The 206,719-nt window shown below is 44.7% G+C and overlaps 6 protein-coding genes and 1 long non-coding RNA gene across 20 annotated transcripts; 3 read left to right on the top strand and 4 right to left on the bottom strand.

The window, feature by feature from the left end:
• Nucleotides 1-5,571: 5,571 nt before the first annotated feature.
• On the bottom strand, nt 5,572-21,612 carry LOC102558323 (uncharacterized). Its single transcript, XM_014602620.2, has 6 exons — nt 21,428-21,612; nt 16,561-16,640; nt 15,319-15,430; nt 14,198-14,304; nt 10,392-10,506; nt 5,572-8,483 (listed from the first exon to the last, which is right to left on the bottom strand). The coding sequence occupies exons 1-6, from the start codon at nt 21,492-21,494 to the stop codon at nt 8,293-8,295; spliced, it is 672 nt and encodes a 223-aa protein (XP_014458106.1). The 5' UTR covers nt 21,495-21,612; the 3' UTR covers nt 5,572-8,292.
• Nucleotides 21,613-25,019: 3,407 nt separating this feature from the next.
• On the bottom strand, nt 25,020-64,703 carry MAT1A (methionine adenosyltransferase 1A). Its single transcript, XM_014602619.3, has 9 exons — nt 64,366-64,703; nt 44,382-44,459; nt 42,956-43,078; nt 39,076-39,188; nt 36,752-36,895; nt 35,319-35,537; nt 31,420-31,602; nt 30,611-30,744; nt 25,020-29,915 (listed from the first exon to the last, which is right to left on the bottom strand). Exons 1-9 carry the CDS (start codon nt 64,457-64,459, stop codon nt 29,813-29,815), a joined length of 1,191 nt encoding a protein of 396 aa, XP_014458105.1. The 5' UTR covers nt 64,460-64,703; the 3' UTR covers nt 25,020-29,812.
• On the top strand, nt 41,586-106,404 carry LOC102575212 (uncharacterized). Of its 6 annotated transcripts, none has more exons than XM_059729792.1 (5): nt 41,586-41,682; nt 100,221-100,383; nt 100,497-100,619; nt 103,821-103,928; nt 105,589-106,404. In XM_059729792.1, the coding sequence occupies exons 2-5, from the start codon at nt 100,231-100,233 to the stop codon at nt 105,829-105,831; spliced, it is 627 nt and encodes a 208-aa protein (XP_059585775.1). In that variant the 5' UTR covers nt 41,586-41,682; nt 100,221-100,230; the 3' UTR covers nt 105,832-106,404. The 6 variants fall into 6 exon arrangements, with proteins under 6 accessions (XP_059585775.1, XP_059585776.1, XP_019352731.1 ...); XM_059729793.1 differs by lacking the exon at nt 41,586-41,682 and adding an exon at nt 98,557-98,579; XM_019497186.2 differs by lacking the exon at nt 41,586-41,682 and adding an exon at nt 98,884-98,966.
• Nucleotides 85,685-115,718, bottom strand: DYDC1 (DPY30 domain containing 1). Of its 6 annotated transcripts, none has more exons than XM_019497190.2 (7): nt 115,636-115,718; nt 97,404-97,569; nt 95,720-95,876; nt 95,499-95,621; nt 90,174-90,266; nt 88,624-88,716; nt 85,685-86,888 (listed from the first exon to the last, which is right to left on the bottom strand). In XM_019497190.2, the coding sequence occupies exons 3-7, from the start codon at nt 95,864-95,866 to the stop codon at nt 86,841-86,843; spliced, it is 504 nt and encodes a 167-aa protein (XP_019352735.1). In that variant the 5' UTR covers nt 95,867-95,876; nt 97,404-97,569; nt 115,636-115,718; the 3' UTR covers nt 85,685-86,840. The 6 variants fall into 6 exon arrangements, with proteins under 6 accessions (XP_019352735.1, XP_014458122.1, XP_059585777.1 ...); XM_014602636.3 differs by lacking the exon at nt 115,636-115,718 and adding an exon at nt 98,940-99,016; XM_059729794.1 differs by lacking the exon at nt 115,636-115,718 and adding an exon at nt 98,786-98,849.
• On the top strand, nt 115,460-127,408 carry EXOSC3 (exosome component 3). Of its 2 annotated transcripts, none has more exons than XM_059729791.1 (4): nt 115,460-115,856; nt 119,311-119,460; nt 120,669-120,820; nt 123,631-127,408. In XM_059729791.1, exons 1-4 carry the CDS (start codon nt 115,584-115,586, stop codon nt 123,803-123,805), a joined length of 750 nt encoding a protein of 249 aa, XP_059585774.1. In that variant the 5' UTR covers nt 115,460-115,583; the 3' UTR covers nt 123,806-127,408. The 2 variants fall into 2 exon arrangements, with proteins under 2 accessions (XP_059585774.1, XP_019352729.1); XM_019497184.2 differs by lacking the exon at nt 123,631-127,408 and adding an exon at nt 121,256-121,547 and having other exon boundaries at nt 115,486-115,856.
• Nucleotides 127,409-145,184: 17,776 nt separating this feature from the next.
• On the top strand, nt 145,185-174,573 carry PRXL2A (peroxiredoxin like 2A). Of its 3 annotated transcripts, none has more exons than XM_059729796.1 (6): nt 145,185-145,281; nt 163,267-163,446; nt 163,989-164,080; nt 171,200-171,340; nt 172,242-172,406; nt 174,106-174,573. In XM_059729796.1, the coding sequence occupies exons 2-6, from the start codon at nt 163,269-163,271 to the stop codon at nt 174,202-174,204; spliced, it is 675 nt and encodes a 224-aa protein (XP_059585779.1). In that variant the 5' UTR covers nt 145,185-145,281; nt 163,267-163,268; the 3' UTR covers nt 174,205-174,573. The 3 variants fall into 3 exon arrangements, with proteins under 3 accessions (XP_059585779.1, XP_059585780.1, XP_014458124.1); XM_059729797.1 differs by lacking the exon at nt 145,185-145,281 and adding an exon at nt 145,532-145,615; XM_014602638.2 differs by lacking the exon at nt 145,185-145,281 and adding an exon at nt 159,944-160,062.
• Nucleotides 160,937-162,320, bottom strand: LOC132251152 (uncharacterized). The gene is made up of 2 exons (XR_009463015.1): nt 162,185-162,320; nt 160,937-161,492 (listed from the first exon to the last, which is right to left on the bottom strand). It is a non-coding gene; the product is annotated as an uncharacterized LOC132251152 (long non-coding RNA).
• Nucleotides 174,574-206,719: the final 32,146 nt, after the last annotated feature.

Consider the following 206,719-nt stretch of genomic DNA (forward strand, 5'->3'; position numbering starts at 1 on the left):
TTCCCACTGCTTTGTTTAAAAAACAACCCAGAGCAAAACATATCCGCCACTGCATTTTATAAGAAACCCTGTCCTCTCTATGTGCTGTGAACTGCCTACTGGATCAGTCCCCTAAGGGACCTGCTTCTGTTGCAGGTTACCTTTAAATAGGGTAATCGTATGTCCCAGATTTTGGGGGCTGGTTCTGGCCAGCCAGTGAAAATTAAAACAAGCATCCTGGGTGTGGAGACAGAGCAGGAGATGGGGAAATTTCCAATTATTATATCCACAGATAGTTGAAGTGGTTAAACTCACCAAAATATTTGGCTATTGAGTATCATTTTAAATTTACTACTGTGTTATTAAGAAAAGTAACCTTAAGGTAAAAAGCAAAGAACTAGAGAATTTTAGGACATAGAGCAATGAGTAAAAATGGCCACACAATATTAATTGTTTTAAGGGAATAACTGTGTTCACTGAAAATAAATAGACCCTTTAAGTTACATAGATTTTTTAATGGATTTTTCCATTACCTTATGTACTGTTATTGTTTGCTGTGCTGAGTTGCAACACAACTTCACAGGAAATGAACTTCAATAGAGTATCTCATTTTATCTCTTTTATCAAAGTCAGGCTTGACCAAACTGAGTAAATATTTTCCTTGTGCTTTCAGCAGCATAGGCTGCATCTCTAAATAGTGAGGGACAAATTTCCAAGTTGTCATGTGATCAGGCAATTACTGTAAGCTTATGCTGGCAACAGGGAACTGGGTTTAACTGAGACTTTATGGTGCCTATGATGCCTCACTTTGTAGATAAGTTAAAAATGATAAGTTTATTACACACAAAGCATCCTAAAAGGGATAATGGGCAATTTTTATATTAATAAAATATTCAGAATATTTTTAAACAGCTGTGTCCATTCTTTAAGCTTGTCTGTTTCATAAACAGTGACTTTCATGATGCTAATACGTTTTCATTTCGGGGTGTGACAGATTTGTCAGACAAGTGCAGACTCCCAGATCCACGACAGCCTGGCAGGTGGATTGCCTCTGCCTCAGGCCCCCAAGGCTTACAGGTTCTTGGAGGCCTGGAAACCCCTGTCTGTGGACCTGCCAGGGCTACTGGTAGCTTGGGGAGCCTCAGAAACCTTTGAGAAAAAGGCAACATTAATTTAATACAATTGAGATTCGCAGTCTGCAGAAAATTTGAACAGTCTTTTGAGATTGGTCATCTCTAGCCTCCATTTTGACAGCGATCTGCTGTCTCCTTTTCCCCCCTCTTTTGGTCCTACATTTTCCATTAAAAGTTAAGTGGTTTAAGATTTTCCACTGATCTGGACTTGGTTTCCTCATCCATGTGCTTGGTGAAGTAAGTTTTTAACCAACAAACTATTGATATTCTGAAAGCAATGATTTGGATTTTCAGGAATGGCTGAGGATCCCTAACCAAGTCAGCCACTTAGGTCATGCCTATATTGCTAATTAGGATCAATCTTATGGCCACCCTCAAACCATTACAGAACAATAATCTACACTGAAACCCCTGAGCCTGAACCCTGGTGGCATCTAGACTGGCATACTTTCAAAGTCTGAGACTGAGCCTTCTCACCCATCTTTCCTTTCAATGTTCTGGGATCGCATCCAGATACTACAGGCCAAAAAAACAGAAAATCTACCAGCAGCAATCCATAACTTCCTGTCCTGACTTTTTGCTATTTTGCACCAATGAAACCTAAGCACAGCAGGCCAGTCAAGTGATTTGCAGATTGATTCTTGGAAGGATTCTGTTGGAGGAACAAGAAACACAAAGCACAATGGCTAGCAGGCCACAAGATGAGTTATGAGGGGGGAGGTCTGGGACTAGTTAAAGGTGATTCTAAGAGTTGCCCCTCAGTATCAGTGCAAATACACTTTTAGCTGCTTAAGCCCCATATCTTTCACTGCCTGTCACCCTGGCTTGCTTCAGCATTTGTTAGCTTAACTTGTTTCTGAGGATTCTTCTTCAGGTGACTGATCTTCCTGATGAGGAGCCAGAACACCTAGCTTAGAGCCAGTAAATCCAGAAGGAGGTTAAACTTCATGGTGTGCGGGCCGGGTGTGAATCCGCGGCCCTCGTCGCGCTGCACGCAGGCTGTGGCCGGCAGCCCAGGCACGCCAGGTCGGAGAGGGCGGGCGCCGAGCTACAATTAGGCACAGACGCTTAATGGTAGATTTTAAGATTGTTTACTTACACCGGGATGGTCGCGGTGCAGGCTGAAAGCTTGCTTGAGTTGTGGTTACAAACAGAAAGAACACGAACAATCACGTGGAGTTTGCTAGGCTCCACGCAAACAGAACTCCGGATGTCCTGGACAAGCGCGCCACAAAGCTGAAAACTCGTAGATACGTCTTAAAGAAGGTTACCGCACGAAGACGGGAAGAGGTGGGCGGTGGATCAGGCCGCCAAACTCCTCTGGATCTCACACAGGGTTTCTATTACCCTGCCGCATACCCAGAGTCCCCACAAGATGGATGCGGAGTCCTCTCCAGCTTGGGCGGAAACCGCTCAAGCCTCTTATACGGCTAGCAGGCCAATCGCTAGCCGCCACGTGGGAATAATTTAAAACTAGCGAATAGCGGGAAACAAATTTGCATTCAAATAGCGGGAACTCTTTGCACTGTGCATTTCTGTGCTGCGAAGAAAATGCACCCTGCAAAGACAGCTGCAAAGTGGCGGGAACTCTCTCCTTTGCACGCGGGTTCTCTGTGCAGCAAAACTCCACCGTGCAATGAAGCTGTAATCCCACGGGGATAATTCTAGTGCCGAAGCACACACAAAATCATACCTTTGGGTCATGACACACAGGTGCGTGAAATGGGCTGCATTTGATTTGAATTTGGATTCAGCCCGAATCAGGAACAGTGATTCAATTTGTTCATTGTTCATTCAGATCAGTGTCCCTGATTTGATTCAGCTGAATTTGAATCTGAAGATTCAATGCTGCTTCATAGAATCACCGATTTGGACATAGTCATAGCTTTAAATGTTTTTTCTACATACCTCAGGGTAGCAGGTGTGGCTCATGAACATTGCAATGGTGGGGCAGATGAAGCGTCCCACAGGAGCATGGGGTGGAGAGCCCCACCTGCTCCGCGGTGAACCCAGAAGTGGACTGTAAGTACTTCTGGTCCACTTCTGGGTCCACTGGGGAGTGCACTGGGGGCTCCCCCCCCCCGTGCCTCCTGGCTCAGCGATTGGCCACAGGGGGACCCCAGGTGCACCCCCAGATCCAGGATGCACCAGTTGCCGAGCCGGGGGGGCATGGGGAGGGGCCCCAGTTCACTCCCCGGCAGACCCGGAAGTGGACCAGAAGCGCTTCTGGTCCACTTCTGGGTCTTCTGCCAAGAGCACTGGGGAACCCCCCACTCTCCCATGGGATGCTCCATCTGTCCAAGCATCACAGCATTCGCAAGCCACCTGGTACCTCGAGGTATATAGAAAGAACATTTAAAGCTGTGTCTATATCTGAATCTTGGAATCTTTCTGCATCTCTGAATCAATTTGTAGGGTTCCAATTCAATTTGGGAAGATTAAAGGGTGTCCTGATTCAATTCAGATTCGGAGATTTGGCCACCAAATCAGGCCAAATCTCCGCCAAATCAAATCAGGGTCTTAGGGTGAAGATATTTGGATCTTGGGGAGCACTGGGTGTGCAGCTGAATAAAGTATTTTTCCTGTGTCTCAGCAAAAGCTGCTGATCACAAGGCTGGATGATATATTAAAAGTAACTAACTTTGCTAATCCTTAAGTAAACAGATTCCTAACAAAAGGATAGGGTGCAAAGTGCATGATGTGCTGTGTAAAAATAGGATACAGACCAACGGCTATCATTAGGGGACAAAGCAGAAGTACAGCCTTGGAGACGATGCTGAAGTCAGCAAGAAACCAGAAAGAACCAGCAAGAAACCACAACTGACCAGGAGAAGACAGAAGTCAAAGTCTGAGGCATGTGCTCTTAGCAAAGAGGCATGTAAATGAGTGAAATGCATAGGCAATACCATGCTAAGGAAGCAAACAGTAAAGAGAGGCAGAGCTTGAGATGGGAGGAGAAATGGGTGGAACCAAAGGAGGGATATAGGCAGGGTGAATGTTAATAAGTATGAACCAAGGTGTATAAATGTGGAAAGAACTATTGTTTGGGGTGGCTCCCCAGTTTGTTGGTTTTTTGGGAGCTAGTCCAAAGCTGTCTCCATTATGAATAAAGCTGTTTTGAGCAGTGTGTGCTGGTGTTTGCTCCCTGCTTTCTCTGGCTAATGAGTCCCAGGATCCATGGGCAATTGGATCGTCGGCTCCCTGGTCGTTGGGCGCCACATGGAGTTGGAGTCTAACATCTTGGCATTCGGGACCGAAGCATCGCACAGCCCTATTAAACGTTTAAATGCCAGAGTGTTTTAAGGTTCTTAATCTAGGTCCTTCACATTAGCATTTTATCATAACATCAATGCACAGTCCAGTGAGAACCTGTTCTTACAGCTGGATAGTTAATGCCACAAAGCATTCTGAGGTCTCTCTAGGGTTACCTGGTATAGCATCTGGCCTTTTAGCTCTCATTAAAAAGCACATCATTTCACCTGTGAAATGTTGATGCTCTTCCTCCTAGAAACATGTCAAAGACAAACTGAAGACATTCTCTTTACCTTTCATCATAACGCTTTCTATTCATATGCCAATTCAACTGAATCATTTATTCTCTTAAATACAGTGTAGGAGTCTGATGCAAACATCATGGCTGTCAGTGAAGGTCAATTCCATTTCTTACATTTTGTCTGGGTCAAAACAATACATTTTCTGTATTTTAAAATTCCTTGCACTCAAGTCTGGATATGGTTCACTGAAAAATCTATAATGAACGTAAAGTCCTAAAGTCTTTCTTCCTATTGAAACGGTGCCTGAATGACCCCACTGAAATGAAGATTCACTTTGCTAGTCACATCCTCAACCCTAGAAAAATGGATTTTAATCTTTAGAGGCTACAGGCCATGATGGCCAGATCTAGTGGGGTGCACTGGCACAGTCAGACCCCCTTTCACTCCTGCTCAACTCAGTGGCTTTTCTATGGACATGCCATTGAAAGAATCCAGCATGCCAAGTGCACTGTGGATCTGGGTTGGGACTTGGAGTCCTATGTGAGGGGGAGGAGTGAGCTGGTAAGAGGGAGATCTGTGGAGGTGGGTGGATTCAAAGGGGAATTCATCTCCACCAGTATACTTGGCCTGCTCCTGGGCTGTGGGGACTTGCTCGAGGCTCTGGAGCCTAGTCAATAAGTGAGAGGTGGGGAGAAGGGAATGGGATGCACCACTGGGGCCATTTGCAAAAACTGTCTGCACCAGTACCAGCAGGGAATGGGTTAAGCAGTGCAGAGCCCCCAGCTGAGGTTCCTGGGGGCTGGGGATTTTCCACTTTTGGAGAAGTTCCATACCTTCTGTAACCCAGATGGTACTCCAAGATGTACCCCCTCTCCAATAGAAGTGATCAGAGCAGGTGCACAAGCTCTGTGGGAGGTGTAGAGACACTCCTTCCCCTGTAGAGCAGAGCCAAACCACCAATGGGGACTTAACCATATACCTTTTAATGAGAAAACAGCAGTGGAAACATAACATGTATAAACCAGGGGGTATAGGGGACACTACAATGCCCCAAGGGGGCACAATTCAATAAAGGTTAGGCACTTACAATCATACACATATTCATCCAGTTGACAAAAAGACAGGTTTAACAAAATATAAAACACAAACAGCAGAATAAACAATACTGGGTGGTGAAATATAAAATGCACAAAATACAAAATGTCAAATAAGAAATATAGGGCCTTGGTACCTGGAGTGGAGAAAGAGGGAAAACACAATGACCCCTTTCCCACTGCAACAAGAATTTCTCCCTGTCACATCACTCACCCCAGCTGACACTTGAATTCAGATCTCCCACATGGTAGGCAGAAACTCTGCCACACAGCCACCAGTGCTGGTACTGTTCCACACTGCTAGGGGTTTTGACCTTCCAGGATCCCCTGCCTCACCTCGAGTTTCCTGGCCTCTTGCTGGAGCTGGGGAATCTCTCCTGCTGGCCGCAGCCTGTATTGCTGAGGGTCCAACTGCTGCCTGCAGGTCCCACTCCTTCAGGTTCTTCTGAGGCAACTGCTTCTGGCCCGCTGGCTCAGCTCTTGCCAGCTCTTTGAAGCTCCTTCCTCATGGTCCCTCACTCGTCTCCCTGAGTCAGCTGGGCTGCCCCTTTTATCCCCCTCCAGGTGACCCAAGAGGCCAATCAGGGGACATGGAGGGTGAGTCTCTGGGGCCTGATTGGTGAGGAAAAGGAATCCGAAGCCCTCCATTCATCTTTTGCATGTTCAAAACCCCTGGGCCAAATCATTACCAGCTGGCCTGTCACTTCCTGCGGGCTGGTGCTTTTCCACTTTTGAAGAAGTTCCATACCTTCTTTCCTGCCCTACTCCACATAGACCCTCCACTCCTGCTCTTCTCTTTTAAATTCTGCCCTAGAAATCTTTCTCCCATCAAAGGGTTAATTCTTCTTTTGATGATACTTTACCTGTCCCCCACACAGACCCCCATTTCCCACCTCCCTTTGCTGCTAATACAGGTAAATATCTTCCTGGGCATGGGGTGAAGATCGTACACCATCCACCAAGCTCTGTTGGTAACAGCTTCCTTTGAGGTAGAAAAGGGCTGCTACATGTAGAGTTTTTCCAGGTGTGCAGCCAAACTTAATCCCTCTCCTCCTGCCTGAAGGGAAATAGTGAAAGCCCTAGTTCAACTTTAAAGACAGCAGCTTGAAATTTAATGCGTCATGTTTTGCCATAACCCCCTTCACTACACTCTGTGAGAAAATGTCTGCTGCAGTCCAGCACCTGGCAGATCTCACTCAGATGTGGAAATAAGTCAGTGAAGTGTTGGATGCTCTGTCAAGACATTCATTTTATGAATTTAAATAAGAGATGTCCTTTTAATTCTAATGTCCACAAGTCTAATGAAACAATAGCTTTGATATTATTTACCTAGTGTGTTGTGTTTATATGTTTAATATATAATGTAGCATATTAGTGCACATTCCAATAAAGTTATATTTGACTTTGCTTTCAACTTTAATTGAATAATGTAGCCCTAGACCCCTAGCACAGGGGTTGTCAACCAGGGGTACATGTACCCCTAGGGGTACTTGGAAAGGTCCTTGGGGGTACATGCAGGTGGATGAGGACAGAGTGCCACCACCCACTACCCCGTGCCACCACCTCCCAGAAGCAGGGCTGGGGGGAGGGGCCAAAGGCAATTACAATGGGGGGGAGGAGAAGGGGGAGGGGGAGGAGCTCACTAGCAGTGGCTGCCACTGGCATCCACCAGTCCGTGCCGCCACCACTGCCTGCCGCCCCATACCACCACCACATACCACTTTCCCATGGCTGGTTGCACATGCGGCTCTGTGGGCTGCTGACAACCAGGACACAATTGTCGGGTGCGAGACCTGTCAGCAGCCCGTGGAGCCGCGTGTGTGACCAGCCATGGGAAACTGGGATGTAGCAGTGGTGCAGGATGGTGTGTGGTGGTGGCGGCACAGAGTGGTGGGTGGCACAGTGGCCGCCACGTGCAAGTCCCGCCCCCCCCACTCCGTGTCCAGCCTCCACCACCAAAAGGTTAAAAGGTTAGAAACCCCCTACCCTAGCACATTAGTAAAGCTTCTAGTTTCTTTTTAACTGGATAAATTATGCATCAGGATATCTGTGATGATGCACCCTCCTTTTCAAACTCCTAGATCTGCCCATTCTTTGCATCATAAGTTTTTATGTCTTATTTGAAAGGCAGTACCTTCCATAACTAAAAGTATTTTCTTGAACCCAGAGCAAGAGTTGTATTCCAAGAATGACCCTTTCACATCATGGATGATACACTTAGGCATGGGAAAAGTCAATGCTGCCACTGTATGTACTCTACTTATTCTGAGGCTTTATCTCAAGGGCTGTTAAATGAGTATTTTTGAACAAATTTATTTTATATGAATATTTTCTTTACCAAACATATCTTTATCACATGTGCTTGAATATAGACAGTGAACTGAATATAAACTACATATTTAAAGACCTCTAGAGCTGAAACTTATGCAAATTTTAGATGCATTCTTGATTTTTTTCCCTCTTAAACTGATGCTCATACAACTAAGTGACAATCCATCAGTTTCTTTGTGAACTGATTAAACCAAATTACCCTGCTTTCAAAATAAAATAGGCCTCCACTCTGTGCTTCAAGTTTATTGGACTTGCTGATATCTAGTTACCACAAATTATACAATCAAAATCTTTTTCATGTTTGCCAGACACATCCAACCTTTCTTCGGCAAGGTCTCCAAGAAAGGTATCTATGTGGTGTTTTTCAGCAGTGGCATTAGCTATGGTCTCCCAGCAGGTTACATTAGGAGGGAAGTAAGCAGATGCAACTCCACTTATAGCAGTTGATGCAGCTGTAAAGAAAAAAGTAGAATAATTACTACCCTGAAGCTTCTAGTCTAGGTACAGTAAATGAGTTTGGGTGATACTGTTATCCAACTGTATTCATCCTTATGGAGTAAAGTTCAAGAATATATTTTCTACCTAAAATAAAGCTATTCTTCTTTTTTGGATCCTAAACGTTGTTCAGACTGATTTATTTGTGTAACTGCCTTAGGGTATCAATCTCTTCTACTCAGAACAAAAGAAATTTCCACAGTCAACAGTGGATCCTGGAAAGATGGGTTTTCAGTTAAGTTACTGAACTAGAGCTCAAAAGGCCTAGGTTCGATTCAGGTGGTCATGTGTTGTGTGGCTTGACTCTTTTCTGAAATTAGAAATGTGCCTCATTTCTAATATGGGGATGATAACATCTTATTTCCTGGGCCAGTGACTGTCTTACACTATGTGCATGGGCCAGGGGCAGGCAATTATTTCAGGCAGAGGGCCACTTACCGAGTTTTGGCAAGCTGTCAAGGGCCTCATGGGTATCCCCGCCCCTTGACAGATGCCCCTCCCCCTGGTACTCATTTTGTGACTGGAAGTCCCACCCCCTAGCCCCTGACCTTTGCCACCAGAAGTCCCTCCCTTTGCCCCCAGAAGTACTCCTTTCAGCAAAGGTTTTTGCCATCTCAGAACCAAAAAAGTACCAAATTATATTCTAAAAAGTGAACATCTACAACATTCATTAATTTGATTTAAAAAAATATTTTTGTCCTGATTTACATGTGTTGGTGCAGTGCACATAGAAGTGATTGCACAATAGCTTAAAATAAAGTCTTACTCTTGTATATTGTGAGGGGGTGGGTATAGGTTTGTGGGAGGGCTGTGGATGAGTATGTATGTCGGGTGAGGGAGCATGTGGTTGTGTGTATGGATATGTGGGGAGTGGGTGGGTGTGGGGTTTGTAGGAGACTGTGTGTGGAAGGAGGGTGGCTGCGGTGTGAGAGGGGGTGTGGGTGTGGGGGTCTGCATTGAAGGCAGTGCAAGGGGGGATGTGGGGGGACCAGGTATGGTGAGGTGTGCGTGTGGGACTTGCCCTACAAATACACACACACACACACACACACACACACACACACACACTCACTGCCTCTATTTACATATACCCCCACCCCCCATACTGGCATGGCCCCATGTTCCCGGTCCAGTGATACAGCCGGGAACCATGTGGTGCTGAAGCAGGTTGGGGGCAGGAACCACGGGAATGGCTGGGGGTGGGTGGGGCTGGGCGCCTGCCTCCTGCTGCCAGTTCCTCCTGGGTCCTACTGCCCCTAGCTCCTTTCATCTTTGACAAATGGCCAGGAGAAAATAAATATTAATTTACTAAATTTTTTAGGGGCCTCACAGGCCGGATAGATTGGCCTGGTGGGCTGGATCCAGCCCGCGTGTCATATTTTGCCCACCCCTGGCATAGGCACAGATTAACATTATGTGTCCCCAAGTTCAGGGGCCATTAAGCACTGGTGCAGTATAAATGGTAATCACTCTCACTTTATTTATTCCATGCATTAATCAAAACATACTATATGCAGTAGTTACTACACATTTAGTTTAGTACTTCCTTAATGAAGTACTAATTAAATGCACAGTAACTATAGTTTGCATTAATGCACAGTAGTTACTGTGCAGTAGCTCCGGTGCAGTTTTTTGTTATGGTTACTGTGCAGTAGCCTAATAACACTGCACAGTAGCTTACTAGTATGATTTTTGATGAACATGCTATTTTGCAGTGTTATTAGGCTACCACACAGTAAGCATCTCATGTAGATGCACCCACTATTTCTAAACAAGCAGTAATTTAAACCAGTACAAGTGACTACATCAGGATAGCAGCTTATTAAATGATTTTTGTACAAAAAAACCTGTTCAGAAGTGCTTACGATTGCAAACAGCTAGCCTGTTTCCGCCAACTAGCTGTGTTGTCCACGAAAACCCAGTGGAACTTCCACATTTCTCATATATCCTGCTTCTTCTTAGGAATCCAAAGTCATAATCCTTATATAGAAACATGGAAAGTAATTCAGTGATATAGGTTATACCACAGAATCAAGTTTATTGCAAGGAGAAGTAGTTCTTTGAATTTCAGTGAAAGTATGCGCTTATAAAGTTGCTCATGATTACGTGATTGCAGAAATATGGCTTTAGTTTGTATATACATGCAGTTATATGTCAGTTGTTATCATATGAATTGGAGAGAACCAAAAGAAAGAAAAAAATTGTTTAAAGAGATTTGAAATGCTGGTCTTGTCTATTTTTAAAGCAGTGGTCTCCAACCTTTTTAAGTAGGAGATCATCTTAAGCAACCCAAGATCTATCATGCACCATCACCACCCCTCTCCTCCTAACTCAGCAGGTAAGTCTGTGGGGAGGGAAGGGGGGAGCAGATCAAGGCAGAGGGAGAAAAAATTATTTGGGGGTGCATCTTCCCAGCAAGTAAATCAAGTAAGTCCCACCCAGCCAGAGCCCTACTCAACTTACCCCTGCTCCTGCCTCTGCAACACTGTCCCTCACCATGGGAACCTCAATCTAGCTCCTGCCCCTTCCCTCCCCCACGGACTGACCTGCTGGGCTAGGACACATTCATACATGCACACAGGCACTCAGCTCCCCACCCCAGTCTCGGATTGACTCCAGGAGGTGCCGAGATCTACCAGTGGATCAAGATCCACTGGTTGGTGACCACTGATTTAAAGGGTCTTGCTGGCATAGCTATGCCAGTACAGCTAAACCAACAAACTTTCCTAACCTATGTGGGAAATCTATTTTATATTGGCAAAAGAGTTCTTTTCTCAGAAGAGCAAATGGATTAACTGTATACAGATACAAGGAGTAATTTTTTAGTTTTTTAATGCTAAAATATGCAAGCCATTTGAGGAGTGAGGACAAAAAAAAATCAGCTCCACAGCTAATATGGCTATATCAAAACTTTGAATGTAGACCACTTCTGTGACAGATGAAGGGGAGAAGGAAATAATGAATTCTATGGTTATAGAATAACTATAAATTTGGGGAGGAAATATTAAGAATAGTTGATAGTGTGTGAGTACCCACTAGGATATAGAGTGAAAAAAGTTAAACATCATGGCCACATCCAGACAAGTGAGCATGTGCCTGTTGTGGCATCTCAAAGTAGTTTGAGAAGCTTCAAGAGGCACACTGGGAATGAAAAAAATGTTTCCTGCACTGTATATTTGCAGCACAGACGTTAAGGCTAGGGACAGACATTACACACAAACTGGGTTAAATAATCAGAAATGGGTTTAAACCTGTAACAAAACATATGTTCAGTGCACATAAACCAGTTTCAAAATGGCTGAAACTGATTTAAGATAAACCTGGTTGAATGTAATATCACCCTTAACTGATTTGGGTCAAACCGGTTTATGCAATGTCTGTCCCAGACCCCTTCCTGGTTTAAGTTAAACCAGAGTCCCCCAGCATCCCAGATGCTTTGCAGCCCTAGGCTGGGCTCTGTACTCCAGAGAATAGGCTGGCCCCACCCTTCTCCTCCCTAGCCAGAGCTCTGGGGGAGACTGCAGGCACAGCAGGGTCTTCCCTGGCTTCCCTTGCTGCTCACTGCTCAAGCAAGTATTCCTCCCTCCCTCCCATCTCCCACAACACAGACCCCAGCCCCATGGATCCTAGGCATGTGGTATGCTAGCTAATGCTGAGAGGTGTGTGTGTATGTGTGTCTCCAATTTCACTGGGACAGGACAAAGGCAGACAGACCAGTGTCCACCTAAGGTTTTTTGGAGCTAATCAACAGGTCAGCTGGTAATGTCCCTCTGTTCCTTCCTTGGAAAAAGCTGTTTGAGAAGACCTTGAACTAATAAGAGCAACTTTTGTTTTGTTGATTGGCTGATAAACACTGTCAGGTTTGCAGACAATATGAAAAAGCAGAGAGAGGGACATTGAAAAGCTCACTATCATTAACAGATACATGCACTGCACCCCGCCCCCCCCCCAGCCCTTTGCCTCACAGTACTAGCCCAGGGCTGGGGTCTGGCAACACTCCCACCCCTTGAGCAGCAAGCAGGGAAAAGCCTGAGATGGTGCAGGCAGAGTGGGGGTTTAAACTTCTACCTAATCAGAGGTCCTGCTGAGGCCTGGCCACGCTCCCGCTCAGCTCAGCAGTGTGGAAGGGAAGAGATTGCTGATTTAGCACCCCCCACCCCTTGACTTCAAGCCTGAGCCACTGCAGGCATGTGCCTGCATTTCTTCAGTCCAGAGGGAATGTCTGTATGGTTGAAAGCTGTTTCGGCCTAGCCAGGTTAGACAAACCTGAAAAGATTGAATAAATTCAGGCTCGAGCTTTTTGAGTGTCTGTCCCTAGCCTAAATTTGATACCAGGAAATCCTGGTATCAAAAAAAAGTAACCATGCTGAAGCCTTGCCCTGCTCCTATTTACTCCAACATGTCCTGGAGTAGCAGCAACATGCGGCAGCCATAGAGACACTCTGGCCAGGTGCTAAAGCATCTCTCTGGAAGACCCAACCTCTAGTTGCCTCTGGGCACGCCCCAGGAGCGCAGCCTGTGCCGCCACTTTTTTCAGCATGTTTTGGGGGGGGGTTTGATAAAGGGATTTCCTGATATCAAATTTAGAATTGGCCCTACAAATACACAGCACAGGGAACAGTTTTTCATTCCAAGTATGCCTCATGTAGTGTCTCAAACTGCCTTGAGATGCCACAAAAGGCACATGCTCACTCATCTGGATACGGCCCATGATTCCAGTGATCTGACTCAAGCAGGGAGTATAGTGTTAAAATTAGAGCAAAAATAGGCTGCTTGTCTCATTTTTCTCTTATTTATACAGGCAGTCCTTGACTTACAACTGTTCGAGTTACAACAAACGTCACTTGCAACCTTTTAAAATTATGACAATGTTTCAAGGTTCTGATAAAGTTTCAACTGTAGGACACTGGACATAGCTGTCTCCAGCTGGTAAATCTGTTGTGGTGGGATATGTGGGGTGGGGGGGAAGATAAAAGCCCCCCACAGCGAGGGAGGGATTGGGGCTGGGGCAGGGGCTGGGATAGGGACTGCCCAGCAGGGGCAGGGGGGCATGAGGAGAAGGTGGGGCAGCTTCTGCCGCTGCATACTGCTGGTCCAGGAGGGCATGGGGGGGGTGCCCCCAGATCTCTGCAAGGTGGGCAGGGCCAGGGCTGCACCAAGCTGCGCGCCAGGCGGGCAGCAGAAAGTGCTAGGGGTAGGGGCTATTCTCTCCTGCTGCTCGCCCAGCCAATTAGACAAAGATTAGATTATGGGTAAATTTCTGATCTGCTCACTCAGTTCTAGAATAAGTTCTAGAATAAGAATAGAAAGTTTAAACACACAAAGTGTCACACACACAGTGACTCTCAACCAGGGTGCTGTAGCATCCTGGCGTCCCTGCAGATCGTCTTGAACGGTGCCATGCAGTGTGAAGAGATAAGCAGATAAGTGCAGGCTTGGGCTTGTCCTGACTAGCTGATCCCTAACCCCAACTGCCCAGCCCCTTTGCAAAGAGGTAGCACTGTTACATATAAATTAGTTTTTGAAATGGGGTGCTACTCAGTTCACAAAATGTATGGAGGGGTGCTTTGCATCTCATGCAGGGTGCCTAGTCCAAAAAGGGTGAGAGCCACTGATCTAGTATGTTAAGGAATGAGGTTGCCATAATGCTGATAGTAACAGTATACATTACATGGTTGCACATTGGCTTGCAGTAGTAGACACAATCAATGCTGACACACACCAGACCACCATTCGGAGGGGCCAGAGGAAGGGAGCACTTGTCTGGTGCCTTGCAAGCTTTAGAATGAGAACATAATGCATATCAAATATTGGCAGTGACAGCAGTTTCACAGAATTATGCAATGACTGGAAGAAATTGTAGGGGTACATATTGAAATTAGAATCAATCAAAGCCAAGGACTTCATATTATTCCATGCTCTTGTTCAGTCTTGCTGTTTGAATCACAAAGGAGACACATTTTGGCAAGATAATTTTTTTGTCGAAAACCTAATTTTTCATTGAGAAACTACTTCTAACAAAAAATTCTGGACCATCCCCAGCTATATTTTTGTGTTTTAAAGTTTATAATGTTGCCTTTGGCTCAAGTTGTCATTTACATCCTGTGCATGTAAACTTGATAGCTTCATATTTAAAATAATTCAAGTGGAATACAGTCTTATAGAAAACATGATAAGCTGCCCATACCCAATTCCAGAAACCTACTTATGAAACTAGTCTTATGTCTTACAACAAAAAGGGCCAGAAATATCTCTTTTTAAATTAAATCTGACTGATGCAAAACCCTAACCCCCCCCCCAAAATATAACCATCACTTAAAGTCATAGTCCCAGTTTGGTGAACTCTTATCATTAAAAAAAAATGCATGGGGGGGGGGGTGTGCGCACGCTCATGTGTATGTTTACGCATTGGACCACTAAGCAACATCTGAATTGGAATGATTTTCCTTATCTCTTCAGTGGTCGTGCTGCTATACAAACTGAGGCTTGGTCCTTTTAACCACCTTGACTAATGGCACAGATCTATATGCAATCTCATAGTCCCAGATATTCAACAGTATGTTGGCACTGAATTTCCACTGATCCCTGTAGATTTCTCATAGTGCTTGTTTCCCACAAGCATTTTGTACCAGCCAAGACAAGGAAGAGGGGGCTCAAGAAAGCTCAAGGGAGCTGGACTTGGGGCCTTGAGTCAAGTCCATCACTAATGAGGTCCAAAGGATTTCTCTGTGTGCTACAGCATGAACGCGTTTAAGATAAAAATTAAGAGTATTTGCCATTGTATGTCCTCACCTTTTGCCTGAGTTTCTCGCAGGAGCTCAAGTACCTGTTGCACTCTCCATGCAAGGGCATTAATTTTATTTCTGTCATGGGGAAGTATTTTCTCAAAGCACTGGGAAAATGTCTACAGAAGGAGAAAAAGGAGGACAATAGGTAGGAAAGACTTCTGAACATCAGTAGAGAGAGCAAAAGCAAGCATTCTTTTCATTACCAGTATATTACATACAATAATGAACTTATGCTTAAAATGTGTGTCTGTATAAACCAATTTACATGCCCTGCCTCCCCTGTATGCAGACACTGGGTTATTATACCTTGTGCATGATGGGATATTGATCTTTGTTGTAGTATATACAGTAAAACCGCATTATAACCAGCCCAACAGGGACCAGGAGAAAAGTTAGTTAAAAAAGGGAGTTTGTGATATTAATATTACTCACTTTACTGCCTCATAATCATGAAAAAACACTTCTGGCTGTCGGGATTTTTAGAAGTTGGAGGTTGTTATAAACAGGGTTTGTTATAATGAGATGGTACTCTATATGTAAGTATGTATGTTAAGGAACAGATCCAAAGCAATCATATTACCTCCATATATATTCTCTAGACTAGCGTGGTGCTGGGAGATCTGCATATGTTGTGAGTAGAAGGAATGGAAACCCTCCCCACAGAACAGCAGCAGTTTTTTGTGGCCTACATGTTACCTCCCTGTGTAGAGAAGTGTCCCTAGGGTACGATCAAATGCATTTACGTCTCTCTCTGCTCTTTTTCTATGTCTAATCCATGTTCCAAGTGGAATCTTGCCATCCTGCCCCTCCATCTACTCCACATTTTTCACTGCCTTGAACGATCTCTGCATGATTTGACCCTAATACTGGAGCTAGCCTATATAAAGATAAGGCATGATTCCCTGAGCAGACTCCAACCAGTCACACAGCTGCAGAGTGTGTTGTACAGTTTTACAGCTGGTATGTACTCTAGGACTTTGTGACTAAAGGCAATAGTTCTGCTGAGCTAGCAGGGATATTCTTCATTTTACCCTAGCTAGAAGACAGTAGTTGGACTTATCTAACTGCTCTTTTTCCTATGTAGCCCTGTCGGATGAAGTAAAAAATGGAAGGAGCTCTCTGATGCCATCTACTGATGATCTGGAAGAGAAGTAGCAAAAGACACATGCATGCACACAGGTAAACACAAAAGCACACCCCTCAGATCTAACGCTATCTAGTGTATAAAAGCAGGGGATTTTTTTACCTTTAGCTGCTGAGTCAAATTGGCTAAATTAGCATTTTTGCAATCATCATGATCATCAATGGCTTCTATCTGAAGACAATCTAAAAACAGAGAGGCCAGCATATCATATATTAATGCTTCTAAAAAATCCACAGCCCAGCTCTTTCTGCATATTGAAGAGTCATAATAGAACATTTAAGGAAGATGACTGGGATGGTGGGTTTATAGTTCTGCTTGTTATATTTCTTATATGGGCAATCCTGGATGGCTTAGAGGGCCAATAGCAACTACTTACCAGAGTATAGCCTGGAAACATATTTGAAAGAAATATGTCCTTTAATTGCAGGCTGGAGGATACAACTTTAAATGGCCATGTGAGAAGCTGAAGTTGCTTAAACTTGCACTGGAGACTGATTGTTTTCTCAGGTTTAAGTGTAGAGCTATAAATATTGCTTAGAATCACCTATACTCATCTTCCTACTAAGCAGCATGAAACACTGTGGGTGCATCTACACAAGACATTTACTGTGCAGTAGACTAACTAGTTCCGCAGTAAACATCTCATGTATAGATGTGTAGCCCTATTAGGCCACAGGAAACTAATAAACTCCATAGCAGGGTAGTACTTGTAAATACAAGTACTATTCTGCTGTGAAGTTTTTTACTGTGCAGCAGCACAAGTGTAAAAGCTGACACAGATGGCTGGAGCCAGCTCCCTGCTGGCAAGCCCCACATTGGAGCACTCTTGTGCCTGCTGGAAAGCCCCACATTGGAGCAGCCAGACCCTCCACAGCACATTTTGCTGGGCAGAAGCATCCCCAGGCTGGCAGGCTAACCCCCCAGATCTCCTCCCAGCCAGGGCTGTTCTGACCTGGCTTAACACGCTGTGGTCTAATTGTACATGTAGATGCACCCTGCCAGTCACAAAGCAGAGACTGTTTGTTGACATGTTCTTGAGGAAAGGAAAGATGGAGAGCAGAAAAGTAGAGACCCTGGGCTTCAGAAAAGCAGACTTCAATTCACTGAGGGAACTCATGAGCAGGATCTCCTGGGAAGCCAGACTGAGGGGGAGAGGAGTCCAGGAGAGCTGGCTGTACTTCAAAGAAGCCTTACTGAGAGTGCAGGAACAAACCATCCCTATGCACAAGAAGACTAGCGAGTATGGCAGAAGACAAGCTTGGCTTAGAAGGGAACTCTTCAACAAACTAAATCACAAAAAGGAAGCTTATAAGAAGTGGAAACTTGGACAAATGAGTAGGGAAGACTATAAGAGCATTGCTCAGGCAAGCAGGGATGAAGTCAGGAAGGCCAAAGCACAATTGGAGTTACAGCTAGCAAGGGATGTGAAAGGTAACAAGAAGAGTTTCTACAAGTCTGTCAGTAGCAAGAGGAGAATCATGGAAGGTGTGGGTCCCTTACTGAATGGAGAAGGGTGGGGGGGCAACCTTGTGACAGAGGATGCAGAAAAGTTCGAAGTGCTCAATGCTGTCTTTGCCTCAGTCTTCACAGGCAAGGTCAGTTCTCAGACTGCTGCACCGGGCAGCACAGTATGGGGAGGAGGTGAGCAGCCCTCCGTGGTGAAAGAACAGGTTAGGGACTACTTAGAAAAGCTGTGTACAAGTCCATTGGGCCAGATGGGATGCACCCAAGGGTGCTGAGGGAGTTGTCTGATGTGATCACAGAGCCACTGGCCATCATCTTCGAAAACTCATGGCAATCAGGAGAGGTCCTGGATGACTGGAAAAGGGCAAATATAGTGCCCATATTTAACAAAGGTAAGAAGGAGGATCCAGGGAACTACAGACCAGTCAGCCTCACTTCAGTCCCTGGGAAAATCATGAAGAAGATCCTCAAGCAATTCATTTCTAAGCACTTGGAGAAGAAAAAGGTGATTAGGAACAGTCAGCATGGATTTACCAAGGGCAAGTCATGCCTGACCAGCCTGATTGCCTTCTAGGATGAGATGACTGACTCTGTGGATGTGGGGAGACTGATGGATGTGGTGTAATGCGATTTTAGCAAGGTATTTGATATGATCTCCCACACCATTCTTGCAGTCAAGCTCAGGAACTATGGGCTGGATGAGTGGACTGTAAGGTGGATAGAAAACTGCACTTGTACAGTACATGCACTTGTACAGGCTGGAGGCTGAGTGGCTGGGCAGCAACTCTGCAGAAAAGGACCTGGGGGTTACAATGGACAATAAGGTGAATATGAGCCAACAGTGTGCCTTTGTTGCCAGGAAGGCTACTGGCATCCTGGGCTGCATTGGTAGGTGTGTTGCCAGTAGGTAATGGGAAGTGATTATTCCTCTCTATTCAGTACTGGTGAGGCCACATCTGGAGTACTATGTTCAGTTTTGGGCCCTCAACTACAGAAAGGATGTGGACAAATTGGAGAGACTCCAGCAGAGGGCAACAAAAATGGTGAGGGGGCTGAAGGGCATGACTTACGAAAAAAGACTGAGGGAAGTGAGCTTATTTAGTCTAGAGAAGAGGAGGCTGAGAAGGGACTTAATAGCAGCCTTCAACTACCTGAAGGAGGGTTCAAAAGTGGATGGAGCTATACTGTTTTCAGTGGTGGCAGATGACAGAACAAGGAGCAATAGTCTCAAGTTGCAGCAAGGGAAGTTTCGGTTACATATTAGGAAGAATTTTCTCACTAGGATGGTAGTAAAACAGATTACCCAGAGAAGTGGTGGAAGCTTCATCCTTGGAGGTTTTCAAAACCCGGCTAAACAAAGCTTTGGCTGGGATGATCTAGTTGGGGCTGGTCCCGCTTTGAGCAGAGGGTTGGACTAGATGACTTCCGAAGGTCCCTTCCCACCCTACCTTCTTATGATTCTATGTTCCTTAACCATAACTGAGCCCCAAACTCTACTACCTTTCAGTTTGGGGAATTAGGGGGGGAAGGCTTTTTGAGACAACTTCCTCAGAATTTTGATCCTCTTCCAAGGAAAGCACAAAAAATGTAGTGAAAAATAGCACATCTGGTGTTTTTAGTCAACAGTCTAGTAGTTACAGCACGTGAGCAGGAAACAAAAGACTGAAGGCCTTGTCACTGTCTTTTTCCTCAAATGGGTTTTGAACCTATATCTTCTACTTCTAAGCAAAATGCTTGAACTATTGAGTCACAACCTCTATAGCACTAAAGTGTCTCTCTTCTTTGGTTGATGGTGACCTACTGGGCATCTGAAAGAGAAGAAGACAGGGGAGCCAGAAGGGAGCTGAGCTGGCAGGACTGTAGCTCAGTGAGAAAGACACTGGCCTAAAAGGAAAGACTCTAAGTACTACTTCTGTGCACAGAGAAGACAGAAGTGAACCTTCTGCTATCATAACATTTCATTCAATAATACCAGAAACCCAAACACCAATAGGGGCCACTGCCACAGCTTCAGACTCCTTAAGCCATGCTCATCACCAAACCATGCTCCTTCTGCTTAAGACTCCTTCTCACCCCACAAATTTTCTCCTCCTGGCTTCCCAGTGTACCAGCTTCAACAGGAGCAGTTGGAGGTGTGATTGGCAACGTGTTTCTGTGGCCTAGTGGTTAGACTACATGGCTAGAAAGTTAAGAGATGTAGCCTCAGATCCCTTCGGGGTGAGGAGTATTTAGAAGTTTGGTCTCCCACTTGCTCAGCAAGCGTCTCAACCACAAGGTTCAAAGACAAACAGGCTCTCATTCTGTTAAGCCACAGATGGGAATAATTTTCTGTCACTAACATTTCTAGGATAGATATGGAGATTAGGTAGGTGGAATCCACTCACAACAGAGCATAAGGGGCTCATTCTGAGTCAAAAGAGTAAACCACTTGCAGGAGGAGTAAGATCTAAACAAATCCATGAAAGTGTCTCCAAATGTCACCTGCAGGACTAATGGCCAGGTAATGAGTACTGTAGAGTGCCAAGTTTGGGTCTGAGGGGCACTCCCTCCAGGACCTACTTTTGGGCTCACTGCTTCCCATGAAAAGAAATAAACAAAATCTGGTTCCTTAAAGTTCTTCTTTTCTTAAAGGTCACAAATATAAGATTATATAAAAGTTTAAAACAAGCAAGCATTACTTGTCAAATAAATAATGACAGTATCAAGCAGCTAGGCACACATTTTGACTGAATTGTTCCAAACACAGACTTTTATGGGTGTATTTGAACAATCATTGTATAACACAAAAAATGAATAGTATAGTCAAAGTAAGCAATTTATGAAGACTCTCTAGGCTGAAAACCATGTGAACACAAGGGTTGGAAACCCCCAGCACACATGGCAGAGCATGGTGCCTGAGGCCATTTTGCTCAGCATGCCATAGGCAGCTGCTGCCAGCCACAGGGCCTGGGCTGCTTGCAGCAGGTGGCCAGGAGCTACAAGTCCTGCTGCAAGCATCCTAGGCTTCATGACTGGCAGCAGCTGCCCAGAGTCTGGGCTGGCTGCAGCTGGGAGGCTGCCAACAGCTGCACCAGTCTGCATAGCCCCAGCCAGGCTCCATAGTGGCAGTGAATGCACGCATGCCTTGGAGTGCAGGGCAGGGAAGGGGCCAGGGCAGTGCAACCCTGGCTCCTCCCCTGCTGTCCACCAACTGCTGTCAGCAACAAGGATCAGGTCTCTCACAGCTCCCCTGCAGTCTGCCCTTGGCATACCAAGTTGAGGGTTGGGGTGAATTTGGCACTCCAGCCAAAAATGTTGCCAACCCCTGGTCTAACAAGTGTAACTAAGAATGTTACTTTTCATATAAAAGCAAATGACGTGGGTGCTCAAATAGCTGTTTTAGACACGCCCGTATCAATTTAGGTGCCAAAATATGGCAATAGCTGCCTTCTACTAAGGGCCCAAAATGTTTTTTAAATATATGCTTCCTTTAAGGTGATAGTAGTAAAAACTAGTCATATCTTACCTGCACCAAGCCATAGAGCAATCATGAAAAACAGCATACTCCAAGGGCTGTGAGAGTGGCACTGCATTGCTGCTAGCGTAGTTAAGGGAGTAGTTTGACTTCTTTGCTTGTGAAGTCAAAAACTGAAATTCAGAAATTGGGGACAAGGGTACAGTTAAATTACTGGTTGTTTACATTGTGGTTTGTCCAAAGTTAACATGGTAAAAATAATCACAGAGTATGATCAAGTATACACATTACCTAAGCTGTTGGGAAACCACTTGAAACCCTGCCAGGAATATCCAGGCAAAATTTCTCAACATGGTTATGGGTAGGTAAATCTGCAGTGCCTGCTTGTTCTGCCAAAAGAACTGGCAAATCCTCTAACTAACTAACTGTTCTGCTGTAAATATCTTCATCAGTTTTTATCATCTGCCAAACTACAAATGCTGCCTGCATTCTCATCTCTAAAAAGAAAAGGAACCGGAAAAATAATTGGTTCAGCAACAGGTGTTTTCATTTGCTTTAGAGCTACTGGACCAGCTTCACAGCAGAGATAACAGTAAAGGAAGGTAACTACGTCGATTGATCAGTTGTGTTGAATACATCATCCAATTCAGTTAGCCCTACAGGACTGGTTCACCACTGCCTGGTACCTTTTGTATCTGGTTACACCAGGGCAAAGTAAATAAAATATTATGTGTGGGGAAGTCGGGGTGTGGTGGGGGGGAGATGGATGGGGTGCGGGGGGAGTGGGGAAGAGGGGAGAGGAGTGGTTCATCTCTTAAGCATGTTTTGCAGGTATCTAAATGGCTACATGAGGTCCAATCAAGTAGAGAATCTTTTGCTTTGTCTGTGAATAATACACAAAATTATCCCCCTTTCTACTAATTTATTGCTAAGTATTTGCCAAGCAGTTCACACAGTTTTCAGTCTAGAGAGTCTTCATAAATTGCTTACTTTGACTATGCTATTCATTTCTTATGTTAACAATGATTGTACAGATACAATCCTGTTTCCTGGCCTGGTTTTGTTTTAGGTTTTTTATCCACTCATTTGATATTGTAAATGACGTGTTCTTTTCACTAAGGTGTAGTCTTTAGCCTTCCCTTTTTCACTGAATCTTACAATCCATTATACACAGTGACCCAGCTTAAACATGATGAATGAAGGATAGCATCTAGTGGTTCGGGCATGCTCCTGAACCCACAAAGTGGGTCTTCCCACGAAGTCTCTCAATCCCTACACTGGTGAGCTATCTGTATTTCACACATAGCCTCTCTTCCACCAGCTATTTTTTTAATGAAAAAAACTGTGGCTGTGGCACTTAGTGCTAAACTTAACTCTGTTACTACATATTAGGTATGCAGAGGTATTCATGAAGTCCAGGTTTTCCACAGCATCCTCACCATAATTCACATAAGCCTGCCATTGAGCGAGGGCCTTTGGTTGGACCATTTTCTCTAGCATAATTGCAAAAAACAGTGCTATGTGCTGTGCTGCTGACATATAAAAAAAAGACTCAGTTCCTCAAGGGCATGCAAGAGGAATCATCAAAATTCAAGATAGAGCAAAATTCAGGAGCATTGGAGGCCTTGTACCTTCTCCCATCACCCACACGAAAAATTGGAGCAAGGGTTATGGCAGCCCAAATACGCTATCTCTTCCTCCCCTATCATTTCTTGGTGGATTCCATTCCTTGGGGACACAAAAGCTCCTTCACATGCTTGAGAGTTATATCGAGAACAGGCTCCCAATCCTAGAGCCTCAGGACATATGTACCTACTAGCTATGGGGCCTGGCTGTAAAGTGAAGGGGTTCCAGAGATGAAATACAATAACTGAAGGGAGTTTATGAATTAGGAGCAAGTTGGACAAATTTAACAAAGCTTCTTCTTGATTTCTGTATCCTTTATGGTCAACAACTGCAGTTGCTGCTGCTTCTGCTGCTGTTCCTGAAGTCTCAGGGGCACTATCTGAGACAGGAGTTCAGCAACTGGCTGAAAGGAGGTGAGAGGCGAAAGAGGAACAAGGAAGAAATGATGACAGACCTCGCTGCCTCATCTAAGAAGAGAATGGTGGATGAAGGAGAGAAGCATGCTAGGATGGAGTTCCATCATGACTGCTGTGCTGACCTAGTCAAGAAGGGACTAACTCAGGCCAGGCATGCATCTTCTAAGAACATTGGAATACCAAAGCCACAAGAGCAACCATGGGCATGGCATGGTAGACTATGGAGAGGAATGGGGCAAGAAAACAGTAATTTATCTCAGCCATCCTCAACTGGGAGATGGAGAGGGTCTTGACAATATTGGCAATTCACCATTTTGTCCCCTTCAGTCTTCCTACCGTGGGTGCAGACTCTTCTATTCCATGACCAAGCACCACCTGGTACATTCCTTCTGTACACCAGACACTTGCTTCTGCCACCCCCTCACATACCCAAACTTTTCCTGTATAGCTCTACCCATGCTATGCTCAGATCCTACACTGATCACATGAGTACAGATTTGCCACCCTCCCACACAACTGGAACTGACTTTCAGCTAGCCATTTGACACACTTTACATCCCTAGGCTGGTGGACAGAGGCTATTGAGGGTTGCTAACTTCAAACTGCCACCTGATTCTGAAGCAATGGCAAGCACAGCATAGGCCTTGCTGAAATTCTCCCTGATCATTCTGAAACTCTGGCACTGCTGCTTATTATCCCAGATTCTCTGCAGCAGGGGTGCTCAACTCTGGCCCGTGGCCCCATGTGATCTGGTCCACTGGACTTCCCACACATCCTGAAATTTGGTGGTGGCACCACTCCCCCATAGGGAGTCCCAAGCCCTGTATGCTAAAGGCAGTGCCCAACCCCAGCACACAGGGCAGCATGGGGCTCCAGAGACCCCATTCCAGCACCTGGGAGGCTAGGTGGGGGCAGGGGTGATGCCGGGCCCCTGGGGCCAAATCCCAGTGCACTGGGATAGGAGGGGGCAGTGCCAACCCCTCCCAGGGACGAAACCCAGGTGCCAGGCCTCCAGGGACCAAACCTGGCATGGCAGAAGAAGGGAGAAATACCAGGCTCTGGGGCACCAATTCAGCTGTGCCAGGATGGGCAGGGCCAATGCCAGGCTGCCAGGAACCAGTCCCAGCACAAGGGGGCAAGAGGATGTGGTGCTGGGCCCAAGGTGCATTGGGCTTGATACAGTCAGTCACTCCATTTATCTGGCCTATGGGGCCAAAAGGTTGAACATCACTGTTCTTTGTTTCTGCTGCAACATCTACCTAGTTAAGCAGGCACCAGCAGAGTTAGGTTGCTTGTGGAAGGAAAGTACAAGAGATGAAGAGGGGTGGGGCTGTGGGTATGTGCGTAGCATGCAGGAGAGTTAGGCACCTGAAGCGTGAAAAGTTAATGTATTAAGGATGAGTGTAGAAGTCATGTCTTGCCCAAGTAAGGGACTTTTGGAGGTAGGAGAGACAGACACTGGTAAGTGCTTTCGGGGAAGTATGAGTAGGCTTTGAAGAAGAATATCAGATGTCTGGGCACATGTATGTCACGGAAGGGTAAGGTAAGTGAGAACATGCACTCAGATTGAAGATAGCTTACCAAAAAAATGCACACGAGCGCATCTTCAGAACTGTTTACTGAGCACAAGGAAAATTATCTGCAACATTAATAACTGCATGCCTACAGCACCTTTAACCCATGGATCTCAGTCAATTTCACAGTTAAATCAAGCCTCACAACATGCCTGTGAGGTAGGTAGATATTACTAGTATGGATGTTGTTATTATTAGCCCACTGTACATACAAGAAAACTAACATACATCTGACTCACAAAAGATCTCATAGTCTGGGACTGAGAATCCATTCTGAATGCTAAGCACCAAACCAGTCAGATTTAAAGGAGGCATATTTAAAGGAGGTAACTGAACAGAAAGTACATGAAACATTCTTCTCACAGTTATTTATTCCCATCCCACACTTAATAATTTTGACAAGAAGTAACTGCTAGTGTAAAGTACTTGAGTTCCATATACAGACAGGGAACCTGAGACTTAATCACAGTCTGGAACTGGACTGAAAACTCATTTGTCCTGCCTACCAAAACGTTAATGGCAAATGTCCTTGTAAACCCAGCAACTCATAGATACAATATGATTAAAGTACAATGGTTTCTACAGCCAGCAGTGGACATGAATGATGTAACTTCACACCACATCCAGACTTCAGGCCCAAAGCCCAAGAGAACCTTTGATGTAAGTCCAGAGATTGCCTTGCACTTATGCCTCTGGAGCCTCAGCAAGATACGTCAACTGTCTGCCACTGCATCCATTTTATCTATATTAAAACCTTAGACAGATGTGTGGGTGGAAGCTCTCCAGATGTCTTTGAAGTGTTCCAAATAGTGAGGGTACAGACATTCACAACCAAAGAAGAACTTCAAAAACAACCCTTGAGAAAACAGGCACATATTTGAAGTACTTCCTAAAGCAACTCCAACCTCTAGTGGTCCACCAGCATCCCACAATGCTCTGCTCTCTACCCTTGCACTGGAGGAGGGCTGGGAGGAGAGTGAGACAGTCAGCCAACAAGCACGCTCCTATGCACCTCCCCCTTGCTAGAGAGAGACATGCTGCTGCATATTTTTGCAGTCATTTTGAAACACCGTGGTAGCAGGATCACATCTCTGCTCAGCACTGAAGCACACCAAATTTGAAGGGATTTGGATTATTTCAAATGTCCATCCATGCCCTAACTTAAAACAACTTTTCTTATTATTTCTGGTAGGATCCGTTGATGTCAACCAGTCACAGCAATAGGTAAGCCTCCCAGTCAGACAGAGTCTTAGCATATTTTTGCATCCACATTTAAAAGAAAAGGAGCTAGTGTATTCAGAAGAACAAATGTATCATGAAGCAAATTACTAAATGCAACTTACATTACAAAGTAATATTTTCTCACAAACATGCTTACAATTCTTATCATGCAAAAATACAAAGGTAAAAGGACTTTCTTGGCTCAGGGTTTTTTATGTCAACAACATAAAATCATCATAAATTCTCATTTTTACATTAAATGGGTTTCTCATGGCCAGAACTGTTGCTGCTATTTCCTCTATAGCAGCCTAAATTTATGATGATGAAATCATGTTACATTTCCAAGATTGCCAGTGTTTTTCCTGTAACACTGTGATAACCAATGCTTTCAGCTATATGGAGATTTTTCAGATTCTCCTCTGCAAGCTTCCTTCCTTTCCCAATGATGTTTCCAATATTTCCTCGATCCAATCCTCAGTGAAGAGAGTGGAAAGATCCTCACTGACTTCTTGACTGTTAGGTCATGTTGTGGAGCTCCTATCAAACAGGTAGGTGTAGAACTACAACTGTATTTCTGTATTAGTTTGAGACAGAATTAATAGATACATTTCTTTGTTATCTGTAGCCTGACAGACAACACAAACAGTCGTTGAACAGCAGCAGCATGTTTTTTAGTAACAGATTAGCAGCAAAGTATGATTTTTATTTGCCAACAAAAGAGACTGTAAAAATGGCCTTGTGGGCTTCTGTAATTCATTGGTAAGGAAACCATATAAATAGAACCAGTACCTGTGGGGCAGTAGGTTACCATGACCTGAACTGACAATTTAATATTGTGTGGCAGAAGGATCACCCTGAGTAAATTTGCTTGAGAAGCATCTATGGATGCAAGCCAGCGTTTTGGTTGCTTTACTAGACGCAGCATCGCATTGCAGGCTCATGTTCATCTTGTGGTCAATGATGACCCCCAAGTCTCTTTCTTCCATAGTACTAGCCAGCGTAGCACTGCCGAGCCTATAAGGATGCTGCAGGTTTTTCCTCCCAAGGTGGAGAACCTTGCATTTTTCAGTGTTAAATACCATCAGGTTTTCATCTGCCCATTTGCTGAGCCTGTCCAGGTCAGCCTGGATCGCCCTCCTGTCTTCAGGTGTGGATGCTTCACCCCAAAGTTTGGTGTCATCGGCGAACTTGGCCAGTCCGCTTCTGACTCCAATGTCCACATCATTAATGAAGATGTTGAACAATATGGGTCCAAGGATATTAGTGATAATGCCTGAGATAGAAAGAAACCACCCTGAACCTGAGCAAAACTATTTGTACATTAGTGGCACCTAAGAGCATTAGTCATGGATCAAGTTCCATTGCACTAAATGCTGTACAAATACAGAACAAAAAAAGATGGTCCCTGTCCCAACATGTGTGAGGCTAGCAATGACACACAACAACTCTATTTGCAAACTGAGCAGTTCTGATATGGAAAGTTGGAATGAAAGTTGGAGTAGGGAGTTGGAATGAATACAGAATCTCGCCAGGCCATTTTTGCCAATTGACTTCTTTAGGTGAAGCTGCTCTCAAAGATATTTTTGACTAAAAGGCAACTCTCTTTGTGAAATGCAGGTATGCTCTGAGGCATCTTTCCTCTGGGGATCTGAGTTCAAAATCCTATTTTTAGCTACATAACCAACAAATTGTTATTTGAGATGCATCACACAAATGATGAAGGAAATACCCATGACTTGACCAGCAGGAGATTTCTGTGTATTAAACTTGAGAGACACAGGAAGAAGACAAGCTTGAATAATATCTGTGCTTTTACTGCTTTGTGACTTTTTTTAAAATCTGTGATGATGGAATCATTCACATGATTATTCTAACTGCTCCCTTCACAATTCAGGAAACTATGTAATTAAACAAAAGTTTGTGTGTGTGTGTATAGAGTGGGAGAGGAGGGTGGAGAGAGGGAGATAAAATTTCTCCAGTACAGAAGGCCTGTTGATCTGTTAAACTGCAGGTGAATTTTGAGTATCATATCTGGCTCACACTTTGTCAGAAAAATTAATTTCACTCCTTATTGGTTATCATAATGTGAAAGTGGCACCAGAAAATCAAGACCCAGTCTCACTGAAATCAGTGACGACCCTAATTTCAATAGATTCCAAATTCTTTGAGTCGTTTGCAGATTTACCGTTTCCCTTTTCTGTTTAACTTTTTAAGACCTCACAGTATGTGGGCACACAAAACTGCATTTTTCCACAACTAACTATTGCCTGGATCATGACATATCTCTAAAATAAAAAGTAGCTGGTATTTTTTTTAACTCGGGCAGTGATGTGTGCCCTACTCAAGTCAGTTTGAAATCCCACCTGCAAAGAAATATTTTCACAGATGTTAAGTTTAAAAATCTATGGTATGTGGTACTGCCATCTAGTGGCCTACTTAAGCATTTACATTTCAATTAAAGAGATGTCAAGGTTCATAGGACCAATGTTTTTCTCTATTGTCTTGTGAGTACTTGTGTGTGCAGATTTTGTTCCCAAATTGCCTCAGTGCCAATAACCAACACATTGAGTCTGACAATTCTAATAAGAAACCTGTGTGTGCATAAAAATAAAAAAGTACATTACAGTAAACAAAAATCAGTTTCATTTTCATACAGGGTTGTTATAAACACCATTGAGAAAATTAAGATAGTCATAGTGAAAGATACCTTAACAGTATGCCCTTAAAATCTATTAACTATGGAGTACTAATAGTACTTTGCTCTCCTGTGTTTGATAGCAGTGACATTGGCAGGTAGTATTAATTTTGGCCAGTACTAAAGTCAGTGGCAGTATAATGTGCCACAGGTTGAGATGAGCCATTCAGTCTAAAATCTGATGAGCTGATATATGACTATATATAAAAAAGGCACCTATGAAAGTAACTAAAAACTTTTTTGCCAGAAGAGTATTATATAAAGTCTAATAAGTCTTTAAAGTATAGTTAATTAGAACACTATGGTAACAGCAGGCAACCTCTAAAGAAGGTTTAAACACTATGTACGTAGTAACTTCCCCTGAAAGTGAGGATATGGTGCAGTTAGGCAATAGTGAACTCTTTCTGGGCAAAATGCCTTACCACTGTTTGTGAAACCAGCTCCAATAAGGAAACTGTACCCTAGGACTCTCCACTGTGGAATCATGAATGTCAGCAGACTTACAACTCCATATGCAAAGTTGCAAGGAACAGCTTTTCCTTTGCATGTAAGACCACACTGTGATAGATTTGAGGTGTAAAGGTAGGTTGGTGTGTCCTAATGATATTTTGGCTTTCATCAGTCCAACCAACAGAGCAGCAGTTAAAAAACAAAACATAATTTTTGGTGGCATATGGTGATATAAATGAATAGTGCCTTTGATGCCTTTGATAATGAACCTGGATAAAACATTTAGGGTAAAAATCAATCCCATGAAAATAACCATTTCCTTCTGTGCACTGAAAATCTGAAATGTTAAAGCTAGAAAATTGCCATTGTATAAAAGTAGTCAATACTCATTTCTGGAAGCATCTTGACTAGCGCAATCTTCTTCCCTTCTGCATTGGAGGTAGAAGCATTACTGTCAATATGCAAGTTTTTTAGGTATCTCCCATGGAAATTCATTTCTTCCAAAGTGACCATAACAGGCAGTCTTCTGATAAATGGGCTTCTTTAAATCCAAATCCCTAATGTTGAACAAAAAGAAAAGAAATGCTTTATTTTAAATGAGAATGTTATATATTGTTTTTAAAAATCCAATAACTGTACCTATTTCATTTTTCAACCATATAGGCTGCTTGCAACCTTGTATTATATTGAAGTGCAAATGTACACATGACTTTCTCCCAAGGAATGACTATAAAAGCTATAAAAATTAGTCTGAAGTTTTTGATAACTAGAAACAAAGCCCAATGAAATTAAAGGGAATTCTGAATTTAGACAAACAAATGGAGACAAATTTCAATTAATTTATTTGGGGGGGGAAAAATCTCCATTTTTCAAGCAGCTCAAGTAAAACCAAGTTAACAGTACTGGAAATGTTATTTAATTCAACTCCACATACCACAGAACACTGTAACTTTATTTACCCCAGCAGAGGACCAAAATCTGAGGGGGTGACTACCAGCTAAGCACACATAATTCCAAAAGAAAGCTAGGCATAACATCTTACCCCTTAAAAGATGTAGCACGCTGCTTGGTTCATAAATATGTATGTTCTGTACAAACTGTTAAAATAACTTTTTTATACTATGTGATTCAATTCTATAGTAGCCAAGTGGTTGAACAGGCTGATCTAGGATGTTCTTTCCATCTGGAAAGTCTATACACATGTAAGGAGGACTTCCAGCATGTATTCACTTTGTTTTTCTCACATCCTCACCTTACAATGACTCCAGGTCGAAGATCAAAGTTCTTGTGAACAATACCTAACAGCTCTCGCTCTGTTTTCTGGGAGGTTCCATAAGTGAACAGTGAAATAGAGAGTGGCTCAGCCACTCCAATGGCATAAGAAACCTTTGGCACAAAGAAAGAGTGGTAAGAAGCATGTGGCCAGCAGGATACATAATAGAACAAAACATTCTTATAAGGGATGGGTGAGTCATCTCAGAAAAAAAAAAGGCTTTTCCTTCACTTCCTGCCCACTGCCAACTTTTGCTCAAATTGTAACAACACTCAGAGGTTCTAAATTCTTTGGAAACTTATTGTGTTTCCTAGGACCTTCTGTGTACCTTATTCACCAACAGGATTATCTCCAGTGATTATCTCATTGACATGGCCAGTCACACACTGGATCTAAATCTTCAGTCTGAATTAGTACAAAGTATACACAAGCACCATACTTCTCTCCTGTTGCCTAGGCAGCACCAGAGTTTATCTGTCTGTCTATGCAACTATTTCCACTGTGATAGTACATGTCAAGATAACTTCCAATAAATAAACATAAAAGGCTGGTGTTCTGAAAGCCTGGCAGAAAACAGATCTTCCTTTCTTCTTTCCTTTTGAATTCATCAAGCTTCCATCCTTCCAAACACTTCTAATTTCTATCCACTCACACCACTTAAGATATTATCACAACTATGATAGCTAAGACATGCTGCTTGATCTCTTCTACATAAACACATTTTAAGGGAGATTTTTAAAGGAAAGGGTAAAAAGGAACAATTTCTGTTAAAAAAAAATCAAATGTACTTGAACTAGAACGCGACGACATAGACCAGCTTTCACCAATGATTTAGCCACCCAGCGAGCTGCATATGCTGCCGATCGGTCAACTTTTGTATAGTCCTTTCCTGAAAAGGCACCACCTCCATGAGCTCCCCATCCACCATATGTGTCCACAATGATCTTTCGACCAGTAACGCCAGCATCACCCTAAGATATTAACACAAATGTCACTTCTTTAGCATTTATTAGCTAGAGTCTTCTCTTCTTTTTCCTTGTGGAAAAAGAATTTCACAAATTAAATTCTAAAGATGAATTTTCTCAAAAGAATAATCTTTTAAAAGTTCTTATGATGACAATAATTTCCTTGCAGAAAAGGAAACTGCCTGAAATCAAGTTTTTCCTGGGAAATGATAGTAGCAATGAAGTTATCTCACTGAATTAACATAGGGGGGTTTCTGTTGATAGAACAAGAGGAAGATCAGGTTGTCATTTGCTCAGAGTTTATCTGATTATGCTGGCTACTTTGTAAATATATAGGAAAACATATTCCTTTTACCAAATTGATTTAAAACAAGGCACAACAAGTAGAAGCAACATACAGGATATGAAGAGAACAGAGATGGGAACATAAAGGTAGAAATTAGTTATGAACAAACCTAGTGGTTCTGAGTCATTTAAAGTTTATTATTATATAAGATACGTGGCCAATCTGTGGCACACATGCCACTAGTGGCATGGGTAGCTTCTGTGTATGACACGCAGCAGATCAGGGAGGGTCAGGGAACATACTGGCAGATAGGGCAGAGAGCAGAAATAAGAGCAGCAGAACAGACAGGAAGCACAGGGTAAGGAACAGAAAGACTGAATTCTGGGTGGTGAGTACAGGGCAGGGAACAGGAAACAGGGTATGTCTACACATGCATTTACGCCGGCTTAAATTTACTGCATAGTAAGCAGAAATAGGCTGGCATCTACACGTGCAGGCATTAAAGCACATTAATGCTGTATGTAGACTGACTTGGGACTAAAGTTGGAAATGCATGTATTTCATCTTTAATAAAATCTCCCTCCATCTGGAACTACTCTGTTAGACTCAGAATTAATTTATAATTTATATTTGTAGTGAATTCAGACCTTACATTTTCGTTGCAACTGACTGTGTGATCACACATGGAAGGTCTGAATTCAGTAAGTTGCAATGAGAATGATTAATATGTTTCATGAACTTCATTTACTTAATGGAAGGACCAAGTAAAAGAGAATGAGATGTGGATGTGAGCCACAATGCATTCAAACATGGATCACTTGTTAAAGTATCTAAACTAAAATACATACATTTATAAATTGTGTGAAAGGTCACTCTAAGACCAGTTTTAATGTGAATGAATCATCACTAGGTGCTGTTAAGATGATACTAAGAAGTAAGGAGTTTTTGGTGATATCAGTTACTGGACAAACTGTATAGTTGGGAAAGATGTTAGAAAACTTATTGGGCACAAGGTACCTTTCTTCAGGTATGGGAAAGAAGCAAGTGCAGCCTAATCTGCCAGAGCACGTGTTAGTGTGACTTCAGACCCCAGGAAATAAAGCCTCACTCCTCCACACCTTTGCCTGTGGCTGCCCTCCCCTGCCCCTGCTGGATCTGCAAGAATACTTTTCCCTGCTGAATGGTCTTGTTCTTTTCCATAATTAGGTTATTCATTCAACTAAATTTCTCTTGCTTTGAAACTATTTCTGATAACTTTTCTTTGCCCCAAGTTTAAAGTCCTCCCACATTCCCTCAAGCGCCTCTTTTACATAGAGAGTTAAACACAAGACCTTGCTTTATCTGGTATTAATTTAGGCTGCACTTGCTTCTGTCCCAGATTTGAAGAAGAGCACTTTGTGCCTGACAGTTTGTTTAACAGCTCTCCTAACTATACTGTTGGTCTAATAAAAGATATCACAAAAACCCTTTGCTTTGCATATTTCCTAGAACATCAAAGCTACAACCATATTCCAACTCAGAACTCTACTATAATTCTTAACTTGCCAAGGCCAAAATGAAAGTCATCATTGGCTTTGAAAACATGAAGTATCACTGAGGAAGGAGTGGAAATTGATTCGGATTCCCAAAAGGCCAGGCTTGTAATGCTAGTTTTGTTGCCTTTCCTTTTTGCTTTTTTGTTTTATTTTGTTTGTGATGTTAGATCTATTTGAGACTATTCAGAACACCATAAATACAGAAGAAAACAGCAATTTATAATGGTTGCCACAGTGGGCTTCATATACTTGTTTATAGGGCCAATTATTGCCAATGGGGATTATGCCAGGTAGGATGCTAATGGTATATAGCTTCCTTTTGCTAATAATATTATCATTAACCAAACATTTCTAGTAAAAATTTCTTGTTTGGCAGAATGATGAATTAATTTTGGCAACATGCTGTACACTCCTGATACTATCTGCAAATATCTATATTTCCTATTCCATTTTTCCCATTTTTAATAGCACTGAACAAACATTGTCCCAGGTTTTCTGTGAAGGTTTGCTCAGTCTTTCTAAGAAATGCTTCTGTTCAACATTTGTATTTGCTACCTGAGAACTCCTGGAGCCAATACTATGATGCCAAGTTAATGGTCATTTTAGGAGCTTCCTATTAAAAACATCTGCCTGGGACCAAAATAAAATTCAGGAATGTCCCTTTTAAGTGAAAGATCAAAATGCTACTGGCCTAATTAAAGAAAGAAGAATCAAAGGGGAAAGTGGAACTAACCGTGAAATCAAAAGATATTTTAAAAATACATCTTTGACCAATGGTCTGTTCCTGTAGTCAATGAGGAGTTTAGCCACTAGCTTCTATCATGAACAAGCCCTAAACCCTGACTCCTAGATCTCAGTCAGACAAAGCCCTCATTCCTTTTGTTCCCTAAGAGATGCCTGCCTTGGGTTGGATTTTCAGAGATGTTAAGCACCTGCAGCTCTCATTGTCTTCTTACAGAACTGTGTGCTGCACAAATCTGAAATTCAGGCCTCCCAGCAAACAGCAGATAACAATTGGACAACCCATTTAGTTTGATGGGTGTTTCTCTTGTGAGCATACTGGGTGCACTTTAATGTGCATCATCCTATCTTAATGCACATTAAGCATCACTTAAAAACCATGGACACCTATACACATGATGGACCTCTGCTCCAACATGTGCTAATTAGCACACGTCACAGCAGATTCGATTAATCTAGTCTGCAGAAAGTCTGCTGGAGCGTGCTAATTAGCATGCTCCAGCAGCCTCTTCATCATGAGTATTCAGTGTCCTTGCATTTCAAAATGGCAGTGAGGATGTTTTAAAGCTCATTTGATGAGCTTTAGTTAAAGCGCCCCCACCACAATTTTGAAGTGCGGGGTGCTGAACACATGTGACACTGTGGGCACTTTAATTAGAGTGGCTCTCAGTGCCCTCTGAGTACTCTCAGAGCTGCTCCAATTAAAGTGCCCCTCCCCTTCACCCCTGAGCACAGGTATAGACACCCCATGCTCTTTAGTTAATGTGCATTAAGGTAGGCTAATGCACATTTTCCTAGTACTTCACAATGGGGGTACTAGATTTAATGCACATTAATTAAAGTGTGATAATGTGCATACAGACACACCCACTGAGGGTGTGATTTTGTGAGATGCTGAAATGAACAGGAGCTATTGGAGCCCAGAACCCAACAATATTTGACCCAAGTTTCTTATATGCAGGGGCCCTGAGATTATATACCATGCTGACAGGATATTCAAAGGTTTCTTTGGAATCCAGTGCATTAAGCACTTGGTCCTGTTCCCATTTAAATAAATAAAACTGTCACTGATTTAAAAGTTGCAGCATTATTTTCTTCTGTTAGAAACATATGCTGGGCAAACTGGTGGAAGAATCAAGATTTAAGAAATAACCACATACCTGTGGCCCTCCAATAACAAAACGTCCACTGGGCTGAAGGTGATAAATAGTTTTCTCATCCAAGTATTTGGCAGGAACTACAGCTGAAATCACACGGTCCTTCAGAGCTTTCTGCATAGTCTCCAGTGAAATGCCTTCATCGTGCTGCACAGATATCACAATGGTGTGAACACGGACTGGGATCACCGCTCCTTTTTCCTGGACATACTGAACAGTGACCTGAAAGAGGAATGAGGGGGAAACAAGAAATGATTGTATGATGAATTGCCATTCTATACCAGATACTGGGTCTTAATACATAAGGAACAGGTAGCTGCTTACCTGGAGTTCGGGGGGCCTCCCAGGGCTACAGCAGGGGACAATCCAGGCACATGGAGCCTAGCCAGCAGCTAGAGCATGTCTCTGGCCAGCCAGACTCTGATTTTGGGTGGCTCATGCTGCAGCCATGTGCACTGCGCCACTTTTGGGGGGGCAGTTTTGGAGATCCCATTGTAAAAAAAAATGCTACACTGCAAATTAGCAACATGATGAATAGCACATGCGGCACATGTGGTTTGCAGTGCCATAGATGGGTTTGTGGCACTGCAAACCACACTTGTACACTCCTGGGGACATGCCCATGTTGGTAACTCAGGTTCAAAAAGGCTATGCGCAAAAGGAGTATTTTACCTTTTTGCATCATTCACTCCCTAGCAAAACCCTTTATTTAGGTGGCAATTTTCAAAAGGAGTCTAAGTAGGCTCTTAGTACAATTGAAACTAAAATCCTTAGGCTCCTTTGAAAATTTCAGTCCTAAAATTTACAGACAAAAACAAAGCCTTAAGATTTCCTAACCCTAAACACCTGGGTCTTTGTACACCAAAGATAAATATTCCTCAACTGCTATGCAATACCTTGTCTCAAATATCTTGGTGCATGCAAACAGTTTTATGTTACACCCAAGAGATTATACCATGAGCAGAGGAACTACCTTATGTGCTACCAGAAAGATGAGATCATACAACAGGCTATGTTCTGTGAGTCCTAGGCAATTCACACAAAGCAGGGGTGGGCAATTATTTCAGGCAGAGGGCCGCTTACTGAGTTTTGTCAAGCCATTGAAGGCTGCATGACAGGCAGCCATGGGCAGATAAATATTAGTTTTCTAAATTTTTGGGGGGCCCTCCTGGCCGGATAGAATGGTCTGGCAGGCCGCATCCGGCCCGCAAGCCACATTTTGCCCACCCCTGACATGAAGTGACATTCTGAATAAAACAGACCATTAACAACCATTATCTGAGGAGGAGAGAAATTGTAAAAGATAATTGTACTCAATCAGATAGATAAATTCATGGCTATTACCTGCCCACAAGTGATCAAGGCTTGAAAACATTCTTCCACAAGCTACTCCTGTATTCAGGAAAGAGAAAAACTGAAGCAAAGGCAATGCTTACCTGTGTTTTAGAGTCAGGTCTCAGCCAAGGGAGTTCACCACTGCGCCTCATCTCTGCTAACTTGGCATTCAGTTTGTGAGCAAGGATAATTGTTAGAGGCATACATTCCTCTGTCTCATCTGTTGCATAACCAAACATCAAACCCTATTATGGCAGAGGAGAATATATATTTCAGCCAGTGATTATAGTAGTACAATAGTGGCTGGAGACCACAAGATTCCACTGCATGCAAAAAGGAAACAGGGCATTTGATCAACCTTTTATTATCATCGATGTTACAGACAAACCTTAGAAGGCTTCAACTAAATCAAGAACTCATAAACACATCATTTGGAATAGTCTCTATCCTCAACGTGTTCAATTTCTGGCCAAACAGGTTTTAGTTTTTTGGCTAAAAAGTATGTGATAAAAAGCCAAAATCTTCTCCAAAAATTGCACTTTTTGTGAAAATTTCTATTTTATCAAAAAATATTTTCAATGGAAATTTTTCAGTCAGCCCAAGAACTATCTCTGGTCAACGTGATTTATCTTAAGGTAAAAACAGAAATAAAATATTGAGGACTATTTAAGGGTCAATTCTGTTCCTTTCTCAGGCAGAATTCTTCTATGAGTAAGGTGTCTTGGTTAAGGTTAGAGAGATGGTTTGGAATGAACGTAATGACGTTTTTTGTCTGAGCAGACCAGAGAAAGAATGCATAGTGACATTTCCTTGGTGTTATCACTCCTCCTTTAGGTATGGCTACATGAACAAGTTACTGTGAGATAAATTAAGGTTTGAATTCATAGTGTGTCTGTTATTCCATGGCAACATGCCTGTACTAGCCACACTCACAGGCATTTCATTACAGGTGATGTATGTAATTTGAGGAGTGCAGAGAAGAAGCAGTGTCCATAGATCAAGTCAGCTTCCTAGGATTTCAAAGAACTTCAATCAATTCCTACTCTGGCACAGAACTGTGTAACTCTGGGCAAGTCACTTAGTCTCAGCACCTCAGGTCCCCATCTATGGGAATGTGGAAAATGATACAGATGAGGAAACTGGCACTTCCCTACTTCATAGGATGTTGTGAGGATAAATACATTAAAGACTATTATGTGCTTAGATACTGTAGGAATGAAGGCTATATAAGTGCTTAAGATATTTAGATACAGTGGCATTTGGTAGAAAACTTGTGCGCCTGTGGTGATAAAAATGAAATGGTTAATTTAACCCTCCTGGGGATTTTCAGTAATATTACATTGCTTCCAAGGTTCTATGATAGCTCTATTTTATGATTCTCAACAACATTACCATAAACTAGATAGTACAGCTAATGGGAACAACTGTAAATGTTCACTACACAATCACACTTGCTTCGGTATGAGTTTTTATACTAGTGCCGATGTCTTGGGGATACACTGTAATTATCTACATATGCTATTCAGCTCACAGAAGTACACTTGGACACTCTTAATTATGTGGAACACCTACTATAATAAAACATGCCGCTGCCTCTGGGAAATAAATGAGAATTACAAATGTTCTGGCACAATTGGATTCAATTAACAAATGCTCCCATCTTGCTTAATCTCAGAGCACCTTTCTGCAATGTAAAAATCTCATGAGGTATGTAAAAAGGTTGATGTCCCATATAACTGTATGTGTTTTATTTATTTGATCTTATGGGGCAAATCCTGCTGCCCATATATCCATCTTATAAATCTACATCTACTCAAACAGAAATGTAAAGCATATCCAAAAATGCTAACTTTCCCAAGTGCTAAAATACTAATCATCATAGCTCCCCCAACTTCCCACACCAGCTAAGGGTTGACTCCTAGATCTGCAGCATGGACCAAATTTAACCTTGATATAGTGTTAAAGCTGGAGCACTTTTGATGCATTTGAATACTTCTCATCTCATTCACACATATTATTTAGAATGTAACAGCTGTTGCCCTTTTGAAATGCCCTCCTAAATGTACGTGTGTCCGTACCCAGAGATTAATTTAATGGTATGTACCCAAGGTAGCCAAACAAATGTTTGTTCTGTCATATGTCAGGTTAGGATAAAATTGTGCAAATTCTCATGAACTGTGACCATACTGATTTTGATTTAGAAAATATTATAAAAATGTTATGAAGTAGAGTATTAGCAAATACTATACGCACTCTCTCCCCATAACTTTTTCAGAAGTTTTTTTTCCCCTTTATCAAAGGATAACATGGTAAGTGCAACTAACAGAGTTTTGAGTTTATTAGCACATCATTTACTGAACTGACATTTGCAATGGTTCTCCCCCCATTGTTTTCTTTTTTTTTAATGTGAATGACTTGTGATTACCTGATCTCCAGCACCAACATCTTCTTCATTCCTGTGTAGATGAACACCCTGGGCAATATCAGGTGACTGTTGTTCCAATGCCACCAGAACATTACAAGTTTTGTAGTCAAAGCCTATTTAGAAGATAATGCTATAGTGAAGTAGTTCTCCTGAACAGCTATGCAGAGCAACATGGAACCATAAACTAGACATCCCAGTACTAAGGAAAAATACCTTCAAAATTCATAATCGTCCTGGTATTTGCTGCTTAAATTTTATGTCAGTGCTACATTCAAATACAGCATTTTTATCTGCACACAGCATAACAGCAAAATTTCATCCTTTTAGCTCTTTGCCATAGGCTATAGCTAAAATGGTCATAGAAAATGATGCAAACATCATGAAAAATAAGAAATCAAAAGAAAGAAAATACAAGACCCCAGTTGTTATTACTCCAGCAAGTCAGAAAGGTTCTATTTCCAAGGTGGATATGCTCAAAGAACTATCACTAGGGATGATATGTAATTAAGAATAAAGGATACTTTACCCTTTCAAATGAGTTTCTTAGCAATGCCACTTTTTAGGCAACAGTTTCCTCACAAGAAAAATAACAGATGTTCCATCACTTGAGACATTTGAAACTGAACAGGATAAAATGCTCAAGAACCATCCCAGGCAGAAGGTAAGGCAGGGCACCTTGGAGACTAACTGCTTCAAAGAAGCATGAGCTTTCATTCCTGTATTGACTGGAATACAGAAAAGATACTCGATGTTTTCCACCTTTGATTTATTTGATTTGGGAAATATCAATCCAGGTTTAGTGACAGAGGAATTAGGTTGCTGACGCTCTTCCCCCTGCTGTTAAATTTGTGGTCCTGAGAATATCTAGCAATAAAGCAACTCCTAAAGAACAGTGGGATGGAATTACTGTTTTGAGACAAACAGTGATACTATTGAACCGTAGGGCTGTGCGAAATTTCACCAGGTGTTCCGTTTCGAAGCTGTTTCTATGTGTTTTGAGCTTGAAACAGTGAAATTGAAATGAAACAAAAGCCTTCGAAACAGCTTTGAAATGAAACAAGGGCATTCAAAATGTTTCAAAACTTTTGAAACGTTTCAAGTTTCGAAGCCGGGCTTACTTGACTTGAGCACCGCTCCCAGACAGCAGCAACAGCCTCCTGTGATCTGGTGCAGATCCAGGGGCTGCCCCTGCACCCCTGGGATGGCTGCGGGGCTCTGCTGGACTCCTCTGGGGGGTGTGGCTCCACAATCTGCCTGCTGGATGACAGGAAGCTGGTCCTGCCTCCTTGAATGGGGGGCCCGCACTCCTGGGAGGAGACCCACAGAGCACCACAGCCCTCCTGGGGGTGCGGACAGGCCCCCGATCTGCCTGCCAGATCACAGGAGTCTGGTTCTGCTGCCTGGGGCCAGCAGCATCACCAATCTTCCCAGCGAGGGGTGTGGGCTGTGCCTAGCACCAGTCCCAGGTGGCAGCCTCCTGTGATCCAGCAGGCAGATTGGGGGCCTGCACCCCCAGGAGGGCTGCAGAGCTCTGCCGGACTCCTCCTGGGGGTGCAGGCCCCCAATCTGCCTGCCCGATCACAGGAGGCTGCTACTGCCACCTGGGACTGGTGCTGGGCATAGCCCACACCCCTCACCAGGAAGATTGGTGCTGCCACTGGCTCCAGGCTGCAGAACCAGCCACCAACCCCCAACCGGCCCACCCAAACCCCCAGGAAGGTTGTGGGGGCTCTGCCAGACTCCTCCCACAGGTGTGGGCCTCTGATCTGCCTGCTGGACCACAGAAGGCTGCTGCTGCTGCCTGGGACTGGCGCTGGGCACAACCCACACCCAGCATTGGGAAGATTGGTGATGCTGCTGGCCCTGGGTGACGGAATCAGCCTCCTGTGATCCAGCAGGCAGATTGGGGGCCCACCCACACTCTAAGGAGGGCTGCAAGGCTCTGCTGGACTCCTCCCAGGGTTGCAGGCCCTCAATCTGCCTGCCAGATCACAGGAAGCTGCTCCTGCTCCACGGCTCCTTCTTGTCAACATCTTGAGGTGCAGTTTCCCAGAAACTGCTAAACCTATCTCCTTGAAACTTGGCAGGCTTCATGCCCTCTGAAGGGGCTACCATCTTTACAAATTTCATCCAAATCAGGCAAGAAATGACAAAGGTATAGGCAGTTTCATCCTTCCCCATTATAGCCTATGGGCAAAACATTGAAACAGCAGCGAAACAGCTTCCACAAAACAAAATGGAACAGTGCTTTCGAAATGAAATGGAACTTGAAACAAAGCACTGTTCCATCGAAACGTCGAAACGGAAGTCGAAGCAGAACGGTGCTGTTTCGCACAGCCCTACTGAACAGCATTTGTTATCCATTGTACTTTCCTTGAAACAGCTGTTGTCCTTTTGCAGCTGTGGACTTTGATATCCTGTTTTCCATACCTTCCTGGAAAACCTATGGGAATCAGTGGGAGTTCCCCACATGTAGGGAAAGCATATTCAAGATCTGCTGTGCAAGCTGAAAAGCAGAATTTTGCCTTCAAAGGACAAACAAACAGGTCAAAATAAGCCAAGGACTTAAAGAAGATTGTAGCAGAATTTTCCATCTCCTTTCTCCAGGTATGTAGAAAGTAATTTGTTTTTCCTTCTTCTCCTCCTCTCACAGGATTTCAACTACTAAACTACTGACAGTTGCTTATCAACGTGAGGCTCAAACAACTGTATTTCAAACATGCACAGTCTGTCATGTGTCCACTTGAGGAACACAGTATCCTCTTTGCTTTTACAGAGGCTACAATAGAAAAGGAATATTACAAGAGGAAAATCAGTATTTCCAGTTTTTCTTCTTTTTAGCTTTTCTCCTTTTGTTGTTTGTGTATGACAAGTTTTTTACAAGGTGCAGTGCATCTTTCTCCTACTTTTGAAGACTGGCACAAGAAAAGCAATTTCTAAGTTGCTGGACTTTGCAGCATATTCTTACGGCATTGTTGTTTAGGTTACAGTGGAAATAATGAACAGATGTGCTTTTACAACATTTTCCCAGCATACTCTCACTGAAAATATTGCAGTAACTATAGGAGCTCAGCCAAAAGGCAAACTTCATCATAACTGTAAAAGACTTGCAATGTACAAATAAACTGCTAAGTCTACAGCAATTGTGTACAGGAAGTTGAAACTTGTCTCAGATATAAAACATTCTGTTTTTTCATTGCTATTGCAATATATAATTCTATAAATCTGACTTGGATTGTAACTGCCTTAGAAAAGGGTCTTATCTTTTTGGTCTGTATTTTTTTTTTTTTTGTTAAGCATTTGGTAGTAAGGACAGATGTGTTCCCCCAGTGAAAGTAAAAAGGGGATGGGGTGGTGCAGGCACTAAGGCACATAGTTGACAGTCCATAGCAGAAGCACTCACAGCACAGCCCTGTCAGATTCCAAGTCTGCAAATTCTGCTAAAATACTTTGTCACAAGGACATGACAAAGCGAAGTAGAAATAAATAATAATAAAATAAAATGAATTACCCAAATCTCCTCTGTTCATTCCATGTCACAAATATTTACTTGGCCACTAAGTAATATCCAAGTTTCAGTGAGTTTGAGAAATAGACTTTAATATGCAAATTAATAGTTAATCCTACATTGGCAACATGCTCCAATTCAAAATATATCCCAGCTCCCCTTTTTGCCATAAGTTTCAACCATGAAGTAAATAGTTTCTCCACTTCAGAAAATGATGGCAGTATGTTTCTCTCATGGTAGTACCAAAAGAAGATAAACAATTTCACTGGGCTTGCAAGAATATAAATATGCACAGGGAGATAGATCTATCTTGTAGTTACCTCCTATTCAGCATATCACCCAGAAATCAAATTCTTGAGTTTTTCTACAAACCTTTAGCTGAATCATCATAGCCGATGTGCTTAATTGCATCTCGCACTACTCGCTGATAATCCACTACAGCGAGAGACGTGATCTCCCCACACAGCAGCACCATTCCTGTCTTACATACTGTCTCTACAGACAAAAGAAAGATTAAAAGAAAACAATTAGGATTGGCTGGATAACTCAATATGCTATTACAAATAACTCTGCTTCTAATAATACTGATCTGAACTGAAGAACCCTACTGAACACAACCAATGTAGGTATTTGTACTCAGGTCTCCATAGGGTTAGCACTTTATATGTATGAATCCCTTTATCCCCACTACACCACTGTGAAGTAGGGAATCAATGGTATTTACAGATAGAGAAACTGAGGCCCAGAGAGTTTCAGCCACCTACCTCATGTAACAACGTAAAAATTAAACTAAGATTCCTGAGTCCTATTCCAGTGCTTTTACCACAAGAGCATCCTCTTTGTTTAAGGGGTAAATTTAGGCCAAATAAACACTACCAATGACCAACCAATTCACAAATGTACCTCCATTTGAAGAGTGAGTTACTGGGAACATCTACATGAGACATTTACTGCAAAGTAAACTCGCAGTAAACATGTGTGGACCTATGAGGCCAGATGAAACTAAACTCCACAGCAGGGTAGTATTTTTATTTACAAGTATTAGCCTGCTATAAGGGTGCTCCACACTGGAGCACCCTTGTGCTCCAAGCAGCCCCTCCATAGCACATTGAGCCAGGTTCAAGCAACCCAGGACTGCAGGCTGACCCCACAAACTGCTGCAGTCCCAGGTGCACTTTCAAACAGCATGCCCGGGAGCAACAAACTCTGGAGCAATAAGTGCCAGAGTTTATTGCTGCAAATTAAATGCATGTGTAGATGTGCCCACTGAAACCAAAAGTTGTTTTTGCAGTGAATCAAAAGACCTATGAGACACCTCCATCTCAAGAAGAATCCTTATGCAGTTAGGAATAAAACTGGAGCTGGCAATGAAAAATAAAAAGTCTATATAAATCTAAGGAACTGCACTTTTTTTAGAGGTAGCCAAGGGTTCTTTGGCTGATCCACTATATTAGAATTCTATTCTCTTTTCCCTAGGAATACTAATTACATTTATGACACCATTGGTTTGATTGATCTAGGCTCACTCTTTACAGAAACCTGACCTGTTTCTGATCATTGAACACAATGTACTTTTAGTGCTTCTTTGAGAAACAAAGTAGTGACACTATATTATTGTTTGTTTTGAACTTTCTTGTTTTGCTATATATAGATTCTAAACACTGTAATTAGAGTTAGGAATGAACTAGCATGTGATAACATTAAGCTCTTATGTAAATATATCACAAAGGGGAAATGGCAGTTTGACAATTGTACGCAATCATTTAAGTGGAAAAAAAGAAAATATATGTATCTTTACCACAAGCAACCTTGGCATTTGGATCTTCTTTGAGATGGGCATCTAGCACAGCATCGCTGATCTGATCACAGATCTTATCTAGAAAGGAACAAAATTGTTTGTCTAAAGGCAGCTTGCTATAGAAAATGTCCCTGAACTAGAAGAAATTAGAGGGGCTGAATTCTTGCTCTTCTGCAAATGTACATGGGACTACTGTAATACCTATGCTAAAGCAGATTTTTAAAACTGTATTAAATGTTCTCTGGACAAAGATCAGATGCAGTTTGATATACCTTATTTCAAATTAACACTGGCTGTAGACAGATGAAACCACTATAGTGCTCTAAGAAGCTTGCGTGAAACTTACCACTTATGAATATGTACCATCACTGTTTTGTATGTTCACTCCTATTCTTCAGGAAATTAAGCTACATAGGAGCAGCTTACATTGGAATGAAACCACTCTCAGGCTAGAGACAGACATTACACACAAACTGGATTAAGTGATCAGAAACTGGTTTAAACCTATAACAGAACATAAGTTCAGTGCACATAAACCAGTTTCAAAATGGCTGAAACGGGTTTAAGATAAATCTGGTTGAATGTAGTCTCAGACTTAACTGATTTGGGTCATACCAGTTTATGCAACATCTGCTGCAGACACCCTTCCTGGTGTCCCCCAGCATCCTAGATGCTTTGCAGTCCTGGGCTGGGCCAGGCTGGGCTGTCTGCTCCAGAGAACAGGGCTGGCCCTGCCCCTCTGCTCCCTAGCCAGAGCCTCAGCCGAGACTGCAGGCACAGCAGGGTCTGCCTTGCTTCTCCCTACCCCAACCCCTCTGCTGCTTGCTGCTAAAGCAGAAATTCCCCCCTCACTCCCTCCCATCTTTCACAGCACAGACCCCAGCCCCACAAACCCTAGACATGTGGTATGCTAGCTAATGCTGGGAGGTATCTGTGCGTGTGTGTCTCCAATTTCACTGGGACAGGCAAACAGAACAGTGTCCACTTAGGGTTTTTTGGAGCTAATCAACTGGTCAGCTGGTAATGTCCCTCCATTCCTTTCTTGGAAAAAGCTTTTTAAGAACAGTTTAAACCAATGAGAAAGGCATTTGTTTTGTTGATGGCCTGATAAACACTGTGCTATCAACTCCCTGCTGGTTCCCATGCCTGTCAGGTTTGCAGACAGTATGAAGAAGCAGGGAGAGAGAGATTGAAAAGCTCAGTATCATCAACAGATGCATGCACTGCACACCCCCTACTTTGCTTCACAGTACTAGCTGGAGGCTGGGGGCTGGCAACATTCCCACCCCTTGAGCAGTAAGTGGGGAAAAGCCTGGGACAGTGCAGTCAAGGTAGGGCTTTACACCTCTCCCTAATCAGAGCATCCTACCTGGGCCTGGACACAACGCCCCCCCACTCCAGTTCAGAACTATGGAAGGGAAGGGAGGGCTGCTCTAGTGCCCCCTGACTTCTAGCCTGAGCCACTGCAGGCATGTGCCTGCCTTTCCTCACCCCAGAGGGAATGGCTGTACAGTTGTAAACTGATTCAACTAACCAACCTGCAAAGATTGAATCAATTCAGGCTCAGGCTTTTTGAAAGTCTGTCCTTAGACTCAATTACCATAGTTTAGCTTTCACTTGCTGCAGGATACAGCAGATTCATGGAACTGTAGCAACTGAAGAGTCTAAAAGGGGGTGTGTTCCCTTCTTTTTCAACCAGTATAATTGCATTGTATATCTATACTAATCCAATACAACTTAATCTGTTTGTTTTTCACTTATTTGTAAAAAATACCAAGGATATGCAACATTCCTTCCACTGATGAAACAATATTCAATCACTGAAGAGTTGGGGTCCTGGGAAACAGAACTGAAGACAGTGCACAGCAAGAGCAAGTGCTGCTTGCAGAAAACCTACCTGCAAGAAATGGTGGGCATTAGCAACACAGGTACATAATCTGCAGGGCCCAGCCTGCAGAATGCTGGGCTGCTGATTGAGGAATTAGTAGTACTTGGCCACTGTGACCAGGTGGCCAGGTCAAATGACCAGCAGGGGAGAGGCAAACCTGCATATAGGCCAGGGGCGGGCAAAATATGGCCCAGGGGCCAGATCTGGCCTGCCAGGCTATTCTATCTGGCCCGCAGGGCCCCTAAAAAATTTAGAAAATAAATATCTGCTCCTGGCTGCCTGTCAAAGCTGACAGAAGACAGGGGCAGTAGGACCCAGGGGAAGCCACTGGCAGGATCAAGCAGCTGCAGGAGCAAGGCCCAGGGCCCCGCCCACCCACCCTCCCAGCCACAAGCCTTGTGTGGAGCGAAGGGTTCTGGCCTGGGCCCCTAGGGCTGTTCCTTCCTCCCTGCACCTGGAAATTCAGATAAGAAGGGGGGGGCGGGACAGGGGCAAGGGAGAACTGCAGGCAATCACCCCAGTCCTCAGGGTTGGGCTAAGCCAGCTACTGCAGTCCTGGGGCTGCAGCTAGGAGCCATGCGGTACCAGAGTGGGTGGTGGGAGGGAGGTCGAGAGGAGCGGTGGCAGCCACAGACAAGAAAGCACTGAGAGCGGCAGCAGGCGGGGGGAATGGGCAACAAACGGGCATGTGGAGCACAGCAACATCTGTGCAGGAGTGTGGGGTCCACACCAGTGCACCAGGACCAGGGCCAGCAGGGGCCCAGAGTGGGGTGACAGAAGCACGGGGCCAGGCTGGCAGGGCTCTATGGAACTGAGCCAGCTCCCCCCTCTCCCTGCTGGCAGAGCCCGGCCCAGCACCCCACGCTCCTGCCACCCTGCTCTGGGACTGGCCCTGGCACACCACATGAGCCCACACTCCCTCCCAGCTGTTGTTGCACTCCACATGCCTGCTCACTGCCACCCCTTCCCACCTGCCGCATCCATTTGCCTGAGGCTGCCATCACACTCCTCCACTCCCCGCTGATTGCTCTAGCACCACATGGTTCCCAGCTGCAGTGCCGAGCCGCAGGACACAGCAGGAGCTGGCCTGGCCCCTGCGATTTTTAGCTGGCCCCATGCAGAGCCTGCCTGGCCAGTCTGGCTCCTGCCATGTCCTGCGGTCTTGGCCATGCAGCTGGGACATGGTGCCAAAGAAGTGGGGGGGGGAAGGAACAGGGAAGTGACAGAAGGGCAGTGGTGGCAGATGGAGGGGGCAGTGCTGGCGAGTGGCAGCATAGGGCCACACCAGTGCCTTGTGGGCAGGAGCTGCAGGAGCACAGAGCCGGGGCTTGGAGGAGTGCTGGTGGGCGCACTGCCTGCTGCAGGAGGGCTGTGGGCAAATCCTCCCCCTCTCAACATGCCACAACCCTCCCCAGCCACCCTCCCCCAACAAACCCCATACCCACTCACATCCCACATAGCCACACACATACCCACATGCTTCTCTACCCCACATACACACTCACCCCACACCTGTAAAATATAATTTGGTATTTTTCTGGTTCCAAGATGGCAAACACCTGCTGAAAGGAGAATTTTGGGGGGGGGGGGGGACTTCTGGTGGCAATCGTCAGGGGCTAGGGGTGGGACTACTGGTCCCAAGATGGTGACCAGGGGTTGGGCACCTGTCAGGGGGTGGGGCTAACTTTGCACTCCTTGATAGCTTGCCAGAACTTGGTAAGTGGCCTCCACCTGAAATAACTGCCCACCCCTGATACAGGCTTTCCTCCAGGTAAGTGGGTGACTTTGGCTGTATGAATCCACCAGGAAAAGCCTGTGGAGAGTGAATGCACTTGGAGAAATGAAGATTTAATGAAGAACTGTTCATATGTACCCAGGGGGGTTGAGAGTTTTGTAAAGGACTGTTTAGATCCCAGTGGAGTTTTATTTTTTGTTTGTAACAACCAGTGGACTGGAAGCACCTGTGAGGGGAGGTCAGGAGACTGCGGAGCAGAGTGCCCAGCACACAATTATTTTCTTGTTGCTTAGTCTTTCTTATTATGAGAGATGAGCACCTGAGTGGGTAGGGACCTGAGCTTGAGGACAGAGACCCCTGCCAAGGGGGACTCCGTGGCAGGGAAACCTGTGCCAATGGAGAGACATTACCAGCCACCTGTTGATTAGCTCCAAAAAGCCCTAGTCCAACACTGTCATGTCTACCTTTGTCCCCACAGCACAGACCATAGCCATCGTGTGAGGTGTCTGAAAGATGTCTATATAAGGCAAAGGGAATCCCTGCTTCAGCAGGCAGTGGTGAGGGAGGGGATGCAGGAGGAAATCAGGAAGATGCACTGTACCTGCAGTCTCTGCCAGAGCTGCAGCCAGGGAGCAGAAGGGAGGGGCCAGCCCAGCTCTCTGGAGCAGAGAGCCCTGCCCATCCTACAGAGTATGTTGGGATGCTGGGGGACTCTGATTTAACTTAAACCAGGAAGTGGTCTGGGACAGACATTGCATAAACTGGTTTGAACCTAATCAGTTAAGTCTGATAACTGATTATTATCATTCAACCAAGTTTATCTCAAACCAATTTCAGTCGTTTTCAAACTGGTTTATGTGCACTGAACATCTGTTCTGATACAGGTTTAACCCAGTTTCTGATCACTTAAATTGGTTTATGTGTAATGTCTGTCCCTAGCTCTGGACTCTATGGCTTAACTGACTGACAACAGTCTCTGCTATAAACAGTGGTAGTAACTAAAAGAATCATTCAAGAAAAATGGAAATACCTTATCTGTAGAAAATAGCAAACTGGTATAGGTACTCTAGTTCTCTTAAAAGGATTTCAAATGTAATAAATAATAAACTAAATATAATATTTCAAATGGTACAATTGATTTTCTTAGAAATCCATGATTCATACATTAATCCTGGGTAGTAATATCATCACGGAAACAGTTTCCTAAATGACTGTGATAATGTTAAAAATATTATAGTCTAAGAGTAAAGTAAACAAGGCATTTCCTTAATGAATCCATTCCCTGTCAGACAAAAATAGGTCCTGCTCTCATGCAAAACTATACTCCTTTCTTTTCCTACTAAGTCTTTTTGCACAATATCTACTCATTTCATTGATACAAATGAGAATTTACTATCATCAACAGTGCTCCAGGACAAATATACAATAACTAAGAGAAAAGCAAGATCAGTTCTGTTATGCTTCATGCATCATTATCAAGTCTGTCATTGATTTTGGAGTACAGAGGATTTATTATGATGCAAGAGGTTGTAGACAACACAGCTTGGTTTTCAGTTCCCAGATAGTTTGCAGTGCAGATAGCTGAAAGTCTCATTTACCCTGCAAATAAATAGGATATGTGAATAAATGTTTGAAAAAAATAGCATTTGCAAGGATGAAGCTGAGTACAACTATATTTCAATTACTATTTTCAATAATTTACTAAATGCAAAAAGATCAATAATAACAGGTAGCCCAATTGCTCATGTCATGTATAGTATTCATTACATAAGTGATACGGTTGCCCAATAAAGTTCACTAATCATAGTTTTCTGAGAAGCCTGACCATACATTCTGAATTTATGTATGTCTACATTATTTATTACATAAACTAATGCAGCTTGTCCCAGTGTGTTATGTTCCATTAGGTAGGGATTTCATATTACATACACATGAAAAGACTTCCCTTTACTTTAATAGATTTGGTTCAGAACTAAACACCATACTGAAAGTTTCTATTCAGCCTTTTTGCAGTCCATTTGCGGTGTGCATATATATCATTTGCACACAGCCTATTAATAACACCTACTTTACAACCATGAAGTGCTTAGAAGACTTCAGTTCTATTTTCATTGGAAACTGAGGGGATGCCTCCCAGAGAAAATGTTGACATTTTATCAAAGACAAAGGACATTTGAAACATATTTTTTGGGGGGGGGGGGGGGGGGGTTAATTTATATCAACTAAAAAAATACCAAAGGGTGTAAATATTCATCTAAAAGTGGTCAAACCCCAAGAATTTTCAATTTTTTTATTTAAAAACAAAATACCTTTCTGAGACAAGTACTTTCTAAGAAAATGTTCAAGTTCTTGAAAACCCCATTTTTCATTTAAAAACAGGTTCAATGCCAATTTTTTGACCAGCCTTTCACTACTAATGGAGGCTATACAAAGTATCACCACCCACATTTCCACTTTTAAATGATTCATAGGTATGTTCAATGAAATACTTGTGATAGTGAAACATAAAAATCATCCTGTTCAAAGTGAAAGAGATCAGAAAGTGATATTAACACAGCTACACTGAATAGGTGTATAATGCTTTGCAATTATTCTCTCTCATTGTTGGATGCTTGATCTACTATAGTACTGAATACATTGTTAAATGTGTTATAAAATATAGAGAGAAGCCAACTGATCAGTAGAAGTTTGCTGTAGGAATTTGCATTTCTTGACCTTTTGTAATCTCTATTCTATTATAATAAAACTAATGTTTTAGTTCTGCTTAAAATTTTGCTCATAATTATATAACTCAGGAATACTGAGGCCTCAATGAGTTCTTTGCCTCAGTATTCCTAAACGAAGGGCAAAACAAGTCTCACAGTGGGATCGTAGAGAGACAATAGCAGGGCACCAGACTACCAAGCGGTGACCCTGAGATAGTGCAGAGTCACTTGGAAGGAGGGATGCTTTTAAGTCGGCCGGCCCAGATGAGCTCCATCCGAGGGTACTGAAGGCACTGGCTGATGTCATTGCACAGCCACTGGCAAGAATATTTGGGCACTCATGACACACAGGCCAGGTCCTGGAGGACTGGAAAAGGGTCAATGTGGTCCCTATTTTCAAGAAGGGGAGGAGGGAGGATCCAAGCAACTACAGGCCAGTCAGTCTCACCTCCATCCTTGGTAAAGTCTTTGAAAAGATTATTAAGGCTCATATAGGTGAGATCCCAGCAGGAAAAATTATGCTGAGGAGAAACCACCACGGGTTCGTAGCAGGTAGATCGTGCCTGATTAATCTAGTCTCTTTTTATGACCAGGTTACAAAGCACCTGGACGCAGGAGTAGGGATAGATATTGTTTACTTAGACTTCAGGAAGGCCTTCAATACGGTATCCCACCCCATACTGGTGAGCAAATTAAGAGGCTGTGACTTGGATGATTACACAGTCCGGTGGGTGGCAAATTGGCTAGAGGGTTATACCCAGAGAGTGGTGGTAGATGGGTCAGTATCGACCTAGAAGGACGTGGGCAGTGGGGTCCCACAGGGCTCGTCCTTGGACTGATACTCTTCAATGTCTTCATCAGTGACTTGGACGAGGGAGTGAAGTGTACTCTGTCCAAGTTTGCGGATGATACAAAACTGTGGGGAGAAGTGGACACACCAGAGGGCAGGGAACAACTACAGGCAGACCTGGACGGGTTGGACATATGGGCAGAAAACAATAGAGTGTGATTTAACAAGGAGAAATGCAAAGTGCTGCACCTAGGGAGGAAAAATGTCCAGCACACCTACTGCCTAGGAAATGATCTGCTCACTAGCACGGAGGCAGAAAGGGATCTTGGAGTCCTAGTGGACTCCAAGATGAACATGAGTTGTCAGCACGACGAAGTGTTACGCCTCAGCTCTGTATTCTTGGGCAACCCTGGCACAGGATGCAGTCTGTCTGACTCACAAAGGACTCACCCCCCTCCTTCCCCTCCTCTACCTAAACAAAACTGATTAAGATGCAGTGAGAGACGCACCTAAAACTCTCCAGATAAGGGTGATAAGAGTGAACAACTGCCCTCGGTCTCATTTGCATCTGAGATGGAACCAGATGACCATTCATTTACATGAGAGATGGAAAACAGAAAGCCTGAAGCAGAGACTGCAGTGAATTCTGGGACCAGAGAAGCAGGAGAGCGCTGCATGATGGGGAATCTGTGCTTCCAATGTTAATTAACCCATGTTCACACACACCCAGCTCAGCATTTATCAGACCAGTTCTAATCTGGATTTGCTAAGGACTTTCCCCCCCCCCCCCCAGACACACACACACAGCTCTAAATTTAATAGGCATCTCGGGCTGTACATTCCCCGGTCCCACTATGGGATGCCTATTTAAACTTGATTGACTAAAACTCGGTTGCCGGGTTAGGGAATGCTGAGGCAAGAGACCGAGTCCGAGGGGGTATGGGCAACATTTGAACAATGGTTAAGGGTTCATCACAGCATCCAGCCTGCTGGAGCCCTAATCCCAGGTGTTGTCGTATCTTTCCCAAGATGACTGGTGGAAGTCCTCTCCACAAAAGGTTATGAGCACCCCAATAATTGCTTTAAATCTGGAAAAGTCATGCTAAAATGAGGCTTGTGCACAACAAGTAAAAATCCCAAATCCTGATGCTGCAAGCTATCTATTGTTCCTGAAGAAACCATGAGATATCCCATCAGTATATCTGCCATCCATAGGAATCTCAAGCTGGCTCCCAAGTATTTGGGTTACTCCCTAATCTTAAGTGTTTCCTGATTATCAATCAGTTTCCTGAGATGGTCCAAACCAGATAACCCCTTGTCAATAGAAAAGACAATGATTTACACTACTGAGGGTGCTTCGAAGCAGCTGAACTGAGGGTATAAAAATCTGTAAGTGTGTGTGCTTAAGGAAAAGAGAAAGAAAGAAGAAGAAGAAGCAGGAGGAAAGAAGGAAAAGGAAAGAAGAAAACTCCTGTGCTGACACCATCCCCTGTCATTCTTGGGACGCTGGAAGAACAGATCGTCTCTCTCTTCAAGGATTGTGCTACGGACTGTGCCTGTCAGCTTTGCAGCCTGAGTACCGTGGATTAGGTGAGATTCCCATCGTTCTCTCTCTTCTGTCTAGGCATAAACTTCTGAACCTGAACTGTATTAGTTAAGCTTGAACTAAGTTTCCCCAAATACTTAGTGAAACCAGGGTAGTATTGTCATTGTTTGTGTTTGTTTTTCTTTTGCATGTCTATTACTACTAGTACTATTATATATTTCATATGCTTAGCAATAAATAACTTTTAGAGTCAAACTGGTAGTAATTGGGTATATTTTTCCTTCTCTGCTTCTCTTTCCTCCTGTGCTCTGCAGCAACGCTTCTTTTACCTATGCTAAAGATCCCTGTGAAGCCCAAATTATTGTGGGGTCTGCTCATCAAGAGGCCAAAGATTGGGATGTGCTGAGTTTGAAACACATAAGGGGATCAGCTTGTACAGGCTGATTGACCCAGTTTGACTCAGACGTGCCCTTATGAACTGAATGCTGGCCCATGAGGGTGTCAGCTGGACACCCAGCCGGATTCAGAGGGATTCTGTTTACCTGTGTGCTTGTGTCTGACTGCATTTTATTGTTGCTCTTATGAACTGATTCTTGGCATATGAGGGTGTCAGCCTGTCCATGCTGATCAGCCCGGCCAGGTCAGGCGTGTCACGTTAATTTGTGTGTGTTTGTGTGTATGACTGATTTGGTGACTGGAGGAATCCAGTCCCATTGAGATTGAGTCCTGCAAGATAGCTCCACTGGGGGTGAGGGCTTGCAGGAGGGAGAAATACAGCTCCATATAGTAACACAAGCAGCACATTGACAGAATCACCAAGACCCTAGAAACTATCCCTAATAAATGAGCACACCCCAAAGTAATGGGCAAATTTGGTAACAGAAGTCATCAGCAAAGCTAACTGCACTTTGTCGTGCATCAGCAGATGCATGTCCATCAGAACCAAGGAGGTGATACTTCTCCTCTATTGGGCACTGGTCAGACTGCAGTTGGAATACTGCATCCAGTTTTGGGCACCACATTTCAAGGGGGATGTAGATAACCCGGAGAGGGTCCATAGAAGGGCCACTCATATGGTTAAGTGCTTGCAGGCCAAGCCCTACGAGGAGAAACTAAGGCACCTGGACCTCTTCAGCCTCCACAAGAGAAGATTGAGAGGCGAACTTGTGGCTGCCTATAAATTGGGGGTGCAGAACGGAATTGGTGAGGCTCTACTCACCAAGGCGCCCCTGGGGGTTACAAGAAATAATGTCCACAAGCTAGCAGAGAGCAGATTTAGACTGGACATTAGGAAAAATTTCTTCACAGTTAGAGTGGCCAAAATCTGGAATGGGCTCCCAAGGGAGGTGGTGCTCTCCCCTACCCTGGGGGTCTTCAAGCGGAGGTTAGATAGGCATCTGGCTGGGGTCATCTGAACCTAGCACACTTTCCTGCCTATACAGTGGTCGGACTCGATGATCTATTGAGGTCCCTTCTGACCCTAACATCTATGAATCTATATCAGATACATTTAATGGGGGAAGGGTTTTGGCTTTAAGCCTTATGAGACAACGTGTCTCAGGGAAACACAATGCCTTTAAAAGCACAATGCACCATTATGCTGCAGAGACACCAGTCAGGTCAGCTGGTGGAATGGAGCAGACCTAAATGGCTTGGGATTTGGGTATCCAAGAAATCTCCTCCATTTGTGCAGTTGTGTTTAGGAGATGTCCATGAGTTGGTGCCCCATTTAAAAATAAGAGAGAGTTGCCTGAAAGCAATTAATCCAAAGGGCTCCTTAGCCTCCAGGGCTCGTATATGTTAACCTTCTGGGATGAAAAGCCCACCTTTATTCTCAGATGCTTCAAAGAGGTTAGGCTAATGAGGCAGGAAAAACAAGGAGACAGTGTGTTATATAAGATTGACTTGGCAAGCTTGCATAACGGCAGTTCATTAATTATTATCAGATCACTGCTATTTTTGTTGATTCTAGGCATTTTTTATTGTGTGCAATATGCAGTGTGTGATAGGTGAGGTTACAGTTAAATACATAAATAAATAAAATATACCCTATATTTCCTCTCCCTTGTAAATTTACATGAAAAGAGGGAAGCAGATCCTCAATGGTTATAAAAGAAACAACACAAGTTACACCAAAACAATCTACCACAAGAACTGATCTTTGCTCTTTCAAGTGTTTTCAAGTGGGAATTATTATACTATTGCATATAGGAGAGGAGTAATCATCAAGGTTAAACTGCTATGTTTGCAATATCAAATATAGAAAGAGTAAGCATGAAACAATTTTAAGTTGCCACAGAGTAATATGCAGTTTCATACAATTTTAGCAAGAAATCTGGTGGAGCTGAGCCACTTTGGCTGAGATTTACCTTACTTATTCACAGATTTAAATTTGTACAATACTCTGACTTGTTAGGCTTATGCTCACTAGAAGCTCAGGAAAGGTATCAGATTTCCCCTCCCATTTCTGCAAGTGTAAATCAGGAGCAAGTCCACTAAAGAGAATGGAGTCTCATCAACATAAGGGTATATCTCACGGTATAATACAGCTATACAGAGGTGTATTATACCTGCTGTGCCCTTGGCCCGGCTGTACGAGTGATCGTGGTCCACAGGCCAGGTGCCCAGAGACTGGAAACTAGGTAATGTGGTCCCCATTTATAAGAAAGGGAGAAAGGAGGACCCAGGAAACTATAGGCCCATAAGCCTCACATCGGTCTTGGGGAAAATCCTTGAAAAAATTATCAAAGATCACATCTGTGAGGGGCCTGCAGGGGAGATCATGCCCAGGGGAAATCAAAATGGCTTCATCAAAGGCGGGTCCTGCCAGACCAACCTGATGTCCTTTTATGACTAGGTAAGTAAATCCCTGGATGATGGTGTCACTGTGGACGTAGTCTTTCTGGACTTTAAGAAGGCCTTTGACACTGTCTCTCACCCCATCCTCATCAATAAATTGAGCGACTGTTGCATTGATGCCTACACAGTTGGATGGGTCAAAAATTGGCTGATAGGGTGCACCCAGAGAGTGGTGGTGGATGGGTCATACTCGACCTGGCAGGATGTGAATAGTGGGGCCCCCCAGGGCTCGGTCCTGGGGCCTATACTGTTCAACATCTTCATCAGCAACTTGGATGAGGGGGTAGAAAACACATTGTCCAAGTTTGCTGATGACACCAAGATGTGGGGAAAGGTAAAGGGAGACAAAAGCTGCAATTAGATTTAGACAGACTACAGAAGTGGACAGATGGTAATAGGATGGGCTTCAATGTGGATAAGTGCAGGGTGCTGCACTTGGGGAGAAGGAATCCACAGCACACATACAAGCTGGGGAGCTCCCCCCTTCGGACCACAGAGGTGGAAAGGGATCTTGGAGTCATTATTGACTCCAAGATGAACATGAGCCACCAATGCCAGACCGCAGCCAGCAAAGCCAACCACACCTTGTTGTGCATCCGAAGATGCATCTCAAGCCAGTCCAGAGAGATGATACTCCCCCTCCACGCCACATTGGTCCAGCCTCAGTTGGAGTACTGCATCCAGTTCTGGGCACCGCACTTTAAGAAGGATGTGGCCTGCCTTGAGAGGGTTCAGAGGAGGGCCACCCGCTTGGTTGGAGGGCAACATGGCAGGCCCTATGAGGAGAGGCTGAGGGACCTAAACCTGTTCAGCCTCAGCAAACTGAGGCTGAGGGGGGATTTGGTGGCTGCTTACAAACTTGTTAGGGGAGATCAGCAGCAAATATTCCCCCCAGCAGCACCTGGGGTGACGAGGAACAATGGCCAGAAGCTGCTGGAGAATAGGTTCAGATTAGAGATTAGGAGGCACTATTTCACTGTTAGGGTGGCTAGGATCTGGAACCAACTTCCTAGGGAAGTGGTCCTCACTCCTACCTTGGGTAAATTCAAAAAGAGGTGGATGAACAACTGTCTGGGGTCATGTGATCCCAGCATGTGCTCCGGCCAGTAGCAGGGGGGGTCAGACTAGATGATCTATTTAGGTCCCTTCTGACCCCTAACTACTATGAAACTAGTTCCTGAGTTAGCTCTGAAGGAAATAGATTGGCCTCAAAAGCAGTACAGCTGTGTTTGTATTGCTGAGAAGTAGGTTCATTAGTCCTGAAGGTGTGTTGCATCAACCTATGTTGCTTCTGATACCCAAGTTAACTTGGGTATTTCTGCATGCCACTGCATTATGTCATATGGATATAACCAACATAGGCACAGAACCAAAGCTGCAAATCTGAGTGCATCAAAACCATAGTAAATTTTGGCATAAATGCTTGGGAACCAAAATGCAGCTTTTTCAGAGTTGGACAATGTAATTTTATTTATTAATTACATAATGAGCTTTGCTACACTGCTTGACTCTTGACTCTAATGTTGCTTGAATGACTGGGGTTGTCTAGATCTTGGAGTTTAGTTTGTCCCATCTCTAAAATCGCATAACTCATTCCTCATCTTCCCTAATCACAAAATGAAATGTGTTCATATGTAATATGCATTTGTCTGTTTTAGTGCTTTGTAACAGTTTCCTAAGTACCCCTGCTTGCCCCTGTCTTCTGTTATGAAGTGCTCTCACTTGCTGTTTGGACAAGCCCAGCTTGCAGCAGTTAGCAGCGCTGCACAGTGCAGGGAATTTTATCATACACATTACTTTGCAGTAATACAGTATATTTTACCATCCCCAATCACTTTATACTATACAACCATTTAGCCAAAATGCGTACAGTCAGTAAAACGTCTTTATTTTCTAAATGTAACACTCAGCAAACAATCCTGCCACAAATTCATTCTTATATGTCCCAAGTCTCTTGCAATGGATATGATTATACTGTCCCCAAATCAGCATTTTGTGGTTACACAGCAGGATCAAATAAGAAAATGAAAAGGGACTAGGAATCAAGTAGGTTGGGCAATTATCAAGCATATCAAGAAAGTAGGATTTTAGAACTTAGTCTGACGTACTCCACTGTGCTGTCCAGACTGAAAACCCCTTACAATAATGTTACAGACCTGAAGGTAGGCAGTCAAGTCTGTCGGCTTTGCAGAACTCATATGTCTGCAGTAGTGTGATTGGCCTGAACAATCACACTGGGTAGCAAACTGGCTCAAGGGTCCCACACAGAGAGTGGTGGTGGATGGGTTAGTGTCAACCTGGAAACATCTGTGCAGTGAAGTCCCTCAGGGCTCAGTTCTGGGGCCAATACTGTTCAACATCTTCATCAGTGATCTGTATGAGGGGGTGGGAAGCACCCTGTCCAAATTTGCGGATGACACAAAAATATGTGGTGAAGCTAACACCCTGAAGAAGAGGAACCAAATCCAGGCTGAGCTAGACAGGTTGGGGAAGTGGGCAGAGAGCAACAGGATGCAATTCAATAAGGACAAGTGCAAGGTGCTGCATCTAGGGAGAAAGAATTGCCATCATACCTATGGGCGGCCTTCTCAGCACCACTGAGGCAGAAAGACATCTTGGAATCACTGTTGACTCCAGGATGAACATGAGTCATCAATGTGATGAAGTAGTCGGCAGAGCCAATGGCACCTTGTCATGCTTCACAAACAGGTCCAGAGAGGTGATTCTCCCTCGCTATGCAGTACTGGTCAGGTCGCAGCTGGAGTACTGTGTCCAGTTCTGGATGCCGCAATTCAAGCAGGATGCAGACAACCTGGAGAGGGTCCGAAGAAGAGCTACTTGTCTGATTAGAGGCCTGCAGGGAAGGCCCTATGAGGAAAGTCTAGGGGACCTTAACCTCTTCAGCCTCTCCAAGAGAAGGATGAGAGGGGACCTTGTGGCAGCGTACAAATTCATAAGGGGAGAGCAACATGAAGTAGAAGACGATCTGTTTATCAGGGCACCCCCTGGAACAACAAGGAACAATGGCCATAAGCTACTGGAGGTTTAGACTGGGCATTAAAAAAAAGTTCTTCACGGTCAGTGTTGCCAGGATCTGGAATGGGCTTCCAAGGGAAGTGGTGCTCGCCCCATCCTTGGGGTCTTCAAGAGGAGACTGGTCAGGCATCTGGCTGTGTTCACATGACCTCAGGTTTGGTGACCCTTTTCTTGTCTGCCAGGGGCAGGGGGTTAGACTAGATGGTCCATTGAGGTCCCTTCCAACTCTATGAATCTATGAATCAAGCTCATGAGATGGAGACTTAAACTTTCTTCATATGTCCAGTTTAGGAATGCACAAGGTAACACAGTACTAGCACTGCAACTCTTGTATCTTTCCATCCCCAAGTCTGGCATAAAAGCAGAGCTAGAAGAGAGGTATTGATAGAGTGTAGCAGCATCCAAAGTAGCTACCAACTGCTTCTGATAGCTAGACTAGGAAGCCCCACAATAGGGGAGCCGCAAAAGATAACTTAACAGCATGCTTTCCTTTTCAGTCAGTGTCCTGGTTTGAGAAGATTTTTTTTCCAAAATCATGTCAGGAAGGGAACAAGCACTGCCATTTCTAACCACTTGGAGAAGAAGATGGTGATTAGGAACAGTCAGCATTGATTCACCAAGGGCAAGTCACACTTAATCACCTGGTTGCCTTCTGTGATTAAATGACTGCCTCTGTGGATGCAGGGAGACCAGTGGATGTGATATACCTTGACTTTAACAAGGCTTATCATACGGTTTCCCATAACAGTCTCACAAGCAAGCTAAGGAAGTACAGGTTGGATAAATGAACTGTAAAGTAGATAGAAAACTGGCTAAATCATCAGGCTCAGAGGCTAGTAGTCAATGGCTTGATGTCTAGTTAGCAGCTGGTATCAAGTGGAGTGCCCCAGGGGTCAGCCCTGAGGCCAATTTTGTTCAATATCTTCATCAATGACCTGGAAGATGGAATAGAGTGCACCCTCAGCAAGTTTGCAGATAACACCAAGCTGGGAGGAGTAGTAGATATGCTGGAGGATAGGGCTAGGATTCAGAGATCTAGAAAAATTGAAGGACTGGACCAAAAGAAATCTCAGGACATTCAATAAGAACAAGTGCAAAGTCCTGCAGTTAGGACAAAACAATCCCATGCACCATTAAAGGCTGAGGACTGACTGGCTGAGCAGCAGCTCTGCAGAAAAGCACTGGGGGGTTACAATGGACAGTAAGCTGAATATGAACCAACAGTGTGCCCTCGTTGCCAAGAAGGCTAACGGCATACTAGGCTGCATTAGTAGAAGCGTTGCCAGCAGATCGACGGAAGCGATTCTTCCATTCTATTCAGCACTAGGGAGGCCACATCTGGAGTACTGTGCCTAGTTTTGGGTCCCCCACTACAGAAAGGGTGTGGACAAATTGGATAGAGTCCAGCGGAGGGCAAAAAAATTGGTTAGGGGATTGGGGCACATGACTTCTGAGGAAAGGCTGAGGGAACTGGGCTTATTTAGTCTGGACAAGAGAAGATTGAGGCGGGATTTAATAGCAGCCTTCAACTACCTGAAAGGCGGGTTCCAAAGAGAATGGAGCTAGACTGTTCTTGGTGTCAGAGATGACAGAGCAAAGAGCAGTGGTCTTAAGTTGCAGCAAGGGAAGCTTAGTTTAGATATTAGGAAAAACTTTCTCACTAGAAGGGTAGTAAACTGCTCTGGAACAGGTTAGCCAGAAAGGTTGTGAAGTCTTCATTCTTGGCAGTTTTTAAAACCCAGCTAGACAAATGGGATGATCTAGTTGCGGGTGGTCTTGGTTTGAGCAAGGGGTTTGACTAGATGACTGCCTGATGTCCCTTCCAACCTTAATTTTCTATGATTTTAATACTATGTCTACGAAAATGAATTAAATCCATGGTTTATGACAGTTTCCAAAAAGTCCTAGTAAGTTTTCCCTTTTTCTCTCTTTTTATTCTATCAACAATAGACCTAGGGTCAGTAAGGACCTAGTCAGGGAACTTCTGGAGGGACTGGACATATTTAAATCAGCTGGTCCTGACCATCTCCACCACAGAGTGCTGAGGGAATTAGCAGAGGTCATTGCGGGACCCCTGGCAGGGCTTTACAAGCACTCATGGTACTCTGGCGTGGTGCCAGAAGACTGGAAAAGGGCCAATGCGGTTCCCATTTTCAAAAACGGGAGGAAGGAGGACCCAGGAAACTATAAGCCAGTCAGTCTTACCTCAATCCTGGGTAAGCTTTTTGAGAGAATTATCCTGGTGCATGTCCGTGAGGGGCCAGCAGGGGAGATTATGCTTAGGGGCAACCAACATGGGTTCATTAGAGGCAAGTCCTGTCAAACCAACCTGGTGGCCTTCTATGACCAGGGCACAAAATCCTTACACGAAGTTGTAGCAGTGAATGTAGTCTTTCTGGACTTCAGGAAGGCCTTCGACATGGTCTCTCACCCCATTCTCATTAAAAAACTAGGAGACTATGGCGTCAACACCTACACAGTCAAATGGGTCACTAACTGGCTGGAGGGCCGCACCCAGAGAGTGGTGGTGGACAGGTCTTATTCGACCTGGAGGGATGTGGGCAGTAGGGTTCCTCAGGGCTCAGTCCTCAAGCCTGCACTGTTCAACATCTTCATCAGCGACTTGGACGAGGGGGTAAAAAGCACCCTGTTCAAATTCACAGACAACACAAAGATGTGGGAAGAAGTGGGCATGCTAGAAGGGAGGAATAGGCTGCAATTGGACCTAGACAGGTTACAGGGGTGGGCAAATGAGAACAGGATGGGTTTCAACACTGACAAGTGCAAGGTACTGCACCTGGGGAGGAAGAACCAGCAGCATACCTACAGGCTGGGGAACTCCCTTCTCGTCAGTGCAGAGGCAGAAAATGTTCTTGGAGTCATTATTGATGCCAAAATGAACATGGGCCGACAGTGTGGGGAAGCAGTCAGGAAGGCCAACCACACCTTGTCATTCATCCACAGATGCATCTCAAGCAGGTCCAAGGAGGTGATCCTCCCCCTCTATGCGACACTAGTCAGGCCGCAGTTGGAGTACTGCATCCAGTTCTGGGCGCTGCACTTCAGGAGGGATGTGGACAACATGGAGAGGGTCCAGAGAAGGGCCACTCGCATGATCAGGGGGCAGCAGGTCAGGCCCTACGAGGAGAGGCTAAGGGACCTGAACCTGTTCAGCCTCCACAAGAGAAGGCTGAGGGGGGATCTAGTGGCCGTTTAGAAACTAGTCAGGGGGGACCAGCAGGCATTGGGGGAGTCCCTGTTCCCCCGAGCACTACCAAGAGTGACTAGAAATAATAGTCACAAGCTGGCAGAGGGTAGATTCAGGCTAGACATCAGGAGGCGCTACTTCACTGTCAGGGTGGCTAGGATCTGAAACCAACTTCCAAGAGAAGTGGTGCTGGCTCCTACCCTGCGGGTCTTTAAGAGGAGGCTGGATGAACACCTTGCCGGGGTCATTTGACCCCAGTACTCTTTCCTGGCATCACAGGGGGTCGGACTTGATGATCTGCTCAGGTCCCTTCTGACCCTACAAACTATGAAACAATACATTCCATATCTATTTTAAACTGCATCTTCACTTTTTCAGAGATCTGGCAATCTCTTCTAGGCTAGATAATATCCACAAATTTTGTAAAGGTTTTCCACAGCCAGAGTACAGACCAGTTACCCAAGGATGCCCTTAAATACATAGGATTTTAAACAGCCAAACAGACCTGCAAGGAGAAGACCACACCTGAAACAACCAAGGGTACAAGTAGCTTTAATACTAATAATACTTAAAACTAAGTGGGTGTGTCTACATGTGCTATTAATGCAACACAGTAAACTCCAGCACAGTTCATCCCAGAGTTTATTGCTTCTGGGCACCAATGCACCTGGGAGTGCAGCACATTGAACCGAGTCAGAAAAGCCCCAGCTGGCAAGGGGTTTTTAGAGATCAGCCTGCCAGCCTGGGGCTGCTGTGACTGGGTCCAATATGCTGCAGAGGAGCTGGCTGGGACATCCCCTCCTGGGGGCCCAGAGTGGAACTTGGGGGCTAATTCAATTTTTGCAGCTGAACAAAGGAACTAGGGTTCATCTAATGTGAAGAATAGGTGAGGTCAAAGAACGAGACAGAATAAAAGGGAAAATATGGACATGGAAGCAAGCTAAAGGAAGCAGTAAAATTGAGGGGAGATTTATCTGAACCAAATCTTCACAGATTCTGATGCTTATCCATTCTTGACCCATTAAAACCAAATTAATATAAATATGTGGCATACCATCTATGAGAATGACACTTCCAATTAAAAAGAATCTTGCAGAATGTGATAGGGCTCTAGTCACAACGATAATCCATTGCTCTAGTCTCTGAGTATGCATTGGGTGGAACCCATCATCCAGGGGCCAGGGGTAAATATCAGTGTTTCTCAGACTTGTTACTTCAAGCATGGACACTTGGAAAAGATCCTTAAGTGGTATAACTTAATATAGCTCCATTGAAATGAAGAGAGACACCAATTTGTCTCTGGTAAGGATTTCATCTAATGTATCCAGTTAACATTCAAACATTAAATAGACAAAAGCAAACGTGGATTTGGTTTTGACATTGACCTTCCTCTTCTTCTGAGGTCATCCCACCCTTTGATTATTTACTTTTACAAGTGTGCACACTGACCTGGGAAGCCTTGTCATGGCAAAAAGGAGCAGGATGCCAAATGGTTTTCTAAAATAAATACACTTTTCAGGACATCAAACAGCCTATTGTCCCTTGCCCTCATTTGAGGGAACACTTTTTGTTGACATAAGCTGCATGTTTAGATGATCATTTGTTTTCAATAAAATTGAATTAAGCTCTACTGAGAATACATCAAGTTTAGCAAATAATTGGCCACTATTTGCTTAAGCAATTCCATATGTCTTATCAATAAACAGATGACGCAAGGAGAAAATGTCAGTGGTGCTACCATGCACAGCTGCTGGGGCTAAGGATTTTTAAAGGGTTTTAAATAGCTTGCCTAGCAATATACCCCGCCACTGCTGGCTGACCGTTTAAGACACGTATGCAGGAGAGGTTCACAAGGCCACAAGTATATGGAATCGGAGAGGTGAGCAATGCAGCCCTGTCAAGATGTGAAACCTGAGCCTATCAGAGAGGCAGCAGTGTCTCCAAAGTAGTCCACTGCAGGACACTCAGAAAATAACTAGAAAAGAAGCAAGGGCAAAACGCCACACAGGTCACATAGTTAATATATGAAATTCTAGAGTGCCAGTAGCACCATAATCACAAAGGTTTTAAAATCTACATAAACAAATCTCCTGCAAGAAAATTAGACTACACTAACACCCATCCAATCCATTGGCTGGATTCTTCGCCAAACTTTCTAAAACACATTCTACCAAAAACATTTTAACTTGTCTATATTCACCACAGCCTTTTACTTACCTGGATGCCCTTCTCCTACTGATTCAGAAGTAAACATGAATTCCCATTCATCATCCAGAGTGTGGTCACATAAGCCATCTACTGGCCCATTCATGATTTTGATGCTTTTCCTGATGGGTTATTCAAAATAGTACTTCAGGACTTCTGCCTTTAGTGCCTTCCCCTTTTTAGGCCAGAAGAATAAGCTTCTTTATCAGCAGGGCTCCCAGTTCTTTCAATTACAGCTTTCTACAAAATTCTGAATTTGAGTTCTGTGTGTGTGCATGCACACTGAGTTTGCATGGGTCTGAGGATTGTACTTCTACCTAGTTTGAGCTGTCAGTCTGTGAGTTCCTCCTATATATGGAAAAGTGAAAGTGCCTGGATAATCATGTGAGGAAACTGGAAGATCCCATTTCCTGTCAGGGGAGAAAGTTAACTTTGGGATTTTTCACTTATTAACTTACTGCCCCAAAACTATCACTATTCAGGCTGTGAATAATTGGTTGGCATAAGAATTCAATTAGCCAGCTGTTAATGTAGGAGTTCTGACTGCAGTTCAATTCAGGAGCTCCTTCAGGTTAACTTTCCCCTAGTGCAGGGTTGTGTGCTGTGAGTGTCCCCAGACTTATGCTATAGTTGCATGACTTAGAAGATTGTGTAAACTCATTTCTTTCCTAGCCAAAAAAATGTAGAGATTAAGCTTGTTATGAACAATATGATTATTATTATTATTTGCATACAGCTTCTGTTGCTTTCAGGATTCCATCCTGAAAGGTCTTTTTCAATTCCATCCGTTTTGTGCACACTGCTGTGAAAAGAAATAACCTCTATGATCTAATACCTGAGCAATAGATTCTTCTGTTTTACCTGACAAGATGTCATAAATAACCTCTATTCAACCTCTTTCTTTCTTTTCCTCTGCTTTGTTAATTAAAGCGCACAGAATTTTTCATATCTTCTGTTGGGCCACAGCAACTAGGCATGCAATGACTGTCACATATTTCATTTAAGGTCTCTGAGAAACACCACAAGTTTTTTTCTAAACAGGCTTTCCTGGTTAGAAAATCTTTATGATGGAGGCTGGCTTGTTCTGGAATGCAGCCAACCTGAGCCTGAAGGAGGGAAACATGATATTTACATACAGCTGGGATCCAGTTACAAAAAGAATCAAAGAAAGCCACTGTTCAGGTTAGCTACTTAAAACTTTTCTTATAGGTTGTCACTGTCCATAGTGGAATGACAGACAGACAGACAAGCTTTGTGTGTGTATATGCGCACACATGTATATGTATGTGTCTGTTGGCTTTGGACAGAATCTCAGCACCTATTGAAAAACTGCAGAAAAGCTTACTAAGTCTTAGTTTATTTGCATGAATACTTATTTCTGTAAGTATTTGTGAAATTTCTACTTTTTGCCTACATTGCTGAGAACACTAATTTACTCCTGTGAATGTTCACCAGTAATTTCCTGCAGTGTTTACCCATCTTTAATTACCACTGACATGGAATAGACACTGCAAAGAACACTGCTTTGGTTTACCATTAGACAAGGGCCACTTTGAAGAAAAGCATCCAAAAAGTTAACATGGGTCACACTTAACAGCATTAAATTCACAAACCAAGTACATAATTAGGAAATATTCTGCTGATGTTAACTGTCATCATGCCATTGATGACAAGGCGCTGCACCAGTCATATACAATATGGATAAACAGTATATTTATACCATTTATGAAAACCTGCCACTTTAAAAAAGAAATGTTTGTCATTTTTAGATGACTGTAGAATAACGCAAACCAACTGGTAAATTATATTAACTCCAGTTAATGGATAACATTCTAATATCATATTAACTTTTCAAGTAAAATAATATTAAGTGACAAACATTCCTTCTTGTTAAATACAAACATTAGTTCTGTATGTCACAAGATACAAATGCAATGAGAACACTTAAACACCTGAAAAAAAAGCTTTCTGTATGAAAGTTTCAAAGGTGTTCTACTGACAGCAGAGAACATTTACATTTTAGTTCACTAGCCCTACAAGAAATTGCAAACATATCAAATTTTGCTTTTCCTGATTTGCTATTTTTATCTAAAATTGAAATTATAAGGTAAAATGCAAGCAAAAACAAAAATCCACAACTAGACTTCTAATGACTCCCTTGTATATGTGCGTGCCGGGTCTGACCCCGGGTCGCTTTCATCGCTCTGCACGCGGGCTGTGGCCAGCAGCCCAGGCAGGCCGGGTCGGAGAGGGCGGGCGCCGAGCTAGAATTAGGCACAGACACGTAACGGTTGATTTTAAGATTATTTTACTTACACCGAGATGGTCGTGGTGTAGGCTGAGAACTTGCTTGAGTTGCGGTTACAACAAAAAACACGAACACACGTAGAGGTTGCAAGGCTCCACGCAGACAGAACACGAACAATCACGTGGAGGTTGCTAGGCTCCACGCAGACAAACTCCGGATGTCCAGGACAAGCGCGCATTAAACTCGTCGTTACGTCTTATAGTAGGCTCCGTTCGAAGACAGGAAGAGGTGGGCGGTGGATCAGGCCGCCAAACTCCTCTGAGCGACACACAGGGTTCTATTACCCTGCCGCGCACACCCAGAGTCCCCACGAGATGGATGCGGAGTCCTCTTCGGCTTGGGCGGAAACTGCTCAAGCCTCTTATACGGCTAGCAGGCCAATCGCCAGCCGCCACGCGTGAATAATTTAGAACTAGCCAATTGCAGGGCGCGAATTTGCATACGACGAGCGGGAAACCTTTGCACCGTGCATTTCTGTGCTGCAAAGGAAATGCACCCTGCAAAGATCGCTGCAAAGTGGCGGGAACACTTCCCTGCACGCGGGTCCTCTGCGCAGCAGAACTCCACCGCGCAACGAAGCTGTATACCCACGGGGATAATTCTTAGTGCCGAAGCACACACAAAAAAAAATCAGACCTTTGGGTCATGACAGTATAGTTTGAGAAAGAAACAAAACAATTCAAAACAGACACAAATGGATGAGTCACTTAATGCATATCATTAATTCCACTGAACTTGAAGGGAGCATATTTTGCCTTTGCAGCTCTCCTTTGGGCACCCATACTTCTATTCGATTATTTGAACTTATTCTGCAGACCTGCACAGAGTTACTCTTCATTCCAAAGTCTATGTGAAGAATTCTCAAGAAATATAGCATATGGCTACATTTCACATAATTTATGTAAGACCTCCTGTTCAAACTCTTTCCAGGTGCAAGCAGCAATGTTTGTGCCTGAAGATATTTGATGGACAGGGAGCCCATCAGCATTTTGTCTTCCAGGGCATCTGTAACTATCCACAAGCAATTATATGGTTAGGAAATATTTAATTTGGCTTCTCTTCCCAGACAACTTGCTTTGTTAAACATTTGTAAAGAGGCAAAAACAAGTTCAACCAACCTGTTACTGGCAACATTCTTCTGCACATGCACATGTAAAAGCATAAAATCAGCTGACTTACCCTAAGCCCTCTGAAAACATTGTGAATCTTTCTGCTGGTCATCAAATCAGTCTCTATATTTTGGTTTCTCTAGTTTTTCCTTTTGGTAGTCTTGCAGAGCCACGTCAACTATGAAAGAATGAACTGAACTCTTTCCTAGCTCATTTACCCTCTGTAGGCCAAATCCTGTCCCCAGTAAAAGAGATGGGAGATACATTTGAAGACAACAGATTCAAAGATGCAACCAAGGAGATAATTTAATGCATATACTTTTCATTGTTGGTGCTGATGATCTGGTCAGAAAGTACCAGGCTCAATTTTTAGAGTGAGTACTCAGAAAAAAAAAATGTCTAATATAAGAGAGAGACTGAAAATAAAGAGCCAGCATGAGAAAAAATTATTCTGGAGCAAACTAACCCCTTTACTGTTTATCCACTCATAGCTACAACCTGAGATCATCCCAAGAAGCACTGTATGGTAAATGTCTCATTACAAAGACAAGCACTGTCAATGCATCAAGGATGGATACCTCAATTTCACACATAATAAAGACAAGTAAAAGAGTCTCTGTTTTCTGAATCTTAAATTGGATGTAGTCCCCTAAAAAGGACAGAGCAATAAGATTAGATACTTAAGCAAGGCTTATAAGCCTTTGCTTACGTACATTTTATTGAACTTTATGCCTTCAAATGCTATACAATACAAATCAGGTTGTAGTCTTGTGACATATTATTAGCCTTTTTTTTCCAAATTGCTCTGTTTTATTTATTGCTGTTGGGGCTTTTAATTAGCTACAAGGTCCTGCAGACAGACAGAAAGACAAGCATGATCTAGTAGACAGGAAATGAGACTAGACTTGTCCATGCTGCTTTCACACTGCATTGCGACCTACTGCTGTGAAATATGCCTCATTCACTAGCTTACACCAGCTCCCAGAAATGGAGCATGCAGCAACTTTTAACACATCCCTGACGGCATGCACAAGCATGCGCAACACAAATCACCTAAGAATGGCACTGGGCATGTGCTCAGGTCCTTTCTAAGCTGACTATTTTGCCTCATTTTCAGATGTTGTTCACAAATAAGGAGCAAATGGCATGTACTGCTTTGGGGCACCCCTGGGCATACTACAGAATCAGGGTCATGCTCTGAGAGTCAGGAAACCTGGGTTCTGCTCTCAGTCTTGCTACATGTCTTTAAACAAGTTACTTTGTTACTTATTCTTTGTTTTGTCACTCATATTGTGAACACTTCTGGTCAGGGATGTCTTTTTTTTTACCATGTGTTAATATGATAGCAACCACAAACATGGCCTGTGTTGGGTCCTCTAGATACTGCTGTAACAGCAATGGAAAACCTAAGGTCCTATTGTTTTTGCTTCAGATCTTAGCAGGGGATGTTATTTTTTAAGTGCTGTATATGCTGTCTTGCCATAGCTAAATGTATATACATCTGAGTTGGTAATGAATATATTAAATTTATACATTCAGTTATTTGTTGTTGTTTGAAATAATAATCAAAGCGTAGCCCTTAATTCCAATTATCTGGAGCCCAGTTATACCTAAAATATACTTACTACTCTGACTGCATATCTAAGGAATTAATCAGGATCCTGGAATATAAGAATCATTGTTGGTACTTTCTACTTTCTACTTTTAATGGTACTTTCTACTTTTAATGGTTGATCTGCTAGTTATCCCACCTGTCATTAGAGAAGTGGATCTGTCTCCAACACAATTTGGCTTGGGTAGAGAAGGAATTATGTCTGTCTTCCAACAGAACAGGATCTATACAATGTTCTGCATTGACATTGCCTGCAGTGTTAACAGTGTCTATTCTGCTATGACCTCTCAACTACTGCAAGAAAAAAAGACCCTGATATGCTAAACAATTCTCTGTAAGAGGTGCATCTCCAGCTTCAGCTGCAATGTTGGTAGATGTTTCTAATACCATATGTCAGAGATGGTCTTTGGACTGTGAAATAAATATTGACTCTAGTACATGAAGTGAGGTTTTCCAGAACCTATCCACAGTAACAAAACTGTGGACAGATGGGCTCTGCAAATTCAAGGTGGACTGGCTTCTTGACAAGGAACATTAGGTTAAATTCAGACACTTTGGACTTTTTGCTGGATAAGAAATGCCACCAGGCTTTTTCTTCCCATGTTGTATTCATAGATTGTAGAGTCGGAAAGGACCCCAAAGGATCATTGTGTCCGACCCCCTGCCCCAGGCAGGAAAGAGGACCAAGGTCAGATGACCCCAGCCAGGTGTCTATCTAGCCTCCTCTTGAAGACCTCCAAGTTAGCTGATAGTACCACCTCTCTTGGCAGCCTGTTCCAGATTCTGGCCACCCTTACTGTGAAAAACTTCCTCCTAATGTCTAAACTGAATCTACTCTCCACTAGTTGGTACCAATTATTCCTAGTTACTCCTAGGGGTGCCCAGGTAAATAGCACATCTCCAATTCTCTGTTGTCCTCCCTTGATAAACTTATAGGCTGCCACAAGGTCTCCCCTCAGATGTCTCTTGTGAAGGCTAAAGAGATCCAGATGCCTCAACCTCCCCTTGTAGGGCCTTGCACGGAGGCCACTAATCATGAGTGGCTCTCCTCTGGACCCTCTCTAGATTCTCCACATCCCTCTTCAGGTGTGGTGCCCAAAACTGGACACAGTACTCCAACTGCGGCCTGACCAATGCCGCATGGAGGGGGAGCATCACCTCCCTTGATCTATTGGTCGTGCATCTGCTAATGCACGATAAGGTGTGATTAGCTTTGTTGATGTTTTCATTACACTGCCAGCTCGTGTTCATCTTGGAGTCAACTATGACTCCAAGATCCCTTTCAGCCACTAAGCTGCTGAGGTCATCCCCCAACCTACAGGTGTGCTGGGGATTCCTCCTCCCTAGGTGGAGTACCTTGCATTTGTCTTTGTTGAACTGCATCCTGTTTCGTTTTGCCCATTGATCCAACCTGTGCAGATTGGCATGTCTCTCCCTGCCTTCCAGTGTGTTAACTTTGCTCCATAACTTGGTGTCATCTGTGAACTTGGACAGGGTGCTCTCCACACCCTTGTCCAAATTGCTGATGAAGATATTAAATAACACTGGTCCAAGGACCAAATGCTGCAGGACACCACTACCCGCCTCCTTCCCGGCCGAAAACGACCCACCCACCACCACTCACTTGGTGCAGTCCCTAAGTTAGTTGGTCACCCACCTAACTGTGTAAGCATCCACTCCACAGCCTGCTAGCTTCCTTATGAGAATAGGATGCAAAACTGTATTGAAGGTCTTCTTAAAGTCCAGGTAGATGACATCTGCCTCTGCTCCAGTGTCAAGGCAGTGTGTTACCTGGTCATAAAAGGCTATAAGGTTTGTCAGGTAGGATCTACCTGTGATGAACCCATGCTGGTTTCCTTTCAGCATCATTTTCCCTGCTGGGCCTTCATAAATGCACTCTCTAATGATTTTTTCCAGTGTTTTCCCAAGGATAGAGGTAAGACTGACTGGCCTAAAGTTACCTGGCTCATCCCTTCTCCCCTTCTTAAAAATGGGCACCACGTTGACACTTTTCCAGTCCTCAGGGACCTGGCCGGAGCACCATAAGTGCTCAACCAGCCGTGCCAGTGGCTCAGCTATAACACTGGCCAATTCCTTCAGCACCCATTGATGGAGGTCATCTGGGCCGGCTGACTTGTACCCATCCAGCCCCTCCAAGTACTTCTTAACTAAGTCAGCACTAACCATTGGCAGTCTAGTGCCTCCCAGACATCTATCTATGTTCAAATTAGGGTAATTTACTTGGCCAGCACTTATGAATACTGAAGAAAAGAACTCATTGAAGAGCTTCACCTTTTTCCCTATGTCGGCCACCAACTGTCCTGATTGATCTGTAATTGCAGAACTTAGGTAACTTACAGTGAAAAAACTTGCCCTGCATGTTACTTAGGTAACTACCCAAGTTACTTAGGTAACTTGCAGGGCAAACATTCATCATGCTTCTGAAATGATGCCTGCAACCTTTGCAGCTATAACTTCATTCAAATGCATAAAAACTAATATTTGTGGTCACTGCAACAATACTTACACATGCAATAAGCACATTTTTATACACTCATGTTTGGGGGTATATAAACATATGTGGCTGGTCTCATAAAGGCATATCTTAGGGGCTGTTTGAAAACTAGACTAAAATATAAAGAGGATCAAATGATTTCAAATCATATGGAATTACAACAAGAAGTGACTTACAGGACACTTTATACTAAAAAAAATAACAAGAAAGGAATGTTAAGCTGATAGTGCTGAAAGAGTCATCTCTTCTAGACAAAAGAAAAAGCTTGCATATTCTTGAATTAAGAAGCCTGGGTCTACTTAAACTAATTGAGGATAAGCTCTAACATGTCATAAGCATGAAATCCTGGGAGAAACCAAGGATTTCTTGATACCTCTTTGTAGCATTGCTAATCTTCTCCTTCTGCTGAAGCTTAGAGAATCCAGCCTTCTGGAAGCATGGGCCTGTCAGTTTTCACTTGCTGGAGTGATTTTCAGTCATTTGGGACTAATTTAAAGGCAGTTTTTAAAGTTGAGCCTTTTATATTCTTCAAATTAAGGATTTTATGGAGTGTTTCAATATGACATTTAAGGACTCATCATTTTCTTTTCCCCTCAGATGGACTAGATGCATTGAGAGGGCACTCATAAAATCTCCTCTTTTTTTTTTTCAACAGCTGCCACCGGTCCCTAAGACTGCAAACAGATGTTGCTTTTGTCCCTGGATAAACCATTCTATCCTGGGACAAAGTGCAATCATTCAGACATCCATTTCCATTGCCCCAGGATAAATCCTAGAAAGTTCATGGAATAAGAAATATTAATAGTTTATCCCTGGGCACTGCAAAGTATATCTGAACTGTTATCCTGAGATTTCATTATTGAATCAATGGCAGAAAAGCAGCAATGCATTTGGCAACTTGCTCAATGCTGATTAGAAGGCAAGATGAAATGCACACCAGTTATTGATATCAGTCATTACTCCTGCTCATGTCCATGTACAGAGCTTTTCAGCTGTGCTGCTATCATCTTGATGGAAAACTTCAGCAAACTGGCAAGAATATATCCTTAATGGCCAAATCTATCAGCCCTTCAACCATGCCACCAAAGCTGAGTCTGTCAAGGAATGTTCCCATTCAAAAAGTGTATCTGCTTATGGATCTGAATAAATATATTGGCAAACAGCAAACAACATTATCTTTCATTTACGTTTGAAGGAGTCTGTTGAAATTGAGTGATTTAGTGAGTCCAAATAAATAGCTTTGAAATAAAACACAGAGCAAAAACACCAGGCATCTAATTAAAGAGAGGACCTCAACCCATAAGTGAAGGGCATATCGGTAAGTGTGCATATCATATAAACCAGGGCTGTTCAACTGGTGACCTGCAATGCACATGGGACCCCTGAGGGGGTATCCTACAGCCCCAGGGCTCCTGGTCTGGGTACTGCTCCCCAAAGCTGTTCCACCTGTTGCTGTCATGGGAGTCTCCAGGTTCCCCTTCCCAACTGCAGCTTCTGCTTCCTTCACCGTCACCCGCTGCCCCATACCCTCATAGCTAGGCAGCTCAGGAGAACCTAGGAACTGTGCTGGAGGGGAGGGAAGGAGGATGGGTCATGAGGCACAGAACAGTGTGGCATGTAGGATACAGAAGCACTGGCATGATGCAGCTGGGGGGTGCTTGCCACACTGCAATGCAGTGCAGCATGACATGCAGACTGTGCAGCATGCAGCCCACGCAGCATGCAGCCCAAGGGACTCAGAAATCAACTGTGTGGCCCCTGGCCACTCTGAAGTTAGACAGCCCTGTTGTATGCTATGATCCTGCAGGGTCTGTTGTGCTCTGAAGATATCTCTGGAGAGTTTCAATATGTTACAAGATCTGGAATGGACCCAATAAAATCATGGCTGTAGTTTGAGGTGTAAAAAAATGAGGGGCAGAATTGTTCAGAATGGCTGGACTCTGCCCTCTGTTATGTTATGGCTGGGTTGGTTGTGTTCATTCAATAAACTTTCATCCCCTTTCCTACTTGAGTTCACATTTGAGTCAGGCCTGTTGTCTAAAGGCATAAACAGTCATAGCAGCAGGGCTCATAACCCCAGCCTCTCCCCTCCCAAGAACATTTCCTCATTAGACTAAAATGCCATGCTCTATAGTTCTTTTTCTCCTTTTAGCCCCATTAGTTTTGCACTCTTGGTTGCACATGGTTAGTTTTGGTTTTGTGGTTACAAAACAAAAATAACCTTAAGTAGCAGTGACCAGAACCTAGGACTTCCCCCTCTTAGGGGAGTGTCCTCCTCACAAATCCAGGGCCATGTTCCCTCTGGAATGCTTTCTTTTTGGCCTCACGACTCCTTGCCTTCAATAAGAGGTGTGGAGGCAACCCAGCCTTGCTTTAGGCCCTGTGCTTAAAGGACTCCCTTTGCAAGTGGGAAATATGGGTCTCAAATCTCTCAGGCTAAAGGCCAGAGGAACAGTGTCCAGCCCAGCCTGCCCTCTGCCTCCAGCTGCTGCTCAGGAGCTGCACCGGACACGTGCAGGCAGAATGGCGCCTGCTCCAGCCTGCCTATCTCTCTGCCTAGTACACCATGTGTTTCTGCCTCCCCACCAGACTGCACCCTGCACCCCTGCCCCTGCCTCTGCCTCTAGCAGCACTGCTGACTTGGGGAGGAGGGGAAGGAGAAGGAGGCATCAAAATAAAAGTTTGCCCAGGGCACCATTTTCCCTCAGGATTTGGATCAATCTCCTGAGGCAAAGGACTTATTTTTAGGCATTGTGATGCCTAAGTGGAAGGGTGATTAAGACATGTACTAGCAGAGAATTAATCAACCTTCAGGCAGCCTGCCATGTCTGCAGGCTGCCACCCCACTGAGTTTTGAAAGCAGCAGGCGGACACCAAGGTGTCTATACAACAAGGTTCCTGGTCACCTTGAAGACTACCCTGAACCCAGGACCCAGCCCACACACTGGTCCTTGCTCTTGTTCTCTGTGTATGTGCTTCTGATATCTGTGGCTGGTTCTCACCTTGGCTTGCTTCTGACTGTGACTGCTGGTTTCTGACCTTCTGCCTCCCCCCCCCCCCCCGTCATAGTTTGACTTGTGCCTTCCTGATTTGGGATCCTTGAACTGGTCTTGTACATGACCACTGCTCAGGATTCCCAGACCTGGGTTGTTTAATTTTTTGGATTCTGGACTCCAGTTTAATCACTTGCTCTGGACCTTGTCCTGAGTTCCAGCACTGGACTCAAATCCCCAATCCTTGGCCTAAGTGCTAAGCATGATTGCCCACATCCAGGTTGTATAAAGACACATCTAACATCAGATCCAAATTGTTCTTTTTGGCTGCATCCACACGAGCATGGACTTCTGTTTCCCCAGGGACAAATAATGCTGCTGCTAGTTGTCCCTGGGGAACACTTGTGCCATGCACCCTCTGGCACATGGCAGGTTATCCCCCAGTAGCCTTACTTGGGATCCTGGAGGCCTCCTTGGGCTGCAGCAGCAGCAATTCTGCCACTTGGAGCCTGGCTGGAAGCCAGAGTGAGGGTTTCTTGACCCTGGGATTTCCTAGGGTAAAAAAAACTTGCACTGCTACCTTGCAGCACAAAGAACACCTGAATGTACAGTATGTGGCACTGCAAACGTGTCTGCAGTGCCACATACTGCATGGCCATACTCATCTGGACGTGGCCTTTGAGACTATTCGGAGACCAAAGTGGGAATTAAATGGTGCACTTAGTACAGGAAGCAATTTCATCTGAAGGAAGGCCAAGGGCAAAGGATAGCATAGATTCATAGATAGATTCATAGATGTTAGGGTCGGAAGGGACCTCAATAGATCATTGAGTCCAACCCCCTGCATAGGCAGGAAAGAGTGCTGGGTCTAGATGACCCCAGCTAGATACTCATCTAACCTCCTCTTGAAGACCCCCAGGGTAGGGGAGAGCACCACCTCCCTTGGGAGCCCATTCCAGACCTTGGCCACTCGAACTATGAAGAAGTTCTTCCTAATGTCCAATCTAAATCTGCTCTCTGCTAGCTTGTGGCCATTGTTTCTTGTAACCCCCAGGGGCGCCTTGGTGAATAAATACTCACCAATTCCCTTCTGTGCCCCCGTGATGAACTTATAGGCAGCCACAAGGTCGCCTCTCAACCTTCTTTTGTGGAGGCTGAAAAGGTCCAGTTTCTCTAGTCTCTCCTCGTACGGCTTGGTCTGCAGGCCCTTAACCACACGAGTGGCCCTTCTCTGGACCCTCTCCAGGTTATCTGCATCCTTCCTGAAGTGTGGCGCCCAGAATTGCACGCAGTACTCCAACTGCAGTCTGACCAGCGCCCGATAGAGGGGAAGTATTACCTCCTTGGACCTATTCGTCATGATCTGCTGATGCACGATAAAGTGCCATTGGCTTTTTTGATGGCTTCGTCACACTGACGACTCATGTTCATCTTGGAGTCCACTAGGACTCCAAGATCCCTTTCCACCACTGTGCCACCCAGCAGGTCATTTCCTAGGCTGTAGGTGTGCTGGACATTTTTCCTCCCTAGGTGCAGCACTTTGCATTTCTCCTTGTTGAACTGCATCCTGTTGTTTTCTGCCCACTTGTGCAACCTGTCCAGGTCTGCTTGCAGCTGTTCCCTGCCCTCCGGCGTGTCCACTTCTCCCCATAGCTTTGTGTCATCTGCAAACTTGGACAGAGTACATTTCACTCCCTCGTCCAAGTCACTGATGAAGACATTAAAGAGTATCGGTCCAAGGACTGAGCCCTGTGGGACCCCACTGCCCACACCCTTCCAGGTCGAAACTGACCCATCTACCACGACTCTCTGGGTGCGACCCTCCAGCCAATTCACCACCCACCGGACTGTGTAGTCATCCAAGTCATAGCCTCTTAACTTGTTCACCAGTATGGGGTGGAATACCGTATCGAAGGCCTTCCTGAAGTCTAAGTATACGACATCCACCCCTCCTCCTGTGTCCAGGCGTTTCGTAACCTTGTCATAAAAAGAGACTAGATTCGTCAGGCACGATCTGCCTGCCACGAACCCGTGCTGGTTTCCCCTCAGCATAATTTGTCCTGCTGGGCTCTCACAAATGTGAGCCTTGATAATTTTTTCAAAGACTTTGCCAAGGATGGAGGTGAGACTGATTGGCCTATAGTTGCCCAGGTCCTCCTTCCTCCCCTTCTTGAAAATGGGGACCACGTTGGCCCTTTTCCAGTCCTCTGGGACTTGGCCCGTGAGCCACGAGCATTCGAATATTCCCGCCAGTGACTCTGCAATGATGTCGGCCAGTGCCTTCAGCACCCCTGGATGGAGATCATCCGGGCCTGCCGACTTAAACGCATCCAGTTCTTCCAAGTGACTCTGCACCATCTCAGGGTCTACGCATGGAAGTGTGGCGCCTTGCTGCTGCCTCTCTACAATCGCAGTGAGAGACTTGTCGTGCCCCTTGCTTAGGAACACCGAGGCAAAGAACTCATTGAGGAGTTCAGCTTTGTCCCCCCTGTCCGTCACCAATTGTTTCTGCCCATTTAGCAGGGGTCCTATTCCTCCCTGGGTCTTCCTTTGACTCCCTATATATCTAAAAAACAATTTCTTGTTGTCTTTTACTTGGGTTGCCATCCTCAGCTCCATGGTAGCTTTGGCCCGTCTAACTGCCTCCCTACAAGCATGAGCAGAGGAGGTATATTCATCTTTGGTGATCTCTCCCTGTTTCCACTTTTTATGTGCTCCCCTTTTGGCCCTTAGGCTGCCCTGGATTTCTGTGGTCAGCCAGGGAAGCCTCCTGGCCCCTTTCCCTCTTTTGCCTCGCTCGGGGATCGTCTTGCTTTGTGCCCGAAGGATCGTTTCCCTAAGGCACAGCCACCCTTCTTGGGCTCCCATCCCTTCAAAACTCCTACTCTGCAGTGCGTCCATTACAGGATTAGTGCTGGAGAACTACATAGAAAGGGGTTAGTAAACATTCTGAAGATGCTTTGCTACCATTTCTTGAAATACTAGTTTAAATGAATGGTTTTGGTTTTGGTAGCTGATGCTGCATAAACCTCAAGTACAGTTGGGCCCATGTTCTCTGATCCGCCTCTGTGCAACCAAGCTGATATCAAAAAGATTATCTGATCTTAACTGCAGGTTGCATTTGTCACAACGTATGTTTAATATCTGTGATTTTTTTTCAGAAAGTCTGTACTCTCACTCAAGTCGCACCAGCAGTGAACTGTATACAATCAGGCAAGGAAAACTGACCAAAAATGTAAAGAAATGAAGGAAAATGCAAATGCTGTTCTCTTTCTGATCAAACTCTACAGTAAGCAAAGCTATCTGTGTGAATCAGCCTGGCAAGTCAAAGTTTGGCTAACACACATGGTCTTGAAACAAGACAGCATAGACAACCTCAAGGCACATTATAATGGGGAGCAGCTGAATGATCAGAAGGGCAAAGATAACCATAGCATCAACATGTTGGGACAAAGTTATGTTCCTGACTCAGTGCTCTGTCCCCAGAATCTGATGCCTCCTGGCAACCCAGTGTGCCTGTTGTGCCCCCAGGCCTCTGCAGCACCTTCCCCATGTCCCACCTGCCACACATTTTAAACGTTAAGTTGAACATTGGGAGACTGCCTTTAGAGCCTGGAATATCCTTTTTAGGTGCTTCCCCTCTTGGCACAGTGTCTCTGGGCTACTCTGCCCACTGTCACAACTTCAGAATTTCTAGAGTCCTACTAATAAGCACTCCATGCCTCCTCGACACTAATTGTGGCATCTAGCCATAGCCATGCCCATATTCACTGGGCCCTCTGACTCTGTCTTCATGTCAACTCATCGTGACCCTTGCAGGGATGCTCCCTCACTTGCTCAGCCCACCAGGCCCCTGGCCCTTGCCAGGGTCAAAGCACAGGGTGCCTCTCAGGCACCCCTTCCAGCCACCAACCACTCTACAATCGTACCCAAATCTCCAGTCCTATAAATCTCCCTCTCCCCAGGACACACAAGCAGGGCCCAGCCTCAGTTTACATGAGCTCTTCTCTTTGCAGAACCCAAAGCCAGACTAGTCCCACCCCAGCTCAGGAACCAAAGTTTATATTCCTTGAGCTCCACCCTTTCTGATCAGCCAGAGGTATGTCCCCTTAGCTCAATGGGAAGCCTGTAGTTTGCTCATCTGAGCTGCAGTTGCTGCCCTCCTACCTGCCCATAGCTCTGCCCCTTTCCCTACTGTTAGAAAAGTAGAAAAGATCAATACTTGTAAAAGTATTGACTCTGTACAAGGTGGGAGGAAAGAGGGGTGGTGACTTGATTAAACTTCTTGTTTAAGAACTTGTTTAAATAGCTTTAAAATAAACTTAAAATACAATAATTCCTTACTCATTTTTCCTCTTGGTACTGAGCTAGAAATGCTGCATTTTGTTCCTCTACAGGCTACTACACAACCCTCAGGCCCCTCCTCCCCCCAAGACTAAAATTACTGAAAAACAGCTGCTATAAAACTTCACCACAAATGGTCTCAGTCATGGGAATTTTCAGCTGTTAGTACCGATGGGTAACATTACCAAGCCAGCAGGGATTACAAGCAACAGAAGAGTGTTGTTTCCATGGTAAAAATTATCAGCCAAATAAATACTGATTTCTTTCTTTTTTATCTCCTAAACACACTAATGGCAAAAACAAAACTGTCTGAGATAATAATGAACCAAGTATAGGTGTGTTCAAATGCAGCCAGTAGCTTTTGGATGAAAGTCTGTTTAGGAGGTGGGGAGGGAATGAAGAGTTATGATTGGATGGTCCTAAGCTACACACCCCAAAATGCTATTTGAGATAGAGCAGAGGGGGGCTGCAATGCCCAGGCACTGGAATGAGAGTGATTTATTATCTGAATTCTTTCTCTTCCCCATCTCCTGCAACAACGAAGCTCATTTCTCCTCTTAAGTGTTTCTGTCCACATATAGCCTGAGTCAATCAAGCATACACTGCTATAGAGGAACAAAATACCTGAAAAGGGGAATGTACTCAAACCCTGATAGTTGTTGTGGATGGGAGATTTGCCATTGACTTCAATGAAAGCAGGATTGGGCTTCTCCTCATATAGCCTTTGTGTAGAGTGAGGATGAAAATAAGACTCAGAGCAAGATTCTGAAAACACCAAACTTCAGGTCTACTCACAATTGAGGTTTTGCTTCAGTCCATTACAAATGGCAAAGATGGACTGTGACATTTTGATTCAGATACAGGTTTAGAGTCCTGATAGCATCCTTCCTTCCTATTAAAAATCATGGGTGTTCAGATCTATGATTCTGGCTGGATCCCATCTCTAATTTTAAGGAATCAGTTCAATTTTAATCCTTAAACTAAAATAAAAATGTGTTTAGTATATGCAGTTTTAGCATATTGTTTCAGCCATCTTAAGGCTATGTCATCACCGGTGTGAAGAGCTTGAAGGCCACCAAGTAGCGCTGTAAATGGACAGAAGTCAACAATGTGGGACATGGTTTGAACTTGTCCACAAGGGCATTTGTTGTCATTGCAAAGGCCCCATCAGTATAGGTTTGAGGCATAGTGACCCTGTCCAGTTTGAAAACAGTTGAGAAGTACCCAATAATGGTGTGGCCAGTTAAATCTTGGTTGACAGAGTAGGGTCAGAGATGATGTGGTGATTGACTGGTGTTTGTGCTGACCATTCTTCGTGGTCAACTAAAATAAAAATGTACTTTTATTAATAATTATAAAATAAAGCCTTTTCACTTCTATTTTTCAGTCAGGATGTGACACAATAGATAGTAGTTCTTGAATTATTTCTAGCCATGATTGAAAGCCAGAAGTGACAGAAATCTTTTATGAAAGTCTGTTGCCACAGGATTTTCCAGCCAGTTTTAGAAACTCTAGAGCTCTGGATGATTCACATAAGCTTGGTGTGATACACAAAACTATTGAAAGTTTATATGAACAATGCTCATGTTCTGAAACTTTTAAAGGTTACCCATTACTGCTTTAAGTTTTCTAGATGCATAAGGATGGGGGGAAAATACATATTCATTTTTGGTTATGTATTACAAGAGCCAGCCAAGGACGATTTGGAAGCGACACTATTTACTCATGGTCCCTCTTTGTTACTGAAACTAGCAAATGGTAAAGGAATGGTATTCTAAATCCTCTAATTTCCAAAACTGTTTTCTATAAAGCCTCTTTCTACTGCTTCTGGTCACAACAACCCTCTTATCTGCACCAGGAAGTTAGCAAAAGTTTGCTCAGAACTAGTTGTCTGAGACTACTGGATCAGAAGAGCATAATCCAGGAAATTATTTTGTTGGAAATCTTTTGGTAAAACTATGATGTCACTTGCCATAACAGAATCTGCACATCGCTGAGAAGTACATTACAGCTTTGCCTGAGGATTTTTTTCAGCTTTTTTTTTTTAATTTTTTTTTTTACAGTGATGGCTTAGCATTTACACATATGTAGGGAGCCTGCTCCAACGTGCTGGAAATCAGTACATCAGAGCATGTAAATCGATGCACTCTGGCAGCATCCCATGTCATATGCATCAGTGGCACAGTGCATCTCCGTGCTGAGAAAATGGCAGCAGTACATTTTGAAATAAAACATCTTTGAAGTGCTTTAGTTTAAAGCACCCCGCTGCCATTTTCTCAGTGCAGGGACATGCTGCACTGCTGATACACATGATGCGCCGAAACTTTTAATTAGTGTGGCTTGCTAATTAAAAGCACTAGGCACCACATTGGAAACGTGTAAAAATGCCTGTAAGCATTAGTTTTCCTTCTAGCCCCACTCTTGGTAAAACTCTGGGAATTATAAGACATTTAAACATAAATTAACAAGCCCCTGTCAAGCCAACACAACTCCAAATCTTTCCATTAGATCTGCATGTTTCTCCAATGCTATCATGAGGGGTATAGAATTAATTTTCTGTTAACATTTAATTACACTGAATTAAAGCTGTGGAGTTGAAGCTAACTAAAAAACCCTGCACTACAAAGGATGATATTGGAGTGGTATTTTGGATGTACTTCTCATTTCCCAAGGTATTAGTTATTTGGGGAACTCTAGTCCAATCAAGAAGATTCTTCTCTGATAATTTAAATTATTTGCCTGTGGGTCTGCAAGTAAGTAAATAACATTCAGTATTTATTATAAAACTCCCTAATCTGAGATTACTGAAAATTGTTTATGAGCCCGAGACTTTAAAAGTCCCTTTGTGTAATAATTATCTTAATTTTATGAATGGCTTATCTGAATAACAGATGGGCTAAAGTGGTAAAAAGGCTGAATTTTTTTTTTATGTTTTGTAAATCAAGTAGAAATCAAACAAGAGTTGTTGGTGCTCAGTGCTTCTAAAAAATGGAGCATGAAACAGAACAATTCAGATTCTTGGCTTAGCAGTGTTGTGAAGGACTCAACAAAGGGTAGAACAAAGGAAAACAAAGTGCCTGAAGATGGGCAACCACCATTTGGGAACACAAATTCAACAGCTGAAGGTAACAGAGAAAAAACTTATCCATGCTTTAAAAAAAAAAACCCACAAAAAACTTGAGGTTTTAACTATGCCAGCATACACTGATAGCTATCTTAAAGTGTTTGGCAACATATCTTATTTCTTTTTGGGGACTGAAATAAGCTATCCCAGTATAACCAATCGTGTACACTAGGACTTCTACAAGCATAATATCAATAGAAAAAAAATCAGCCTCCTAACCAATTTAGTTATGATGGTACATAAATGCAGATCAGCCCTTCTTTAAAACTTAATCCAGACTGTGACTGTGAATTACATGCATCTGGCAATATTCTGATTTAAATTCATAGGTCTATATTTCCTATGGTGTACGAAGATTTATGCATATACTTCCCATTGACACTTGTGAGTTTTACATGTAAACCCCTTGTTTACAGGAAGGTTGAATTAAAACCTTTAGGATATGAAGGCAAATAACGTTGTCTGAAAACTATTACAGGAAAAAGGGAGGTAAGGTGGCAAAGTCTATCATACTCAAATTGAATACGCAAAACACGCTTGTTATGATATATTCCTTTCCTTCTAGATGAACATTTCACACTGAATAACTGCGCTTCCACTTTTTGAAAGATGGCTGGTTGAAGAAGATAGTTAAACCCTTATTCTGGGCCTCATATCTGCTTTCAACCCTATACTTGCTTCAGCCCTGGTGGAACAACAGCTGTGAGGAACACATTACTATCAGCACATTCCTTGGAAGGTTTCTATAGGAGGCACTTACATTAGCCTAAACAAGCACGCAGGCATTCTAAGGAAAGGAAAAAAAGGAATGATTTAATAATACTCCTGTCAATATTTTGGAAGTATATTTAAACTGGCATTTTCCATTACATGCCTGAAAATATTACTCACTACTCCCCAGTCCCACAAAATATTTTCAGTGAGAAGGCACACTGCAGCTTCAGTTTCATTTGCTATGTTTTTTCAGTACAGTATCCTCCATTTTATTCAAAGGCTTTATTCAAACCCTTTCTTCATTAAACATCATGAATTAAATGTCTGAATTAAAAATCCAGCTTCATGGTATCTGACACTATCAGATGATCAAGGGACATCTAGGTCAAACATTACTGGGCATCACCAGCATGAAGTGAGAGTGGGGAAGGGTGCAAAGAGGGGGAATGGATTGAATCTTCTCAACCCACACCACAGTCTTGCAAACACTCCTAATGGTTTTGAATATTCCCCATCCCACAACTGTATACTACATTCTAAAGCCAACCACTACAAATTCCTTACAATCCATATACAACCACAACCCACCTTGTACCATACAGTTACCATGACTGGAGTCCTGGCTTCTTTCTTCCTTACATAGCGTTGCACTGACATTTTCTAACCACTTGACTTCAGCTGGCATACACTGTATGACTAGCTATCTGTCCTAAATTGCGTTAATATATACCAACTATGAACCTACATAACCACTATGCACAGGGTCCTGTATTGTCTTTAAACTCTACCAAGCCATGTAATTACTATAATTTTAACATTTTCTCCATAGGGCTCTTAAATATGTTACATTACAGAAACTCCAAATATCACAGAAGGTGCAACTTCTACATGAGAGCAAAAGGTGATATTAAGCCTCTTTTGTATGCTATATGCTGGGACTACTTGGGCCTGACCATGATCCATGGAGTAAATTAGAGCAGCTTTCCCCAAACTTCTTAAATATAAGGCTCTTTTGGATCCAGAATAGTGTCATGACCACTTCCCTCTCTTGCCCATGTCCTGACCCAAGAATGGCTTCTTTGATGACAGCACAGGGAGGGGAGCAGACATATATAAACCACGCACTATTTCCTACAGTATGGGAATTCCTTTAAAGATCACCTTAACTTCTTTATGATCCCTGTTTACTGTTACAGCAGCATGCAGCAACTGTGGGGAAAAAGGGTCAGAATTTGGTCCTTTATTTTAGAAAGTTAATTGCTAGCATTAAAAAGCCAGCAGAAAAAAGATAAAAATTCTAGACGAAAATGTAGACAAACTTTAGGAAGAAAAAATCCAAAGAAAACTGACAAGTATGAAAAGAAAAAAAATCACGAAGGACTGAATAAATTGTATTTACAGATTATTACTGATATTATAAATATTAGCACATATTGTCAATATGTGATATGCACCCTGCTGGACATATCTATAACAAGATCAAGATTTTATCTAATTTAAAATAAGAACATACTTGAATGCTACAATTCAGACACTGAGTCATTGCGGTATGGAAATTACAATGCTAACCTTATTAAGTAGGATGTTAAAGTCCACAGTCTTATATTTCAGTTGTTTCCCAATTATCTATTAAGGTCAAGATTTTTAAAGCAATTAGGAGATAAAGACACAACCCTCACAATTAATATGAGTTGTTTCTAAAACCAATTTTGAAAATCTCTGTCTAAAAATAACTGTTACTTCAAACAAACATTCTGTTAAGAACATGGCTGAAAAAGGGTATAAAACTGCCTGGTGCACAAAAGCAGGATACATGAACGTTTCTATGAGATATTTAAGAACAAAAGCAGCTGTAGGCATATGAAGCTCCCATATTCAAGTTCTTCCCTTTTGCATGCCCACATGAAATTTCCTACAAAACTGCTGCACACTATTTAGAGGCATAATTTAGAGGGTAGCCTGTGAAACAAGATGCTCAAGATAGTATGTTGACCTAAAGTGTTTCTATTCTGACTACCAACAAGACGTGCATGTTTCCACTGAAACACCAACCAGGCAAATAATACTCTGTACTGCAGGCTCTCAACCCATTGGTCACCATAGGATTTTCAGTACCTGACAAAGTAAGAGAGAGACCATTTCACCTCATTTGTACTTCTCATTATGATGCATAATTTTGGCACTTAGCAAAATTATGCCTTGCCCATCAAACTAATACCACTTTCCATGGACTTTAATACACTGATGCTAAGACTTTTATGCAAAAATCAATATTAGAGAGTTCTTATTTTTCCTGGAGGAGAGTTTTCATTATAAACCGATACTGTTAAATGTATAACAATTTAGATTGGCTCAGCACTAGCTCAGACATGAACAGAGCAAGTTGTTCAAGGCAGAATAATATTTACTACACTGACTTTTGCTGGTTGAGTTTACACTCTAGTTTGCCAAAGCTTGAAAAAATCCCAGAGCCAGCATTAGTAGAAATTCTTTAAACTGTTAAACTATTTTTTGTCTTAAGAAAACCCCCTCCACATTCCAAAATACAAATTAAAAATACAATTAAAGCAACCCCATGCTGGCAGACAAGACAGTATTTTACTATATACCAGTGATTGTAACAAAATGTTTATTGCTCAGCTAATTTGGATAGCTAGAGGATACAAAGTGGAAAAGCACTTTTTAACTATATAACCAAAAGTCATCTGCTTTCTAAATTCTGGTGTCACCTAAATACTTGGTAAGAGCATGCAAATTACCACTTTTAATTATCTGTAACTACTATAACAATGCACTTGTTTTCTTGTTAAAAAATCATGTAATTATTTTGGACACCGAAACAGCTGGGTAAACATGAGCAAACCAATTATCCTGCCAAAACTCAACACAAATGCAAAACAGTGAAGTTTAAAGGTGGTTTTGTTTTGTTTTCTGTATTTGGCTGGGAATGTGTTTTGTAATACAAAACAAAGATTACTGCTGTGGAGTTTCCAACCTAGACAAAACTAGAAGATAATGGAAATCTCAAAAGAAAAAGGCAAATCTCCAGTCTGAAAAATCAAGGTAAAATAGGCTATGATCATCTGCTGGTTACCTAAAGTTAACTTCGAAGCCTTTGAAGTTTTGCCCATTACTACATAAAATCTATCAGATAGCAGAGCTGTTTTCTAATGCTGCACAACTATACAGCATCTTTCATTTACTAGCATTTGGGTTCAGTGCTATAAGCTACTGATCCAAGAAAAAAATAAAACAAATGCTTAGCCACATACAAAGCAATGAAGCATTTTCAAAATTTTCAGCACGTGAATAATCTCATTTCTTTTAGAGAGACCAGAACACATTACAAAATCAAACTTGTTTTAAGAGAAGACAATTACCTCTGGATCTTTCATAAGTTTGTAGATCAGACAGAACTGAGGCTTTGTGATACTGAAAGTCCCTCCAGTGAACTGCACAGAACTCAATTTATCAACTTTGGAAGGTTGTAATTGTCCCTCTTGGAAATAATCTTATAGTTCCTTTGAATCTAGGCTGAATATTTTCAATCTCTGATAATCAGCTGCTGTTCAAATTAATGGAAAATATGATTTGAGTTATTGCTTTTATTTAACAGTACCTTAAATTAACTGCATTGACATACTATACAATCTAGACCTCAGAAATTAATTCTGTTAATAAAACACACTTTTACAGTAAATCATTGAACTTCAGGCATTAACAAGTAGAGTGTTATATGTATACATGTACAGGTATAAGTATCATGTGTCAGCTGGGACTTTCTTCTTCTGATTCCCCCATAACATTCACTGCATTCTAAAATACACAAAGGGAATAAAGAAACTTTTAATATTACCTTGTAAAAGTGCCATACACAAAAGCAAACACAAATAGAATGTTTTAAGTTTTTCAATATAACTGTGCATTCCTCCATTTTGTGAAGCATCATGTTAATTTTATTAGCCTTTATTGTTAATAAAATCCAGATTTGTTATCTGTTCTGATAACAAAGACTATTGAATGTTTTAGTTTATATGATATTGCCAGTTTATCAATCTGGCCTCACATTTTTTACGCATTCTCATTAAGCATATCTGCAGAAAGTAAAAAGAATGTGTTAGCAACAAGGGGCTAATGTGTATGCATCTGTGAACCCAATTTGCATACCTACACTAGCTAGTTACACATGAGTGCTTACATACATAATTATTACTCATCTGTATACTTGATTACCCCATTTGTATGGGTAAGGGAAGCGGACAAACACAAAAATCCACCTTAAATGCATAAAGCTTTTGAATGCATGATTATATTAGTTTAATTGTGAAAAGTGATCTCAAATATATTCTTAGATATATTAAAAAATAAAAAATATTCCTAAAATATTTCTAAAAGAGGCTGGGATTACATTTATAATATATTCATAAAGATATTCCTCCTGCATTATAGAGACAGAGCTGAAATTGTATTATGGACAATAAAAGCATATGGGCAACCTAAGGAATACAAATTTTAAAAGGTGCCAACAAGACCATAGTGAAACTGATCTTTACCAGTCTGTTGAGATATACTGTGCCACCAAAACGCATACTGCGATTTATGGTCTTTTAATTTAAAATAACAAACCACACGTTCAAGTGAAATTAGCACCCTTTCATAAGGATCGAAACACTCATGTCACTGGATATATTTGACTACTAATGGCTGGCTCAAGTAACAGTGTTGTATGCGAGTAGTATTGTGAGAACAGTGTACACCTCTAAACACTCAAAAAATGTCATCTTTGCCTCATTAGGTATTTATCAAGGTTACAGGAGCAACAGGAGACAGCTGTACCGATGGGAATATCTAAGCTTCTATTTGGAACACATTTAAATATAATTTAAGAAGTCTGAAAAATGACAATTTCCTTTTCCATCACGACCTCATTACCATTCTTTTACAGTTGCTAGAACAGAGACAAGCTAGGAAAAAACAAGTAAGAGATAAGGAATTGCTATTCTTTAGCTAACCCAATGTGATGAAATAGCCCATGCAACCATTTACAGCCAACACCAGATAGGACATTCTGATGAGTGCAGACAAGCACACGCACAGATTTCTTAGGGCCTCTTTACATGTGCTCCAAGGTGGAGTGCTTTAATTACAGCGGCTCTCAGAAGCCACTCTAATTAAAGTGCCCACAGCTTCTCGTGTATTCAGCATCCCATGCTTCAAAATGGCATGCTTGAACTGAAACTCATTCGACAAACTTTAAAGCACCACGCCACCATTTTGAAGCACCGGGATGCTGAATACACATGATGTCAAAGCTGCTGAAGCATGCTGATTAGTCAAATCTGCTCCACCATGTTCTAACTAGAACATGGTAGAGCAGACATTCGGCACATATATAGGTGCCCTTTGTCCTGGAGCATATGGTCCAAATGCTGTCTATTCTTTAAGAGAATTTAGAAGGTGACACAGGCTAAATTCTAGAAGTGTCAGTAGGGATAGGAAAATTGCATTGATTTACTTCTGCTTCTTTTTTGTTTTGTTTTTTAATTCTTACCTCATCCTGTCCACTCTCATCTACCTCCTCAACTCGGGCCAAATGAGGAGCTCCATATCTATCTGTTACCTCAGCTATTGTCTTTGATGCTTCCTACAATCGAAAATTCATTTTCATTAGATAATTATCTTATCAATAATTATATTAAAAGTGTGTCTAAAAATCTTAGTATGCATTAAAGAGCTTTATTATACATTATACCAGGGATGCTCAATCCCTTTGCCCAATGGGCCAGATGAGCAGTGCCCTGTCTATCCACGGGCCAGATCTGGCCAGTGGTCCTGATCATGTGCCTGGGGCAGAAATGGTGGAGACGCATTCAGCCGCATGGAGGGGGCACGGGGCAGCTCAGCCTCAATCCAACTGTTCAAGGAGAAGGGTGCATGGCCTGGCCCGACCCTGATCTGGCCATCTAAGAGGAAGGGGGTGTGGCCTGGCCCCAAACCCAGCCATGTGGAGGGAAGGGGGGATTTTCTGGGTTCATTCTGGCTGTGTAGGAATAGGGAGCACGGCCCAGCTCTGAACTGCTGTGCGAGGCTAAGAAATTAGGCAGTGGGGAGGAGTGGCACTTTTAATTTCCACTGCTTCCCCACCACTAAATTCCCTAACCTGTGGAAAGCCCCATCAGCCAGATGTCATGGCTCCACACGCCAGATTTGGTCCCTGGGTCTGAGGTTGAACACTCCTTTATTAAATTAAAGCTAAAAAGGATGCATAAATAAAGATTTATGTAAGCTCTGGTACAAGTTAGTGTGTGAAGGTCTGTGTATTACCATAGAGGCTAATCTTAATGGTTACAAAGAGAGTTTTGAACAATTTTAGGTTGTCATGTAGTGCTTTTTCTTCCTTATAATTTTTTATATTTTTTGCAGTTAATATGATATCCATATTTTAACAAAGAACTCAAAGAAAAGCACACCTTTTTAGACTGTGATAGATTTCACATACCAAGAGCTGATCTTCATTTGAATTTTTTATAAATATAATTATGTCAGCAAAAACCCACCCTCTAAATAGACATAGTTATCCCAGTAAAAGTCAGAACATAGAAACAGATACACTGATGATAGTGATGTCTCACACCAGTATAATTAGCACCACAATAAGAAGGCTTTGCTGATTTAACTATACTAGCACAGTCAAACCCATAACACTTTTTAGTACAGACAAGTCCTAAATGTGTGTGGAACTGGCAAAACTATTCACTTGTGCTCCTATCCACATGGAAACATTTTTATAACATAGTCGAGGATAGCAACAGCATCACTAAGCAAACAAATGTTTTGACAACTTTCTACAAAATATATGCCGAACATAATAACAATATAATCCAATGTTTTGTCAAATTTTAATTTGGAGACAGGACTTTGATATCCCTCCTCTTGATATATTCTGAATACAATATATACTATTTTGAGAAATTTGCTAGCTGTATCTGGTTTAGAGGCTACAGATTCAACTCTTGCACTGTTCAAAGGGGACATTTGTATCCAGAGCATATGAACCCATGGTGATTTGAGACATCAATCACTAATTAAATTTTGTCAAACCTCTTGAGCTTTCTGCTGCAACAACAGCTCTTCTGCTTTTTCCTCCACTAGCCTTTTGAGTTCCAACTCCTCAAGTTCTCGTTTCAGCTGAGCCTGCAGTCATTTTATAGAAACAGTACAAGTGCAAATTAGAAAAAAAGACAAGCTCCAGTAAAATCAGCTATGCTGCAGACTTTAACAGCACAAGAGATGTTTTCATGCGTTTCCCATCCATTATTTACTGTGTATTTTCTAATTTAAAACATAAAAATACAAAGAACAAAAAATAACTGAATACATTTGTCACAACCCAACAGTTAAGTGCCTTGGCACAGTGGAATTTTCTAGCACAATGAAGCTTTTCGGCATGGTGAAACTTTCCGCTACGGTGGAGAACCCTGATGCAGAAAAGCTCCCGCCATCCTTATGTAAATACGCACACCATTATTGATCAGTTCTAAATTATTCCTACGTGGCAACTAGCAATTGGTTCGCTAGCTGTATAAAAGGTAGAGCAGTTTCCGCCCAAGTTGGAGAACTCCGCGCCCATCTCGGAGTGAACTTGGCAGACTGATCACCCACCAACGACTCCCCGTCATCAACCTTCCCGACATACCCCATATCCTGCATGCTCGTTGAATTGTTGTACTCCGTGTCCTGCATGCTCGTTGAATTGTTCACGGACATTTCACCTCAGTTTATAGAGCTCTCGTTTGGTAACTGAAGTTAACTTTCTGCCTACGCTGTATTCATCGACAGTGTAAGTAAAGCAATCTCTTTGTTTAACCGATACGCTTCCGTGCCTAATTCTGCTCCATCAGTCAAAAGTACCCGCCTGCCGTTTCGGGGCTACTGGCCACAGCCCGGCCTACCACTTGACCGCCACATGGCGTCACGAACAGGATCTGGGGAAGACGCGATGGAGTTAGAATTAGTTAGAAACTGCCCCTGGTGCAGTGAAAGGCGCCACATGACGAACACCGTGGAACTAGGGGCACACATCGCCTATCACCAGGCGGGCGGAATGGGTGAAAGGCTCGTCAGCGGTTACCTTTCGCTGAAGGGGGAAGAGGGAGCTTCGAAAGAATGGGAAGCACATCTTCACCCCGGGGCGTTTGGGTGTGTGATGGGTAGTGAGCGGGTCCTATTTAGGCCCCGCGAGGAAGTAAGCACCGCGTCCTTCACTGGAGTCAAACCGGCAGGCGCAGTAGACCCGACTCTGAGCCAAGAGTACGTCCGCTGTATGCGACTCGTGCAGGAGGGTGGAGAACCAACGCCGATCAATCGGTTCAGTCCCCCAGCCCTAGCGTCTGGACTGAGGGGCCGCGAACTTCTTTCTGAGCTCCGTAAAAACCTAGAGGCGAAGGGACACGCCACAACTGAGAGGACAGGCCCGAAGTGTGATAAGGGGAGAATGTTAAATGTAATATTCCGCACCATAACAACTTTGCTGTGGGAGAATGCGAATTTGGAAGCCCAACTGCTCACAGCTATTCAGGAGGCTAAAGAGGCAGCAGTAAAAGAAAGCCCCGAGTCGACGCCATTTCAAGATGGCACCGAGGAAGGAGCGAGCCGCCCGGAGAACCCGGAAAAGAAGAGTGGAGCTTTAGAGGAATCGGTGGGAATCCGCCCAGCGGCCCCGCCCACTGAGGTGACATCGCTCCCAGCGGTCCCACCTCCTTGCCGCGGGGAGGGGGCGTCGAGCGGAGGATTGCATCCGCCCCTCCCACCAGATACAGCAACAGCTTTGACAGCAGCTCATCCTATAGCGATAGTCAACCAAGTAATCAATGTGCAGGATGCAGTTCGCACCACCATCTATCGAGCTCGTACTTGGACTGAGTTACAAGAGTTATGCAAAGAATCAAAAATAAAGCCTGAAGAAACTCTGGCCGTGTGGCTGGGACGCCTGGTCGTGGGGTTCGGATCCGACTTGCTGGACTTGGAAGAGGCTAGCTTCCTAACTCATCAAGCCTCATGGAGTAGGGGGCACGCCACCGACATAGACATAGTAACGTGCAACGTTCATTGGCCCATCCCACTTCCAGCGCTTACTGTGGGCCAAGTTGGCCACAAATCCCATGCATGGCATGACGGCCGTTCATCGAAGGCCAGTGCAGAACAAATTCTACTAGCAATAATAGGAATCTCATATTGTTCCTGGAACTCCAGAACACAAACACTGGGACTGACACCACCCCAGCAGAGAGGACCGTGGCCTCACCGCCACCTGTGAAACCCTGGAATTGTTCCGGTGACTCTCATCGGTGTGGAAGCCTGCGTTGAAGTTTATGGAGGAAAAAATGCCATCATCCTTTGGATTCGCCTCAACCCACTGGCTGGCCAACCCGCGGGTAATCTTTTACGTCAACTCCCGCGATTACAGGCCCTTATGAAGTCGGACATGGGCACTTCTAGCAACTTAGAGCGTCGACCCACTGCATGCCCGATCGAGGCTCAGAGCGCAAGACATCGCGAATCTGACCTTCAACGAACATTGCAACTGTTGCTGCAAAGAACGCCAGAGGAGCGGATCATGTTTGGATTCCTCCTACACCATTCAAGGCTCACTAAACGACAGCTACGAATCCTGGGAGACGTGGGCCAATGGCAACTAGCATATAAACTAGGCTTCCAATATCCGGGGGAGCCAGACAACGAGTCATCTTACTGAGCACGGACAAAAAACCACGCTGTTTCCTTATACCTTTTATCTCTCTTGTCTTATACTTAGATTGTAACCTGTAGGAATCAGTAACATTATGTTCTATGTTTGTACAGCACCCAGCAGAATCAGGGCCTAGTCAATGAGTAAGTAAGCACCCTAAGTACTGTGGTAATATAAGCAATCATCAACTTTGATCTAATGTTTACTTGAAGACAATTTCTTCTGAAGTAGCCAGAAGTCTTTGGCGATTAAGGATCTTGCTGATACAATGTCTGGATCACATAAATAAATATATAATCTAAGCATGCATAGCATTAATTTAACAAACGCCTAGAGCTGAAGAACAAGTATTGAGAGAAGAGGCTTTTTTCTTTACTACAATATTTTGTAATAATATTAACAAACATTGCCATGTAAAATACTCTCTCTCTCTCCCGGTATATGCAGTACCATGCCCAGACAAACCCAGAACCAGTTCCTCAAAACTGCAACACACTCACAACCAGTACCTCAAAAAATGTGGATTAACTGTGATATACCATCACTGCTATTGAGCCCAAGCAATTACTATAAAACCAGTAACTTACACAATTCTTTGTGATTTCACTATAGACAAAAATATTATTCTTAACTGCACTCATTATTTAAAATATTTCAGCAAACAATCTTGTTTCTAGATTGTAAAATTGCAAATGTAGAGAGTAAAATTTAATTACAATAGGCAACTTGTGCTAAGTTTTACATAATTAAATTAACCAGAACAACACAAGTTTAAGATATTTATTTGACAAAATATTGGCTGTGTTTGAATGCAATATGCTCAGATCATGGAGACTGTATTATGTAGTCTGCTACACAGAAAATCCAATAAGGGAAAAACAATAGTACCATCTGAGTAGTACCCCCCCATCTCTCCAATGCTGTGTATGTCTAAGTTAATCACAGCTCATTCCTCCTAACCAGTGTGGATAAAAATCAACAATTTTTTTTAAAGACAAAGAATGTGATTTTTTTTAATAAATCATTTTTTTTAATTTAATCATATTTTTATTTTTTAAGATGCTTTTAAAAATAAACTTATATAAACGTAGTTTTAATTTAAGATATGTTAAAGCTTAAAGATATCATCCCATAATATGGATTATAATTTATAATTATATACCATTTGAGACAATTTATGTAAACGTTTTAGAAGTTTTATAAATAGGTCACAACAGGTCATGGACTATATTAGGGGCCCAATCTTAAGGGGTTCCCAGAGGCTCCTCTATAGATTAGTAAAGATTAAAGAAAACCACTCCACCCAAGGGGACTCAGTACTCAGTCTAGAAGATCCCATTAAGCACCTCTGTGATGCTTAGCTGCAGTTCTCAAGCTGTGGATTTGTCTCTCCAGAGATCATAGGCAGACAAGGCTCTTTGGGTAGATGTGATATCTTTTATTAAACCAACTAATTAGTTGGAAAAATTGTTCTTTGCAAGCTTTCAGGCACAAACACCCTTCTTCAGGCATAGGGATAATTTGTTATCTCCAGAGATAACATCCTTTTAACAGCAATATATGGAGATGAGAGATAACAGACCTGATTACCTACCCATCAGCCCTAATGTCTCTCTGCAAGTTTGTGTACATACAGTCAAGCCCTTACCTTTCTCTAAAGTGAAAAGTTCCAAGAAGTTAAATGATAAAGGATATCAAACAACAAGAATGCACTTTTTGTAGAAAATAATGATTAAAATGAGGCTTCCTGACCAGTGATTTAACTTGTGATTTAAATTGATTGGATTTAAATCAAATCCACCCTGCAGTTAACTGCCAATCATTCCAAGGACATGTCTGTAAGGTTGTGTGCTCCCCCTGGCCACCTACTGGCAGAGCAGCAATAAAGCTTGGAACAACTACCTATGTAAAAGGCTGTGCAGCTCCTCTTTTGTCTTGGTTTTGACTCTGATCAATCAGGACCACATCGAATGAGACATCTGTTTACAGGACAACTGCTTAACCTTAAACCATCACTTGTATGCGACTAACCTACAGAGTCAAATATACATCCAAAGCATACTTTTGATAAATAACCAAACATTCCAGAAAAAGCTTAATTTTGTATGAATATTCACAATAGTAATGATGCTCAAGTATACAGTGTGTTGAAAGAAAATAAAAAAATGCATACACAATCAAATTAAAATTCATCTTCCAATTCAAATTAATATTTGCAGGATTTTTTCTGTCAGCTCTAATAGGATAGAAGACTATATGACACATCAGGAAACCACTGCATACACGCTCCCTGATCACAGAAGGGCAACATCTTTTAAAAGCGTATATTGTGTCCACTGTTTGTCTACTGCAGTACACAAAGAACACCAATTCTGCAGAACATATCACCATGCATAACATCTAGAACAGAGACTGTTGATTTAAAAAGCTTGTTTGCACAGCAGTAGCTGCACAGAGCCACTTTGCCTCAGGGTTCCAGATGTTTAAAGACAACATAATACAATCACTTTCCCTCTCTAACCAAAGCTGTATTTTGGTTGGTCATGTCATTTATTATTACACATACTCCTCACAGAACCTATGATATGAAAGGGTTCTGTGACTTTAGGAAGTCTGAAAATTGCTGCCGTATTCTAAAAATTTACAGCGCTATGATAATGAATTATACTTTGCCATACTTGCTGCTCCTCTGCCAGTTTCTGGTTGATCATCAGTTGTTCTTCCTTTATTTTTTCTAGCATTTCCAGTTCTACCTGGGCCTCCTCCCGTTCTTGTTCCAGCTTGGCTCTTTCCAAGTCTCTCTATCATTACAGTTAGAAGAGAGATACAATATCAGCTATAGTATCATTAAAATTGTCAACAGGGTAATAGTAACCATTTTAAATGCAGAGATGCCTACCTTTTTCTCTTCATCTAAGTTTTTCCTGTATTTGTAAATCCAATGTGCCAGGTACTCTATTGGGTCTGCTGGTCGAAGCTCTACGACTTCGGCTAGTCCCTTTGCCAAACATGTTCCTACTGATCTCTTGAGGTAATCAGACTCCATTTGTACCTTCCTGAAAAAAGTTCAAAGGCCAGAGACACTAAAGCACTAATCAGTGTTTCCATATTTAAACTGGAAAATTACTAAACCAAGTAAAATTAATGGCTACAGGCAGTTTTGCCAATAAAATCAGTCCTGTTCAGATTCTCTGCAGATAGACTGGGAATTTTATTAGAGCTCCAGTGGTTTGCTAGATAGGGCTCTAAGTTGGAAGTTACTATTTCCCATTCTCCTGTTGATCTGCTCAATTATCTTGGGAAAATTACTTCTCTCTCCCCCTCCTGTTCCTTTGTCCATCTATGATAACTATTCAAACTCAGGACAGGAATTCTTTTTTCATGTGTTTGAACAATGTCTAGCTTAGCACAAGTTGACTGATCTCAACTGGAGTCTAACAGGTATGATTAGAGCACTAATAAAAATACCAATTTGTTTCTTTTTTTAAACAATGTATTCAGTGAACAGTTTATGCATGAAGACTGTAAACTGGCTGCAGTGAACATTTGCTCCTCATACCATGTGACTTAGTCCACTGGTGCCCAATCTTCGCTCTGTGGGCTGGATAGGCAGTGCCAGGTCTATCCACAGGCCAGATCCGGTCCATGGAAAAACTCTGGTCAGGGAACCTAGGCAAGTATGGAGCTGTTTTCCTGTTGCTCCTCCACTCACATCTCTGTGCAGAGTTTCACTGGTCAGCATCCACAGGCCCCTCCAACTCATTCAGGGGGCAGTGGATGCTGGCCAGCGTGCTCTGCTCAGTGTCCTCTTCTAGATCCCTTGTCGTTAACCCACGACCTCACTCCCTTTCCTGTTCTCTTTTCAATTGTCCCAAGAAATCAGTTGTATTCCCAGTACCCTCCCTTATTAATGCATATAGTTTTTTCAAAACGGGCCTAAGCCCATGACCCCATGGCACACAAAATCTGCTGGTGCATGGGAAGAGCACAGTGGGGACCAGATCCAGCCTTGCAGCAATGGCACAGGTTCAATCCAGCCACATGAAGCCTGAAAATTTGGCAACTGGGGAGCATTGTTAATTGTCACCACTCTACCACTGCCAAATTTCCCTATCTGTAGGCCCGACAACATAGCTCCACGGGCCATATTTAGCCCAGTTTCATAGTTGGTAGGGTTGGAAGCGACCTGAGCAGATCAAGTCCGACCCCTTGCCATGGGCAGGAAAGAATGCTGGAGTCAAACGACCCTGGCAAGGTGTCTATCTACCCTCCTTTTGAAGACCCCCAAGGTAGGAGCGAGCACCACTTCCCTTGGAAGTTGGTTCCAGATCCTAGCCGCCCTGACTGTGAAGTAGTGCCTCCTGATAAGTCTATCACATGTTTGGATGACTGAAGCTTTCCTGGGTTGCAAATTATCTGTAAACATTTGTAACTGCATTACATTATAAAAATAATACTGTTTTCCCCCCTAAAACGGCTAGGAGAGGGCTACCACTGCAACACCGTGCAACTATATTCATTCACATTCCGCTTGAGAAATGTTGCTTTCTACCAATGTTCCAGGTGTTTTTCCAGGAACTCACCAGTTTTGTCCAAATGCACCTCACAATAATGTATGTCTGGACACAGCTGCCTCCATGAGGACTCTAGGCCTTCCACTTTCCCAAAGGGTTTACAACCCAGCCTGCAGGACCATTGACTTCTTGAGCACTTGTTTCTGGGGGACTGCTTTTCTTGCTTAGTCCATTTCTACAGCAAACAACAGTTAAAGAAGATTCTCTATTTAAAGCATAAAGTACTTAGCCTACAAACACGTCTCACACCTGCTGTCCCTAAGTAGATAAGGTTATTTGGGTAAATGTGATATCTTTTATTAGACCAACTAAATATTTGGATAAAATGGTTCTTTGCAAGCTTTCAGGGACAAACACCCTTCTTCAGGCATATGGAGTCTGTTGTTGTTTTGTGTTCTCCTGGGTGGAATAGATGCAATCGGCAAAATGCCGGCCTTTGAAAACGCACATGCCTGGCAGTGAGGATCAGAGGCCACAGGAGATAATAGGTGTGAAGCAGGTAGGTGGAAAGGGAAGGGGGGAATGCTGACCTGGTGATAAGATGTAGCTAGTAAAATGTAGGTTACCTGGGGTTATCAGATTTCAGGTAGGTTATACTGTGCTATAAATCCAATCTCTATATTTAGTCCAAGATTTTTTGTCTCCAGTCTCTCAGGTCTAATCCTCAAAGGGAATTTACAAAAAAAAAACCCCTTTTGTAGACAAGCCTACAAACTTCACTTCATAAATCTACTAGATACAAAAAATGTACTAGCTCACAGCCTCTGATCCTCATTGCCATACATTTGCATTTCACAGCCCTATATTTTGCATATTGGCCTCTAGTCCACCCAAAACACAAAACACCAGCACTCTCCCTATGCCTGCAAAAGGGTGTTTGTGCCTGAAAACTTGCAAAGAACAATTTTTCCAAATATTTAGTTGGTCTAATAGAAAAATTTACCTAAAGAACCTTGTCTGCCTATGTCCTTAGACCAACACTACAAGCAACACCCCTGAAACCTGCTACCCCTAGCATGTAAGCACTGCTGCTGAGGCCTGGTTCCCATTTCCCCTCAACCTCTAGCTCCCTTTGCCTGTTAGGGAGCTTGTAGAGCAGCCCATACTCAAACCCAGCTCCCTGCCCCCAGCCACAACAAGAAGAGGTTCTTCCCGAACGGCTCACAGGGCTATTAGCGAGCAAAGGTGAGGTGGTTGGACAGGTCTATCTGGCACCCGAAGGGGCGTGGGCCCAGGCCACGGAGTGACTTCTTGGCCCCTCCGAGGCTGGAAGCTACAGCAAACTGATCACTTGGGACAAATAATCACAAAGCAGGGCTGGTCACAGGCTGATAACAAGGGCACCGGGCAGGGAGCGGCCCAAGGCCGCGCGCACGCGAGTCTGAACACACCGCAGAGGCCGCCCCGAACCACCGCCACCGCGCTAGGGCCGGGGCTGGGGCCACAGTTAAACTCCCGCCGGTTGGGGCCGCTCTAAGCGCAGTGCAGCGCTGCGGCGCCCAGAGCCCGGACCGCGCCCCGCCCCTGGACCGCATCGGACCGCACCGGACCAGGCCGCCGGGTGCCAACCAGGTGACCCACGCAGGCGCACAAAGCCCGTGCCGCGCGGGAGGGGCGGGGTAATGCTGGCGCGTCGCGGTCGCTCGGCAACGGCCCCCGGGAGCAGCGGCCTGGAGGCGCGCGCGGACCGCCCACGTCAGACGCGGCCCCCCGCGCAGAGGCGCAGCCAGTCGCGCCCGGGGTCGCGGAGCCCCGCGCGGTCCTAGCTCGTGGGCCCGGACGCAGGGCTACCCCCAGCCTTGAGACCACAGCGGCGCCCGCTCGTGGCTGCCTCCCGCCTGCGGCGCCTTTGGCCCCTGAGCGAAGGTGCCGTGAGTCGCCGGGCTCTGTCCAGCGGCGCCACCTCACAGCGGCTGCCCTTGCCCGGCCGCCGGCCCCCGCCTGAATCACTTGTAGCAGGAGGAACGGGCTCCCCTGTCGGGGCTGAGCGGCTGTCAGGGCGACTGCAGTAGCGCTCCCTGGCTTAGGGGCCGCTGTCCCTGGGGCCCCTGCGCCCAGCAGGTAAAGGCGCAAGGGGATGTAGTGCACCACCCGTGCAGTGACACCTCCTGCCATGCCACGCACCCGCCCCGGGGAGATCACAACCATGCCAGAAACAGGAGGCAGATGCTGCAGAACTGGGGCCAGGCGGCTGAGGGCTTCTGCTGGGACCAAGAGTGGGTAGCTGCGGAGGCTGAGTCCCCACAGGTGTGCACTCACAGCCCTGTCTGGGCATGGTGCGCTCCTTCAGCTTGGAGCCCCACAGCTCCCAGCCAGGGGAAACCCGGCTATATACACAACTCAAAGCTGGATAGCAACCAGCTATAAAGTCAGTACTTTTGAGTCTAACTTTACACCTCGTTGGAGCTTTTTATGGCATCCTAGCTACTTTGCATATGTAGCTTGTCTCAAGGTAATTGTGCAATGAATCAGTTAATTGCAGGATACCTATAACAAGGAGAGGGGGCCTTAGGGACCTGCTACAGCTTCAGATTAAAGATGGATAGAAAGCAGCTCTAGAACTGTTACACATTTTCAAACACTAGCTGTGTACCTGGGTGGCTCTTTTTATAGCTGGATAGCCATATTTATGGTGTGATAATTACTTGGCACATGTGGCCAGTCAACGTTTCTTGGGTGATTCCCCAGTGAATTGTATAACATACGTAATGTGCAGCATTACATGTAATGTAATGTGTAGCATGTGTAATATATGTAATGTCTGTCCTACTTAATGCCTTTCATCTTAGATCAGGACAAATTCATTTTTCCCCTACTTTGCTGCAGTTGATAGAAGATGGGAATGGATACACACTACCTCAGAAAATGTGTCGGAAAGCACTTGGCTGAGGGACTTGCAGAGGTGGCAGAACATCACCCAGCAGACCCCATTGATTACCTGGCACATTGGCTTTATAACTACAGGAAAAATATAAAGGAAGGTGAAGAGGTAAGCTTGCTTTCATTTTAAAAAAATCAGTTTTGAAATGTGTCCCTAATACAACTTACTCTAATCATCCTGTTTTTTAAATTTGTCAATGGCAAATGTATCTGCAATGCTAGAGGAAACTTAAGGCAGCCACGCTGGAACAAGAACAGGAAAAGGTCACAAGACACCTGGAATTGATAGAAAATCAGAAAGCTGAAGAGCTTCTGATCAAGCAGGAAATTGAAGAGCAACATGAGGTTTGATAGGTTTAACTTGTATATGAAATTATTAAATTGAAACTTCATAAATATTTTGACATGCTCAAAAATTCAGTAAAAATTTTAAACATGTACAGCACTAATCTGAAAGCATATGGTAACTCTCAGCTAAAATGTTTATTACAACATTTTCAATTTAACCCTTCCAATCCCCTGCAATTAAAGTAGGTAGGTAAATAAATGTACCAGCTTTATAGATGTGAGAGTACTTTAAATTCTATCACTTTTAGTTCATGGCATTTGGTATATTACTATCTGATAGCACACATTTATGTTCTTCATTTCTGTGAAGTCTAGTTGTACTTATGTTGTCACTTCTGTCTCCCTTGTTACATAAATCATAAGCAGCTTCTATAGTTTTGTCTAGATTGGAAAAGATTTTCCCAATGTTTCTCTCTATTGCTGATACCTAGTCCAGTTTCATCAGCAATAAAACCATTTGAATTTCAAGTATAAATTCTGTCCTGTTTTGAATACTATATCACAACTAGTAAAATTTATGGATGATGTAAAGATTGGCAGAATGGTAATAATGATGGGGAAGGTGAAGTCACGCAGAGCAATCTGGAACAAAGTGCCTTTTAATACAGGTGAATGAAAGCAAAGTTATGTATCTAGGAACAAGGAACCTGTGTCATTCCTGAAAGATACAGGACTAGGAGGGGCATCCTGGTGGGCCATCAAGTCCAATTCCCTGTGCTTATGATAAGGTAACCAAAGGATTATTTTTAATTTCCTTTTCAGACCATCAGTCATATTTGCAATAATATTTGAAACGCCAACACTCTGCAACATGCCATATCAAGGAAGACATTGGTCAATATATACACTTGGAAGATTCTAGGAAAAATACCAGCAGTCACAGTGAATAAGCAACTTGACATGAGTTCCCATGCAATGCTGTGGATCCTTGAATACATAGACAGAAGTTTAAAAAATAAGACTATGGAGATCTTTTTCCTCTATAAATGATACTGATGAGAGATATACTAGAATACCATATAGAGTGTAGTAGGGTGACCTTGGGCGCTTTAATGCACATCAGCCTATTTTAATGCGCATTAAAGCATCACTAAAGAAAGCCATTGTTTTTAGATAATGCCCATTAAAATAGGCTAATGCACATTTCCCAGTACCTCACAATGGAGGGCACCTATACACAAGCATGGAGGCTACTTCAAGACGCTGGAATTCCAGCATGTCGAGTCTGCTGGAGTGTGACAATTGCCACGCTGCAGCAGCCTCTGGTGTTTCGTATATCAGTGTCCCTGTGCTTAAAAATGATGGTGGGAGCACTTAAATTAAAGCTCGTTCAAGCGCCCCCACTGCCGTTTTTAAGCTCAGGGATGTTGATACAGGAAACGTGGCTGTTCTTTAATTAGAGCCGCTCTCAGAGAGGCTCTAATATAAGCACTGCTTCCCCACCCCTGGAGCACACGTAAAAGTGCCCAAAGGTACAAGATTTAATGTGCATTAACTAAAGTGTTAATCCACATGTAGACACTCTACATATGTCCCTGATTGGTGGGGACAGTCCCAGATTTCAAAGGTCGGACCCAGTTGGCTGGTGAAAATTAAAACAAGAGTCCAGGGTATGGAGGCAAAGTTGCAGGGGCTGTGAAATAGGAAGCCCTATTAACACTAATTGTTATTTCACAGGTGATTGCTAACACCTGTGAAGTGAAGAACAATGGGCCATTAACGGGCCATTGACTCATTGCAGCAGAGGGGGGCAGGGGCAGCTGGCCTGCCAGCCAGGTTTCACATTGTCCCTTATAGTCACCCTAAGTCAGGGGCGGGCAATTATTTTGGGTGGACGGCTACTTACTGAGTTTTGGCAAGGCATCAAGGGCCACATGACAGGCAGCCAGGGGCAAATAAATATTAATTTTATAAATTTTTAGGCACCCCGCGGGCCGGCTAGAATGGCCTGGCGGGCTGTGTGTGGCCCCATGGCCGCATGTTGCCCACTCCTGCCCTAAGTTGTAGTGTTAGTAGTCTAATAAGGATGTTGAAAAACTGGAGAGCCCTTAAAATGCTTTTGCAGACCTGAGGAAAAAAATGTTTTGCAGTAGGGTTGGCAACCCATGGCCCTTGAGCCAGATCCAACCTGTGTAGAGACTGGATTTGGCCTTCTATAGCTCAGGGAATTCATAATATGCCCAAGCAACAGAGAAGGCATCCCCATGGTCCCATTGCCCGCCTTTTTGTATCTATTCCCTTCATGGTATCTGCTGATCAACAGGAGGATGCAGGCCACACCAGGAATTGGGTTGCAAGCAGGACCCATAGTGGTAAAAATTTGCTAACTTCTGCTTTACAGTAAGAAATTTGAAGACCTCTGTTTGTCAAAGAAGCCCTGAGGAATGACTTAATTATGATATATAAATATCTTGTGGAGGAAAGGTTGGGCACCAAAGAGCTCCTTACCAAAAAAAGATATAACAAGAACTAGTGGTTGGAGCTGAAGCCAGAAAAATTAAAATAAGAAATAAGTCACAGAGTTTGTTTGCTTTGTAATAATGAAATAAGCATTGGGACAAACTATCAAGGGAAGTAGTAGATACTCAGTCTCTTATCTTCAGATCAAGACCAGATGCTTTTCTGAAAGATTTGCTTTAGTTAAACACAAGTTATTGAACTCAATAAATAAGTAACTGGGTGAATTTTAGCAGCCTATAGGAAGTCAGGCTGGATGATCCCTTTGGGCTTTAACAGCACTGAATCTAACTGATACAGGGTGTAGAATGTTGCCAGCATCCTTTAGGCTATTTCATCTATGGTTCCCAAAGTCACTAACACTGGTTGAGCCAAAGCAGAATTAGCAATAACTAAAACATTCCCCAGTGTAGATAAGACTCCAGAGACTGGCTCCTTAAATTAACATTTGAAGTAAATCTTACATCAGCCTTATGAATGAAGTTGGACACTGCAGAAATGAAGAATTTAAATGTGAGCTGCTAGGTAATATGTGTTGAATGTTTTACATAGGTTGACACTTGAGAGCCATTAGCGCTTACAGGTTAATGAATTATTTTTAAATATTCTCCATGGGTCTAATCATGTTCCCACTGCAATTAAAAGCAAAATCCCAGTGGCTTTAGAGTGAATAATATTATACAGACTGTTGGTCATATTTTTTTTCCTTTCTTAATCAAATTTAACTTTTATCCTTTTTAGAAGATGATTACTGATCAGTGTCCAGCAGATGCAACAGCACAGCTCATTGAGAAATATGATACCCCTAATTTACCAACAGTTGTAGAGCCTAAGGAGAATGTGTTAAGAGTAAGTCTTATATTGTACTTAACTATACATAATGCCTAAGTATGTTTTTATACTTTCAGTTTCATATATTCATATTCTATCTGCTCCAGTTAACCAGGTACACAACACACTTTGTAAAAGTGACTCAATGTATATATATCAATAGACCAACACCAGTACAGAATAATTTAAATGAGTTCTCTATGATTTTTAGGTAAATAAACTCATGTTTTGAACAGTACTCAGTCTCTTCAAGAGAGAAGACATTTGGTTTTAATAAACCTTGTAAGTGGCATGTTGGAAATATTGCCTACATCTCAGTTCCTTAGGGATGGAATTTATCAGTTTTGGTATTTGTAAGACTTAAACTACAAGTTATTTAAAAGAAAGAAAAATCCTGGGAGACTTTTAATATAAGAGTTAAAATTGAAAATGTGGCATCTACAAAACACCACTTCAAAAGCAATTTAAACTTTACAGGCAAAAGTCTTCAGTGTGTTTTCTTTTAAATAAGTTCCTAACATCAGCTGATTAAAGGAGGGATGTTTCAGTATTGCCTTGTCTATAAATTTCCTGGCTCACACTCAGGTGAGAACATCAGTGTTCTTTTGAGGTGGGGTCTAAAGTATGAGTGGCACCTCATGAGCAAAACAGATTTGTAATTTGAAGCAATAACTCTAGTTTCAAATGTCAGTCAATAAACCAACACCTGGGATTAATTTCTTCAGTCAATGACTCAAATGACATCTGCACTCAGCCATAAATCTGGAGTCATTGTAGAAAATAGTTAAGGGCTAGAAAATCTAACCTGAAATGCAATTAATTCACCACCCCTTCCCTGACCCCCTCATCCACACCCATGAAAACCATGTGTTCTATATACATCAAAACCTTGACAAGTGTGTGAAAGTAAGTAATAGCTGAAAATAAAATCAAATTTTTCCAAGTAAAGAACTGTCATATCTCATGACTGAGAAAACAGTCTGAAATGGAAAAGAATCATACGGCTGGATTAATATATTGAAGTAGGTTTGGCATGTTGTGGCCATGATAGTCCAGGAAGTTTGCAAGAGATTTTTTTGTGATATTTTTATTGGATCAACTGTATAGTTGGGAGAGATGCAGGACAAACTTTCAGGTACAAAGCACCCTTTTATAGGTCTGGGAAAGAAGCAGATACAAGCTAAGCTAAATAACAGAAATTATTTGTATTTCATGTAAATGAAACCAATTGCTTCCTTAAGTGTCACTTCCTTCCATTGCAATCTTCTGTGTGTGCTCTCACTGCACCTCTGCACTAATTTTGAAGTCAGAGTTCCCCCTGGTAAGAGACCCCCAAGTGTGCTAGATTATGGGTATAAACCAACTTTCTGACAGTGAGATCAAGATGAGAGGCTACAGTGTACCTGAAAGAAGTGGCTGTTCCCTAGTTTTGGATTTTTATAGCATGTTAAGAGTTGCCAACAAAAGAGAATCAGTTAATATAAGTGCTATCATATTTTTTATCTATACATAATTTGCACTTGTGAAGTATTACAAACCAGATAATAGTGTAATAGTGTGTGGTTTGTGTATTAATACTGGTTGTGATTACATGCCATTGGATTTTTTTCCAAAGGTGTTCATGGCTTTCATTTGTTTGTGTGTGTGTGTTTATAAAATTCATTACTTTCATGAACAGAAAGGGAGTAAGGAGAAAGAGATGTACATTTTGGTGGAAGCTAAAGCTATTGAGACAAAACCAAAAGCACCAGAAGACAAAGTCAATGGAGGTGATTCAACATATGAAGATCATGAAATGAATGAGTCATTAGATATAGTTAACAATGAAACTGTATACCAAGTCCCAAACGATGCTGCTGCAGAAAAAGGTTCTTTAGAGCTTTCTGAGGAGGTTGCTGATAAAGCTAAAGAAAGCTACTAATCAATAAGACATTACATCAAAGATGGAGTATTTCCACATAAGGAACATGAATACTGTAGAGATCCAAACTGAATATCAAGACATAAAAATGTGTGAATTGATAAATTCTCCCTCTCGTTTAGGCTTTTTTAAAAAGGGTTCAAGAATTCTCTTATTTTTTTCATGATGGTCTACAAATACTAAGGTTCATATCCTAAAATGTGTATGTGTGCATTCACATGTATGCATACTGGTGACTATATTTGCATGTATATGGAAAATAATGAAAAAATATACCTCTGGTATTGAGCCTTTTCTCTAAACTTGGGTATCGCTTACATCCTTGCATTATAAGCCACCTGTTACATTTAATTTTCAAAATGTGTGTGCTAAGAAAAATGCTACTTTATTAATTATGTACTGAAATTTATTGGATTAAATAGAATTACTCAGCTAATTTTGGAAATAATGCGTGATTTAGAACAGTTTTAAGTGTACTCAATAGTAACTAAATCTTTCTTAGGCACTAACTAAAGAGAACAAACAACTTTAAAATTTGCCTCTGTAATAAAGTCCTCTTTTTTAACTGAATAACAGTATAAAATCTTTTCTGAGTAACTGCTACTGGGTACAGAGTGTCTAGTCAAGCTCAACTAGACACTGTCGGAGCCCCTCCTGTTGAGGTGGGTGTGCGCCAAGGTTGTCCACTGTCAGGCCAGCTCTACACCACTACCCTTGAGCCCTTCCTCTTGGCTCCTCTGTAAGAGGGTGGTGATTGAGAAACCTGTCATGAGGTGAGATCCTTCCAGTGTATGATGCCGATGTACTCCTTGCCATCCAGGACGTGGCAACCTGGGACAGGTGGAGGCCTGCCAGTCCATCTACTTGGTGGCTTCCTCTGCTCAAGTTAACTGGGGCAGGAGCTCTGGTTTGACAGTAGGTGACGAGTAGCAAGTGGGCTTGCTCCCACCTCTATTCCTGAACATCTGATGGAGTACAGGCTAGTTGCTCTTTCTGGGAGTCTATTTGTTCACCAGTTACCCATACCTGCCAGAGAACTGGCACTAGATGGAGGTCTGGGTGAGCAGCTGCAGACATGAGTGGGCCTACCCCAGTGTTTCTGCCTTTTCAGGAAAGTGCTGGTCATCAAGTGCTGGTCCTGTCCATGCCCTGGCACTGTTCAACACCCTACCCATACCCCTGGAGCTCCTGGCCAGTCTCCAGGGAAGGGCATAGGGGTTCTTCTGGCTGGGAAAACACAGGGTCTCTGCAAGTGACCTGAGCCTCCCTTTGTGCGACATCAGGTAAGGCCTGGCCTGCATCTGCAGCCAGGTTCACATCTTCCACCTTCAAGCCCTGTGGAGGCTCCTATACGGTGCTGGTAGCAAAGTGGAATGGTGCCTGATCGACTGTGCCACTATCTCCGAAAGTTCTGATATGACTGGCAGTTCTTCTATTTATGAGGTCTCCCCAGTGCAGGACCTAGAGCAACTGCTGACTTGCTACCAGGACCTCCTTGGGGCCTGGAGGCTGGGCCCCACCTCCAAGTCTCCAAAGAGTGTCACCTAGGGCACCAACATCCTAGCCAAACCCATGCTGAAAAATCCTTAGCTGATGACTGGTAACGGAGATGCCCTGAGTGCACCGAAGGATGGTTCTGGCCAACTCCACTCGTATCAGGGACTATGTCTGGCAGGGGTTGATGGATCTCTCTGCACGGGCCCAGAGCATGGAGCTGCCCATGCCGTGTACTCCATGCCGTTTGCTCCAGGAGGCAAAAGCTACCCTGCCACCCATTGCCCTCAACTATATCAGCCAGGTCCTTTAAGAGGGCAGTACCCATGCTTGGGTATCCCCCTGCCCTCTAGAGCTCATTGTGGGGCCACTGCCTCAGCAAGTCCTATGTTGCTCCTTGTCCCACCATTTCAGAAGGCTGGGGGAAATGAAGCTGGTCTGCCTCCGAACAGCTCATCATGGCAAGCTCTACATGCTCACGCTCCGCACATTCTATCATCCCATCCTTGCATCCTGCCCAGAAAAGTGGTGAGGCACCTTCAGCAAGGGCAGGGGCAAAGTCCTCAGTGGACAAGTCTGTATTTCACCCTGATCCCATACCCATGAACTATGTGGGGACTTCAGCTGGCAGCTCCTCCAAGGAGCTGTCACTACAGGTGTGCATCTGGCACACCGTATGGACAGCCTTCGACACCTGCCCCTTTTACCAATAGAAGGCCCTGACACATGCCTACTTACAGTGTGCCAAGTTGCAGTCCTTGTTCTGCCTCCTTCAGAGTCTCCTGTTGAGGTTCTAGCTGCACTTCTTCCCACAGCTCTTCCATTAAGCATGCCCTGTCTGTGGCCCCACCAAGCCTTGGGACCTCCTGGTCAATCTCCTGGTTCTGGCCAAACTGGCCATCCACCAGACCAGGAAGGAGCCTCTGGCCAGGAGAAACCTGGCCAAGGGTGGAGCTGTCTTCCTCTCACTCCTTTGCTTACATGACCAGACTGAATTTCACTGGTCAGCATCCACAGGCTCCCTCAACTCGTTTTGGGTATAGTGGGTGCTGGCCAGTGTGCTCTGCTCAGGGTACCCTCCCACATCCCTTACTACTAACCCATAAACTCACTCCCCTTCCTGTTTTCTCATATTTGTCCCACACAATTAGCTGGTGTGTCCCCAGTAGCTTCTCTTATTAAGGGAGGCTTATAGTATTTTGTGATGGGCCTAAGTCCATGATCTTTCAGCACATCAAGTAGGCCTGTGGGTGCTGACAGAAAAGCTGGCAAGTCAGTCAGCAACACGGAAGTCCTTGACTTCAGGAAAGCCGACTTTGACAAGCTCAGGAGGCTTGTCAGTGAGGCCCTAAGGGACCATGACCACGGGGAGAGGGGAGTTCAAGAAGAGTGGTTGCTCCTCAAGGGAGCGATCCTCAATGCACAAACTAAGTCTATTCCATCTCGGAGGAAGGGCAGCAAGAGGGCACAGCAGCCCCCCTGGCTCTCCAGGGACCTAGCAGACCTCCTGAGGCTAAAAAGAAAGGCCTACAAAGGATGGAGGATGGGAGTTGCCTCCAAGCAGGATTATTCTGCACTGGTCCGGTCCTGTAGGGAGCAGACCAGGAAAGCCAAGGCTGCAACTGAACTCCAACTAGCTTTGAGCATCAAGGACAATAAAAAGTCCTTTTTCAGATATGTGGGGAGCCGAAGGAAAAGCAGGGGCAACATTGGACCCCTGCTGAACCAGATGGGGCAACTGACAACTGACGCCCAGGAAAAAGCCAACCTATTAAATAGGTACTTTGCATCGGTCTTTCATCAGTCCCATGGGACGCCCATGCCCGCTACGGGACAGGGAAGTCCGGATGAGGGTGATCCCCTGGCCTCCATTGATGCTGACTTCGTGAAGGAACATCTTGAGAAGCTGGATACCTTCAAGTCAGCGGGCCCTGACAATCTTCACCCCAGGGTACTCAAGGAGCTGGCGAGCATCATAGCCCAGGCTCTAGCACGGATCTTTGAAAACTCTTCGCGCTCTGGTGAAGTGCCCAAAGACTGGAAGAAGGCCAATGTGGTGCCTATCTTCAAGAAAGCGAGGAAAGTGGATCCGGCTAACTATAGGCCCATCAGCCTGACTTCTATCCCGGGGAAGATCTTAGAAAAGTTTATCAAAGAGACCATCCTTAATGGACTGGCCGATGCCAACATCTTAAGGGATAGCCAGCACGGGTTTGTTGCGGGTAGGTCTTGCTTGACCAATCTCATTTCCTTCTACGACCAGGTGACCTATCACCTGGACAAGGGAGAAGAGATTGATGTCATATATCTTGACTTCAAAAAAGCCTTTGACATCTTTTCTCATAATCAACTCTTAGAGAAACTGGCCAATTGTCGCCTTGGGTCCTCCACGATCCACTGGCTGGAAAACTGGCTCCGGGGTCGGACCCAGAGGGTAGTAATTGATGGAAGTCACTCATCGTGGTGTCCTGTGACCAGTGGTGTCCCCCAAGGCTCTGTCCTTGGACCCATACTGTTCAACATCTTCATTAATGATGTGGACACTGGAGTCAGAAGTGGACTGGCCAAGTTTGCTGATGACACCAAACTTTGGGGAAAAGCATCCACACCAGAAGACAGGCGGGTGATCCAGGCTGACCTGGACAGGCTCAGCAAGTGGGCAGACGAGAATCTGATGGTGTTCAATGCCGATAAATGCAAGGTTCTCCACCTTGGGAAGAAAAACCTGCAGCATCCTTATAGGCTCGGCACTGCTATGTTGGCCAGCTCTATGCAAGAAAGAGATTTGGGGGTCATCATTGACCACAAGATGAACATGAGCCTGCAGTGCGATGCTGCGGCTAGTAAAGTGACCAAAACGCTGGCTTGCATCTATAGATGCTTCTCAAGCAAATCCCAGGACGTCATTCTCCCCTTGTACTCGGCCTTAGTGAGGCCGCAGCTGGAGTACTGCGTCCAGTTTTGGGCTCCACAATTCAAAAAGGATGTGGAGAAGCTTGAGAGAGTCCAGAGAAGAGCCACGCGCATGATCAGAGGTCAGGGAAGCAGACCCTACGAGGACAGGCTGAGAGCCCTGGGGCTCTTTAGCCTGGAAAAGCACAGGCTCAGGGGTGATCTGATGGCCACCTACAAGTTTATCAGGGGTGACCACCAGTATCTGGGGGAACGTTTGTTCACCAGAGCGCCCCAAGGGATGACGACTAGGTCGAATGGTCATAAACTACTACAAGACCGTTTCAGGCTGGACATAAGGAAGAATTTCTTTACTGTCCAAGCCCCCAAGGTCTGGAACAGCCTGCCACCAGAGGTGGTTCAAGCGCCCACATTGAACACCTTCAAGAGCAAACTGGATGCTCATCTTGCTGGGATCCTATGAACCCGGCTGAATTCCTGCCCTTTGGGCAGGGGGCTGGACTCAATGATCTTCCGAGGTCCCTTCCAGCCCTAATGTCTATGAAATCTATGAAAGGAAGTGCCATGAGTTACAGCGATCCCCCAAACCAACAACCGTTCTCTGTTAGGCCAGGGGGGAAGGGGTTTGGGGGATCGAGCTCCAGTCTGGAGCCAGCTGCGTGTCTGCAGCCTCTCTCCCCTAGTTCTCCCTCCCCCTCCCCCCTCGGCTCCAGTGCTGTTTGCAAAATGGGAAGGGGAGAAGGGAGGAGAGGGAGCTCAGGCTGCAGTTTGCCCAGCTTGTGCTGGGGTAGGGGGTGGGTAAATTGGAGACAGCACCAGCCCACCAACTTCAACCCATCCTGAAGAGAACACTGTGGGTATAGGCGGATTAACAGACGGGCCAGTTGGGCCCGGGCCTAGGAATCTTACCAATCAGGGGCCCCTGAACCCTCATCAGCAGGGAAGCAAAAGCCAAGGTTTTAAACTTGGTGCTATTTTTGTCTCTCCACCCCTCAGCCAATCAGCAGCAGGGAGACAAAAATGGCACCAAGTTTAAAACCATGGGTTTTGATTTCCTATGAGCCAGAAGTGGGGCCCTTCCACCAATGGGGCGAGAGCCCGGTAGGAAAAGTTATGCTGAGGGGAAACCAGCATGGGTTCATAGCAGGAAGATCATGCCTGACTAGTCTCTTTTTATGACCAGGTTACAAAACACCTGGACGCAGGAGTAGAGGTTGACGTCATTTACTTAGACTTCAGGAAGGCCTTCGATACGGTATCCCACCCCATACTGATGAACAAGTTAAGAGGCTGTGACTTGGATGACTGCATGGTCCGGTGGGTGGCGAATTGGCTAGAGGGTCATACCCAGAGAGTTGTAGTGGATGGGTCACTATCGACCTGGAAGGGTGTGGGCAGTGGGGTCCTTCAGGGCTTGGTCCTTGGACCGATACTCTTCAATGTCTTCATCAGCGACTTGGACGAGGAAGTGAAGTGTACTCTGTCCAAGTTTGCAGATGACACAAAACTGTGGGGAGAAGCAGACACACCGGAGGGCAGGGAACCAACTACAAGCAGACCTGGACAGGTTGGACATATGGGCGGAAAACAACAGAACGCAATTCAACAAGGAGAAATGCAAAGTGCTGCACCTAGGGAGGAAAAATGTCCAGCATACCTACTGCCTAGGAAATTACCTGCTTGGTCATTGGATGTCAGTGTGACGAAGTCATCAGGAAAGCTAATGGCACTTTATCGTGCATCAGCATATGCGTGACGAACAGAACTAAGGAAGTGATAATTCCCCTCTATCAGGCACTGGTCAGACTGCAGTTGGAATACTGCATGCAATTTTGGGCGCCGCACTTCAAGAGGGATGTGGATAACCTGGAGAGGGTCCAGAGAAGGGCCACTCATATGGTTAAGGGCTTGCAGGCCAGGCCCTATGAGGAGAGACTAGGGCACCTGGACCTCTTCAGCCTCCGCAAGAGAAGGTTGAGAGACGACCTTGTGGTTGCCTATAAGTTCATCATGGGTGCACAGAAGGAAATTGGTGAGGCTTTACTCACCAAGACGCCCCTGGGGGTTACAAGAAATAATGGCCATAAGCTAGCAGAGAGCAGATTTAGATTGGACATTAGGAAGAACTTCTTCACAGTTAGAGTGGCCAAAGTCTGGCATGGGCTCCCAAGGGAGGTGGTGCTCTCCCCTACCCTGGGGGTCTTCAAGAGGAGGTTAGATAGGCATCTAGCTGGGATCATCTAAACCCAGCGCTCTTTTCTGCCTATGCAGGGGTTGGACTCGATGATCTATTGAGGTCCCTTCCGCCCCTAACATCTATGAATCTATGAATGGGGCAGAGGAAGGCCAAGCCTGGAGCTGGGCCAGGCCAGGAGAACTGCACCTCAGAGGGGTGGGGGGCTTGGCCCAGGCTGGGTCGGGCCAGAAGCGCTGCACCATGCCTCTGCTGGTGGGCAGCGGTGCTGAGAGGGGTGGCTACAGGGTGGCTAGAGTGAATTTGGGGGGGGGCAGGTTATAGTGCATCTGTGCAAGCATATGTGACACAGCCGGGCAGCAGATCCCTGCAGGTAAGTCTAATAGACGGCGGAGGCATGGGGGAAGGAAGGGGCACGGTGGGGGGGGGGGGGGGCAGATTGAGGCCCCCACAGTAAGGGAGGGACGGGTGGAGGCCAGGGGCTGTGGTTGGGAGCCAGACAGAGCCACAGGTAGCTTGAGATGGGGGCGGGGGGGGAGGGTGCAGTTTCAGAGTGACTGAGAGTGAAGGAGGGAAGAGGTCCTGTGAGGGGAAAGTGTGCGCCTGGGTGTGCATGTTCCTGTGTGTCTGTCAGTCTGCAAGTCTGTGTTTGTGTCTGTGTATCTGTGTGTGTGTGTGTGTCTGCCTGTGTGTTTCTGGGTCTGCCTGTATGTGTCCGTGTGTGTAGGTGCACACACGTGTGTGTATGTCTGTGTGTGCGTGTCTCTGTGTGTGCATGTGTGTGTGTATCTTTGTGTGTGTGTGTGCATGCGCGTGTGTGCATGCCTGTCTATTCCTTTGTCCAGTGCTCCAGGGAAGGGCTGGGCCAAACTGGAGAGCTCCTGCAGGGGGAGGGGGCCTCCAATTTTCTTCTTGCCCAGGGCCCCAAAAATCCTTAATCCGCCTCTGATTGGGGGCAGCCCTCCTCTGGGGCAGGGGCTGATGGAAATTAATGAAGGTGCTCCACTTTGAAGCACCTTCATGTGAGCCCTCATGTAATGAAGGTTAATTTGTCATGCAATTGGGCACTTTTAAAGCACTCTGCAACTGTGCTCTTCTTTCAGGCAATGGACATAGAGTGCTGTCAGGGGTCTGATCACGCAACAAAACGTCACTTCTGTCAGTGCCTTGTGTCACGCTGTGGCAGAGTGTGGATGCTGAAAGTGGGAGTGAACTGTGAGTGACCAGGGTTTTTTCCACTGTTCCTTTCTCACTTGCAGCCTCCAGCATAAGGTTTAGGCCAGGGACAGGCAAAATACAACCTGCGGGCTCCATGAGGGCCTGCCACCTGCTGCTGCCACCCACAGCAGGGGCTGTGCACTGAGGGGGAGTACATGGAGGGCTCCCCATACCCCACCACCCTCCCTTACACCCCTAAACTCCACACACCCATACCCTACCCCCACAACCCCTCCACATGCACACACTCCAGCAACATATCTTATGTCCCCCACACACAGCCACACCTTCACACACCCCACATACACCCTCCCACCATACACACCCACTCCCAACCACGCCCCACACATTCCCCCACACACAATATACAAGAGTAAGACTATTTTTGAGTTATTATGCAATCACCTCTATATACACTACACAAATTGTGACAAAAATATTTTTGTAATAAAATTAAAATATGTTATAGTAGGTGTTTGACTTTTAGTATATGATTTAGTTTTTTTTTCTGGTTGCAAGAGGGCAAACCCCCTAGTCCCAAAAGGAGTACTTCTGGTGGCAAAGGTCAGGGGTTAGGGGTTAGGCCAAGGGTTAGGCAGGACTTCTGCTGCCAAGATGGTGACCAGGTGACAGGGCTACCCTTTTGGTTCTCAACAGCTCACCCAAACTCATGAAGTGGTCCTCCAGCCAAAATAATTGCCCACCCCTGGGCTAGGCAGTTCTGATTCAGAGGCTGAATCCCTAATGTCCATGCTCAGAAGCTATTAATATTCATTTAGTCCAATAATTTGTCCAATCCCTTTTTCTAAACTGGCTAAACTGCCAGCTTCCACATCTGGTGGTCACAAGCTCCACACTTCAAGGAAGCACTGTGAAAGGCCTTCCTTGTGTTAGTTTCTAACTTACTACCAGCTTGTCTAATTTTGTGACCCCCTAGCTCATCTTGTGTGCAATTGTAACTAATAAAGTCCTATTTACTTTCTCTTTGCCATTTAGTATTTGGTAAAACCTAACCACTCTCCCGTCAAGCATCTATTTTCTAAACTGAATAGGCCTAGCTCGAGACTTTCCCTCATTGTCTAATGCAGCGTTTCTCAACCTGTGGGTTATGAGCCAGAAGTGAGTTGCAAGAATATTTCAAAGGGTCTTGAGCAAATGCCAGAAAAACATGCAGAAGTGCAGGTTTCCTGTTGCAGGGTGGCAGCATACCAGCCTGCAAGGGGCTGTTTGGGGCCCAGCCAGCAGGGAGTCCGGCAGGGACCTGCAGCAGCCCTGGCAGCTGGATGAAGGTAGGGGGGCAAGGGTTGAAGGATCAGCGCCTGGACACTGTCGGGGTGGGGAGACCGGGGGTGTCCAGACAAGCCATGATCTTTGCAAATGGGTCCCGATATAAAAAAGGTGGAGAACCACTGGTCTAATGGTTTTCCAGCCCGGCAGCGGGATTTCCTCTGCTCTGGAGCAGCCCGAGGCAAGATGTGAGCGGTAGATTTCTCGGGCAGGTCGGGTGAGCCGTGCAGGTGCCTGCACCCACCCTCCGGGGCTCTGAATCGCTGCAGCCCCTGCGGCGCCCGGGGGCACGTTCACACGGGGAACAGCCCGGCGGGTTCGGGGCGTCAGACTAAGATCAGCGAGTCTGTGTTTGCCCAAGGTCGGCCAGAGCCATGCCAGCTTCCCCTCTCGCTGGTGGCCGGATGATGTCGCCACTGCCTCACAGACCAACTGGATCCGCCCCGCACTAAACACCCGGCGGGAGCGACGCTACACGTGGAGGCACGCCCGGCCCGGCCCGGCCCGGCCCGGCCCCGCCCCACCCGCAGCGACTGCAAACCCCGGAAGGCAGAGCCGGGGCAGCGCCCCACGGCGCCTTTGCGAGTGCACAAATACATCGGCACGGCCCCACCCCTTAGTTTGCGCATGCGCGCTCCCCGGCAGCATGGCGGCGAGCGGGCTGTCGGCTGAGGTGGACGTGGGCCAGGTGGTGCTACCTGGGGACGTGCTGCTGCTTCCCGCAGCTCCCAACGCCGACGGGGAGCGGCTGCGGCTGGGCCCGAGCTCGGCGCCGCGGGGCAGGCTTCTGTGCGGGCCCGGGCTGCGTCGCTGCGCCGCGGGGCTGCTGGTCACGAAGTGCGGGCTGCTGCGCCACCGCCCGCCGGCCGGGGCCGGGACAGGCGGCGGTGCCTACTGGGTAGACTCGCAGCAGAAGCGGGTAAGGAGCGCGGGGCGGGGAGCGGAGCGGAGCGCCCGCTGCCCATTGGGTCACCTGTTCTGCGGGCCCAGTCTGCCACCAATGGGGGCGGATGAGCCGCGGGGCGGGGCCTCCTCGCTGCTGCAGCCGGGATGGGCCGGGCCGGGCCGGGGCTGCGCTAGGGTCGCGGGCGCCAGGGGCCGGGAGAGCCCCGGGGTCCTTCCCACGAGTTGTTGTACAGGCCCGCCGGGCTCCAGGCTGGGGGTTGTGAACAGTTACACGATTAATCGTTTGCCCCCTCAGTGACAACCGCCTCTAGCTCCCGGGTAGCGTTTAGCAGGGGGAGCTCTGTTGTGGTCCAACAGGAAACACAGGGCAGCAGGGCAGAAGTAGCCTTGCCAGGTGTATGATAATTATCGTATTGGTACAACAATGTCAACCCTTGTAGGATGTACAATCAATAACAGTAAAAGCATTCAAAACATAGGACAATTTTTGAGGCAGCTAATTGGTACAGCATATGCAAAACCCAAGTCACCCTCTGAGAGTCTTCACTGACTTGTGGACTTACTTCAGCACTTTCTGATGTCTACTTCCCTCAAAGTAAAAAAAGTGTTTCAACTTTGACCCAGTTCTCTCTCACTCACTGGCAAGTTACAGTGAGTACTATAAAGTTAATAATAAGAAAGTATGTGCATATGTTTTCAGTATACGATAGTTTTTTTAGCAAATATAGTAATTTTGAGCTTCCAATATGATAATTTCATATTTAAGACTGGCAATGCCAGGCAAAAGGCAAGTGGAAGGGATGCAGAGGGGAGCTATTGGGTATTATAACACCTAATAGCTAGGCAACCTGCAAGGAGAGAGGAAGCAGGCAACCCTTCTCCCCAGGCACTGAGCCAGTGGCTGGAATGAGCTGGTAAGGTGTGGTCCTGGGTGCAGCTTGCCTCTCCCCTCCCCCCTGCGCTACTGCAGTTGGCCCTGGGAAGCTGCGCGCTGGTGGCTGCAGCCCCTCACTAGTCTCTGGCTTAGCAGCCATTGAGCAATGGTCTCAATGGCTGCTGCGCCCCAGGGCTTCCTGGGCTGCTTTGGCCCCTAGTGATGCTTGCATTGAACCCTGGGGATCAGATGGGAGGACCACCAGACCAGTGTGAGCATCTTCCATGAAGCTGCATCCATCAGCATCAAAGTCTTACTCTTGAGAAATCAACTCCAATGGATGGGCCACTGCATCTGGATGTCCAATACTGCCTCCTTCACCAGATTCTCTTCTCCCAGCTCTCTTGGCCAACGCTCAAAGGGCGGCCAAAGGAAACTGTACAAAGACGCACTCAAGGTCACCCTCCAGCACAAAGGCATTGGCACCAACGGCTGGGAGGAGCAAGCTGCCGACCATTTGGCGTGGCGCTTTCTGATCCCCCAAGTTGCTCACCACTTCAGGGCCCAACAACTCAATACCGGAATAATGGCGGCAGAGGAAGGAGAAGAAGATTGGCCCGGGGCTGTGAATCCCACTCCCCTGCACAACAACATGCCCCCATTGCTGATGAATGTTTGCATCCAAAATTGGATGACTCGGTCACCTGAGGACCCATCAAGCCTGATGGACATCATCCTTGACTTCAAGGGACCACGGTCGATACTGCCTGCCTCTCCATTCCCCCCTGCACTGCTGCAGCTGGCCCTGGGAAGCTGTGTGCTGGTGGCTACAGCCCCTCACTGGCAGCTGCGCCCAAGGTCTTCCTAGGCTGCTTTGGCCCCCAGCTATCTGCGCTGCTCACACCAAGGTAGGCCAGGGCAGGGCAGGGCAGGTACCAGCCTGACACTCAGCGCCCTACTCCTCTCGTTCCCCCCTTCCCAACTTCACAGAGCCACGGACTGCAGCCCAGCGCTACTATGCCCATCCCCAATTAATTATTTAACCTGTTGTAATTACAGCAGGTTAAACGGATGTTTATTTAATTGATATTTACATGCCTAGCAGATGGCAGGGTGCAAGGTCAGGGCTGCCTGGGCTGGGGGCCCAGTTCTTCACTTACCCAAAACATTTTGGGACTAGTTTTGTTCAGTATCTTCATCAGTGATCTGGGAGATGGGATGGAGTGCACCCTCAGCAAGTTCGTAAATCACACCAAGCTGGGGGGAGGAATAGATATGCTGGAGGCTAGAGCTAGGGTTCAGAGTGACCTAGACACGTTGGAGGAGTGGGCCAAAAGAAATCACATGAGGTTCAATATGGACAAGTGTAAAGTCCTACACTTGGGACAGAACAATCCCATGCACTGGGATGGGCTGGGGACCGATTAGCTAAGCGGCAGCTCTGCAGTAAAGGCCCTGGGGGTTACAGTGGACAATAAACTGAGTATGAACCAACAGTGTGCCCTTGTTGTGAAGCAGTCTAACAGCATACTGGGCTGCAACTGTAGGTGTGTTGCTAGCAGATCAAAGAAATTGTGCCTCTGTTTGGCACTGGTAAGACCATATCTAGAGTACTGGGTCTAGTTTTCGGCCTCCCACTACAGAAGGGATGTGGGCAACAAAAATGGTGAGGGGGTTGGGAGACATGACTTATGAGAAAAGACTGAGGAAACTGGGTTAATTTAGTCTGGAGAAGAGAAGACTGAGGTGGAATTTAAGTATTTTTACATGTCTGAAGGGTGGTTCCAAAGAGGATGAAGCAGGACCAGGTGTCAGCAGTGTTTTTGGGCTAAGTGCCAAAAAAATCCAGAACCTTGATTTGGAAGATGTTGGTGTGCCATGGGGTGGATGGCAGAATGGCTGTAAGGCGCCCAATCCTCGTAGCAGCGCAGCCCTGGCCCCTTCCCCCTCCATACTCCCTGATGCATGCATATAGCCGCTGCCTGCAACAGGCCAGGTTGGGGCTCCAGACCCTAGTGCAGCCACTTGCAGCCTTATGGCTGCATGCTGCGAGCAGCCTGGGCTCTGTGGCAGGTGCCTGCTCAGAGCTTGAGTTGGCTGTGGTATGCTGAGCAAAATGGCTTCATGTGCCATGCTTTGGTATGCACGCTCTGATTGCTGACCCCTGAATAGACTGTTCTCAGTGGTGGCAGATGACAGAACAGAGAGCATTGGTCTCAAGTTGCAGCACGGGAAGTTGAGGTTAGATATAAAACTTTCTTATGAGGAGGGTAATAAAGCACAGGAACAGGCAACCTAGAGAGGTTGCGGAATCTCCGTCCTTGGAGGTTTTTAAGACCTGGCTAGATAACGGCTTGGCCAACATGATCTAGTTGGGGGTGGTCCTGCTTTGAGCAGGGGGTTAAATTAGATGACCTCCTGAGGGCCCCTTCCAACCCTAATTTCCTATGATTCTTTGAAGAAAAAAAAGGCACACTGGCTGATTATTTTTCTTGTACGAGATCTTTCTTCTGGTACAAACATATGTAAAGTGTTTTAATTTCCTTTGTATGCACGTATAGTCTGTTATCCTAAAGCTTGTTTTCATTCACAGTATGTCCCAGTCAAGGGAGATCCTATAATAGGCATAGTGACTGCCAAGGCAGGTGACATCTTCAAGGTAGATGTTGGTGGAAGTGAGCAAGCATCTTTGTCATACTTAGCATTTGAGGGTGCAACCAAAAGAAACAGGCCAAATGTTCAGGTAAGTTTTCTGTTGTTGATAGTAATGAAAATTTTAATTGTTTGCTTGTTTGGGGATTTGTTTTTTTTAAGTGATGTGTTTCTAAATAGCTGTGGATTTTCTTTCCATTTATTGCCACTGGATCCCACTGTAACTAGAGCTGAATGTTTTCATTTACACTGACACTGATACAGCCTCATGATATCTCAGGCCTGTTCCTTAAATTAAGTCTGATGTCAGTTCAGGCCTAATATTTACATATTGAAAAACAGCCTCTTACAAAGTCAGGCAGTAGAAAAGTTTCCTTTTTAAGTTTTCAGGAGTAATAGTTTCTTTTAAGAGGTTTTATGGGGGGGATTGTAATGTATATGCTACATTTTGTTTACATACCTGACCTATCTGTTAAGTAAATACAACAGGTAGTAGAAGCAAAATGAAAGACCAGACTATTTTCACTGTCTATAATGAATGAAATGCAAAAGTAAATTGTCATTCTGAAAAGTCAATTATCCTACTTTTTCCTTGCCTCTTAACTTTCAGCTTGGAAGATTTCAAGGCTTTAAAAAAAAAATACAGGCTGCTTGCAGATATAAAAAAACAAAAAAACAAAAGGCAGTTTACCGCAAGCAGCAGCATGTTATTTTGACCTGCCTCTGCAGTGTCTCTATAGATCAGATGCTTAAGTGGAACTTTTGGCACTTTCATTTAATAGCTGATTTAATCAGCTATTAGATAAAAGCACCAAAAAGCCCCACTTAAAGTGCCCTATCTATACAGACATTTGGTGAGCCAGATCCAGCTAACACGATGCTTCTTCTGAGCATGCATACACTGGACTCAGTGTGGGGGTACACTGAATTTAAAGTAAAGTGCCATTTTGTTTTGTTTTTTCCTATGACTGCAAGTAGCCACAGTGTATTAAACTTGAGGTGTGTGGTGCCTTAAAGGAAAAAGTTACTGGACTCCTCTTACTTCGTATTTTTCAAATTCCAATGCCTGGTTTTTAATTATTTGGATCTTAGCCTGTAATTAATTTATATAGAATTACTAGGCACATTATGATTATAGGATTCTTTGGAGATAGCTGCACTGAACGAAGGGATAAATGTTGATGAATAAATTAGTTACACAGTTTTCTTTTATTCTTTCATAATTACTGGATTTTTCTGTCACAAAGACATTAACATAAATGTGATAACAGTTTCTCTATTATCTTTCACTTATTTTAGGTGGGAGATCTTGTATACGGTCAGTTCATTGTAGCAAATAAAGATATGGAACCAGAAATGGTCTGCATAGATAGCAGTGGAAGAGCAAATGGAATGGGTATAATTGGACATGAAGGCCTACTATTCAAAGTCTCCTTAGGGCTAATAAGAAAGTAAGTGTTCCAAGAATGACAGAAAAACTGTACTTTGTCAGTTTTTAACCTATGACAGTTGAACGAACTTTTATAAAAGCTGTTTTTCACCCTAATATATAACATTACTAAGCACAATTTCATTATTTACTGGTCTTGCATTTACTTTTAATGTTTTAACTCTTGACTTCCCTGGTTTATAATATACCTATTTTAAGTTTTCATTCCTAAGTTAACAGATGAAGTAAATCTTTTATCCAGAATAAAAGTTAAATCTCTAGTTTTGGTTCAGCTCAATTCAGTATTAAACCTTACAGTTGTTACAGAGGTCCTTTAAAATAGTGTTGCAATTATTAGTGGGTATGGTATTGGTTTAATGCTAGGGTATATTAATACTGTATATTGCTGGGGGGGGGTTTCTTTTTCTTCTAATGTCCTTTTTTACCTTGCTTGCAGACTTTTAGCTCCTAATTGTGAAATCATCCAGGAATTGGGACAACTTTACCCTTTTGAAATAGTGCTTGGAATGAATGGAAGAATATGGGTAAAGGCAAAAACAGTTCAACAGACTTTAATTGTGGCAAATATCTTGGAAGCCTGTGAACATATGACATCAGAACAAAGAAAGCAAGCACTTGCCAAATTGTCAGAGAGTTGAAATAAAGAAACCTCAGGGGTCTGTTTTAGACTGAGATGGTTGTATTTTTGTATTAAGGTCTATATTCAATAACAAGTTTTTTAAATTTTAGTCTTTTCACTTTCTTTTGTCAATTGGTCCCTCTTTTTCCCAATGCTTAAATCTGTTACTAATATACTTATGATTTTTCTCATGTTTCTCAGTAGCCTTGTTAAGCTCCTCTTTAAATCATTGCAATGGTTTTTACTTCCTATCAACCCATTTATTTTTGCAAATCAAAACTGAGTGGTAGCACCAGGTCTTTCGTCAAGAAAGAAAGAAGGGCTCCATTTTTCACTTGCACATGTTTTGGCTTTTAAATTATTTTTTACAATAATATATGTATGCCTTTGCTTGTTTTTCAAGTTGGTCTGTAGTTTATATTTTACATTAACTTTCAAGAAGTCTGCTTTTTCTGTGTTTCATAACAAAGGATCAAGATGACCTCAATCAAATACTAAAGCAGTGTAGAGGAGGGATAAGGATGGAAGTTCATGTCACTGAAATAAGCAAAAATGAGGCACCAGAAATGACCTAGTAAATTGAAACTGCTTGTGTCAGAATTATAAGTTCAGACATTTGAAAGAATGTTATACACCTTTTTTATGTACTAAATTTGCTTGCCATCAAATGGGAGACATACTTGTTACCTGAGAAAACACTCAGTGATATTACTTCACTTCAGTTTCACCTACTTCCTTCTCACTAATAGTGGGGGTGGATTAAGACTAAAAGGAATGTAGGGTATATCAGCACTTCAGGCCTTTACTTATTCTTCAACAGTTGACAACTCCTAGAAATTTGGATTAGCTAAAGCTCACTCAAATCACCATCATTGGTGCTCCTACATGCTAGCATTCCGGTTTGAGGCCTTAGTCATCTCTGTCCTAAGGCAATGTGTGCAGCAGCATGCTGTATAGAAATCATGCTGTATTCATAAATTCCTGTCTGATTCCAAAAGATAGGAATGTGTTTTCAAAATTGCTTAAAGCCCCATTATGAAGAGCTTAACTACTTTTCCAAGTTGAAAAATAAGACCTGCAGCTTTTCTTCTCTATGAAAAGAGAATCTCATTGGCTTCTTTCCATGCTCTTGTTTGGAGAGGGATGGTGTTTGAGCAATTTCTCTTCCTGACTGAGAAGGTTCTTGTTAACTTGTCTCATAGGTGGAATTGATTCTAGAACTGATAGATTTGCAGGCTGAGTTTTGCAATTCTTTGGTTCTTTCACCTTGATCTTGGGAGGAAATGTGCTGAGTGTAAAGGCATTAACTGCTTCTGTGCTGCAGGAAGCAGACTTCCATCTTCCTATTTTTGGAAATCCTTTTCCAAAAACCTAGGTCTAGGTTCTTTCTCACTGCCAGCATGTGCTGTTACCTGCTTGTTTCCTGATTTCTTGACAGAAAATATAATTTCATTTTTATCAGAGGACTTAATACAAAGTAGAATGTGTAATAGAATGACCTGTCAAGAAATGAAAATATCCAACAGCAGAAATAGCAAGAGGTCTTGTCACTCAACACATTAATTGGGAGTTTTCAAAAACATATGATGCTGTCTACAACAAAATTTACTGGATGAGCTACACATTATAGAATCATAGAGAAGTAGGGCTGGAGGGCACCTCAAGTGGTCATCGTATTCCGTCACCCTGCTTGAAGCAGGATCATCATCTCTAACCAGACTATCCTAGACAAATCCATTGTCTAACCTTACCAACGCTACTGTAAGCGGTTGGTGGCGTGCCTCCTGGAATAGAGCTGTTTCCCCGCTGGAATTGTAGTATTCTGTCCTTCCAAAAATCACCTGCCATATCTTGGTGTTAATAAGAGGGAGGTACCAAACACTTTTGGGGAGATAAAAGGATAGTTTAAAGGCTCAGGAGGTCTGCTTATCTTTGCAGGGCTCCACTGTCCCCATCCCCTGCCCTAACCATACCAGATGTTCTCGGCTTCTTGTTGCTTGTCTGCTGAACTAAGGGTCCGTTATGGACTCCTTTGTCAAGGGGTCCTCCTCTAGGCTGGCTGCTTGCACCGTTCTTCCCTGCACGAGTCCCAAGACAGCTGCCTCTTAATTCCAACCCCACCCCTACCTCCAGGATTGGGATGGATTTACCCCTCCTTGGCATATAATCTCGTCCATGTCTCTTTCTTCTAGGATCCCAGAGAAGTTATCTCCACCCCTCAGGACTGGATTCACCAACAGAGTGGTCTCCTCCATCTCTTTGTGGCTCTTTCCCCAAATCTGGGAACTGGGGCTTTCCTCTAAGCCCTGGGGTTGGTTCCTCCCCTCGTCTCTGGACGTCCTCTCTATCGTCATCTTGCTCTCCTGAAAGGCAGACGCTGCTGGGTGTCCTGGACACTGACCACCTATGAGAAATCTAAGGGGCGGAGGGTTGTTAGGCCTCCTCAGACAGCCAGGGCCTTTTGTGTGTTATCTCTGTTAGGGGTGGATTTTGGGGTCCAGGATATACATAGAGCTACAGCCCACCCTCCTATACCCTATAAATATACTAAGGCTCCAGTAAAGTTCAAAAGTATATTCTAAACTCAAGATCACAACAAAACTAGACTAACAGTAGGAAACATGCATAACATCAGGCATTAACTATATACATTTGTTAACTGCCATACACCATAACCAGGCCTGCCAGGGGGCAGCGAAAGGCAGTGTCGGGGCCTTCACAGGTTCGCTGAGCTGGGGTGCCAGTCAGGCCCTCAGCCTGTTCCCTCAGAGGGTCTCAGACCGAGAGCAAGGGAAGGGTGATAATTACCAGTCTAGTGGAAGATGGAGGTCCTGATCCAATAACACTTCTACCGGTAAGTATCCAATTATACCCAATCGAATAGGTCATCCCTCTCTCTCACTGCTACAGTCACTGTTCATACGCCTCAGACACAGAGGTGTGATCACCATCCGAGTAGACTCTTGCACCATTCAAACCTCAAGTACTCTCAAGCATCCATATTCCATTTGTGTGCCAAATCACTCCTCAGGATTCCTTAAATGCTCACCAAAATCCCATTGTGTCAGTCATTCTTCTCGCCAATCATACTCGTGCACAGAACGCCCTATTATTGTGCTCCGCACTCACATGTAGCACATGGCAGTCTACAACCACACAAGCTACTGTGCATGCTCCCCAGATGTAAGTGGGTCACTGACATCCTCAAAGTGGAAAGTTCAGCTATTCTAGAACCTTCCTGCTTCTAATCACTGTGCACGTGCTCAGGAGGGATCTCATGTTATGGACCACATCCAACAGATCCCCTCCTTAATGGGTTCTGGGCCTTGTGTACAGATCCCATCACAGCAATATAAGTATCAGGCATCTTGGGCTGCAGGCTTCCTTTTAGCAAAATGTCCAGGTGGGCAACACCTGGCAGAGGGTGACCTAGGACAGCACTGTTCTCAAGACCCACAGCTCTCCTGATGCTGCATCCATATGGTTCATTTGTTTAGCAATCCAAGTCTATATGCTGCATCAATTCCAGGTAAATCAAGGTGTGTCTTATCTGTTCATTCCTCTTTCACTAATGCTTTCATTCTCTTATAGAGTCTATGCCAGGCACACCACATCCCAATCATGCAGATTAACATAATAACTTCACATACAATCAATATTACTATGAATGTAGCATCAAATTTAAAACACCTGTTTCTGTGGGAGACCATCCCAGGAATGGCTCCCACCACACATGTCTCCCTAGTTTTTCAACCTTATTCAAAATTTTCATAATTTGTTCATTATCATGGGAGACCTCAATGATCAATTGTCTGGCTCTTTTCTCATTTTCCTTCAGCATGCTGACCAACTCTGGTTGATGTAACAAGTCTTGGACTACTCTCATTGACATTCCTAGAGGAACTGTTTCCAAAGCTTTAAACATAGTCCAATAAACTCTTTACATACGATAGCCAATCACATAGATTTAACTCAAAGTCACACCCTTGGATGCTCTTTATACATTGCATACACAGTGGCATTATACCAATATATCTTATATTTAAACCAATTATTAAAATGTTATTTTCTGGGCAGTCCACCAGGCAGGTAATGATGACTGTCATTCCTGTAGGTATCATAATCCCTGGGATACCCAATTGCATAATATTCACTCCAGAGTGTTATACCATAGACCAGGGCCTCAGATTCCATTGTATAGTCGTGAGGATCTCCGGTTTGGCCTTGATGTCTGAGATACCATAATCACGAACACTTTTTCCTGGATTGTAGCCACAGTGGGCTCCTCTGTTCATCGACGAGCTGATAACCACTGGCCGCCGCCACCTTGTTGCTGCCACATTATCAGGCACATCTCCAGGATGATCACCATCACCATAGTTGTCTACATTTTTTCTTGTGAAGCCAAATAACAAAAGTCATATCAAACTGTTTCTTTATTCATTGTCCCTTTCACTCCTTTAGTTGGGATGAGTTGAGCCATTTTTTAATCTTATTGCGCTTTATTTCCAACACGTAGACCGTGGGACTAGCTTTGTCCACAATCTGAACAGGATCTAACCGTAGAGGCGAAAAAGCATGCTTTTGCTCCGAAAAAGCTCTGTACATCATGAGGTCCCCAGTCTCCCATGCAACAAGGTCTTTTTGTCAGACGAAGTACTTGTCCATCTGGGTTTTGTTTACACACAGTGTGTGTGTTACGTGGATTTGTACATTTTTTATATTTTCCATCAGGTCCTTTACCCAGGACTCAGTCAGAACCTTGGACTGCCAATCATTTGGGACACCTAGGTCTACCCACCATCTCTTGGGTAGCCTCATGTTTCACAGCCAGATGAGGTGTTACCCCATGGCTAGCCGTAAGCCTTTTCAAAACCATAAGGATGATGGGCAGCCTTTCATCCCAATCAGTCCCATATGCGTTGACCACTTTGCACAATGCATTCTTAATTGTCCTCTTGCTTCTCTCAAGGCCTGAACTCTGAGGGTGCCCAGGTATATGCAGCCTGTGCTGAATGAGGTCTACACTGGCCTATTATCTTCTGGGCAGTTTCCTCCTTTGAGGTCACTTGTATGGCAGCAAAACCGGTTATGGCCCGACCTTCACTAAAAACAACTGCTGTCCACAAACCAAATCATGTCAGCTTCCTGGAGCACTTGTTCACTCAGCTGAGGCTTGCCCTTAAAAATACCTTTCAGAGGTTCTGAGCATACCTCGGCTATTGGGCACTCATGCTCGCTACCTGTAATTACCAGGGCATAAGGTGCCATGGGGGTTAGGAACAGTCTCCCATGTGATGGTCCGGTTGGACAGGACAATCGTCCAACATGCCAGATGCAGAGTTGATACCCCTGCATCTCTGGCTTTTCCTGAGACTACATATTTAGCTGGTGAGTGTTGATCTTAATACTACAGGGAACATACCTATTAAATAGTCCCAATGACCCAGGGCCCAAACTAAAGCCAAAACCTCACGCTCACATGGACTAAAATTCCTTTCAACTTCGGATAATTCCCTACTACTGTATGCTACTGGTTTCCTAGTTGTTCCTAACTGGTGGTACAGGATAGTTCCAACATGAGTGTGGGTGGTAGCCAGCTCCAAGTAAAATGGTTTTCCCATGTGAGGGTAAGCCAGAGCCCGGACCATGGTTCTCTTCAATGCCATGAAGGCTTGCTTTTGTTCCTGGCCCCACTGCCGAGGAACTCCTTTTGTTAGAAGTATATACAATGGCACAGCAACACTGACAAAATTCTCAATTAATTCCCACAGGAAACCTATTAAACCCAAAAATGACCTCAGGGTGCTTTGGTCGGTGGGTGCAGGCAAATCACATATTAGTTTAATTCTATGTACATCTGGACTATGTCCATCGCATTCAAGTTTCAAACCTAAATATTGCACGCTTTATTGACACATTTGAGCCTTCTTTGGGTTCACATTAAAACCTGTTCTATATTACCCAGTACTGTCCTTGTCCTGTCCATGCATACCTCCCTTGATGCTATGGTTACCAGGATGTTGTCGACGTAGGAGATGACGTTTCATTTGTCGTTCTCTGGCAGCTGTTCCCACATCCGCGCTACGTATTGGTGGCAATATATTAGGCTGTTATGATACCCTTGAGGGAACCTAGTGAAAGTGAGTTGCTTGGAACAGACCGTAAAAACAAATTTATACCAGTGATTAGGGTTTACAGGAATTGCAAAGAAGGCATTGGCAAGATCAAATATAGTGAACCAAGTCGTCCCATGGGCAATACTCACCAGCACCTCCAGATATTTGGCCACAATAGGTGCCAGGGCTGGAGTGTTTCGGTTTAACTGCCAGTAGTCTACAGTCAACTGCCAAGTCACTCCATCAGCCTTCGTCACTGGCCATATTGGACTGTTTACCATACTGTGGGTCTATATCAACACTCCCTGCTTCATGAGGGCCTCGATCATTTCCTGGATTCTCAGCTCTGCTTCCCAAGGAAACCTGTTGCCGCTGTGGCCTCGGGTCCTCTCCTTTCACCTCCACACAGGCGTTGATTTTACCACATTGGAGCTTGTGTGTTGCCCATACCTGCTTAAAATTTAATGCCAACATCTTTATATCCCCTTCCCACTCTGGGAAAGTCAACATCTCTGCAGCCTTCACAGCTGCCCACCTGTGTCGGGTCAGGACAACCATCCTTTGATTTGGGCTTGCTGTAATCCTGAGGACCTTACTAGGAAAATCCACAAGCATTCCCCACTTCCTCATAATATCACTAGCCAAGATGCCCGCTTCATCCAATTTGAACAAACCAAAACAGAACCCTCCAATTTGGGATCCAATCTTTGCCCTTCTCAAACTAGTGAACCCTACCCTCTGTTCTGAATCGTCAAAGCCTCCTAATATGATATCTCGAACTGGTATCCACTTACAGAACGGTTCTCTCTCATTACTGACCAAACTATACATGGAACCTGTGTCAATTAGCATATGTTGGTTGTGCTACAGTGCTCCTTTATTAAAATCATCCTCAAAAGAAACTAAAACAGTAGGACGTCCCCAGCTATCATGTATTGGTGCCAAATTATATTCTGTAAACTGGGAACCAGGGAGCGCCAGGCTGTCTTAGTCCGAACTCTGATTGTCTGCCTTCAGAGGTGGGGGCAGACTTTTGTTGCCTTTGCCATTAGAAACATCCTGCTTTTTATACTCAGTGAGTAGCTTTAGCAGTCAGATAGTGGGAAGGCCATGAATAACCTCTCGACTGGTATATTTCAACAATTCCTTCCAAATTGAGTCTCTCAAGTCCAAGTGAGAGGGACAAAACTCCTGTTTCTCATTCTTTTGATAACCTTTATCGCCTGTTTCCATCTCTCTGGGATGCACTTTGCTACTCTGCACTTTCCCAACATCTCTATTTCTGGCTGGCAGCTGCTGCTTAAATCTGTCGGATGCTCTCATGGCACTAACATGTTACTGCCATCACTGCCTGTGCTGTCACCCATATCAATAAAAACGCACTCGGTCCGGTTGCTTCCTAAACACCTTTTCTTTCTGGTATGCACTCTCTGGCGACACCAACGCCAACTTTCCTTGTCTCACTTCCAGACCCCTGCTTGCTTCAAGCTTCTATCCCTCACTAGCTTGGTTCATAATTTCATCTAAAGGAGCATTGTTAATGCCACCTCCTAAGTAAGTTTTCAATTGAGCCGTGAAACCCTTAATTAATGGGTGCCTAAATTCAAATACGTCAAAGTCATATCTGCCCTGATTCATTCTTCCTAGACCTGCAGCTATGACCAATAATTTTTTCCTTTCCACATAGGCCTCAGGACATTCCCCATTCACCTGTTTTTCACTATGAAACAGCACGATGGCTGGCTCCATAGGAAAGAATAACTTTAAAATTTCATCTCTAATAGCCATGCTGTTCGGGGCTTGCCTATTCCTGATGGCCAAAAGGAATGCTGAAAAATCCTTGCTTTCCATACATTCTTGTACAATCTCCACTAAATCAACCAATGTGTAACCAGCACTCTCTCCCATCATGGCCATTTCAGTCAACTACCCAACAGCATTATCCTTTTGAAGTAGCCCAATCTGCTTCCCTGCTGTTTGGGCATAAAAGGGATGATGGCTGTCTTCACCATATTACCCCCCCACCTTACTCCTGTCCTAACCACCTCTTTGAATCGAATAGGGGCCAGTGGCACTCTCTCCTCTGGAGCAGCAGGTTCAGGCTGCATCTCAGCAACTTTCAATACAGTATTTCCACTTTTCAAGCTAAAGGTGCTATCACATGAGGAACTCAAATCACTGGAACGCCAACTTTTTCCTCAGCCCTGCATGGGCTCAATACCCTCTCTCGTACACTCTCAGCTGCCCCTTTAATTCAACAACATTCTTTTCATAAGTCCGAAGTTGGCCTTTGAAGTCCGAAATCCTTCTCTTGCATAGATCATGGCATGCTGGAGTTTCCTGTGTAACAACAGCGGTACACTTTGACAACTCCTGTATATGCTGCCTTTGCATTACGCAGAATGCAGCTTCCAGAACTTTTGCTTCTTGTCTCCAATGCTCTTTTGCATCTGCCTCTAATCTCCTTTTTAGCCACCTTGAAAGCTTCCTTAAGTTCTGTGATTTCCTTAGTACCCCTCCAGGCAGAGCCCTGCAGAGCTTGGACCTCTACCTGTCGGCTCTCAGTGTCATCCTGCCTACATTGTTCAAGCGCTATGATTTTATCCCTTAGGGTTTTTACCAAACCCATCTCTTTCCTAGCTTTGTCAGCCAATTCTCACACACACATAAACAATCCTAGAGGAACTTCAGACCTGTGTCCCTGGCCCTGTACCACTGGCAGCTGGGGCCCCCCTCTGGCAGGGCTGGGGGGCGGGGGACTGTGCATGGGGAGTGAGGGGCAATGGCAGGGGCAGGAGACTGGCATATCAGGGCTGCTCAGTGCCACAAAACTGAGGGAGGGACTCACTGCAGCTGGACCTGTGTCCTGGTGAGTGAAGGGGGCAGGGAGAGAGCTGATTTTCCATGGTAAAAAACCCAAAATGAAACATTAAAGTTTATAGGTATTTAGAATCGATTTTACTATAGTGATTGAGGCAATGGTAGTGTGATGACGGTGGTCTTATGCATGTAGTCACCTGCCAGTAAGGTATCCCCTCCCCCTCGCCTTCCCGACATGGGTGTACTCACAGTTACGGAGTGCGTTGTTCCACGGGGCTCCGCCACCCCTACACCCCATCCACTCGCCAACCGGTCCTGGGCTGGTAGGATATTAGTCTTCACTTCCCCGTTGGCTTGCCCTGCCACCGGACTCCAGCACAGAGGGATTCGAGCTAAGCGGTACAGCTCAGCCTGCTCGTCCCTTGCTTTCTCTCTATCTTTTAGTCCTCTGCGTATCTCTTTGTGCCTTTTCACCTTATCCTTTTTTCAGAAGTAGTGTTCTTCTGGGACAGGGAGGCTCATGGAGCTGCCTTCTCAATGCCTTCTAGGGGGTTCTGCCCCTCTCCCTTGCTCTATTTCCCCTAGCTCCCTGTCTCCACAGGGGAGTACAGGTCTCTCCGTGCTCTCCTCTTGCTGAAAGCTCAGGGCTTTCCCCTTGCTTGTCCCTGGCAGAGGATTGGAGGCGTGCCCTGCCTCCCGCACCGGGACGGCACAGCCTGACTTGTGCCTCTCCCCTGCAGGAGCATCAGAACAGCCCGCTTGCTCGCTCGCTTTCTCGCTCCCACTCCCCGTGGGTGCTGCTGGTGTTTTTAAACCTTCCTGCAGCGGCCATGTCGGCAGCTGCGATTGGCCCAGCTGCTTCCCTCACTGGGAACAGCTGCTTCAAAAACCGCCATAATGGCGGCTCGTGTGGCTGTAGCCATGGCTGTGGCTGCTGTCATGGTTCCAGCTCCTGCACCACCGCATTTTCCAGAGGTAAGTCTCCCCCCCCGGGGTTCTGCATCAGGGTTTTGTGCACCCCACAGACCTCTCTCACCTCCTCTCGTGCTTGTGGAGGCACGCTGCCACCACAGGTAGGCTTCCAAATTGCTTTAAAATTGTAAATATGTCAATGAAACATTGTGTTCAACTGATACCTAAATATTTAGTGCTGTTTCACTATAATCATGTGTTTTGGGTTTTCTTAATAGGAGCATTTGAGTTTATCAGAGAATTTGCAATCTTTAAACAGAGAAAACCAGGATCCTCGATTATAAGGATTTATTGGCTTGAACTCGTAATGCATTAGCTCAAAATCTTCCCCAAATGTAAATGCCATTAATTTTCCAATTGGCCTTTTTTTTTTTTTCTTTTGGTCTTTCCCTCTGTATCTGTTCCATATTTTTTAAAATGGGGTGAGTAGTTTAGAAGCAAAAATTGTGGGTACCTAAATGTTTCCATAGGAAGAAAAACTTGAAAGACAAACAGAAGACCTCTTAACCCTATTGTCATTGCTCTTGAATAAAACTGTCAACTAGTTTGACTGTCTTAATTGGTTGGTAACCAGCCCTATAACTTCTGTAGTCTTCTTTTATACATAGAACTAGCAAATTGCTTGTCAAGAATGATTGGGGAGGGGTGGGTGGGGACAGAGCACTGCCACCCACCACCCCACACTGCCTCCCAGGAAGCTTGCATGCTGCCACCACTCTGCATCCACCTGTGTGCCACCCTTGCCCCCCCTGCAGACACAGAGCTGCTGGCACCCACCACCCCACGCTCCTGCCATTCTTTGTCTGGCCCCGTACCACCCCCTGCTCTGCGTCTGGCCATGTGCCACCCACCCCCACAACTCCACACCCACCTGGCCCACTCTGCTGGAGCTATGCCCCACCCATCATTCATGATGGGCATTCTTGATGCAGCACTGGCTGGAGCCATGCCCCTCTGGGAGCCACGCCCCCCAAGAGCATTACAGACAGACAGACAGACAGATGGACTAAGCCAGGCTTGTCCAACATATGGCCCGTGGACCGCCATATGGCCCGCCAAGCCCTTTTATCTGCCTGAGGTGGTGCCGCCGCCACTGCTGTGGAGTGTGGAGCCGTGGCGCTGCCACCATGGAGCACGGAGCCACTGGCAGCACCGCCGCCGCAGAGCACAGAGCCGCGGCAGAGGCAGGGCAGCGGCAGAGGCAGGCAGGGCCGGCCCGCGGACCCCAGCCGGCAGCGAGGGGAGGGGAGCTACTTACCCCTGTGGGACTGGGCTCATCAGTGAGCCAGGTCCTGCTGCCGCTGCCCCAAGGAGAGACAGCAGTGATAGACTGCAAGGGTGGAAAGAAGCCATCAGTGAAAAATGAATAAGTAGGAGACATGAAAAGAGCAACAAGGGTACACAGAAAGAGTGACAGGAAGTCATGGAAAAGAAAATAGGTCGAAATTAGAAAAAACAAAAGTAAAACAGGGAAGAGAGGGGGAGGAAAGCAGGGGGAAAAAGGCCTAAGGGAAACAGGACAGTGATAATTGTACAAGGTGAGATAGGCTCTCAAACAAAAAGGAAAAGGAGGAAATCAGGAAGACAAAAGCCGGAACAAATAGGAAGGAGGGGAGGAAAGGTGGGGAAAAAGAAGAATGTAAGAGGTGGGGTCAGGCAGGTGCCTGGTGATGAATCAGATATCAGGCAGGTTGTAATGTGTCATAAATCCAATGTTTATGTTAAGTCCGTGAAATATTGAGTCTGTGAAAATAAAAATAAGCATCTTTGTCTGTATAGGTTTTATTTTTTTATTTATTCAAAACATACAACCAGGATGGGAAAAAAGGATGCAGATGTGGGAACCAATCTCCCCACCCCACGACTGCATTACATGCAGTGATGGCAGCTCTGCTCTGTGGAGCCTGCAAGGGAAGCCTTGCACTGGGGGAAGGGAAACCCCCACGAGACCCCACATAGCTGCGGCAGGGTCCCAGGCAGGCTCGGGGGAGCGGGTAAAACCCGAAGGGCAGCAGGAATTCACCTGCAGCTCCCCCCCGGCCCCAGCCCTGCAGGGGGAGCTGACACTCTGGGCTAGGGGGGTCATCCCAGAGACCCCCAAAAGTCACACCCAGGGACCCGTGCACACTGAGGAGTGAGTAAAACAACTCCCCCCTCCCCTCCGCCCCACAGCACACAGAGCTCATACTGAGCGAGTGGGGGAAACCCTCCATAAGACCTCCCAGAAGCCCCCCAGACCCTGGGCAGCATGTGGATTGCAGGGTGGGCACTGCCCCCCCATATCTGCTCCAGCGGTGTGGCCCATGCCACCGCCACTCTACCAGCATCACAGCTGGGGCTGGGGCTGCAGCTGGTACCCCTGCCAGCCCCAGAGACTCTCAGCAACCTCCATAGGTGGTTTTCTTGCTGCTTTCCACCTGACTACCTCTTATGGATTTCCTGCCCCCACCCCCTGCTATTTTTACTGGGGGGGGGTTGGGGGTGAAGAATCTCAATTATACAAGGTTGGGGTGGGGGAACTCTTGGGACACTCTTCCCTGCCTAGAAATTGCAGCTGAGAATGTGACAAGTTATAAGACACTTGAGTGATTTCTCTCTCTCTTCCTCCCCCACCTCCCTGCCAGAGTGAGGCTGTTCAGTTTGGGTCTCTGGCCCACTGGGTGATAAAAAGGTCGTGATCCGGCCCCACATTCAAAAAGGTTGGATACCCCTGGACTAAGCCCTTTATTATATATAGAAGTATAGTATGGTGAAGATCTTAAATTGCTTTCTTTGTGACCTTCCTAAGGCATTATGATTTAAGAATTTAAAAGGAAGCCAGATTCCCAAACCAGCAACCCTATTATTTTACAAGTCCTGACAACTGTAGAAGTGACTTAGTTTCTTCACAATCCAACATCAGTGCATTCAGTCAATCAAATAAGAAATTACAATTCTTTATGCTGCATGGTATTTTGTCCTTTTAGTTTATCAACATTTTCTGGTTCTTTTGCATGAGTGCAGTGGTTCTTACAGCTTTGGGCTGTGGAGTTTCTTCGGTCTGTAAAGCAAAACAGGTGGCTTATCCAAGCAGTGACCCTAATCATGGTTGCTCAATCCATGACCCATTCAGGCCTTCCAAAAAATAAATCTCATCTATGAGACAATCCGGCATATTCTGTCCATCCTGTTTATATGCTCTGTGTGTGCACATATGTATGTGACAATTGTGATCTCATGCCCATATGTATATTGTCAGTGTTGCAAATGTTTGTTGATGCTGTTATTGAAGAAAGAGACGCCCTATTTAATCCTCTTAATAGGGGGACTAAATAGCATGTGTGCATATGTATGTATGTATGCATGCACGCACACATTTCAAATGCCCCTTAGCTTTTAATATGCTATTACAATGGTGGGTTAATGCAAACAAGAATAGAAAACTGCTGTCAAGAGCGATTAGAGAACTCTTGGCTCCAGACAGGGTGAGGAGATTAAGTTCTGATTAGAGTAAGGCCTTACACCCAGACAAGAATAGAAAAAAGGAACAGAACAGATACAGAACAGGGACTTTAGTCAAGTAGTGCATCCATCCATTTAAAACCAGTTTATTTTCATATCTGCAATATAGTCTTTTTCACATAACAAATGCTCAGCTGTAGGGATTGTGGGTACATGGTAATGTGGATCATGAGATGATCAGTTTGCAAAAGAATGAATTACCACCTGTTCTTATGGAACCCTAGCAGTAGATCTCAAAGCACTTTCCCCAAGGAGGCCAATATCAATTACAGATGGGGAAGCTGAGGCATGAAAAAGCACAGTTGGAATCACTGGGAAGGCCACTAGCTGAGCCATGAAAAGGTTGCAGGAGTCCTGAGTCCCAGTTCCAGCCAGGGCCCATCTAGCTGTGCAGATCTTGGAAATGTCTCAGTGGGAGTATGGTAGCAGTGTTAATTGCTACCAATCCCCTGCTACCAAATTTACAGACCTGTGAGGAGACATGGGGCCAGATAGGATGGTGCTGCAGGCTGGAGGTTGAGCTCCCCTGCTGTAGGCTACAGTGCCTCCATTATTATAATGCTGTTGAGTTACAACTTCCTGAAATGAAAGGAGATATTTTGCTCTTTTCCCCAAACTATTGTGTTTACTGAAACAATATTTCTAATGGTATTTTCATATATCTTTTTTTGCCTCCACTCCCTAACTTGTATGTCTTTCCTCTTCATTATTTTAACAAAATCTATATTTTAGGCAAAACTGACTTCATGCTTTCTTAAATCCAGATTAAAACTGATACTATAGGTTTCCTTAGTTACTTGTTTTACTCATAGCTGGAGGAAAGTGTGCTTCCTTACTTTCATCATCCATTTTGGCAAGTTCTTCACTACCCTGTCTCCCATCAGAAATGATAAATCCTGTGATTGTTATAGCTGGAAAATATATCATCTACTTGTTCCTACAAAATACTGAATTGATTATAGCATTCTTAAGACAATTATGCACATTTTCAGGGGTGGCTGTAAGAATTCTAAGGCTCCATTTTCTTACATATACATATATTAGAACAAAGAGAAAGTCTAAGAAAAGCAAAATATCTTCCTGTATAGAGAAGCACAGTTAATAATAGAGAGGAAGTAGAAATTTATTTTTTTTTTTTGCTTTTTTAATGAAAGCTAAAGTTCAACTATCAAATGACTAGCATAGTTAGCAGCAAGAGTGGGGATGAATATAGTACTCAACAGTAAGGGAAAACAGATTAGAGATCATTTACATAAACTGGTGTTTTCAAATCAGTAGGGCCTGATGAGATTCATGCTAGAGTGTTCAAGAATGAGTGAAGAATTGCTCAGCTATTTCTCCTATGATATTCTTATAAAAAAGCTAAGAAAATATGGTCTAAATGAAACTACTGAAAGGTAGGTACATAACTGGTTAGATAATGATGCTCAGAGTAGTCATCAGTGGCTTAATGTCAAATTCGGAAAGTGCAGGTTCCCCTAGCCTGTCCTGGATCAGGTCCCATTCACTATCTTCATTAATGATGTGACTGTTAGAATGGAATGAATATTTAGTCAATCTACAGATAAAACGAAGCAGGAGGGAATGAAGACAATTTAAAGCAATAGTTCTCAACCTTTTTCAACTTCAAGCACTCATCCATAACATTTCTGAATTTAGTGGAAGCCTATTTCAAAAACAAATTTATTACAGTGCATGAAAAACGATGACTGGAAAAAAATTTTTAAAAAGTAAAATGGAAAAAACACACATGCATACCCCTAATATAGTTGATGAGCCCTTTGAACTTGGTCATTATTACAAATGTCACATTTGTTAATCACAATAACAACTCACATGGGTAAATGCTCAGTGTAGCAAAGTGGGCATCCCCGCTAGCCGCAGCTAGCGCCCCACCTGTCGCTGGGCATGCCTCCTGCCTGTCTCGCCTGCCATGCCTTGTTGGTTAATCATAAGCTATTAAATAAAGCAGGAGGCTGCCCATTATTGCACCCCAATATTTGGGGGTGTCCATGGCTCCGTACGTCTTCTACACTGTGGCCCAAGCCTCACAGATAGCATCCAGATGTTACAGTGCCCCCGACCTACAGCCGGAGCATGCTTAGGCCACGCCGTCAGGCCTCAGTCACATGCACATTCATAATGCCCGCCTCTCACTCGGACCTCACTCACTCCACCCCCTCTCACAGGGTCTCTTTCTTGCATCAACAACTTATGCAGCCTTGCTCCCTCTTGCAGCAGGCACCCTTTGGCCATAGGCTTAGCTAGTCCATTCCTTGGGTGGCAGATGTACCGTCTGTTGGGCCCCTCCCATGACCCTCACCGAGGTAGTGGCCAGCCAATTACCTGACCGGATCCAAGCATACTCTGGACCCTTTCGGGGTAACATTATGTGTATGTATGTGTACTGGGTCCTTAGCCCTCTGGTTCTTCTCCCCCTTCAATCGGGGTTCCACACCACCCCCTTCACTCAGTCGCCTCCTCACTGGGCTTCACTCCCCAGTGGGCTCAGGTGGCCGTACCCGTGCCTGGCCCCCACTTTTCCTCCTCAGGGTCTTGTACCCCATAGGGCTCAGGTGGCCCAACCCACCTTTCACTGGGGTGGTAACTGGCCTGGCATTTCCTGGGGGCTCCCACACCACTGAGAGCCCTACCAGGCCACCCATTCCCGGCAGGGTGCAGTTTTAGGTCATGCCCAGGACCAAGAGCCTCTGATCCATCTCCCACAGCTCCTGCCCTTACCTTCAGTTGATACCAGCAGCCTTGCAGCCAGGCAATATTATTGCCCAACCTTCCAGCAGCAAAATGCCCTGCTTATATCTGCAGCCCTGACTCTAAAATGGCTGCCCTAATCAGGCACCTGTTGGCTGCTGGGTTCAGGCCCTTAAAGTGGCAGGCACCAACAGTGCCCTGCCACACTCAGCACTGACTAAGGCTCTGTACATATGTTCAGATGACCTGGGAGAATTCTCCCCGGTTTGTTCTCTTGGTAGAAATACTACAATGCTGATGCTGTGCAGCCACCTACATATCTTAGCATGCTCTATGGCAGCAGTTCACAGGGAAGCCCTGAAGCTGATCCAGATTGCTGAGTCACTCTGTGTCTCCCTGCAGCACAGTGGGCTGATTGTGAAGGGGGCATCTTCTGCTCCCTGTTCAGCTGGAGTAGCAGAGTCCAGCAAATTACACACCATTTTCTGGGTGGTCAGCACACTGTTTCCTGGGAGGGGGGGAGCCTGGAGCAAAGCACCTTGGGATGCTGAAGGAAGATGCTGTGGTTCCTGTCAGAAAGAAATGTACAGACATTTGCTCTTGGCCTCACCCTGATTGCTCTGGGGTTATTTTTGTCCTGGAGCAGCCATTTTTACTCTGGGAGAAAAATCCTGAACACCTGTACACCTGTGGTTTCTTCTGGGAGAGCAGCAACTCTCCCAGGAAAAACTGAATGCCTGTAGCTGGCCCAGTATAAAATTGTGATATGATGTCACATTTCATAGATTTCATAGATATTCAGGTTGGAAGGGACCCCGGGGGATCATCGAGTCCAGCCCCCTGCCCAGGGGCAGGAAGTCAGCAGGGATTCATAGAGTTATAGAAGTAGGGTCGGAAGGAACCTTGTGGATCATCAAGTCCGACCCCCTGCCCTGGACAGGAGAGAAAACCGGGCTCAAATGACCCCAGCCAGGTAGACATCAAGCCTCCTCTTAAAGACCCCCAGGGTAGGAACCATCACCACTTTCCTTAGAAGTTGGTTCCAGATCCTAGCCACCCTGACTGTGAAGTAGTGCCTTTGGATGTCTAGTCTAAACTTACTCTCTAACAATTTGTTGGTGTTATTCCTTGTTACCACGGGGGGTGCTAGGGGGAACAGGGTCTCTCCCAAATCCTGCTGGTCCCCCCTGGTGAATTTATAGACAGCCACCAGGTCCCCCCTTAGCCTTCTCTTGTGAAGGCTGAACAGGTTAAGGTTCCGTAGCCTCTCTTCATAGGGTCTGCCCTGCTGCCCCCTGATCATGCGGGTGGCTCTCCTCTGGACCCTCTCAATGCTGTCCACATCCCTCCTAAAGTGCAGCGCCCAGAACTGAACACAGTACTCCAGCTGCAGCCTGACCAGTGTCACATAGAGGGGGAGGGTCACTTCCTTGGCCCTGCTTGAGATGCATCTGTGGATGCACAACAAGGTATGGTTATCCCTACTGACCGTGACCTCACATTGTCAGCCCATGCTCATCTTGGAGTCAATAATGACTCCAAGATCTCTTTCTGCCACCATGCTCTCGAGAAGGGAGTTTCCCAGCTTATAAGTGTGCTGCTGGTTCCTACTGCCCAAGTGCAGCACCCTGCTCTTGTCAGTATTGAAACCCATCCTATTTTCATTAGCCCACCCCTGTAACCTGTCTAGGTCCTGCTGTAATCTGTCCTTTCCTACTAGCGTGCCCACCTCACCCCAAATCTTGGGATCATCAGCAAATTTAAACAGGCTGCTTTTTACCCTGTCGTCCAAGTCACTAATAAAGAAATTGAACAGTAAGGGCCCAAGGACCGAGCTCTGGGGGACTCCACTGCCCACTTCCCTCCAGGTCGAAAAAGACCCGTCCACCACTACCCTCTGAGTATGAGCCTTCGGCCAATTTGTAATCCATCTGACTGTGTAGGCATCAATGCCACAGTTACCTAGTTTTTTGATGAGAATGGGGTGGGAGACAGTGTCAAAGGCTTTGCTGAAGTCCAGAAAGACTACATCCACTGCAACACCTGCGTCCAATGCTTTTGTAACCTGATCGTAGAAGGCAATCAGGTCGGTCTGACAGGACCTACCCCTAATGAAACCATGCTGGTTGCCCTTGAGCATCATCCTGCTGCTGGCCCATCACATATGTGCTCCTTGATGATCTTCTCAAAGAGTTTCCCCAGGATTGAAGTAAGACTAATGGGCCTATAGTTGCCTGGGTCCTCCCTCTTCCCTTTTTTGAAGATGGGGACCATATTGGCTTTCTTCCAGTGAGCACCAGCAGCGCTCATAAAGCTGTGCCAGGAGCCCCACAATAACCCCTACCAATTCCCACAGCACCCTGGGGTGGAGAGCAACTGGACCTGCTGATTTGAACACGTCCAGCCCCTCCAGAAGCTCTCTACCCCGGTCCTCCCTGACCTTAGGCCTGGCGGCGTTTCTCCTGAGTCCATCTGGAACCCTGGTCATAGGATCACAGCAAGATAAACATCCAAATGTCTCCTGAAGGCGTTCAAGGTGGGTGCTTGAACCACCTCCGGGGGCAGTCTATTCCAAACCTTGGGGGCTTGGACAGTAAAGAAATTCTTCCTTATGTCCAGCCTGAAACGGTCACAAAGGAGTTTGTGACCATTCGATCTTGTCATCCCTTGGGGCGCTCTGGTGAACAGACATTCCCCCAGGCCCTGGTGAACACCCCTAATAAACTTATAGGAAGCCACCAGATCGCCTCTGAGCTTGCGCTTTTCCAGGCTGAAGAGTCCCAATACTCTCAGCCTCTTGTCATAAGCTCTGTTTTCCTGACCTCTGATCATATGCGTGGCTCTCCTCTGCACTCTCTCAAGCTTCTCCACATCCTTTTTGAATTGTGGAGCCCAAAACTGGATGTAGTACTCCAGCTGCGCCCTCACCAAGGCCGAGTACAACGGGAGAATGATGTCCCTGGATTTGCTTGAGAATCATCTATGGATGCAAGACAGAGTTTTTCTCGCTTTACCAGCTGCACCACCACATTGAAGGCTCATGTTCATCTTGTGGTCAATCATGACCCCCAAGTCCCTTTCATCAGTGGTGCTAGCCAGCATAGCACTGCCAAGCCTATAAGGATGCTGCAGGTTTTTCCTCCCAAGGTGGAGAACCTTGCATTTTTCAGTGTTGAACACCATTAGGTTCTCATCTGGCCATTTCATGAGCCAGTCAAGATCTGTCTGGATCCTGTTCTCAGGAGTGGATGCTTTACCTCAAAGTTTGGTGTCATCGGCGAACTTGGTCATCCCACTGCTAACACCAATGTCCACATCATTGATGACGATGTTAAACAGTATAGGCCCTAGGACAGAGCCTTGAGGGACCCCATTGGTCACAGGGCACCACGATGATTGACTTCCGTCAACCACCACCCTCTGGATCCTGCTGCAGAGCCAGTTCCCCAGCCAGCAGATTGTGGTGAGGTCGAGGCCGCAGTTAGCCAGTTTTGCCAAGAGGTGATCATGGGATACCAGATTGAAGGCTTTTTTAAAGTCAAGATATATGAAAAAGACATCAATCTCTTCTCCTTTGTCCAGGTGATAGGTCACTTGGTCATAAAAGGAAATGAGATTGGGTCAAGCAAGACCTACCTGCAACAAACCCATGCTGGGTATCCCTCAGGATATTGCCATCAGCTAACCTATGTAGGATGGCCTCTTTGATAATCTTTTCCAAGACCTTCCCATTGCACAAAAAGAGCTGAGCTTAGCTGAATTGTCCCAAATAGGTTGTCTGGCGATGTATAAGAAACTTGATAATGCTACTGCCTACACTTATAGAAGCAAGAAATGATCACTTTAAACTTTCATTCATTTTTTACTATGTCAAAATAATACAACAATTCTTTTGTTGCATAGAACTTAGAATGACCACAACAGGTCACACAGAATGTTTTCGATACTATGACTTCCTATTTTAAATCTCCCTGTTTATTTTGTGAATCATGTTTAGGTGTTTGCATACCTAACAGTGCTAATATTGCATGACACCCTTAAAAGGATCTCATGGCATCCCAGTTGAGAATCACTGCTTTAGAGGATAGAAGTCAATGCAACCTTGATAAATTTGAAAAATGATCTGAAATGGATGGGATGAAATTCAGTAAGGGCAGGTATAAAATACTGCATTTAAGAAAGAGAAATCAAATGCACAAATACAAAATGAGGAATGTCTGGTTAGACTAGTACTGCATAAAAGATTCAGAGGTTTATTAGGGATCAAAAGCTTAAGAGTCATCAATGTGAAGCACAAAAAGCTAATAATAGACTAGTTTGTTTGAATAGGGGTGTTGTATGCAGATCACAGGGAGTGATTCTTCCATTTTCTTCATTGCTGGTGAGTCCTCAAAAGGCATAGGAGTCAGCTAAAAGGACACAGACTAATCATGTGACTAAAAGGTAAGGCTGTGCAAAATTTCACCGTCTGTTTCATTTCGATGCTGTTTCGACTCATTTCAAGCTCGAAACAGTGAAATTGAAACTAAATGAAAGGCTTTGAAACAGCCTCAAAACAAAACGAGGACAGTCAAAATGTTTCGAAAGTTTCAAAATGTTTCGAGTTTTGAAGCTGGGCTTGCTTGCAGGGGAACAGAAACTAAGGAGGAGGGGGAAGATGGGGGAAGGACTGCTCTGATATTGACATGTGTAGCTGGCCAGTGACTGTCATCCTTTCCTGAGGTCCTTTCCAATCCCAGAGCTCTTGGGAAGGGATGGAAAAACAGCATAAAAAGCATTGTTTGAACTGAGCTTTCTCTGTGCCTTCACACTTACAAGTGACATAAGTTATGCTCTGAACAGTTTGAGGTGCAGTTTCCCAGAAACCCATCTCCTTGAATGGGTGCAGACCCATCTCCCTGAAACCTGTCAGGCTTCATGGCCTCAGCAGGGGCTACCATCCCTGCAAGTTTCATCTGAAATAGGCAAGAAATGGCAAGAAGTTAGCAGTTTTGTGCTTCCCCATTATAGCCTATGGGTGAAACATTGAAACAGTGAAACAGTTTCAACTAAACAAAACAGTACTTTTGAAATAAAACGAAACTCGAAACAAAACACTGTCCCATTAAAACGGCAAAACAGAAGTTGAAATTAAATGGTGCTATTTTGCACAGCCCTACTGAAAAGTGCCTTAGCAGTAGTAAGTTAGATTGTACCTCTAGGTTGAAATCCATACAAGAAGCAATGATCATACAAATTTATGATAACATAACTTATCAAGCGAGCAATAATGTTTCATGTACATGACAAGTCAGTGCTGAATAAAAGATCCACAGGATGTGAACAGAGACATTAGAGATTTAGGAAAAGACTGGAAAATTTATAAAACTGGATGGAAGAACTAGGATTATTTAGTTTGGAAAAGACTGATATGGGATGTAATAACATTCTTTAAATGCATGAAGAGTGGTAATAAAGAAAATAATGATAGACTATTGTCTCTGTCTGCATAGGAAAGGACAAGAAATAACAGTCTTAAATTGCAGGAAGGGAAATCAAGGGTGGATATTAGGAAGAATGTTCCATCTGTGAGGCTGCTTAAGTACTGGAATATAGAGTACCCAGAAAGAGATGGAGTCTCCATCCTTGGAAGTTTTTAAAAACAGGTGAGATAAATACTTGGATGAGATGGTGTAGCTAGAGATGATCCTGCCTTAAGCAGAGTTGGAGAGTTACCTCCTGAGATCACTTCCAGCTCTATTTTTCCATTATTCTGTACTTACTAAAATTCATGTTAAGTGTGACATCATATTAAAATTCAATTTGTAGAAATAACTGTAACCAAATTTTGTTTCTGGATTTTTATATAGGTATCTATAATATATAAATTGTGATAATCACCCACCTGGCCCTCAAAATTTTGTGTCACTAAATATATGTCCCATGCACATACTAAAGAGTCACAATATGGCAGACTTTTATATTAAAAGATCCATATACTTTGGGGGTACTATCATAAACGATTGTCCCAAAAGTTTGGTAAAGTGATGTAAAAGTATGACTGCTTTCTTTAAACTGTTATGCAGTGTTTCAGTTGAAGCTAGAACAAATATAGTAATTTTTTTGACCAGCTTTAATCTTCACCACTACTGTAATCATGATCATTTAAATAAAAAAAAAGCAAGCAAACTCATTTTCAATATTCAGCCACTATTGAAGAAGTGCAATAACTGGCTCCTGTCTCTATTTTGAGTAACTGAGGCATCCCTCAGTTTAATTTTTGTGGCACCAGTGTCTACATCAAGGAAAGTAATTTAGAAGACAGTTTACTTGAGATATATCTTATATCATAGAATCATAGAAAATGCGGGTTGGAAGGGACCTCAGGCTAGTCCAACCCCCAACTAGATCATCCCAACCAAGGCTTTGTCTACCTGGGTCTTAAAAACCTCTAAGAATGGAGATTCCACCTCTCTGGGTAACTTGTTCCAGGGCTTGTACTCCCATTTGCATGAATCAGTTATGTGCATGTTCATAGGAGTCAAATTAATGAGGCCACTATACCTGTACTTCATGTTACTACATTAATCTTCAAGGTGCTACCCTGCCCTGCCTCCTATCTCACTTTGAGAGCAATATCTCTTCATGGGCATTCGGTGTCTTATTAACTGGTGTTTGTGACACATTAACTGATTTATCTGAGCAAGTATGTTCATGAATTAAGTTAATCCACCAGCATTTCTCCACTGTGTGTCACTGTATCAACTGTCCTAATAACATGCTGCATTATCCCTGGTTTTTAATCAGTGAATTATCTCCTCTGAATACAGTCACCATTCACCAATTTGAAATGTTTATATACACACATGTATATAGATATGAACACGCACATACACATACATACATACATACATGTATGTATGTAAAATGGAAGCTTATTCTCCAGTTTATGGGAAAATAACCATCTACCAATCCCCTGCTTTTGCGTACTTCAGTTAAATGGCCTTTCTTGGTCCCTTTGCACATGTATAGAGATCCATATATATCTACACATATGCATAGAGATATATAGACAGACAGATATAGACAGACAGACAGACACAGACATCTTTTATTTCTGCTCACACTGCCTGCCCCCACCTCCCCAAGCCCAGGTGAAGAGAAAGGCTTTTATTCGCAGTGGAGGAGTGTCTACCCGCCCTGGCTCTCACACAGCAGGGCTAATCCTGTGTGTCCAGGAAGCTCTTTATCATCCCAGTAGGACGCAGTGGCGGGCTGAGCCAGCAGCTGGGTTGACCACGCAGCCAGACCCACGCACTCTTTATTCCCCGAAGCAGGAGCGCGTTCCCCCGGCAGGGCAGATCAGACCCCCGGCCAGGCAGCCCCCCGCGGCCATGCGTTGGACAGCCGCCAAGCAGGGCCGGGCTAGGTTACGCTGTTCAGATGCACTGCGGTCAGTGCCGCGGGCGGGCGGGCGAGGAGCTCCGCCTCAAGCCGCGCTCGCAACGCCACAGCCCCCCTCCTCCCCTTGCTCTTGCAATCGTGGGCGCGGCAGCGACTACCCGGCCTGGCTGGGCAGGGCGGAGTCGCAAAGGCTCGGCTCGGTTCTGCTCCCGGATTGGCAGGCTGTGCTGCCGCTGGGACCTCCGCGGGGGCGGGGCGGGGCGGGGCGGGGCTCGGGTGTAGCACGTGCGCTCCTGCCCGGGCTGCTGGAGAAGAGCGGCGCCTGCAGCCGCTGCTGTGAGTAGCCGGTTCGGGCGTCCCGCGGGCTCGGGGCTGGGGTTTGTCGGCGGGGAAGGAGGCGTTACTGGCGCGATCCGCTGCGGCGGGGCCCCGAGTCCTTCGCTCCCGGGCGGCTGGGACCCGGCTGTCCCCGCGCGGAGCCGAGCCCGGGGCTCGCAGCCTGCTTGGCTCCCGCCGGCCCGAGCCCGGCTCCACCTCCACCTCCTGTCCCACCTCGCTTCGGCGCTGGCGGCTCTTGGAGACTCATTTTTCTGTGGTGTTCATGACTCCGCGGGGGCGTCTCGGCCTCCTGCATCCTCTGGCTCCGCACTTGGCTTTGCACGTGTGGCAGGTCTGCATTTATTGCGCGACTGGTCAGTGCGTTGCGTGCTGTATGTCAGGTGTAACCGGGGCCTGGCTGGCAGTCGGGGGCTGCAGCCCCGGGCATCTTCCCAGGCCCGAGTCAGCGCTGGGTAGATCCTTCCTCCTTCACTGAGTGGGGCAGTGATGTCAGGTCAGATTCTGGAAGAAGCCCGCTGCCTTCCCCTTCTACACAGGTCACAGGACTTCATTTGCGTTTAGCCTAATGAAATCACGTGTGCATGGAGAATGACTGCCAAGTGTCTAGTCCACAAGATAGCATCTTGCCTCGTCTTTGAAACCTTGGCATCTACAACTCTGCTGTACCCATAGCTTTTCTTTGCATTACTGTGGTTGCTGGGCACCTCTTGAGGTGGCTCAAGTGAGTGATTTATAACATTTATGGCTGAATCATTAAGGAAAAATTATCTGCATCTTCTAAATTGGCATTGGAATTACATCTACAGAGGCTTTTAAATTGTTGAACTGGAGGGGAAAGGGTGAAAGCAAAGGGTGTGTGTGTCTGTGACACCCCCTGGCTCCTTATTGATTTATAAATCTGTTGGCTTTGTTCTCAGATGGAATAGTGCATGAAGGGGGGAAAGGGCAGAAGTTTGATTATTAACACACTTGTATAGCTCCAAAGGTTCACGTGGCATAATGTGCAACTCAGCAGGGACTTTCAGGAACAGATATCGTTTAGAAAAGAAACTGTTACTGAAATACAGAGTCTGGTATTTTAGAAACCACTTCAAATTGATTGTGAAATTGCTCTCTGTGCTTGGGGTGGTGCTGGAATAGCATTATATGAAATAGGTTATCTAAATTGTTGATCTTGAACTACTTCTAGTGCTGTAATCCTGTGACCTGCAACAATCTAATCTCACAGTGGTTTTGGATTGCGACAGTGATGCTTAACCTGGCCACATTTATTGCAATATTGTATTTATTCTTGCTGTGGAGATTGAATATGAGGAATCATTTTATTTTTATATTGCTCCTTTAAATTAGACCATGATAAATAGCCACTTAAGGTCTAGGCTAGGAAAAGGGGAAAACAGAGGTTCCAAGATATTAGTGTAAATGATTTGTAGTGCTAAAATCTAAAATGTTATATTTGTATTTGACACAAACTTAAGAACTGCTTAAACTCTTCTCCAGGCCTCTATGGATGTCAGTGCCAGGTCATTATGATATCCTGTTGTTACACTGCTTATTGTTACTGCATCCTTCCCACTGAGTTCGTGCTTCTTCTCTACCTGTCATTTTGCATCATAATGTAGGTCCTAGGTTATGATGAGATTCTGCCCTTTTGCAGCCTATTGGTTCTAAGCCTGGCACATTGAGGCCCTAATTTGTGTACCTAGATGCGAAAATCCTAGAAACAAAAATAGGAGAACAAAATGAACAGATGCTTATTTCCCTGATACAGCGGATGCAGTTGTGCTTCCCATGGTGACCATTGTGATCTGCATGAAGGCTAAAATCCAAATAAAAGCCTATGTGGCTCAAAAGGCAGAGGGCAAGAGAATGTAATGCAGGGTGGATCTATTTTTTTTCAATCAGCAAGCTATATATCACCAACAGTAACAACAGATACCAAATAGGAAACATAGCTATACCAGATATTAGATGCAACCTATCTGGGTTCCAACCACTTGGTCCTTCAAATGGGATAGGGTCTTCTCCCCCTAGGCCCACTCTCCCCAGGGTCCTTTGCTCGGGGGTGCCTCCCCTGTGGGACCCGGGTTCCCGGTAACTCATGGTCCTTCCTCTGGAGGCTGTCGATCTGGCCTCTGGGTCTCCACACCATCTCAGGCCTTCTGGAGCCATTGGCCTCAAGTTGAGGGTTTTTTCCCCTGGGCCCTGTGCCCTGCATTAGGAACCCAGGGAGCTCCTATGGGAGCTGAGCCCTCACTGGCTCCAGTTCCCCAGCCTCACGCCAGGGGTCTTTCCCCTTCCCAGGCCCTGCTCTGGGCACTGAAGTTCTTTTAGTTTAATGCTGAGCCACGCGGTGGGGCTCTGGTCATCCAGCCGAGAGCCAGGGCTAACTTGAACAGCATTGAGCTGCTCCCAGAGCTCTCTCTCGGTGCACTGACCTGCTCACTGTGTGGAGCCCGAGCAGCATCAAGCTGCTCCCAGAGCTGGCTCTCTGTGTGCCAGTCCACACACCATAGAGGCTCAGGTGGGGTCCATGTGATGGTCTTCTCTGGAGCTCCTCTCTCCTTGCCGTCCCTCACTTCATCTGTCTTTTATTTACACCGGAGGCCCTGTCCCTGAAGTGTGCGAAACCTGCAAAGCGCAGTCTTCAATCAGGTCCAGGGGCTCCTCGCATCCCCCCAGCTCCGAGCGGTGGTGGGGCAAGCCCCTCCAAGCTGTTACCCGATTGGAAATGTTCCACCAATCCGAAGTGTCCTTCTCCAAGCCAGGCTTGCCAAGCAAAAGCAGCGAGCCTGTTGTGCTCTCCCCCCTGGAACCCTTCACCATCCCCGGTGAAGAGTGTCCTTTGGGTACCTGGGGAACCTTTTGACAGGTCTTCGTTCCTGCTGAGGCCAGGAAGTGTGATCTTGTGTGGGGCTCCAGGAAAGTCTGGGAGAGGCAGGGGCAGCCCCTGACATGGGGGTTCCATCCCCCTGAATGGGAGGCACAGGCCTCGTGTTGGTGCTCTCAAGGGGCAGCCCAGCTGAGTTGTCACCCTGTCTATTGTTCTCTTCCAATGCAGTGGGTCCCAGACTGTGATAGAATTGAGAGGGGTACCATCCCTCATAGTCGGACTCAGAATCAGTCTTGCGGAGGTGGAGGAGGGGGGTCTCCTTTCTTCCCTGGGTGGGATGGGTTGGGTTGGGGAGGCTGTGGCCTGTTAAGGGGCATTCTTCCCCTCTGCCGAACTAGGCCCTTGTAGCTCTCCGACAGGTAGAAGGAGATTTCTATGCACAACCTGCATTGCCCAGATCCTTCTTCAGGGGCAATCTCATAAATGGGTAGGTCCCCCATCCTCTTGACTATGGAATATGCCTCCACCCTCCATCAGTCAGCAATCTTGTGCTTCCCCCTCAGTCCAAGGTTCCTCAGCAATACCTGGTGTCCGGGGCTCAACCCTTGTTCTGACTCGGGTGTCGTAATGTCTCTTGTGACGCTGTTGGTTGCGGCCTGCTAAATCCCCAGTGAGATGGTAGGCTCGACAGAGACGATCCCTGAGCTGTTGAGCATACTGTCCGTGGGTTTGTTGCTGCCCATATGACTTTGATCCTGAAACGTAAGTCAATAGGTAACTGAGGTTGTCGCCGAAACATGAGTAGGTACGGGCTCATCCCAGTAGCATCATTCCAGAGGCAAAAGAACCAATCCTGGGTCAGAGCCCAGGTACATTTCACTCCCATGTGACCAAATTCTTCATGGAGGGCCCAGAGAGCCAGAGCATGGTGCTCTCATAGATTTCATAGACACTAGGGCTGGAAGGGACCTCGGAAGATCATCGAGTCCAGCTCCCTGCCCAAGGGGCAGGAAGTCAGCTGGGGTCATAGGATCCCAGCAAGATAAGCATCCAAATTTCTCTTGAAAGTGCTCAATGTAGGTGCTTGAACCACCTCCGATGGCAGGCTATTCCAGACCTTGGGGGCTTGGACAATAAAGAAATTCTTCCTTATATCCAGCCTGAAATGGTCATGCAGTAGTTTATAACTGTTCGACCTCATCATCCCTTGGGGCGCTCTGGTGAACAAATGTTCCCCCAGATGCTGGTGGTCACCCCTGATAAACGTATAGGTGGCCATCAGATCACCCCTGAGCCTGCGCTTTTCCAGGCTAAAGAGCCCCAGGGCTCTCAGCCTGTCATAGTAGGGTCTGCTTCCCTGACCCCTGATCATGCGCGTGGCTCTTCTCTGGACTCTCTCAAGCTTCTCCACATCCTTTTTGAATTGTGGAGCCCAAAACTGGATGCAGTACTCCAGCTGCGGCCTCACCAAGGCCAAGTACAAGGGGAGAATGACGTCCCGGGATTTGCTTGAGAAGCATCTATAGATGCAAGCCAGCGTTTTGGTCGCTTTACTAGCCGCAGCATCGCACTGCAGGCTCATGTTCATCTTGTGGTCAATGATGACCCCCAAGTCTCTTTCTTCCATAGTGCTAGCCAGCATAGCACTGCCGAGCCTATAAGGATGCTGCGGGTTTTTCTTCCCAAGGTGGAGAACCTTGCATTTATCGGCGTTGAACACCGTCAGATTCTCGTCCGCCCACTTGCTGAGCCTGTCCAGGTCAGCCTGGATCACTCGCCTGTCTTCTGGTGTGGATGCTTTACCCCAAAGTTTGGTGTCATCGGCGAACTTGGCCAGTCCGCTTCTGACTCCAGTGTCCGCATCATTAATGAAGATGTTGAACAGTATGGGTCCAAGGACAGAGCCTTGGGGGACCCCACTGGTCACAGGACACCATGATGAGTGACTTCCATCAATTACTACCCTCTGGGTCTGACCATGGAGCCAATTTTCCAGCCAGTGGATCGTGGTGGACCAAAGGCAACAATTGGCCAGTTTCACCAAGAGGTGATCATGGGATACCAGATCGAAGGCTTTTTTGAAGGCTTTTTTGAAGTCAAGATATATGACATCAATCTCTTCTCCCTTGTCCAGGTGATAGGTCATCTGGTTGTAGAAGGAAATGAGATTGGTCAAGCAAGACTTACCCGCAACAGACCCATGCTGGCTATCCCTTAAGATGTTGGCGTCGGCCAGTCCATTAAGGATGGCCTCTTTAATAAACTTTTCTAAGATCTTCCCCGGGATAGAAGTCAGGCTAATGGGCCTATAGTTAGCCGGATCCACTTTCCTCCCTTTCTTGAAGATAGGCACCACATTGGCCTTCTTCCAGTCTTCAGGCACTACACCAGAGCGCCTCTCATGGGAGGACCAAATGCAATATGGCCAACCCTTCCCTTCTGTATAGTGTACCTCCTGGTGCAGTACCCCATCCATTGACCACAACTTTCCCCATTCCTTTAAAAAAAGTCTGCGTATCGGGGTGCCTGCTGCATTAACTGAAGGTGGGGTGGGCTCCCTTCACCAAGCCCATAAAACATCTCGAATGACGGGGTCACAATATTGGGTGGCATGCCACTCTCTTGCAGTCATCTGGGGGAGTGCTGAAGGAGTTAATGCAGTATAATGGCTCCAGGCCTGGGGAATGCCTTTTGGGAGGAACCCACAGGATCTCTGCCATGCAAACATTGTTGAACCCTTGGTGGGGGGGGGAGGTCTCTCACAGGGAGGTCACAAAGAGCTCTAACAGTGTCTGGCTGCAGTACATCCCAAGGTGCAGGGGTGGCTAGGCATGACAAGGCATCTGCGTCAATGTTCTTTCGCCCGGCCCGATAGTGGAGACTGAGGGAGTAATCTGCCAGGGCTGCAACCCTCCTATATCTGGTAGCATCCAATTTAGCACTGGTCAAGATGTATGTCAGGGGATTATTATCTGTCCACACTCGGAATGTTGTGCCATACAGATAGTCCCTGAAGTTGTTGTTAATGGCCCACTTGAGGGCTAGGAATTCTAATTTGTCACCCGGGTACCAGGTTTCACTGGGTACAAGGCTTTTGCTGGTGAATGCAACAAGTCGCTTATGCCCCTCGTGCACCTGGTAGAGAACAGCTCCTAACTCTGACAGGATAGCGTCCGTGTGCAGCTTGAATGGACGGTGGGGGTCCGGGTATGCCAGTAAGGTGCCGAATAAACTCACAGAAGGCCCCCTCACACTGGGTATCCCACTGGGTTCCAAAAGGCTCAGTTGGGCTCTGCCTTTCTTTTCCCTGCCGGGGTGAAGACTTTCTCACTTGGTGCCCCAGGGTGAGCTGATTCAAAGGCTTGGTGATGGCAATGTAGTCCCTGATGAACCTTCAGGAGAACCTTGCAAACCCCAGGAATCTCTTCAACTCGCGGTAATTAGTGGGCCTGGGCCAAGTAGTTACAGCACTGACCTTTTCTGTGTCAGTACTAATCTCTTCACTAGATATGGATCTAACACTCGGAGTAGACCCTCATATTGCTCCTCTAGGGTCTGTCCAAACACAATGATATCATCTAGGTATACGAGCACCTAGGTTAGGTGCATGTTAGGTTAGGTGCATGTCTCCTACTACCCTTTCCGTAAGTCATTGAAAAGTGGCTGGGGCACCGGTAATGCCCTGGGGTATATGTTCAAATTGATAGAACCCCAGCAGGCATATAAATGCAGTCTTTTCCTTATCTGCCTCCCAAAGATAAAAAAGATTCAAATAAAATAGTAACCTGGGATCCGCTGTCCAGCTATTTATAACGCCACCAGTAACAATAGATACTGAATAGGTAACATAGCTATACCACATATTAGCAGCACCGTGTCTGGGTTCCAACCACTTGCCCCTCCACGGTCCCTTGGCCGGGGGCGCCTCCCCTGCAGGACCCAGGTTCCTGGTAACTCACGGTCCTTCCTCTGTGGCTGTCTATTTGGCCTTTGGGTCCCCACAGCGTCTCAGGCCTCCTGGAGCCATTGGCCTCGAGTTGAGGGTTCTCCCCTCTGGGCCCCATGCCCCGCGTTGGGCACCCAGGGAGCTCCTATGGGAGCTGAGCCCTCACTTGCTCCACTTCCCCAGCCTCACACCAGGGGTCTTTTCCTTTCCCGGGCCCTGCTCTGGGCACCGGGGTTCTTTTAGTTTAATGCTGAGCCATGCTGCAGAGCTCTGGTTATCTGGCCTAGAGCTGGGGCTAACTTGAAGAGCCTTGAGCTGCTCCCAGGGCCGACTCTCCGTGTGCCGCCCTGTGCGCTGTCACAGCTCGGGAGGGCCGAAGGATCCAGATGACGGTCTTCTCTGGAAGTCCTCTCTCATTGCCGTCTCTCACTGCATCTGCCTTTTATTTATACCAGAGGCCCTGCCCCTGAAGTCTGCGGGACCTGCAAAGCACAATCTTCAGTTAGGTCCAGGGGCTCCCCCCACCTCCGAGTAGGGGCGGGGCAAGCCTCTCCCACCTGTTACCGGATTAGTGGAAATGTTCTGCCAATCCGAAGCGTCCTTCTCCAAGCTGGGCTTGCCAGGCAAAAGCAGCGAACCCACCACACTATGGATATAAGTTTTAGTGTATTCAACATATCTTCTCCATTGACTACTCTGCCTGTGATACTTCCATCATTTTTGTCACTACTTTCTTTACAGATGGTCATCAGAATAGGCCAGGTCTTAATGCATAGCTCAAAGCAGTCAACCACTGTATTCAATCATATGTCTTGGGGGAGAATTAGCTTGTATCACCCAGCTCTCTTCAGTGAAACTGAAGCAGACTGGTTGTTAGGGAATTATTTCAACAACATTTTCCTTTATTCCTGGTGTACTTAAATCTTTGGCTAAAAGATGCACCAAATGAGCAATGCATCCATATGTTGGAACAGATTTGCTTCATTGCCTTCTCATCTTTGCTACATTTTCAGCATTATCTGCGACAAAGCTTTGCATATGACACTGGAATTGTTGCTCACAGTTTCTTACAGCTTTTACTGCTGCTTCTAAATATTCTGCAGTATGGGCATTTCCTGACATATCGGTTGTTTCTCTGAGAAAAACAAACAATCCTGCCTTCTGTTGTCATACAAGCACATTGTACTGGATTACTGTGTATATTGCTTCATCCATCAAAACTCAGATTAATACTTTTCCCCTTCAATATTTTTTGCATAGTTTCATTCTTGTACGCTGTACCCAGAAGCCTTCTAGCAGTATCTGGACAACCAGGTTACGCTCTACCCAGCAGAAGTGATTGAACCATGTTAGTGAAATGTTGGTTCTGAAAAAGACAAAAGTGAGAATTTGTTGCATAAATGAATGGAGCAGTCATTTCATCTATGTTGTCTTGCTGAATTTTTCTGGTCCTGAGTATGAACTCATCCATTGTATTCATTATTAATTAAAACGATCTCTTTTTAGGTACTAGTAATTCACTGCCTGAGGTATGTTTAGTTGCAATAATGCTAGTGGTACCAGTAAATTATTCTGAAGTTGCAGGCATTGCACAAGATAGACGTTCGTGATTTCTTATGTCTCAGCTAGACCCTGAAACCAAATGGTTAAAAGTAAGTCACACTGAGGATTACTCATTATATTACTTTAAAAAAAGGAAGAGAGATTGTAAATAAAAGCCTTCCTACAGCAGATGGTTTTTTTGCAAGTGTTTAAATGATCTAACTTTTCCAAACCCAGTGTCTTAAGCCCTGTGTTAGTCCTCTCTCTTGCACACACACACACTCTGTTCCCCTCTCTCCTTCACGCAAGAAATTAACAACACAAGACTCCTTCTCTTTGTCACATAACCCACCATACTTTTCACCCTCCTCCCTCCCCCCCACAACAAAAGCACTCCACCCTAACAATCCAGGATTTCTGCTATTGTAACCCTCTGTCTTTGTGTGCTGCAGTATGTTACTTTAGAGAAATGGATTACCAGTGGTTCTCAATCTTTTTTTGTACCAGGACCCATTTGTAACTATCAATGGCCAGTGCCAACCCAGTGCCCCTCGCTCCTGACCTGCTGCACCCTGCACCCAGGCCCCAGCCCCCCAGTCTGTGGGGCAGTGGGTGGGTGCGTGGGGCAGGGGTGTGTGAGTAGCAGGCTGGAATGGTTTCCCACATTGTTCTCCTTTAAAGGAGAATCCATTTTTAAAGTTTGTTTGTGAACCTTTCATATATTCTTGGGACCCACAGGTTGAGAAACACTGAGAGTGCTTGAAGTTAACGTATGCATCTTTATACATATGCAAAGGGACCAAGCAAGGCCATTTAACTGAAGTACACAGAAGCAAGGGGTTGGTAGGTAATTTATTTTCCCATAAACTGGAGAATAAGCTTCCATTATGGGTAAAAAATAGCAAATATTTCTAATTTGAGAGCTGACTTAATTGGAGCACAAGTTGAGAAAATAAAGGAGGAGTTTGATACCATTCAGATGGTCTCAGTGGGTATGAAGGAGTACTTACGATAGTGTTTGCTGGAGTCAGAGGGCAGATTCCAACACCTGTGAAAACTTTGCTGATCCTTTGCACCCAGTAGTAGAGACTCTGCATCTTTTGTAGGGTCAGGCCCTTAATACCTGAAATACTGTGCCATATTTTTAAAGTTTAGCCTCAGAAGTTAAATGTTTTCCCCCCTCATTCTTGAATAAAAGAAAATCACCCTTTAACTCCAGAGTTTTTAGTAGAGACCCATTGACTCAACATATTATTTTATTTAAATTATTTTAATGGATTATACTGAATGTATACCTTAATTTATACTGTATTAAATTCAAATTTCCTCTTAGGCTGGTTTATTTTTTAAAAGGAAAACTTTATGTAGCCCGCACCAAATGTACAAGCTGTTTTGTATTGCAAAGTGTGTTGTTGTATATGGTTTTAGTTGTGTGTGTGTGTGTGTTTTCATCTGTGCTATATGTACCCATATCTTCTATATTTGAGTGTCTTGTTTTCTGTCCCCTGCTTGGGTAAGTTGGAAAGGGACAGGATGTACTGCATCTGGGCAGATACCTGTGGCTTTTGTTGGGCCTGTTGTCTGGGGTTACCCCTGTTGTTTAGTGTAAATAAAAGGGCAGTCAGTCTCCTAAGCAGGAGGCATCCAACCCCAGCCTAATTGGCTTTTTTTTTTTTAATTAATTGATTAAGAGGAAAAACTTTAAACCCCAAGTCCCAGACTGCCTGGGCATAAGTGAAGCCTCCCCAAGAGGGTGCAACCTGCATACACTATGCCTTGTAGTTGGGAGTGTTTTAAATTGCATTTGGTGTTTGCCTTTGTTTTCTGTGTTTACACTGCTTGCAGAGGAGAGGGGTTTGTTTATGTGGGACACTCCAGCTAAATTCAGTGATCCCAGATTTGTGGGCGGGGGCTTGAGCTATAGTGAAAATGTATTGGGTACCTTGAAATTTGAACCCGGTCCTTGTTGCTGCCTGCCAGTGCCTGGCAGAAGGGTTACACTTATTTATAATTTACACTTAAAAAAAAATAGAAATCCAATTTCAATCTCTTTTTTTCATCCACCTTGATGTAATGCTTGGTTTAAACTTGTACTTATAGTAACTATGACCAGGATTTGGGAAGAAGATGGTGTCTCAAACTTTTCTCCCCCCCCCCCCCCGGAAACTTTCACAGATTTCAGCTCTGCAGCTTTTGGTGGAATCTTGCCTGTAGTATTCCAAAAGAGGGACAATCTGCCACTTTTTTCCTCTCTAGTCCACCTACAGACACAGAGATTAATTAATGTTTCTCTTTTGACTCTGCATTCACCCTAGCACAGTATCTAATTTAGCTTTCTGTTTTGAATTCTTTATATGGGATTTGGAAACAATGAATAAATGGAGGTGGGGCTATTCTGGAGGGAAGCTAGAAGCAGGGATTTGGTCCACAGAATCTGCTGTTAGACCATGTGACGTGGCCCCAAGCTCCCTGTTTCTTTGAAAGAATGGTGGAACAGTTCGTTGCTTGTTTGACGCTAGAGCTGCCAGGGATTAGGTGCTGGGTTTAGGAGTGCAGTGTAAGGATTTAGCTGATTAGTTTAGATGTCTGCTATAATAAATTACCTTATTAATTACATTTAAGAGCCTTATACTTTTAACACTTCTCTTAGCATGCATAAGACTTTTGTTAAAAAGCAAAGTTTGTGGGGGGGCATTATTTTATAATAATTTTTTTTTAACTGAGGTTGTAAACCATAGTTGATCTGGAGACATGCAGCAAGAATTAATTTAGTAACATGATAGTTGCCTGCAGACTAAAATTGACAAGTTTGTATCATTGATTGACACAATTTATCAGTCAGTCAAATATTTTTCATGGAAAAAAATTACTGAAAATATTTCATTAAAACTGACAAAACTGGTGTGCTTTCATCAACAATGTCAAAAAATTATTTTTCCAGAAAAGATTTTTCATATCTAGGAGGGAAAATGTGACCCAAAGTCTGTACCCTTCCTAGAACAGAAAAACCCCAATACTAATTGTTTTCAATTGGGTCACAATCACCTTTAATATAGTAACATCTGCAGGATCTGGAGCATTCATTATGGTGGAATCTAAGTGGGGGCAAGAGCCAGAGAAGCAGGTAGCTTTTAGAGTTACAAAACCAGTAATTTAACATTTTTGGTTTTATAGCTTCCCTTCTGCACACTGAGCCAGAGGCCAGGGACTAGCCAGACCAGGGTCTAAAAGGCTTAACTTGATCTGATGCAAGCTTCAGGTGTAGACAGACTTTAACCTCTAGACTTTAGCCTAACAGTCCTTTTAGAAAAGTGTTGATTGGACAGGCTTCTAGTGATCCTTTTAATATTCTAAGCACACATGCACATAGAGCAGAAGCTTAAATTGAGCCTGCTAGGCTTTATGATGGCCAACAACCAGTTGATTAGATTAGTGGGGTTGTAAATTAGATACAGATTGATCAAAGAATCGTCAGTACAAATCCAAATCCATTCCTGAGCTGTTTTGGGTTATAGGTGTCATGACCCAATGATTGTGTGTGCGCTTCGGCACTGCAGAATTATTTTCCGCCACATAGAGCTTTCTTTGCACGGTGCAATTCTCAGCTGCAGAGAGAAAACCCAGGTGCAAAGGAGTTCCCGCCACTCGCATGCAAATTTGTACCCCATTATTGGCTGATTCTAAATTATTCCCACATGGTAGCTAGTGATTGGCTTGCTAGCCGTATAAGAGGCTTGAGCAGTTTCCGCCCAAGTCGGAGATCTCTGAGAATCTCAGGAGGATCCTGAGAACCCCGATTCCGAGAATTCCGGGAGAAATCCGAGAGAATTCCGGCAAGGAGTCCACCACGATTACCTTGTGGACTTCTACGTAAATCTTGGACCGACTGGTGGTTTGATCAGCCATCAAGAGTCTCTCCCCGTCACCGAACGATCCCTGACGTATCCCTGCCCTGCGCGCTCGTGGAGAGTCACAGCTCGGACTCTCGTATCGGTTCAGAGAGCTCTCATCGTTTGAGTTTTCTTTTTTTTCTTCTTTTCTTCTATCTACAACTGTAACCAAGCAAGTTTTCCTGCCTGCACCGCGACCATCTACAGTGTAAGTAAAACAATCTTTAATCAACCTCCACGTGTCAGTGCCTAATTCTAGTCCGCTGTGCCGACTTCCCCGGCCCACATGCCCGGGGTGCTGGCTACAGCCCCTTGGCCCCGACAATAGGTAAACCCCTGCAAGTTCCAGTTTCAACTCGTACATACCTAGGAAGGCTGGGACTTGCCTAAAAGGATTAAGTGGTAAAAAATTATTAGTGTATGCACTGTATGTTCTTTGAATGCCTCTGCAGAAGTCCTGGAATTTATGCTGCTTGCTTGAATTTTGCAGCGGCACTCAATGAACACAAAGGTGCATACACTAAATATTTTTGATCACTTAATCCCTTTCAGTGGAGCCTCAGCCCTCCCAGGTGAATAATCACTTTGTTACGTTCCCAACTGGAGTTTGCAGTTCTTGTCCTGCAGGCTCCGGTATCAACCCATCCTGATATGAGTCAGGACCTACCGAATTTGGGACAGCTGCCCGCTGATTTTGCGGGCAAAACATGGAGCCCTTCTATCATTTTGTGGGGTGCAATACCCCCCCCCCCCGGCAGCCTCTCAAATGAGCAGATCCACGCCCCCCTTGCCCTGGTGGGCTACCACAGTGCCCTGAGGACTACTGGCTCCCTCTTTGGAGACAGCGTTTTGTTTTCAGTAATGTTTTCAGTAAGTTATTCTTGTTTGTTCCCCCCTCTTCCCACCCTTGGCCAATTTTGTGGGCAATGCCAGATTTCATGAATTCACAATTTCAGTAGGTCCTTAATCACGATACAGGATGCTCTGTTTTCCAGTGTGTACCTTGTATCAGAGGCAGCTTGGTTTGGCAATTCAGACGATTTAATCTCAATTCTTTTCTCCCGTCCTAAGTAAGCCTAAGCCTCTGGCTCAGTGAGAAAAAGGGAGGGAATGAAGCTTTTAAATGACTGGTTTTGTAACTCTAAGACCATGTGCTTCCCTGGCTCTTATCCCCCCCACTCAGAAGCTGACACCTCATCTGCTTTGGATTCCACCATAGTGAATGCCCTTTAGATCCTGTTTACATTACTATATCAAAGATGATTGTGACCTAATTGAAAGTGCTTTGTTTTGTTGTCTTCAGTCCATATGGGAGGGGGAAGTCAGGGGGAGAGACATTTTTGAGAATAATGTTTTAGTTTGGGAGTTACTAACCTACAGCCTGTGGAGCCAGTGGATCCAGTCTGCAGACATTGGGCTTCAGTGGCCTTTGGTTGTGGGCACTTCTTACTGTGCTGCCTCTGACCGAACTTGCATCCTAAAAAGACTGTTCTTTTAATCTTTCTTTCCACTTAATCCCTAACCATGTTATCCAGTAATCACTTGGCAATTTAATCATTGCATTACCTGAGCTCAAGTTCATTAAAGGTATGCAGTGCGGACAGAACATAAAATACTCTACTGCAGAACAGTTTTAATGAGAGATGCCTTTCTGAACCAGTCAGTCTCCTGCCCTGCTTCCTGCATAACAAAAAAGGGAAATTGTTGATTGACCCTAATGTTAACGAAAAGTTGAGTTGGTCTAATAAACGGTATTGGGTTTACCCAAAGAACCTTGTTTGTATATGTCCTTAGACCAACACAGCTACAACCTATACCTTTAAAGAAAAGTGGTTTTTATGTCCCTGAGCTTATAAAAAATGGTAATATCTTCAATTTATATAGTGGTGCAAACCCATGAACTGGGATTTAAAGGCCACTATCAGTAGAATTGATGTCTCCAAATAGGTTAATTTAGGCAATTGGTTTGGCAAATTTGGTCTTGCATGTTTGGTTGTTCTTTCCAATATTGCTATCTGCTGACTACTTTCAATGTTGCTTTACCATGCAGTGAGGAGGGTAACTGGGAAAGAATATGAACACATCTACCTCAAATATTTTTCCTAGGGGCCCAGAACCCTTTGCTCAAGTCTATGTCTGGTAGCAAATTCATAGGATGTTCCCACAGGCTACTTGTAATAGCAGGCTCCCCACCAGCTGTAACATTTAAAAAGGAAGGTGGGGTGGGGGAAAGTAGCTGGAAGGTTATAAACTGAGTAACTTTAAGTGATCTTGTCTCTTCAGGGACAGCTGTCTGCTTGTAACTGCTCCTCTTAATATAATGAGTAGTGTTCAAAAATGTGCTCATCTCATTAGCAGTAGCATAATGGTTTCCTTTCTGGAATCCTGCCCAGTCCTTCCCACATTGACTTTTCCTTCAAAAAGGAGGCAGGCTAAAGAATCATTTTCAGTGTCAGCATAAGCTTGCATAGCTGTCGTTGCTCCTGGATTGCTTGTATTCAATTCCAACTCGGAGTTCAGGTTTAAAGCTGGTGATGTGAGTGTGGAAGTCGAACACATGGGTGCTGGTGAGTGTACTGCTCTAAAAAAGCAAATATATATAGAATATATATATTCCAGCATTAGTATTCTGGAAGTATATACAGCACTCTAGACTTCCAGAATACTAATGGTTTTTGATCCAGATCCGTGAGTTTGTGTGCGTATAGAGTTCTGTTGAATGCTATTCATTAAAGCAGGTGAAGTCAATACGTGAGAATAGAAAAAACAATACCTACCATGCGTAGGTAGTTTTTCTTTTCATGATCTTGCTATCTCTGACTTGATGTTCAGCGGAGCAGATGTTTTAAAACTCCATCTCTGCTATTAACAAGTGTTTTTAGTAACCAAGCCATAGGCATTTAGCATGCTTTTCTTGTGACTGCCAGGACTTAGGGAACTATTTTATCTGTGCCTTGGATTGTTTAGCTGTGAGAGAGGCCACTTTTAGAAAGCCAGTTTACGAAGGGGGGAACTGCTAGGTAGCAAAGAGAGAGAAAGTCCTCTGAGCTGAAAACATCTTAAGTCAGGCTGAAAGCTTTGTTTTCCATCAGAAACAGAACAAATCTATTGCAGACTTATGTCCTATTGCTCAGATATCCAGCAGGTATAAATCATCATAGTTCCATTCATAAGATCTGATCCTGTCTTTTTGAAATGGCGATGACATGCAGATGAATATATGTCTGTTTGTAGGTATGATGTGAAAAAGATTGATGTCAGTTTGTGGGAGAATTTCAGGAGCAGATTTTAGTGAAATAACTTGGGTCAGCGCCTGGCACTAATCAGCCAAGAAATCAAGAATTGTGAAATGTATCTCTTTGCATAGAAACATAAGTGCTGATAGGGCATAAGGAATCAAAACCCATGGCAGAGGTGATATCTTTCATTAGACCAATTAGATATTTGCAAAAAAAAAATTCTTTAATTTTAAGCTTTCAGGCACAGGAGATTATAAAGATTGTAAAACTTCTTCTAGGTAGAAATGAAAATTCATATTACACAAGAGAGCTGCAGGTGTGGTAAAGTCTCCTGCTTGGAACAGGTAGGGCTTAATATTTGCTTTCACCAACTGCATGCAGGTAAATACTAATAGATTAGGAAAAAGAGAGGGAAGAACACAGAATTTCTACCCAAAGAGTATCATTCTTAACCAGTTATGGTAGGGAGAAGTTCAAGGGAGCACAGCTGTGTATCCATAGAAAAACCAAATTTATTAACGTGCACCTCAATGTTCGTTGTATCCAGCAGAAAAGATTTGGCAGCTTCCAGAGTCAAGTTTGAAGAGATTATTGACTCTGCTAGGCTTCTTTTTTGGGTTCACAGACTTTTTCCCTCTAAAATGGTCCAGGTAGTCTCAATAAACTAAATCAGCTGGTTGGGACAGTTTGAGCAGGAGAGCAGTGATTTTAAAAAAAATGCTGTTGTCATGTGGCCTTTGATTAGGAAGTCGTCATGTCTGAAAACAGTATTGGAGAAGTAAGATTAGCAATAAGTCAAGATTTCACTACATACAAAAGAAGAAGAAAACTGGCTAGATCTTTCTCATTTATCTGTAGTTGAGATTGTTTAAACTGGCCTTGTCTTCCACTCAGTATCTAAAAATGTGAGATAGCTAAGGCTACAGTCTTCCTTGATACTGAACGTCACAAAAAGAACAAAATAATATTTTGGAGTTCTAGCAGTCTCTTTTTAACTGATTTGCAAAAGGATTGGCAATTACAGAATCGGGAGTTTGGGGTTGGCTTTAAAGGGAGGCAGGAAAAGTTCCATTTCTATAAAATGGCTCCTATCCAAAGTGTAACAGCTTTTCAGAAATGCATAATATAGAAATAATTATTTGGTGAACTTTTCAGATACTAGCCATCATCATGTTTTGGGAGAGGGAAGAGAGAGACTAAGCAAATCTCGAAAAGCTTAGTTGTATTTTTTTTATTTTGTTCAACAGAGACATTATTGCTTGCATGAATAATCTTTAACATAGCAGTAGAAAAGCCAATACAGAAACACGGTTTGCAGATGGATGCAGACAGAATTCAACTATTTGTTTTGTGACTTTGAAGCTCTTTGGAATTAAGGACAAAGTTGTTATGGTGAAAGTGTTTAGCAATCTCTCCCTGAAAAAAATCCAATAAACCATTTTTCTCTTACCATTTGTAGTTCACTGGCGAGATTTCAGCATTTTGCCCACTAGCAAAGGTTGTGCGTGCTGCTATGCAGATTTCATAACTCCTCTCCGAATGGAACGTTTAGAAGACATTTTGATTCCTTGACTGACAAGGCTCAAAAAGGGTTTGGGGTGCCTGTAGGGAGGCTATATCTAGCTGCTAATAAAACTGCTCTAGGTAGAGAGATTGGCAGAACATTTTAAACAGAGCTGGGCAAACATATTTGTTTCTAATGCAATTTTATTTTGGCCAACAAACTAAAGTTAAGTTGTTTGTTCCTGATATAAAGTCAGTGTGAGATAATGATAAATGACTTTGCTTTGGCTAAAATCCCAAAGCCTTAGCATTCATCCAGGGCTGTCTGGGGTGCTGGGTCATAGTGTGATAGTATGTTTAAAGGTTTTAATATTTTTGCAGCACTGCTTCTAGCTGAAAGAGTGGTTTTCCACTGCTTTTACACAACCTCCCTCTGTTTTTGGTTTTATTGCTAACCTGAAAAAAGGAATCGAATATTGCATTTCGATTCCTTTTGTTCTTTCTCTTATTTATATGCTGAAGAGTGTAGGCAAAATCCTCTGTGTGTTAACAGACATACAAGCCATCTTATTTTTGTCCTATCAACCATCTTTTATTTTAAACAATTCCTGTATTTTACAGTAATGGTTTGATGACAGAGTTGTACTAACTTTAACTGTAGTAACAAAGAGATTAAGTATCTCCTTTAGCAATTGTCCTATACAGACAGTTATTTGCCACTCACAACCATACGGAGTATTTCAAGGGTTTTCATATAGCTTCATTCCTATCACATCTCTGAGGCAAAAAAGCTAAGAATCCCTCATTATCAATAGCAATGCATTGCAGACATAGAAATGAGCCTAATAATTGAACCCAGTCCAGTGCCTTTACCGCTAAACAGTCCGTCTAGTCATGTCAAGCAGGGTTTAAAGTCATTTTCTTATGACCAACCTCCCCCCCGCCCACGCCTCCAGACGCACTTTCTCCCTCTGTCATTGAAATGTATCCAATAGTTGAAATATTTTTTTCTTCCTTCTTTATTTCCAGAAATGTCTAGTGTGCCTGACTTTGGACTCTTTGCCATGGGGATATGGTCCATTGGCCTAGGGGCTCTTGGTGCAGCTGTGACGGGAATAATCCTTGCTAACACTGACTTACTTCTGTCCAAACCAGAGAAAGCTACAGTGGAGTTTTTAGAGGAAATAGAGTTAAAAACTCTAGGTCCAGGTAAGAAATTTTAATTCAGGATACCTGAGCAGAGATTCTATGGTAAAGGGGTTTTCCTTTAGTTCAAACTACAAGGCCAGGGTTGGAACTAAAGAACTGTGTGAAGAAAAGTGGAGTGTTTGAAGACTTCATTTTCACAGACTCATTATTCCATTTACTAGAAAGTAAGGGGGGAAAGCAAACAACTTTTTCTTGGCATTTCTGTGACTTAGCAACTGTTGTGGGAAGTAGTTGGTTCTTTTTAATGAAGAAAATAAGGGGAGGATGGTGTTGGTTAAATAAAAGGCGATAAATATTCAAGGCAGTTTTGATATCAGCAATATTTTTAATGGACTTCTTTTCTACACTCTAAAAATTAGTAGGGCACAAAGATAGTCAGGTTCCATCTTCCTATTTGTGGCTTTCAGGCTTTCTTTTCTTTTTTAAATACTGAACCTGGAATTTTCCATTATTCTTAGTGTTGTTCCTTAGAAGCCTTACTCACGTAAACAGTCTGGAACAGATGCTGTTGTTTATGCTGGTCTTTTTCCTTATTTGAACAGAACAAGAGACTTTCAAAGCTGGTGATCTATGGAAGAAGAATGGTTCAGTGATCATGGCTGTGCGGAGACCTGGATGATTCTTGTGCAGAGAGGTATTGTGAGTGGGTGTGGGGGATGATTTCAAGGAATGCTTCAAGCTCTGCATATCTGAAAATAGTCTCTCTAACTCTGATTGTGTTCCTTTCCCAGCTGACAGGGATCTTTATTATCCTGATCCCCACTTTGCCATATGATGGGCAAGATTCTTCTTTAGTCCCATTGTAGAAGAGGGGGACAAACCTAGTTTATATATTTGCTGTTTGCTCTCATGTTTTTGTTTAATGTTCAGTGAGATCTATCTTGGCATACAGGATGGTGCCATTTATGTCAGTATTCTTAATGGATCACATTTTGAGGGAAGCTTGACAGAGAGAGAGAGACATCTAAGGAAAAATACTGTTTTTGATACAAAACCTGCCTGGGAACAGTTATCACTTGCATTTTGGCCACTTTCCATGCCCCATAGCAATTACATTATTACTCATTGCTCAATTAAACCGGGCACATCTACATGTGGCACTTCACTTGAGTTTAGAGCCAATTACTGTGCAGTAAGCATCATTGTCTACACATGTAGACACTTACTGCGCAGTAATTTGCTCTAATCATGAGTAAATTTGCTGCCTGTAAATACAAGTAGCACATTTTACTTGGGAGTAATTACTGCGCAGTATGGCATGTGTAGATGGCTGACTGGGAACAAATGTGCTCCCAGGCAGCAGGGGGGAAGGAAAATGTCTCCCTGCCCCCCAGAGCTGCCTGCTGCTGGGGTGGGCTCTGCCACTGGAAATTCAGTGGGGACAACATCGCCCTGCCCTGGCAGCAGACAGCAATGAGCCTCCACTCTGCGATTGCAGAATTTTACCAATTAATTTTAGTGCTTGTGAATAATAAGAGATTGAAATGTTATGGTCACAGAGCAGGAAGAGTTTAGACGAGAACAGGAGTAGCTCCACCTCCCGACACAACTGCCCCTGCCTCTGCCTCACTAATATACCTGGTTGGGAACATATTCATAGACTCCTAGGGCTGGAAGGGACCCCGAAGGATCATCGGGTCCAGCCACCTGCATGAGCAGAAAAAACATCTGGGGTCAGAGAACCCCAGCCAGATGACCGGCCAGTTTTCTCTTGAAGACCTCTAGGGTAGATGATTGCACCGCCTTTGGGGGGAGCTTGTTCCATAGTCTGGACACCCTAGCTGTAAATAAGTTTTTCTTAATATTCAGCCTGAAACTATCTTCCAGGAGTTTGTGGCCAATGTTTCTAGTTTTCCCCCAGGCCCCCCAGTGAACAGTTGTTCACCGGGCCCCTGATGTATACCTCTGATATAATGGTAAGCCGCAATCAGGTCCCCTCTCAGCTTTCTTTTCTTTAGGCTGAAGAGTCTGAGATCCCTTAGCCTCTCCTCATATGGCTTGCCATGCAAGTCCCTGTTCATGTGGGTGGCCCTTCTTTGGACCCTTGAGCTTTAGCACTCCTTGTTGAAGTGCAGCGCCCAGAACTGGATGCAGTACTCCAGCTGTGGTCGCACCAATGTTGAGTAAAGTAGGAGAATCACTTCTTTGGATTTACTGGAGATGGATCGATTGATGCATGCCAGAGTTTTACTGGCCCTAGCAGCTACTGTGTCGCATTGCCGGTTCATATTCATGCTGGGGTCTGTTGTTACCCCCAGATCCCTTTCATTTGTAGTGCTGGTCAGGTTAGTATTGCCCTGCCTGTAGGTGTGCTGGGGGTTCTTCCTCCCCAGAATGCAGCACTTTGCATTTCTCTATGTTGAACCTCATCTGGTTCCATTCTGCCCAGTATGCCAGCCTGTCTAGGTCTGCTTGTATCGGCATCCTATCTGCGGGTGTGTCCTCACAACCTCATATCTTGGTGTCGTCCCCAAACTTGGCCAATGGGCTTTTTACCCCCTTATCCAGGTGGTTGATTATATTGTTGTTGCTACAGGCTATTCCCATTTGGACAAGTTAGAGAAGGGTCAGTTTCATGAAACTCCTAGTTTCGGAATTGTTGAAAAATTGTTTCTGTGTGTTTTAAACTAGAAGAACAGAATTTTTAATTTTGAAAAAACAATTACATAATTAGTTTATTTTTATGCAAAATGCAACATCTCCATTAACACAAGCCAACATTATTTTCACTTGTTTGTAAAAACCTGACTTTTAATTTACCCTGTTTTAGGGTGTGAGAGATTTTGTTTGTTTTTAATCCCTGAATTTTCCTTGGGATGTGAACCATTTCCAGTGTAGCTCTACAGTTTTCCATGTTCTCCATGGAATAGTTCTCTATGCTTAACTGGAGAAGGATTCATAGACATTTAGGACTGGAAGGGACCTCATGAGATCATCGGGTCCAGCCCCCCTGCTCTAGGCAGGAAAGACTGCTAGGGTCAAATAACCCCAGCAAGATGTGCATCCTGTCTCTTTTTGAAGATCTCCAGGATAGGTGCCTGCACCACCCCTGCTGGGAACCTGTCCCAGAGTCTGGTCACACAAAACGTGAAGAAGTTTTTTCGTTATATTCAGTCTGAAACCTCCTTCTAGGAGTCTGACCCCCTGCTCCTGGTTTTCCCCTGGGGCACTTTGGTGAATAGTTGTTCGCCTAGCCCCTGATGCTCTCCCCTGATACATTTGTAAGCTGCCATCAAATCCCCCCAAAGTCTTCTCTTTTCTAGGCTGAACAGTCCTATACCTGTCAGCCTTTTCTCACATGGCTTGCTCTTCAGGCCTCTAATCATATAAGTGGCTCTTCTCTGGACTCTCAAGCTTCTCCACATCCTTCTTGAAGTGTGGCACCCAGAACTGGATGCAGCACTTCAGCTGCGGCCTCATCACTGCCAAGTAGAGCGGGAGAATAACTTCCTTAGTTTTGCTTGAGATACATCAGTTGATGCATGCCACCGTATTGTTTAATCTGCTAACTGCAGCATCACACTATGGTCAATTATAACCCCCAGGTCCCTTTCAGATGTGGTGCTAGCTAGTGTAGCACCACCAAGCCTGTAAGCGTGTTGTGGATTTTGTCTCTAGTGGGTTATGGAATAGAGAAAATGCCACACAATTTACTGATTCGTTTTGATGCACTGGCTGGGGGAGTAGTTAGTTGATTGCACAATTTCACAATGATTACACACTTAATTCATACAACACAATTTTATTTTAAAATTCTTTGCTACGCATATAACACTGCTTAGCTTTAAGAAATACCACAAACATTAAGAACACAATAATTACATATATCAGAAACAATGCTCCGAATGGACTTCCTTCCCAAACAATGCTATAAGAATTAGTATTACAAAAACAACTACAATTACAACTAAAAGTTAAATTTGAATCAATACTATTATTTTCATAATATACTTACAATCCTAGAATTCCGAGAAGCCAAACACCTAAATATGGTTTCGTTCCTCAGTAGTACAATTTAATGGGTTGGCCTCAGTAGTACGGTTCAGTGGGCTCACCTCAGCAATATGATTCAATGGGCTGGCCTCAGCAGCGATAGGACTAAGTCCCCTTCCTTCAGTCCCTTTCGGGCACTCTGCAGCTTCAGCGTGAACTAAGAGATTCGTGTTCATGGAGAGGGTGGTTCATGTGATCAGTCTGATCCAGTCTACGCTTGCGATTCTTCCTTCATTGTTCTGCAAGTGTAATCACCTCCAATTTGGGAGAGTAGGTTACAGTTTTTATTGAGTGAGTTGCTGTCCTGGGCCACTCCTACCCAAACCTGTCATTACTCCCAAATTTGGGCTCGGATCTTACTCAACATATTCTTTTGCTTGGTAATCAGTTTCTTTTGTTGATCATTTTAATTATTTTGGGGAACTTCCATACCACTGCAAGTGACCTTTTCTTTCCAATTTTTTCAAAAGCCCTAGGGTTTGATCTCTCGGAATTCAGGATATTTGCTTAAGGGTCGTTTTTATGTTAACTTTGTTAAAGGCCTCTAAAGATAAAATTCAAGAGTTAAGACTTCGAGCAAAGTCATGACCTTCCACACGTAGACCAAAACAATGGCCTAGATAAGGAGATAAATCTTGTCTTCTTCCTGAAACTGGCTAATGGGCAACTATTACAAACATTCAAACTATTTCATTCAATATGACAGATTTTTCCTCCCCAGATGGAGCACTTAATACTTCTCAGTGTTGAACAACATCAAGATGGTTGTTAAAGGATGATTTAGTTGGGAGCCGGGGGGGATTTCCAAACCTAAAGGGCAATCACTAAATTGTGCAACAGAAAAAATTCTCCTTTAATCTTTGCCCTGATTTAACTGTGGATGCGGGGGTCTTAGTTGCAGCGATGGGTTTTCTTACTGGGTACATTTTTGTCCGGGAAACTTGAGACCAAGACTGCCCCTTTACTTCACATAGATAGAAAGCTGTCCTCGGAGGCAATACCATTTAATCCTAGAGTTGCCATAAATCTAACTGAAGTCTTACTTAGCACCTCTGAGAACCAGAACGTGTGCATTTGGAGTAGATTTGAGCCAGTGAGTTAGAGGTGATAGGACCTATATTTTATCTGTCTTCTGAAGTTATCCCATTCCTCTACAATAAGGAATTTATTGTAATGAAATGTAGATATAATTAAGATGAAGTTTGGGTATGTGGTGTAGGAAAGAACGTCATTCTGGGGAGATAAAAATATAGTCTGGGACCAATCCCTAATTTTGCAGGTCAGAACCAGAAAGAAAGGGCAGTAGGGAGGGGTTTGCCTTTTGCAATAGATGTGGGGAAAAAATGAAGTCAGTATTAACCACTGCTTTACCAAACTGCATGTACAGTATGTCTTAGGTATTCTAGAAATGGTAAATTTATACTCTCTAGACTGGCAGTTCTTAAATTTTTTTAGACTCAAGGCCCCCCCTCTAAGCTCAAGGCACCACTTGGAAAATGCCAGCTCTTAGTTTTCATTCATTTTTTGGCTACAGAAAAATAATAGAACAATTCTTCTGATGTAAAGAACCTGGAAAAATAACAGGACACAACATTTTTAACACTGAATTCCTATTTGAACTCTCTTGGTGTATTTTGTGAATCATGTTAACAAACCTAATGGTGCTACCATTGTGTGGCACCCTTGAAAGGATCTTGAGGCACCCCAGAGTGCCATGGCACCCTGGTTGAGAATCACTGGTCTAGACCAGTGGTGCTCAACCTTCTGGGCCTGCAGGCCAGGTGAGTAGTACAGGCTGGATCTGCGGGCTGAATTGGGCTCTGGGGCACTGCCACCTCTCGTGTTTGGATTTGGTTCTGGGGGGGCTAGAGCCACTGCTTCCCATTGTCTTCCATCAGGATTGGATCCTATGGGGCTGGCACTGCCCTTCCCACACCCTTTGTGCTGGGATTGGGTCGTGGGGGCCTAGCACTGCCCCTGCCTGGCCCTGCTTGCTGGGATAGAGTACTGTATCCAGCATGCAGGGCCTGAGGCTTCCTGTGGGTCCAGAGATTTGACAGCAAGGAAGCAGTACCCCCAGAATCCCACTGCAAAATTTCAAGACCTGTGTGGAGCCTTGTTGTCTAGATGACACAGTACTATGGGCTGCATCTGGCCTGAAGGCTGGATGTTGAACACCCCTGCTGTAGACTAAGAGGTGGTGTAATGCTACACTCTTTGGGGAACAGACCAGGAAGGGGCCTTTACCTATACCTCTTCTCTCTGGCTCCTTCTTGTCTGGTGCAGGAAGAAGTAATCTAGTTTTGATGTATGCTTTTGGTTTAAGAGATTCTCTGGCTTGGAGGGAATAACAGAGCAAAGGTGGTATCCATCCTCTGTGTGCCTGCCTTCATAACAACCTAAACCGAGGGATAACTGGAGCTGTGTAGACTGGGCACTCCCATTCATAACCATGGTGTACATATCCTGCATTAGAAAGGTATGGGGGCACTTGATGCCGCTATATTCTCTTGCGAAGGCACATATGACAAAGAATGTTCTGACCCTTAATCTCTACCCATCAAAAGACAGTTCCAACCAAATGGTAGGGTTTTTCTTCTACCAAGGTCTAATGAGGGTTAGAAAGGTTCCTGATCATTGGAGGGGTGTTAGTTTTTAGAGACAATGGCATGGTAAAGGCCCAAAGCATTGTGTATTAGACTTTTTGGCTATTTGTCATAGAACAAATGAGTTGTGTGTGGCTCCTGGTGGTTAGCATGCTCCTCTGGATTTTTAAATTATTTTAGAATGCAAGTGTTTGGCCTAGAAAAATAGGAAAAATTTAATAGCACATTGTAAATAGGACTACAGGGTATTATCTATAATCTCTGAACCATATATCTGAAACATGGGAGTATGAAATGTCTCCCATTTGCTACTCACAGATTGTCACAATGCTTACTCATCCTTATTCATTGTCTATATCTTCTCTGAGCTTCCTGACATAGGACTGGCAGTAGTAGATTGCAACACAGTGATTATCATTACCCAGACTTGCTTTTGCTTATTGATGTCTCTCTCTCAATGTTTATGAATTCTCCCATCTGTCTCTGCCTGAGTAATTCTGTTTGAAACTCCTGCTTTAAATTATACAGATACTATAGAATGTTGTTCTGACAGAGGCAAGGCACTTCAAACTGCTTCAGCCTCATAAGTGGTGTATTTAGATAGAGGTGTTTAAAGCAGTAAGATTTCTGTAAGAGTTCTTTTGCACAATAGAGGCAGATTATTCCTTAACTTCAAAAGAGACAATAGAAGCCCTTCAGTTGTTCTCTTTCCACATCTATTTCCTGCTGGAGATGGCAGAAGAAGCCAGAAGATACTGGAAAAACTTCCCCTTTCTTCCCTCCCAACTTTTGTGTACAGGTCTCCTGCAGTGAAAATTCATAAATGGAATGTTGCTGCTGTCCTCAAACAGAAGAAGAGACAAAGCAACATAACTTTGGTGTCCTGCAGGTGTTCATAGAGGAAATGCTAATTGGATTCAGCTGTGCAAGCTAAAAGTGGGACTGTAACTTCCCTCAACCCTGTAAGAACTCAGTGAACTTGCACACAACCATGCAATGACTATGTCCTCCCCAAAATAAGTTGCATTTTTAAATAAAACACTAGTTTAGTTTAGCCTTGCCTGCCATTAACATATTGGCAAAGACATGTCCCTCTCCGAGCGAAGCTCTTTCAGACTTCCATTCAAAGGCTGAAATGCTTTCTGTCTTTTTAGGAGGCTTCCGAGCTTTCCTCTCTCAAACCTCAGCTTGACCAGCTGGGTGTCCCCCTCTACGCTGTTGTGAAAGAGAAGATTGGTTCTGAAGTAGAGGATTTCCAGCATTATTTCAAAGGGGAAATCTTTTTGGATGAAAAGGTATGAAGAGATTTATTTACTTTGTATTTTGCAAGAGGTGTGCAGCCCTCTGCTTGAAGAAACTTGTAGAGAATAGCCACCAATTCAACTGCCAGAATAGAATGCTGTCTGAATTTGGCAATTGACTTAATACTATTGAAACTTAAAAAGTTAATCTGCTTTTTATATATACTCAATTTATAAACTGTCTTCTAGCTGTCTACTGTTGACATGTTCTTGCATGCTTTTTCCCCCTACACCCTGACACAAAGCTGATAACTGTTTTTGCTCCTTGTGCTACTTAATCTTTTCTTATACTAAGGTATTCTGTTTATTAACTATTTATTGTCTTTTCTGTGCAGCCATGACATCTAGAAACTTTTCTTTTTATTTTTGCTTCCTCTTAAATGAGAGCTGAGATTTCTCAAGTGCATGATTGCAGAGGCTTTAGGAAAAGCAAATATAAGACTTGGGATTGAAATTCACAGGAGTTGGCAACCCCACACTCCCTCAAGCACTTGAAAGTGCTGTGCTGTTCAAAACAAACCTGTTTTATTTCAGAATCGTTGCTAATGTCAGTAGTCAAATTATTCATGGTGCAAATGTAGCATAGCGTTCAGTCTCCTAAATCTTGAATGCAAGTAATTTGGGGGGCTGGAGACATGCCAAGGGAGGAACTTGTATATTTCTGACTCTTGAAAGTAGGTGGCCTGTTAGAGTTGTAAAGAACCTTCTGTCCTGATTAGATAAAGTTGGCATTCAGTTCTGTTATATTTATATATAAATATTGCTAGTGAGAAACCATCCTGGATGTAGATTCTGGCAGGATGCCTTAATTCCCCCTGTAATTGTCGGTCTGCTGCTGCTGTTTTTCTTTTTAAGTTTTTTTTTTTTTTTTCTTCTTCTTTCTCTCCTCCTGCAGAAAAAATTCTACGGTCCTCACAAGCGAAAAATGCTGTTCATGGGTCTTATCCGTGTAGGAGTATGGCAGAACTTCCTCCGTGCTTGGAAAAATGGGTTCAGTGGTAACCTGGAAGGAGAAGGGGTCATTTTGGGAGGAGTCTATGTGATGGGTGCTGGGAAACAGGTACTGAAGGGATCTTTAGGGGCTTTGTCATGGTTTTCCACCACCTGAACGTTTCCTGAGCTGAAAAGCTTTCTGCCTTGGTTACTCTTAAAGTTGTATGACAGCCAGAGATGCCAGATATCTGCCTTCATTATGTTCTTTTGGAAATTATTTTTTCTGTAGGATGTTGACAAAATATCTTCCATTCACATTCCCTGACACACACTTTGTTCAGCTCTCTGCCATTATGAAACAAAATATTATTTAAATAGTCTTACAGTTACTTCCAGACAATTTAACCTGTAAGAGGTTTTCTTTTTGATTGATGAGCTCTCAGCTTCTTAAAATACACTTGATTTACACGCAACTTACCAGTATACTGCTGGTGATGAACTCGATCATGACTTACTTTTAACTTTGGTGTAGAAGCACTTGATTTATACCAAATAAGTGAGCTTTACACATTATCAATGTGGGAAGAGGGGTGGGAGGGAGAAGATATGGAATCTCAGTCCCAACCTGGTATTGTTTAAAAACATGAATGAACAAGTAGATACTCCGTCACAGCATTTAATTATTTCTGAAACCCTGTGCCCTGTAAATCAAATGTGTGATGCATGTTCTTGACCATTTCATGTCTGTAATGTCAGGATACGGGTGTGAATGCAAACACGAGCAAACTTGAGGAAAAGTAGGCTTTAGGTCCAGCTTTCTAACGTGATCCAGCTTTTAACTATAGCATCATAAAACCTTCAAGTTTAAGTTTTATGAAACAGTTGGACAAAAATAAAGAGCATAGAGAGAGAAATGTAGAATAGACTCTTTGCAAAGCTTTTGGTTTTGTTTAAAAAACAAAACAAAAAAAAAACAACCCTTGCCTAAATTATGAATAGTGACTAGTTACTCTTCCTTTCTTCAGATGTCCAACTTGAGACAACATTGAAGGGAATCTAATTTATTTTTAGATGAGAGGTCAGGACTTTTTTTGGAAGAGAAAAAAAAAAAAGCTCTTTTAAAGCCCATCCGACTTGTGACTAATGCTTTCTGGAGTACTTATTGACATGTAGCCTTTGGTGATGGTTGCTGCCAAGAAACAGTTGCTTGTTCAGAAATCACATAGATCTTAAAAGCGAGATTTGGAATAGGGTGTGTATGCAGACACGTGAACATCCACACCCACATGCAGCTGGGAGCATGTCAGTCTATATCTAGCTCTCTGGAAATTGCCTAGAAATGAGTGCTGCCGCAATATAAATTATTAATTTAATAAAGTAGGCAGCAAATTGTTTACTAATGCAGTGGACTGTACTTGGTGGCCTGGGAGGCCCCTTCTATTTCTTTGTTCCTAATTCTGTTTTAGCAAAATGTTTGGTATGTGAATTAACAATACCATGTTTAGCCAAATAGCCTAGATTAGAACCATTGAAGCTCTTATAATTGGAGTTTTTCACTTCTATCTAGTTTAATAGGAAAATGCCATACTACGTACTCATATAGAATGACATTACTAATTACAAGAAGAAAAAATAATGTGGTTTGTCTCTTGATATTCCTGTATCTGAGGAACTGGACAGTATTTTTTTTCTTAGAGACCATAAAACCTCTCCCCTATTTCTTCACATGGAAAGCAATAAGTGACTTTCATTCCTACATGTGAAAATTCAAACATATCACCATACACAAAGGATTCATTATACATTTGTCCTCTTATTCTAACCAGGGTGTCCTCTTAGAGCATCGTGAGAAAGAATTTGGGGACAAAGTGAGCCTTCCGTCTGTCCTTGAAGCTGCTGAGAAGATAAAACCACAAGCTTCATAAGCCAAAGAACAGTCTCATGTGTGATCTCCACCTCACCTGGAAGATTTACAACATATCTGCTTCATGAACTCCTAGTTTAATTACTTTCTAATATGGCTTGCTAAATCAGAAGAGTTAGAAAGTTCTAAGCAATGTAGTAAAAACAATGTTCTGTTTGATTATAGCTGACCTCCTTTTGCTTTGTAGACCCTTGGATACTCAGTGTTTCTACTAGTCTTTGATCTCTTACCGTATTAATGAAAGGCTGGGTCTAAAATCTTGACATAGCCTAGATGTGCCCGGTTAGAGATAGAAAGGCAAATGAAATATCTGGCTACCTGGGGAGAATACATAAGAGATTTAAAAATAATTAAAATACACTTAAATATTTCCCTGTCTTTATTTTTCTTTGTTCAAAATATTTTGAAGCATCTGTATTACTAAGGGAAGAAAATGTACTGAGCCCTTTTGATTACATTGAGGCTGGTTAGCATTGGCAATGTGTAAGGTGCATGTACATCTCCTGAGATCAACCATGCACCCCTGGAAGCACCAGCCGCGAAACTGGAAGTACACTTCCAGTTTCACTGCTGGCTTGGTGATTGGCTGCTGGGGGACCTCCTTTTCCCCCCCACCCCACCCCCATCAGTGATCTGGTATCCCCCCCAGACTCAGGAGGCACCAGTTGCCTTTGCTGGTTAGACATGCTATTGATTTACTAACGTAACTAACGACCTACATGTTAGGTCTAATCTTGCTCTTTTCAAATGATGGTTTAGCTATTAGCTTTATGAGTTTTATAGTCTTATTAAACACTGACAGTAACTGATCATTAAATTGTAAAAGGATGTGGGAGATTCTTCATTACTTCTGATGGAGTCTTTCAGATAAAGACTAGGTATCTCTGTCTCTCCCTTAAAAGAAGCTGTAACCTAACCACACATTACTGGCCTAATGTGAGAATTAGAGTGAAATTCTATGGTTTGTGTCTATGCAGGTGATCAGAATAAGTTATCATATATAGGCTCTTCTGGTCCTTCTTTGTGAGTCTTAACTCTGTGGAAGTCAGTGGAGCAGTACTTAGCACCTCTTAAAATAAAGTGCTAAAATAAAGCCCTGAAATAGCATATTAATCTCTTTATTTATATGCCAGTCTTTGGGCCTGGTACTATTTTTTTTTTCTTTTAATGCTTATGTCCAAAGATAGAAAACAATCTAGTCACAACTTCTGTTTTTTGTCTCTACTTTTGTATCTACTTATGAAGAGCATCCATGCCATTATAAGCAACTGTGATTCTAAGAAAGTCATATTCTGATGCTCACAGTGTTTATGGTGGTATTACTTGGAATACTGTGTTCAAGCCCATCTCCTGTTCTCTGCCACTATTTGAAATTTGCTTTGTATTCTACCCTTTCTAAAGGGTAACATTGGTACACAGTAAGCTAGGGGGTGGGGTGGTTTGTTTGTATGTTTTTTACAGAGTACTAGCAGAGTGCTAACTCCCCATGTGGCCATATAGGTCAGATCCACATGAGTGTAGATGTGTGGTATGTGGCACTGAAGACCTATCTGTGGCACCAGACACACATGCAGGCATTCCCCGCTCTGCGACCTTGATGGTTTTTGACCCTGGCAGATCCCGGGTTGAAAAAAACCCTATGTTGAAAAAAGGGGGTTGCTCACATGCTGATGGCAGCACGTGCCTCCCAAAGCCACCCAAAACCAGAACCTGGCTGGCTGGAGGCACAGTCTGACTGCCAGCCGGTCTTCCTGCTGTGGCTGAAGCTCCCTGAGGCCCCCAGATAAGGCTGTTGCTAGCCCCAGCTTCTCCTACCCCATCCAGGATAACCTGCCACCAAATATAACATCTTCTTCATCAGCTCATGATTTCACTTGCTCTTACAAGCAATACTTTCTGGTACTGTTTTTAGGTGGTTTCTCCAATTAAAAAAGCAAGTATGAATGTTGAACTGGTACTAGTTAAAGATACTGTTTGAATAAAGCTCATCACAGCTCTCAGCTGCATTAAAATGCCTGTTAGAATGCCCCAATGCAAATTGCTTGTAGCCCTGTTCTGGCTCAAGTTGAACAAGTCAAACACTCATCAGTCCCTCTTGTTTCGAGAACCTAGCTCCTTCGGTGTATTAATCCTGGTCTAAGCTCTGATGTTGTACCAATTTAGCTAATTCAGAGAGCTGTAGTTAGTCCTCATAGTGTGAAGGCAGGTTAGAGTGGCAACTTAGGCCAGGTACAGACATTTCAGTTTTATCAGTATGAGTGATTGGAAATTGGTTTATACCCATAACAGAACAGAAGTTGGGTATACAAAACCAGTCTAAATCCATAACAGAATAGAAATTTGACACACAGACTGGTTTAAAAATGGCAGAACCCAGACTAAGATTTGCTCCCCCGCTCCCCAAAAAGGCTAACGTGTGTTCTGTTCACTACAGATGAACTCATTCAGAAAGGCATGTACTTTTGTAGCCTGCAGAAGCTCATGTTTCTTTCAAGGAGTCAGCTAATTCAGGGACTTGCCTTTTCCCGATTGTGTCTGTTTTTACTGAACACTGGTGTGGGCGAAGTTAAACCATCATAAATTACTTCACATAGGGTGCAGACAAACAGAAGTGACAATTTTCATCTGATCTGGCCACAGAAAGCAGTTTATAGCTATGACCAAACACAAGCACATGGATGCAAACAGCTTAAAAAATGGCTGATTGGGTGAAAACCTGACCCTTCATTGCATGAGGTATCAGATAAAGATGTTACAAAATACATCTTTCATAACTTGTGTCTACTGAGTTCCCAGTCTATTTTCGGAATGGGAGGGGAGAAAGGGAGCAAGGGAGTTCAGTCTGGGGGGTTTTCACTCCTCCCCCTCAAAGGATGGGGGACAGGTGAATTGCAACCCCCTCCCTGAGGTGGGGGTGGCTTCAATTCACCTACCCCACCCTTTGTCACCAGAACTCCCTCCCTTGCCTTTCCCCTCTCCCATTCTGAAAACAGGGCACTGGCAGAGAGTCTGGCCATTGCCATGGGAACCTGGCTGCAGGCTCCCAGCCCAGCTAGATTTCCCTCTCCCCCAAACCAACAGTGAACTTCTTTGCAAAAACCTTTCTGAGTTACAACTTGGACCTGCAGTTCTGTCTGCACCCATAATTTACAGGAGCAAATTGTCCATATTCAAGTGGAGCAAGCTCTAGTATAGAGAACGTTTACACAATGCATTTTGGGGGTGGGGAGGAGGAAGGGGGACAGGCTGTACTGTGAGAACATAGGCCTCGACTCCTCTAATGGTTTTACCACAAAAGAGTTTTGTCTCTGCTGCTGCTGCCTCAGAAAATCTGCATCCAAAAAGGGACTTAGTATGACACATCCTGGCCCCAGTTGCAGACGGGTGCTTCTGAGACCACAGATATTTTCACATCTCCTGGGGTGCCCTTTACCCCCACATCCCTTTCTGCCACCTGCTGCTTGAGCACTGAGGATAGACTGACATGCTAAAAAGGTCATTTTCTGACCTATGGTGCCTCAACTTTCCCTGCCTCACTTTGGTCTTGCCAGTTCTTAGTAGAGGAGATTTTTTCCAGCTGGAAAAAAATCATAGCCTTGTCTGGTCACATGCACAGAAAAGATGGTTCCCCACTTCCTAGAAGAGGTCTGCTGCTTTGGTCAAGTGCTCTGAAATCACACGTAATCTAACACTAAAAGATTACTCTTGTTTTCATAACATTTTTGTTATTATAAGAAATTGTACCTCAGCATATGGCTACTAAACAAGAAAAAGAAATCAGAACAATACCCTGCATCTTAAAGCCAAGAATGCAGCTTGTACTCAGCTCACTAGCTGAGGCACCAGAGCCCCTTATCCACAGGAAGCTTTAGATAAAGAGTTGCTCTCAAGGTGAAGCTTAAGTTCTGATCTGGCCATTTACATGCATCACCCATTTGATGCTTGGGAATGGGTGGATCCCGACAGGATGCATTGGTGTGGTTGAGCTCCACTTTTGGACTGGACTGCGCCATAGGAGCCTCTGGGCACCAGGAGTGTGGAGGAAAGGAAAGGAGCCATGTTGCAACGTGCTTGCCACAGAGCCTGCTACTGGGAGCATGAGGGGGGCCAGCACAGGGGCTACCTGGGGATGGGGAAGGCAGAACCAGTAGTGATAGTCCCCAGAGGAGCAGTCAGAGGTGCCGCTGGAATAGTTGGGGAAGATGCAGGGTGTTGAACAGAGGGTGGGGGGGAGGTCTTAATGAATGAAACTTCATTAGTTAAACATGGATGGATTAAAGATCCACCCTCCTGTTACCTGACATCAGATGATCAAGGGACATCTATGTCAAACATATTACTGGCCATCACTAGCATGAGGAGAGGCAGCTGAGCCCAGTGGTGATGTGTAGGGGGTGCATGTGCACCCCCTGAGAATACTGGTGCACCCCATGTCAGCCAGCGTTCCTGGGCAGCAGGGGCAGGTGAGAGCACTGTTGCCCCACTGGAGTACCGGCTGGGAAATGGGGGCTCACTTGTAAGTGCCAGCACTGTCCCAGAAGGGTCAGCATTGCACCCTAGGGTTGGCCACGGGCATCCCCCCCACAGGGTGGGATTGGCTGCAGGGGTCCCCCCCAGTCAATGACTGGCCAAGTGCCCCCCCGCTCAAAGAGGCACCAGTTGCCCGTGGCTGAGACCACCTGCCACAAGTGAGGTGTGGTATACGGGATGTACCTGTAAGGGGCCTGCAGTGGAACATTCCAGTCCTGCCCCAATGTCCGGTGGGTATGTTGGTGGTTTGTTGGTGGTGGGTTGTTCTCCCTGCAAGCTGTGAGTGTGCATGTTGCTGAGTCCTATTCCTAATAAAGATAAAGCTGTTTGCCATCCCACCGGTTCTGCTGAATGCTGACTCAAGGACAGAACCCCAGGGGCATGGAGGTCTGAGTGAGTACCCCATCCCAGGAACTCAGTAGCCAAGGGCAAACACTATATGGTATCAGAAGTGACCTGTCTCTCAGTGGAGTTGCCAGCAGCCTGATTAATGGGGTTACAGCTTTCACTGAAAAGAATAAAAAGAGCATTTCAAACCTCCACCAGCATTGTCTTTCACTGGAAATCTTGGGGAGAATTGGAGGAGATGAGAACAGAAGTTACCAGTATACCTTACAGTCACAAAGGCTGAGGAAGAGGCAGAGGATTATAAAGTTGCAGTCATGCTTCACTGCACTGGGGATGAAGCCCTAGAAATTTACAACATGCAAGGGGTGCTTGCAGACCCTAGTAACAAAACCCTTACAGAGGTGCTAGCAGCATTCAAGAGCTGTCAACCCAGAAAAAAACCCTGTTTTTGAAAGGTATTAGTTCTGGTAACTTAGATAGATTGAGGCTGCAGGCATAGATGATTTTGTTACAAAGCTCAGAAGCAGAGCACAGCATTGTGAATTTAGATCTGCTGAGGATGTTATGTTGATGGACAACATTGTTTTCAGTATAACTGACTGCAAACTCAAGGAAATGCTTTTGGAAAACCCCTCCCTCACTTTAGCACAGGCTGTAGATATTTGCAGAGCAAAGGCTCTCACATGTGCTCAGGCTCCTGTTATGTCTGCAGAAGCAAGTTTGCATACAGTGGAGCAAAAGCAAAGCTACGATAGTACTTAGCAAAAGCAAAGCAAACCACAAATGAAGTTTGCTCCATAGGAGTGCCATCAAGCTGCAAAGGCCAAAGTTTGCAAACGGTGTGGAAACACACGCAAACCTAGATCCTGCCCAGCTTTTGGAGAAACTTGTTACAAATGCCCTGAAGTGAACCACTTTGCAAAAATGTGCAAATCAAAGGGAGAGGCTCCGACGTCTGCAAAATGAGTCAGTACCCTATATTTGGATGGACAAAATGTCTTCAAAGCAGCACTCACAAACCTTTGATAACCAGAATGCCTGGTATAGCACAGTAATGATTGCTGGCTTGCCAGTTTATTTTAAGTTAGATACTGGAGCACAAGCAAACACTATTCCAGTAGATGTAGCAAAGGCTTTGCAAGGAAAAGTAAGTAAGACTCAAATTCATGTTACATTAGTTGCATTTGGCAGTATATGCATTGTCGTGGAAACACACACAGAGTACTTTTGGGTCAGGTCAGCAGAAGCTTTTATTCAAAAGAAACTACAGCTGTAGGGGGAGTTCCAAAGTGACATGGATTTCCCAAGCACTTGGAAGGGGTCCCCCCCCAAGAGCAAAATCAGGAGGCTTATATACTTTTTAACAGTCGCTTACAACTCACGTGATCATATAGTGAAATTAGCATGAAAAGCGGCTATAATATTACTTCATTATTTCTTTGCTGTAATCAGGATGGGAATTATGGGGGAGGTAGGGTTAGTTCACAAACCTCCTTCTTGCACCTGGAAATCTACTTTGTACATACTTTTTTTTCTACCTTCAAGGCCGCGGTGAGCGAAGCAGTTGCAGAAGAGTTACAAAGAACAAACACTTGCCCTTATCTGTTCTACTGTACAGAGCCAGCAATTCTACACAAAGCGGTTATGTCATCTTATAACTAAAATAATCAAAGTTTAAGGCATATATTTTTTCTGATTCCACAGCCCCCCCCTTTAAGACTATTTAGTCTCACTTTAGCCTTAAATTTCCATTCTCATGAGCCCCTCTATTTCATCATGCAGCCTTTCATGTTTTCTTTCAATCTGTTCACACTTTTGTAACACCATTATTCTAGACTCTGCTGTGGGTTTTCTTGCCTTGCTAAAGCTTCCCCTGCTGGCTTTCACGCAGCAGAGGATCAGTTGCATTAAGACATAGAACATTATCAGAACTATCAAGACAAACAATATTCCATACAGGATTTTCTTGCCAAGGGCCCCGAAATCTGGGAGCCAGGAGGTTAGCCAAGACCACATTTCTTCTAGACCCCAGTCAGTATTTTCTGAGGCCACTTGATGTAGGACCCTTAACTGATTTCGGATTTTGCGAATGTCAGTTTCGATTCGCATGTCCTGATTGACATAGACACAACAGGTGGAGTTTACTAAGGCACATACTCCTCCCTGGGATACCAATAGGTAATCTAGGGCTATGCGGTGTTGTATAGTTACTTGTGAGATCTGGGAGATCTCTTTTTGCAGAGCCTGAATTGCATCCGCAGTGGCATTTCCCATAGCTTCCATTGTGGCTGAAATGTTAATTATGGCTAGTTCCAATTCTCTTACTCCAAGCCACGGTATGAAGGTTCTCACAAATCGATGGAACCCTGTGTTTCTGGTAGCTAAGGGGTTAACCGCCCTTTTCATGTGATGGTTGAAATTTTTTACTTGTTCCAGATATATTGCACTATGCATTTCGAAACCAGGGATAACACGTCCAAGAGTGCATGCCCCCACCCAATTCCAGGGCAAGATTTTATGAGCCCTGTTTCCGCAGAGCCAGTAAAGGCCTGGGGCAGAAAGGGTACTCAAATCTCGACAGTTGTTGTGCCCTATCCGGCACTTTCGATTGATATGCATCGTATAGGACGGTCCACGTTCAGCTGCTATCCTGCTGGACCGAGATATATTACAAGAAGTAAAATTGGAGTGAATGTAAAATTCCGATCTGTTTGCAATGAGAGCAACATGAGGTTCCTTAGAAAAGTTGTAGACCATGAATCCTGTACAATTGAGAGAGGGTACGTTACCCAACAGGATTCCACTGGTGCTACTAGGGCTATAATCTAGAGTAGTTAGGCAATGAGGGTAGTGTCCTACAGGTGTGGCTTTATTATAAGATCCGGTGTTGTTGGATCTGTAACAGAAAGGCGCCTCTACTCTTGGGGAGATTATCCAGTTAGCAGGGGCGGCCCTCCATTCTTTAGGAGCGGACCGATGGGCAGCTAACGAGTAGAGTCTAACGAAGCCGCCGTTTATTGTTCCCCATTGCTGGAGGGATATTGGTACTCCGATCATTGGGATTCCTTGGTGTAGGTGTGCTGGGCTGTGAGAGCATATCCAGCAGTCACTTTTATTTCCAGCTTGAGCCACCGCATGGGAGATCTGCAAATACAAATTTTTCTCCCACCCCCCTTGGGTGATACTGAGATACCCAAGTGCGATATATAAGGATATCAGTGCCATTTTTAGATACAGGAGGGACAAAGAATCTTAACAACAAACATAACCAGCACCAGTAAGAAAAAGAACACTACCAGCCAAACCCAGGATGGCAGCCAAAGTCTTTCTTCATCCTCTGGGCTCAAGTTACCTAAAGGACTGATAATGTCGGCTCTTGGTCTTGATCGAGGTGGTGATCTTCCGAATGGGAGCATTCACTTTCTTCGAGGCCTAAGATGATATCTTCGTTCTTCAACTGATGAATCCGGCTGGGCTGAGGTGTTGGGTGCAGGGGAGAGGTTATTAGCACTTGAACCCTGATGCTCCTCACTTGCCTGAGTGAGGTCCTGAGGGTCTTTGTCCTTGGCCTCAGGGAAAGATCCCAACCTTGGTTGGAATACAGCTGCTTCAGGGTCCAATGGAGGTGATACCTTCTTCCAGTGCGAGGCGTGAGTCCACGTTTGGTGACCTTGGCAACGAACAGCAGAATTAGTGGTCAGAAGTACCTGGAAAGGTCCTTTCCATCTGGGTTGAAGTGCATTTTTCCGTTGATAGACCTTTACGTAGATCCAATCCCCTGGTTCGAGGTTGTGACAGGGAACATCCGGTGGTTGAGGTAAGGCTTCTTGGACCTGTGAATGAACAGACCTGGCATACTTCATTAATGCCTTGCAATAATTTAGTACAGTTTCATCAGTTAATTGTAGATCTGTTTGGTGAGGGGCAACAGGTGGTGTAGCTGGCATCCTCATGGGTCGTGCCATGAGTATTTCATAAGGGGTTAGGCCATGTTTTCTGTTAACAGTGTTTCTAATGTGCATAAGAGCAATGGGCAGTGCATCAGGCCATTTGAGGCCTATTTCAGCACAAATCTTCGAAATGCGCGTTTTTAAATCAGAGTTTTTACGTTCTACAGCACCACTTGATTGTGGATGATAACTACAGTGTAGGTGTTGCTGTATGTTGAGTGCTTGGCAGATGTTTTTTACTATCTGTCCTGTGAAATGGGTGCCACGGTCACTATCTATTGTGAGGGGCAATCCAAATCTAGGGATGAATTCTTTGAGCAATTTCTTTGCTACAGTGATGGAATCAGCACGTACGCATGGGTAGGCTTCCACCCATCCAGAGAACACATCAATAATAACAAGAATGTACTCATAAGAACAGCACTTAGGTAGCTGCACAAAATCAATTTGCAGATTTACAAACGGTCCCCATGGAGGGGGATGGGCTGCGGGTGTCGTTTTTACCCGTTGCCCAATGTTGTGAGCTAAGCAGATGGGACAGGAGCTACAATACTGTTGTGCCATGGAAGGAAAATTTGGGGCAAACCAATTTCTTTGTACTGTAGCAATCATTCCTCCTTTGCTCATATGGGCCACAGAGTGGGTTAAACGAGCAAGATGTGGCAAAAGCTCTCTAGGCGCCACCAGGCGGCCGTCCGGGGAGCGCCAGAGAGAGTCGGGGTGCAGTGAACATCCTGCACGCAGCCAGTCATTTATTTCCTTTTTGGGGGCCTGATTTTGAAGAAGGGCCAGACTTGAAAGGCTAGCCAAAGGAGACTGGTCTGCTGAAAAACAAACAAAAACAGAGTTAGGAGCCTGTGGGCCAGAAAGGGCCGCATTTCTGGCAGAACAGTCTGCCAGATCATTTCCTCGTGTGACATCATCAAAGGGTTTCTCATGAGCTTTACATTTAACAATAGCAATAGCAAGAGGCAATTGAACAGCTTCTAAGAGCGCTTTTACATAACAACCATGACTGATTTGGGTCCCTGATGAAGTGAGGAACCCTCTTTGTTTCCAGATTTGTCCAAAATCATGAACAACACCAAAAGCATACTTAGAGTCAGTATAAATGGTTGTGGTTTGATTTTTTGCAAGAATGCAAGCACGTGTTAAAGCAATGAGTTCAGCAACTTGAGCAGAACGAGCTTGGGGTAAAGAATAGGCTTCCAAAACAGCATACTGAGTGCATACTGCATATCCCGCAACTAATTTGCCTGCATCATTTCTAAGACAGGAACCATCAACAAACAAAACAAGGTCAGAGTTCGGGATAGGAATGTCCTTGAGGTCAGTTCGAGGGGTTAACAATTGAGTTGTGATAGACAGGCAATTATGAGGCTCACCATCAGAGGCAATAGGCAGAAGTGACGCAGGATTCAGAATTGAACAGCGATTTAAGGTTACATTTGCAGCTGATAGTAGAAGTTTCTCATATTTAGTAAGACGGGAATTGGAAATGTGCTGAGTTTTGCCCTTGAGCAGAAGGGCCATCACAGCATGTGGAACTGCAACGGTTAAAGAGTGTCCCAAAACTAGAGAATCTGCCTTTTCAACCAACAAGGCAGCAGCTGCAACTGAACGGAGGCAAGGAGGAAGTCCCGCAGCTACGGGATCAAGGGCAGAGCTGTAATATGCAATTGGGCAATGCTTTTCACCATGCAGCTGAATGAGTACTCCTAAAGCGATTCCTTCCCGTTCATGACAAAACAAGGTAAAGGGTTTCTTATAATTAGGAAGTCCAAGAGCGGGAGCAAGAGTGAGGGCTTGCTTAAGGGCCACAAATGCTTCTTCGGCTTCAGGAGTCCAAGGGAGGGGTTCCGGGGTGGTATCATGAGTGAATGCTTGCAAGGGTTTTGCGAAAGCAGCATAACCCAGGATCCACTGTCTACAATAACCCATTGCACCTAAGAATCCCCTCATCTGTTTTCTAGTCATAGGTTTGGGAATGTTGAGGATAGCTTCAACTCTACTAGGGGAAAGGTGTCGTTCTCCTGCTGAGATATCATGCCCTAAATAATGTACCTTAGACTTGCAGAGCTGCAATTTAGATTTTGAGGCCTTGTGGCCTTTCTGAGCTAAAGCTGTGAGGAGTGTCAAAGTATCTTGCTCACAGGCCTCTAAAGTGGGTGAGGCTAACAATAGATCATCAACGTACTGAACAAGGGTGGACCCCCCTTTGAACGTGATAGGATCCAAATCTTTTTTTAGGATCTGGGAAAACAGGGTTGGGGACTCTGTATATCCCTGAGGGAGTCTTGTCCAGGTATATTGAAATCCCTGATAAGTAAATGCAAACAGATACTGGCTATCCTTATGAACGGGGATAGAGAAAAAAGCAGAACAAAGATCCACTACTGTGAAATATGTAGCATCTGAAGGGATACAGGAAAGAATAGTGGCAGGGTTAGGGACCACGGGGAAAGCGGGTAAAACAGCGGCATTTACAGCTCGAAGATCTTGCACAAAGCGATACGTATCTTTACCAGGTTTTTTGACAGGTAGGATAGGTGTGTTGCAAGGGGAGTGTATTGGGACAATAATCCCTTGCTCAAGGAGTGAGGAAACGACAGGCTTGATCCCTTCCTCAGCTTCCTTTGAGATGGGGTACTGTGGGACACGAGGAAGTGGCTTGGCAGGGTTCAGGATGATACGCACTGGTTCAGCACTCAGCATGTGCCCCACTTCATTCGCATGGGTGGACCACAGCTGTGGAGGTACTCGTGCCAACAGTTCCTCTTGCAAGTAGGAAGTGTCAGGATCAGAGTACTCCTGGGTTAGCAAAGCCACAAGCTCGGTTTCCCTATGTTCCGGTACCTCAAGGTAAACACCATCTGGGCTACAATAAATCACGCATCCCAGTTTACAAAGCAAATCCTTACCAAGAAGGTTGACAGGTGCACAGGGGCTAAGAAGAAAGGCATGATTTTCAGACAAAGGGCCAATAGAGATGGAGACAGGTTCAGAGACGGGATGTGGGATAGGTTGTCCGCCTATACCGACAGCATTTACAGTTTCAGGAGAATAAGGTAGAAAAGGAAACTCAGCAGCCTTTAGCATGGAGCGGGACGCTCCGGTGTTGACAAGACAGGAGACAGGTTTACCAGAAATAAGGCATTCAACAAACGGACCAGATTGGTCAGTAGCAAGCAAAGGAGCAATGATGTCACTGTCCCTCAGGCTGTCCTATTCAACATTGGGAAAATTGACAGGAAGTGGAGGTGGGGGCTGGGGTCTGGGTCCTTGGCCGGGGCGGTTGGGGCATTCTGATTTCCAATGTCCTTCTTGCTTGCAATAATGACATTGGTTCCCATAGCCTGGGTTTTGTGGGCTCAAGGATCTATCTCTTCCCCTGAATCTACCCGGGCCTCCCCTTCCCTGTCCTCGTCCCCTTCCTCTACCTGGACCCTGCAACTGAGAAATCTGTAAGGCCATTAACTTAAACTCGGCACTGTCTTTAGACCGTTCCAATTTGTTATGAAAATGGTTAGCCGCAGCAAGGACTTCGGTCAAATCTTTAGTTTCCCAGCCAATAATTACTGTTTGAATTTTCTCAGCAATTTTAGGGTTAAGTCCCTGGACGAATGCTGCCACTATTGCTTGTTTAGCATTTCTGACTGGGTTATCCATTCCTGAGTATCGTTCAAATGCCTGTTTGAGGCGTTCTAAATAGTCACTGGGGTGTTCATTTTTGTTTTGTTTACAGGTATTTATTTTGGTCCAGTCTGCCTTTTTTGGGCAAATTGTGAGAACTGCCTGAACCAAAGCATTTCTCTTGTCAATAAAGTCTTGGCCAATCCCTGGGTTTTGATCTGGCCAAGTACAGGCAGCGTACAGACGTAGCATAGTTTCCTTGGGCAAAATGGATCGCATGAGCTGATTAATGTCAGCCCATGTTGGATTATAACAATTTATAACAGTCTGCAATTCTTCCTGAAATTTTTCTGGGTCTTCCCTGATTTTTGGGAACTTTTGAGTTAAATTGTAGAGATCACCTGGAGTCCAGGGTGCATGCACAGTTACTATATTTTGTCCATCAGTGCCAATGCCTGGCATTTGTCTTAGGGGGTAAACTTGTGCAGTTTGGGATCTCAGATTGATGGGAGATCTTTTCATGCCTATTCCCATTCTTCTAAATACACCTGTGGTGGGTTGTGACCCAGGAGTAAATTGCCACACTGGTGATGATTGAGTGGCAGATATGGTGGATGAGTCCGGACTATTAAGCTCCGTGGATGGATTTACTGAAGGAGCTTCAGCTAATGGGTCACTAGCCTGGGCTGCAGCCTGATGTTGAACCGGTTGTTGCTGATGTGGGAGTCCCAGGAGAGCAGGGTTCAAACAAAGGTCAAGGATATCCTCTGCTGGCTCCGGTGGTGGGGGCGCCCCGGGCAATGCTGGATACATCGGAGCGGTGGCCAGCGTGTAATTTGGGGGAGCAGCCAATTTCTCCCAAACAGCTTTTAACTGCTGTTTTAATTTTTCTTCAGAGTCTTTTAGGCTTCTAGTTTGAGATTCTGTCCGCCTTTTGGACATTTCATCATACCAATAAAAGAACGCGTCCCACTGGTTTTGTGGTGTTTTGGATCCACGGGACTCTAACGCCCCTCTCAAGTGCACTATTTTATCCTGATCAAATGTTCCTTCCTGTGGAAAATGTTTCACAGGATCATCCCTAGTATACCAGTTCCACTTATCCAGGTACTTGCAAGTCTCGGGAGAATAGTGTGTGTACATAAAGTACGTCGGAGTCCCCTTAGGGGGGACAGGAACCTGTTTAGACTGACTTGTTCCCATTTTCAGTCACACAGGGAGACGTAGGAGAGGCTTATTTAGGATGTCCGGGCCGCTCAGTGCCTTGCCCCTCAGTTTTTCACTGCCCAGACAAAAGGCTTCTGACCCGACACCGGCTCATAAAATGGAAATGGGGCGGGAAACACTAGAGGGATCCTTTCACTCCTGCTTTCGGCAGAAGCTACTGGGACAAGGGGTTTGGAAAAGACAAAATCACTCAGACGCCCTGTCCGCTGGGTCACGAGGTTCCAGTTGGGTCCCCTTGCTTTCAAAACTGCCCTGTCAGGCAGAATTGGGGCGGCTGAACCCAACCGTAGTCTCAGTCCTGGTCAGTGGCTCATATTTCTAAATACACACACACATTCATTCAATAAGCCCTGTCCACTGGGTCACGAGGTTCCAGTTGGGCCCCCTTGCTTTCAAAACTGCCCTGTCAGGCAGAATTGGGGCGGCTGAGCCCAACCGTAGTCTCAGTCCTGGTCAGTGGCTCATATTTCTAAATACACACACACATGCACATTTATTCAGTCAGCCAGACCTCCTACCCCACACCGCCTTAGTTAATTAACTACAAGCCCGATGTGCTGTTGGATGAAGGTGCCTCAAATAGTTTCTCCCTAAAACGTACATTACCAGACACAAAATGGGATCCTTTACCAGACAGAAAATTTTAGCCGGCAGTAAGGTTCAGACTGACCTGTTTTAACAAGGTTCAGATCCAGTTACCAAGGCCAAGTTGGGAGCCTACAGGCAGTCCTCCTCCAAAACCCCAATAGAGATTTTGAATTAGGTCTCTTACCTCTCAAGTTTGGCGCCTCAGGGTTCGGGGGGGGGGGGGGTAGCCTGCGGTCCTCTTTCCTCAGCCTGTGTTCTGGATCCAAGTCACGGCACCAGGAATTGTCGTGGAAACACACACAGAGTACTTTTGGGTCAGGTCAGCAGAAGCTTTTATTCAAAAGAAACTACAGCTGTAGGGGGAGTTCCAAAGTGACATGGATTTCCCAAACACTTGGAAGGGGTCCCCCCCCAAGAGCAAAATCAGGAGGCTTATATACTTTTTAACAGTCGCTTACAACTCACGTGATCATATAGTGAAATTAGCATGAAAAGCGGCTATAATATTACTTCATTATTTCTTTGCTGTAATCAGGATGGGAATTATGGGGGAGGTAGGGTTAGTTCACAAACCTCCTTCTTGCACCTGGAAATCTACTTTGTACATACTTTTTTTTCTACCTTCAAGGCCGCGGTGAGCGAAGCAGTTGCAGAAGAGTTACAAAGAACAAACACTTGCCCTTATCTGTTCTACTGTACAGAGCCAGCAATTCTACACAAAGCGGTTATGTCATCTTATAACTAAAATAATCAAAGTTTAAGGCATATATTTTTTCTGATTCCACAGCCTTAACTCTTAAATTTTATCTTTAGAGGCCTTTAACAAGGTTAACCTAAAAAATGATCCTTAAGCAAACATCCCACATTCCGAGAAATCAAACCCTAGGAGCCTTTGAAAAGGGGTTGTAAAAGAAGGGTCACTGCAGTGGTGTGGAATTCCCCAAAGTAATTAAATGGTGAACAAAAGAAACTGAACCCAGCAGAAATCTGTTAAGAAAGATCCAAGGCCAAATTTGGGAGTAGCAACAGGTTTGGGTAGGAGGGGCCCAAGATGGCACCTCACTCAATAGAAACTGTAACCTACTGTCCCAATTTGGAGGTAACCTCACTCGCAGAACAACAAAGGAAGAATTGCAAGTGTAGGCCTGATCAGACTAATCACCTGAACCACCCTCTCCGTGAACACAAATCTCTTAGCTCACGCTGAAGCCGCAGAGTGCCCGAAAGGGACTGAAGGAAGGGGACTTAGTCCTATCAGTATTGAGGCTAGCCCATTGAACTGTACTGCTGAGGCCAGCCCGTTGAACTGTACTGCTGAGGCATGAAAACATATCTAGGTGTTTGGTTTCTCGGAATTCTAGGATTGTAAGTATATTATAAAAATAATAGTATTTATTCAAATTTAACTTTGAGTCATAATTACAAAAACAACTACAATTACAATTCTTATAGCATTGTTTGGGAAGGAAGTGCATTAGGAGCATTGTTTCTGATATATGTAATTATTTCATAGATTTCATAGATTTCATAGACATTAGGGCTGGAAGGGACCTCGGAAGATCATCGAGTCCAGCCCCCCGCCCAAAGGGCAGGACGTCAGCTGGGGTCATAGGATCCCAGCAAGATAAGCATCCAGTTTCATCTTGAAGGTGTTCAATGAAGGCGCTTGAACAACCTCCGGCGGCAGGCTGTTCCAGACCTTGGGGGCTCGGACAGTAAAGAAATTCTTCCTTATGTCCAGCCTGAAACGATCTTGTAGTAGTTTGTGACCATTCGTCCTCGTCATCCCTTGGGGCGCTCTGGTGAACAAACGTTCCCCCAGATACTGGTGATCACCCCTGATAAACTTGTAGGTGGCCATCAGATCACCCCTGAGCCTGCGCTTTTCCAGGCTAAAGAGCCCCAGGGCTCTCAGCCTGTCATCGTAGGGTTTGCTTCCCTGACCCCTGATCATGCGCGTGGCTCTTCTCTGGACTCTCTCAAGCTTCTCCACATCCTTTTTGAATTGTGGAGCCCAAAACTGGATGCAGTACTCCAGCTGCGGCCTCACTAAGGCCGAGTACAGGGGGAGAATGACGTCCCGGGATTTGCTTGAGAAGCATCTATGGGTGCAAGCCAGCGTTTTGGTCGCTTTACTAGCTACAGCATCGCATTGCAGGCTCATGTTCATCTTGTGGTCAATGATGACCCCCAAGTCTCTTTCTTCCATAGTGCTAACCAACATAGCACATTGTGTTCTTAATGTTTGTGGTATTTCTTAAAGCTAAGCAGTGTTATATGCGTAGCAAAGTATTTTAAAATAAAATTGTGTTGTATGAATTAAGTGTGTAATCATTGTGAAATCGTGCAATCAACTAGATACTTCCCCAGCCAGTATATCAAATGAATCAGTAAGTTGTGTGGGATCTTCTCTATTCCATAACCCACAAGAGACAAGAACCAAGAGGCACCAACTGCTGAGCCAATGGGTGCAGGGATGGCCCCCATGAAGTTCCACCAATATGTATATGGCACCCAGGTAAGAGTCTAGTTGCACCACAAACCCCTGGAAGTGATTTTTGTGAAGCCCATAGGAAAGGCTCCAGCACAGCTACAGAGAAAATAATCATTCCACCTGGTGCAAGGACCAACATGTTGACATTGTTTCACTTGTCCCATCAAGGCATACAAAGGTCAAAAGTGCGAGCTCAACAAATCATGTATTGGCCTCAGCTAAATGCCCACATCAAGCAATGGATTGCAAATTGCACACCTTGTCAAGAGCTCCAATCCAGTACTCAGAAAGAACCCATGATCTCACATGAGATCCCAAACCTGCCTTGGCTAAAAAACTGTCAGCAGACATTTTTTGCCTATGGGGACAGTCTTATTTGATAATAGTTGACTATTACTCCAAGTACCCTGAAATTTTGCATCTTCCTGACAGGACAGCCAGCATGGTAATAGCCAAAATGAAGTCTGTATTTGCTCACCATGGCATATGTAAAGAAATTGTTTGTGATCATGTGCCATTCACAAATCATATGATGAAACAATTTGCAACCGACTGGAGCATAACCATCACCCATTCTAGTCCAAGTTATCCACAATCCAATGATCAGGCTGAACACATGGTTCAGGCTATCAAATCAATGTTTAAGAAGAGTTTGCAGGATGGCTCAGATCTATATCTGGCTTTACTCAATCTGAGGAAAACACCCATTACTAGTCTTGAATATGCTCCAGCACAGCTTCTGAGACAGACACTTTTGCACAGTACCCTCCCTGCTACAATGGCAGTGCTAACTCCTAGACTACCATTGAATGCCTCCCCGAAGATGTGGAACCTTCAAAGGCACCAAAGATGCATTATGCCCACAGGACTGCATTCTTGCCACCTCTACGAGTGGGGGAGAAAGTGAAGATGCAAACAAGTACAGGTTGGACCATAGGTGACATGTGGTGGGGTGGGGCACAGGGGGACACATGCCCCCCCTAGATTGGCTGTCACTGGCTTCTGCAGGGGGTCGCTGCTTGCCATCTGCCTCCCCCCTTGCCGCCAATGTGGCTAGTGGCATCTGTGGGCACTCCCTGCTTGCTGCTCCCTCCCACTCCCACTGCTGACACCACTGCTGGCGTCTGTGGGTAGTCCCTGCTTGACACTGCCAACACCAACGCCAGTGGCTGCAGGCAGGCCCTGCTCACCACTCACCACCATGGTGCCCCTGCCCCCCCCCCCCCCGCCCCCAGTGCCGGGAGGCACCAATCATTCATGGGTTGGATACTAGCGTCCATTATGGTAAAAAGGGATGAACCACATTCCTACATGGTAAAACCCCCCAGCAGTAATGTCTACAAGAGACACAGAAGACATTGAAGGAAAGATTACTCATCAATACCAGCAGAACAAGTTGATGCACCTCAAGAGACAGCAGCAGAACAAGCATTAGAAGTAAAACCAGACTGCTAAAAGTAAGAGTTTCATTACATTTCAGAGATCCACCTGTACCCACAGAGACACCCGATTGCACCACACAAACTAAGAGTGGACATGTGGTGAAGCTGCCTGTGAAGTACAAGGATTATGTAATGGGATAGCGGTAAAGGCTAGACCCCATTGGTGAGCCAAGTGCTAGCAACCTCTGGCTCCATGATCCCCAAATATTCCGAGTTAAAGTAGCTACTGATGAACATTCAGCTGCTTAAGTGGGAGCTCCCAGAGTAAAGAAGGGGGATGTGGTATACGGAATGTACCTGTAAGGGGCCTGCAGTGGAACATTCTAGTCTTGCCCCGATGTCCAGTGAGTGCAGTTTGTTGGTGGTGGGTTGTTGTTCTCTCTGCAAGCTGTGAGTGTGCATGTTGCTGAGTCCTATTCCTAATAAAGATAAAGCTGTTTGCCATCCCACCAGTCTCCGGTGAATGCTGACTCAAGGACAGAACCCCGAGGGCTTAGAGGTCTGAGTGAGTACCCCATCCCAGGAACCCAGTGGCCAAAGGCAAACATTGTAGGAGGAAGTGAAGAGGGGGAATGGACTGATCATCCCCAGTTCATACTATAGTCTTGTAAAGACTGCCGATTCTTTGACTATTCCCCACCCCAACAGTTGTACACTATATTGTAAAGCCAACAACTACACAGGGGTAAGGTGGAGATAAGGGGGCATGGGGTGGCTCCCCCAGGCCTGCAGCTCAGCCTCACAGCATAATTTGCCTGCCTGCCCTGTCCTCACCCAGGCCGGGAGAGGACTGCCCAGCTCAGTGTGGGGTGTAGCCCTGGGAAGCCAGGGATCTGGTGAGTTCCTGTGGCACCTCGGGAGGCTGGAAGCGCCCCACTCCTGCCAAGCCAGGGAGGGGTGACCTGCCCATCAAGCTGGAGCAGCCCCACGTTGGCCAGACCAGGGTCATACTAATTAATCATTTAACAATTGTAATTACAACAGGGTAAATAGATATTTTTTAATCAGTATTTACATCTCTAGGAGAGCATTTACCTCTTTTCACAGAAATTCTTGCAGCATGCTTCTGTTCTCTCATGGCAGGCTAGTGTGTCAAGGCACACACTTTGGGAATCACCAGCCTAAAAAAAAAAAAACTGTCGGATTCTAATTCTCAGCAATTACTTCTCTTAAGCCATTTAGACTTTGATCCTCCCCCATGTGCCAAGAAACTCACTGTTTATCACTTTTGACTATTCCCCACTTCAGCAATTGTATACCACATTGTAAAGCCAACAACTACACAGGCGTAAGGTGGAGATAACCCCCCCAAGATTTGATCTCTCTATCAGGATATCAGGAGTCAGAGTTAATTTGACTTGGAGATCAGGAATCCCGTGATTGCCCTGTTATAATAGATAAGAAATACATTTTATATCAAATACTACAATGCATTTTAAACATAAGGACCATAAAACTAAATACAACTTGATGCTACCTATCTGTAGAGACTACACATACCTTATCACTATCAGTAAAAGAAACTCAAGAAAACACATGAAATCCAACAAACTCCCCACATCACAGTGGAGGTTGTAACACTAGATTCCACCACAGTGAGGAATGTAACTATTTAGGCCCCCTGTATTAAGTGCTGAGGCTTCCTATATACTGCAGCAGGAGACATGCTGGCATGAGCCACAATGCCAGCATGCTGAGTGGGAAGTTGCATATAGTTGTTAGCTCAAAGGAAAAAACTGGACAGGGGTGATTCTTGAATTCTACCACTCTGAAGCGCTTTAGCACTACAGAGAAGTATCTGCATACTCTTGAGATCCATCACCTGGAGTCCTGTGCTGAAGGTAAGCATGTTGTCTTTCAAAACTAAACAGGATCATTGTTCTCTTTAAAAAAGCACATATGGGGGACAAAAAGGGACTACTGCCCCCTTTTCATACAATGGGCTAGTTTACAGCACTCTCAGTAATGCCAACTCTCATGAAAAAAAAAAAAATCACACAGCTCCTTATTTCCAAGTCAAATTAACTCTGACTCCTGAAACAGAGATCAAATATCGGGATTTTTTCATCTGGTAGAGAGCACCAAGCTGATAAGTGTGAAGGGGAAGGAGCAGAGGGAAAGGGAAGGGTGTGGGGCAGGCAGATCGATACCATCACTGTGAGGGAACGGAGGAGGGGTTAGGGTGAATGGGGCCACGGGGCCTGGGCAAGTCATACAACAGAGCCGTGGGCAGCTGTCTGTCTATGTGTATGTGTTTGTCTGTGTCTGCCCTACTCTTCCAAGTCACAGCCCTGCCCCCCCCCCCAGCCCTGCTGCTGCCCCTCACTCCTGACCCACAGTACCTCACATCCTACCAGGGTGTGTGAGGATCCCCCCTCCCTGGGCTCCAAACCCCACACACACAGCTCTCTACACCTTAATAAATAACTTCCCTCCCCACACACTTAAAAATAGCATCTCATGATTTACATTCCAAATCTCTTGATTTTTAAGAGTTTATCTCATGATTTTTGATACAGTGGGGTTGGCAATACAACACTCAGAATGCAAGATGTAAGAGTTGTGACTGTTTCCTCCTTTTCCTGAGAGATTTAATGTTCAAAAACCTTATCTAACTGTATCCTAGCTACATAGTTGGTCCAATAAAAGATAAAATCACCCCAAGAAATCCATGCCTCTCACATAATTCTGAACTTCCACAGCTACATCAGTCTTTCATAGATTCATAGACATTAGGGCTGCAAGGGACCTCAGAAGATCATCGAGTCCAGCTCCCTGACCAAAGGGAAGAAAGTCAGCTGGGGTCATAGGATCCCAGCAAGATAAGCATCCAAATTTCTCTTGAAGGTGCTCAATGTAGGTGCTTGAACCACCTCCAATGGCAGGCTGTTCCAGACCTTGGGGGCTTGGACAGTAAAGAAATTCTTCCTTATATCCAGCCTGAAATGGTCATGCAGTAGTTAATAACTGTTCGACCTCGTCATCCCTTGGGGCGCTCTGGTGAGCAAACGTTCCTCCAGATACTGGTGGTCACCTCTGATAAACTTATAAGTGGCCATCAGATCACCCCTGAGCCTGCGCTTTTCCAGGCTAAAGAGCCCCATAGCTCTCAGCCTGTCATCATCAGGTCTGTTTTCCTGACCTCTGATCATGCATGTGGCTGTTCACTGGACTCTCTCAAACTTCTCCACATCTCAAACTTCTCCACGTCTTTTTGAATTGTGGAGCCCAAAACTGGACGCAGTACTCCAGCTGTGGCCTCACCAAGGCCGAGTACAAGGGGAGAATGATGTCCTGGGATTTGCTTGAGAAGCATCTATGGATGCAAGCCAGCATTTTGCTCGCTTTACTAGCCGCAGCATCACATTGAAGGCTCATGTTCATCTTGTGGTCAATCATGACCCCCAAGTCTTTCTTCCATAGTGCTAGCCAGCATAGCATTGCTGAGCCAATAAGGATGCTGCAGGTTTTTCCTCCCAAAGTGGAGAACCTTGCATTTTTCAGTGTTAAAACACGTTCAGGTTCTCGTTCGCCCATTTGCTGAGCCTGTCCAGGTCAGCCTGGATCACCCTCCTGTCTTTGGGTATGGATGCTTTGCCCCAGAGTTTGGTGTCATTGGTGAGCTTGGCCAGTCCGCTTCTGACTCCAATGTCCACATCATTAATGAATATGTTGAACAATATGGGTCCAAGGACAGAGCCCTGGAGGACCCTACTGGTCACAGGGCACCATGATGATTGACTTCTGTCTATTACCACCCTCTGGGTCCGACCATGGAGCTAATTTCTTACCCAGCAGATCGTGGTGGACCCAAGGCCACAGTTGGCCAGTTTCACCAAGAGGTGATCATGGGATACCAGATCGAAGGCTTTTTACAGTCAAGATATATGACATCAATCTCTTCTCCCTTGTCCAGGTGATAGGTCACCTAATCGTAAAAGGAACTGAGATTTGTCAAGCAAGACCTACCCATAACAAACCCATGCTGGCTATCCCTCAGGATGTTGGCATCAGCCAGTCCATTAAGGATGGCCTCTTTAATAATCTTTTCTAAGACCTTACCCAGGATAGAGGTCAGGCTGATGGGCCTATAGTTTGCCGGATCCACTTTCCTCCCTTTCTTGCAGATAGGCACTATATTGGCCTTCTTCCAGTCTTTGGGCACTACACCAGAGCGCCAGGAGTTTTCAAAGATCTGTGCCAGGAGCTGGGCTATGATGCTCACCAGCTCCTTGAGTACCCTGGGGTGTAGATTGTCAGGGCCAGCTGACTTGAAGGTGTCTAGCCTCTTAAGGTGTTCCTTCACGAGGTCAGCATTAATGGAAAGCAGGGGATCATCCTCACCCGGACCTCCCTGTCCCGTAGTGGGCATGGGCATGGGCATTCCATGGGACTGATGAAAGATTGACACAAAGTACCCATTTAATAGGTTGGCTTTTTCCTGGGCTTCAGTTGTAAGATGTCCCATCTGGTCAGCAGGGGTCCAATGTTGCCCTTGCTTTTCCTCCAGCTCCCCACATATCTGAAAAAGGACTTTTTATTGTCCTTGATACTCAAAGCTAGTTGGAGTTCAGTTGCAGCCTTGGCTTTCCTGGTTTTCTCCCTGCAGGACCAGACCAGTGCATTCTTATTCTATGAAGGACTGTTTATGCATCTTATATGAAACAGTCATTGGTTAAAATATAACAGTCCTTGCATCAGGGACAGGTCTCTCCCCTCCAAAGAACTTTGAGGTCAAAACATAAAGTATTATGGAGTTTGGGCACCACCAAGGCTACATAATTGAAGCAGGGGATTTTTGGAAATGCAATTTTGGAGTTAAATTGAATTTAAACCCTTAAATTCTGCCTAATGGGTTTTTTGTTTGTTTGTTGGTTGTGACCTAAATCCTATAATTTGGGTGGCAGAAAATGATGGTTTTAGAGCTGTGGGTTACAGGTTCAAATCATGCTACTGACCCATGGGGTGCAGACAGACATGCAGGTCCCTGCTCTAACTCATGGCATTTCACAGAAAGCACCATGAGTTACAACAGGGGTGGGCAATTATTTTAGCTGGAGGGCTCTTTAATGAGTTTTGTTGAGCTGTCAAGGACCCCAAGAGTAGTCCCTCCCCTTGACAGGTGTCCCACTCCCTTGTCACCATCTTGGGACCAGAGGTCCTACCCCGACCCCCTGATCTTTGCCACATGAAGTCCCCCACTTTCCCCCAGAAGTACTCCTTCTGGGGGGAGTTGCCATCTAGAAACCAGACAAAAAAATCATACTAAAAATTAAACATCTACTATAACATATTTTAATTTTATTTTAAAAAAATGTGTGCTGATGTATGTGTGTTTGCATAGTGTATCTAGAGGCTATTGCATAATAGCTCAAAATACAGTGTTACTGTGTGTGGGGAGTAAGGGGGTGTATGTGTGCAGTGTGTGGTTGGGGGAGTGTATGGTTGGGAGGGGTGTGGTGGGTATGGGTGTATGTGTAGGTGTGAAGAACGTGGGTCTGGGGTGTGTGGCCAGAGTGGGGGATATATGGGGTGTGGGAGGGTGCGTGTGCGTGCGAGTTCTGAGAGCTGCAGTGATGGCAGTGATTGGGCCAGTCCCGCCTGGCCCCATAGTGCACAGCTCCTGCATTCCTGCCCAAGCCCCTGGCCACATGTGGTGGCAGCAAGTGGGACCAGCCTGACCTAACCTCATAGTGCACAGCTCCCATGCTCCTGTCCATGTCCCTGGCTGCATGTGGTGGCAGCATGCCAGGCCAGCCCTGCCTGGTCCTTTAGGACACCTTAGTCCTGTGTTTCTGCCTTAGTCCTTAGCTGCACATGGTGGCAGCAAGCAGGACCAGCCTGACCCAGCCCTGTAGCATGCAGCTCCCACATCCCTGCCCGAGTCCCTGACTGCATGTGGTGGCAGCAAGAGGGACCAGCCCAACCCAGCCCCATAGTGTGCAGCTCCCACAATCCTACCCAAGTGCATGGCCGCATGTGGCAGCAGCATGTGGGGCCAGCCCCCTGGCCCCATAGCACATGGCTCCCACATTCCTGCCTATGTCCCAGGCCACATGTGGCAGCAGTAAGCAGGACCAGCTTAACCAAGCCCCATAGTGCACAGTTCCCACTCTCCTGCCTGAGTCCCTAGCTGCAAGTAGTGGCAGTATGTGGCCCCAAAGCATGCAGCTCCTACAATAACATGAGTCCCTGGCCGCATGTGGCAGCAGCAAGCAGGACCAGCCTGATGCAGCCCCATAGTGTTCAGCTCCCACACTGCCACCTGAGTTCCCGACCACATGGGTTATGAGCATCAGCTGACATGAACAGTCCCAAGAACTCTATTGCCAACTCGTGTTTTCCTTAAAGCCCTTAACCTTAAAGTCCTGAATACAAACCCCTAAATTTCATAGGCTAAGTACAGGCAGTCAAAAAGCCCAAGGCTGAATTGATTCAGTCTTTGCAGGTTAGTCTAAACTGCAGAGATTAAACTAAGAAGCAAGTGAACAGATATTCAGCGTTTATTCAGGGAATGCAGTCACATGCCTGCAGTAGCTCAAGCCAGAAGCTGGGGGGCACTAGGGCATGCCTCCCAGCCTGCTAGCCACTGCCAAAGGGAAGGGACTGAGGCTCCAAGGCCTTTCCGTCCTCCCTGCTCAAGTGGAAGTGGCATGGCCAGGTCCCAGCCTGGGGCTAGCAAACTGATGCCAAGGGAAGGGGCACTTAAAACCCACCACCAGTGCCTGCATGAGACCCCAGCCTGAGTTTGCCTGGGCATGAGAACAGTGCCTGCCAGGATTTCCCACCCCTGCTCACTCCCCGCTCAAGAGGGGGAGGAGGGCAGCCCCTGGCAGGTTATTCCCCACTTGCTGCTGGAGTGGAAGTGGCATTGAGCAGGGTGCAGGATGGGGGAGAAAGCCTGGGAGGTACTCTCCCCCAGGCAAACCCTGGCTGGGATTGGGGGCCAGGGTTGAAGTTTGCTTGGGGGGGCAGTCCCTCTCAGGCTGTTGCCCCTCCTTGCCCCACAAGTTTTCTGCTCCCTGCTTGAGCAGAGAGCAGGGGATATGGCCACGCCCTGGACCAAGGCCAGTGCACTGAGCCAGGGAAGGGGGTTTAAACCTCCCTGGCCCCAGACCCCAGCCAAGGTTTGCCTAGGGGGGTCAGTCCCTCCCAGGCTTCCCCGCCACCTCCACACGTCCCTGCCCCTTCCGCTCCAGCAGCGAGCAGGCAATAGTCTGGCAGGGATTGCCATGCTTCTGCCAAGCAGATCCCAGCTAGGGTCCTGTGCTGGTGGCAGAGGGGGTTTAAACTCCCCTTCCTCCCTCCACCTGAGTCTGCACTAGCCCATGTCCCTGCCCCCTCTGCTCCAGCGGGGAAAAGTCTGGCAGGGGCTGCCGCCCCCCTGCCCCTTCCCCACCCCCCCCAGACCTGGCTGTGGTCTCCAGCGGGGTTTCCCACTCCCCCTGCCTTGTCAGCCAGCCCTCATTATTCTGGCTAGGGGGCAGGGGGGTGGGGCCAACCCTGCTGTCTGGAGCAGACAGAACAGCACAGCCACAGGCTGCAAAGCATCCTGGGATGCTGGGGAACTGTGATTTAGCTTGAACCAGGAAGTGGTCTGGAATAGCAGTTTCATAAACTGGTTTGACGTAAATCATAGATTTCATAGACATTCAAGCTGCAAGGGACCCCGAAGGATCATTGAGACCAGCCCCCTGCCCCAGGGGCAGGAAGTCAGCAGGGATCATAGGATCCCAGCAAGATAAACATCCAAATGTGTCTTGAAGGTGTTCAAAGTGGAAACGGGGAGAGATTACCAAAGAGGAGTATACCTCCTCTGCTCGCGCTTGTAGGGAGGCAGTTAGACAGGCCAAAGCTACCATGGAGCTGAGGATGGCATCCCAAGTTAAGGATAACAAGAAATTGTTCTTTAGATATATAGGGAGTAAAAGGAAGGCCCAGGGTGGAATAGGACCTCTACTAAATGGGCATAAGCAATTGGTGACGGACAGGGGGGACAAGGCTGAACTCCTCAATGAGTTCTTTGCCTCAGTGTTCCTAAGTGAGGGGCAAGACAAGGCTCTCACTGGGATTGTAGAGAGGCAGCAGCAGGATGCCAGACTACCAGGCGTAGACCCTGAGATGGTGCAGAGGCACTTGGAGGAACTGGATGCGTTTAAGTCGGCAGGTCCGGATGAGCTCCATCCGAGGGTACTGAAGGCACTGGCTGACGTCACTGCACAGCCACTGGCGGGAATATTTGAACACTCATGGCGCACAGGCCAGGTCCCTGAAGACTGGAAAAGGGCCAATGTGGTCCCCATTTTCAAGAAGGGGAAGAAGGAGGACCCAGGCAACTACAGGCCAGTCAGTTTCACCTCCACCCTAGGCAAAATCTTTGAAAAAATTATCAAGGCTCACATTTGTGAGAGCCCGGCAGGAAAAATGATGCTGAGGGGAAACTAGCACGGGTTTGTAGCAGGTAGATCGTGCCTGACTAATCTAGTCTCTTTTTAAGACCAGGTTACAAAACACCTGGATGCAGGAGTAGGGGTTGACGTCGTTTACTTAGACTTGAGGAAGGCCTTCGATACGGTATCCCACACCATACTGGTGAACAAGTTAAGAGGCTGTGACTTGGACGACTACACAGTCCAGTGAGTGGCGAATTGGCTAGATGGTCGTACCCAGAGAGTAATAGTGGATGGGTCCGTATTGACCTGGAAGGGTGTGGGCAGTGGGGTCCCACAGGGCTCGGTCCTTGGACCGATACTCTTCAATGTTTTCATCAGCGACTTGGACGAGGGAGTGAAGTGTACTCTGTCCAAGTTTGCGGATGACAAAACTGTGGGGGGAAGCGGACACCCCGGAGGGCAGGGAACAACTACAAACAGACCTTGACAGGTTGGACATGTGGGCACAAAACAACAGAATGCAATTCAACAAGGAGAAATGCAAAGTGCTGCACCTAGGGAGGAAAAATGTCCAGCATACCTACTGCCTAGGAAATGACCTGCTTCAAGGCATGGAAGCGGAAAGGGATCTTGGAGTCCTAGTGGACTCCAAGATGAACATGAGTCGGCAGTGTGACGAAGTCATCAGAAAAGCTAATGGCACTTTATCGTGCATCAGCAGATGCATGATGAACAGAAACAAGGAGGTGATAATTCCCCTCTATCGCGTGCTGGTCAGACCGCAGTTGGAATACTGCGTGCAATTTTGGGCGCCGCACTTCAAGAGGGATGTGGATAACCTGGAGAGGGTCCAGAGAAGAGCCACATGTATGGTTAAGGGCTTGCAGGCCAAGCCCTAGGAGGAGAGACTGGGGCACCTGGACCTCTTCAGCCTCTGCAAGAGAAGGCTGAGAGACAACCTTGTGGCTGCCTATAAGTTCATCACGGGGGCACAGAAGGGAATTGGTGGGCTTTACTCACCAAGGCGCCCCTGGGGATTACAAGAAATAATGGCCATAAGCTAGCAGAGAGCAGATTTAGACTGGACATTAGGAAGAACTTCTTCACAGTTAGAGTGGCCAAGGTCTGGAATGGGCTCCCAAGGGAGGTGGTGCTCTCCCCTACCCTGGGGGTCTTCAAGAGGAGGTTGGATAGGCATCTAGCTGGGGTCATCTAAACCCAGCACTCTTTCCTGCCTATGCAGGGGGTTGGACTCGATGATCTATTGAGGTCCCTTCCGACCCTAACATCTATGAATCTATGAAAGTGGGTGCTTGAACCACCTCCGGTGGCAGTCTACTCCAATCCTTGGGGGCTCAGACAGTAAAGAAGTTCTTCCTTATATCCAGCCTGAATTGGTCACGGTGGAGTTTGTGACCGTTCAATCTTGTCATCCCTTGGGGCACTCTAGGAAACAGACATTCCCCCAGATCCTGGTGAACACCCCTAATAAACTTATAGGTGGCCACCAGATTGCTCTTGAGCCTGCACTTTTCCAGTTAATTCTGATACTGTATTCAATCAAGTTTATCTTAAACCAGTTTCAGCCATTTTGAAACTGGTTCATTTGCACTGAACTTCTGTTTTATTACAGGTTAAAGCAGTTTTTGATCACTTCACCTGGTTCATGTGTAACATCTGTCCCTAGCCATACTGGTAATTTTTTTAACTCTAGTGGTTTTAGACATGAACTTTAAACTCTGAACTCCAAAGAGAGAAAAAATGTGCTCGTACCCCCCCCCCCCCCGCCTTGACTTCCAAGAAAGCTATCCAAGAACGTTTATAGGAATCTGTTTGAAGAGGCCAGTTGCAAGGTACTGAAAATGACCTCAGGAGCATGGAAGAAAAATAAAACGAATTTAGAAAGATAACTGAGTTACTAGTGCAGATACCTCATTGGACAGGGCATGTTTGTGTGACGGGTGTGAATTAGCTTCTTTCTTAATATACTCTTTACCTAAATACCAATGTAAAACATTAAATTTAATTTAATACTTTAGTATTACTATTTGAATAGCTTGTGTTGTTGGTCACTGTAAAAGGAGGGGTGTCAGGGTCTCCGTGCTCTCCCCTGCCGCCTCCTTTACTGTGTCAAGTTGCCAACTGGCACCCTCTAATTCTCGCCCGCCACGACTTTGACCTCTCGTGTGTGTGTGTGTGTGTGTGTGTGTGTGTGTGTGTGTGTGGAGGCTGCCTTTCATCTTCTGGTCCACGGTTGTCCTGTTACCTCTGGTTTCTCTATGGTAGTGCGTGTTCCGTACTCTCCAGTCCTAAGGGCTATGCGTGGCTCCAACCATCCCTGTACCATGCCCCAAGCCTCGCAGATGTGCCTGATGTTGTTAGGTCTCTCTCTCACCACGCCCTCTCTAGCACTCGGGCTCTCTGCAGTCCCCTCTCTCTCTCTCTCCCTCCCTCTCTCTCTCTCTGCGCCTGCTCTCTGGACCTTCTCAGTAATGCCGCCCTCCTCTCCGTCAGGGCCTCTTCTCAGTAATGCCGCCCTCTCTGGGGCTGGGGTCTGTGCACCCCGAATGCTGTGCCCTCACTGGCACTGGGGTCCCCATACTGCTTTGAGTCCCCTATGAGGCCTCCTCCAACCCCTAATAGCCTCACCCAAACCACCGGTGATAAAAAAGCAACACAGACACAAGCCCCTGGGCTATAACTCAAACAAAAGCCGCCCAGCTATAATCACGCTCAAGCCTACAGGGGATCCTTTATCTCTCAGCAGTATCAGATGCTGCTCCTTCATCAGTCCTCTCCTCTCTTGCATGGCAGGGAGCTCCTTCCTCCTTGGTTGCTGGCAGGGAACTGCCTCCTGCTCTCCTGCCTGTGATTTATATAGGATCCAGGCCCTGTCCCTTCCTTCAGTTGGCTAGGCAGGTGGGGCTCATTAGTTCCCACCACTTACCCCAGCAACCAGCACCTGAGGAGTTATCCCGGCTCTCTCAGTAGCAGGCGCCTTAGTGCCCTGCTATAGTCACCATGCAACAACAGTGACCTCTGCTGGTCTACCTTCTAATCTTTATTTCCATTTGTCCCATTTATTTCTTTATATTTTCATAATATATACCCACATGATTTGGTAACTCCTTTAAAAATGCACCCTTGACTCTTAAATCACACTGCAGTCTGAAATTGTTTTCTAACCTGGTTTATAAATAACACCCATGGCAAATGTCTATAACTTCATGAGATTAGAAGGCAAAATTCTAGTTTTTCTGTTTGTTTACTTGGTTCTTTGGGAAAAAAAAGTACTTTGAAGTCAGCTTTGGTCTAATTGGTTTTCCCTTGTTAGTTTGCAAAAGTGTGTTTCTTTTCCTACAGAAAAACAGGGGTAAGAAAACACATTTTAAACAGGATAATGTTGTGAAATCACTGAAGGCAGGTGTAGTAGCTGAAACTCCTTTTAATTCATTCTTTTAAAAAATATTGATTAGATTTCCAGTTTTCACTGTTCTTTTAATTCATCTGGATACACTGTCAAGAGCAAAGGATGGGGTTTTTTGCTTTGTTTTCCATTTTCTACTTTTGTTTCACATTGCCAGTAAAATATTCCCATTGCTGTGACAGCCTACAACTGGTACCATTTGCAGATACCTGAGACAAGTGTGTTAAAGGGTCCTTGCCTTTTTTCTGATTTATTTCCAGTAAAACAAGGGAGCACATTTTGCAAGCAACAAAAGGAAATCTACTGTGCTTGCCTTACTCATATTTCTGGGCCACTGGATGTCACTAGTTCCCCAGCCTCAAGGGAGGTTAACACAGAACCTAACTTTTTTCTGCAGTAAAATATTTGCATATAAGGATTCTGGGAACGTAACACAATGGATTCCTGCTAGGTTAGAAGAAGTGCAGGAGCTGATAAAAAGTGAATATTCCTGTCCTTATTTATTTATTGCCTATTTTGCTTTCTTAAAAGCAGAGCTGTTGGTGTGACAGCTTTTCCATGTTATACACACCCTTATGAAATGGGCCTGGGGGGAAATTAATAATCTAATTTCAATGGAGAGCTGAGATCAGGCTGATTTGGGGCAACAGACTATGTAAACCCTACTAATGTTTTATCAATCATTGTTTTGGATAGCCCTGCTTCCTTTAATAGATTACCTAGACCATAGGTTAATTTAGTGGACTGGATTAGGGCATTGGACTAGATGACCTCCTGAGGTCCCTTCCAACCTTAATTTTCTATGATGCTATGGTTTTCTATGATTAGTAGAGTCAAAATTTCCATAGGAAGGCAAGAGGAAGATGGGCTAAGAAAAATGGAAAAGTATGGAGAAACACAAAATAGTGAATCCCAGTTACAGAATTCGAGCTAGCTGTCGGATTAATTCAGCCACAATATAATCTAGTAAAATTGAAGGAGGGGGCTCTTCAGCATGGAGAAAAGAAGGCTAAAGGGGGGACTTGGTGGCAGCCTATAAGTATATAAGAGGGGTACACCAGGATCTGGGAGAACAGTTGTTCACTAGGGCTCCCCAAGGGATAACAAGGACTAAGGGCCACAGACTTCTGGAAGGCCGATTTAGACTGGACATAAGGAAAAACTTCTTTACAGTCAGTGTGTCCAGGGTCTGGAACAGACTCCCCCCACAGGTGGTGAAAGCACCTACTCTGGATTCTTTCAAAAGGTATCTGGATGCTTATCTTGGATCATTTGACCCCAGCAGACTTCCTGCCTAAGGCAGGGGGGCTGGACTCAATCTTGTGAGGTCCCTTCCAGCCCCTAATGTCTATGAAATCTATGAAAAGTTTATTCACTCCAGCCTATTCACCTAAGCAAATGCTTCTCATTTGGTAAAATAGCTGGGAAATGCTCCTGCTGCTGCCACTTGTATATATGTGTGGGAGGCTAGGCTAATGCTGCTATTGGAAAGCCCCAGCACTAGAACAAGGAGGCCTCATGTCATGGCAGACCTAGGGCCCTAGGCTGCTCCCAGCTTGCCTTGCTGTATACAAGTCAGTTCTTCAGGCTGCTGACCAGCCTGGAGAGTGAAGAAACTGCTTTCCCTAGTCATACTAAGGTTGAGAAAGGAGGCAATCCTTTCAAGACAAAGGTCAAAAAGAAGAGAAGAGAAGATGTTAATGGAAAATAATAAGGGATGAGAGCACATGGGGAACCATCAGAGAGACAAGGAAGCTGGGTGGTTGCCCAGAAAAACTGGTAAAAAGGGAAGAATACAAGGGAAGAATACAAGTGCAGCATTTCAGAATACAAGTGCAGCATTTCTATTTCTCTCTCTCTCTCTCTCTCACACACACACACACACACACACACACACACACACACACACACACACACACACACACACACACACACACGGCCAAGTTTCATCGCCTCCTGGAAGAGCTATGAGGTTGCTAGCAGGCCATATCTCTTGCTGGCCAGAAGAAGCTCCACTGGCCATACAGTGCAGTGCAATACCAGAAAGGGAAAACCCGCAAAGTTGGGCAGATTTAGCCCAGACTGGTAAGATCACCTCCCATAAACTCGGCCACAAGGCTGGGGAATCTTTTCATGTTAGAGTCCCTGGCAACCAAGAGAAATGATCCCTTCCCCCAGGAGTGGTGTTGCCTCCCACAAGGTTAAAGTAGGAGTTGCTCTCTCCAGCAAGAAACCTTGAGGGTCCATTGTTTTGTTTGCTTATAACAATACAGCCTTTCCTTTTGTTTTCCGGTCTCAGACCCTCTCACCTGCTCCTAGTTCACATTCTTTCTGCTCAAGGCTGGTAACAGCATGAGAGATGTTTTAGCGCTCGGTGGAAACATCTAGACTTAGCAGGTCTGGCCCGGGTTAATTATAAACCTTTGTCCCGAAGGCTCTGGGGAAGGCTGTGAGCCTTGCTTCCTTTCTGGCAGCCACTGTCCT

The sequence above is a fragment of the Alligator mississippiensis genome, chromosome 6 (genome assembly GCF_030867095.1).
Source record: "Alligator mississippiensis isolate rAllMis1 chromosome 6, rAllMis1, whole genome shotgun sequence".
In the NCBI taxonomy this organism is placed as follows: Eukaryota; Metazoa; Chordata; order Crocodylia; family Alligatoridae; genus Alligator; species Alligator mississippiensis.

What these genes read in the sequence shown, in the direction of transcription:
- DYDC1 (XM_019497190.2), bottom strand. Translation starts at nt 95,866, where the DNA reads ATGGAGTCTGATTACCTCAAGAGATCAGTAGGAACATGTTTGGCAAAG. An exon ending in ACTTAGATGAAGAGAAAAAG is followed by an intron (nt 95,622 to 95,719) that starts GTAGGCATCTCT and finishes CTGTAATGATAG; the next exon opens with AGAGACTTGGAAAGAGCCAA. An exon ending in ATGAGAGTGGACAGGATGAG is followed by an intron (nt 86,889 to 88,623) that starts GTAAGAATTAAA and finishes TGTGTATTTTAG; the next exon opens with AATGCAGTGAATGTTATGGG.
- LOC102558323 (XM_014602620.2), bottom strand. Translation starts at nt 21,494, where the DNA reads ATGCAGTGCCACTCTCACAGCCCTTGGAGTATGCTGTTTTTCATGATT. An exon ending in ATTTGACTCAGCAGCTAAAG is followed by an intron (nt 15,431 to 16,560) that starts GTAAAAAAATCC and finishes CTCCTTCTGTAG; the next exon opens with ACATTTTCCCAGTGCTTTGA. An exon ending in GCAAGCCAATGTGCAACCAT is followed by an intron (nt 10,507 to 14,197) that starts GTAATGTATACT and finishes TTTCTATATAAG; the next exon opens with GATTATGACTTTGGATTCCT.
- MAT1A (XM_014602619.3), bottom strand. Translation starts at nt 64,459, where the DNA reads ATGAATGGGCCAGTAGATGGCTTATGTGACCACACTCTGGATGATGAA. An exon ending in CTATGATGATTCAGCTAAAG is followed by an intron (nt 39,189 to 42,955) that starts GTTTGTAGAAAA and finishes TCTTCTAAATAG; the next exon opens with GCTTTGACTACAAAACTTGT. An exon ending in GACCTGACTCTAAAACACAG is followed by an intron (nt 35,538 to 36,751) that starts GTAAGCATTGCC and finishes TTCCTCTTTCAG; the next exon opens with GTCACTGTTCAGTATGTCCA.
- LOC102575212 (XM_059729792.1), top strand. Translation starts at nt 100,231, where the DNA reads ATGGGAATGGATACACACTACCTCAGAAAATGTGTCGGAAAGCACTTG. An exon ending in AAATTGAAGAGCAACATGAG is followed by an intron (nt 100,620 to 103,820) that starts GTTTGATAGGTT and finishes TATCCTTTTTAG; the next exon opens with AAGATGATTACTGATCAGTG. An exon ending in CTAAGGAGAATGTGTTAAGA is followed by an intron (nt 103,929 to 105,588) that starts GTAAGTCTTATA and finishes TTTCATGAACAG; the next exon opens with AAAGGGAGTAAGGAGAAAGA.
- EXOSC3 (XM_019497184.2), top strand. Translation starts at nt 115,584, where the DNA reads ATGGCGGCGAGCGGGCTGTCGGCTGAGGTGGACGTGGGCCAGGTGGTG. An exon ending in GAAACAGGCCAAATGTTCAG is followed by an intron (nt 119,461 to 120,668) that starts GTAAGTTTTCTG and finishes CACTTATTTTAG; the next exon opens with GTGGGAGATCTTGTATACGG. An exon ending in TCCTTAGGGCTAATAAGAAA is followed by an intron (nt 120,821 to 121,255) that starts GTAAGTGTTCCA and finishes CCTTGCTTGCAG; the next exon opens with ACTTTTAGCTCCTAATTGTG.